Source organism: Scleropages formosus, chromosome 13 (genome assembly GCF_900964775.1).
Source record: "Scleropages formosus chromosome 13, fSclFor1.1, whole genome shotgun sequence".
NCBI classification, from domain to species: domain Eukaryota; kingdom Metazoa; phylum Chordata; class Actinopteri; order Osteoglossiformes; family Osteoglossidae; genus Scleropages; species Scleropages formosus.
In genome coordinates, this window is record NC_041818.1 from 27,791,979 (window position 1) to 28,080,336 (window position 288,358).

General features: G+C 49.2%; 7 protein-coding genes across 11 annotated transcripts; 5 read left to right on the top strand and 2 right to left on the bottom strand.

Moving 5' to 3' along the window:
• Window positions 1–7,947: 7,947 nt before the first annotated feature.
• Window positions 7,948–51,154, top strand: fat2 (FAT atypical cadherin 2). The gene is made up of 24 exons (XM_029257417.1): window positions 7,948–8,208; window positions 14,604–17,885; window positions 19,163–19,474; window positions 21,776–21,834; window positions 22,996–23,304; window positions 23,478–23,688; window positions 25,930–26,069; window positions 26,182–26,457; window positions 26,966–27,176; window positions 28,289–32,341; window positions 32,800–32,996; window positions 33,272–33,425; window positions 34,107–34,340; window positions 35,205–35,588; window positions 37,719–37,930; window positions 38,349–38,486; window positions 38,681–38,824; window positions 39,462–39,659; window positions 39,813–40,614; window positions 41,264–41,415; window positions 45,218–45,659; window positions 46,319–46,400; window positions 47,530–48,026; window positions 48,437–51,154. The coding sequence occupies exons 2-24, from the start codon at window positions 14,633–14,635 to the stop codon at window positions 48,913–48,915; spliced, it is 12,939 nt and encodes a 4,312-aa protein (XP_029113250.1). The 5' UTR covers window positions 7,948–8,208; window positions 14,604–14,632; the 3' UTR covers window positions 48,916–51,154.
• Window positions 51,155–62,938: 11,784 nt separating this feature from the next.
• On the top strand, window positions 62,939–71,865 carry mtnr1al (melatonin receptor type 1A like). The gene is made up of 2 exons (XM_018733457.2): window positions 62,939–63,125; window positions 70,583–71,865. The coding sequence occupies exons 1-2, from the start codon at window positions 62,939–62,941 to the stop codon at window positions 71,350–71,352; spliced, it is 957 nt and encodes a 318-aa protein (XP_018588973.2). The 3' UTR covers window positions 71,353–71,865.
• A 17,827-nt stretch (window positions 71,866–89,692) lies between these two features.
• On the bottom strand, window positions 89,693–118,974 carry slc36a1 (solute carrier family 36 member 1). 2 transcript variants are annotated; one of them, XM_029257624.1, is made up of 12 exons: window positions 118,911–118,974; window positions 116,472–116,581; window positions 115,994–116,117; window positions 115,132–115,222; window positions 114,804–114,892; window positions 114,631–114,720; window positions 114,139–114,223; window positions 113,173–113,391; window positions 111,698–111,796; window positions 111,326–111,492; window positions 109,907–110,076; window positions 89,693–91,702 (listed from the first exon to the last, which is right to left on the bottom strand). In XM_029257624.1, the coding sequence occupies exons 2-12, from the start codon at window positions 116,497–116,499 to the stop codon at window positions 91,437–91,439; spliced, it is 1,428 nt and encodes a 475-aa protein (XP_029113457.1). In that variant the 5' UTR covers window positions 116,500–116,581; window positions 118,911–118,974; the 3' UTR covers window positions 89,693–91,436. The 2 variants fall into 2 exon arrangements, with proteins under 2 accessions (XP_029113457.1, XP_029113456.1); XM_029257623.1 differs by lacking the exon at window positions 118,911–118,974 and adding an exon at window positions 118,352–118,792.
• A 203-nt stretch (window positions 118,975–119,177) lies between these two features.
• On the top strand, window positions 119,178–121,225 carry atox1 (antioxidant 1 copper chaperone). 2 transcript variants are annotated; one of them, XM_018733499.2, is made up of 4 exons: window positions 119,178–119,248; window positions 119,502–119,574; window positions 120,512–120,667; window positions 120,925–121,225. In XM_018733499.2, exons 1-3 carry the CDS (start codon window positions 119,243–119,245, stop codon window positions 120,634–120,636), a joined length of 204 nt encoding a protein of 67 aa, XP_018589015.1. In that variant the 5' UTR covers window positions 119,178–119,242; the 3' UTR covers window positions 120,637–120,667; window positions 120,925–121,225. The 2 variants fall into 2 exon arrangements, with proteins under 2 accessions (XP_018589015.1, XP_018589016.1); XM_018733500.2 differs by having other exon boundaries at window positions 120,512–120,663.
• Window positions 121,226–130,298: 9,073 nt separating this feature from the next.
• sparc (secreted protein, acidic, cysteine-rich (osteonectin)) lies at window positions 130,299–138,769 on the top strand. Its single transcript, XM_018733867.2, has 10 exons — window positions 130,299–130,395; window positions 134,794–134,854; window positions 135,027–135,053; window positions 135,709–135,796; window positions 136,363–136,484; window positions 136,570–136,690; window positions 137,001–137,134; window positions 137,342–137,490; window positions 137,562–137,710; window positions 138,022–138,769. Exons 2-10 carry the CDS (start codon window positions 134,798–134,800, stop codon window positions 138,048–138,050), a joined length of 876 nt encoding a protein of 291 aa, XP_018589383.2. The 5' UTR covers window positions 130,299–130,395; window positions 134,794–134,797; the 3' UTR covers window positions 138,051–138,769.
• Window positions 138,770–144,702: 5,933 nt separating this feature from the next.
• Window positions 144,703–150,600, top strand: g3bp1 (GTPase activating protein (SH3 domain) binding protein 1). The gene is made up of 12 exons (XM_029257667.1): window positions 144,703–144,932; window positions 145,947–146,063; window positions 146,363–146,444; window positions 146,559–146,732; window positions 147,277–147,367; window positions 147,468–147,561; window positions 147,733–147,949; window positions 148,604–148,705; window positions 148,788–148,908; window positions 149,370–149,495; window positions 149,583–149,692; window positions 149,814–150,600. Exons 2-12 carry the CDS (start codon window positions 145,969–145,971, stop codon window positions 150,042–150,044), a joined length of 1,443 nt encoding a protein of 480 aa, XP_029113500.1. The 5' UTR covers window positions 144,703–144,932; window positions 145,947–145,968; the 3' UTR covers window positions 150,045–150,600.
• Window positions 150,601–156,090: 5,490 nt separating this feature from the next.
• On the bottom strand, window positions 156,091–207,822 carry glra1 (glycine receptor, alpha 1). 3 transcript variants are annotated; one of them, XM_029257681.1, is made up of 10 exons: window positions 207,434–207,822; window positions 200,305–200,429; window positions 182,466–182,533; window positions 176,287–176,510; window positions 172,579–172,661; window positions 172,247–172,384; window positions 170,185–170,399; window positions 166,060–166,206; window positions 160,758–160,760; window positions 158,388–158,896 (listed from the first exon to the last, which is right to left on the bottom strand). In XM_029257681.1, exons 1-10 carry the CDS (start codon window positions 207,487–207,489, stop codon window positions 158,564–158,566), a joined length of 1,392 nt encoding a protein of 463 aa, XP_029113514.1. In that variant the 5' UTR covers window positions 207,490–207,822; the 3' UTR covers window positions 158,388–158,563. The 3 variants fall into 3 exon arrangements, with proteins under 3 accessions (XP_029113513.1, XP_029113514.1, XP_029113512.1); XM_029257679.1 differs by lacking the exon at window positions 160,758–160,760 and having other exon boundaries at window positions 158,388–158,851; XM_029257680.1 differs by lacking the exons at window positions 158,388–158,896; window positions 160,758–160,760; window positions 170,185–170,399 and adding an exon at window positions 156,091–156,727.
• Window positions 207,823–288,358: the final 80,536 nt, after the last annotated feature.

Consider the following 288,358-nt stretch of genomic DNA (forward strand, 5'->3'; position numbering starts at 1 on the left):
TCTGGCTGCCCACCTTCACCCCCCCACCTGCCGCAGACACACACACGCACGCTCACACACACACACCACCTCCGCAGCCTCGATGCTCAGCGATCCTTGCCTCGGTCCCCCTCCCGCGCTGTGCGAAATGGTCTCGAACCGCCGTCCGGAGCGCCGGCGCTCGCCTGACCCCTGCCGTCGAGGGGCCGCGCGGCGGATCCGGCACACCGCCGCCGCGCCGGAAACCGCCGTGTGCGTCTCTGCCGCTCGCGAGCAACGCAAACAAGGTCCCGGTGTGCGCCACCCCATCCGGCCGAAGAAGAAGCTCCCGGAACCCGGAGCTCGGGAGACCTCAGGGACTTAGTAGCTCACATCCCACGACAAGCACGGCACACAAGACCTTCTTTGTGCGCGACGCCGCTGTGTGTGTGACTGCGGGATGAGCGTCGGCTTAGCCGCGCCGTTTAGGAGTGTGTTTCGTAAGATGGGCGCTCAGAGCCGCTGAGTGACAGCGCCAGCGGGGATCAGATGCGGATTATGGGATCAGCAGTGAATCTGTAGAGGGATCCACAACGACCTGTGCTGGGGTTCGACACGCTCACACACTCACACACGCACACGCACACACACACACACACACACACACACACACACACTCACTCACACATGCAATTAAAGTCAATTTGGACCCTGTGAATGGAGCTCTTTGTGCTCCGCCAAGGCTCTCTACCAAACTCATTTCTGTTATTCAATCCTGGGCTTTAACACGTGAACTTCCCATGTTTACACTGGTATTTAATGACAGCACAGTTCTATTTTGACGGGATTTCGTGATTAATGGTTACGCTCAGACCCCTGTGGCGCTGCACCTGTTGCCTGAATTGAACCTCTCTTTGGAAGCGTGACAGCAGCGCCATCGACGTGCTCCCCACCGCGTTCGCCGGTCCCCGTTTGCCCTCATCTCCTGCACGTCTCGCACCCTGGACCTCTGATTCACCGTGTGTATTGTACACAGAGCTTGGTGTTTGCCCACGGGCCGTCCAACTTAACAAGCCCTGCAACAGTAACGGATCGAGGTGTCTCCTGCTGGCAGGTTCCAATCCCAGAATGCAGTGGGGAGAGCGGCACATCCTTCCGGAGGACGGCCTGCCCTGCTGTCTCCCGTGCTGCTTGTAGGAAACACCTTCTCCTTTAAGGAAGCGACGCCCTCTAACATTTTTAATAATGCTGGAAAACAGGAAAAAAATTCCTTAGACTCACTGTTGAGACCTGAAGACCCAGGAGGGGACCTGCTGCATGACCTTTGAGAAAGACAATCAATGGGGCAAAATCATAAAACATTTACATTTGCATTTACCCATTTATCACACAACTGATCGTCTCCAAAGTGACCCACAATTCAGAATAAAGAAAAGTGCATCGACAATAGAGGAAGAGCTTTGGGCACAGACACAGGACTACGGACATGCAGCTTGTGTGTTTGACACCACCATGTTCCCGGTTCCCACCCCTCCAGTAGCTCCTTTTGAAGTGATATTCAAATAGCAAATGCATAAATGATCATAGCAGATGGTGTTGATGGGAGGGATTCAGCAGTTCTGAGGGGCACAGGGAGCTCATTCAGCTCTACTCATGGAACTTAGACTTAAACAGAGACAGCTGGTAACGTACTGGTTAGAGCCGCTGACTTTGGATCCAAAGGTTTGAACTTCACCTCTGGCTGTAGTACCCTTGAGCAAGGTACTTACTCTAAACTGCTCCAGTAAAATTACCCAGCTGCATAAATGGGTAAATAACTGTAAGCTTGTAAAAACTGTAAGCTGAACATTGTAAGTGTCACGACAGGCTGAGAGAACTGGGACGGAAAGACCCAAGTGCGGACTCGTTCGTCTGGAGTCAGAGGATCAGGCAAGTTCTCGGTATCGGGGACAGGCGGAGGGTCGGTCGATCAGCGGTCAGGGTCAGAGCGGGAATCCATGGACGAGGTCAGGAGACGAAGCGAAGAGTCGGTCGAACGGCGATCGGAGTTGAAACGAAGATCTGTAGACGTGGTCGAGAAACAAAACTAGGGGTCAAAACCATAGAACGTGAGCTGAGAACTGGAGATGCGTAAGAGCGAGGAGTCACAAGGAAGGGCGGTTGTCCCTGACGAGATTCCGCAAAGGTATGGGAGCTGAGGAGGGTCTTTTAAAGGGTGAGCGGTTAATCAGGTGCTGTCGGTTGAGTTGTGGGCTTAGACATGACAGTAAGTTGCTTTGGAGAAAAGCGTCAGCTAAATGAGTAAATATACACAGATAACCATAGCTGATGGTGTTGGACTCATTTAAGGAGCTGTCAGGGGAAAATGAGAGAAGTGGCTCTCAAAGAGATGGGTTCTAGACCCTTCGATGTGGCAGGGATTCAGCACCTCCGAGTAACACAGGGAACTCATTCCACCACATAGGGGACAAAACTGATGGACTTCTGATCTCAGACCCCCTGCGAACGGGACCACCGCACTGCCAGAGGTGGCACACAGTGAGCCATCGCTAGAACTGGGCAGCTACAGGAAGAAGAGGCTTTTGCAGCGCATACCGACTATATTAATAACGCTCATAAAATGTAGTACAATACTATGCTGTGTCGAGAAACAGGAGATGAATTTCACATTGAACACATCCGACCGAACGCCTGAGGGCTCCTGACTTCAGACACACGTTAGTTATTTAAATCATTTGAAACCAATACTGCAATAACTGTCACAATTTACATTGTGAACAAGAATAAAAATGTAGTAGAGTAACCACACGATCTGATCACTGTTGCCGGGCACTGCGGTGTGGACAAGTAGAGTATCGCGGTAAATGTCGGGACGGGCACCGCACAGCTGATACTCTTTGCTGGGAACGTTCCGGAAAGTCAGAATGAAGCTGTCACGGCACATTGCAGAAACAACAACAGAAGCGGAATGGCGAGGTGTTTACACAACAATCGTACCGACGTGGGATGAAGCAATAAACTGCACAGCTGGGGGTCGAAGATGCTTTTCTGACGGCGGAAACCAGGAGGAAGGAGGACGCTTCCTGCATGAAGGCGCACGGCGCTGCGAGCCGCAAAGAGGCTGCCGGGTGACCTTCGACCGGGCTCGGCTCGGGGGCCCCCCCGCCGCCTCAACGGCTGCTCGAACCCCGGGGTGCAGCAGGCAGGAGATGCAAGCGACCTCAAGGTTGGCTCCTTCCCTGGGAAGCACGCTGAGAATTGGATTACCTGCAAAACCTGCTGCACGAGTCTGTGCTTGCGGACGCCGGCGCTCTCCGGCGCTGCAGGATCGGCTCCGGGACCACCTAGCCGACCGAGCCGACGCCAGCCGAGCGGAGCCGCGGGCCCCAGGACTCGCTCCGTCTCCGGGCCGCGGGGCCATCGCCGTTGGTGGCTGGAGGAGGAAGGGCCTTTCGGCAGCAGGAGGCCCCATCGGCCCCCGTGTTTACGGCCCTGGATTGGCGGGCGTGTCTCTCGTTCACTTTTCCTCGCCGTTGAGAGCGTGCCCATCGCCTAGAGCGCACCTAGGAATAAGGAACATAATCTGTTTTCGGTCTGTTGGGGTAATTCCCTTTAAGTACCCGGGGTCCTTCAAGTACAACAGTAGACATATTTCACTTGCATTTACATGCACTCATTTCTCGTTCACGTGCGCACGTTTCCCGCCCGTTTCTTTCGGCCTCTGACGGCATCCGCGAAGGAGCAGGGCGTCGCGCAGATCGAAGCCCCCCCGATCGAAACGGCCATGTCTGTTTTGCGCTGGGAGGCGAAGCCAGCCGTGTTTACTCGAAGGTCGCTGCCGATAGGCTCCTGCGCTCTGCCGTGCGGTGCGTCGCTCGCAACCGTCAACCGTCAATGCGTTCCTCGGGAACGTTCGATGATGGGCTCTTGGCCGCAGAGCTTCTCTCTCTGCCTCACACACACATGCACGTGCGCACGCGCACACGCCCATACTTCGTTCGCTCCGGTTATGATCTCACATGCAGGTTCAGAGCTCCGGAATTAGACCAAACGGTTTATCGGTTGGAGACCAGCAACCGGGAGCTTCTCGTTCTTCACGAAGCAAACCTGTTATTTCTTGAAGGCAACAAGTTCGGACACTAATGATGACGGTGATGAAAACGGCCCATAAAGTCGGCGGCGTTCACCCCCCCACCGCCTTCCCCACCCCCGACAACCACTTCCACCCCGACATGAGCTGTCGCTGCGTTGCGTGGCTCTGCCCGTTTCATCTGTTTTCCCAATGAAGGCCTTCCAATGAAAATAACAAATCTTTTATCGCCCTTTGTGACTGCGGCATCCGTCAGAGGACGAACCGGCAGCGTCCTCCTCGCTCACATGAACCATGTCTGCCAGTAACCACAAATTAGCCACCACAGAAGATCAGTATTGCGTTGGAAACATCTCATGGTTTCTGACATGTACAAGGTACCGAAAGTCCCCGCTGATTGGGATCTCGTTCGCTTTGATGATTTCTTCGCTGTTCACATAGCTGAGTCATTTTGCTGGAACAAAAGCTGCGATATTCTCACAATGGTCCCATGTTTTTAATCACAGCTTTGTTTAATGTTTGTTTTAATTATGCAGGAGCCATCGGATCTCTCTGTCTTTAGAAGCCAAGCCAAGCATCACCCTTTCCTGCAGCTTTACTTACTTTGAGCCATATTGCTCTGCAGGTCTAACAGTAGGGGTGCCTCAGGGTTCGGTATTGGGTCCTCTCACCTTTTCACTCTTCACATCTCCCGATTCGCTCATCTAGTCCCCTGGGTCCTCCAGTCACTGCTGTGGTGATGACACTCAACTCTACTGCTCCTTCCACCCATATCAATGTACCATAGTGTGACTTTTCGCCGTGGATCACTGAACACCAGTTGCCGGTGACACGACTGATCCCTGACCCTGTCGTTTCACCAGCGGCCTGTTCAAGACAACGCTGACATGTTCTAAACCGATTCGCAGCTCAGCTCACGTGCCTTAAACTGAGCTCATCATTCAACAAACAACTCGGTCAAGGTGAACTCATAGCGACTGTGATTTTTACGGTTGCATTAGTGCAGTGCTACAAATTAGGATTTTACTCACAACACACTACATTGACATTCGCTACTACGGTTTTTCAAAAAGCGATGTTCGAGTCAGAGCGAACAAAAGCGAATTTCACAACAGGCAAAGCGCTTCAGAGGGACACGTGGCTGCGGAGGACGGTTGGTTTGCCCAATACCGCCGATATTGCCGGTGCACATGACAGAGTAGCTGCACACAGTCAGAGTCTGAGAGGAAATACAGAAGCGCTTGTGACAGATGGAATGATGCAAGTTTCAGGAGCCGTTAGAACGTCGGTGGGTTTGAAAGAGTTGGGTGTTTAGAGTCCTGTTGAAAACCAGGAGGGATTCAGCAGTTCTGAGGGAGAAGATGACTGGAATATTTATTGCCTGTGTTGCACTCCTCTGCTCTGTGTGGTTTGCTATTAATTGGCAGGAAATAAACGAACGGGCCCTTTCTGCAGCCCAACAACCCTGTTCTCACTTATTCTTGAAAGTTTCTTGAAACGAGATGCAAATCTTCTCAAGCCAAAGCAATAATCATCTCCTTCTCCCCGATGACCAGGACGGCTGCTTTGTTCTCATTGTCACCCGTCTGATGAGTCCCAGGCGATGCTACCCGTGTGAGGCTTTACGAGTGACAATTCTGACTGTTAGTTGCCCTTGGCATCTCGATGAAGCGATAAAGAGGCTCTGGCTTCCTGCTGTGAAGCTACCAGAAAACAGTAGCGCCGTGAACTGAGCAGCGCGGGGACACGACACACCACTGACAGGCTAATTACTCAGTGTTTGGAAGCAAAGCTAAAAACACGGAAGTCCCTGCTGGCTGTAACCTCTGCGCTAGGTGGGTCTCACATTCCACCAGTCGAAATCTTGGGTGCGAGCAGGTCGGCGGTATTGATCTCATCAGCTCCAGGGGACACGCTCTTGGTTTGCTTGCTTTAGACAGCAGGAGGTGCAGTGGTTAGGGCTGTCAGCTTGCAACCTGAAGGTTCTCAGATCAGCCCAACCTCTCGCTGTAGTACCTCTGGTCAATGTACTCACCATTAGCTAATATAGTAAAAGTTACCACGCTCTATACATTACATTTCTTCATTTATCAGACACGTTTCTCCAAAACGACATCCAATGAACTTTGTGTAGTGTTATGAGCCCGCACACCTTATTCACCGCGGTGACTTACACTGCTAGAGACACTATTTAAACTGGGTCACTCATCCATACATCAGTGGAAGACACACACACACACGCACACACACTACGGGGGAACCTGAACGGCATGTCTTTGGACTGTGGGAGGAAACCAGAGCACCTGGAGGAACACTTGAAGAACATGCAATCTCCACTCAGACTGAGTGGGGATCGAACTCATGTCCTCCCGCACCACTCAGCTGCAAGAAATAGGTAAGTTATTCCAAGCAGCTTTTTTGCCCAAGAGCCACAGTGATTATAGTGAAGTGCAAAGACATGTAAAAATCACAGTAACTGATACATTGAATCTTAAATGTGTAAACTGAAAAGGAAAAATGATTGTTTATCTGCCTTTATTTCCTTGTTTTTCATTTGGGTGTGTTGAGTGTTCAAGTGTGTGTGGTCATGTCATTGCCTTCCCCTTCTGGGCATCTCAGGGAGCCCTGTCCACTGACCGCCGTCCACTCTCCGCCAAGGACTCTCTGTGTCCGTGCTCCTAGAGCTCCGCCCACTGCTCCTCATACCAGGACCACCTTCTGTCGGAGCTGCTGCCGTGGGTCCACGTGGCCGCGGGGCCCGGTGCCATCTGCGCCCCGATTCCGTCACGTCCCCTGCCCCGCGGGGGGCTGCAGCGCCTCATTTGCGTTTCCAGGACACGGTTCGCTCGAACCCACAGCCTGCTGGCCCCACCCCTTACCTGTCGCTCAACACCTGTGCTCTGCAGCGCGAGTCCCTGTTGACACAACAAGGAGACAATGGGCGCTGCAGGGCGCAGAAGGGCAAGGCGACGTGTCACAGGGCTCCGTCTAGGGCCGCCGACGCGTGACCAGAGCCACACGGGCCGCACACCCTCGCGTGTTCGTTGGGTTAAAAATAAACCCGTGATGCAAAATAGCTGAACGTGGAGAGAAAACAGGATCCTGAGAAGAAATTCTCTCCACACGTCAGAATGTGACTTTCTATTCCTTCATTGGCAAAAAAACTGCCAAGGACCCGGGTTTGAATCCCCATCCTGCTGTAGTGCCCTTGATCAAGGTAGAGTAAAAATTACCCAGAGGTTTAAATGGGTAAATCAGTGTAAGTATCTCAGTGTCCAAACCTCATACTGTCAGGCAACTTGGAGAAAGGTGTCTCAAATAATAATAATAATAATAATAATAATAATAAAAATAGCTGCTGTGATTGCTGCTGGTTTGGTGGTTTGAGCCACTGCTCTAGAGTCAAAGGTTGTAGGTTCAAATCTTACCTCCAGCTGAAGCCCCCTGGCACAAAGTACCTACCCTACAGTTACTTCATGGAAAGAGGTAAATTGCAAGTTGCTTCAGAGTACAAGTCACCCTGGGAAAAATGAACGAATCTAAACTAGAGTCGCACAGTGCGAACGTGCGCAGAATCGTCCGCTTACACAATTAAACCGAGCAGTTGCTTCCGAAAACGCTTTTGCCTTTTTGCACCAGGAAAAGTTCCACGGGTCAGCAAACAGGAGCACCGCGGCGTCCAGATGCGGCGCTTGTCGGCCCACGTGCGGCTGAGCTCCCGACGCGCCGCCAGGGGCGGAACGGGACGAACGCACCCAAGAAACGAGCGGGAACACACCCTCGCGGGGCACATCGCTGGACTCGGCCCAAACGCAAACACTGAGAGACAGAGAGAAACCAGGCGACGCTCTGCGCTGCTCCTCCTCCTCCTCGGTGGACTCGGGGGAGGGTGTGTGTCTCTGAGTGTGTGTCTCTGAGTGTGTGTGTGTGTCAGGGGGGTTGGGACAGACCTCCTGAGGGAACAAGGTGTCGACTCCACACACGCTCGGCGCTCCTCCGTCAGGCAACTTGGGCTGCGTCTCCGCTCCGTTCCTCGAGCGACGGCTGTGAGGTGCAGCATGGGATCGGCGGGAGCGCGGGGGGTCCTCGAGCGGCGAACCGCGCAGCCGACCGCGTGAGAAGGCGAACGTTGGGCCTCCGAGGTCCGCCTCTACCTGCAGGTGAGTGCTGCTCCTCGCCGCTCCTTGCTTCTCCCTCCGCTCCTGCACTCCGAGTGCAGAAGGCGCGTTCACGGCGAGACACCTGGCCCGTAGAGCAGGTAACAGGTACGACGGGGTACCGCAGGTTACGGTTTACCTTACTCTGCGCACTGCTGAATGACACAGGCTCACTTCACCGCTCTAATGGGAGTTGCTGTTGCTTCACATGATGGACGTGACGATGACCTTCCAAGAAGTTACACTTTTGAACGTGCGGAAATTATTCCGGAACCTTCCAGTCCTTGGACACGGCGCTCATGGAAGCCGATTATGGTCACCTTTAGAAATGAAATATTATTACATGTTTGAAATTAGACAGGGCAGATTTTGGAATACGCTTGTTTTTTCCGCACTTTTCATGTGTGGCATACTTTGCTTCCGTGTGGACGCTGTCCGCGATCCGATTTTTGACAATTTCCGCAAATCGTTTCCGTCGCTTCGAGTATGAATTCAGGTTTGGTCCACAAATCGCACTCGAGCACAAGATGAAACGTAGGGCGTACGAATCATGTTTTGCGAGTTTCGGGGGAGTTTCTTGCGAGATCCCTCTCGTCTGTGGATTTATCTGATTTCGTGCTGAAAGGATTGTTTTGTCCCTGGAATCCGTTATCATTCAGGATCCATATATCACATTTTATCATTTACACTGCAAAGTACCACTTTACTCCTCTGTGCACTTTGCTCCAGCTTTTCACATTTATTATCTTGATGTATTAACTTTACGCTCTTATTTTAACCTGTCTGAGATTCTACACGTTGGCATGTTTGAAAAGCGAAAATCGCACGCTGAAACTGGAGTGTTAGTGAAGGATTTTAAAACTTCACGTGGACAATGAAGCCCCTTGGGGTGAATTTAAATGTAACGATGTTGCGCTCATCTTAGACCTGCGCTGAGCCACCATGTCAGCTCTTCGAGACCTTTCATTATCCCGATCCCTCCCACAGATTTTGGAAATTGCCCTCAAGCAGGGCTGGGTGTGGAAGACATTTATTGCTGGACTTTTAATGCCGTTTATCGTTTGTTGGTTAAAGATAGCTGTACTTTAATGATGTTGAAAGCCTGTAGTCAGTCCAACCCCTAACCCTAAACCTAAAGTCTAACCCTAACCCTAACCTTAAACCTAAACCCTAAACCTAAACCCTAACTCTAAACCTAAAGTCTAACCCTAACCTAACACTAAACCTAAAACTAAATCTAAACCCTAACCTAACAGTAAACCCTAACTCTAACACTAACCCCTAACTATAAACCTAAACCCTAACCCTAACAATAACCTTATTTGTAACCCTAATCCTAACCCTAACTGTAAACCTATGCCTAACCAGGACCCTAACCCTAAATGAAAACCCTAACCCAACACTAAACCCTAACTCACACACACACATTTTCAGAACCACTTGCCCCATACGGGGTCGCGGAGCCTACCCGGTAACACAGGGCATAAAGCCGGAGAAGGAGGGGACGCACCCAGGATAGGACGCCAGTCCATCGCAAGGCACCCCAAGCGGGACTCGAACCCCAGACCCACCGGAGAGCAGGACTGTGGTTCAACCCACTGCGCCACCGCACCCCCTCCTTACCCTAACTCTCATCCCTAATCCTAACACTAAACCCTAACCCCTCCCCTAATCCTAACCCTAACCTGACTCTAACACTAAACCTAAACCGTAACCTTAACCTTCAGTACATGCGTAGTAAATAGTTACTGCTGCTATCATTTATTTGACTTTGGCTTTCCTACTGATATAAAAAGAGAGTAGGCAGTTGACAATATAGACAGTGGCACAAAACCAGCGCTGTACCGCAATCTTGGTACAGAGATAGGAGCAGATTCGGTGGTGTGGTGGCAAGGTTCTCGCTCACTCCGACTGAGCGCCTCAGCTGCCCATCCTCTCCGTCCATATGGTACCAGTGGAACCGGATGCTGGCTCCATCTCCACCTGTGCCAAGACGCACAGAGTCGGCACAGACGGCGCTGGGAGCGAGCACCGTGCACCGGGGATCTGGCTCGGAGAGCCGCCCGTGTTCTCCAGCAGCTCCGAGGCCAGCGGGATGCCATCCTTCGGGCCAAAGCAGGATGGCAGAATGGATGGCGGGGGTGGAGAGAGGGGGGTTCGCGTAGGTGTGGACTTCCAGGTGTAGGACATAGCAGACGGTGGTGTGGTTGACAAGCACAGTGTTCCCATTTACATTTAGAGTGTTACATCACATGGATACATTTATATTTCATTAATTCATTTATCTGACGTTTTTCTCCAAAGCAACTTTCAACGTCAAGTTACTTACAGTGATTTACCATTTTTGTACGGCAGGGAAAATGAAGTTGAAGTGTGACGAACATGTGTACTTTCTGCTTCAATTTAATTAGACAGGGGGGTCATTTTGAACGTTTCCCCGAAGCACCTCTAGTTATGTGCTCTCACACATGTCCATCTCTGAAGGTGGAGGGTGAAAACTGTTTAGAAAAGTCTTACGCCGCGACGGTCGGCCTTTAACGCAGTAACGGGGCGGCACGCAGGCACAGCGAGTAGCGCTGCTGTCTCACAGCACCTGGGTGGTGTGAGAGGACATGGGTTCGATCCCCGCTCAGTCGGTGTAGAGTTTGCATGTTCTCTCCGTGTCTGTGTGGGTTTCCTCTTGGTGCTCTGGTTTCCTCCCACACTCCAAAGATACCCATAGTGTGTGAGTGACAGAGAGAGAGAGTGTTCCACTGATGTATGGATGAGTGACCCAGTGTAAGTAGTGTACATAGCAGTGTAAGTCACTGTGGAGAATAAGGTGTGTGGGCTGATAACAGTACAGAGAGTTCATTGGAAGTTACTTTGGAGAAAAGTGTCTGCTAAATAAATAAATGTAATAGTGACTGGTACAGTGGAGCCAAATGGAAGGAGAGACGCACACATTTGAGGAAGAGAAGGAGCCTGTAATACCAGCAAGCTGAAACCTGGGCCTTTGACTATCAGCCCATCTCGAACCCTGAGGCTCTTCAAAGGGACACACTGTGGGCAGGTTTGCAGGAGTCATAAAAGAGCCGCTTTGGGGGGGCTTGGAGCAAAGTAGGAAGCCGGTGTGTCTGAGACAAGCGCGTGACGAAGCCGTGGGGCAGCACGGTACGAGTGCGAGCGTTTGGTGGGGGAATAGGAGGCGCGCTGTACGATCGCTCCGAAAAAAGTACAGCGCAGTTCATTCTGACGAAGCGCTCGGTCCTGCGGGGACACTCGGGTTTCTGGCAAAACGAAACACAACCGGTGCTGGACTGAGCGGCGCATGTAACCCAGATTTAGAGTAATAACTTTGTCCTGAAGGACAAGAAATAATTTTGATGCCCTTGTGCGAGACAGAGTGATGGCTGAGGTGGCGGTCCACGGTCAACAGGAACGTAAACCGGATTGACCAAAACCGTTTGGTCATCCACCCCCTTCGGGCAGCGCTCTACTCAGAAGCAATGGGAAAGGGAAGGAAAAGCGCACCTCTGCCATCGCCGAGGGTCTGTTATGTGCGCAAAGGCTGAGCAGAGAGCCGTCGGTTCCCAGAGCCTCCCGAGCTGTTTGCCAGAGGCCTTGAACGCGAGGCAACGGTGCTGTAAGGCGATCGGCGAGGCTGCAGAACCGGCCCGAGCGTGTGCCTACAGGTTGGGCTGTGGGAGTGGGGCAGGAACAGGGGGCAGGAACCGGGGGAAGGCCAACCGCTGCTGACAGGCTCCTCTGACTCACCGTCGGTGCTCACCGGCGCACGATTTCACAACTCGGTTAGAAAAAAGAGGAAGCTGATCTCCTGGAGTGCGGTGGAGCAGCGGGTAGCGCTGGTGCCTCGCAGCTTCTGGACTGTGGGTTCCGGATGTGGGGCTGAATCTGGCCCGGCCTGCGTTGAGTTTGCGCGTTGCCCTCGCGTTTGTGATTTCCTTAAGTGCTCTGCTTTCCTGTCACAATCCAAAGACAATCACCCTGTACGTGAGCGACTGTGGGCAGTTCACCATACTGTATCGACAGTCACTTTTGAGAGAAGCAGCTACTGAATGGGGCCAACAGGTGGCGCAGTGATTACAGCAGCCACTTTTGCACTGCAAGGACCCATGTCCCCAGGTTCGATCCTTACTCGAACTGATCCGGTAAAAATTACCCTGCTGCATAAATGGTTACATCAGCGCAGGTAACTTATCACTGTCGGTTGCTTTGGAGAAAAATGTCGGAGGAAAGAATAAAGAACAAGGTGTTGCCCAGCGGAGGCGCTCACGCTGCCGCAGCTCTGCTCGAACCCTATCAAGCCACCGTTAGCTGATGAGTAAACATGCTGTCTCAGTGAATGCTGTCCAGCCTCATCGCTGCTCTCGGCCTTGACGCCCAGCTGCAAACACCGAGCCCTGGTGTCGCGATCCGGTGACAAAACGAACGGCGAGAACCCGGCTGTATCGTCACTCTCGCCGTGGACTCGCTTGCGGCGAGACGTTAACGTGGACGCAGCACGTCAGCCCCGGGAGGAGCTCTCAGGGAGAGTAACGGGTTGCGAGTCGTGAGCTAACAGCCTCTGGCGAGGGCTGGCCTGCGGAAGCTGAGTTACAAGTCTATCCAAGTGAAAACCAACTTCCTTCAGACAGCTCGCCACGTGTGATCCAACACCCATGTGGTACCTGGGGTGCAAAGCAGAGAAAAATGAAACAACACAGTTTCCCTACCCACAGAGCGCCACCCCCATCCTAGCCGCTATTGGGTCCTGGGGGTATCCAGGTGTCACCGACAGTCTGCTGGTGACCTTTGCGCACCTGAGCGTTAGGGTCAGGGCTTCCACATCTGAGGTCTGGACACACGGAATTCCAGTTTCACTCCTGTACCCCAAAGTGCCCTGATATTTCCACGAGGAGGTGAAGAGCCGTCTGGTAGCCTTTAGGTGGAAAAAACAACAGGCTCAGATTCTTATTAACTTCTAAGCACACGTACACACAAAACAGTCCCCTAAAACAGGGCAGCTGGTAGCATGGAGGTTAGATCACAGGTTCCAAACCCACCTCCAGCTGTAGTACCCTTGAGCAAGGTACTTATCCAGTAGAACTAGCCAGCTGTATAAACGGGTAAATAACGGTAAGATACTTTAGAAAGTGTCAGCTAAATGAATCAATGTAATTGTGGTAACGAACCACAGTAAACACGGTTTTATTTGAACCGCTGTCCTGTCCCTTCTCTCTTGCTCCACTTAATGAGAAGCGTGAAGCACTTTCGTTTGTTAGCGCAGTAAAAAATTAACACGCTAACTCTTGTCGGGTGACGGGAGAGCAGGGGTGGTGGGACGATTACATGGATGCACGGTGAAACGGTGGAGCGCTGTGTTAATTACCGGGCTAATCCTTTTTTTATTAGCGCACCAGAGCCTGGCGCTGAAAGAATAAACAGTAACCTGCGGTTGCACATGAAAGGCGCGGAGTCATGTGAATAGGCACCACCTGTCTAAGGTGGCTTTGAGGCCACATTCACGCTCAGACAATGTATTAATTGCCTTTGTTTGGACATGTTGGAACAGGAGAGGAAAATGCCAGGGTTCGGCTGAGCGCACCGCGAAACACCCACGGGCCCTCACCCATCGTGCCGTTCCTGTGCTCGCCGCGCGCTGTGCAAACAGGGACGTTTGAAAAGGACGTCGCTCACCTCATCGCTACTCTGTTTGTTACTCTGTGCTTCCGTTTAATTTACCTTTGCATTTGTTTATTTAGCAGAGTAAAGCCACCCAGAGCAAAGGAAAGTGCATTTCGCAGGAGACGAAGAACTTTGGGTGCAGACGCGCAAGTGCGGAAGCACAGCCGGTTCGTCCAAATTCAGCGTTTCTTGCCGGAACACATTAAAGAGCAGCTGAGGGTGGAACTGATAGGAAACACAGAAGTCTTACTGACAGATTGTGTGATGCAGGTCTGTGGAGCTGCTGGAGGCCAGCAGAGGAGGGGGTCTGGAAGCCAAGTACACTGCACTTGAAACTTGAAATGTTGGGAGGGATTCAGCTGTTCCGAGGAACACAAGGAACTCATTTCACCGCATTAGAGCCAGAAGTTCCCTCCTTCAGAAAGCATTGCGATGTGCATGTAGAAGATGTGTGGATGTATGGATGAGTGACCCATTGTAAGTAGTGTATCTAACAGTGTAAGTCACCGCGGTGAATAAGGTGTGTGGGATCATAACATTACACAGAGTTCATTGGAAGTCACTTTGGAGAAAAGCGTCTGCTAAGTAAGTAAGTAAATAAAAAAAAAAATAAATGTATAAGAACTAAAATGAACTTTTGTGAACAATAAGGTTGTTTCAACGATTCCTACCAATGTGATTGTCTTGTGCATTTCAGCACATTTCTTTACTAATTCAGCTCTCTGTCGCAGGATTGAAGATCTATGAGGAGCCGCTCATCATGGGGACCACCGGAGCAGGACTCCTGCTCATTGTTACGACAATATTACTGCATGCGGGAAGGTGCCGAGGAAGCCTTGAGAAGGGGTTTTCCCCGATGCGCTTCACCCACCATCTCTACAATGTCACCATACAGGAGAACTCTGCCCCAAAGACCTACGTGAAGAGCACCATCAAAATGGGAATTGTGATCATGGACAAGCTTTGGGACATCAAATACAGACTGGTTGGTGGGGACGACGATAACATTTACGAAACAAAGTCCAGAACAGTTGGGGATTTCTGCTTCCTCAACATACGGACTCGGAGTAGCAACCCTGCCTCGCTAAACCGAGAGGTGAGGGACAGCTACACGCTCACTGTTGAGGCTACCGAGAGTGTTTATAAGCACCAGGCGCGGACCAAGGTGTCTGTCAGAGTGCTCGACGCAAATGACCTGAAGCCCCTCTTCTTTCCGGCCTCGTACTACGTCGACATCAAGGAAGACATTCCAGTGAGAGCAAGCGTGACCACAGTCAGTGCCACGGATGCTGACCTGGGGAGAAACGGCGAGTTCTACTACGTCTTCAATGAAAGGGATCACCCATTTGCAGTTGACCCCTTCACAGGGACCATCGCCCTCATCAAGAAGCTTGACTACAGCCAAGCGCAAAAGTATGACCTCGCTGTTCTAGCTGAGGACAGGACCAAGAAGATTTCCGGCATTCGCAAGTTCGGAAACACCGCCAGGGTAGTGGTAAACGTTGAGAAGACCCCGCCGAAAGCTCCTCTCATCAAGGCAGTCAGCGTGACAGAGCCTTCAAGCGTTGAAGATGGGATAGTCGTGAACGTGGCTGTGGAAGACGGAGAGAAACGGGTGGACGCTTTAAGCATTGTTGCTGGAGATTCCCAGAAAAACTTTGAAATTATTCCCTCCAGTCTGGAAGGTCATAACTTCCAGATAGTCTCCACAAAAAGAATAAACTGGTCTCAGAGCCCCTTCGGTTTCAACCTGTCCCTTCAAGCAAAGGACAGAAGCAATCCTCCCTTGCTTTCTCAGAAAAGAGATCTCCACATCCCTTCCTCTGACCCTGGCCCTCTGAGCTTTGAGAAGGAAGTGTATCATGCTACGATAAGTGAGTTTGCCCCTCCAAAAAGTCACGTGGTTAGGGTCCAGGTCATCGGTGGCCACTCAAACATCACGTATGCCATCAAAAGTAACCGAGATAGTCACAAATTTCACATTAATGCTAAGACAGGCCTGATTGAAACAACTGAGAGCTTGGACTTTGAGAGGAAGTCTCAGTATGAGTTTAATGTGGTGGCGAATCGCGGAGGAACAGAAACACGCGTCGTTATTCAAGTAATTGACGAAAACGACAACAACCCGTTGTTCACGCAGTCCTCCTACCAGGGCACTCTTCCTGAGAACGTGCCGGTAGGGACTAGTGTCTTGACTGTGACGGCGACAGACAGGGACACAAACAAAAATGGATTTGTGAGCTACGCCATTGCGAACACGGTCCCCTTACCGTTTACGGTGGATCCATTTACCGGCGTCATTTCAACATCAGAGGCGCTGGACTACGAGCTCATGCAGAGATGGTACCACCTACGAGTATGGGCCTTCGACAGCGGCCTCCCGTTCAGCCGCGTGAGCGAGTGCGCTGTGGCGCTCGTCATGAGCAACATCAACGACAATGTTCCCGTGTTCGAAAGAGTCGGGTGCAATGCCACCATTCCACGGGACCTTGTGGTCGGCAGTAAGGTCGGCGTCATGTCCGCTGTCGACCTGGACGAGCTGGAGCAGGTCAGGTACAGGATCGAAAGTGGCAACGAGCACGGCTTGTTCGAAATCAACCCCGTGTCTGGTTCCATCACGCTAGCCAAAAAAATCCACCCATCCCTGTTTGCAAGTGGGATGCCATCCTTTGTCCTCACCATAACGGCCACTGACGGGAAGCACAGGTCATCTCCCGCAACCGTGAAGATCAGCGTGGCCAACCCCGGCCAGGAGGCCAGCATGCACTGTGAGGAAACTGGCATTTTCAAAGAGCTCACAGAACGTCTGATTAAATCCATCAAGCCTGACGCTAATGTCCAAGAGGAGGACTACTTCTCTGACGTCCACATCATCAACCGACATTCGCCAAAGTTCAACACCAGCCTCCCGAGCTCCATTGATCTTAGAGAGGATTTTCCACTCAATTCCTCGATACTTCACTTTCAGGCCACCGACGACGACACTGGCTTTAACAGCAAGCTTGTGTATGCCATCTCAAGTGGCAATGAGGATGGCTGTTTCGCCATTGACATGGAATCTGGAGATCTCAAGCTTGCTTGTCCATTAGACAGAGAAGTTAAAGCCTTCTACGTTTTGAACATAACCGTCTATGATCTGGGCACTCCACAGAAGTCTGTTTGGAAGTTCTTAGCGGTGAACATTTTAGATGTCAATGACAACCCTCCCAGGTTTGATCAGTCCAGGTATGTTGTAAGCATACCTGAGAACGCAGAAATAGAAAAGAGCATCTTTCAGGCTCATGCGGTTGACGATGACTTGGATGAAAATGGTAGTGTTAAATATGCTCTACTGTCACCCACTGAAAATTTCAAAATCGACCAATTAACTGGTGAAGTTAAAGTGACTGGGCATTTGGACAGGGAAGCATGTTCAAGATATGACTTAAGGATTGAAGCAAGAGATGAGGCCAAAGTGAACCCTCAGCTGTTCTCAGTTACAGATTTGGTGGTGGTTCTACAGGACATTAATGATAATCCACCTAGATTTATGCCAAAGGTCTACAAAGTTCAAGTACCTGAAGATGTTCCCATAGGAACAGTTTTGCTGTGGACTGAAACATATGACTTTGATCTTGGGCCAGGAGGAGAAATCAGCTACAACCTTAAAAACAATGAGAAAGGAACTTTTTCCCTGGAGACGCTCACAGGTGCTCTGACACTTGAGAAAGAGCTGGACTTTGAGACGAAACAGGTCTACAACCTCACCGTTCGAGCAGTGGACCACGGGCAGCCGCGGTCCCTGTCCTCCTCTTGCTTCGTGGAAGTGGAGGTACTGGACGTCAATGAAAACCTCAACGCCCCTATGTTCTCGGACTTTGTCTTCAACGGAACAGTGATGGAGAACGCCATGGTTGGCACTTCAGTTCTGACCCTGTCGGCGACCGATCTGGACCCCGGCAGAGACGGCACGGTGCGCTTCCACATCCATGACGGGACGGGTCTAGGCATGTTCACCATTGACGAGGAGACAGGTAACCTGAACTGCGATGGAGCCGCTTCAGACTTCCCGGGGGGGGAATTACCCGCATAGGTACAGATGTGGCCCATACCCTTGGGTCATGGCCCGGGGGAATAGATTGCACAGTGAGCACAGTAATGCAAATGAATGCGATGACCTGAAGAAGGTCCTGAAGGCCCTCGAGGGGTTTGTTTGTTTGTTTGTATTCATTGCTTTTAACAATTCCTTATCACGGAATTAATAATTAATAACGGATTAGTGATTTTCGCTTTTACCACTGACACAATTAATAAAATCTTAAGAGTGCTCATTATCGCTCAGTTAATTCCAGTGGTAGCTCATGTAAATCTTGGGAATAGCAGTGATGAATAAAAAATACACACACACACACACACACACACACATTTTCAGAACCGCTTGTCCCTTACGGGGTCACGGGGAACCGGAGCCTACCCGGCAACACAGGGCGTAAGGCCAGAGGGGGAGGGGACACACCCAGGACGGGACGCCAGTCCGCCGCAAGGCACCCCAAGCGGGACTCGAACCCCAGACCCACCGGAGAGCAGGACTGTGGTCCAACCCACTGCGCCACCGCACCCCTTCCGAATAAAAAATACATTGCAAGAATTTTTATTTTCATATTATTGTTAACACTGAGAGAGGGTGCGGTGGCGCAGTGGGTTGGACCGCAGTCCTGCTCTCCGGTGGGTCTGGGGTTCAAGTCCCGCTTGGGGTGCCTTGCGGCGGACTGGCGTCCCATCCCGGGTGTGTCCCCTCCCTCTCCGGCCTTACGCCCTGTGTTACCGGGTAGGCTCCGGTTCCCCGTCACCCCCTATGGGACAAGCGGTTCTGAAAATGTGTGTGTGTGTGTGTGTGTGTGTTAACACTGAGCTACGATAAATTAAAATTTAAATTGTCCCTCTTCTCATCCCATTATTGATCACCGACACTCGGGAAAAACCAGAGATGAGCTGTAAACACTGGAAGTGAGTTGAATGAAGGCGTTCTCACAATCCTATTCTGCTTGGGTGCTTTTTACCGCCACAGGTTGCGTTCACTCAGCTAGATAGAAAAGTTAGAAAGCAAACAAATGCAGAAAGAGCAATTGAAAATGAATAAATAAACTGGAAAAAGTTTGTGTCTACGAAAAATTGTAACTCTGTTACAGCTCTTTGTAACAGGAGGAATATATATGGAGGAATTTTTCTTCTTCATACAAATGGTTCTTTTATTAGAAGGCTTCGAGTTGAATATTTTGCAGGCCTTACTGTTGAAATATGTGTTTTCCAGGAGTTATTCGGACTGCGGACACGTTGGACAGAGAAACCACTGGTCATTACTGGCTGACAGTCTCTGCCATGGACCTGGGTACTGTACCCCTGGTGTCCTGGACAGAGGTGTACTTGGAGGTTTGGGATGTCAACGACAACCCGCCCGAACTCTCGCAGCCCGTCTACTTCGGCTCAGTCCTGGAGAACTCGCCCAGGGACCAGTTTGTGCTCCAGGTGGCCGCCACGGACGCAGACAGCTCCTCCGAGGACCAGCTCAGCTTCCGGATCCTGGACACGCAGCGCACCTTCTTTGCCATCGACTCCAAGACAGGTGAACGACGTGTCCGTCTGTCCCTGCAGCCTCACACACCGAGCTCTACACCGTGCGTTCTGCTGAAGAAACACAGCTCAGGAGCTACGCCCATCTATGACATCAGTTATGCGGCCCTTTCGCTTTGCATCTGGATGAGCAGCTCCCTTTGGCTCTCAGTCACCCAGCACAGCCCGCTGGCTCTGAATGCAGTGTCTTCTGCTCGCTGGGCAGGACAATAGATGAAACGGTGCCTTCGATGGTTGCGTTTCATGTTTAACAAGGATGGAGTGTGTTTTCCATGGGTGTGCCATGGCAGGAGCAAGACGCTTTGTTGAGAGCACTAACCCTAACTCCCAGGCAGCAGGTCGGCGCTCACGTTGCACGGTGCACCGCGGTCCGAGAGCGGTCACCATGGGGATGGGGCTCAGCCGCAGCTCCGAGGTGTCGGCTAATTGGGGTATTAACCCGGCAACTAATCTCTGGACCGCTCCGGTAATCTAACCCCAGACTAAGGATTATGGAAAGGAAGCATTTTGGGAAAGGCTGAGAATTTGGGGAGTAAAAACTGAGAGCGAAATAAATAAAATACTTTATTTTACTTCATTCATTTAACTGATGTGTGTTTGCCTGCAGTGAAACGATCGACAGTCGCCGTGCAACATCCTCGTCCTGCAGCCGTGTTCGCCCTGTTCTTTTTCTCACGCCTGTAATAGGTGACACGGATGACGTCACCCATGTATAATTGACATCTTTCGCTGTGGGCTTAAGTATATTGTTTACCGGGTGCCCTTTGTGTGGAATGACAGCACTGCGGAGGTTCAACCCTGCGTTTCGGCGATGCGGAGAGCTGCCGTTTCAGATCGCAAGGCACGTGGGCTGCAGGAGGCGCAGTCCTTAGAGCTGCTGTCTCACACTCTGATTACTCGGGGTTCAAATCCTGCTCCTGTACCCTTAAGCGAGGTACCTACCCTGAATTGGTACAGTAGAAATAATCTTACTGTATAAATGGGTAAATCGTTTAATATATGCTGCTTTGGCGAAAAGTGTCTGAAATGAATAATTAACTAAATGACAAGACGTTCCTCAGGTGCTACTCATTCGCACTGAGACCACTATGGTAAAGTATAATGAGAATATTCTCACGGAACAAAATACCGAATGAGACACGCAGCACAAACAAATAGAAGTAAATTGATAAATTCACATATATTCCCAGGTGGAGCCGCGGCTCTCGGCCGTCACCGCTGGTGACAATTACATGGCACGGAGACGGTTCCTTTTACTATGGTGAAACAATGAGGCAGGTGCCTCTTGCCACACCGGACGGCTCAGCAATGAGTTAAGCAAGATCTCCTCATGCTGACAAAAACTGAGTAATTCGACTTCAAGTCTGAGCAGGAGCGGCGTGAGTCATGGGGACGGCGTTACCGGTGTGGCGGGACGAGAAAAGCTAGTGAAGGGATCGGTGAGGACGACGGGAGGGAGAAGGGAGGGCGAAGGGAGGGCGAAGGGAGCACCTCCATGCAAAGGTCACTTTAATAGGGGTCTTAAAGAGGTTCATGCAGGGGCCTCGCATGTGTCTGAGGCTGCGGCAATCTGGGGCAGCAATGAGTAAGCGATTCAGCTGGAGCCTGCGGGTGTGAACAGAAACGGCTGTCTGTGTGAAACAACAGCCTGCAGGGGCGGAGCCAGCATGGGGGGCCGGGGGGGCCGGGGGGGCTTACCTCAGGCCAGTGCCGATGATGGAGTCACCTCTCCAGCGGCAGCACAGATGCACCGTGGGATTAGTTGTAGCCCGTGGTGAAAAGTGTATCTGGCACCGAGGCCCGTCGCCTGAGCACGGCGTCCAATGATTCAGAAATGATGAAATGCCCCCCCCCCCCCAACCCCCCCAGGCACTTTGACACGGCTGTGCAGGAAAATGAGGAGGAACTATCAATAATAAACTTGGCCGGGAAACAGATGTGAGCAGCAGCGCCTGCCTTCTCATCCCGACCGTCACACCTGCATTGTGGCTGAAGTCCTCCCCCGGGGAGACAACTGTAGCACCGGAGTGTCGACCTGAACACACAGCCATGATGAGCTTTCGCTCGCTGGTTCTCATCGCCTTCCAGCTTCCACATCTCCTGGGGCTTTGTGGGGGGCAGGTGGGTGCTTCTGCGGGAACCCGGAGGTACTTGAGGGCCCCGGCGGTACTGGGCTGTATCAACACATCGAGGACAGGCCGTTCGGAGGGAGGGGGGTACGAGGGACCCGAGCCAGGGGCACCCGTCGCTCACCGCCGACCGCTCTGCCCCCTCCCTGTTTCTCTTTGTCTAGGTGCCATTCGGACCCTGGCCCCCCTGGATCGGGAACAAAAATCTGAGCACATCGTTGAGGTGAGCACAAAAGCGGCGTTCTCTTGTTTGTTCTCTCGCATTGCCTGTTTGCTGTCTGTCTTTTGGGGGTTACGCTAAAACACTGAGCCACCAGGGCCTTTCGCACCATGTTTTTGACACTTTTTTCCAAAGCGAAGCTGAAACTGGAACCCGCTGCGGCTTTTCGCAGAGCAGTGCGGCGAAGGACCGTCGTGCGTCCATGAAAAGTAGCACGCCTGCTCATGGCAACGACCCGTTCGGATCACTTTTTAGCGCTAAGAGATTCCCGAGAGACTGTCTCGCTCTCTCGCACTGTTGACCTGCAGCTCAGAGTTCAGTGTTAGCGGCACTAGCGATGCTAGCATTCGGGCTGTAAACCAAACGCTCGTCTCTTCAAGCGGGAACTTTCACACTCCAGTAAGGGCTTTCAGATTAGGTATCATTCTCCGAAGCCCACCTGCCCGTCTGCTCATTTCCATGGTATTGATTTACTTGATTCGTTTGTCTGACACTTTTCTCCAAGGAGAATTACAGTGTGAGGTTTGTACACTAAGCTACTAACACTGATTTACCCATTTATACAGCTGGGTAATCTTTACTGTATCAATTAAGGGTAAGTACCTTGCTCAAGGGTACTACGGCAGGAGGTGGGTTTCAAACCCCACACCATGGATTGCCAAGCGGCGGCTCCGCTCATTGCGGCACATTGTTTTCTAAGAACACACACTCTCCGCGTAATTGACTGCTTTTTTGTGCGACGCTAAGCGCCCGTAAGAGGCTGCAGTAATGACTTTGCGGCAAATCTGCCCCATTAGTGCAATTTGTATTTCCTGCACCCCATTAACACATCACAGTGAATCGCGTGTTTATTGGTTTCGATGAGGCTCGCAGCAGAAATGTAAACATGCAGACGAGCCTCAGACGGATCCACACAATAAAGGGCCTCTTTGGAAGGACTCTGTGTATACGGAACACTGAGCTGTAAAACTTGGATGATGAAGAATTTGCTCTGCAAGGTGTGCTATTTATATCACCAATAACCGCACTTCTGGGCTGACTGGACCACGGACCTTGAGAGCTGCAGGAAGGGAATGGCAGCTTCTTCGTGAGAGTAGGTAGTTAAAGACCTCCTTAGCATGAAGATGAATGACCGTGATGTCCACCCGGTCCTCCCCTGCCCAGGTGACCGTGTCTGACAACGGCTCGCCCCCCCTCCAGTCCACCGCCTCCGTGGTGATCCAGGTGCTGGACGTGAACGACAACAGCCCCCAGTTCGGCCACAAGCTCTTCCAGGTGAAGCTGCCGGAGCAGCGGGGCGCGGCCGAGCCGCGGGAGGTGTACCGGATGGTCGCCCGCGACGACGACGAGGGCCCCAACGCTGATGTCACCTACAGCCTGGAGAATGACGCGGAGCACTTCGTGGTCCACCCCAGCACCGGCGTGGTGTCCTGCAAGGGGGACTTTGGCCCAGGAAACTACAGCATCCTCACGGTACGACACGGGGCGGCCGTGCTAAGTCAACGCACTCACACACCTGGTCTTCTCCCCGTTGTCCCGCATTTGTCACCATGTGCTAAGGCTGGCTGTGATGAAACTAGGTCGTTTCACCAACCAAATGTGGAGACACCGAAGACCACCTGTCCCATTGCTTCATGTTAATTCAGATCAAGGCCACAGACCACGGCAGCCCGGTGAGGTCATCGACCGCACGCCTCGACATCGAATGGCTTCCACAGCCGACGCCCACTTCTGACGCGCTGCTGTTCGATGAGCCCCACTTCACCTTCGCCGTCATGGAGACAGACCCGGTCACTCACATGGTGGGGATCATCAGCACGGAAATCACCCCAAACCTGCTCTGGTTCGACATCATAGGTGAGGAGACGCCTTTCTGACTCCAGTGGAAAGGTGTGTCTGTGAACTTTGATGTTCCAGCCCTGTAACCAGTACAATTTCCTTTAACCACATCCCTAATGATGCTGAAAATTACAGACTTTCAAACTGTGTCTGTGTTGGAAGAAGGTGGATTTGCAGCGGATTCATTCTTCTGTATTCCGCTATCCGTACGTACACTTTGGTGCAACATGTTTTGTCTAGTTTGTCTTGTCAGGTAATTGAGGTGAAGCTGCGAAATTAGTGGGAAATAACCTCAGATTATTACAGTGTCAATAGTTCAGAAGGTTGCAGTGTTGTTAAGAAGTGAAGTCGACTCCCGTTGACCACATGTACAGAGCCCTTCCAGAACATGCTGCCCTGCTCTTGTGTACTCAGTGTCAAACACGATGTCCATCTGGTTGCCGCTCATTCTCATCTTCTTCTTCCTCAAACCTTTCCCGTCATCACCATCTTTTCCAGAGAATCCAACCTTCCCGTGATGTGTCCAAAGCATGAAAACTTTGGTCCCATCATTTGTGCTTGTGCTTCCAGTTTGAGTTCTGGCTTGTTGTTAATGCCCATGAAATGCTGGCCACAGATGAGGGATTTTCTCCACCCCCAAACCCAACGGCGTCGCTATCCAGGACAGGGCGTGTTGTTGGAACAGCACCCGGGGTATGACCACAGCCAGCGGGGGAGGCTTGGCCAGGGACACCACCAACGTGTGCCCTCTGATGGAGAGCCAGTACGCCGCAGGAGGAGGTCAGGGCCATAAGTGCCATCGGTCTCCTTCTTCCTCGTCGAAGGATGTGCTCGGACCTGTTTGCGCTCATAGGACCTCGCCCGCAAAGCAAACCCTCTCTGATCCCCTCCACAGCTCCTTCATTCACCATCCCGTTCGCTCCGTCAGTGACATTCTGTTTGGCACGCTGGTGCACCAAACAGCCATTGCCAAGCACTGCACCCTGATCTGACGGATCGACCTCAAGATCAGAGAAAATTGCGTTAACAAGTGTTGGGTGGAGAAAAGAGAAAAATTACATTCTGGCAAAGGATTTGTGTCCTGAATGGGTGTATAAGGGTTCACTTCCTTGCGGACTGAAAAACGTTTTCGGGTTGAGTGTAGAGCGATGGCAGGTACGAACAGGTTCCTCACAATCATTCGATAGTGTCCCTCTGAGCACAGCTGCTATCCGCTGGCAGGAAGTCCGGGGTAATGGATCCTGGTGGGTAAATATGTCCTTTGGAGGTTCTCAGGGAGCCCCGGGGGAGAATTTTTCCACACATGTTGCCTGGAGAAGGGGAATCTCGCAGAACCTTCATTGCTACATCTGTCATCTGCCTCACAGAGGCGGATGCCCAGGAGGGAGGAACAGAGCGAGATAATGGGTTCGAATTCTCGCACAAAATAAAATTAATCCAGCCCTTGGCACCTTGTCAGAAATCAAAGGGGCTATAACAAAACCATCCCGGTTAGGTTTTCGAACAGTTTTCCTGGGTTTAGATCTGTAAAGAACGGCTTCTTTCGTTACCCAGGCAATTGTGGTTCACAGCAATATAGAAAAGAGATCTTACTGCTGGTGACCCATGAAAACAGCATGAAATGCTGAAATTGCAGCGAAATACGCCAAAGTGCGTGTGACAGACAGCTGCGCGATCCGGAGAGAAATCCCTTAGCGGAACAAACTGGCACCCCGACAGTCCAGGACAAAACCCTACGTTGAGATGCCGCAATCCTGCTCCAGCTAACGCAGCTGCGGGGCCTCATCTGGACATCCCTCCGGCATTTAGCTTAGAAAAAACTCATCTCAGTTCTGTCGCAAAACACCCCTCGGCAAGCGCCACGCTGGGCTTTGGACACAGTTTGGCCGTGGATTAAAAATAAAGCAACCTTTCGGTGCAGCGGAGCACGGCCTCCGGGCGGCAGAGCGGTGAAAGTCCCAGTTTCCCGCTGTCCCGGCAGAGAGATGAAAGCAACCCAAGCGGAGCACCAGAGCCGGGCGCCATCTGGGAGCGGACGTGAGAGTCCTCCCCCGGTGACTGGATCGTCTGTTACGGGCACCGCGCTGCCAAATGTTTCCCCTTAATCCATCCTGCATCCCTGCTCCTCCCTGGGGGGCCTTTCGTCCTCATCTTGAGCCTTTCGTTATCACAGGAGGGTCCTGGGGACTGTGAGCGAGATCCCACCAGTGCCCCCAGAGAGGAGGGCATTGTTCCTAAACTGGTGCTGTCATGTTGCAGGTGGTGATGGAGCGCTGGACTTTGACATCGAGAGGAACACTGGGAGCATGGCGATTGCCCGGCCGCTGGACGCAGGGAAGATGTCCAATTACAATCTGACAGTGAGGGTGACGGACGGGATCCAGGCCATATCCACGCAGGTAGGTGCTTCTGCCTCTCTTTACCGAGCCGAGCAACAACATCTCCAGAAGATCTCAGGTGTACCGAGTAAACAAAGATCACAACCACGATATTTGTGTTTCGGCCCGTCAGGCTTACATACGCGTGCTGGACATGAACGAGCACCGTCCCGAGTTCCTGGACAGCCAGTACGAGGTGCAGGTTCCTGAGGACACCTCCCCTTGGAAAGAGATCCTCCATATCAGAGCTCACGATGAGGACAGCAACAGCAGGCTGATCTACACCATCCACAGCAGCACCCACCCAGACAGTCTCAAGCACTTCCACTTGGACCCCAAGAGCGGCATTCTGGTCATGACAGAGGAGCTGGACTTTGAAAGCCTGCCTGTGCACACCCTCATTATCATGGTAGGATATAAACCAGGGGCTCAACTACTTGTCAGATGTTCGGGGACCAAAAGAGATTGGCAGTAGTACTCAGTGGAGACCTGGGTGGGCATCTTGTCAATGGCAGCTTTTAGCTTCCTTTTGCATGACTTCCTTATGCATGAGCTGTTATACAAACTCCTGTGGACAAACATTAATCCATTTTGTGGTAAAAGAAAGTAAAACAAGGCCAGATCAACATATGGATGTCCACTTGGTAACGACAGCAGCTTTGACCACGTCAAAGTCGGGCTTGTCTGAGCCGCTCGCACCTCGGCTCCTGTGGGCACACAGTTTTACATAGAGCCGCTTTTCTAGGATTAAAGCTGACAAACAAAACAGCTTGAAATGCTCCCACTGAATCGAACCACTAGCAAAGCCTAGCAGGGATAATTACGTTGCAGCTCACATGCAATGTGTTATTAATCATTTATGAATTGCGGCCGCAGCGTAGTGTCAGTAACTCGTTTTTCCTGATTTGCGATATTAGGTTAGGGATCAAGAGATCCCAGTGAAGAGGAATTTCGTGAAGGCCATAGTGCGGGTGGAGGACTGCAACGACCATGCTCCAGTCTTCATGAGCTCCCACTACGAGGCCACAGTCCTGAGCCGGGCTGCCCCCGGGACGGAGGTGTTGAGGGTCAAGGCCCTGGATAAGGACACAGGCAGCAACGCTGAGATCATCTACGATTTCCACTCAGGTGAGCAGCAGGGTCAGAGGTCACAGGTAACTGTGTTGCTCCCATGGATTTCTGCGAAGAACTCCCTGCTCTGGCCAAACCTATATGACTGCAGAACGATTCAGATAAAGTTCTGCCTTAGGCAACAGCTGCTTAAATTAGACAGTCATAATGTATTAATGTGCATTACCCTGTGCTAATGTGTATCATTCATTCATTCATTCATTCATATTTCCTAGATCTGTGATTTTACTCCTGTATTATTTCACATGTCATTGTCATTGATAGATAGTGATACAAAACAAATCTCAGAGAAATTGAGAAACAATTGAGTTCAATTGTACTGTATTGTATCGTGCAATATGTACAGCGAAGGTGTAAAGCTTTCTGTGCTGTATGCTTTTACTGAGATTTCCAAACATATTTGTACATATTTTGTATAGAAACTAAACAAAAAAGTTAAAACAGAACACTAAAATGTTCAATTATTCATAATATCATCATATGTCCTCTACAGTGCATGATTATTAATAACTTAATATTGCCAGAGATATGACTTTTTAATGACGTTATGCCTTAAATCACACACACACACACACACACACACACACATTTTCAGAACCGCTTGTCCCATACGGGGTCACGGGGAACCGGAGCCTACCCGGCAACACAGGGCGTAAGGCCAGAGGGGGAGGGGGACACACCCAGGACGGGACGCCAGTCCACCGCAAGGCACCCCAAGCGATACACGAACCCCAGACCCACCGGAAAGCAGGACTGTGGTCCAACCCACTGCGCCACCGCACCCCCCTGCCTTAAATCATTTTCCCAAAACTTTGAGAGAGTAGACTAGGGCTTCAAATAAAAATCGCATTTCCCCAGCATGATGAGATTCTAATAAAGAGATAATCTCAACAAAAAATTTTAATCTTTATTTTGACTAATGTACAGCATGTTTCATGAGTAGTTTGTGATCTTAATTACAGGGATGGTAGTATAATTTTGGCACGAGGGCTTACTGCTGCTCTGTTTCATGCCGCAAGTTCTTCATGCTTGTTTATGAGAGCTTTGAGTAAAAGAGAGGCATCTATGTCCTCACACAGTGTGTCAATGCTGCCCTTTTCCGTTCACAGGGAACACAGATGGTGCTTTCAGGATTGATCCTCACACGGGCAGTATAACAGTGGCAGAGTCATTAGATAACCCATCCCTGGAACACTACCACCTCAACGTGAAGGCCACAGACCAAGGCTTCCCCCAGCGCAGCGATCTATGTCCTGTCAACGTCCACGTGAAGCTCTCTGAGAATACGTCGCCAAAGTTCTTCTCATCCGAGTACTTCGCAGAAGTTCGTGAATTAAGCCCATCTGGCACCCCTCTCCTCACCATCTCAGCTTCCAGCCCTTCCGCAATGCAGTACACAATCCAAGACGGGGATCCCAACGGCACCTTCCACATTAATTCCTACTCTGGAGTGCTGTCGGTAAAAGGAGCTCTCAATTTTGAAGCACACACTTCCTATAAGCTTCAGATAAGGGCCTCCACTTTGGTCGGAGCTTCCTCGGATGCTATGGTTTACATCTATGTGGTTGATGAGAATGATAACCCACCAGTCTTTCTCAAAGATGAGTTTGTGGGGCAGATCAGTGAGTCGGCTCCTGTAAACAGCATGGTAATGAGGGAGGACAACACACCCCTGGTGGTCCATGCTTCTGATGCAGACACAGGTTCCAACTCCCTGCTTGTTTACCAGATCATTGAACCCGAAATGGAAAAGGTCTTCCAGGTTGACCCGAACATGGGTACTATATCTATCATATCCCCTGTGGACTTTGAATTAACGCCAGAGCTCCATTTCCATGTGCAGGTACGGGACTCTGGTGTGCCCTCACTTTATGCTGCTAAACCAGCCAAAGTGACTGTGCATATCCTAGATTTCAACGACTGCCCCCCTAGATTCACAATGTCTGTATATGAATCCTCAATCCTTTTCCCTGCTGTCCGAGGAATGGAGGTCATCCAAGTCTCAGCCAATGATCCAGACTCAGACATATCGTACTCAATTTATGAGGGGAATACACTTAAGACTTTCACAATTGATTCCTTCACCGGGGTAATCTCCATAAACAATACCTCTAGCCTTAAACTCAGTCATCAGCTCTTGATCAAAGCCTCTGATGGACTCTACAAAGACACCACCCTGGTTAAGGTAAATGTCACAAACATTACAGAGACGAGCCTCAGGTTTGAGCAAAAGTTCTATGCAGCCACCGTAATGGAGAACACAACTGTTGTACAAATCTTACAGGTGGTGAGGGCTTCTGGGAGCTACCTCAATGAACCTTTAATTTATTCAGTTCTGAATCCGGATGGCATGTTTTCTATGGTCCAGACTTCAGGGGTTTTGGAGACAACAGGTATACCCTTTGACAGGGAGGAACAGGACGAATATGATGTGATGGTGGAAGTGCGGGACATGAGGACACCTCCCAGGGTTGCTACCACCCATGTGAAGGTCTATGTTGAAGACGCAAACGACAACGTACCAGAATTCTTGAACGCACCGTACTTTGTAACAATCTCCGATGATGCTGAACAAGGGGATGTGCTCTTTCAGGTGACAGCTGTGGACAAGGATCTTGGGGAGAATGGATCTGTGATTTACCTGCTGGAGGACGACTACAGCCTTTTTAGAATAGATCCGTACCTTGGCGATATCTCCCTTCAGCGGTCCCTCGACTTTGAATCCATGAATAAGTATGACCTCAACATATTTGCCAGAGATGAAGGGGAACCAAGTCTAATGTCAGTAGCAGAGATTCATATACAAGTGAGAAATCGATCAAATCCAATATTCCAGAGCCCACTTTATCGTTTAAAAATTCCAGAGAACATTGTGCCTTTCACCACCATTTTGCACGTGCAAGCCAGGAATCCTGAGGGGTACCGTCTGATCTACAACCTTGTTGAAGAAAATGCCTCAAAAAACTTTCACATAGACTTCAAAACAGGTGTATTGACTGTTGCTGAACTTCTGGACTACGAGATTCAGTCCAGCTACACTTTGACCGTCAGAGCTACAGATTCGGTCATGGGCAGTTTCTCTGAGGCTACTGTGGAGATAGAGGTGGAAGATATCAATGATAATGTGCCCACGTTTTCAAAGATGGCTTACCTGGCAGGTATACCCGAGGGAATGCCTGTCAGCACATCAGTCTTACAGATATCTGCTACAGATAAAGACTCTGGGAGAAACAAAGAGTTGTTTTATCAAATAATGGAGACTGGGAAAAACAAGACAGACTTCTTTGAAATCAATCCAGTGAGTGGTGTCATAATGACAACGCAAGTCCTTGATCATGAAGCTATTCCCCAGCACCATCTGAAAGTCAGAGCAACAGATAATGGTGTGCCTCCCATGAGCAGCGAAGCTTTGGTCATTGTCAATGTCACCGATGTGAACGATAACCCCCCAAGCTTCAGTGAGCCCCAGTACCAGGCCACTCTTAGCGAGATGGCCACTTGTGGTCACATCGTAATCAAGATCCAAGCTTCAGATGTGGACAGTACTGACAATAACAACCTGGAGTACAAAATCGTCTCAGGCAACGAAGACAGGCATTTCGCCATCAACAAGTCTTCAGGTTTAATTTCATTTTCCAATGTCTGCAGCAGAAGTTTAGACCCTTTTTACAACCTCACAGTGGCAGTTTCTGATGGAGTTTTCCAGAAAACAGCTCCTGTCAACATTGACATGGTGAACAGCAACAAGCATAGCCCTTACTTCAACAAAAGCATGTATGAAGCAGAGTTAGCAGAGAATGCTGAGGCTGGAACTCGTGTGATCAGACTAGCAGCTATTGATCCAGACGATGGGCCGTACGGTACCGTGGACTACACAATCATCAACAAGCTGGCAGATGAAAAATTTTCCATAGACAACAAGGGACAGATTGTTACAACTCAGCCACTGGACAGAGAAAACCAAACTCAGAGAGTGATTGCCATCAAGGTGATGGCAAAGGATGGCGGGGGGAAGGTGGCGTTTTGCACTGTCAAGATAATCCTGACAGATGTGAATGACAACCCCCCTGAGTTCCATTCAACAGAGTACCAAGTTTCCATCCAGTCCAGTGTAAACAAGGGTGCCCCCGTCATCCAGATAATGGCGTATGATGCGGACGATGGCATGAACGCAGACGTCACCTACACAGTGGATGAAGCTGAAAAAGTCACAGAGGAGGTGATTGAGATTAATCCCTTCACAGGTGTGGTCAGCGTTAAAGAGAGCCTGGTTGGTCTGGAAAACAAAATATTCAACTTCAAGGTCAAAGCACGTGATGGGGGTCTTCCTTTCTATAACACCACAGTGCCTGTGCAAGTCCAAGTTGTCCCACCTGAGGTTCCTCTGCCGAGATTCACAGAGCCTTTATATACCTTCTCTGCATCCGAGGACCTCCCTTTGGGCTCGGAGGTGGGGACAGTCAAGGCCGATGCCGACATGCCCATCATATACAGCTTAGTGGACGGCAACACGATTGAGAGCAACAAGGAGAAGGTGTTCACGGTTGACAAAGACAGTGGAACGCTGCTCATCCAGAAGAAGATTGACCACGAGAAGACCAAATGGTACCAGATCGACGTCATGGCCCAGTGCAATCACAATGGTACCGATGTGGCCTCGCTGGTATCTGTCAGCATCCAAGTCCAGGATGTAAATGACAACCAGCCAGTTTTTGAAGCCAACCCTTATAAGGCCTTCCTGCCAGAGAACATGCCTCCTGGGACCACCGTGATCCAGGTGACGGCCAACGACCCAGACACAGACAACAATGGAGAGGTGACCTACAGGTTAGAGCCAGAGCCAGACGACATCAGCGAGTTGTTCACTATTGACAGTGACAGTGGCTGGATCACAACTTTGAAGGAGATGGACTGCGAGGCTGTGAGCCTCTACCGCTTTCACGTGGTGGCCACCGACCAAGGTGGGACCAAAAAGCTTTCCTCTTCCACCCTGGTTGAGATCAGGGTGACGGATGAGAACGACAATCCGCCCCACTTCACCGAGGATGTGTACCAGGGCTTTGTTCTAGAGAACAGCAGAGCCGGAGAGGTCATCGTCACAGTCAGCACCACCGACGCCGACCTTTCCTGGGAGAACAGACAGGTCACATGCTACATAACAGGTGAGCATCATCAGCCTGAGGAGTGCTACACTACGCCAACTCATGGAAAATTATTTAAAATTGGTCTTTGTTCCCAAACTCCTACATATGCTAGAGCTCTATAGTCATAAGGCTACCAGCGACATCATTGACACTCAATTACTAATCAGCAATTAGGAAAGTTTGTTCTGAGTGCTCTTGTTTGTCGTTGGAAAGAAAAGCGATTTTTCTGTTTGTTTCAAAGTTTCCCAAGAGGAACAGCTGGTGCTTTGAATGATCCTCATCCTCAGAGCTCGCTGTTGTCTGACCCGTTTCTCATACAAAATACCTTCTTTGTTCTTTGGTTGATCTCAGTCAACGATGCTCAGGCACACTGGGATTTGAGCCTTAAGCTCTTTGAAAGAATAGCAACAGCTGAGGGTAAAAGGCATCATGATGCGGCCGCATGACATTCTACATTTCCTTTGGCACCCGTGCAGATGGAGACCCTCAGGGCCTCTTTGCCATGGAGAAGGTGGGAGACGAGTGGCAGGTTCTTACGAATGGCGCCCTCGACAGAGAAGCAAAAGACAAGCATAGCCTTAAAATAACGGCCACGGACGGGAGGTTCCAGGCGTCCGCCGCAGTCGACGTGCACGTCCTCGACGTCAACGACAACAACCCGTCGTGTGAACAGGTGAGGCGGGGCTGATGGGGGTGGCTTCCTGTGCCGAGTGACACGGTCGGTCCTCCACGCGACCGAAGGACGCTGCAAATCACGCAGAAATGCTCAGCAAACCAGCAAATTGAAGTCGAACAGATCGAACAGAAATTGTTGACTTTTCCACTTGATCCCAGATGGTGAACTAAAAATGTAGTGAAAAATGGGAAAGAGCTGTATGGAGCGTGTGGCACCTGTAATACACCTGCAACACACCTGTGACGCACCTGGCGTGTTCCTACCCTCCGCAGCTGCTCTACACGGAGGTCGTCATGGAGAACTCTCCGTCAGGCTTGTTCATCCTCAAGGTGTCAGCAACAGACCCCGACGTGGGCACCAATGGGCAGGTTACATTTACCCTCCATGGTCCCAACGCAGACAAGTTCCACCTGGACCCTCACACCGGTAACGCTCGTCTTTAGCTTGGAGAGGCGGTTCACACGGGCAGCGGTGCAGGAAGGCCCCGCACTGTTAGGTAGAGCAGATGATACCATCTGACTTTGTGCATTGAAAAGCGCTCAGAGGAACAGTGGCCTCTGTGTGTTTCCACTTTTCAGAGACATTGTGGAGTCGTCGGTCATGCTTTACTCTTTTCTGTCTCATCAGGTAAACAATCTCATGGGTGTAGGAGATAGCTATTTCAGTCCTGGAATGTGCTGGATATTATTTATATAGGGGCACCTTGATGATGCAAGCAAAGTTTCATATTAGCACCACGACCAAGCGCTCTTAGGCACATGCGCTGTATTTTGTGTAACTACATAGTACTGTACCTTTCAGTGTTGCGCAATCAATGTTAGTCAGCCTCAGCTCATAATTTCAGTCTCCGTTTGTGGGTTCCTTGCCTTGAATCCTCTTCTGTACATCCTTCAACCACAGATACCGAAACACATTGTTAACACAAACAGTAAGCTTTGGTAATTGTTTGCGCTGCTTGTTTGGACTCGTAACTGGCAGGAGTACAGCCGACTGTATGAAGAATCTGCTCTTTATCCGTTCCACATAACTGGAGAAAAAGCTTTCTTCAAAAGGAGCCAAAAGTGTTGTTATCCATGACACTTGTCCATCCCTCCGTGTGTGTGACAGGGGAGCTCTTCACCTTGGCCATGTTGGACCGGGAGCGGGACGTCGAGTTTGACCTGGTTGCCAAGGCCACTGACGGTGGGGGTCGGTCCTGCCAGGCTGACATCCTGCTGATGGTGCAGGACATGAACGACAATGCGCCACGCTTCTCCAGCAGCCACTACGCCGTGACCGTTTTCGACAACACCACCGTGAGGACCCCCATTGCGGTCATCTATGCCAAGGATCCGGATGCTGGTGAGAACTTGGGTTTGGAGTTTGGGGTTGGGGTTTCTGTTTCAATTTCTGCTGGAGATTGCAGGGTTGCTGTGTCACGACACCATCCCTACTGTTGCAAAGTGCATCTCGGATCTCGTTTGGGAAACACAGACCTCTCTGCAAACGTTTTATCGCCGGTCGAGGCGACATCATCAGTGCACAATGTGTGTAATGCGGGTTTCAATGTCAGTCTTTAGCAGAAGCAGAAATGCATTATGATTAAGGATATGAACATATGAAGAGAGGGAAGCCAAGGCTACAACCGGCACTTTCACTTGTGAACCAAGGAGCCACATAGTACAGAGGTTAAAATTTACCTTCTCTCCGTAAAACTGCAGCGATGCTTACAGTGCAGAGTTTGAAGGCTGATGTTTGTACAGCTTCCTTCCTCTTAACCCCTCAGAAACATGTTGGGGACAGCTGCTAGTGTAGTGTAATGCAGTGATTAGAGCTGCTGCCTTCCGACCCACAGGTTTGAATCCCACCTCCAGGTGTAGCACCCTTGAGCAAGGTACTTACCCTAAATTGCTCCAGTAAAATTACCCAGCTGTATAAACAGGTAGATAATAGTAGTGAGATTAACACTGTAAGTCACTTTGGAGAAAAGTCTCAGATAAATGAATAAATGTAATCTGACAGCTTGTAGCTTCTCAACTCGATGTCTCAGCTTCAGACTGGTCTGTGTTGCATAAGGAAACTCACTCATTAAATTACTAAAATGTCCAAGTTGTTACTAAGCAGCACAAGTCATGTTTAAGTTTGTCACTTTCTGAGCCAGTTTTGGCTATTTTGTTCCGGACATTTTTACTGAACACATTTTACTCCTCTTCTTTACTCCATCAGGCATAAATGGAGAGGTGGTCTACTCCCTCCTGGGATCTGACAGCAGTTACTTCTCCCTGGATGAGTACTCTGGTATCCTGCGGCTCGAGAAGTCACTGGCTGACGAACCCCAGACCACCTTCGAGCTGAAGGTTCAGGCCACGGATCGGGGCCTTCCCAGGCGCATGCACTCGGTCGCCACGGTCGCCGTGACCGTGGTGGATCTCAGCGACTACCAGCCGGTCTTTCTCAGCAGCGAGTACTCCGCCCAGATCCCAGAATCCACTGCTATAGGCACTGAGGTGCTGAGCGTGTCGGCATTCTCCAAGGACAACAACATGCCCATCCTGTACGACGTCATCGCGGGCAACGAACATGGAATGTTCCAGATCGACCCAGAAACAGGTGAGCATCCAAGCTGTGAAATTTCCACACTTGCCGAAAATACCGGCTCCTCCTGTTACAAACCATATAGTCACAAATTTTTGAAGATGCAAACTTTTTCCAGTTTCTTTTTTTTTAATTGCATTTTCTCACGTGCTTCATAAAATTTCTGGCTATAGCAGAGCAAGAAAGAGCCGTGTTTGTCCTCTGAGCCGATAGATGGCAGTAAAGAGCACCCAAACGGAATGGGAGTGTGGGACCGCTTCAGTTGAGCTCACTTCCGCAGTGTTTGCAGCTCGTGTCTCGTGTTCCTTAGTGTCAGTGATCAGCGATAAGACGAGGAACGTTGCACAGGTTTATGAGATGAGGCCGAAGTTAACGGGGATATTAAAAAGCATGACTACAGTATTTTTTGTTATATCTCTGTCCGAGATTTTCAAAGCTCCTAAATATAAAAAAGTTGACGGCTTCCTGCACTGTGAACTGATTGATCGTGACCACTGAGGTCAAGGACCACTGTGGAGTTACCAACGACACAGGTTGCAAACAGACCTCCCAGTGTTGGTCCCAGCTGTGCGGGTAAGTTGAGGAGCTCGTGTACCTGTTCTGACAGGGTGAAGAAAAATGAGGAAGCAGTGCTTTGGTATCAGGAAAGTGTATTTGGTGTCAGGAAAACACTGTCCTAATAAGCTGGGCGAGTTCTCTCTCAAAAGGAGCCTTGACTTATGTTCATGCCAACACTTCAAATATTGGGCAGGTACGAATTTTCCCTGGAAAAGGGGGTGTTTTCTTTGAGTGCTTGTAGGGACATGCTTGAAAATGACTCACTCTGCTGTAAAGAATCTTTCCCATGGCTTCCAGAAAGTTCTCGATGGCCTCGCTTTCATCTGGCCCCGGTTTCACTGAGCGCCACTTCCTCAGCTGACAATGGCAGCGTGCGGTCAGCGCTCACGGTGCCCTCGTGTGGTCAGCCTCCGGACCTCTGGGCGGTGCGGTGCTGCGCTCGTGTGAGCGCTCTCCACAAGCCCCCCACACACTTAGTTTCCCGCCACCGTGCCAAAAACGAGCAGCTTGTATTGAAATTCCATAGTTTATTTTGGCGCGCGGCATTCGTTCTCAGATTTGTTTAAATCCTCCCCATACATATTGAACAATGTACGAGAAAGCGGAATGGAAAGTGAATGGACACATAGTTTACTCGTACATCCGAGGATTAATGGACGCTTTGGCTCCGATTCACTCCTGAGGTGTACAGTTGGCTTGTGCTGCAGACGCTTTGGCTCGTTCCTCATGGCCTCTTTTTAGGAGATGAAAGAGGGAGATGAAATTAATTGGCTTCATTGATAAACACGTCAGAGCCAGAGGACGTCACCGGCTGGGGGACCACCATCCGTGTACTTCCTGCTGTCTCCAACAGGGGGCCTTTCGAAAGGTCTCGCCTCCCTGACTCTTACTTTTACATTTGTTTCTTCAGCGGATGCCATATAGGGTACAACTCGGAGCGAACAGATGAAGATTTTTAGATGCATACGTGTGATTTTTGACGCTCAGTATTTTAACATAATTCACACACTGGGTTTTTCTCTTATTGTCAGTATCAGCTGAAAGTGCGCGCACTTGTTAGCCCGATCGGTCGGACACGTATGTCCATCTATTGGTGGCACTGGAGGACAGCAGGGTGCAGCCAAGTGTGTTCTATGCACAGCCCACACCTCCTGGGTGACCCTGACCGTGAAAATCAGTTTATACTTAGTGGCTGCGTTAGTGTCCCATGCTGCCATACGGAGAGGGTTCCATGTCTGGGTGACCAGGCGGTCTGCTTTGCTCCCACCGTTTTCATACTTAGAGAGCTCACATGGAGCCATATTTCATAGCATGAGATACTTTTAGCTGATAGAAAGACATTATAAAACCAAAATAACAGATGTACCCAGAGTTGGACAGCATACCAAAGTTGGGACAGGGGCTGTGGTTGGGCATCTCTTGCTCTGGTTTTGGTCCCGTTTTGTTAAACCCCTGCTGGATGTGAGGTCAAGGCTGTCCTCATGGGGGCTTCTGTGTGTTCAGCAAGCGATGGCTCTCCTCACAACGGTTCTCGAGCGCATTTGTCCTTCTCGGTGCCCTGATGCTCCGTTTAACTATGTGACACAGGTGTCCTGACGGTCAACGGCTCCCTCGACTTCGAGCAGTGTCGCGAGTACTACCTGTCGGTGGAAGGCACGAGGAGCCGGTCGTCCCTCAGCGACGTCGCCATGGTGATCATCAACATCACGGATGTGAACGATAACTCGCCCACCTTTGGCCGGGGCGACTATAGCGCAGAAGTGTCTGAGGACGTCTCCCTCGGGAACCTGGTAATACAGGTGTGTCCACTGAGAGCACAGGACTCTCCGGTCACATGACTGCTCTGGGACCAGACGGATGGTGTGCAGAACACATCCCTCCTGCAGAGGTGGCATCGCACCAATGTACAAATATGCTTCCCGTGAGATGGATGCATCACGAAAAATGTGCTGCACACTGAGCGTGTGCTGCTTCCACTGCTTAGTTTGGTTATTTATTCATTTTTCCACCGATAAAAGGAATAGATTACAGTATTAATGAATATGTAAATTAGACTGAAAAAATGCTTTGTTTCATGATTAAATGAATTTCCTTATCATGGCTGTTTGTTCAAGAAGATAAAAAACTAAAATAGGACGGGAATAAACGGCTGCGTATTCGAGGTGGAAAGATATGTCTCGGCAAGACGTCTGTGACATATTTCTCATTGGTGACCAGGTCACGGCTGTCGACAGCGATGGACCATTAAATAACCTCGTCCACTACACCATTGTGAGCGGAGACCCCAGGCGCCAGTTCAACATCGATGCCCACAGCGGAGAGATCCGAACGAGTAGCAGGCTGGACCGAGAGGAGGTGAGGCCTTCAGTTCCAGAAGCGTAGACACTCTATGGGGTATGACGGTCACGGCATGAGGACTTGGATCCAAGATGGAAGGCAGAGGGTCTTTATCGGTGGTCTTTTGCATGGGGGAGCCAACTTTGCATAGCATTTACTGTCTCTGACCCCAAGAAAGCTGCCTGAAAAGTTGGCTCCTTGCCTCCCAACAGGTAACCCACTACTCCTTAACCATCCAAGCTGCAGACCGAGGAGACCCCCCGCTGTCCACCGCTGTGCAGGTGACCATAACCGTGCTGGACGTCAACGACAATGCACCTACCTTCTCCCAGACCAGCCACAGTCTTGTCCTGCAGGTACGACCCAGGGCCCCGCCGATGGCCCCAACCCCTCCCTGCTCCCAAACACTATGCCCCTCAGCAGCAAAAATAAGCATGAGAGGTTTCTCCTTCAGTGGCCCCCTGCCTCTGTATCCAGCTCCGTATCTGAGCAGCCGTTTCTCCCACGGGAGGGTGCCGGATTTATCTCCTAATTAGGTCTGACGCCTTGGAGAGGTGTTTCACAGCCCATTTGCTTCGACCCGAGGTGCGCTGTCGGTGCACAGGGTTCCGGTCAGAGACAATCAGGCTTCGCTGTACCAATTATATGTCCTAGAGGTGTCAGCTCAACTAGAGCAGCTTGGGGCAAGTTGTGCCCTCGGTATGAGACATTACACATACGCCTGATGGCTCCATCAGAAATGCAGAGAAAATGCCTCGATCCCTGCAAGATCAGGACAGAATGACCAGAGCTAACATGACATAGTGACAACTGTGATCAAAATTATAATGTTTTCTAGAAGCTAAATGGAGTCCATTAATGTTTTACTTTGCTTTCAGGTACTTAATTCAGGGTTTTCTCATGTGTCTAGTGATCTTTAGGTGGTTGATTAAGCGCCACATTAGAACTTTTGGCTCAGCCAGGTACCTGATGCCAGCCTTTGTTGATTGGCAGGAGGGAGAGCCAATCGGCAGCGGAGTTCTGCAGCTGAGCGTGATGGACCGCGACACACCCGCTAACGGGCCGCCCTTCTCCTACCACATCGTATCTGGGAACGAGGACCGGCGCTTCCACATTGACCAGGGTGGCCTGTTGTCCACAGCGGGCCAGCTGAGGAAGAGGAGCAAAGCGCAGTACCTGCTGAAGATACAGGTGGGACCACGGTCTGCTGTGGGAGTGATTACAACATCTACGAAGTGAATCGTCTTCTTCTTACTCCAAGGAGCAAAAAGGAAACAGCTATTTCACAAGCAGCTGAGTAAAGGGATGTTACAGTGCAAGTTTTTCACTGTTCTCTCCCCCCAGGTGACCGACGACGGCCACCCGCCTCTGTCCTCCATCTGCGTGGTCAAGATCAATATCACTGAGCAGAGTAGATTCCCCCCCTCCGCTGTGCCACTGGAGGTCTTCATTACCGTGGCTGGGAGGCCCTTCTCTCGCAGGGTGATCGGCAGGCTCCACGCCTCCGACCAGGACCTCCACGACGTGCTGTCCTATGAGCTGGTGTCCGAGGCTCCGGCCAGCGGCCGCTTCTCCGTGGACGGCGGCGATGGAAAGGTGGTGGCTGAAGGTCCTCTGGAGCCGGGTCTGTACATCTTGAATGTGAGCGTCTCGGACGGACGGCTCAGCACCTGGGCAGCGGTACGAGTCCACGTGTGGGGGGCTTCGCAACGGGCGCTGGACCAGGGTGTGACCCTGCATCTGACAGAGGTCTCACCCGAGGAGTTTGTGGCCGACCACTGGCGAGCCCTACAACGGGGCTTGAGCGCCAGCCTCGGGGTTCCCCGGCAGGAGCTGCACGTAGCCAGTCTGCAGCCCTCGGCTGGCTCCCGGGGCCTGGAAGTGCTGCTGGTGCGGAGCCAGCAAGACGACAACCTCGAGCCCCAGCCTGCAGCACTGCTGGACAGAGTCGCCTACGATGTGGGTGATGCCATGGGCCTCACTGTGGCGGAGGTGAGACGTGGGGCTTGCGTGACGTCGGACTGCCGCCAGGCGAGCTGCCGAAACACGGTGCGTCTGGTGGGCGAGACGGAGAGCCAGTATGCCACGGCACGGACTAGCTTCATCACGCCACAGCACAGCTGGGAGAGCGTCTGCTCTTGCAACGGTGGGCATCCCGTCTGGCCCTGCTCTCCTCCTCCTCCGCTCTCTTCTCTCTGCGCATCCTTTGTGGGATTACCGGACCCACCAGTCAGAGCCGGCTGCTTATCTCCTTCCTCCTTGCAAACCTTCTGCTCTCAGAAGTGTAATTACTCAAACTGCCCACCCAGATTGTTATCAGAGGTTATCAGGTCCGTATTTTGACTAAATGGCTAAATCCCATCTGCGGAAAGCTGAACTACGGGCTGAGGGACAAAGTGAGGATTTGGTCAAATCTCCAGGAACCCAAAGAGGCCAGAAGCTCTTACATGTCTGGGTTCCACAGAACACGGCTATTTCCTTGTCTGGGAAACATGCCAGAACATGTCATCATTACCATTGTTTTCTGTTTTTTTCACCTTTGGTTCAGTTGTTGGCGGTGAATATGTGCTCTTTTTTTGGTTACTAATAGCCATGGCTTGATAGGACATCTTTAAAGTACTGTGTTAAACAGTTAGTTTCATTGGTGGAATTAAGAGAAACACTAATGTGCAATGATAAGTAGAAGCAACTGTGGGACCCAACAGGAGAGTATTACCCATAATCCTGTGGAAGGTCCGGTGTTCGGAACAGCCCAAATAACCTCACGGTACTGATGGGATTTTGTTGTGTTTTAGATTCAGCCATGCGGTTTGAAGGGAGAGGATACCTAAAGTATCTGTACCAAGAGCGGGAGAACCGTGACTTTCGACTGGCTTTGCGCATGAAGACGTCGCAGACAAATGGAGTGGTCGTCTCGGCTGACTCCACCGATTGGGCGACGCTTGAGGTACTGTGCTCACACACACCTCTCCTGCTACAGTCAGAACCTCCGCCATCCCTGTATCTTCATCTTCCTGTGCGTTCGCTGGGGCAAGTACATTTACGTTTAGAATGAATCATTTAGCTGACACTTTTCTTCAAAGTGACATACATCTCAGAGAAAAATACAACGAGTGCATTACATTACTATGAACATGCCGGGTATTATTCAGTTACTTGGAAAGTGTGCTAACTTCAATCTGAGACACCAGAACCATGTAATTCCTTCAGAAGGCCACCAGGTCATGGGCCGTAGTTAGGAATTACTCATGACTGACCGCTGCTGTCTTTAAATCCCACTTCTGCCACCATCTACCACTCACAACAACTCTTGCTGTACGTCAGATCACGTTGAAGCAGCCAAAAGCAAAACCTGGCAAGAGCAGGACAAAAATGGAGAACCAGAAACTCAGAACGAGTGAGTCCTGTTAATCCTGTGAAGAGCATTCCAAAAAGGATCAGATCACCAGTGATGCCTCTGTTATCATGTCTTTTCACCTTCTGGAGTGTCAGGTGGTCAAAACCAACAGCTCAAACAGGAATGTTATGACGAACCAAGTCACTCTGGAGCTCAGTTGTGCCTTTGTGTTTCCAAATTTCATCCCGACACATTTTAAATCGTGCCACCATCAGTTTTGGAGCTTAGGCGACATCGCGAATGCTGCCGTGTGCCAAGGTCTCCCACATGAAAGCGCTCGTATTTAAAAAGAACCTAATAAACTCTGATATAAACTCCGAGATAGAACATCGTTCCGCACTTCAAACACACGCACACTTTTCCCAGAAGGCTTCTCGTCTTGTGCCTGGGTTACGAAAAAACATCAGTTCAATAACATACTCCACTTAAAAGGTCTCCAGACTTCACACTTTCTCAAAGCACTAGCTCTGCGTTTAGTGTCTCGGCACGTGAGCCTGTTTCATTGTCAGAAATGTCTTCAAAAGGAATGCCTGAACAGATGAACGTCCTGGAATTCCCAGGATTACTGGCCCTCTTTTCCTTTGCGAGCGAGCTGACACTGCACACAACCTAATTCACGCATCTCTCCGGAGAGCCACACTCCGGCACCTTTTTTTTTCTTTTTTTAAACTTACAACTGTAATTAATGCCGTGAGTTGAAGATGAACCCAAACCCCTTATACGCGTTTTAATTCGCGGGGCCACTCACTCGTTTTAGCCCCATTTCACCTTTCACGAGACGCTGCCCTCCCTTCCATGTGGAAATCGTGTCCATTGGGATGGACAAGTGGCCGGACTGAGCGATGACAAAGAAGACTTGGCGGTTATGAGACCTTTATGGCCCTCGCATGTTCTGACAGCCAAAATCTAATATTGTTAAGGACAACAAGACCTCAGACACCCAGGAAAGCGGAGAAAGGACTGTTTAGGGGCGGCGGCCGACATGCCGATGAGCGATAATTAGCTGAGCAATTACTAGCTGAGCACTAATTTACTTGAGGTCCGCTCCGTTAGCCGATAACGCACTTTTCTTCCTGCTCTCCGCGATTCCCAGCACATTATTCTTATCAGCTTGTCACATTTGTTGCTCATTTGCTTAAGAGATGCTCTTACAGCACCAGATCCTTCTGCTTAATCCATTTAGAACAGCTGCAACCCAAAGAAGCAATTAGTCTTTGTTTCCCACCTAAGGGTGGAGGGAGGGGGGGCTGGACCACTGTTATTATTTTCATATGAGGCACATGGTTAGCCTAAAGTGTTTTACAGTGCTAGCCGTTCCTAAAGCGCGTTTTTTTTTTTCCCTGAGCAATTCACAGCAAGTGCAGTAAGTTACCGTGGTATTACCAAAGGTCCTGCGGTTTCAAAGCAGCATCCTTCAGCATTATTGGCCAAAATTCATCCTCACAGCACAACCTCCTACCCAGTAACTGCAGCCACAGCTTTTCTCTCATGCAGCTTCTGCAACTTATTTGACTCTATTTTCTCATTAGTAATCATTACTTAAATTATTTATTATATTTAAATGAAGAAATGTAATGCGAAATTACCCAGCTGCATAGCGTTAATCATGTGAGCTTTGTGCAATAATCTCCTTACAATCTTTTATACAGCAAGGTCGTTTTTACTGCATCACCTCAGGATGAGTGCCTTGATCAAGGGTACTGACACAATAGTGGGATGCGAACCCAGGTCCTTTGAGGTGCAAGCTGACAGCGCTAAGAGCTACGCCTCTCTTTGCCGGAGTCTTTGTCTTGCCTGTGAGCCAAACAGAGGTCAAACCCATCAGCGGCCTTGTTCTTTCGAAATAAAGCTGAATTTCACAACGGAAGATGTTTCAGAAGTGGCCTTGCAGCCCCACATTCAAATGGTCTCACTATTGTTGGGCCTGGAACTCAAACCAACACGCGTGTCCCTGGAGCGGCCGGAGGACTATTCATCTCCGTGACATTAACATGCGTGTGGCGTTTCAACACACGTTCCTCTTTCCGCCTTTCAGCCTTTTCATCTGAACCCGTCTGGTTGTTTCATGTCTGCGTTTGTGGAACAAACTCCTCTCTGCCAAGGAGCGAAATCTCTCTCCGCTTGGCACCTGTGCAAATGGAACGGAACGTGACGGAAGCCCTTGTCTTCACCGCTTTTGAGAGGATCGGAACCGTGGACACACCGCTCACTGTGCATTCCAACTGACAAATGTGTTTTAGTTATACATTACCTCCTGGATGCAGCGCTTCCGTAAGCCCCCCCGCTCGCTGGCCCAACGCTGATGGATCGCGAAGGGGAATCGGGCGCCGGTCCTCATTTCTCGAACCCTCGGAAGGGTCCGTGTGTGCAATTAAAGGCTCGGCATCATACGGATGCATGTTAATAATGCATGTGTTTCCACGTCTGCGCGTCGCTCCCACGTTCGCGATACACACGCGCGCCATGCATTTTTAATGACTTTGAGGGTGAAACTGATGAACACACAGAGGCGCAAGTGTATCAAAGGCGCAGGCCTGCAGTATTTATATTAGTTACAAACGAAGTGCGGAGCCGAGGCCTGGTGGCCGGAGAAAGGCCCGGCTCAGCCGCTTTTGGCTCTCGAACCTGTTCCTGATCTACGCTGCTCCCTGAAGGCCACAGGAGACCAGTGCCAAGGCAGGCTGAGCAAACTCAGCTTTGCTCCCAGATGAGCGGAAAAGCAGCGCTGTAGCGCCCCCTTTGCACACGTTGGGCTCCGCAGGACACACCGCACGAGAAACTGAACACGCCATTAAAATTACGGGCAGAGCAGCAGATAGCGCTGAGCTCTCAAGTGTCTGGACACGGGTTTGGTCCTCGCTCGGTCTGTGTCGAGTTTGCATGTTCCAGCTGTGTTTGCGTTGATTTTGTCCAGGTGCTCTGGTTTCCTCCCACTTTGCCAAATCATGTGTGTTTTGCGTAAACTGGTGACTCCAAATTGGCCTTTCCCTGTATGTGTGAGGGAGAGCGAACGGGTGTGATTACCCTGTGATGGTGTACCCTGCTTCACATTGCTTCTGTGATACTCTGGATCATGGCGACTCCGTAATGTACAAGGGGCTATTGATGGTTCACATTATAATTATATAATATATATATAGAGAAGCGTGGTGGCGGGTCTGGGGTTCGAGCCCTGCTTGGGATGCCTTGCAACGGAGTAAGGCTCCGGCTTGCCGCGACCCCACTCGGGACAAGCGGTTGCTGTTGTCATTGCATATTATGTATATGCATATGTATATGCAATGATGTAAAATCATGCCCAGAGTCACACTTAAGTGATCGTGCAATAAATATGTCTTGTCCTGTCGTGCAGCTGGTCAACGGAGGCCTGCGGTTCCGCTACACCTGTGGGAAGGGAGCGCCGCAGATCCTGCGAGCCCCAGGAGACCCCGTGTCAGACGGGCGCTGGCACCACGTCCTCCTGGAGGTGAACAGCACCGGACCGAGGCTCACGCTGGACCACGTGCACACGGCCTCGGCCACCAGCGCGGAGCCGTGCCTCCTGGGAGAGCGTCGTGACCAGCGAGGGTCCCTGCTCTTTGCCGCCCCGCGGGAGGCCCAGGCGCAGGGCTTTCTGGGATGTCTCGACGAACTGGAGTTCAACAAGGAAGCGCTACGGGGCTCTGCGGCACCGGAGGTCTCCTCGTTTGGGGAGAGGAGGGTGTTTGGGAGGTACCAGTGCTGCCCGCGGACCGAGGGCTGCGCTAGCGGACCCTGTCTGAATGGAGGCTCCTGCCAGGAGAACCCAGTCGGAGGTGAGTTCTGGTGCCTCCACAAAGCCTGGAAGGGGTACAACGCAGGAAATGATGGTGCTTAGAAAGCATCTTATCCCTTCACACGGCTGGGTGTTACACTGACGTTTCAGCAGAGCTCAAGTGCAGAAGTGTTACAGAAAGGGGCGTCGGGGGCGTAGTGGTTAGGGCTGCTGTCTTCCACACCGAGGAGCTGGGGTCAAACCCCACCTCCTGCTGCAGCACCCCGATCTAGAACCTCACTGTGAATTGGTGGAGTAAAAATGATCCTGCTGCGTAAATCGGCAAATCATGAGGCGCTCTGGAAAAGCACGTCAGACGAACGAATAGATGTTCGCCGGCCGGCCGACCAAACGCCAGACTCAAGAAAATGACATTTCTGGAATTGTCCAGGAACTCGATATCTGTATGGAACGTCGTCGACAGCCCCCCGAACAAGAACATAATGGCAAACAGCCTTTAAGACGTGTTTACTGTAATCGCTGCCAATTCACCGCGGTGCACGGCACACGCGGCGCCACGAATTCCGGCACAGGAAGCCGCCGGAAGCTCCGTGAGCCATTTCTGCCGTGGTCCCTCCGCTGCTTCGTGCTCTTAGTCCGTCGGTTTGTTTTCTGATGATTAGCAGTCTGGAAAGCCTGAGCCCTGTGCGTGTATTGCAGAAGTGCAGTGCGTGTGTCCGTCGGAGTTCTCTGGACCGCGCTGCGAGGTGAGCGACTGCTCCCAACAGGACGACGCGAGCAGGTGGGTCTCACGTTTCCCAGTGTGCATCGCTCCCGCTGGTTCGCTACCTGCCCTCGCGTGGCGAATGAGGGCCGCCTGCATTTCGCCGCATTTAGCAATTACATTTATTCATTTAGCAGATGCTTTTCTCCAAAGTGACATACATCTCCATTCGTAAAAAAATATATATGTATATTGTATATTATTAAAAATAAGATCAATACACACATGAAATAATGCTTGCTTTTTTATTTGTCTACTTTTCTGTTTCATCACTGTATGTTTGTGTGTATCTGTGTAGTATATTGTATGTACTGCTGGAAATTCCCTCTGAGATTAACGATATTACATCCGTTCGTTCAAAATCCATCCTTTTCCATATCGTATCGAGCTGCTTGAAAGTATGTGAACCCTTACGTCCCTCAGATTTACCACGAAATGGATATTTACTGAGAATCGGTGTTTCTCCTGTGACACAATATGTGTGTGATGATCAATTCCATGTGTTGTTTAGAGGAAATCGTGTGTGTAATGGAAACACACAACTAATGTAAAGTTGTAAAAATAAGTGAAGCCCAAGTTTATTGGATAAACCAAGTAGGTAAGTAGAATCAGGGGTGTAAATCATAGTCACATTAATTTTACATGTTTATTTTAATATTTTATATGAGAATAATGGTCATCCCTATACGGTTCACATACTTCCAAGCATCACTGTACTTTCCTCATTATTTTGGATGTTTCTGACATCAGGGGAGGAGTACGCTATCCCGGCCACGGGATCTAACGGCTTCGAGCTTTGGAAAGTGAACTTAACGTTTGGGATCTGGGTCTGATGTCCGAATTCTAAAGGATATGAGTTCCTTTCCATTTTGGGCTTTTTCGTCCTCACGACATACAGAAATGATGAGCGTCCAGCCTGTCGAGTCCAAAGCCAGCAGCGACCTCAGCAGGCAGGCAGGCGCCGAGGGGAGAAGTCGAGCTGTCAATGAGCTTCCTCCTCACTTTGCTCTTCCACCGAGACTTTCCCGCTCACCGTACTGTCGCTCGTCTTTTTCCCAGTAGCGCCGTCACGTGCGGTTTGCATCCCGACTCGTGCAAAACCAGTCGAGACCACGCGAGTGACCTTGTTTCCTTCTGGTGACCGCAGGTGCCTCGACGATCCGGACGAGTGCTCCACGGGCCACGTGCAGTGCAAGGGGGTGCATGTTACGCGCACCGCTCTCGGCATAGTGGAGATCGCGGGGATCTGCGGCGGCCTGCTCTGCCTGCTCATGCTGGTGGGGGGGTTTGTGTGGGCGCGCAAGAGCTACGTCCAGCACAGGAAGGACAAGGCGGCGGCGACGGCGGTGGCGGCGCGAGACTCCGGGGGATTCCTACGGGCTGCCGTGGGCAAAGGCGATGGGGCCGAGTGCCAGCCCCTCGAGATGAGGGAGGTGGGCGGCTCCGGGAACGACCTGGACCACGACCTCTTCAGGACCCTCAAGTCCCAGAACACGCCGGAGCTGGGCTCCCTGGGCGCGGCCCGCGGCCAGAGGCCGAGCGGCCCCGTGGTGTGCAGCGTAGCCCCCAACCTGCCCCCACCGCCCCCCTCCAGCTCCGACAACGAGTCCATCGTCAAGAACAACTGGGAGCTGGACTATGACGGTGAGCCCGTGAACCTTTCGTTACATTTACCGTTGTTTTACTCACAGTCAGTGTCATGGAAAGTAGAAGTCAGATACAGCGCCATGAAGGATGGGTGTTCGGCCCCCCCACAACTCATTGTATGAATATGAACATGAATATTCACATTGTCCGGAAACAACCTGTTTACCACAAATCGTATTAGTTAGAAAAGATTCGGTGGGGGTGGTGGTTCTGTTTCCCAGGCAATGAGCTGCACCTCATCAGCAGGGATTCCAGAATTGTGGCTTTACCGCATTTTGTCTTACGTTATGCTATGAGGCCCCTTTGTTCTGTGCGGCTCCTCCTCCGAAGGAAACCCAGGAACAGGTGGGGTCTGCGAAGGTCTTTCCCGCGATGTACTAACTCTTCCCTCGTACCCCTGCCTGCAGTATACCCGGCGGACCCTGACTACTTCGGCCGGCCCACTGTCCAGGAGTTCCCCCAGTTCGACATCGTCGAGGACACGTTCCCGGCGGTGACGGCTGCCGACTCGCGTAGGAACTCCCGCTTCGGCGGCTTCCCCTTCCCCCTGGAGCGCTGCGATCGCCGGGCCCCGCTGCCGCCCTGCTACAGCAACCAGAACCTGGACGACTTCCTGGGGCCGGACGGACGGCCCCTGCCGGCCCCCCAGTGCCCCAACGAGTACACGGCCATCAGCTACTACCCGACGCAGCACGCGCGCAGCCTGGACAACGTGTCGGGCGGATACCGGCGCCTGAGCGTGCGCCTGAGCGTAGCGCAACCTTCCTACGCCGAGTGCAGCACCCCCCCGCTGCCGCCGGCCCCGCCCAGCCACGCCCCCCGCGGCCGCACCGGGTCCGACATGGTGGAGAGCGACTACGGCAGCTGCGAAGAGGTCATGTTCTAGGCCTTGCGCGTTTGGCGGCCGAAGGTGCTTTCCCACAATGCACTGCGCTAAGTCGTCTCTCAAATCGATAGGCTCCACTGGGGGCCAGAGCACAGTGGATTTTCTGCGAACGCGGAAGAGTATGAGAGCAGAGCCGTCCACCGGGGGCGGGACTAAACTCATCGCTACTCCTTTCACGGTCTGCCGACTCACCACGTTACCCGGACAGTAGGAACCGATCCGTCACGATGGGCAGACGGCGGACAGACGGACAGACAGACGACCCGTCCGCACGACCTCAGCCTGACATTCGGGTCCTTGTAGCCGGTCCGATTTAGGTCTCTGTCCGCACGGCTGCGTCAGTATTCGTTCGGGCTCAATGGCAGCGAACAAAGTCCATGCCGCACATTTCCAGACTTTATATACTGTATGTCCATGTAATTATTGTTAAAAAGACATCGTCCACCCCAGCGGTAACGCAACGTCTGGTAAACACGGTCAGCTTCGTACGATCCCTTCGTTCCCGGCACCTGCCTGTACCCATAACCCCCATCGGTAGGTTTCAAGTGGTTTTAGCGTTTGTCCCGTGGGGGGTCTGAGCCCACGAGCACACGAATGAGCGGTGCTCTTCAGAAGAATCTTTCTCCCAAATGGAAACCGTTTGGCTGCAGTTCCACCTCTGACTCTTTTATCAAGAGACCGACGAAAAAATGCCCGTTTACTTCTGCTGTTCCACAACACACTGCTTTCTTGTGTCTTTTTGCTTTTTAAGGAAATATATGAAATGTAAATATAGAATCTGTGAATTCATTTCTGAGTTTAGATAGATATGATTATTTTTTATAATAAACGTCTACACAAATATATATGTACACGTATGTATATACAGTACAGTATGCTATACATAGAGTACATGTGCTGGTTTGGAGCAGAGGGCTGGCACCTCACAGTCACCAGAAGAGGAGAAAAGACGTCACATCGTGTGTGTTTGTGTTCCAGGCCTTTCTCCCTGTGCGTTAAACACGTATGTACAAGCAGAGCGACATAATGTGAAAATGAAAGTATTCCATTGTATGTCTATATTACATCTATATCTCAGAGATGGAGGACAAAGAGTTGCTCAGCAAGGGGAACCGTTCTCTTTTGTGTCCAGCGAATATGAATATAACCATGAGATGTTTGTCACTTTGGAGAAAAGTGTCTGCTAAATGAACAGATGTACATGTAAAATGGTGCGAACAGTTTGCCCAGCGGTCAGGGTTTCCGTGGGGTCCGGCGTGGAACTGGAGCTGGTGCTGATGCTGGACTGGCGCCACCGTGGTGCTGGAGCTGATCCCGGACTTGACCTAACTGTGGACTGGCGCTAACCATACAGCCACGAGCTCTCGGGGTCCATTGTGACAACACACACGTAAAGGGACAATCATTTGGCGCCGCGTTCGCTTCCTGCCATAAACGACACTTTCCGAGAACTTTTTGAGAGCAACGGTCCAAGAAACGGCCGGCGGAATACCCTCCTTTGTTGTTTACGCCCAGAGCAGCAAGCGATTTACAGCCCCAGCACCGATCGTCCCGTTCCCTGCCCAGGGAATTACCGTAGTAAATGGTTTGCGATGACGACGTGTTTGTACGGTACGACTATGTGCTTCTGCTTGTTGGAACGACCAGCGAGATGAGACCGAGCGCACGGCCCACTGGCGAAGACCGCTGACTGACCTTCGTGTGTCTCAGTCTCAATGTGGGCTCCTCCCACGTTTCAAGGAGCTGTTTCTCCATGAGAGAATTATGTGCTTGTCCTGATGTTCTTCTATTGATATGCATTATTGTCAAAATATAAAACAAAATTAAAAAAAATATTGTTTTATATTATGTCAACAAATTAGATGCTCGGATTGTGTCTTACAGGTGTTTTTTTCAGCACTCTTAAACGCTCCGGTAAACTTCATATGGAAATTTGGAAACTTGGGCACAAACCAGAGCCCCTGGAGGAAACGCACATAAATTCGGGGAGAACGTCAAAACTCCACAAAGAATGAGGTGGATTCCAACCCTCGTCTGAACCCACAGCCGTGGAGCAACCCGCTGTGCCACTGTGCCTTTTTTTGAGCACACTGTCGTAACAAGACGGGACTATTATAGCAGCACAGTGATAATCTGAGCTGTATGCATGCAGTGCAATAAGAAACAACCTTCGTAGTGTTTCCTGAAAAGAAAAAAACTATTATTAATTGCCATTAGGTACAGTCCACAATAAAAGTCTCGCCAGTACCTTTGTTTGCTGATTAATAACTGAAGATTTAGATCTTGTGATTCCTCTGGGTATCAGAGAGGGAGCCGAGCACTGCATTGTGGGAAATCTGGACAGCTGGATGGCACGGCAGGGATATGCCCTCCAGCCCTCTGCATCTGACCTCCGCTTGACCGCTTGCGCAAGCACGCCGCTTCACACTGGCAAAACACAACAGCCTGTGTTCAGTTATAAGGTTAAAGGTGAACGTGATAGTTCAGCGATTGCTGACCACTTCTCAAAGGGTCGCACGTGCTAAGTGTTCAGGAAATAGGTAGCGGCACCGTAGGGCACCATTGTTCCCCATGATGGATGGATTACTTGAGAGATTGATTGATCCTTCCATCCATCCATCCATCCATCCATCCATCCATCCATCCATAGATCCGTCGACCTCTCGATCCATCTATAGAGTCATTGACTCATCAATCCATCCATCGATGAATTATTGGCTCTATGGATGGATCGAGAGATTGATGGATCGATCTTTCAGCTGCACCAAGTCAAACGCTGCATGCAACGCTTTGCCGAGCTGGTTCACTCATTGGACGGGAGAGTAAAGGTTGGGTGGAGCGATTGACACAAACACCAAGGCAGAAAATGTGAGGTCAAACCACCTGAGATCCTCATCTCCTGAGTGCTGACAGCTTTCCTGCACACCTGGCCACTATCTTAATGTAATACCTGTCATCACCATCACGAATCGACGCCTTCAGAATAGAAGCCAGCAGATGCAGCCCTTTGCCGAGCTCATCGTTCGCTCCTGAGAACAACTCCTCTTGAGGTTCTCGTACAGTTTCCATGGAGCCCCAACCTCATCTTCACACTCGTTGTCCTGCGCCTGCCTGAAGAGCCACATGACAGCAAAAACTGTGTTTCAGTCACTGTAAATCACAGTACCGTGTTTCTCACTGCAAAGGCCAATGAACGTGATGTTTCTGGCCTCAAATGGCACCAGTGAGCAGAGCAGGCAGCCGGTCGAGATCCAACAAACTGTTTGTGGGGCACCGACATCCAGGGCTCCCGTGGCATTTGCATCACAAAGCGGCGTTTATTTGCTTCGCGCCTCTCTCCTCGAACCCTGTCGGCAGAACCGATGATTTTCACCCATTTATAGAGCGGGACGCTGACTGCAGCAGTCGGAGCTGCGAACTTCACCTAAGGGTACTAAAGCAATTCATCTCCTGGGATTGGAACCAATCTGCTATCTGCTGCTCACACATTCTGCCACAAGCAGAGGCAAACAAACAATTTTCAAAATGAGGATTAGATCTTGCGATGCCTCGGTCGCAGTTCCAGGGTAGCTGCCGTATTTTCAACTCTCCACGAGTGAGACGGAGGCGTGCGGCCGGGGGCGTCTTCGCTCTGTGGCTGTTTAATCCGCAATTGTGGGATTTGACCCCGGCGTCTCAGCGGGGACTGTGTTTTGCAAAGTATTCAGGAAATACCGTGTTTCGGTGATGCATTTCGGGTAATGTGATGAAAAGCAGTACTCGCGCACACAAGCGCACACGCACGGACCATCTGAGGATGACGCTCAACACACGCGCCTTTTTCACCTGCTGTACCCGTGTGTGTTCTTCTACATGGGGGGTTTGAAGGCCATGGTGTCAAACACACCTTCATTTGCAGCAGCAAACTCAGTGCCCCCGCATGCTGGTCAGTTTGCAGGGGTGTCGAACCCGTAGACGTCCCTCAGAGCCCCCATGATTACACTGTTTGTCTGTCTTCAACACGTCTCTCGCCAGAAAATGTGTCGCCTGGATCATTTACCCTTCGCCTCCCAGGACTGCTTTGCACAGACCTTCCACTTACTATACTTGCCAAAAATTTATAAGACAAAGGGCTGGACTGTGGCGGGGGGCAGTTACCACACACTTACCACCGCACCGCACCCCACCCAACCCCCGTAACGCAGCTGCCGGCTCTCGCTGCCTTTAATCGCTCGTCTCCTTCTGACAGACACACACACGCTCACACAAACACACACACAGCTGCTGGCAGACAGGAACGACGGCGGAGATCAATACACCTGCCATTCACTACGTTCCGCGCTCGCACCCTGGGGTGTGATCTGTCTCTTTTTCTGCTGAAATTAATAAGACTGGAGCCCGGTGGAGGCGGAAGGCAGCAAAGCACCTGTGACGCTGCTGTCTGGGGAGACATTTCTGCAGAAGCTCGATGCAGGTGTGCTTCCAAGTGGGGTGTGTGGGTGTGTGTGTGTGTGTGTGTGGGGGGGGTCAACACCCACCTGGATCACTGCTGTTTACCCCTGAGCAATGCGCTCGACTGAAAACAGCTTCAGCAGGCCATTGATAAAAGCAAAAAGTCTTGATTTAAAAGCGGCAGAGTCAGTAACATTTTTTTTGTCACTGGAAAAAAGGAGCTGCTGAACAAATACGTAAAATAAGAGGTCAGAGGACATACATGGTCTTAGTGACACAGACCTCCTGTGTTCAAGGCTGCTGCTAAATTGCAGCAAACACGGCGCCGAGCCCGTTGGACAAAGAACGAGGTAAGGATAGGGTGAAGATGTGAGCGAACATGTTTTCTCCAAAAACATGTAGAGCAAATTGCCGAGCAGTAGAGAGCAAGAGGATGGAGTCCAGGGAGAGAAGACATTAATGTTTCTTTTTTGAGGATTTTCATTTCTTTTTGTTCTGTTTCAATGTTTCATTTTATATTCCATGTATTTAAGCAAAATTGTGTGTTCAGCAACCTGGTGCTGCATCATCCTCTTATTGGATTACATGAAGTCTGCTCAGCTGGCAGCCTCTGCTCTCATAGTCACCTGGAGTGTCCTAGAGTAAGGGCAGCGGGCGGAGCAGTACCTGGCGCCACTGCCTTACGCTGAAAGCACCCAGGTTCGAATCACACCTCCTGCCCGCAGTACTTACCCCGAAGTGACACGGTAAAAATCACCCCGTTGTAAAAATGGATAAATCAGTGTAAGTAGCTCAGTGTACAAACCTCACATCGTAAGTCTCCTTGGAGAAACATGCCGAATATATAAAAATGAAAGCAGTCAGTGTGGAAGATGCCCACACAGTGAGACATGAGTTGGACAAAGGTTGGATGAGCATCTCCCACCTCTCTGCAGGCTGATTATTCATTTTTATATTGTAGAACCATCTTCATTAATGTAAATCATGTCTCTCCTGGCTGGTTGCTTTGTCTTTTCAGCATTAAAACCTTCATCTTAATAAATGTCAGTTAAGGGCTAAGGACCACCAGGATAGGTGGCGTGTCGAGTAGATCCCTTTAACGGGACGGTAAAACCGCAGAATGTGTCGGTTGTCAGCAGAAATGAGCTCTGACACCCGTCAAACGTCGGCGCAGCGCCGAGGCGCCAGGGAGTAATTCCAGCGAGATAAAGCACACGAATGAAATAACATCTCCTGTTACCAGATGTTTTATTCAAAGCTCTTTACGTTGCTTTAATTTTACGCACTTCCACCACGTATATCGCTGATGCAGCCTGGGTTTGTAACTTTGGTGTTAAAATTTAGTAGTCATAGAAATAGTTAAGCATGGTAACTGGTAATAGTTTTGTACTGGGTTTAAGGCTGTGCTTTGTGCTGTGGAATGTAAGACCATTGCGGGAGAGGCAGGCTGTACCAGGCACCAGGTCAGAGGCTGTCTGGTAAAGGCAGGCTGTGGACACCAAGAGCATGTCATAAAAAGCTGATGGTCCTGCCTTGCCTGGAGCGAGGTCGGTTTGAGGTAAGCTGGATGACGGGGGTTGGATGGTTTGGCTTTAGGGTGAGGGCTTTGAGAACAAAACAAGTGTAAATTTACTAGGCAAAAAGGCGGGAAAATGCTGAACACATCTGTTGTAACACACACACACACACACACATTTTCAGAACCGCTTGTCCCATACGGGGTCACGGGGAACCAGAGCCTACCCGGTAACACAGGGCGTAAGGCCGGAGAGGGAGGGGACACACCCAGGACGGGACGCCAGTCCGTCGCAAGGCACCCCAAGCGGGACTCGAACCGCAGACCCACTGAAGAGCAGGACCCGGCCCAACCCACTGCGCCACCGCGCCCCCCTCCTGTTGTAACACCCTGTAATGAATTATGTATGAGCTCGGCAAATAAATCAGGCGATAAAGACTGATCTGGGAGACACCCATCTGGGGCTCTCCCATCGGCCGATGTTGTTGTGAAAGTCTTTGTTTGTCCGAGTGGGTTTCTTTCAGTGTCTCCTATGGCTGAAACGGGAAAGGGAAAGAACTCTCACATAACTTTGCTCACGGGTACAGCAGCAGAACCCCACTCGTACGAACGGTCACGGGACCCGCATCGAGATGTGAACGTCTGGGACGGAAACGCAGCTCCGTAAACGGTGCACAAGCATAAAAGCTGCATTACGGCCTGATGACCAGGTCCTCTCAGTCCTGCAGGGTTAAAACCAGGATTGGAGACCCAGCTGTACCTCATTAATTCTCATTTTAAATTGGCCTGGAAGTCGGTTGCTGAAGCTACGTTTTCCATCCTGAATTATCTACCTCCTGCATTCTCATTCCAAAAATAACCTGATACTGGAAAATGTCTTTAAAACAGGCAATAGAGCCGTGCCCATCTAAAACCGGCTGAGATCAAAGATGAAGGTCACTGTGCAATTTAGGAGCAGATGTTTGCGGTCTCCTTCTGACATCAATACACCCGGTGTGTGCGGACACGTGGCTGGGTCCAGTCTGCCTGCTGCAGAGCCGCTGGGTCCCCGACACACGTGACCTGGGCCGTCCCTGTGTCTGTCTGAGCTACCACGGTAAAAGCACTGCTCGGTCAGCAGCCACAGAGGCTATTTTTACACGGCCCAGAATTTACTTGTGTTTTAATCTATTCTGCAGATGGTCTTTGCCCAGTGGGAGCATCCCGCTCCCTTTCATTATCCCGCTCCCTCCCAGGTGATGAGCAGGTGCCCCAGTCAGAATGGGAGAGATCGAGGATGAGGACTCCATTTAGGAAGGAGCAAGGGGACACCAGAGTGCTCGTCAACTTTAGGACCAGACATGCTTTGTTTGTGTGTGTTTGGTTACCTTTAACTCATAAATTTAACCTTTTCTGCTTTGAGTAGTACTGAAGGCAAGAATACAGGCACACTGACACACGCAGGTATCCAAAGGTATGCAGAGAGATAGAGGAGATGTAGAAGCAGAGAGAGCAGAAGCATGTTGCTTTTAATACTCGTGGTAAAGAGCACATGCATACACAGATAGAAATGCTCAGATTCATATGCGCGCGCACGGATGCTTTCAAAACCACACGCATGCACGAACATGAAACTATTCACGCAGCCGCATGATAAATGTGAATTTCTGTATGATGAGACGTTTGCTGCCACATATAGCACAGAATAGTCTTGCACATCTCCAAATGTCACAAGCAAACACATTAAAATGGGAAAATAATACATCAGGTGCCCTTGGTTTCCAACAATAGACTGGATGAGTCAAGTGTGTGAGGGAAAGCTCGTTTCCTAGCACGTGGATGGTGTCAGCTGGGTCCAGTGAGGAGGATGCTTCATCGTGCATAAGCCTGTCCGTAGCGGATCCGTGATAAGGACATCTCCGTCACGCTCTCTCCATTCCCTGACCTTCCCCCAAACACACCCATGAAAGTCCTATGCAGGAACGCAAGGGCAGTTTGACACACATCTAAAGACTCACAGTTAGATGCACGGTACAGTCCAAATGGCACTCTGTGAAACTCGTACTCACCGCGACTGTCATGCATCTTTCCACACCATTCATCCTTTCCATTCCGTTCAGCGACTTTGTGACCTCAGTCATTTACGCTGAAACAAATGTTCAGATAAACAAGACTGCAAACATTTTCTGTAGATTAGTGCAGATCTGTAGTGCGTGAAAACTGTCCTTATTCAGCTCTTTGTAAGAAATGGGGTTTGGTTCATGTACAACACGGAGTTTGTACAGTGCACACATTTTAGGAGTGGTAAAGGGTACGTAAGAGATGCTGTATGCTTGTGAACAGAGCAGAGGAAGTAGAACAGGAGGACAGCGGTTTGATGCTGCAGAGACCTGACGCCATAGCGAGGAAGCCCCTTAACTATTATTATTGCTGTCAGTGGGGCTGGTTGGCCTGCGGGGTTGAAGCCCAGGTGACGTACTCACTGCAGAGAGATGTTGGCAATCGGTGACAGTAGAGTTGTCACTCAGAAACATCAGCTGCTGTAATGGAGGACGCCAGGGAGCTGCAACTCAGAAAGAAAGATCCCACATGTAATCAAAACGAGAGAAAGGCAGAGAATCGCAGTCTGTTCTACATCTCAAAAACAACAAGAAGGAAAAAAAACATGAGCGCGGAGGAGAGAAGCCCTAGTTTAGGTGCCTGGGGGAGTTCACGCAGAAGGTGTCCAACAGCATCATTTACATAGCAGGGACCCGGGTTCGAGCTGAGCACAGAGCACAACGAGAGAGCGGAAGGTAAACGAGGTGCAGGAGCGAGGGAGGGAGGAGAGAGAAGTCCCACAGCGAGGGGGGATGCTCCGTTTGATGTTCTAATGAATGACTTGGCGCTCTGGATGAAACGCTCCAGCGGGGAGCGTGCGCTCGCGCGTGAGCGTTGGTGGGGTGGCGGTGGAGTGGGGGGGGACGCTCTGTCCTCCGTGATCACAAATTCTGTTTACGAGTCACGCCCTGGCTACATCGCACTGAATTAGATGGTTTTTTTCCTCCCTTTTCCATGTGAACGGCTTCCACTCACACACAGCACACGCAGCGTTTCCAGCAGGAATAACTGGAGTTCAGAATAAACAACAAAACAGAAGGCAAAGTTACAGGGACAATGGCTGTTTCTGTAAGAAAGCAGCTGCTGGTTTTGCAAAAAGTTAAAATAACAGGCACATCTTTACATTTACATTCATTAATCTAGCAAATGCTTTTTTCCAAGGCAAAGCAAAGTGATTATTGTGCAGCATTATGGCAGCAAGGAGGTGCAGTGGTGCAGTGGGTTGGTCCTGGTCCTGCTCTTCAGTGGGTTTGGGGTTCGAGCCCTGCTTGGGGTGCCTTGTGATGGACTGGCGTCCCGTCCTGGGTGTGTCCCCTCCCCCTCCGGCCTTACGCTCTGTGTGCCAGGTTAGGCTCCAGTTCCCCGTGCCCCGTATGGGGCGAGTGGTGTGGACGGATTACGCCAGCAGGTGGCACAGTGGTTAGTAGTACTGCCTTTAGACTGTGAGGGTTCAGGTTTGAATCCCAGCTCCTCCTGTACCCTTCAGCAAAGTACTTATGCTAAATTGCTTCATGTAAAAATTACCCAGCTATATAAACTGGTATATAATTGTAAGTAGCTTAACGCAAACTGGTTGAGAAAAGTGTCCCATAAACATATGTTATGGTATTTAACATCATACAACAATCACTTGGTATCCTCAGTCAAACCTCACACTGAATGTATGCAAAGTAAATGTTGTAAACATTACTACACTGACAGAATACAATCACAAGTTACACTAACAAAGGTGTGGGGACAATCAAGGACACGTGTCTCTGGTCTCCACTAAGCCAGGGAGGCCTTGGACCAAGAGAGATGCCAAAGCTCGCTCATGGTCCCCAGTTGGTGTGCAGAGATGTGTGGGGGGATGGGGGGGGTGAGCCTGCATCGTCGGAACGTAAATTATTGAAACGTACATATTTGCCCATCAGTGGCAGGTTAGTCAAAAGGCAGCTAAAAAAAGAGATGCCGTAGCTCGCGTGACAGTGTGAAGCACCACGGAAATACCACGAGACAAACAGCTACAATCAACACAATTTAAATCTCCTGCCCCTAATCTGGATGCCGGGAAACTTTTCATTAGGATGCGCTGTGAGATCTAAGATTCAAATCAAGCCATAGCAGCGGCAATTTACACGCGTATTACTTCAGCGAAACGAGAAAGAGTTGTCAGAATCGATCGGGCGAAACCCTGGGGTGTCGAGCGCACGCGACGGCCCGTTTTAATAAACAAGGAGTGTTTACGCCGTCAAATGAGCCCCAACCCTCACGGCGATCAAATAGAGGTGAAGAGCCGCTCCAAAGTCTCGGCACATTCGTGGCCGACGCGTAAGGAAAGGGGCCGACGGTCCGACGGCGCCGTTTCATCTCGGGCTGCGGGATCTCGACACGCCACTCAACGCTTGACAGCTAATAAGTCGTTGACACAGAACCGTGTCAGCGTTTGAGAGTCGGAGAGGGATTCGACTTCCTGCAGTCAGAAAATGTCACTGGATTTACAAAAGGTCACTCAACAAACTCCCCAAAAAAGGTGCCTGGAGCGATATTGACTGCATCCTTCAGCCCCGTCTCCCTTCGGAGAGCTCTTACGCCGAACCGATGCAGTAAAAATTACCCAGCTGTATAGACGGGTGAATACACTAGGTGGTCGTGTTATGAACTTTCGTGTTATGAATTTTCGAAGATACACACTTTTTAACGTTCGTTCATTTTTAATTCTACCTTTCACGCGTCTATCGATCCCAAAGCGGCTTTGGATTTACAAACAAATGGAGTCACAGACAGGCTTCTGGTCCCAGTTGTGTTCGTAAGCTGAAGGTCCAGAGTAACTGTAAATGGCTTAGTTCACAAACCCAATGTTGCCTTGGAGACACGTGTCAGACAAATGAATAAACGTAGATTTCATACTTTGGGGAGGAAAAAAAACTGGCGTCATCTCCTGTTTTTCCTCTGACCTGCGACAGCAGAGCCCAAAGATTTGAAAACGGGGGATGCGTTTCGGAGCTCCTGCATGAACGTCCGTCCTGGCTGAGATCTCATCATCCCTGACGTACGCTCATACCCGAACGGACACGAGAGATGAAACGCGGCCCGTCTCACCGCGCCGCCGCGGGGGCCTCTGCGTGCAAGGAACTCCCACGAACACACAACTTCCAGAAGAAAAAGGCCCTTGAAAATTCCAAATATTGCATGATCAGGGACTAAATTGCTGAAGTTGCTGCGGCAAAAACTGGTCCCACTTTGCAGAATTCTCGGCATATTAAAATGTTCTGTACTTTACATTATTTGTGTGCCTGGCGTCCTGAGTTCAGAGCGTCTCCCTTTGTCCCTCTGACCATCGCTCCACATCCGTGCTCTTGAAGCCAGCATTGCACATTTATGATCTTTGATTTTCTCTTAATTATTCATGCCGCTCTCACTGGCCTTCCGTGTTCGGCTGCCTGGTTTTCATGCTCATAATAGTCCTGCTCCAGATCCTCGAACCCGTTCACAGCCATTGTCCAATAAACTATGAGAACTTTGCAGAACTTCCTTTCGCAAAGGAGAAAAGTCCGTGTTAATAGTAACGCCTCACCATTGCTCTGGTTACATAATACACCAGTTTCTCATCTTACACTTTTCTTATGAGTTTTGTGAAAGTAGAAACATTTTTCAGGTTTTTTCTAATTGCGTTTTCTTTCCTTGTACATTTTCTGACGCTGCCTGTAACGGAACAAATGGAACCTGCGCTTACCTGCCGAGCCAATAGATGGCAGTAATGAACACCGAAATAGAACAGGAGTGCAGGACCGCCGCGATTCAACTCACACCCACAGTGTTTACCGCTCTTGTCTGCTCTTTCTGAATATGGCTGAGCAATAACAAGATGAGCAGTTAGGGTTAGGGTTAGAGCACTTGTTTATGGGATCAATTGGTCAACAATCAGAACTGAAAATGAGTTTGTGAAGAAAGCGATTTTTCAGTAATTTTAGTTTTAATTTTAGTGCAGCGTGAATTAAAAATATTACACCATGTAAGTATTTTTTATTACAAGCTATTAAATAAATCAAGGGGAGTTGCATTATTAATCGTGAAGGAGAGTGGCTACAGAGCTGAAAGCCTTTCTGAATCTTGTAGCGCTTTGGGAATAAACGGATTCAAACTGTCCTCCCAAGTTCGGGCTTGAAAGGTCGCTAACAACATTCCACAAACTTCGAGACAATTTTTGCTACATTTATTGTCACTGCACAGAGATGCACGATGACCCACCTGCTGATCCGACCTGATCAACGTCCATTAGGATCTGTAAAGTTTCTCTCAGTCCATCTACCTGTCCATACCCTGTTACTCGTACACCTGAAGGAAGCTGGACGCCAAGGGGAGGCACCTTCTATTGTATCGTGGACAGAGGTACATTAACCTAAAGTCCCATTGTGTTTTTCTGTGTGAGGTACAGCTGCTAAATGAAAAAAATATAAGTGCAAAATCTCATCTCATGTCTCCAGTGACCCTCCCCTAATGGCCACATTTCTACAGTTTACCTCTCTGATGACTCAGTTAAAGGGACCTTTTTGGTGAAGTCAACAAGGCTGAGCTCTTGTGTCAAGGTGAGTCTATAAGCTGCACTGTTCCCCTGGGCAACAAAGTTACACACAACTTTATCTCAACAAAATTAATTTACAGTAATAGAACAAGCAGTAATTCATAGCACAGTGAATAGATGCTGAATATGAAATGAGCTCTGATCAGTTCTCATGTAGGGATGATGTAAATATGATTGACAGAGAATATGTATATGAAATAATGCGTGATGAATAAAGACCACGGAATCACGCAAGTTCTCTGCTTCGGTTGTGTCATCATCGGCGACGGCATCACCACCGCCACCGCTGTCATCATCAGTATCTTCATCAGCATCACCATCACCATCACCCTGACCACAAGCATCATTACCAAAAGCACCTCCATCTTCCCCTCTTCCCCAGCAGCATCAGCATCAGCATCACGGCCAAGACCATCATTGCTGTCGTCATCGTCATCATTACTAGTTGCAGCAGCGGCAAGAGCAGCGCGGGACTCAAGCAGTTAACAGGTGACTAGCGCACGTGCTCCAGCGGCGTTCTGCCGGCGCGAGGTTCCAGATGCGCATGAGCGCGAGATCGGCTCCAGCGGTGATTTGTGGAAGAGCATCTCACCTGAAGAGGAGGAGGAGGCTGGGAGGGGGAGTGTGTGTGTGTGTGTGGGGGGGCACTTCTGGGAATAGAGATCGGGAGGGAAGCCGCACGTGACGAAATGAAAGGAGGGAAAACAGGAGGGGGGGGGTCGTTCACCATTCATTCATGTGTAACTGGGAGCGCGAGACGCGTGCGAGTGAATGAAGCAGGAGCCGATGGATGATGAATGAATGGATGGATGAATGAATGAAGGCGAGCGACTGATGAAGGAGAAGTATGAACGAAGTGGGCGCGCGGGGCCGCGAGGACGACGAGGAGCAGGATGAGGATGAGGAGGATGATGGGGAGGATGAGGAGGAAAGTTGAAGAAGGATGTGCCGCGAGACAAAAGGAAGAAAAGGAAGAAAGAGAACAAAGAGAGAGGAGAGAAAAGGGACCTTTTTGCGCCACTTTTCACTGAGTGCCGAGAAGAGAAGAGAAGAGAAGAGAAGAAGAGCTGAAGGAACGGAACACTTTTTCGGGTTTTTGCTCTTGGGGAAGAGGAGCGAACTGTGCGCTTTCCCCCACAACATCTCCACGCGTCGGCGGCAAACTTCATCTCGCAGTGTGTTCAGTACCTGCGCGCAGGTGACAGCCCCCTCCCCTTCCTCCTCCTCCTCCTCCTCCTCCCCCACCTCCTACCACCCCCCCCCCGCCCGTCCACCTCCACCCCACGCTTGGTCTCCAGCTCCTCTCCTGGACAGGTGTGCGGACGATCCCAGTAGGTGAAGCTGCCGGCCGTAGTCATGATGATGATGATAATGATGAGCTCAGAGCACATGGTGTCCCTCGCACCGCACGCGGACGCGCGCACGAACCGGGCATGACGGGGGGGAGCGGCGCTCCGCAGAGGAACGTCTCGTCCGCGGACGGGAGCGCGGAGCTGCTGCGCTTCCCCTGGGCGGTGTCCGTGCTCGCCACCGTGCTCATCACCACCATCGTGGTGGACATCCTGGGCAACCTGCTCGTCATCTTCTCCGTCTTCAGGAACAGGAAACTCAGGAAAGCAGGTAAAACGGCGTAAAGCAGCGCCCAACTTCTGCACGCCGGTCTCCACATGTCATGATGCGCGCAACAGCTGAAATCGTGAACGCGCCTCCCGAACATTTACGCACTCACTCGGCACTCTGGGATTTTACACTGATTTACCCTTTCACAGAGGGGACACTCTTACCGCACGTTTCAGGGTAAGTGCCTTGATCAAGGGTACTCCAGCAGGAGGCGGGATTCGAACCTAGATCCATCACTTCCAAAGGTGGGGGCTCTAGAAGCTACAGGACACACTGCCCCGTGCCGTGACCGCGTGTGTAACCGAGCACATTTTGGCATCTCCATGGGACCGCGCTGACCAAGCTTTCGATGTTCCGATCCCGCATGAGCAGCTCGTATGTAGCCGTATGTATGGAGACAGCAGGTGGCGTAGCAGTTAAGGCTGTTTCCTTGCACTCTTAAGCTATTTAAAGGTTGTTGGTTGGTTCACAACCCTTGATCCAGGTGCTTATCTTGAACTGACACAGTCAGAATACCCTGCAGCTTACTGGCTAAATCAGAGTAAAGTCGATTGTCTTTCAAATTTCCAATCCGCCTTGGGCAAGAATCGGATTAAATACAGGTCAATAATGTGAGGCTTTTTATTGGACCCGTGACGCTTTGATCCTGCCCTCGACTGCAATCGCAGTAAGGACACATGCGGTGTACACGGCTCGCACCACAGCATCACGCTGCTCCCGAAGGATGGGCGGAGGTGCAGGAGTAACCGTTGTGTCGGTTCCCGCCGTCGGGATTGGACCTCACGACTCTCGCTGAGTTATGGCTTCATCTGCTCAAGGAGAGAGACATTAACCCCCGGGGGGTTTGTACGCAGCCGTTGGACCGTGCCGGAATTATTTAAACTGACCCTCTGAGTGCAGCTGCTCACATATGCACAGGTAATGGAAGCCATCGGTCTGAAGGTCAAAGAGGTCATTCGTACCCGGTTCAGAGCTGTTCAGCTCCCTTTTGATTTAATGATGCCTGGGTGGCTTTTGAGTGCTGACTTTTTAATGGAGGCCACACCGGTACTTTGGGCTCTCGCTCACTCGCTCGCTCGCTCACTCACTCACGTGCTTTTCCCGCACCACAGTTTGAGAACGAACGCTCTCAGTTAATGAGACACAATTAATGCGCACAGCTGTGTTCAGAGGACCCCGGTGAAGAGTGCATCCTGCGGTCATCTTGATCGCGATCCATGCAAACAAGCCTGAGACCTGCAGCAGTTACCTGTTTGTTACTAAGCGCTGGCGGCTGTTAAGCGATTATGTGTCTCACGCGGCGACTTCAGTGTCAAACAAAGTTGCTGTTCAAAAAGTGACTCAGAGCAACAGCGAGTTGAAGTTGTTCGACAGTTGAGGCAGCAGGGGGCGTAGCGGTTAGAGCTGCTCTTCAGCACCCAAAGGAAGTGTCTCAATGCCATCTCCTGCTGCAGTATCATTGGGTCAAGATTGTTACCCTGAAACAGTACAAGGTAGTCTGCTGTATAAATGGGTAAATCAGTGTAAGTTGCTAAGTGTACAAGCTTCACGCCGCAAGCGGCTTTGGAGAAAAGTGTCCGATAAATGACTGAATAACACGTAATAAACGTGCCAGACTCTTCCAAGCGTTTCTGTCCAGCATGGACCTGCATTCTCCTTCGTCTGAGCCAAGTTTCCATCTCAGCCATTCTGAGCGACCGGATGAGGGCAAAGCTCATTGTGCCGTTTGCGCCATTCACGGTCCGCTGGGTTCCCTCCAATGAAAGGAAATGAGTGTGTGCTAATTCGGGACATTCCTCATTCATTAATGCGGAAGAGCACAGCTTTTTCCCCCAAAAAAACTTCAAAGGAGGTTTGGAGCTTCCCAGAGGAATCGTGGAATCAAAGCAGCTTAAACAGCTTACAGTGCTGCACGGACCTCATGCTTTGGGAACCTCCGTGCTCCTATTCAAGTGCTCTTCTCTTCCTGGACCTAACCAATAGATTGTCATTTTACACCTTTTCAAACAATACTCAAGGGCACAGGGTGCTTACACTTACGTTGCTTACTCTGATTTACCTATTAACACAGCTGGGTCATTTTTACTGTATCAGTTCAGGATAATTACCTTGACCAGGAGAACTACAGCAGGAGGTGGGATTTGAACGTGCTAAAGGCAGAGCCAAAGGCAGCAGTTTTAACCAGTCTGCTCCCCGCTGCTTCGCTTCCAACAGCGGCACACCTTCTCTGGGCGACGGTTCGAGTGCTTGTGCTCAGCACCTTCTCCGGGTCGCCCTTCTCCCATCGAGAACGTTGCGGTTGCACTGGAAGTCCTGTGGTGCTGCTTAAAATTAATAGAGAAAGACGAGCGCGGGCGAGGGTAGCGGCACCAATTTGAATTTCTCCCACTCGAGCGTGAGGAGCGAAACGAACGTGACGGAAAATCAGAAGGCGGGAAGGAGAAAACGTACCGTAGAACCCGGTCCGTTAAGGTGACACGAGGTTGCGGGTAACAAGAGCTTTCACCTGTAAATGTCACCACCTCCGAGCACTGGGAAGGGCTTGTGTTAAGTGGCCTGGGGGGCCACTGGAGCTCAATAAGTTTGTCACAGAGAGCGGATAAGTACCTCGTCCACAGCGAGGACACCCTCCCCACCCGCCCCGACGCACTTTTCTATCTTCCGACATAAATTAATTTTGCATCTCAAGGTGAAAGCAGGAATTCATTAAGGAGAGCCTCGCTCGCCCAAATCAATTTGCTCGGGATCAACATGATTTAGTCAGCCACCCGCAGCACTGGTAACCAGACGAGCTGCTGGGACGTCCACGTTCCGTCCCTGATGGACGATGGACACCTTCACCTGGCAGCATCCATCCTCTTTGAAAAACTTAGACTTTGCACAGTGATCCAATAATACAAACTGGCTTTTATGTTTCTGTGCCCCATGCATGGTCCACCTGCTGTCCATCCTCTGTCCGTCCACAGCCCGTCCATCTCTTTAACCAGTTTGGATTAATTACCATGTTTTAGGGTACAACTGCATTATCCACAGAGGGGTTTTAACAAGAAACCTTCGGTTCGAGCCACATTCCTTCACCACAGAGATCTTCAGTTCTAACTTTCACATGAATCGTGGTCCACCTTTCGGTACCTGAGCATCCTTTATTTGTCCTGCGAGGTCCACTTACCTGTGAGAACTGAGTACCGAACACGTGTTGAAAATGACGCCTATTTCGGAAACGTCTCCACGTTGTGCACATTGTTCTCTTTGACGGGTTTGTTGAGTCCCCAATGTCTGCTTCTTCTGATGCTGAGTTCTATTCCACTTGGGAGGAGCTACAGAACCTGCAGTATAGAGGCATGAAAATTAAACTCAGTAACTGGGACAAAGACATTTTTTGCATATTTTTGGGAATCACTGGCACCACGAAGGGGGATTTTTAGATTTGGCTGAGCTGTACAGTGTTACTGCATGCAAGATATAAGATAAGCTGGAGAAATGGGAGTGACAGACAAAGGAACTTGAGATGGTGTCCTCTCATCTCATGCTATTCATAGGCATGTCCTTTGCGGAAATAAAAAAATGTTTGTTTGCAACAGAGCCTGCATGCATTGTAACTAACAGAGAAATTGTTCGTACTATAAGAAAGGAATTGAAATTGATATCGTACCCCTGTTTTCGCTGAGAAATGGTGTATCACACGCCAATCGAGGGGGTTGGGGAAAGGTAACAGTACAAATACTGATGGTGGGCAAACTAATAATACAAAGAAACCCACAATTTTCCACCTCATTAACACAACACTCAGCAACAGTAAGAAACGTACGGAACACACGACATTCCTAAAGCAATGAGAAACAGTTGAGAAAATGCATTGCCCCAGAGGATGATGGGAAGGCTTCCCCAACACTGCCACAACGATATGATGTGCAGGGGGGCTGTGAGCATGTTTATAGAGGGTGTTTGGTCTGCAGAAAACACACAGGACACACATGTTACCTGCAGGCAAAATGGCAGCATGATGAGGTGAGTAAAAGTTAATAATAAGGAAATAATTATATAATAATAATCAAATATTAATAATAAATAAACAGCCAATTAAAATAAAGCAAAGGCCGTTTATATTCTTGGCTGTTCATTGATGGCGACTTTGGGATAAAAATGAAGATTTTATGACAATAATACAGACGTCCTTTGCTTTATTTATGGGTTATGCTTCATAAAAATTTCAGATACAGCACTAATAAAACACTCTGTAAGACTTTAAAATATTATAACACTGTCTCAACAAAATCCTGTTCAGCGCTGAATGATGACCAATCACGCCTATAAACGTGTGGCATTTCTCATCTTGCTACTGATCCCTGACACTGAGGAACAGCAGATATGAGCGGTAAACACTGTGGAAGTGAGTTGGATTAAGGTGGTCCCACACGCCCGCACTCCTCTTGTGTTTGGCTGCTCTTTACTGCCATCTATTGGCCTGACATGGAAACTCAGATTGTGTGCCCACAGTCATAAATTAGGAATAAGAAGTAGATCAGTGAGGGAAATGCTGAGTAAAGAAGAAGCAAAATAAATAGCAAAGAAAATCTTCAAAAATCCGTAACTTGATCGAAAGAGAAGGAACCAGTCTATTGAGAAGAGGCTGCAGTCTCACTCGTTCCAGTTGTCCAAACTCTCCCGTGTTGCTAATGCAAGCAATCAGTGAAGTGAACATATGATATGCAAAGAGCCACGTGACATGAAAAAGCATTGCAAGAAACATCAATGTGTAAATCGCGGGGAAATAGTCCATGGAGCGCAGCTGGTCTGTTTTTGCCATATTAGCGACTGGGTTTTTGCCGCTGGTGCACATGGAGAGCCGTTGTGTGTTTGTACACTTGTGTCGTGCTGCTTAATGACAACAATATGAGCAAGACGGTGGAAAACATGTAAGAGCAGCGAAGTGTCTCAGCTGAGAATCTTTTGTCCGCAGAGCAGCTTCACACGACCATCGTGCCGTCGTCAGTGCCTTCCTTCCTTCCTTCCTTCCTTCCGTCCGTCCGTCCGTCCGTCTGCAGCATGTTGGCTCGTTTTCCCGGCCCGTCGCTCACAATCAGCTCATTCGTACTGAAGTCCCGTCAGAGGCCATCGCGTCACACTCTTTCCGGAGAGTTCCCTTTCTTCCTTTGGCACGCAGAACCGGAGCCTACGTGGAAACCCTTGCGCCGAAACCCTCAAACTGCACCGTCGTTCATCCGTTCCATTCATTTTCGACCCCTGCGGTGCGACTGCTTATAAACGGTGGGCGAATGGCCTGCTTTCCCTGCGTCTTGTGCTTTTCAGTCGCACACTTGGTCAATACGGCACTGTGGTGTTAAATGGGCTCTAGGGCTTCTTACATTAATTCCCGTATTCTTCCTTTGTCCGACACATCGAAATCCAAATCGCAGCATTGCGTGTGTTTGCACGTGTGCGATGGTCACCGCAGCGCGAGTCGTGTTCAGTGCTGCCAATGGGAAATAAGTGGATTACGAAGCACTATTATTACACACAATTTCCCAAATAAGGGCATCTCTGGCCTGCTGCGGAGCTCAGTCCCCGTGGACCCGAGCAGTATGGCGCGTTTCCCTGAGCCCACTTCCATCTGCAAATCCTCCATCGTAGTATATTCCTACTTGGACCGATTTACTCATTTATACAGCAGGTTAAAATTTTCTCCGTCCATTCAGGGTAAGGTTTTTGGATCAGGTTACTATAATAGCAGTAGGTGCAATTCAAACCTGGGTTCTTCATTTGCAAGGTGGCAGCTCTACCTGCTGTGCCCCCTGTTGCCCTTTCTTGTATCTACAACATGAGTGGGGATTTGAACCCTGGTTTTATGATCACAAGGCACTGAAGAAAGTGGGAACAGTCTGATGCACTTCTTACTTTCTGACTGTATGTGTGATGTCGAGTGAGGGCAAGAAAGCTGTTAGTGTGTCCAGCTCGTGTGTGTGTGTGTGTGTCTTTTTCTCTCTGTCCACTGTGTCCCTTTTCACCTGAATATTAGTGTGCTGCCACCTTGTGCAGGACCCCTATGAACCGCAATGGGATTATTCCCAGTCACTCGGAGGTTAAATAAATCAGACTCCAGACTTGTGCACGATGCCTCCTTGTCTTGGGGCGCCGACTTGGAGTTGATTCTAAGACCATGATCAAAGAGCGCTGATGTCTCACTGCTTCTGGCTATGTAGACATAGGTGCCGAAATTACAGGGAAATTCTCTGCAGGACTGAACCCATCAGCCGTGGTTGGTATTCCTGCATCTTAGATTCTTGAACAGGGTTTATATCTTAATGGACAAGATGAGTAAAAACGTGTAGCACAAATGTATTACAGCATGAGAGTTATGGTTTTCGATCGTTTCGTATCTCATCCGGCAACACCGAAATGTGGGATTCTTCATGATTTGCGGCTTCCGCTGGATGGGAGGCCTTGCTCCTGTGTGCTGGGGCTATACGTTTGGGTGTGGGCTCAGCGTTTGCTTTTGACTCGCTGGCTTTTTAATTCAGCTACAAATAGCTCTCTTTGCAGCGGCACAACTAACGGAAAGTGGCAGACATCGACAAACATCTGCGCGGGTAAAGGGGAAAGTATTACGTTCCGTAACCAAGTCGATTTCGGTGGTGCCGACCGGGAGTAATTGCAAAGTGTAATCAGTCCAAGCGCGCTGGTTCCATCGCCATTCAGTCTCTGGCTTCCAGCTATTTTAATCTGTGCTTCAAGAAGTGGGCGACTCAGAAAAAAGGGAGGGTTCGTCAAGGTTCTCAGATGAAGCATGCAAGCCGTCGCCCAACATCCTATGAGGCAGCGCGCTTGGTTATGGAAAACTGGGCTTTACTGCAATTGCCAATTACGCAGTGAGAAGGAGAAGAGACTTTTAATTGAGGACACGTCTGTGATGGTATGTTAGACACCTGAAGACACTTTTATAATTGGTTTTGGCTCATGTTTGGTCTGATGAGGCACAGAACCAGTCAAAAGTTAGAGTATCCCTGCTGGAAAAATTCTCCCCCTCCATAATTGACAGTGTTTTGTGTCCAGGTCATTAGTTTGAGTTGTAAAGCACTTCCTTCTTCATCAGGTAGTTCTTGCACATTGGCTTTGTAAAAATCACCAGCTTTGAGACCAACAACATGACACCCCACAACATGATGCTGCCACCACCATACGGAACAGTGGGAATCACACAGACAAAACTCATGCACTCACTCTGTGTCTTGTAAAAATCCAAACATGTCAGATTTTAAATCTTTGAACCATAAGATCTACTTCATCTCCTCAGTAGTTCAGTTTCTATGTTTGCTGGCCGTGGCTGGTCTGGTTTCAAGCCCATGTACTCAAATTTTTGACCGCTACCGCACGTGAAAAGTTTTGTAGATTTTCTTCCAAATTTTAACATAATCATTTGTAACATGCGGTGACTTTTTTCCTCACCATCCCATCTGCAGGAAATGCCTTCGTGGTGAGTTTGGCAGTGGCAGATTTGGTGGTGGCCATCTACCCGTACCCCCTGGTGCTGACGGCCATCTTCCACGACGGCTGGATAGCGGGCTACATCCACTGCCAGATCAGCGGCTTCCTCATGGGCCTCAGCGTCATTGGCTCCATCTTCAACATCACCGGCATCGCCATCAACCGCTACTGCTATATCTGCCACAGCCTGCAGTACGACAAGCTCTTCTCCAACAAGAACACGGTGTGCTACGTGATCCTCGTGTGGGTGCTTACCACCTTGGCCATCGTGCCCAACTGGTTCGTGGAGTCGCTGCAGTATGACCCACGCGTCTACTCCTGCACGTTTGCCCAGTCTGTCAGCTCGCTCTACACCATCACCGTTGTGGTGGTCCATTTTATCCTACCTATCAGCATCGTCACCTACTGCTACCTGCGCATCTGGGTCCTTGTCATCCAGGTACGCAAGCGGGTCAAGCCGGACAACCGACTCAAGATCAAGCCGCACGACTTCCGCAACTTCCTCACAATGTTTGTGGTGTTTGTGCTCTTTGCCGTGTGCTGGGCGCCGCTGAACCTGATTGGCCTGGCAGTGGCCGTGAACCCCCGGCTGGGCTTGGCCATCCCCGAGTGGCTTTTCACCGCGAGCTACTTCATGGCCTATTTCAACAGCTGCTTGAACGCGGTCATCTACGGCGTCCTGAACAACAACTTTCGCAAGGAGTACAAGCGAATCGTGATGGCCATCTTCAAGCTCCGCTGTTGAAAGTCGTGAGGAGACGAGCCCTCGACTCCAGCGGCTGACACCGTCCGCAAAGTGCAAAGGTCTTCTGAGAGCAAACGGAAAAAAAATCTATAACGGCTGAATGTAAATAAGATATCGACACGAACACCAGATACAACTTTTCTAATGAGTTTCATCTGTCCGAACTCATGTTTCGTCTGCACATGTACACCATGTTTCGGGTGTGCTCCTCAGAAGAGTTAATTGATGTTTGAATGCTCCTTCTGCAGCTCTGGATTTCGCACACAAACACAGTTCTCCCGAGACCTGACGATTTCTATTCCAAAGAAATATCTGTAGGGTTATCAGTACAATTCCAGAGGCGCAGTTATGCCACAACAAACCAGACCAATTGTCGATGCCCGTTGCTGTTGCGGTAAACAAGGTTTTTTAAAGCTTTCAAAGTCAACTGTGGTTTAAATTATTTAACAAGTGGATTTTGCTCACTGTACTTTGTCTGAGGACAAAGAGACATTGTGGCGATGAATTTTCACTGCTAACTGGCATGAATAAAAAGTGTATTGTTGCACAATTGTTGCTTTCCTGAACAGGCTCTGCGTAAAACAAACACTGGCACTCGTTGACAGAATTGGCAACCAGCACATTCTCCTAAACATCACCACCTTTGGCTGTGTGAGCAAACCTTCCCCACATAGGGTGTCAGGTATGCAGAGGTGTGGGCGGCAGCGAAGGCCGCATGATGGCGTTTGGGAAACGAAAGCCCTTTGTTGTGGTGCGATGGCAGGAAAAACACGGGTTTCAGCCAAAGTCTGCGGGTGCATTGCGGCCGTGTGTAAGTCGGATCGAGAACCTAACCCTACATTTCATATTATTGCTGTTTTATTAACTATTATTTGTCTGGTGTCTTCCTCCAAAGCAACTGATGACGTGAGGTCTGTACAGCAATACTTACAGTGATTTACCCATTTATACAGCTGGCTCATTTTTACTATGCCACTTCAAGTGAAGTACCCTGATCGAGGGATCTTCAGCAGGAGATGGGATGTAGATTCCTTTGATTCCTTCTGTACAGCAGCACCTATAGCCACTGCGCCACCTATTGGACCCACAGCAACAAAGTAACGGCTATGAAACCAGTCAATGCATCATATAAATTGTATTGTACATCTAAATATATAATTGTACATGTAAATGTAAATTAATTAACGATAGGGACCATGATGGGGGATGGGGGTGAGCAGGGGCGGGGGGTGTACTGCCAAGCTTTCATTACCATGGAATGATTACTGCACACACACCAGTGTATCACCATGCAACGGAGTATGAATACCCAGCAGAGCCTGTGCCCCGGTTTGTACAAAAAACTGTTTCAGCAGCACTGATTATTAATACATTTTTTACTATGAAGAAAATAATTAAAAGATATGTTTTGTTCTGTAGTTTATCTGTGCGGCTGAGGGCTGTACAGGCAGGAGGGATGGTGGGGTTTGGAAGTGGAGGTGGTTTCTCTCTCATCACAAAGTTTATATTGTAGGAGGGCCCATTTTAATTATTTATGAAAATTAATGCAGATTTTTGTATTTCCTGGGGAAGAAACTGCGCGCGAGTGAAGAGTGTCATTTCCTGTCATTCGTGGGAAATGTCAAAAGGTCTCATGACCTCTGAAAAGTGCACAGAAACGTGTTGTTGCAGTAAAGAATGTTCACTGTGCCGAGGGTCCAGGTTTTACTCCGTTATTACCCCCTCTGCCTGAACGTGCTGCTTTGCCCTTCTTTGCGCCACCATCTCCAGCATCTCCGAGGAAGACTTCTTCCCTTTAGAGCACCACGGGGAACGTGGTTCGAATATCAGTTCAGAGTCCGCCGCTGAGCTCACTGACTCGTACCAGCGAGTGCAGCGCGGACTCGGGTTTCGCAGCACTGCGGTAAATTTACCATTTTTCCAGCCCCACAAGCCACACTCCTCTGTTTCAACATAATTGGAAAATGAGGTGGTTTCCTGATCGCCCAAGAACCCTGAGAGCTACTCGCTTTTCAAACCTTTATAAAAACTGGCCTTTCCCATCAAACCCTAGACTGGGTTCCATTTCATTGAACATACACCTCACTCCAGGATACAGGTAAACAGACAGTATGGTAACTCCAGTGAGCAGTACCACCTTTACTCCAGAATCATCTTAGTGTCTGTGTGTCTGAGAAAGCAGCTCATCTCCTGGTGTGTGTTTGTGTGTTTGTCTCGTCTCTGGAATACAACCTTCGCAAACCACACACATAGCAGGATGCTCTGAGCCTATCTGAGTCTAAGCGTTTCTACCAAATTATGGACCTTCGCTGCATATTGACATGCGTCCAGATGTGTAGGGAAGGAACAGTGAGTGGGGTCAGTACTTGAAACCCTCTGAAACTTCAGGTCCGAAAAACTGATCTCACTGAAAACAAATTGCTGCCTTTCCATGAATAAACCCCGCCTCTCCACAAACAGACTCCGCCTCTCCAGCAGACTCTACTTTTCCAGTTTTCGTCTTTCCAGTAACACCATCCGCACGTAGTCTCCATGTTTCCAGCCTTTCCGTGTGATCCAGTCAGAAACTGTTCCAGCTTCCTCAGCGACCGCAGATCCCATTAATCCACTGAAGTGGGAGACCAGCATCTCGAGTCGAGGAGCCGAACTGAGGTCTTTTCAGCAGCTCACTGACCTCGGCCACATGAGGACAGACACAGGGGCCTCGAAATATTTGTTTCAAGGGACGTGGGTGGTGCACTGCGCCAGTGATCACCTCTAGCAAAGTAAACATGACAGTCACATGGGCCCACAGCCACCTTCACCAGGTGGGTTTTAGGTTATGGGGGAGAGCTGAAAACTGATATCATACGGACAGAAACCCTCCTGGGTGGAGCTGGACTCTGTGAAAGATGAGCAGACACGTAGACAGACAGGAGAAAGCAGGACCACCACAGGACGGTCTGGAGGACCAGCCGCAGAAGGAGGCAGAGCGTGACCTACAGTTGATATCGACATGTTTATAGACTGGTTTATGGGTCCCTTCGTGCCTCACATCATCTTGCCATCCTGATCAAGAAGTTCAAGCCCTCTAGACACTTAAGCTCCCCTAGAAAGAGCTCTTATCGCTCTCATTGTGAAATTAGTGCAGCGTCCACAGGGAGTGTCGGACCTCCTTTCAATTAGTGCTGAAAAGTGCTTTCAAACTAATATGAAAACAGCAACATGCTTCAACTAAGTCCCAGCTTCATGTGCTGAACCCTAATTCCGACCCTAACCCATTACCCAAACACTAAGCCTGGGAAATCAGTAAACCCAAAATATGGCATCGATGGGCCTCTTCTTTCTCCTGGAAGAGAAATCTAGTGCAACAGCTCAGCCTCCAAACATCACAACTGCGCTGAACAAAACCTGTACATTTTCCAGAAGAAACTGGGTGTTTTTCACAGCCGTCTCAGAAGAACATAATACTCCGCAGAATTTACATCCAACCTTTCATAAAATCTTTCTGGTCATTTGAGTATATAATTACGGGATGGATAAAAGCTGCAGAAGGGACATTACTTTTCAGTCCAGAATCAAAGGTGTTGAGGGAATGAAACGAATCAAAGTTTTTTCGCAGTTGTGCTATTGAGAATTGTTGAAACGACTCATTAAAATGTTCATATTATTGCTAGACGCTCTTTACACCTCCTCTTTATTACTCATTTCCATAGGTCCCACTGAATCCATGCTATTATTATTATTATTATTTACTAGCAGTTAGTCATTCTCCGTTATTTAACTTTTTTTCACAAAGAACCGTTGGATAAACAGGCTCTGTGCTGCAACTGACTGGCTTAGAAGAAGACAAAACATACAATGAGCAGAAAAAGTAAAAGGGCTTTGAGACGTAATAAGACCTTAATTTTTAAAAATTGCTCTCATTACACACATGAATCACACACATTGTGTACACACAATATGCCCAGACGCAACATGTGAATGATATGTAAGGGCTGATGATGGAGCGCACTGTGTGAGGACAGACACGGGACATACGCACGCACACAAACGTCTTGTTCGTGTGCCGTCGGTCTGTTTTTTGTTCCCTGAATCTGGATCCAGAAAGGAATCGAAGCTCCTTAAGCTCCTTATGCCACTATATGATTTTTGATGTGGGCAGATGTCTGTTTGCTAAATGAAAATTAAAAACAAAAAGAAAAGATTTTGAAACGGCAAGAAATGATAAATGTCTTCATATTGCCGTGCGGACCGGAAACACCATAACGCGCGTGACATTGGAGAACAAAGCTGGGACCGGCGACTCGGCGCCGTGAACATTCAGCGATACGGGAGCGTTGTTGGGAGCAGCATCTCGGATGACAGGACACGCTCGCATCGCTACATCAGTCCTGCGAATATTAATGATTGGTGCTTACCGGTCGTGCCACCTTCGGGCCCCGGTGGGACACGGTGGGACACGGTATCCCACGCACACGCACACGGGTATTTGTTCCCGGCACCATCGGTTTGTAGGAATCGGAGCGCATTTCTGCCATATTGCAGCATATTGAGAAAACACCTGATTTCCTGTCGCACTTTCACTGAAAATATTCTTAATTAATAACTTATGAGATTAATTAGGGCAGAACAATGAGTGTGAATGAGAGCGAACGGGTGCCAGAAACAGTGACACTGACAGGAAGCACAAATAAGTCATGACACACAGATGCAGACACACACACACACACACAGACAGTCCTGTCCAGGCTGTACCCTCTGACTCCTGGGACCGGCTCAGCTCCCTCCCTTCTTTGGGCAAGTGATTATTATAAGAGAGTGAATGATATGAGTGGAACAAATGACTTCAACCAAGTGCTTTTTCAAGCTAGAACAGCCGGACTGCAATTTGTATTGATCCGGATCAACGTGCGGCTCTTAGTATCAATACACTGCAGCAGTCCGGCGACTTCATTAAGAGCTCTGACTCAACAGGCAGATGGTTGATGGTAGTGGCTGAGCAATAAGAAGGGTTAGGGTGGCGTCTCTCTCACACACACACACACACACACACACACACTCCAGCTGCGAAACAGCCTCCCTTCTTCCCACAAAACGTTTAATACCCATAACTGCAGCGTGAGAACACAAGCGACTCGTTAGAATTCCAGAGTAATCATGACAATGTGATGAAATCAGTGCGACTCCCAGCATGCACCAGCGCCTGCTGCATATTCAGCAATATTATAGCAACGTGCGCGTTCTCTCCCCTGGCGGAGCTGGTCGGACCCGTGCGCAGCATCGCATCCCGTCCCGTCCCGTCCCGTCCCTCATGGATGTGAGAGAAACACATTCATGTCCTCAGTGGCACATTAGCACTGTTTATTCTCAAATGTATCTTTTGCGCATTGAGCACAATTCCATTTGCTCAGCGGATCTTCGGGGCCGAGTGGAGGCGGCCGCGTGGCCCGCGGACGGCACCGCTGTGCCGTCGCTGCAAAAAATGGAAACGGGTCCAGCGCAGAGTCGTGTCACGTCATAATCCCTGTTTATGACTACCAGCAGATGTGTGGATAATTCCTGCGACGGCAGCCAAGAAAAAGGAAAAAAAGGAAAAACGGGAAGCGGCAGAAACACTCAACATAATTGTGTTGATGTAGCCTTTGGGGGGGGGGGGGGGGGTGTTGTGTTTGCGTCCTCAGGGGCAAAACAAACAGAAAAACAAACATGCTGAAATATTGCCGAAGAGACAAGTTATGACCATCTGTGTCACTCGGAGGACTGGCTACCTGGGAACCTTCCGGAAACCTGTACCGCTGGGCTTTTAATCCATCTAGTAGCAATTCAGGAGGTGTTTCATTAACCTTCCCCTCAATTCATAGGTACACAGGTAGACAGGTAAACAGACACACAGGTAAACGACATGACAGCTACAAAACATGCAGTCATTCCATTACCTCTCGATCATATTAATGCTGATATTCATGGCTCGGTGTTTGCTGCGGGGCTGCAGGGGGAGCTCAGGTGCGACACGCAGTCATACGATGAAGGTCTTTTTGGGCCACGGAGGCCTGCGACCTCAGGGGGGTCCAGGTGTCTCCGCCCCTCCGACACCGGAGGAGACGCCGGCTGTGAGCAGACATCACCTGTTCCTGGAACCTGGAACGTCGAGTCAGAGCAGAGCGAGCGACGGACACCGGCGTTCAGGAGCCACAAGGGGCGCCGTCCTTAGGGGGAGCATTAAGAGATCAGTAATTTACCACGGTACAAATAAAAACCACACAGGTTGTGAGTCTCAGTCCTGCACGAGGAGCATTTCAAAGTCCTCACCAACGTCAAGGCTGAATGGAGGCACCGGGTTCGATTCCTGGTCACTTCCATTCTCACACTAGGCGCGCGTGTGTGTGTGTGTGTGTGTGTGTGTGTGTGAGAGAGCGCTCCAGTGTCACACTCCATCGCTTACACCACCTTTTAAAAAATAGCTAAAAGCAAACATATGGAATAAATCAAAACCACTGTGTCTGCATGAATGTGACAAACCATCGCTGTTCATCCAGCCGCTCCATGTGCTGCTACATTTCTATCGTTATTCATATCGTGTCGTATTTATAGAAAGTAGCGCATGAACGTCACCTGTAATTTTTGTTGATGTGCGTATAGACACAAAATAACCACAATGGGGAATCAGTCACTACATTTCTTATGGGTGACTGTGCACATTTTATGGACACAGATTTAATCACTGTGTTCTGTTAAATCATACATTTCATCTCTTCCTTCTTTATGAATAGTGGTGTTATGGGGGAGGGGAGGGGGTTAATTGCTTTCTTGTAACAAAGATCACTGGAGGCAGCTAGTAGTGTAATGGTTACAGCTACTGCCTTTGTATCCAAAGGTTACACATTCGACCCCCAACTCCAGCTGTAATACCCTTGATCAAGGTACTTGCCCTAAATTACCCTAGTAAAATTACCCAGCTATATAAAAGGGCAGTTAATTGTAACTTTAACATAGTAAGTCGCTTTGGAGAAAAGCATCAGCTAAATGAACGTAAATCAGAACCACATTAGGAAAAAAGGCCCTTTGTGAAGCAAATCGACTGTTCATAAAACATGAGTATGAAAGCTTCTTCAGTAATAATAACCCACTGAGGCTGACTGCTTGCGCCCCTGAGGATAATCTGTAGTCCAGTGAGACGGAGAGGTTTACAGGGTTCGACGCTGCGCTGCGAACCAACTGGCAGCAGCGAATACCCCAGCAACAAAAGTGAGGAATCCAATAGGATGCTATTCTAACTAGCGACAGTCCCATTAGAAATGGGGGGGGGGGTGCAGTGGCGCAGCAGGTTTGGCCAGGTCCCACTCTCTGGTGGCTCTGGGGTTTGAGTCCTGCTTGGGGTGCCTTGCGATGAACTGGTGTCCTTCCCTGGGTGCACCCCCCCCCCCCAGCCTTGTGCCCTATGTTGCCGGGTTAGGCTCCGGTTTGCCGCGACCCCACTTTGGACAAGAAGTTTCAGACAGTGTGTGTGAGTTAAGAATGTTCAGAGATACACACTTTTCCCAACTGCTTTTCATTCTCCTCTATTTTCTAAAATTTGTCTGCAGTGGTGAACATGAGGGGGGCGCGGTGGCGCAGTGGGTTGGGCTGCAGTCCTGCTCTCTGGTGGGTCTGGGGTTCGTGTCCCGCTTGGGGTGCCTTGTGGCGGACTGGCGTCCCGTCCTGGGTGTGTCCCCCTCCCCTTCCGGCCTTACGCCCTGTGTTACCGGGTAGGCTCTGGTTCCCTGTGACCCCATATGGGACAAGCGGTTCTGAAAATGTGTGTGTGTGTGTGTGTGTGTGTGTGTGTGTGTGTGGTGAACATGACCTGTGTTTCCTCTTCAGGGAGATAGATGGCAGCGAAGAGCACAGAACGGGAATGTGGTGCCGCTTTCATTCAACTCACTTCCACGGTGTTTACTGCTCAAATGTGTCAGTGTTCATCTACAAAATGAGAAACTTGTTTTTTTATGGGATGAATTGCTCAACAATCAGCAGAATACAGGTTGTTATTATTTGCAGTCATATTAATTTCAATTTAGCTTGAAGTTAACAAATATTACATTTTTTACAAATATTTCAACTTTTTTTTTTTCCTTTTTAAGAGCTGCAGATAGCAGAGTGATCAGAGCCACTGCTTTATACTTAGAGGACCTGGGTTTGAATCCCACCTGCTGCTGTAGTAGCTTTGAGTCAGGTATTTACCCTGCACTGATACAGTAAACCTTACCCTGCTGTAAGAATGGGTAAATCACTGTAAGATTCTTTAAAGTTACTATTATGTCATCATAACTATATCTGAGACTTTCCATAACCTGACCAAGAAATAAACTGAAGAATGGCTATGATTAACCTTGTATTGATTATGACTTCTTACTAAAAGTGATTTTGGAGTAACAAACAAAATGAGTTATGAATGTGGTGAATCAGTGTACATCTCCCCTTGATCAATGTGTACAGCACACATTTGGACCACTTTCTATTTTTGTGCCACACTTCATATTTAGACGATGGGAATGTGTACCTGTTGCAGAAAACCACACAAACACATTCCTTACTTTGTAAATTCATTCTGACCACAGAGACATCTGAGATTAATTTTTAAATGAGTTGGAACAAATTACTTTACTCCCCCCTCCCACTCCTCCTATACACATATCTTGATTGAGACCCAGGTACTTGTGAACACAGGCTGGTCGATGTGGTTAAGGATTCCGTTCACAGCTGCTCAGAGAGAGAGAGAGAGAGAGACACCTGCCACCTGTAATCAGGGCTCCATGAAGTGTTGTGACATGAAGTGAGGGATGCAGCGACCCCTGTGATTTACTCCCCCCACACACACCCTTCTCAAAGGGGTCCACAGGTGCTGCACTTAACTCTGGAGGACATCAGTCTATGAGGTTCAACTGCCTGAGCACTGACTTTCAGCATTCACAGGCTAAGGCCTCCTACACGTGCGTGTGTGTGTGTGTGTGTGTGTGTGTGTGTGTGTGTGTGTGTGTGTGTGTGTGTGTGTGCGCGCGCGCCTGCTGCCGATCGCTCTCTAAATCATTTTACGGCTCCCTCACTTTAGTTCCACAAGCCACGCGGTCCAGTACGTTTACACTGGTCCTTTTTAAAACGACAGATATAGCCTCACCAGGTCACCTGGGGTCACCCGGGGTCACCTGAAAGTCGTGGTTACGACACACAGATTCATAGCTCTCCTGGCACGAAAGACGACGAATAAAGCAAATAATTTTTCTGAGCAGAGTCTGAGTCCATCTGCCGGTGTTTTTCATCGTTAATCTCAGCGAGGTCTCATACGACTGAAAAGGGTCTGTTTGTTCGTTCGTGTTACCACATGCTGGAATAATTGCAGGAGGAAGAAAGACCCCCCCGTCTGTCCCACGCATTTCTCCCTTCGGTAATTTTGACGTGTAACTCAGATTATCGCTGCACACCAAGCGCTAATAACCTGACAAATAACAAAGCCATAATAAGCTCAATTCCATAATGCGGAAATGATGCTCCTATTAGCGCTGCACTACAAACTCACCTGTGACACTTCTGGGTGCGACAATATTACCGTCACATGGAATACAGAAAAAAACCAGCTGAAAGAAAATAATTAAAAAGAGGAATAACATATCATCTCTATGCAGCTTTGAGTGAGTTGCAACTTCATTTCTATTGAAGCTGCCAAAGGCCATTCATGGGTTCGACTCCATCCCATTACTGTGTATAAATCTCTTTTCCTGCTCATCGCTCCGTATCATTTCAACGTCTTTCCACATGTCAAAACAGAATATTAGAAATAATCTGCAGGCCACGCAGCCCCTTTCCCAGAATGAATATGCGTTTCATATAAACAGCTTTAGCTGCCAAATTGAGGATATGACACTAACAGAGAGTGGCAGAGGAGGAAGAGGGGGAGGAGGGGGCATCACCCGACTGACTTACTGGTGCGAGATACCAGAAGGGAACAACGGGCGGATTAGGGAGGCTGTGATTTGCGAGGCGGGTCGAGAGGATCTTGGACCACAAAGAGCACAATCGTGTCAAGAAAGACATCACAGAGCTGATACAGCAGCTTGCGTTACAGTCAAACTGCCCTGGAGGTCACCAAACCTGGGCTGGAGGTCACACTGGATGTGGAGGTCCCATCAAACCCGGGCTGGAGATCACACTGGATGCGGAGGTCCCATCACACCTATGCAGGAGGTCCATTTGGACTCAAGTGTTCAGAGAAAGGCAGTTTTAAGTGAAGAGTTTGGAGCGAAGCGTCAGCCTTCTATCACGAGACTCTGTTTATTGGGCTCGAACGCCCGTCCGCACGCCCAGAGTCACACGTCGGCACTCATGAATTGCGTGCGTAAGAAAAAGGCGCCCGAGTGGTTACAGTGGCATTAAGGCATAATCGGTCGCCAAGATCGCTTTGTGCTTTTCATGCACATTTGGCCGTGAGCGGAGCTGCGAAATTGTGTTTCCATTCTGCTCCCCTTTGTCGTCGGCGCGTGCGAACACGCGTGTGCATTTCAGCACCTTTTCACTCCTCTTCTCGCTCAGCCTGGAAAGTAGAACGCTGGTCCTCAGCTGAAATCTAATCAGACGTGTGAGGTGTACATAAAAATATTTTCTGAAACATTTTCAAGCTAATTGGGCATAAATCATGACGTTACATCAACAGTTAACATCATGTCGAATCTCACAGCTGCCGTGGTACCTGCGATTGAGGCATTTACCCTGAGATGACACAGTAAAAATGACCCAGCTCTATAAATTGATAAATCACTGTAAAGTTAATTATCTCATTGCACAAGCTGCCTCGGACAAAGGAGTGAGCTAAATAAAGGATAATAATGATGGTGATGAAATAATATCCATTGGCACAGTTTTTATTATTGTGGTGACAGTGGGATTATGGGCCTTTGGGCTTTAATGGAGTCATTAGATGGTGTAATCCTGACATACACCAGTGATTCCCATTAAAACTGATTTAAATTGAGACACGGAGATACAAATCCCTTTTCAGCCAACACCAAAAGGTTCTATAAATTTCATAACTTCCACCGGAAATTACTGCTGATCGCTCCTATTAAAGTCCATTAGCGCGGAGAGCATAGCGCTGGAAAGCCAGGTACCCTGAGTCCACACAGAAACTTCGCCTTCTCCATTTTTCTACTTGCTGAATGCTGCGCTTGTCCACTTCAGCTCCTTGCTGACGTATTAAGTTTTCGCCCCTTGACACTTTCCTCCAAATGAGTTTCTTCAGACGCACAAACCCAGCAACTGGAGCTTGGACTTGGCACGGCACATCCATACCGAATCCTCCATTTTAAAAAAAACTCTTTCTGACTAGTTGTTCTGAACCAAATCAACTGGCCAAAGTTACCGGATGATGGTTGCCGCCCAAAAAAAGGTTGCGTTATCAAACTAAACTTCAAAATACCATGTAACTTACTATTAATTTATGTTAAAACATAGCGCTTGCAATAAATTTCATAACTATAAAAGTATATGTGCGACTGTAACATTACTGTAACATCGAGCTGCAATGCATGCTGGGAGAGCAGCAATTACCTCCCATACCAATATCCCAGCAGGAGCACACGCTCCACTGCAGTATTTCAACTGGGAAAGTGTGTCACATGGACAGCTGGTAATGCAGTGAGTAGAGCTACTGCCTTTGGACCCAAAGATTACAGGTTTGAGCCTCACCTCTGGCTGTAGTCTCCTTGAGCAAGGTACTTACCCTAAATTATCCACCTGTATAAATGGGTAAATAACTGTAACCTCAACACTGTAAGTTGGAAAAAAGTATCATCTAAATGAATAAATGTAACAACTGGAAAGTACATGACCCTGAGTGTAAGGTACTATAGTATCCTGCCAGGTGAATGTGATAAACAGCTAAATAATCCAGCAGGGTTCCTCGGGTGTATTCTTGTCCACCTCTAATAAATATGTTCACTTTCTGGCTGTGAAACTGGAAGGCACAACGCTGGTTCCCTTCCTCCAGCAGTGCCTCTTCATTGCTGGCCACTCTTGCCATGTTTTGCCCTCCAACTGACTCCTGCAGCAGTGTCACTCGTTCACACCGAGCCAAGTAACTCTCACTTTGAGTGCAAATAAGGAGCCTCAGTGGGGTGTGACACCAAACTGCAGTTTAACTTCCTGTCCGCTCAGCTCAGCAGATACCATTTATTCATAGATGTATCAGCAACACATAAGAAATAAGTCTCTTTTTCAAGTATTACCTGATCAGAATAGGAGGAGCAGCTGCTCCAAATTTACATTTACATTTATTTATCTATCAGACGCTTTCCTCTAAAGCGACTTCTAACAAACTATGTAGTGTTATGAGCCCACACACCTTATTCACCGCGGTGACTTACACTGGTAGATACACTACTTACACTGGGTCACTCATCCATACATCAGTGGAACACAGTCTCTCTGTCTGTCACTCACACACTATGGGTGAACCTCAACAGCATGTCGTTGGACTGTGGGAGGAAACCAGAGCACCTGGAGGAAACCCACACATGTAAAATTCCGCAATCTTGTATGAAGCATGTGCAGTACTCACGGAAGGGCCTAGAAAAGGTGGAGAACCTGGAGGTCAGAGGTAATGAGTATTTGTGCTTGGGTTGGGGTTGCATGGTGACACAGCGAGTAGCGCTGCTGTCTTACAGCACCTGGATGGTGCGAGAGAAGGTGGGTTTGATCCCCGCTCAGTCTGTGTGGGGTTTGCATGTTCTTCCTGTGTGTGCGTGGGTTTCCTCTGGGTGCTGGGATTAATTGCAACAAGCGTGGCCCTTTGTGCATTCTGCTTCGCATCGATCTTTCCAGGAAGCGGTGCTGTGCATCCAGAATGAGGTGGGGGGCCCTTGGCACAGAGCAGCAGGTTCGAAGCGACTTCCCTCTGAAACCATGACCCCCAGCCTGTCACGCGTTCAGCGCTGCTCATCCCACGTGTTTTAGTCCAGTGGCTTTTCCGCCAAGACCCATGTGTCAACGGTCTTTGTATCATTATCTCCAGATTGTACATAGTAAATTGTAACTGTTCGTTACAGAGGGTGAAACATGGTAACTGATGGAGAACATAAACAGAGCTAAAGATGGTGCGTCTTAAACTATCGAGTTATGTATACAGCACCGATTGAAAGTATGTGAACCCTATAGGGGTGCTTATTATTCTTGTGAAAAATATTAAAAAATAAACTTATAATATGTAAATGTTAAAATAGACATATGAAATGAATGAAAAACTTTGATTTACACCCCTGATTCTACTTACCTACTTGGTTTATCCAATAAACTTGGGCTTCACTTATTTTTACACCTTTACACTAGTTGTGTGTTTCCATAACACACGATTTCCTCTAAACAACACATGGAATTGATCATTACACACATATTGTGTCAGAGGAGAAACACTGATTCTCAATAAATACCCATTTCGTGGTAAAACTAAGGACACAAGGGCTTCAGGCACTTTCAAGCAGCGCTCTGTGTGTGTGTGTGTGTTTGATTTTGAAAGTGGGGAAAAGACTCGCAGTGGGGACACAGCGGCTGCAGGACAACAACCCAAACTGTACAAGAGCAACAGAACAAAGGATAAACGTGACGGGCAGAGAAATGGGTCAGTGAGACGGAAACAGAGAGTCGCTATTCAGGTTAAACCGTTTCAGCCGCCTTCTGGAAAAAAGGGAACGTTTTCGCTGGGCGAGAACAATGGCTGGCCTACAAACACACTCCCTTACCGCGGTAAATGACGCCCTGTGAATGAAAACATCTCTGCTGCTTCTCCCATCCAGTCACCAGGAGGAAACCCAACGGGTTCTTCAGCGGAAACCAGAGTGCCCCATAGACAAATTTGGAAATGTTGGACAGTGTTGGAGAGCTTTGTCCCTTGTCTCACTTCACAGAAGTTTCATAGAAAATGTTCCGTTCAAAGCAACAAGTCAAAGTGCAGAACGGTGGAGTGCTTTACCATGTTTACGTTATATATGAGATCTTTAGTTTTATTATAAAACTTTATTGGTAAAGATGATTTTTTTTAATGAAATTACTGTTTATTTTGTATTTTACAAGCAGAATTTGGGACTCCTGCATCTCTGCTCTTCTCTCCACAGAAGAAGACCAGGCACTGGGTCTTTCCCCTTTCTCCTCCTGGGGCGAGGCGGGTGTTACAAGGGAAGGTACATTTGGAAAGGCTGGGAACATCTGTTCTACATCGACCCAAGAGGTCACTTCTGAGCCGGGACCCCAGCAGGGCTCTGAAGGGCCACACCACAAACAGGAATCGCAGCTCCCACACAAGAGCCGCACCGTGTGTTTCCTCCCCCCCCCATGGAAAATGACCAGGGGGTATTCCTACAACATGCCAGAACCACCTTGACTGGCTCTTCTCGACCCAGCGGAGCAGAGGCTTTGTTGGGAGACTCTCTTGGATCTCCAAACTCCACGCTGTCCCAGAGAGAGACCAGCAGTCTGGTGGCAAAACCTCATTTTGGACACTTGTGTCCACAATCTTGATGCCTATAGATCATGACCATAGGTAGGGATGGGGACGCCAACGCTTTTCTGCACGAGTGTTAAAGTGTGGGCCGACTGTCTTCTCAGAGCACCTGTGGGGATAGGCGGTCCATTCTTCTGCTCTTCTGATCCCATGATTCCTTGCGTTCCCATCTATGCCAAGATGTTCGGAGGACTTCAGGTGACATTCTGAGCAGGAGAGCGAAGGCTGCTCCCTGACTCCGTGGAACAGGAAGCTACTGTGCAAAAGAGCTGGTCGCTCGGCTTCTACATGTGGTTGAGGGCAATCAAGTGAGGGGCACGTGTTGATTTAAAGAGACAGGACGTTAAAAACAGCACCCATTTTGCGCAGCCTAAGGGTGGCTCGATAAGTCCGCAGCTGCATGGTGCTGCCTCCAAATATCCCTGAACCTTATGACCTCCAAGTGGTGGAGTGGAGAGGAGTGGTATCCCAGAGACAAACAATTGGCCCCCCACACTCGAACTCCAGAACCTGACGCCTCTGATGTTCTCAACTCTACAGTCTGCTGTTGTCCATCCGTTATTAACAGCTGCCGGTTCAACGTTTGCCCCGGTCGGTGAGGACGGCCGTGTTCTCTACGTGCTTCTCCTTGCCTGAAATCGCCCGAGACACAGCGATTGTGTGGAAAAGCGAGACATGGGCCACAGCCGCGCTTCTGTGGAATTAGGTGGCTCAGTCTTATTGACGACTAGCGGATGAGCCGTGTGCCGGAGCGACGCTGACGGGCAGAAACAAGCAAAGATACAGCATCGTCATTGAGCGCCTCATTAATTTCAGCCTGTTTTCGTGTGTTAATTGTCATTCATTGTGTCATTTTAATATTATATGTTGATTATTGTTAGACAAATTTACATACAATGGAAAGTCATGACGTTTAATCTCAAATGGGAACCTGTCGCTTTGGACGCACATACCGTACATACTGTAGTTATTTCCATGAGCAGGATGCTGTTATGTTTGTCCACCCCGCTCATATCTAGAGGCCAATAAAATAAAGTATTCCAAATAGGAATTAACAGTATAGATGATTTCATAAGAGCTAAAACCTATAGATTCAATTGTGAGAAAGCAGTAGAGCTACAGATGAGGATCTCAGACCACTTCAGAGTAACTGAAAATAATTTATACAAGCTTAGTTTTAATGTGCAAAGTACAAATCAGAAAAGAGTGATAGCTGCCAACCAGTTTGGATGTTATCCTGTACCAACAAAATATGTATATTTTAGCTAAGCTGTCTTTTTCAGAGACAGTTCAACTGGGCTTCAGTGAGATTGAGACCTTTTTAATGGAGACGCTGCGCAGTGATTGTTTCACTGTGTCGTCCTCGAAAACTGTTGTACTCAAGTCCTCCCTCTGCTCTCCCGAGGAGGCACTTTTAATCAGCAGGATGAAGATGTTTCCACATTGTTGATAAATACATTATGCATGTTTGTTTTTAACATAACACACCTTCTCCCGTTCCACCAGCAAATAGGTCTGTAGCCAAGAGATCCAAAGGTACAACAGAAGCACTGGGTTTCACACTCTTTATGTTTCCCCGTTGTTCTAGGGAAGCCGTCAGCTGTCGAAATGAGCTGTTTACGTCCACTTTTAAATGGTGCGTCGCTGGAAATAGCACCCAAGATCACTGTGGTATTAATGCGGTGAGCTGGCAATTCGTAGCCGTGCTGACATGTAATTTTCCTGATATCAAAAAAGATGAAACGTCCAATTTGACCTTCCCTTTATTCTCAGCAAACATGTTTGGTAATGATGAAAAACACATCAATATCTAAACAAAACCAAACCAATGATTTTAAAAAACACAACGACAACAACAACAGTAAAACGATTCTTTGCCCGTATTCCTCTAGTAAGTAAATCCAGAGACATGCCATTAAAATCAACTTTGGAATCTATTACAGAATTTATTTTGCAGACAGAATTTACATCCACTCACTCCTCAAGTGCATGTGATGCCTGCATGAAACGTGAAGCACGAACTGTGATTCTCTACCCTTTATCAACCTTTCGCTTTATGTGCTAAGGCTGGAGACTGAGAAGGGAACGCGAGGACATGTGGACATGTAGACGTTCCCCATCACGTCTGTTTTACCGCAGCGTCAAACTCGGCGACGCTGCTCTAAACACTTAGATTCCCTGATGTTACATTTTGGTTTTCAGCTCATCTCCAGTGGTCAGTGAGGATAGAGAGCAACAGAAAGACAGGCACTTCTGGGTCCCAGTTGCATGTGGGCGGAGTAACAGCTCTGCTGGGGGTTGACATGTGGCCACCAATCGGACATCAGCTAAGCTGAGGGGCACCAATCAGGGATCACGTATCTTGGAGAGCCATACAAGAGCCACCAATCAGAAACATGTGAAGTATCATTGGAAGGAAGGAAAAAAAAGATTATCTGGCAGCTACAAGTCAGAGGAAAGCTTGTTTAAGGACCAACAATCATGGATCAAGGATCTTGGGGAGCCATTTGAGGGGCACCAATCAGAAACAGGCCAATATGTGAAGTATCATTCAAAGAACACATTATCTAACAACTACGAATCAGGAAACGGCTTAAGTTTCAGGACCACCAATCAGGGGCCGGCCATTGCACGGGCCACCAATCAGGGAGCAGAACAGAGAGCTGCGCTGGAAAATGGAGCTTCCGCCATGTTTGCTGCCTGAATTCCTGAGTTATCCCCAAAGGTTTCGTGTAAATAAAATATAAAAGTAGTGAAAACTATTCAAAAAACATGTTTCCATCGTTGATTGGAAAGTAACGCCAAACTGATCACTTCCCTATAGAAATAAATAGAAGAAAAGCAAAAAGCTGCAACAGCCACATTGCACCGACCAAACAGACAAAGGCGTGAATAAATCCAGCGCAAAATGTACGTTACCATTTGGCATCTCGTTCGGCGACCGCTCCCTTCTCGGCCTTTTCAACGCGATACGCAAAACGAAGAACTTTGGCCGGGACGCCTCATGTATATTTCGACGCACCGGGCCAGTTTCATCGGAGAAGATTTCACTTTTCCACCACGTCAAGGAAGCCCGAATGAGCAGAAATCAATTATGTGGAGATAGACGCGAGCGAGTGGCCCGATCACCGTTCCAGAGAAACGATACACTGTTCGCGTTTCAGCGGTCAAACAGACGTTCCGATTAATAACGAAAGTGCAACGAGGGAATCAAACGGCCATCAGCCGGTGCGGTGCCTCCAGCCGAGTTCACTCGTGAATTGTCAGATATGTGAACCGAGAGCCAATACGACCAGCCCCGCCCGGCCCGGCCCGGCCCTGGTCTTTGACTGGAACATACTGGGAAATGCAGACAGCATTTTCAATATGTGCAGAATGCAAACAGTGGACTCACGGTAAAGATATACACTGCTATACTGTATACAGACAGTATGCAAATTGAGGTATGAAAGAGAGACTCGGTGACACCGCTGGCTTGGGGACTGTTTGGACACCCGGCAAACTGAACCACAGAAAGCAAAAACTAAAAACCATGAGGTCCTACAGCACGAGCTTACATTGCTAACCGACTATTCTTCTAAAATGCACCAAAGCGTCGCTACTACGCCCTTTACTACCACCGGCGATATTCCGTGATATAATTCATCCATAATTCTGGATGACACTTTTACCCAAAGAAAATGACAAATGCCAGTTTGAATCAGCCATTTGTACAGCTAGATATATTTGTGAAGATACCAGGGTTTAGTATTGTGATTCACTGCAAGGTTCAACAGCAGAGACCCTCAAGGATTTGACTCGCCACTAATTGTGGACCGTTTGTGATTTAACTCGTTCAGCAGCAGCGGGTGGTCAAAGTCTGGCCCGAGCACAGAAGAGCTGGCGCTACTGACCCCGGCACAGCACAGGACTTCCTCCCAAACACGAGCAACGAAAGTAAAAGAAACAGGGACCTGGTGGTGAAAATGGTAAAACAAAAATGAACAGTTTTAATGATAAACAAAAAAAGTGAAATATGTGCAGTTTTCTAAAAGCAAAACAGGAGTCGCCTGGTGGTGAGAGAGAGGAAATTAAACATCATACCATTCTGCCCCAGCAGCCCTGACCGCAGGAGTGGGAGTTCCTTAACCGCCTCCATTACCCTCTGGAACACGACTGCCACTGGTGTCCCGGGTTCCAACAAACTGCCCGGTGGCAGGCTGTGGTTTTGTGCGTGTGTTTGGGAACGCTCCTGTGTTGCTGTGTCAGGCCACCTTGTTATCAGAATGTTTAGTCCATGGTCTGATTTTTATATTATGTATAACCATATTTCCACTTATAATGGCCATTTTCTACATGATTAATTACTACTTTTAAATATAAAAATATGTATTTGGCACAAATTAATACACAATTGCCAAAAGGACTGAATCAGAGTACTAAAGTTACTGGTGCTACAGAGAAGTGGGAGCGTGCTGACGGCAGGTGCACTTCAAGGACTAGCGTTTACAGACACATAACGATATTTCATAAATCTCCCATAAATACGTGCACCGGCATCCATTCCACATAGCAGGTGGAGGCATCAGTGTGTCTTTCTGTGCGAGGCGTCCTTGGCGGAACCGCTCGACCTCACTGGGAACACTGCTGGGGTTAGCGCTTCCGCCTGGCCGTCCTTGCTGGCCCTGAGCACCATTAGCACATCCTTAACTAATTCCCAGAAGGCACCTTGTTCAATGGTAATATGGCCCCTGGCATGTCCATTGCCTTGAAAAACTAATACTCGGCTCACTCAACTTGCCCCCTCCAGCTACAGAACCCGGGCTCTGCGGCATCTACTTGGCTGCTGGGGCCACAGTGTGGATTCATTAAGTCGCCATGGTAACTAAGTCCAGTTAAGGAATTGTGCATCCCTGCAAACAAAAATACTCAAACACTTCTGAGTGTCTAACTGTGTATATGACGCCCCTGCTCTTGTATTCCTGAAGCTATAGATATTTAATAATTTATGCGAAGCTGTATGAGCTCCCCTCTCAGTGGACAAAGCAGCACTCAGGAAGCTGAGGCCCTGAGGGTGACCGTTTCAGTCACATGGGCGCTCGCACTCGGACTGAACGTTGCTTCCCAGACCGCTGAGCTGAGCGAGACGCACGCTGGTCTTCCACACTCAGCTTTCTGTGCAGGACTTCCGCATGAAGTGGAAAAAAAGAGAAACTGAATGGAATAAGGGCTAGAGCTGAAGCCCTGGCACAGAAATGGTGGGACTGCACATCAAGGGGTTAAAAACAAAAAAAGGCAAAAAATGTACATTATATCCTTCCAGGGAAGCTGTATCCTAGATAATAGCAGCTGACTTGATTACTCGCCTCCCGTCAACCAATTTTTGACATTTCAGGTGAAATAAGGTATTTGACAGCAATGACGGTTTTCATGTGGATTAAAGCAAAAAGAAGGGAAACACTTGAGATCATTTCCCAGCTGCCATTAATGGAAGTGTGTGTGCACCACAACAAAGGGTGTGCGAGTACCATGGAAACAGGATGACAAAGTGCAACGGTGATATGTGCGGTAACCCTGCTCCAACACTTAGCCCCACCCCCTCTCAAAGACCAAACAGGGCCGTGCTGTTGCGCTTGCTGTTGCGTTCGATGATCTCCTCGACGGAGGTGTAGGTCCCGGCCACGAAGCCCACCAGGCCGATGACGGCGATGATGCCGTTCTTGAACATCAGCCAGGGAGAGAGGCCCTCGCTGTAGAAGGTGAGCAGCTCCAGCACGGGGGGAAAGATGAGCGCCAGGAAGCTGCTGCTCACGGCACCCACCAGGGAGATGACCAGGTCCAGCTCTGGGATCAGGATGGCCAGGGCACCTAGGGAGACAGCGAAGAGCGGAGGTCAGGGCAATGGCGGGTCATTGTCAGGGTAACGCGCATTGAACAGCACAGCAGCTCCATGGAAACATGACAGCCACCTGCGTCAGCAAGACTGGGGGGGGGGGGGGGGGAATAAATAAATAAATAAATAAAAATATGTAAGGATTAGGGGATATCCTAAAGACACTCCCTCCAGCACGCAATAGCTGCAACTAACAACCTACAAATTATACATATTACTCTGAAGACTTGTCAAACTTTAATTTCTGTAAAATTCTCTAACTTTAATCATTAAACTGTGTGTTTAGAGACAAACAAGGCGGTAAAACAGATGCGTGAAGTGAGCAAATCGGACGGAAAGCCGTAAAAGCGCCGCGCCGGCAACAGCAGCATCTGCTCACTAAAGGGATTTAAAGGGAACGTAAGAACGTTTGTCCACGGAGAATCGAGGGGAAGGCAAACTGGGGAATTCAGTGTGACAAAGAGCGTGACGATAAGGAGGAGTGCGCTTCACGAGGAGGAAGATCAGCAAGAAGTTTGCATGAAAAGAACCACGGAAGAGCTTGGTGAGCCCCGTCCTGTCATGGGGACGCCTCAAGGAGGACGTCGCCTCCAAGTGCGGTAGGGGCTGGGGCCGCACTTGGGAGGAGACATCGGGGGTAGGTTCAGCATGGTCTGACCATTCTTTTCTTCCAGTGGAGAAAGTCCAGAGCTCCATGTGGTTTTGTGTCCAGAAGCTCCTTCACCAAGGAGGAGTTCAATGTGCAGAGTAGTTCCCAGGTTCTCCAACGAGGTCTCTAAGGGTCAGGTCAAAGCTGAGTTGAGTGCAGTCGGTCTCACCAGCATCACCACTGGCATGCGAGTTGTGGTAATAAAGCAACAATCTCAAAGACTTCAATAGCCCTGAGGACAACCTCTGGGTGGAGAGCAGGAGAAGGACCCAACACTTATGTGGGAAAGTCACGGTGTCACAGTTCTGTTATCTGGTTCCCATGCTTCTTGTCTTTAGCACCATCCAGCCACACAGAGATTTTCAGAGACCCTTGATGGGCTTCCAGAGTCCTTCCCACATGCTGTGCTGCCTCTGACCTCAACTTCCTGTCTTGCGCTATTAAAGGCCACCTGTCTGTGGCTCAATTTCTCTATGACTGGCAGCGTCGGGCTCCTTCAAGGGTTAGCTGGAACACCGTGAAAGCCAGTTCAGACCGCGGGTTCGCAGTCTGGTGGCCTGGTGCAGTTCGATGCTCAGCGACTGACCCACTGTCCTGGGGACGAATAAGTCCAATGAAAAAAGCAGGAGAAGGGCTCCTCCTCGGCCTTTACCCTGAGACAGACAACCTCGTCAGACCTTCTTGTGACTCGTCCACGTTACCATGGCAACATGGCACCAGTAAACAATGGGACGAGTACAAGTGTGACCCACCTCTCACCATGTATTAAGCTGATGAGGAGGAAAAGGAGAGAAAAGGATAATATTTACAGTTGTTGTCCCATTACTAAGTCCACCAGGCAGAAGTCCTTCTGAGCTCTTTCGTATTGCATTGTGGGTAATTGGGATGTAGCTGATGCATCAGAAACACGGGGGGGGGGGGGGGCAACAGGAAAACAAAGCAAATGACAATTTAAAAACGGTAGCATTTGTTATAATATATATATATATATATATATATATCTCTTTGTTTTACTAGTGATGTGAGGCCTTGTCCGTCTCCAAGAGCCACCTGTCTGTGGTGGTGGATTCAGTAATTTGTGCTGCTCAGTAGAACTACTGCCCTTCTGCTGCTGTCCCCCTCCAGGTTAACGGAGTCCACGGATCCCGTGCGAATACTGATGACACGCGTGGAGCCGGTAATCTCGCAGCCAGAGGACGGGGGGGGGGGGGGTCCGGCTGGTACCGTTTTACATTTACATTGAATCATTTTGGAGACGTACCGTGTTTATTAACCAGCACTCGGCTGATGCCTTTACCCACTGCACTGGAGCCCCAAGAGTCACTCGCCCGTGTACAGAGCAGAGCGAGCGAGCGCGCACACCCACACCCACCCACACGGCAACATGTTTTTACAGTTACTGGTTGATCGGTAGCTCCGGCCCCCAGGATGACCCTGCAAAGCGACACGTGGCCCGCACTCCTTCGAACACGTCTAACTTTAGCATGGCGATCGATAAGGAAGCGTGACTTGCTTTTTTAGCGGGGAAACGGGAAGCTGAGGGACGACAGTGACGGCAGCAGGGCCCCGCGTGCTGTTAACAGCTAACGGCCAACAGCGAACGGCTAATCGCTAACAAGCGGAGCCACGCGCAGCGAGCGGCGTCCGCCGCCTGCCGAGCTGTGTCACAATAGCACGCTTTATCGAGCGTTACGAACGGATTCCTGCTCCCGGCAGCCACCCGAGGAGCCGCTCTATTCTCAAAGTCAGCGCGGAACCGACTTCAAGCACTTTGTAAGCGATTTAGCTGGATGTTTACGCGACGAACAGCCCCTCATTCCCACCGGAGCAGTTCGGGGCGGCGCAGGGTACGTCACAGAGCATAAAACAACGCCAGCGGACGTCGCGTCCGGCACCCGTCTCTTAAAAGGCATCAGGAAGAAACGACAAAAATGAGCGAAAAGCCTTCAGCCGAGGCAACGGCACCCGTTCGGCGTCACTCTTCTACGGACGAGCGGGGAACCTTAACAAAGTGACACGATTGTTCAGGACAGATAACCTTTCCAGACTGACAACCCATTTCCACGCGCATGTCGAGAGAGACATTATTTATCTGGCATTTGGAATCTATTCACACGTTAAACGGCAGCATTCGGGAGGATTTGGGTGCAATTATAAGAATCGCCGTAAACAGCAGGTCACGTGACAAATCTTCGGGCACCGACGCTCGCACCTGCCCAGCGACGGTGAGGAAGCTGTACCCCGTGTCAGTTCGCCAGCTTGAAATGGCAAACCCGGAAGCCGAGGTAAACTGAATCATCAGCGCTGTTGCGTAGGCCCCGAACGTAATTCAGCGTCCGTTTACGGCTTCCCGGTAGAAGATATGGACGGCGTCCCTCAATGGTCATTTCATCGACGTGCACTTCGTGTCCGAAACCCAACCCACCAATTCTAACAGGAAAAAAAAATGGGATGGAAGCACCTTCCACCTCCACGGTATGTTGCTTCACCACGATATACCTCAGCTTGAACCATGCAGAAACATAGATAAGAAGATACCACAGTAATAATCGTAGCTGGCCGGATAAAATTTAAGGCCCTGGTTATGGCCTACAAATACATCAGTAGAACTGCTCCCAGCTATTTACAAGACCTGATCATCCACTACACCCCACTCGGACTGCTACGCTCCTCCTCCATGTCTGCCTGCTTGGTGGTCCCGCGCACAAAAGGTAAAGCGCGGGGGTTCTCGGTTCTGTCTCCGTTGTGGTGGAACGACCTCCCCCTCTCACTCAGAACTGCCGAATCCCCGTCCACATTTAAATAAGGTCTTAAACCTCACCTCTTCCAGAATCACTTCTCCCATTATCTCTTATGTTCATGTGAGGTGTAAATGTTAATCCACTATAACTTTGAGATCATGCCGGATAAACCTTTACACAGCTACTCCTGTAATGTAACGTAAATGTTTGCATCTCAAAAAAATTACTAGGAAGGTGATCTGGAATCATGGATATTTTGATAAAGTTTTATACAGCTACTCGTGATGAACATTGGTTCATATGGTGGAAAGGAACAAAGTAACTTTAGAATCACACGTCTGCATCTAAGTGTCTCTTTCTGCTAATATAATGAACACATTTTCTCTGAGATGTACGTCGCTTTGGAGAAAAGATTCTGCTAAATGAATAAATGCCATACCAGACAAGCAGTGTTTGTTTATTAATTTTGGGAAAATTCTGCAGAGCCCCCAGCCCTGCTCTTCACCACTACATTATAATTAAAAAGCCTCCCGGGTAGAACAACTACAAATAAGCTATTTAAAAAATACAGTGAGAGAAGGTGTGTATCGAAGAGCGGGTGCTCCAAATGCGCTGTACGCGGCACTCATTCCTGACGCCGGGAACGTGCTGGAGGTGCAGGAGTTCAGCGCTGCCGCAACTCGTCTGCAAGGGGGTGTATATTTAAAACGTCCCGTGCCGAACGCTAAATCTCGGCTCAGCCTGGGGTTGATCTCGTAAGGCTTCCTAGCAACATCAATGACGAGACTGAACCCCGCAGCAACGTCCACGACTTCAATCAAGACGGAAAACAATCCATCTAATTCTGCAGAAAGACTGCATTTGTCCGCCCGCTGCACATCGACCGGTTATGGAGCGACGGCGCACGAGGCAGCAGCTCATTCCAAGCTGATCGAAAAGGAGCCCACCTGCTTTGATCCTGGGGTCACAGATCAGCCCTTAAGGGTTTACATTCCTACTGGTGATTCTCATTAGCAGAGAATAACTACGCAGCGAAGGGCAGATAGCGTAATAGTTAGAGCTGCTACCTTGGAACCCAAAGGTCGCAGGTTCGAATCTCAGCGGTAGAACCCATGAGCAAGGCACGAACCCCAAAGTCAACCAACTAACCCATGTCTACAACCGCTTGCCTTGTAGAGGGTCGCGGTGAGCCGGAGCCTAACCTGGCAACATGGGGCACAAGGCTGGAGGGGGAGGGGACGTATCCAGGACTGGACGCCAGTCACTTTAGAGAAGAGCGCCAGATAAAAGTAATTATAACAGTTGACTCATTGCCCAGATTACCCAGTTACACAAACAGGTAAATCAGTGTAAGCAATTCAACAAGTAAGTCTTAGGAAAGAAGCATCAGATAAATAAATATATGTACATTTAAAAGTGAGAAAAGCAAAAGGTGCACCAATGTGCTTCCGTATACAAATATTCCTTTACGCTGTTTAGAAGCAAACTTTCTTTCCAAATTCCAACAAAGGGAAACGGCTGCGATTCAGAGGTGTGTTTTAGGAGCTCTGCATCCTGGGCCGGGAACTGGCGAGAAGGGAATCGAGCCACGCGCTCCTGCTGAGAGCGGCGCCTGCGAACAACTGAGGCCAACGGAGACGCGCTGCGCCGCGCCACCAACACGTCGAGCCCCACGCCGTCCGACTGCGTGAGCGCCGCTCGCTTCGCATGCCGATTGGCTTTCCCGTTTCCACCGATTGGAGCCCATCGGGACAGAAAAAAACGATCGTGGCTGATCGGTCGACCCGGGGCGGAACGCACTTCGCACGGCCCATCAATGGTTCTATCGAAGTGACGGTGCTGCCAGTTGGCTTCTCGGTACCACGTAATAAGGGCAGGGCAGGGAAAGGTACATTATTCATCGCTTACCACATTTCCTGCTCTTTAATATCCATTTTAAGCGCGAGAAACTGAGTCCTTGACCTCTCCTGACCCCTCGGATGCAGCATCGAGGGCGAGACGGTCCATTCCCCACTCATCACCGAGTCAGAGTCGCATCACCGTTCCGACTGCTGTACGAGCGAGAGGCGGAGGTGCCCGGAGCGCCCCCTACCTGTCCCTACGCGTTTCCCTTCCAAAGTCCCATTCAGTGCCAATGATCTCCAGGCAAGTAGCTCCTCCCGCGTTTCAGAGCGCGTCGCCTGCAAACCCGCAACACAAACATGGTAACATTAAGAGTCATGAATGAAGCACAAAGGTCCACTCCCACCTCGCATTCTGCTGAACCCTCTCATTTGTATAAGAATCAGCCTGCCTTGTAGGACCTCCTGGGGAGACCCCCCGTGGCTCGCTGTTTTCACCTCATGTTCCGGACCCTCAATATATGTGTCCTTAGAAGCAGCCGAGTCCGCTTGCGCACTTAAAATGTGTGTCAAGTGGTGCTTTCCGGATGCGTGTCCCACACAGTTCTGTAGGAGGCTCTGTGCGAGCTCTGGGTTCCAGGGCACCACTACATGCCCTATGGTGTTTTTCACGAGTGGGGGAACGGTGGGAGTATGCGAGCGGACCCTGTGCGGACAACGCTTTTCATTTACCGTTCAACCTACGGCTGCGAGCTTTGGGACGACAGCTGGTAACACGATGCTTGCAGGGCCAGAGTGCAGTATGGGAACACCTTGCAGGACAGCCATCGCTCCTCCAGATCGAGAGGAGCCAGTTAAAATGGCTCTAGAGCACCTCCTGCAGGGGGTCTGCCAGGTGTGGGATGAGAACCCGTTTCCTCGGAGAACAAGGCAGAGGCTCAGACTGCTGCGCCACCTGGTGGTCCTAAAGATGGTAAAGGTCTCTCCTCAAAGCAGTGAAAGAGCTGTCTAAGGACACCGGGCTGCAAGGGGGTTCCTGAAGGAGCGTCGGCATTCTGCGCCAAGCCCACTGGCGCCTCCAGCTGACAGCATCTCAGAACCTCTCAGGTGTCCTCAACCGCAGCGTCATTTCGCGTCGGCACAACGGGAAGGAACGCACAGCGCTGCCTGGAACCGCAGGCGGGTAAATGCGTTCGGTGGGTCACATCCCGGAGTCTGTTTTAGAGCGAGCAGTACGTCTGCTCTCGTGGCTCCCGCACGCATGCACACACACACACACACCAGGTGGTCCATCTGCTAGAAGAAACAGAGAGGCCCGGGGGATGGACCAGTGCGAAGCCAAAGGCTCCCCTGTGTTCGCTGCATGCGGCCGCAGAGCAGCTGGAGTATTAATGTGTCAACATCGGGGGATTTACTGAAATCTCCGCCAAACGCAAACACTGAGAAACAAACACTTGTTACTGGGAGTTTTCCCACAAAGCACAGTCAGACACAGCCACTGTGGCCTTGTGACAATCTAATGAACAGCGGTGGGGTGGCAGAATGGGAAAAGGGAGGAGCACAGAGACAGGGGCAGGAAGAGGAGGAGCATCCAGGGAAGGGGGGAGGAGCATAAAGGAGAAAAAGGCAGATGCACAGCCTTTTGGACCTGCGGTAAAGGTGCTATGTAATCTGCGTACAACTGCTCATAGACAAAATCAATACACGCATTCTACCTCACTGCGCAGTGCGTGGGTGACCGCCGCCGTGCCGCACCTCACGCTGCTTGCCTGCCGATAACCTTTCCGCAGCATCGTCCGCCTACGTCTCGAACCTACACCCTTCCCGGTTCAGGTTCTTCATGGAAAGTGTACCTACCACACAATTCAGGGGCAGCAGCCAATGAAGAGCCCAGTCTGGGGAAAAAGCCACGTGTAGTGGCCAGGAGTCGGGCTGGACGCCCCGTTGGACTGCTGCGTCCCCTCACCGTGCACCTTAATCATCTCTAAAAGACCCTCTGCAGACCTCATCGGGAGCGGCTGCTCAGTCCTCCTGGTGAACTGCAGTGATCTCGGTACAAAAGGGGTCCACGTTGCCATCTCTTCCTCTCACAGGCTGCTAACAAGTCAAGCGGTGTTGGGTTCAAAAAACAGTGGCTCTATGTGAGGCCACACCCACCCTACACCTTTCACTGCTGGAGCCTCACCTGCAGAGCCTCCACCAGTCAGAATATGCAAAACAGCAGGACCTGGACTCCATGTATGAGTACCGAACCAAACTGCTTTTTGAGGGGGGCGTGCGTGTCAGTAGAATTTGTGGTTAGGGAGCGGTTTGGGAGAGTTCTGGGTAGAGCTTGTTAGGCCATTTAGAGAAGGCTTGTGGGTGAAAGGTGGAGCCACACTGCAGCAGTACACTTAAATTACCCTGGTAAATACGGTTACTTTCATTATAAATGATGAACGAGTGATTGAGACAAGGGGAAGCAGAAGCACACGGGTCTCCTCCAAGCATTCCGGCCACAGCTACCCGGGGCCTAGGAGACGTACGCAAGCGGTGTGACGTTTGCCATCGGCAGTCATACCGCGGTACCGGCCGTGCCTGCGGTCGCGGTCGCGCGCGCCGGACTGCCCGGCGAGAGGGAAAACGGGGGACGGCCTGCAGGCTGAGTGTTCGCATCGCTGCGCAGCTCAGCCCGTCCCCGCGCAGTAATGGATAAAGAAAGACAAACGCGCTGCGCCACCGCGGGGCAAAACGAGGAAGAGACGCACCACTGCGGCTGTGATGTGGCGGATTCTGGGTTCGAGAGGGACGTCGGGCTGGGAGCAGGAAGCCGACGCCCGCAGTTCAAACGGCACGTCGGCGTCACTTGGCCTACGGTACCGCGCTGGAGCGGAGCAGGTGGCCGCAGACAGAACTGGGTGGAGCTCCGCCTTCTTGTGTCATCACGGCCACGTGTGCCGGTGTCTGAGCAGAGATGCTCACATCAGCAATAAAACTTAATTTGTCCTCACGGGATTTGGGCTCGCGAGACAACCGAGGGGAAGCCGCAGGCCGCAGAAGTACTGAGACAGCAGGGGAACCTTCTCGGTGCCAGCAGGCAGCCGGACGGCCGAGCACGGCGCCGGCGCGGGGGTTCGAGGAGCCAGTGCAGGAAAAGCAGAGGCGGGGTTTTGCCTCTCGGCTTCAGCCCATCACACGGCCCCAGATTAAACACCCGTTCCACCGATAGACGTGTGCTTCTCCCCCCCCAAAATTCCCCTTCTGCTGTCCAACCAGATAGAGAACTTGCTAGAAAACAAACAAGCCCTCTCCTTGCATCTGTGAGCCGGCCGAGCGGCGACCGCAGGGGTAGCTCGGCTACGGCTCTCGCGGTCCGAGTGCTTGCGGGTCACGGAACCATTTCTCCTGTATCGACTGGATGTGCTGGAACAGGCGCTGCTGGGGTCCACATGTAAACACACCGCCATCAGAAGGCCCCACAATACAGAATCTCCGTGTCTAAAACCTGCAGCACCGACACGTCCATCCGACTGCTCTACGGCTCAGAGGACCGAGCGTGAGCGCGTGCGACCTCGGTTCTGCGCATCGCAGCCCGTCCCCCCCCAACGCTGCTCTGTGCGGAGCCCGTTTCCCCGGCTCCAGGTGTTACCACGGTGACACGGGCGTGACATTCCACCCTGGGAAACATCCCGTTGGTGCACAGGTGGACAAGAGCAGCCTGCGGAGTGCAGCGCTCCTTCACCCACGGCCAAGTAATTACATCATCGCTCCTCCAATAATTACTGTGTAAATAGGCAAGTATTTCACAACGGAAGGAACACAGGCGTGGGATCAGGGAAAAGTGGAAAGAGTGGAAGAGCGAGACCAATGGCAGCGCCCTGGTCAGGTGTCCACACATTGGACTCGTGGAGGAAACACCCAGCTGGACAGATGAGTCACATTATCAACTGTTAGACCAAAAAAAAAAAAAAAAAAAAATCTTGAGACTTTGCTGACTGACAGGATCGCATGGGAAACGGACTCAAAGGTCTAGAAGGTCCATCACGACAGCGGCTGTCAGATGTTGCCCACAGAAGAGGGATGTGGTGGAGGGAGAACAGCAGAGTGCCCTTCGTGTTCCCTTCTCAGCTGTGCAGCGTAAGCAGGACCCAGCTCTGACTGATGCCCCTGGGTCACATCATCACTGATCTTATCTGGAAGACTTGGGGGGGGGGGGGGGGGGGGTCATATAGTCAGTAACATCACACCATGCTCTGTTGGACAGGTGTGAGGGGGGTTCAAAGAGGAACATCTGGAGCATTGAGTACCACAGTAGTGAGGTTCACTGCCTTGAGATACAAAGGTCCTGGGTTCAGGTTCAGGTTCGGATCCCCCTCCTGCTGCAGAGCGCTAGATCCTGGGACCTACCCCGAATCGGTACAGTACGGATATTCAGCCATTAATGAGAAAAATCACCGCAAAGTTCACCACTTAGCGCTGAAAGTTATTTGATGGGTTTCTCCAAAGCAACTTATGATGTTAATCTACTTACCCTGATTTACACACATCACTGTTTATACACATCACTTGAGAGAAAGTACCTTGAGCAAGTGTACTACAGCAGGAGGTGGGATTGGAACTCAGATCCTTTGAGTGCAAAACAGCAGCTGTAACCGCTATGCCACCTAGTGCCAAATACCTTTATCTCATTAATAACAAAAGAGGAAAAACTGCAATCAGATCCAGTGCGTTTGATGTCGATCAGCGGTTTCCTCACTGCTCTTTACCTTGTCTTTTACACCACACCTGCAAAAGCTATCCATAGCTCCTTCTGCATCATCTCTGCGATTTATGGAGACTCTGCTTCTCGTCTCCACTTCGGATGAGCGAGGACTCCTCAGTTGGGCTGTGTGCCGGTTATGTAAGTGTTACACACAGCATGGAAAGAAAGCGCTTATGTAAAGGTACCGCGGTATACTCAAGCTGTAACAGCAAGGTAAGCTGCAAACATCTTCGCTCCTCTGATGAACAAACTCATTATTGGAAGAGGAGGTCTTGTTAAGTTACGTAAAACAGGCGAGAGAGCGAGACGACGACGACGGCACCGCATTCCATAGCAACGTCTCGGTCCCTGCTGGTTCTGATCCAAGAAGGGAAGTAGAGTCCCCCTGCAAAGCCCTTTTAGCTGTGCTCCGCATCTCCAGAAGACCCGTCAGCAATGAGGCCTTAGGGTAGGGGGTCTGGGACGGGGTCTTTGCTTCTCGAAGCGTTTGACCCTGTTTGACTATGAAAGGAACTTTTATGGTCCCTCTGAACAGCTGTATCTCAGAAAGAACCAGGAAGCTGCACATGATAAAGAGCAGCTGGGCAGCAGAAGAGATGGAAATGGAGGACAGACAGGGATGGAGAGAAAGGAAAAACACAAACTCTGATGTCCCCGCAGCGAAGAAGCTACCTTGAAGTTCTCGGAGGAGCAGCAAAAACATACACACGCAAGGTCATGAGAGGTCACGTGAGGCCTTGTGCGGCTGAGATTTCATCTGTGATAGGCCTCGATTTCAGAACTTCTTCACCGAACAGTTTCAACAACTGCAATGTGAATACTTGAGGTAGAAAAATGAACATTTTGCAGAGAAGGATCTGGAACATGGCCTCAAATGCACTGATGGATTCATGAGAACAAAGACTAGAAAAGTTCCCCCAGTGTGGTTTCCGAAGACTGCGAATGTGAAAGGTGGACATTGAAGAAGCAGGACAGGAGAAACACGAACTCCTTCGGACTGGTGATGGAGACTTCTGAAGACACCACGGACAGGAGGGCAAGAAAACAGAACAAGGTTGGATCAACTCCCAACAGAACAGTCATCATTGGAAGCTCAAATGGTGCGAGTGAGGTTCTCAAACTTCGGACACATCCTGAGAAGATCAGAAGGTGCTGATGGTGGGAAAGGTCGGAGGGAACAGCAGAAGAGGAGAAACAGCAATCGGATGGAAGGACTTGGCCACAGTGACGGCGAACACAGCCTCTTAACGCTAAGGACATGAACGGAACACAGAACTTTCCGGAAGGATCCGTCTATATGGTCAACAAGAGTCAACGTCAGCTCACCTACGTAACAGCGGTGAGGCAAACAGTTATTAAAATGCTAAATTTCGGTATAAATATCATAATGTTGCGATTAGTTAAGGCTCCAGCAGAAACAATGGAGACAATGAATGTTAAAACGGAGTAAAAACTGCACTGTGAGATAAACAGCTCTTGTGCTTTTGAGTTATTAAAAATGTGCGGCAGCATCCTTATTATAAGGCACGTTAAGCCACTAAAGCTCATCCGGGGGCAACGGCTCCTTGTAATACTAAAGGATTAAGATCCCAATCCCTCCCGGCGTCTTGGCGAGTTACGTGAAGGTGGACCGGCTCTTAAAAGTACATTCAGAACATGGTTCATAATCTCTTCTCATCTGTATCTGTCCATTAACTTAAGACGCATTAATCGTGTATTAATAGCGTGTGAAATTCTGAGGGAGAGCAGCGCGCCGGTATGAGACCCCCGGGGTGCCGGTGGGCTTGTTAACGTGGAGAGCAGGCGGTACGCGTCCACATCACCACCAGGTTTTAACACTTACCACACCGTGGTTAAAAACAGCTACATTACTACCATTTATTCATATATCTGACACTTTTCTCCAAAGTGACTTGCAGTGTGAGGTTTGTACATTGTGCTGCTTACACTGATTTACGGTACTGTAGCAAGAGTAGGGATTTGAACTTGGGTCCTTCGAGTGTAAAGTGGCAGCTTTAACCAGTGTGCCACCTGCTGCCTCTTTGTAAACTCAGACTGTCTCACTCACACACACACACACACACACACACACACACCAGTGCGCAGCAGCAGTAAAATCAACACTAATTGTTAACATAAACAGGAAAATAAAATGCGCAGCATGAAGAGCAGAGGCTTCTCCCAGGAGCTGCAGGGGTTCGACGATTCTCATTTTCCGTTCTTCCCTTTAAATGATTAGTGTTTATGCAGCACTTGGGACCGACGCACACGCGCACAAAGTTTGAACACTAGCGGAGCAGCTTTTTCATGCAAATACTGAGATGGTAACGGGCAGGAGGAGAGGAAAAAACTATTCGCGTGTGACTACAGTTATGTATATTATCACTATCAATTGAAAATTTTATACCAGATTATCTGTTGGAGTAAAGATTAATATTTCCATGGTGCTGCAACTTTGTTATTTACAAGGTTTTATATGTTGATGTTCACTATCAATAGAGACTTAATTGACTTATGGTGGCATAATGGTTAGGGTTGGTCCCTAGCAATCTGAAGTTTGTGGGTTCGATTCCTCTTCCTGCTGTAGTACCTTTGATCGAGGCACTTGCCCTGAATTGATACGATAATTACAACTGTATAAATGGGTAAAATATATATATATTTAAAAAAATAATGGACAGGTCTGGAGCACCGGAGTGCAGCGGCAAGATGCTGAACACACAAAACTAAAGAGAGAAACTCAAAGGGAGGGAAAAGCTCTATGAGATGTGAAACACTGGATACTAAAGACCTGGGAGTGAGGATTTAGCGTTGAATGAAAAAAACTAATTTAAAATCAAACATCGAAACAATATTTTTCCTTTAATTTATGCATAATCTGCAGGAGCTTTCGAAAGTTAATTAGCAAAGTTCTGAACAATAATTTCCAGTTAATGCGTTTGCTCCACAAAGGATGTCATACTGAAATCTCAGCAGTCAGCAGGGATTTCGACATGACAAATTATTCCATAATTACCTCAAAAATATAAAAGCCAAAATCTGAACACGTTTTCTTAGCCTTTTTTTAAGCAATAAAGCCGATTTCCTTCACAAACCAGTAAACACTGGACTACACATGTGCTAATTTGTCATTTCTTCTTCTGCTGACTCGCAGAAAAAGTCTTTCACAAACACGCAAACCACAGAGAAAAGCATAAAAAAGGGGAACAGAGTTCCTTCTTCCCCTCTTGTTTTCATCTGGGAAACAAAAATGTGATGAGATGGACGTTGTCGTTCAATAACAGATTTCCATTTTGCGCATTAGAAAATATCCAACAACAATACGAGGCAAACCAAACGTTCAAACTAAGCCTTCTGACACCTGGATCACCTCTGAAATTAATATTACATAGAATAATAAATTCAACAAAAAGGGTTTAAGCTACTGTTAAATATATTAACACCTCTGCGACCTTGAGCTCGCTTTGCAGACTTTCGCAGTAAAAGCCCTTCGGTCTCTATCCCGACATGATTGATCAACAAACTTCAACTCTGCTCTGCCAACAGACAAGGCCAACTAAGACAGAAAATGCTGATCATATTCAGACGAGCGCGCGTAGGAACCTGCAGCAGCGCTCAGCCCATGGGGGCTCATTAACCACCATCATCATCAATAATATTAACAACAACAACCTTTAGCTGATACAGTTGCCCAACTTAGAGTGTAGGTGACAGCTACATAATGTAAGAAAAAGTGACTTACAGTGATTTATCCATTTATACCAGCAGGCTAATTGTTACTGTATCAATTCAGGGTAAGTACAGCAGAACATCCCATTCAAACCTGTGATATGGATTGTAAGGTGACGGCTCTAAGCACTATGCCATCTGCTGGCCATTTCGTATAGCGGCGGCATAGTGGTGAAAGGTTTGGACTAGTAAGTCCAGAACTGTGGGCCTGAACCACTAACTGCCCAATAAAGTACCAATCAACTTATTCACAGATGGTCATATATTTGTACACTGAAATGTACCAATTCATCTAGCTAATGCTTTTGTTCAAAGTGGCCACAGCACTATCTGCTCAGACACTACATTTATTATTATATTAAACATCAGCGCCCTACACGACCCAGTCTTATTCAGAAGACTTGAAACCCCAGTCAGTTGACACCAGCCGCGGAAGCCTATGTGTTTTGATGTGTCACCTCTAGGGAGAGGAAATCTTCAAGTTGACGAGGAGATTCAGGACTTTACGGCACAAGATGATGCACCGCATCGCTAGTCTGGCGTTTCTCAAACGCTGCTGCAATCACGACACCACACCAGTCTGTTGCAAACTACGTCACCACAACCGGTCAACACATGCCAAAAAGATTCTTCGTGAAGCCAGCACCAGACTACTATGGAACGAAATTTGAGATCACCGGTGTCTCCTAGACCAACTGACTCGAAAGACCTACACTCTACAGCTTCAACTCACACCTTATCTCCAGATAATTGGGAGAAAGCAGACAGAGCATCAACAAAAGAAGCGACCTACATTTGGCAGATCACCACAAACAACCACACGCAGAAATCTGAACGGCTACATAACAGCAAGCCCCAGGACACTCTGGACTTGGATAAGATGATCCTCAAGCTGACACAGAAGACACTGAACAAACGAACAAAGGAGGCACTAAAGAAGGGCTTCAACTTTGCAGTTGCCCCAAGGAAGATCCCCATAGAGAAGATCATTTGTGGAATAGAATCAGCTATCACTGGTCTCCCGCCTGAGATTACAGAAGAAGTCAGACAGGACATCTCGGTCTTGGTACGAGAAGCAAAACCACCTGCCAGCAACATCAGCAAAGCGGAGTTAAAAGCACCGAATTATGAGAAGACCCAGACAACATCATTCTCCCTGACCCCGCCCATAAATACACCCACCCTCGGCAAACACTCCAGTTCACATCCAGCCTTCGCAAGATGTGGAAGCTCCCTGAAGATGCTTCCAACAGGGGAAGCAAAACGTCAGAACCAGCGTCCTACACGACGCGGTCTCATCCAGAAGACTTAAAACCCCAGTCAGTTGACACCAGCTGCGGAAACCTACGTATTTTAATATTCTTATTAGTTATAAAATTGTATACAATTACAAATACTTTATTATAGATATTCTCAAGCAGATTTAACCCTTTCGGTAGATATCTAGGGACACTAACAAGTAGCTAAACTACAGCAGCTGTTGGCTAGTAGCTTGTGACTGACATTTAACAATATTAATATTACTTCATGCTATGACACGGTTGTCGTCATTTGGATTTGCATGCTGTTGGACCCAGAACGTGTACGCAAAATGGAAGCTTTGCGCGAAGAAGCCAAGAAGCAGCGGGAGGTAAACACGTGCGGACTCGCGTCACCCGAGATACGTGCTGAAAGCAGAAAATACGCGACTTCCTCATGGGCTGAATCCCCGTTAAAATAATCACAGATAAGCACAAATTAGAGCTTCTGGAACATTCATCCAAAGAAAACAAGAAAGAAAAATTGTTATGCCAGCCATTTGTATTGAGCTCATGCCTGAAGTTTTTGAGATTTGAAATGGGTCTGGAACACACTTGCGGTTGCACATATTGCAAATGATTTTTTAAGTCACTGAATTCCAAACACAGTCCCCCACAACTTACACTGGCACCCTAGAATTCCAAACCTTCTGGATTCCAAGGAATCGGTGCTATTTGATCGCGTCTTTCTGCTGCGTTTCGGCCCTCAATGCGATTAGCTATTATGCTAATGAGCGCTGCCGCTAAATGAGTCACTCCTACAGTTTCACTCAGACAAAGAAAAACATAAAGGGAAAGAAAGTGGAACACGTCACGTCATAACCACCCTTAACAAAAGTGCTGATGGGGCTAAACAGACAGAAATAACACAGATTAAAATTTGGTTTTTAACCGCGGCCCAGGACACTGGAGGGGAGCGGCGCTCCGATCACACCGGGCCGCACGACGAAGCATGCGCAACGCAAGCCGCGGCCCCCGGCTAATCGCCATCCTGACTCGCTGAGGTCGCGACCACGTGCGACAAACGGGAACGCGGCCCCCCCGACCCGAAGCCCGCACAATGCACACATGCTAATTAGCGCCACAAAAGTCGACATGGCGGCTGCAGCGGCATTAAGCTACCGTCTCAGCAGGCAAAGGCCAGGATGCAGAAGAGCATTCGGTCGCTTCATTTCCTGTCTGACATTCGCAGGTAGAAATTCAACAACACGGACGAAATCCATCCAAGAGCTTCAGCGTGCATCGAGGAGACGTTCGCTGCTCGCCGCCGCAGCGGCGTCTGCCATGCTAATTAGCTAGCCCAGTGAGCCCCGAGGCGTTTGTCAACGGTGGAAAATGATGATGCCGAGAACTCATGTAGAGAGAGACCAAAGGAGCGGTCAAGCGAAGACTGAGTTCCCCTCCAAAGAGCCCTGCGCGCAGCTGAGCTGGATGTCAGGCGTGACCTTTGACCTCTGAGCTTTGACAGCAGCTGCCCATGACAATTTTGCAGCCTTGAACGTTCCAGAAGCTTTGATCCAGACACTTTGTGAGGACTGCTGTAAGGAGACGGCCCACATGAGATGCCGCACTTCCAGAATGGACACGCGGAGGATTAGCAGCAGCGGTACGGTAGACGCGTTGCTCGCGGCGCTCTCCGAGTTGCCGTGTCCACGGACATGCTCCCAGCCCTCGGCAAGAACGAGTCCACGGGGGGCACCTACAGCACCCCTTCATCGGAGGAGCATCGACAGCTTCCCGCTGCCGCGCCGACGGCTCTCCGACACGTTCAGAAGAGATGATCTCGGTCACACGCGGCTTCCAAGACATCACCACAAAGCACACATTCCCGAAGATACATTTCTGAACTCTACAGAGATGTTGATGAGGTTTTATACATGGATGTTATATGGCAACAGAAACTGCAGGTGCTGCTGAGGTTAGGGCTGTGGCATCAGAATCAGAAGGACATGGGTTCAAAGCCCCTTCCTGCTGCAGTTCCTGTGATCCAAGTACTTTCCTCTTAACTGACAAGCAATTGCCCGGCTGCATAAACGGGTGAATCTGTGCAAGTAGCACAACATTTTAAGTCACTTTGGTGACAAGTGTGATGGACGGATGGGTGGATGGGAGAATGATCAAAATATTCTGATGCCTGGGGTGCCTCTACCCTCATTTGCTCAACACAATCCCCTTATTAATCATAACAACTTAAACAGCAAGTGACCTCGAACAAACCACGTGGCTGATGAAGTAAATCTACGTTAAAAAAAAGTGTTTACATGGTCAGCAACATCTGTCGTGCACATACAAGTGCTCATTAGTACCATTAGGAACCTACATCCAGCAGCTCATTTGCAAGCTGAACTTGTCTCCTACAGTGATACATCATCTTTATTAAACAGAGCTGCTTCCAAATATTAATTAGATAAAACATCTTTGTAAAGCTCTGCTTTTAAGAGCCGTACGAACATTAATAATGAAACAAATCAAAAGGCACAGAGCAGAAGCTTATCGTTCAACGGACACCCCGGGGCAGACCGAATCTAGCGCGTGTGCGTCAGGTCAGATCCCGTGTCCACACGTACGCAGACGGTCGATTCCAAGCAGGCACGGGTTCCGCCTCAGTCCTTCGCCTGCTTGGGCAGCTGTTCTGTTCCTGCCTTTTGTTTCAAGGACTGATAGATTTTGAAACCAAAAGGAATAGCCATTTACTGGCTGAGCAGCAGCAGCAAACATTTTCATTTTTCACTTAACAGAGGCTTTTCTCCAAAGCAACGTACAACTCCGACCATAAACAAATTTTTTTTTTTTTTTTTTAAAAAAAGAAAGAAAAAAAAGCATTTCATCAGCAGATGAAGAGCTTTAGACAAAGATGCAGGATTAGAAAGTACAGCCAAAAATCACCGTTTCTCCCTCATTACACCAGTAGCAGACACTAAACACACAGTGTTCGTGTGTAGGACCACACCCCACAGCATCGTGAGAAATGCGACGCGCCTTTTTTTCGGTCGAACCGGCACAGGTTCAAATGGGAATTTTCTCTACCGTTGTGCACTGCAAACCTACCTCTGGCCGTACCACAGTGTCACGTATCCCGGAGTTCCCGCACCACCGTTCGGGTGGGCTCCGAGCCACCGTAACGCCGGCAGCCGGTCGGTAACCCCGAGAACGTTTGCCGTTCCCCCAGCAGGTACTCACAGGTGAAGATGACCAAGACGGTGCGGATGACGAGGTCCAAGGGGAGCCCACACCAGCTCGGCGCACGGGACATAACCCAGGGGACGATGATCTCAGCAGCAACGTAGAACTGCAAGGCGTAGCTGATGAAGATGCCGAAGCTGTAGAGCAGCTTCACGATCTGATACCACCTGCAGGGCAGCAGAAATCCCACATCACGACCCGTTACAGTGAACTACGGCTACGGTACGTAACTGACCACCACGGATCTGGTCCCTGGTAGCGCAGTTCTCAGAATCACTGCATTGCACTCGAAGGACTTGAGTTCAGATCCCACCTCCTGCTCGAGTAGCTTTGATCAAGGTACTTACCCCGTAAAAATTACTACGCTATTGGAAGTTGATTTGCGAAAGTGTCATAATAAATATTTAATCATTTAACTAATAATCTGCAGTTCCTTTAGTGGCTGAACTCCAGAGCACCAATATGGCATCGTCCCAAATGTGATCCATGGATAAAATACCTCATCATCATCATCGTCGTCTTTCTGTAACGCAACAGCGCACTTTGCCATTACTCCGGTCCATGGGTAAAAACAGAGTGTAAAGAACAGGAAAAGCAGAAGCCAGACTGCAGCGCATTCATTTCACCGTTTTATTTCTGAACTTGAGTACAGAAAAGATGCGGCGCAGCTCTGCGGTAAATGTTCCGGGATTAAATTTTTATTCAGTGTTAGAATATTTAATTCCTAACAAAGCTGGACAATTTGTTGTTACAACAAACAAAGCCAGACGCAAACTCCGAGACCACAAAGGAAAACATTGTCATTATAACCCTATTAGTTGAGTGCAACTTCAGCCTTGTGTCAAACTGCAGTCTGATTTTTATTACTTTGATCCTGCCCACTTTTCATCGTTCCTAATTGAGTCATTTTGTATTCCCCATTCTGTGCTTTTTACATTTTTCCCTGATTTATTAGCCCTTTTGGCAGTAAAGCAGCCGACATGCCACCGTCCCGCCTCTGCTGCTGCAGGAAGAACGCAGTAACAGGTGTGTCCTGAAGGCGATGCCATGGAACCGCTTTGACCCACCCCACCCTTCGGCAGATCTGAGTCCGACCCCACCCCCCCATATGGAAAGTGCAGCACGGCAACTGTCGCGGAAGAACACGGAGCGACTGCGCCACACAACTTCCAGCTGCGGTGCTTCCGCTTCCCCTTCAAAGTGAACAAGAGCTGCTTGTGATCATCTCTGCTCCGGTTCTCCCATGTCAGAGGTCAGCAAAAGGAGGAGGACTGCTCTGTGATTGGTCAAGAGCTCGATTGGTCAAACGCTCTGTGGGGTTGCTGCCTGATGGGCCGAACATATATTTGCTCAGAGATCAGCTCTGCGATTGGCCACAATGCTCAACAGGGACTGCTGCTAGTGCATGCAACTCACCAGCAGCTGGGAAGATTGAGGGTGATGCTGCCGGCGATGGCATCCCCGAAGCACAGGTAGCCGATGGTGCCCAGACTGATGTAGAGGGTGGTCACGATGCCCATGCCGATGTAGATGACCACGCCGAACCGCTCAGGCCTCTCCATCTTGTTTTCCAGCGGCAGTATCTGGAGGAAGCAAAGAACGCCCACGTTTCCATGACGACAGCAAACCTTAATGCAAAGCCAGTGTTAGCCCTCAGAGCAGAGCGACAGTGTCAGTGCGGTGCCTTGCTCTGATCTGGCACCAACACCGCGAATCTACACCTTTCAAAAGGTAAATGAAGTCTCCAGCACAGATGTAAAACCAGCGGTGTTTCGTAGCCGGACTTACCACTCCAATGCCCTCAAAGGCAAATATTGCCGTCCCAAAGAAGAGGGAATAGTCCTTGGCCGTTCCGATGTAGGGCAGCGAAATGGGGCTCCTGATGTTCTGCACATGGAGAGAAGTTAATTTAAATGCAACGCTGCAACTGACCGATTGTGCATTTACACCTCCAGGCCTGCAGGGGCAGAATTCTCAACATCGTCTCCAAAACGACAAGGAATGCAACAGCATCTGAGACGTGGGAATGAGATACATTTCTTTCAACCGCACTTTTTTTTTTTTTTTTTATTAAAACAGACACGTGGGACAAAGTATGTTGGTTGTCTGGACAATACAGGTTATTATAATTAACAATTCTAAAAATATATTCTTAAGAGCAGGAAAGAAGGATAGAGGGGTGGGGACAGGGTGAAGGCCACCCCCAGCAAAGATGGTCAGAAGCGGGACACGACTGGACAGTCCGCTGCATCAACATATCATTTTTGTCATTTTTTCCAGAATTTAAAAAAAAGCCAAAAATAATATAAACAACCTGTGTTCAGGTTATTTATATAAAACTGATTACTTAGTATAACTACTTAATAAATACTCAAACCACATATGCAGACTTGCTGCAACAATATCATAATAGCTGCAGCATTTTCAACACGGCATCTTGATTATCGTATCGTTACATATTACACCGATAAAACAGATTTTCAAACACACACACACACACACACACACTTTCAGAACCGCTTGTCCCATACGGGGTCACGGGGAACCGGAGCCTACCCGGTAACACAGGGCGTAAGGCCGGAGGGGGAGGGGACATACAAACATTTTGAGATTATTATTTTTCCCCCCAAAGTTCGCAAAAGTGACCTGTATTTACCCTCCAGGCCAGGAGATGGCAGCAAAGAGCACTCAAAAGGAAAGGCGTGTGGGAACGCCGTCATCCACTTCACTCCCACAGCGTTTACAGCTCACGTCTAGTGTTCCTGAGTGTCGTGATCAATAACGAGATGAGAAACGCTGCACAAGTTTGTTGGATAAATCATTTTCAGAAAGTCTAGTCATTTATGACATTTTTTAATATTAAATTAAAAATGCTTTATGAAAAATTAGAAATGTTTGAAGAGAACCATAGGACAGCTGGTAACATAGCGATTAGAGCTGCTGCCGCCTTTGGACCAAATCCCACCTCCAGCTGTAGTACCCTTGAACAAGTTACTTGCCCTAACTTATTCCAGTAAATTACCAAACTCAATAAATGGACAAATCGTTATAAATACCTGAACAGTATAAGTCGCTTTGGAGAAAGCTAAATGAATAAATGCAAACAAGTGATGTCTCCGTTATTAATCTCTCGTGGACAGAGGGAAAAAGTACTTCAAGTTACAAACAAAGTGAATTATGAACAGACTCCAGATCCCGGTTGTTTTCAGAGGTGGTGGTGGCGGCGGCCAGGTGTCAGACAGAGGCGGGACAGGAGGACGCACCGCTAAAGAGTACCAGTAGATGACGACCAGGCTGATGCACATGACCAGGTTGGCCAAGAAAGAGAAGGGCACCAGGTAACGCAGGTTGCGCGTGAACACCAGCAGGACGACGAAGGGCAGGAAGCACAGCATGTAGAGGCGCGAGTCCAAGCTCGGCACGATCAACGCCGTCTGGTTGTTGTGGCAGTTCCACGTGGTGCCATTGGCAGCCTCCACAACCTGCGGACACAGGAGGACGTTTGTTCGGAGCCCAACGCCGAGAGGCCGTGGGTTTGATCCTCTTAAGTGGCGCTCAGGGCAGAGATCATGAAGCGAATAGCTGAATCTTTTGCACATTAAACAAGTACTTATGCATGAACTCAAGGTATTCAAAGGTACGGTTTAATAACAGACACTGCGGGGGGGGGGGCATTAAAGGCGGCAACTTATTAAAAACCGACCGCTCGGACCCCACTCAAACCCGGTTACGGCCATCAAAGCGGATTTATTGTGCTCTGATCTAATCCACAGAGCGGCTCAACAAATACTGCCAAGTCCAGTAACAGCTACAGGACAGTGTTCATTTCTGCAAATAAATTAAGTGAAAATAAAGAATTAAGTAGATAAATGGTACAGAAAAGAACAGCGCAGCACTTTTACACGTGTGGAAACACTGACCTCTTGTGGCCACTTCTTGCAACATGTGAAAATGTGACCAAACAAGTCAGAGTGCATTTTTTTTTATTATTTAAAAAATTCCCTTTTTTTTAATCATAAACTGGCACAATATATTTCAGAGAAAGTAGATAAAAATGAGCCCAGAAACAACAAAACACAGCTGTAGGCTCCACTGAAGGACATGACTGATGGTTTACATTCAACACCTCCCTGTCCAGGCGATTGTCTAGATGTCCCTCATGGGATTCAACCCAACAGAGCCTGAGGTGAGGACCCCCCACTGCAGCCCCCACCGGCACCGAGCATCACCTGCTTCACGTTGTCGCTGACGAACACAAAGTAAACGCAGCAGAAGCCGAGCTGAGTGATGATCAGGAACAGGTTGACCAGGCGTCTGCAAACAGAGAGGGACCGAGAGGCTGAAGAGGACACAGTTTTGCAAACATTTTTCTGTAAATGTGCACAGTCCTGTCTTATTCCTGATGACCGAAAACCTCAACTTAGCAACACGACTGAGGCCTAAAGTCTGTTTGGAGCTTGACTGGTTCATAACTCTAAAGTCTTGGTCAATAAAGGGTTAATAATAGAGCTGTCAGAAATACCACATGGCGCTTTAATGAATTTAAAATATTTAAATGACACTTTACTGCCACCTATTGGCAGGACTTGAACACAGGTTCTGTTTGCTCTGCTACAGACAGATGTTTTAATTTAGAAATAATAAAGCGTGAAGAAAATACATGTAAGAATAAATTGCAGCTTAAGCGCCTGCAGTGCGAGGAGCCGCCGTTTTCGGCACACCTTCCCCACGTGGCGTGTCTCCTCAGCCAGGGCACGCCGTCCATGCTGGATTCAAAGGTCTCGCCGTAATCAAGAAAGGGCTTCCTCAGCCTGCGGGGCGGAGACAAATAACCAGAGTACCACAGTAACACCTGGACCCTCTCCCTCTCACACACGATGTTGCTGGCTCCCACCTGGTGCAGAGGTGATGGGAGCACTGGACCAGGATTTGCATGCAGTGGACGGCAACGACACCCATCACTAGGAGGCTCAGTGGGCCGAGCTGGGGGGGGGGGGGCACAAGGTTTCTTTTAATGGGGGCAGTAGGTGGTCTGAGCAAAGCCCAGCTATTTACATAGTATCAATAACACATTTTTGGCTGAACTCCAGACACACACACACACACACACACACACACACACACACACACACACCAGTGACCATATTTCATGACCAGTCATCTGTATATCTACAATACGGCTGTGTGCGCGCGCACGCATATGCCAAGGAACTGGTTCCCACCACGAGGCCCGCGTTCCTCACGGCCAGCGGCAGCCCCAGCAGACCTGTGCCAATGTTGCCCTTCAGCAGGTGGATCAGCGTCTGGAAGAAACTGGAGAGAGAGAGAGAGACACACACACACACACACACACACACACACCATTATCACTGTTGTGTAAAACGGTACATCACATTGCACCAGAGTAACATCTCTCACTCACACACACACACACACACCAGTAGAGGAAGTGAAAAGCACCAGCTGCTCAACTGACACACAGAGCTGGGTTCACAAGTCTGTTCATAACTCATTTTGTTCATAACTCTGAAGTCACTTTTCCTACTGTATGACAATGAGGAAGGGAGAGAGGAGAGAAAAAAAAAAAAAAACACAAAACTTTGGAATGCAGGCATCCCTCCATTCCAGAAGTCCCACATACAGCTCTTATATAGGGGGGGGGGGGAAAAACACTTTGGAAGACTTAATTTTCATCAACTTTGAACAGCAATAAAATTAAAGATAACTTAAGATGACTATTAAAAAAACCCTCCTATTCAGTGCCAGTTGGTGACTTTTTCATCTCACAGACTTCTGCAACAACACTGATGACTGACACTGGGGAACAGCAGACAGGAGCTGTAAACACCGTGGAAGTGAGGTGAATAAAATTGGCCCACAGTCCTCGTTTTGGTGCTCTTTACTGCCACCTATTGGCCTGGAGGGTAAACACAGGTCCCATTTGCTGCACCACACACACACTAAAAAGAAAGAGACTAACAATAAAGTTGGGAAACATTTGTATCTGACTATTTTTTAATTCCTGACACCCCCTCCCTGTCCAGACAGGGCGGCGGCAGCCAAATGACACGTGGACGTCCTTACGAGGAGCCCTGCCTGCCTCCGATCTGCTGGTACGAGTCCTGCGGTTTGGAGGGGCCGGGCGCGTGGGTGGGAGAGAGAGCCGTCTCCTCGTTGGGGGTCCATGCTGTGCTGGACGGCGTAGAGCCTGCGGGGTGACGGGGGACACAGGAAAGGGGGGTGTTCGATGCTGTATTGACATTCACACACACACACACACACACACACACCAAGCGCTCGATCCCCACAGGGATCCTGCTCACACAGTCACACACCATGACCATGTGGTGCGTGGTACCGCATGGCGTGTGTGCGTGCGTGTAAAACATTCGTTCAAAGCCCAGTTACGTGGCGGATCTGAAGAGCATCCAGCCATAAGCTCCTACATGCGTCTAACACGCGACTGCTGAAGGAGGCGGAGCCACAGCAGCTATTTAAATAGAGTTTGAGGAGCATCACTCTGTCCTTCACAAACAGCACAGGCAATCGGTGTGCGTGTTACCGTCAGGGGAGTTCTGCTCTGCAGCCATGGGTCCTCTCCTAGTGACCCCCCAGGGCTTGCCGCTCCAGGTGCGAAGGCTGCGCTCTGCTTGGTACCCTATTCAGCCGGCACTGTGGAGACACACAGAGGGGGTGGGTGTGGGATGGATGGATGGATGGATCCTGCTCTGCTGGGGGGGGGGGGGAGGGCACAGACATCACTGGTCTCGCAACACCAGAAACACAGTTATGGGCATTTCGAACCCCAGTTTCACCATACTTTCACCGTTATTAATAACTCGGTTTTACCATCACTGCTGACCACAATTTCATCACCAGTTTTACGAAACTTGTTTCACTTCCAACGGCTTCAGCACCTATGGAACGAGGGGAGACCGTTCCTCTAGGTGGGGACTGACGGACAGGGCTCATTTGCATAATTTCATACGCCTAATACTTCAGGGTAGCAAGTCTCCACGCTTGTTACCTGTGTACCACACAGATACCATAGTAACGCTGTCATTCTCGTCACAAGAAGCAGCTACTTAAGTGCAGGAGCTACAGCGGACCAACTGAATGCATCGTTCTTCCAAATTCATCAATAATAATTATTATTGATGTTATACATGACGGAGAATGAAGCCCAGAACCTCCTTGTGAAGACCAAACGTGCCCCCCCCCCGGCTCCTTAACGATGATCGCTGGAGTGGGAGGGGCTACGAGCCCCAGCGCTCCGCTGGCTCTGGGTTCAGATCGCACACCTCACGTGTCGTCCGACTTTGAGGAGGAACAGAGTTGCCCCTAAAGAGGATGTGCTTCTGTACGTGTAACGCTGAGCTCGGGGTCGGAGGACCATCACATGACCGCCACGAGCAGCGCGAGTGCACTTGGTCGCAGGAGCGAGGTAAAAGAAGGACAGTAAGGACTTGTACAGGTCAGCAGGAAGCACAGTGGGTGGAGACACTGGCTTGTTGGTTCAAGTCCCAGAAGGCACTTTGAAAGGCCCTGAAAGGGTTCACTTAAGTGGAATGAAGTTCAAGATGATAGATCAGCGTCTGCTTCTCGAAAGAGAAACCGTGCTCAGCTTGAGAAAAATGCTTGCAGTCTGCAGAGAGCAAGGAATATAGCGGACACACACACACACACACACACACACACACACACACACCCCCGCCGCAGTGCTGAGCCATGTGCAGGCTGCTTGGCCACAAGCGCTGCAGAAGAAAACCAGAGTAGGTCTCACAGCTCATGAGCATGAAGAGGACAAACCCTCGTGACCCAGGTGGATGTGGGTTTCAGATCATCAGCAGAGTGCGGTCATCATCTTCTTCATCAGCATCAGTCACATACGGTCAGTAAACATGATGTCCGCTCTCCATAACGAGAGTTATCTTTATTACTGTAAAACCAAACTATTACTACATTTTTAGGGCACTTTTCCCTTTTGCTGCCAAACTATAGGCCTCTCAGCTCATGGTTGTTGGTTTAAGTCACTAAGGTCCGTACAATGAATGAATTACTATAGTAAAACAGTGGGCAGTGAGTGCGAATGAGCCTCATCATGCTGCCAAAGGAACGGGTTGAAAGTCATAATCTGAGTATGAATCAATACGAGCTTTAAATACATGAAATGGGCGGAATCGGTTTGCGCGACAGAGACAGGGCGATGACTGTTGCAACACTGTAGCCGAACACCGCCGCCGGCAGCACAGTCAGCGTGTACCACAGTGTACCCTGCTATTCTCCGTCCAAACACAGTAAAGCGAGGTACAAACAAAATGACCCAGTGTGACCGCAGTCGGACCCCGTACCGTCCCGATCAGCAGCAGCAGCAGCAGCAGCAGCAGCAGCAGCAGCAGCAGCAGCAGCAGCAGCAGCAGCAGCAGCAGAGCTCAGTCTTACCTGACCAGGCTGCTCCACGGTACCGCACACCTCCACCGACTCTCACTCTGTCACTGTCCGCGATCGGTACCGGCCCGCGCGCGTGCACGCGCCCTCCGCTCCCCCGCACGCGCTCTCCTCCGAACCGGGCCCGAACCTCCCGGAGCCGTGAGCTGAATACCGCGACAGCGTCCCGCGTCTCGAACCCGCACCCTTCTCTGTCTCTCTGTCCCTCCCCTGCCGGCTCGCTTTCGTTTCGACGGGTCACATGGTCTCAATCAGGTCCGTCAGCTGACCTGGACAACCTTCATTGGATTACGTTTTCGGTGCGCGTGCAGTTCTGTGATTACATAACAACAACAATAATAAGAATTTTTATTATTATAATGAAAATGACGCCATGTGATCATATTAACTGTTGCATGAATGAACGCGTCACGTGTTTATCGCCGGGTCCTGAACAATTACACACACACACACACAATATGTAGACTGATTACAGCAACAAGGAGTTTTGCTCTTTGCTCTCTGTCTTTCTTACATGTAACATTACATTTATTTTAATAAGAGAATATCCTACCGAAGCTTGTTGTTTATCCGGAATATGAGGAAAGGGCGAAGCGGCTGAGCTCCGCTAAGGGGCGGTGGGAAAAGAGTGATCCTGACGCTAAACGAAAATCTCCTTCAAACAGTCCCTGCTGCTTGTTCGTGTTATAGACCGAAAATAATGTATAAGAACAGCACTTCATGTTCTCATCTTCGCTGTAGCGCAGGGCAAGATGCGTGTTTCTGTGTGTAAATGTGAGAGGGTTTCGCTACTTGTGCAGCATGCATTTGGAGACGCTGCCTAAAGGGGGGGACCACGTGACTGCGCGAGCTGCGAGGCCGGTTCGGTTGAGTCGGAGCAGCATCATGACGGTGAGGAAGCGGACGATTCATAAAACCTTACAAAATCATTTCGGCTTATGCTGAAATCCTACCGATATTCATATTGACACCGTGCGGTATAACCAGCGCGTGCCCGCGGGATGTGTGTAGGAGCCCCGCTGGGGGTCCGGAGGCCCACGATCGGCCCCGGGGCGGAGGGGGTCCGCTGTGTTTTATTTATAATATATATATAATATGTATGAAAACTGTAACAATGGGTTACAATCAAGTTTTCGTTCCACAGAAGCACGAGTTTTACGTGGATATGACGTGCGAGGGCTGCTCGGGAGCCGTGACACGAGTCCTCAACAAACTCGGTGAGTGAGTGAAGTACTGTGGTCACGGGCAAGTTAGTCGGTAGTTAGTCGGTAGTTAGTCGTGAGAGCAGTGCGATGATGTGCCCAGATCCGCTGCTGTCGTTTGGCACGTGTCTCCAGTGGATTTGTGCTCATTTCACCGCGGCTGGACAGAACTTAATGTGTGTTATGGTAAATAACTGGTAAACCTTCATCATGATGAGCAGCGAGAGTCTGGAAGCCGCAATCGTCGGACTCTTTGATCCTGTGATCCACCGATACACTGTATCACTTTCTACAGATCAAAGCAGAGATGAAACAGCCCGGGGCCTCTTAACCTGCGCTCGCTCTCAGTCAGTGCGGCCCTTTCCTCCAAATGTATTAAACTTATTAAAGTTATTATGCTTCATTTGGGCAGAATCCTTGGTTGCTGAGCTCAGTAAGACGGTAAACATGTAAAACAATACCGTACATGATGATGTTTCCGAAGACAGGGAGGGATCAGTGTGTTTGTGTGGCACTTTTTTCACCAGCGCGCGCGTTGCGCTAAATGTGCTGTAACGTACAGAGAGCGTTTGTGGAGAATAAGTAACGGCGGCTGGACACGTACTTGGTAGGGGGTGGGTCCGTGTGCCAGGTGAGTCACGTGACAGCCATGTGCGCGGCGGCCTCCTGTGCGCCTTTACCCTGGTGAAATGAGGTCGGACCCGAGCGACTCTCTTTTCTCTCCTCTCCTGATTCATTCTGCCCACTGGATACAAATCAGTCCTCGCTGTTTGACCTTTGAGGTTTGTGAGATAAATGCGGACTTTGTGCCAGCAGTTCTGCACCAGACTCACTCCTGACCCACTCATTTGCTCCTCATCCATTCAGTCCTCGCTCGCTCACTCCACTCCACTCCACTCACTCACTCGCTACTCACTGCTCCTCGCTCGCTCATCCTCGTCTCTCTGAACAGACGTGAAATTCGACATCGACCTTCCCAACAAGAAGGTCTTCATTGAGTCCGACAAGGATGCCGACGAACTCCTGGAGACGCTCAAGAAAACCGGGAAGACGGTCAATTACATCGGTCCCAAGTAAAGCGCCTCCTTTCCTCCGCCGGACGAGGCAGGTAATGTTTCCATGGCGACAGGAGCGATTCTCCAGAGAGGACATGTAGGTCAGCGGCCAGCAGGTGGCGCAGCGGTTAGGGCTTCCTGAAGGTGCTGCGCTTGAACCCTGCTGTGGTACCCTTGACTGAGGTCTTTACCCTGAACGGAGAGAGTAAAAATAACTGTAGTCAACGCTGAGGCCCTTTTTCTCACGTTATGTTTATATTTGTCATTGTTGGTCATGTTTTCTGTCGTTCACGTGTGACCCGTGTGACAGGTGACAGCCGCTCCAGCTGTGATGGGGAAGGACTGTCCTACGCTGCAGGCTCCTCAGCGACGCACTGTGCTCCAGGGACCACTAGGTGGCGCTCTTTACAGCCACAACACTCTCCCCTCTCAGTAAAACAGATGTTGCACATTTAACTGGTTATTAACAACAACTGTACAGCAGTTATGATTGTTTCCCTGTTTTTTTTTTTCCCCACACATTTCTTCTGACTTCTATTTCATTTGAGGCTTCAGAGCATTTTTTTTCTGCCTTTTCCATTATGTTGGAATTAAAGTAGACTGTACCTGTGTTTGTGTGTCTTCTTTTTGATTTGTTGTGGGATGTTGATGTAATGAGGGAGGAATGCACTCACCTGTTTCATTTCCTCAGGGATGGCTATGAATGAAGAGCTCTGTACTGGGGTACTCTGTTTACTGCTGTAATATTACCACATTAGCGCTCCCACTCAGTCTGTGGCACAGAGGCTCCAGGAGGTGGTGTTCCTCTCCAGTTATTATTTCCCTCCTGCTGCCTTGTTGTGACTCATACTCTGTTCCATCGCTGCCTCGCAGAGGCCACTTGGACCATTTCCGGGTTATGCGGGAATCGAGGGGAGGGACAGCGGACGGCTGGACGTGGCACCGTGCGAGCCGAGAGATTCGCAGAATTTATTACATCTCAGAGGATGGGTGCTAAATAAGATCTGGGAATGTTTGTGATTTATGATATGAGGGAAATGCAGTAGGAGCAGACAGAACAGTAAACCCCGAATAAGTGATTTGATGTTTTCCTAATGTGCGAATCAGTTGTTTAACTTGGCCATTAAAAAGTGTAGAAATAGTTCCAGGGAGCAGCGTGACCTTGGTGCCGTTTTTGGAAAAAGCAGTGAAGAAGCCCTCGGAGACGGATGTTTAAACACGCGGTGCTTTATTCTGCTGTTTTCTTCGATGTTAAACAGCTGGAAAGGTGCCCGGTTCCCATAATCACTTTGCTCAAACTAGTTTATTCCCTCTTTCCTTTCATGGTCAGTCGGAGTGAACTGGGAATGAATTTCCCGTGTTGAACGGATCACGCGTGTCATCCATTTGGCTGCGCTGCGGCTGGACGGAGAAGGTCTCTATGTCGTTGTGGGTTATGACCCTCAAGGCTGTCGGGTCGAAGCTGTGTCCCACGGTGTCCGCAGGGTCCACGCGGGCGGAGCCCTTCACCAGGCCCAGCGCCAGCGACACGAGCGCCGCGTAGAACAGGGTGGCGCAGCAGATGTAGAAGGACCAGCCCAGGTAGGGTAGGACCGGAGGAGCCTCACGTTTGGTGGTCACCAGGAAGGAGATGAGGGCGCAGACGCAGGACAGCACTGCGGAGACAGCCGGACATGGGTTACCTCTTACACACACACACACACACACGCAGCTTGATCGGATCTGCTATTGCGATTCCTTTAACCCCTTAGACCAGAAGTGTGTTTGTATCTCGTTTTGTTCGTAACTCCAAAATAACAAAGGTGATGTTCATAATAAGAGACTTACCTCAATTTATTTTTTGCGTTTTAAAAATCTCAGTAATATGGTTGAAGATCAAAAGGCACTTTAAAGACTTTAATATCTCGTTTCTGTGGGGTAAATTAAGATTAAAACTAGTTTCTCTTTGCCACCACCATTGGCCTGGAATGTAAACACAGGTGCTTTTGAGCTGCCGCAGGACATCGGTGAGCGAATAGAATTCAACAGAAAAAGCAAATAAACAAGAACACGTTTGTATCTTGGAAAAAGTGTAAGTCAAGCGTTTGTAACGTGAGGAACCAGGGCGTTCGCCTCAATCGGTGTAAAAGGAAGCGGACAGCATGGTAAACAGGGACGGCCCACCGACAACAGAAAGGCAAATGTGGATCTGCGGTCTTTCGTTAGGGGGCCTCATCACCGCAGTCCCTTACGTCTGCGTTGGAAACCCTACTCGGTGCCCCGTAATCCTCCCGACGGGGGTCGGGCAGCGCGTCGGTTCACCTGAGATCCCGTTCAGCAGCAGCGCCACGAGGGCCCGGCTGCCCCGCAGGATGGCGGGCCGGATGGCGAAGAGCGTGAGGAAGGCGAGCGCGCAGGAACCGGCCAGGAACATCCAGGTCAAGCTCACGGCTCCTGCGGGAACACGGACGGAGCGCGCTCAGTGAGTGACGGCTGTGCGCGGGGCCTGCGGGGACCACGGCGGGGTTCCTCACCGATCCAGGCTGGCAAAGTGGTGCAGCTGGAGAAGCCCTGGTAAGTTTTGCAGGTGGCGAAGAGCCCCTCGCTCTCCCCCTCGGGCCGGACGAGCCACTGCGGGGCGCACAGACACATGGTGTAGAGCACAAACTCCACCGACACCATGGCCGTCATCACCGTCACAGGGTTCTTCATGTCCAGGGTTCAAACTGCTGCTGCGGGTGCTCTCCTCACGTGACACGACGCCCGGTGCTGGGCGATGGCGTCCTGCGAAGTCTTCCTCAAGTGCCGCCTGCTCACCTCCTCCTCATCGAGAGCTTATAGGTGGACATGTGGTTGTTGGATCTCAGCCCCGGGGCTTCGAGAAATCGGCCGAACTCCAGGTTTCGGAGATTTACCAATCGGTCGGGAGAAGAAGTGGTTCCCTCCTTTCCTGCCAGTTTCCGCATGCAGAATGAGCTCTGACAATGGGGATGGGAGTGGGGGTGGGGGGGTACCGGCCCCCTATCTGTGCTGATAACACCTGTTTACCTGGTTTCTGCACATCGCACACCATCCTCACGGATTGGGCCGCAGGACAAACACACACACGCTGAACACACACCTTCACGACTTCATCTTTGCTCGGGACAAAGGACAAAAGGACACTGTTTGTCCACTCCTTATCTCGGGGGGGTGTTTAGCACCGCACCGCTCCGGGTTCCAGGCCCCATTCACTGACATAATGGGGCGCGGTCATGGAAACGGTTGTATCGCGGCTCGTGGAGGTGGGGACACGACCCAGGCCTGAGAACGGAGCATCGACGCAAATCGGGTCCAAGCGCGCACACGCACACGCACACGTAGTGGCGTCAACGGAAAACCGTCCCTCTCCCCGGGTCCCCGCCATCGACTCAGCAGCGGTGTGAGGTTGAAAACGGTTTTTATTTACAAATTCTTTTATTCACATTTACTCATTTTACTGATGTTTTTTACCATTTCTGAGGCAAAGCACGGTAAACAAGGGTATTACAGCAGGAGGCGGGATCTGAACCTGCAACCTCTGAATCCAGAACCACCTGCTGCTGCATTTATTGCCTTATTTTCCATCCAGACTGAGCTGTCATATGATGCGGGGGGGTGGGGGTGGGTTTACTGGCACAGCGACAGTGATTTACTGTGCTCACGGGTACAACGGCAGGGCTCCAATGAGCCCAAGTGTCTTTGTATTGTTTCAGATGATTCTGGATCAGTGAACTGTACAGCACCCCCGCCCCCCCCAGGTCCCCACCCCCGACGTCCTCAGTCGCCCGGACAGCCGTGTTCTCCCCAGAATGCCGAGCAGCGCCGCCGTTTCTCCACCTGCCAAGAGAAACAGGAAGGGCTGCAGCTTATTCCTCACGCTGAGGGCATTTATTGAGTCCGCGTAGGTACACACACACACACACACACACACACACACACTCAGTGCGTTTCCTCCTGGCCCCTTCTGACTTCATTTCACAGTGCTTCAGAGGAAAAGAAAGGTAAACAAACACATCAATCACGGTAGGCGGGGTGTAAATTGAGCGGAAGGATCGGAAGAGTGGAGCTGCTGTCGTTCCTCTGACACAAGTGGATAGAACACACACCGGCATTCAGCGTGTCGAAGCAGCAAAACACACATTCCTGTACCAACTTCAAATGATTCAGGTGAAGCACTGAGAACAGGGAGAAACTTCTGGAAGCCAAACTTGACTAGTTTCCCGTCTTCGCGACTCCCTGGTGTTCTCTGCACTGGGCAGCAGGGGGCGCAGTGGTTACAGCTGTCACCTTGCTCTCGAAGGACCCGGGTTTGAATCCCACCTCCTGCTGTAGTGCCCTTGACCTAGGTCCTTACCCTGAACTGATACAGTAAAAATCACCTTGCTGTATAAAAGGGTAAATCAGTGTAAGTCGCTTTGGAGAAAAGGTATCGGATAAACTAATAAATAAACCTAAAATCAGGAGTAAATCGTTTATGAGTCTTAACGAAGAGGGGTTAACAGGGGTCAGCAAGGTCACTATCCACTCTCTCCCAGATTATTTTCTTACATTTATCACAGTTACCACATTATGCAGCTATTGTTCGACCGGTTTCCACACACAGTGACCGTGCCGACCCGCACCGGCACACACTCCCCCCGCAGTTCAAACCCTCGGCTGACGAGAACCAGCACAATCGAGCCCTCGAAGGCCGGCGTGTCGCTAACAGTGATGCCGCTGTCGTTTCCATGGCGACCGTCAGCCATCGGTGGCCCGAAAATGCCACCGGGCCTCAGGGTCGGGAGCGCTCGCTCTTTTCAGCCGGGCGCCTCTTCTTTCGCTGCGGGTGTTTTGAAAGTAAATAACGGCGAGAAAGACGGCGACGCGCTCAACTGCGGGGGGGGTGAGACGAGGAGGTAGCCATGGCAACGGCCACCGCTTCTCCACCTTTTCAAACCTCGTTTTGTGCTCTTTTCGTTCTGTCTCTCCTCTCTGTTAGTGAGGAGAGCCACACGCACACACACAGAGAAAGGGCAGGCAATGTTGATGTGTACACGGCCACAGGCTGCCGATCTGTTGATGTGTACACGTTATCGCTGCCAGACGGGCCCCCCCCAGCGCACGCGCTCACAACAGGTCCACCGTAGCGGTAGATAAAGAGGACAAGCTGGAGCTCGTTGCTCCCCGGAAACGAGCGAGAAGAGCAGCAGGTGAAGGAGGCACCGGAGGAGCCCAACGGACCCGCCGGACATCAGGGCCGCGCCGTCACCCAGGACCACTCCGGGCTGCACCGTACCGTGGTACATGAGTCATGACCTCCTACTGGGAGGCGCCGACATGTCGACGTCCATGTAGCAAGAATGTGTGACTGAGCTCCCAAACATCGCAGGCGTCCGTGTGCTGGAGGGCATCCGGCGCCGCTTCCTCCCGGGGTTCACGCCAAACACCTAGCGGACGGTCCTCGTCTCACATTCACTTCTACAGCTCACGCTGTGCTTCACGGCGACTTACTCCGATTTACCCATGTATGCAGCTGGTTCGTTTTTACTGGATTCTGACCCAGGTCTTCGATCCACGGCACCACCTGTTGCCCGTTTGGGCGCGTCGGCGAGACCCAGCAGGAACGCCACTGAATGGTCACTGCTGTTTGCCGCTCCATGTTTACCTGTCCTGCCCCAATGGACGAACAGTTTTTTCCGCTCTGCCGGCCGAGGGAGCGACTCTTACATAACGCTTGTTTACACGCTGTCTGCACACTCGAACCCGTGGCTGCTAAACGCCACCGAACGCCGGCCCCCACAGGCTATTCGCGGCACCGCGGCCTCTTGCTGGTGTCTGCAAGTGAGATTTATTTTCACAGGATTCCCTGAGCAAACAGCGAGAAGGATGTTTGCGGCTCGGCCCACCTAGCGAGGGGCTCAGGGACCCGCCCGGCTGTCAGAGATCAGGGGGACACCTGTCGGGCCGCGTCCCGTCCAACACACATGCACACACACGCACACACACACACAGAAAGCTGTATCGGCGTCTGTCCTCTGGGCTCTCAGCAAATCCAGCTCACAACATCCAAACGCAACTGGGACTGGAAGTGTGTTTGTATCTCGTTTTGTTCATAACTCCAAAGTCGCTTTTGGCACCGAGTGAGGATAAAGAAAAAGTTAAGAGAGATGTCCCAGATGCTGGGTTCTGACTAAGCACAAGATACATCAATAATAAATAAAAAACACTTTTTCGTTAACTTTGAGCTATGTTAAAATTAAAATTAATTTAAAATAAGTTTTCTCCAAAAAGTGCTCTCCAACGCTCCAGTGTTAATAACGCACTCGTCCCATAACGTGTGCAGCGTCACTCAATGCCTTTCCCTCTGGGTGCTCTTTACTGCCACCTATGAGCTCGGAGGGTAAACGCAGGTAAACGCTGCTCCTCTCCATCACACGCAAGCTGTAACGACCAAAAGCACACTTCAGGGAAGAAAAAAGAATAAAAAATAAACCCTTTATTAAATAAAATGTTTCTGTGTTCATTAGTTTGAAATTCATTGCTACTGTTTGCAACAGGAGGACCCCACATGGTTACATTACACCTTATGATGTCACACTTTTGCAACCAATCACGTGTCACAAAGCGCAGCCAATCAGAGGCCTCCGCTGAACACCAAAAATGTGTCTCCAGAAGTTTGCTCTCTGTTGTGCGCGTGGTGTCTGCGCTCCTAACCCAGCAGCAAGGATGAACTGAAGGTAATTCCGTGGTAAATCTGGCCCGGTTTACTGCATTGTACTCTGTTTACAGAGGAGCGTGGAGGAGAACGCTCTTGGGCAGAGTCTGATTTCCCAGATTGTGTCTCTGTAGGAATGTCCTGGGACAAAGGGGGTGGGGATGGGGGGTCTCGCTCCATCAGCTGTTTGTGTGGCGGCATCTGAGGCTGAAGACGGGCGACGGGTTCGAATTCCTTCACGAGAATCGACCCTCTGAAATCAGTCATTGTTTCTACTGCTATTGTCATAACGGTAAATGTGTGGTTTAAATGGCTTTTCTGGGTAAAACAACTTAAAGTATATTACTCATTTATACACCTGGGTGTTTCAACTGGAGTAATTCATGGTAAATACCTTGATCCAGGGTGCTATAGCCGAAGAAGTGCAGAATGGGACTTGAACAAGCAACCCTCAGGCTGCAGGTCCTTAACCGCTCGCTACCTGCTGGCCCTGTGCAGGCGGAGAGGCCCGTCCCGTTGTTTGGGATGTGACGCAGTCGGGGGCCAAACCCAACACCTTTCCCCGTCGCAGGGAAAATTACGGCCTGAAGGGTGTCATTTACTGCCGTCCCGGCGGGTGACGTAACGCGCCCCTTTCATACCGGTGAAAAGGCTCTTTCTGCCCGGCGCCACCGCGGGACGTGAGCCATCTCTGTCAGGGTGGGGTGGGGCGGGGGGCCCAAAGCACCTCGCCCCTCTCAAGCACCTGGGAGGGATCAGCTGGACTGGAACGCGCTGCAGCGTGAAGGGCGCTGACACATGGCGGCCACCTGAGGGTCGAGATCCCACAGACACCCGGTTGTGTACTCTCCCATGGTGATGTGTGGAGTTAAACGGACTGAAAGGTCACCTTCGGCCAAAGAGAAGCTGCTTTCGAAAGTCTCGCCGCGCTGGACGAAGGGAGGGTCCTGCCGGGAGAACTTCCAGGGGACGGAGCCGAACTCGTACCGTTTCTAAAAGTGCCCAGACAGCGCCACGTCCGCAGTGCTGCGCCTCTCTAATTATGTGTCCTGCCTTCGGTGTCTGGGAAGTCAGGATGGAAAGCAGCAGCGCTGCCACGTCAAACAGCAGCTGGGTTTTTTTTTAAACCCCACCCCCCCACACACACCCCACCCCCTCACCCCAGCCCGCTTGTCTCATCCAGATGTTTTCCTCCTTACTCGTCTGCACACCACAGACAGGCATGAGCAATCCATCGCTGATAAAGCTCCCCGAGTCAGAGCACAGGCCAAGCTGCAGTCTAGGGTCCATGTGGTCTGGCGCTCCGAGGAAGGGGTTGGGGTCCATTCCTGGGATCCTGACCCGACGTCAGGATGAAGGTATCCGGAGCCCTCAAGTTCTTGGAGTCACAACTGCACTGTGGGAGATCGAGCTCTGTGATTTCGACCGCATTTTTAAGAGCTGTCGTTGTCGGGCAGCAGAGAGCTCTGTAGTTAAGGATACGATCTCGAACCTCAAGGCGGTTGGGACAAGTCCCAGGCGAGGATCTGACGCCATAATCTGAGACAAACTGGTCCAGAACAACAACCGAAAAACATGCAAAAAGTTTCCTAATAAATGTGTCCTTTATTAAAACATGGAAGGTATTGAATCTGAACGGTAGGTGACGCTGAGCTACCTTTGACCCCCAACATTCAATGAGGGAATCGAACCAGCGGCCTGAGAGTTTCCTTCAGGTCCACCTGGGATGGGGTTGCCATGGAGACAGTGAGAGCTCCTGAAAATAAACCATACATTTGTGTGAAAATGTTGGGTCCCGCCCCACTGTGCCATGTGACGGAGACCCCCCCCCCCAGCCCACGGTGAGGAAGCTGACAGAAAGCAACACGTAGGCGCTGTGGTCGAAGCCCCTTGTTGGAAAACCCGACAAAGAGCCAGCGAGGAGCAGGAGACCGTGCCTGACTTCTGCTTCCTTCCTTACACACATGTCCTAAATCATAATTCATATTGCATCCACACACGTTCGCACCCTCTGATATCATCATCAGGAACGTTCTGGAATTCCACAGAAACTCGCATTGAAAACAGCAGAATTCATAGAGCTGTCAGCAGAAATGAGCAAAACTAAAAGGGACCACAGAAGTGACGTTTTGATGTTACAGTATATAGCATAATAGAGTGAAATATGAATATGGACTGTATCAGCGGCACGGTGGCACGGCAAGTAGCACTGCTGTCTCACAGGGTCCTGGTGATGCGAGAGGACATGGGTTCCATCCCCGCTCAGTCTGTGTGGAGTTTGCATGTTCTCTACGTGGGTTTCTTCCAGGTGCTCTGGTTTCCTCCCATGCTCCAAAGACATGCTGTTCAGGTTCACCCATAGCGTGTGAGTGCCAGAGAGAGAGAGCGTGTGTTCCACTGATGTATGGATGAGTGACAGTGTAAGTAGTGTATCTAGCAGTATAAGTTATTTCAAGAGTTTATTGTCATGTGTCCAGTAAACAGCTGGTTACACCAGACAATGAAATTCTTACTCTGTAAATCCTCTCAGCAGCCTACGACATAAATTTTAAGGACAGAAGGAAAGAAAGAACACAGATGACAAATTTACAAAAATTACTATTAGTGCAAAAAGTTACCGTGGTGAATAAGGTGTGTGGGCTGATAACACTACATAGAGTTCGTTGGAAGTCGCTTTGGAGAAACGTGCCTGATAGATAAATAAAATAAACACACAGAGGGGCCTGTGAAGGATCTTGGAGTCTTTGTTATAACTGCTCATTTCTACATATCCATGTAGCTATAACTGCATCCTGTGTGTCACGTTGCGCTGCTGTGTGTGAATTAATAACGTATCATCCTGCAGTGCCCTATCCTGTGAAACACACACGCACACACAGGGGAAGCTCCAGCCCTTGTGGATGTGGGCTTGGAGAGAGTTAACTCTAGGACCCACCCCTGCGTCGGCCCCTCGGCGCCGGTGGGCCGTCCCCCCCGATAATGCCTTGTGCAGGATCCTGCGGCGGCGGCGCTACATTCTCCTGGGCCACAGACAGCAGAGGAGAAGCAGCACAGGGACCGTCGCCTGCAGCGCTCAACATACCTGAGGTAAGGGGACCCGAGCCGACCCGAGCCGAGCCGAGCCGACCCGCCCGCCCGCGTGGGATCGGATCCGAGGGCAGAGCGGGGGGCCTCGCACTTCTCCCAAAACTCCGCAAAAAGCATCCGCTGCTCACCGGTGGAAATGGCATTTCAAATGCATGAAACTCCAGCGCGCTGTGAAATGATGGCGTTTTCGGGTTTACGCCTCTTTCAGGACCGAACTTCATCGGTAGTTATGGAGAAACACTCGTGTAACGTTCCACTGAGGACATGAGGACTGCGCCTCTTCGTCTTCGTGAAGTCACATTCATTCCCTACTGTCAAGCGCTTCGAGCTGCTGCCTTTGCACCCAAAGGTCGCAGGTTCGAATCCCACTTGCAGGTGTAGTACCCTTGAGCAAGGTACTTACCCTAAATCGCTCCAGTAAAATTACCCAGCTGTAGGAGTGGGTAAATAGTTGTAAGTAGCTGAACAGTCTAAGTTTCCCTGGAGAAAAGTGGCAGATGACTGAATAAAGGAAAATATAGGCATCGTATAATATATATAATTTGTATCGCTCTGTGTCCATGTAGTGGGCAGCAGTGATGTGGTGCTGTTGTCGAAATGCTCGAGAGGAAAGTGCTCAGCAGTGCTGGACTCAATCTTTTCTTTCCACTGACCTCATGTATTTTGATTTTAAGTTGTTGTAAAAAGAGAAGAGTGTAGAAATGTGGCTGGGGTTGTGGGGTCGGTGGGGGGGGGGCTGTCTGGGGCTCCGTCCACAGCATCTGGAGACAACAGTGCGGAAAGACAACGCTGGGGTTCGAGTGCCACATAGGCAGCGGGGGAGGGGCTGGGAAGGGATGGCCTGGGGGGGGGGGGCAGAAAGAAAGCCGTCCCATTCGAACAGACCCCTCCCAGTCGCATGCACCCGAGGAATGTGTGTCGCCATGGCAACGGGGGGGGGGGGGGCGATGTCTACAGATGTCGTCCCCCAAAAGAGCAGCAGACCTCCAAACGGGGACGGTGTGTGACGTCTCAGCTCGTTATTTTCCTCCGTCTACATTTTCATGAGCCGTCACTGTACTGCTTGTTTTCACATCCACTGCCTGTTTTCCTCCTGCACTGGCTTTACCATGTTTTACCATTTCACGGAAAGGACATTCTGGCTCGTTTAAAGCTGAAGGCCTCCATCAAAAACTTTGAAACCGATGTAGAATCCCCGACCCGCTTCTCTCTGAGCGTCTCTGTAGCTCTCCTTGGGCCAGGGTCCAGGGTTCGAACAGGCGAAGGCTTGAGCAGCTCGCCTCAAAGGGGTTTTGTGCACCGCGGAGCCTCAGCGGAGCCTTGGAAAAGGGGTTTTAATCCCATTCTGTATGAGTGAGAGAGCCTCTGTGGCGACACCACTGCTGTGGGGCCCCGGGGCCAGCCAGCGGACCTAAAAAGGGACCATGGAAGGGTCCGGAATGCCAGGCAACCCGAAACAAAAAGTCATCTGGGGCAGGAAGGAGCCCTCGGCCAAGACGCCCCCAGATGGCCGAAGGAAGGAAGAAGCTCTGAAAACGAAAAGAACGACTCGACTGCGCAGGCAGAGATTAGATGAATCATCTGAAGGGGGAAGGGTGGAGGAAGGAGGGGGGCAGCAGGGGGCGCACTGCATTGAGAACTGCCGTCCTGTTCTCAAAAGTTCCAGGTTCGAATCCCACTGCCTGCTGCAGAACCCTTGATCGAGGTACTGACCCTGAACTGTCAGTAAAAGTTACCGTGCTGCATAAATGGGGTGAATCAGTAAAAATCTCTGTCCCAAGTGTGTCCCCGTCACTCAAAAGCCCTGAAAAAGAGGCTGCGGGAAGGTGGGGGAGGGACTTTCAAAGGTCAAGCGACTCCGGGCTCGTCTTACACAGACCGCCCCACGCATTCAGTGCCCTCTGGCTCTTTCCGGGGGTCTGACTGACAGCCCTTCTCTCCCTGCGCGGGGGATCATGTTCCCTTTGTCTGTGTGCCCTCCGCACCCCCCAGCCCCCTCCTGCCCCACATCGAACCTTGGACTCCTTTGCCCTTTACTCCTTTATTGCCTGCTGCCCCCCCCCCACACACACACGCACACGCCCCCCAAGTCAGAAAATGCCGTTGTCCCTCGGAGGACCCGCACGCACCTTCATGGGCTCCACCATCCATGAAGTCCTGCGTGAATTTGAGGGGGCAGCTCGGGGGGGGTTGCCGTTTCCATTCGACATCATCCATTCATGGGAGAATACACATAGTTTTCCCACCGAAACACATCTCACACACTCGGCATCGCATCCCGTCGACCTTCCTTCCTTCTGCGATTTAAAGCGGTTAAAGCATCCGGGGACCAGCAAAGGCCCAGTGTGCCTGTACAGCAGAGCGCCACCATATGGATGGGCAGGAACAGTGTCTCGTCGTGTGCTACTGGGTGTTACACTGCATTACAGTGTAACATGGTGAATCGGTGTATCAGGATGAATTACACTGAGTTACACTGCGATCAAGTGTATCATGGTATATTACAGTGTAAAGTGGTGAATTACACTGTGTCCAAGTGCATTACCTCATGCCACGTTTACAGCCTGACCGTACTCTACTGCAGAAGAAGCTCCCAGTGGAAATTTTCTGAAACGAAGCCCAGAGCAGGGGATAGCAGGGGACGGTGAAGGGGAAACACGGTACACTGTAAACTTTTACACAACTTTGTGTGAAAATTTCACTTCTTTTTACTACACCCTGGTGCAGCTGGTTACTGCAAAATTCAAACATCAGCAATAGGCACATATGTGCATATATCCAAAATCACGGAACAGCAACAACAACAACAATAATAATAATAATAATCGTCGTCGTCATCGTCGTCCCAAGAATGTAGTTTGCTCATCTGCGACTCTCCAGGTGATCTCATCTCTCCAGGTTCCCAGCATAATGGAACGGAATTTAGTCCCGACACCTGAGTAAAAGGTCAGGAGGTCAGAGGTCAATCGTAGGAGTCCAGAGGTCAGATGTGTTCAGGGCTGCAGGGCATCTAAGGAACACGATGCTCTCGTCTCTGATGGACCTTCAGAGGATCAAAACCCGGCATCCCGAGGAGCCACTGGGCCACCAATGTACGTTTCACAAAATCTCACAGATGTGAGGTTGGCGATTGGCGGAGAGCCGATTCATTCGATATTCGCGATTCGTCATCATTGGAACACGGCTGCACATCCCAACAGCTCCGTGCAGCTGCATGGAAATAGCTCGTCGTCAAATAACCGCTGTCACGCCGCACAGCTCCGGGCGTCCCGCTCCTTTGACGCCACCGCCGCTCGGTGTTTTCCGGAACTTTCTTCACGGTGAAAAGATCCATTCACTGCGCTGAAGCGGCCCGGAGTACGAGAGCGTCCCGCCCGGCGCCGCCGGACTGGAAACCTTGGTGTGACAAAGCGATTTTGACTTGCGCAGCGCAGACTGCGGGGCCCAGATGGTTTCTCACCTGCAGGGGGCGCCGTCTCCACCATCCTCCCGCCTCCCATCCTCTGTCGTTTAGATATTTGGCTCGACAAAAACGTCTCTACCCGCCTGGAGGAGAATAACAGCCCTCGTGGTCCGAAGGAGGAGGAGGAGCAGGTAGAGCGCCGCCCGTTGGAGGAACCCCTCATCACAGAAAGAAGGCGGAACTGGGAACAGCCTGGATTCCTGTCCGACGCACACCTTGTTCTCGATCTGTTGGGCGTGCCCCTCGAACCTGTTCCTCCAAGCCTGGACGTGCCCCACAGTTCAGACTCTGTCCAGAAGAAGAACGGAATTGAAGCCGAGGTTGAAGCCCCTGCATGTGGATTTGAACCCACAGGGTCCCGGTTGGTCACGACCTGCTCTTTCCCGCCCGGGGTATTTCTACCGCGGTGCTCAGCCAAGCCCTCAGCCCATCGAAGGCACCCCTCGGGCCTTGGGCTTCAGCAGGCCTGTGAAAACATCTGAGAGACGTGAGGGAAAGTTCAGCGTCCGGGTTCCACGCGGTCAGACTGGAGCGGGACCGGACGTGCAGGCAGCGAGGCGGCGAGCGGCCGGAACCCGGAGCGCAGGACCTGTACACACATACACACACGTTCCACTCTAACTGGACACAATTACACAGACGCAGCCCGTGTGTTTTCCCACTGCACGGTATAAAAATACATCATTGAATTTGTTTAAAGGAGATACAATATTTTGGGTTTCGCCGCACAGTTTGCGCCACGTGTTCGGAAGTCACCGGAACACGGGCCGCGACGTGTCGGAACCGACACGAAGGCGGCGGATCCCGAGAAGCTTCCGCCTCGAGATCCGACGCCTCTCTGTGCTGCGGAGTGGAGCCGCTGCCGTGTGTGTTGCGTGTGTTCTGTGTGCTGGTGTGTGTGCGCCGCGTGACGACCGTGTCTCGTCTCTCATCAGGACCATGAGGGTGTGGATCGTCTTCCTGCTGTGCCTGGCTGGCAAAGCCCTGACCGCACCGGTGAGTGGAAGGATCCACTGACCCACAGTGGGGGCTGGCGGTCGGGGCGGGGGGTTACAATCCTCGTTACTTCATGCGTAATTCTTTAATAAATCATTTCGATGCTCTGAGAGCCGACGGCGGTGAACACGGACACGGCTGCTAACATGTCTTCTCATCTTTTCAATTTCAGGCTGAAGAGGAGCCAGTTGTGGAGGAGGCAAGTAGGAGTGTGTGTGTGTGTGTGTGTGTGTGTGTGTGTGTGTGTGTGTGTGTGTGTGTGTGTGTGTGCGCGTGCGTGAGTGGGCTTTCGGCTTCCTGGCTGCACATGATTGGCTGTCAATGTGTAAATATGAATAGTATGATAATTAAGGATAAGCTGCAGCAGATCTGGCATGTCCACACACACACACACACACACACACACACACACACACACACACACACACACAGAGGTTCGTGGGAAATGCCACAAGGCAAGTGCCAGGACACTCCAAGTGCTCCCTTTTCCGAGTCCGTTCCCAGGCCCCCACCAGCTCCAGCCCCAGCGCGAGTTCCCCCCTCATGCGAACGCTCCTGTTTCCTGCTCTGGAAAATTCCAGGCATGTGCTGGACGCCTCGTGCAGCCAAAAGAGCAGCCGCTGTGTTTTCATTAGTGGACGGGCAGTCGGTCCTCGCGCTCGAGCAGATCTGTGACCCAGACAAAGGTCTGTCAGGCGTGGTCCAAGGCCATGGGCTGAACGCGGAGCCTCCGAACGGCATGCCCACACGCACACGCACACACACGCACACACACACACTCCGCCCCCACCTCCCATCTATGTGACACCTGACCAAACAGGGTCTGATGGTATTTGTGTACTTGTCTTCTCCAGGATCTGGAGGTGGGCACCAACCCAGTGCAGGTGGAGACCGGCGAGTTCGACGAGGCCATCGAAGTCGTGGAGGATGTAGTTGCCGAGAGTGAGTCCCTGTGCCGCGCCGGGGCCTTGTGTTCCCTCAGGGATGTCAGCGCCGCTGTCTTCCTGGGATATCGGTTCATGTTCCCTGGGGATATCAGCACTTCAACAGCAGCAGGAGCTTCCCCCTGTGCATTAATAATAATAATAATAATAATAATAATAATAATAATAATAATAATAATAATACACGAAAAGGCATCAGGCTCCAGTTAGAAACTGTTGAAGGAGCTGTTTTCCAGAGATCTTGGTAGGAGTGACATAAACCCCAGTAAAACTGCAGTAATGAAAGACTGCGCCGAGTTAAAAAAGGACAGTAATAATTATGTTCTTTAGTGGGCCGTGCGGTTCCGGGACAGCGGTCCTGCACGGTCGCTGCTTTAATCACAGCCTCTCACTGGGCAGCAGCTGGTGAGATGTTTGTATTCCACACATGCACACACAGTCACACACACACACACAGAGGCTGTCTCTGTCCCAGAGGTTTCCGGTTGCACACAGAACCGTGCGATCATCCCCGGAGCGGGCGGAACGCGACCCGCCTTTCACTGTACTCTGCTCCACACACAGATCCCTGCCTGAACCACCACTGTAAGAAGGGAAAGGTGTGTGAGGTCGACGACAGCAACACGCCCATGTGCGTCTGCCAGGACCCCTCCACCTGCCCCACCTCCGCCGGGGAGTTCGAGCACGTGGGTACCGTCACAGCGTGGCACGCGGGTTCCGTACCGTGATTTTTTAGACTCAAATTGACACCTTGCACGGTCCTGCCCTCAGGTGTGTGGCACTGACAACAAGACCTACGACTCCTCCTGCCACTTCTTCGCCTCCAAGTGCGCCCTGGAGGGCACCAAGAAGGGCCACAAGCTGCACCTGGACTACATTGGGCCCTGCAAATGTGAGTGGGGTCTGTCCGCCGGGGGAGGTGGGGTTGGGGGGGTCCGACTAGGGAAAGGTGGCTGAGCGTCTCTCTCCCGCTCCTGGGTGAGGTCCAGCCCGCGGACGCTCTGAACACGTGACCGGAATGGGCCACAGAGTGTGAGGAAAGCATGAGACAGCACTTTAGGGTCCAGCGAGCCACGAGCCATATGTGGGGGGATGTCTTAATGGGAAGGGTGAAGGATAGGTTGGCGGGAGCGGTCGCGGCAACCCGACCGTCCTCAGTCCTGGGTGCCTACGGTCCGCTCCAATGTGCGCTCTTGTTGCAGACATCGCTCCCTGCCTGGACAACGAGCTCAGCGAGTTCCCGCTGCGCATGAGGGACTGGCTCAAGAATGTGCTGGTGACCCTGTACGAGCGCGACGAGGACCACAACCTGCTGACCGAGAAGCAGAAGCTCAAGGTGAGTGGGTCGGGCCGCGTGCTCCTCACCCTTCGGGCTCCTGCGGGTGCACCCTGAACTCGTCCCGCAGTGCGCTCGAGACCGCGCTCCTTCGAGACACGCTCCGCAGAGCTGCGGGCCCCGCCGATGTTGCACGGCTACCGTGTCTCGGTGCTCCCTGACCGCACGTCAAGGTCCACCCCGACGTCTCGCTGCTCTCGCTCGCAGGTCAAGAAGATCTATGAGAACGAGAAGAGGCTGCAGGCCGGAGAGCACTCCCTGGACCTGCTGGCCCACGACTTTGAGAAGAACTACAACATGTACATCTTCCCCGTGCACTGGCAGTTCGGCCAGCTGGACCAGCACCCCGTCGACGGGTACGTCCCTCCCGCCAAACCTTCGCTCCGTCACCCATAATGCACTTGGGCTGACATCTGCTCCGATGCAGGTACCTGTCCCACACCGAGCTGGCTCCCCTGCGCGCTCCTCTCATCCCCATGGAGCATTGCACCACCCGCTTCTTCGAGCAGTGCGACGCCGACGCCGACAAGTACATCGCCCTCGAGGAGTGGGCCACCTGCTTCGGCATCAAAGAGCGTGAGTCGCTGCACCGCCACCGCCGTCCTCGCGGTTCTGCCGTACCGCGATTCCTCTTTGGCACCCACTGGGTCACAAGTGACTCGTAACGCATTGAACAGAGACAGCAGGTGGTGCAGTTATCAGAACTAGCGCTGCATTCCACCGCCGCATCTTAACATGAGGCCAATGAAGACGTCCCGCCAAACACACCTCCCCATTTTTTCAATATGGTGAAAATTATCCAGGTGTGGGTAATAATGATTAGATTGCTGTGCAAAGGGACTGCTGGTGAGAAACATTGCTCAGTGCGTCACTCTCTTGTTTTGCAGAGGACATCGACAAGGACCTCATCTTCTAAACGTCGCTCACGGGAGACTCCTCCTCTGTCCAGATGAGGCGCTAACCCTAAATTAAAGTGGCAATAACGGTGCTAATCCTTTTCTTTAACAGCCTACCTATACCACTAAAAATGTAAAACAGCAAAAAAAAAAAAATTGTGCACACTTCCAAACTAACTTTCACGATGAGACGAGCTTTCAACGCTTTCTTACTTGCTTGTGCCAGTTGAGGGAGGACGCGAGGGGCGTGGCCACTGCGGATGGGGCGTGGTCACTACAGAACTGGGCGGGACTGGGCGGGGCAGGGTGGGGCAGGGCGGGGCTTGGTGGCTCAGCTCTGCTGCAGGAACGCGTTTGTTCTCGAGCAGCGATGTACTTAGTGACGAGGCTTCTTCAAAAACCTGAAAATCTGGAACGGAATCAGGGCTTGATATAAATTCCTATTTGGCATCAATGAGTCAAAAATGTACAATTAAAAGAAAGTTTCTTAATAAATGTTCCTTTTTCTTGCTTTTATAACCTTTAAGTGTTTTTTTTTTGTCTTTTGGTGGTGGGTTAACGTTTGCCGTTTTCTGTTTTATTGGACTCAAGTGTAGGCCTGCGTGTCCGGAGGGCTGTTGGTGTGTCTTTCTGTTTTTTTGGCTCCATGTTGCGCAGACGGGCGAAATGTTTGCTGTTCTGGAAAATGAATGAATGGATGAATAAAAGGAGACGGTGTTGGAACCACAAGAGAAGCGAATCTCGCCGGCTGAGACTTTTCTCTCGCTCCTCATGTTCACTCGCCGTTCGTGCCCTGAACACCTGCCTTTAATAAAATCTCTTTTTGGACAAATAACTTGGCATGAATCATACATCTGCACATGCTGAACAGATTGTTCAAAATTTATGGCCTCATGCCATGGCGACAGCACTCTGCACATCCTGAATGCGATTACTAAATTCACATTAACTAAACATACAAAAGTCATATGAAACAAATTATGGAAATATGCGACATAATAGCTTGTATTTAAGAGGAAGGACACCTTCGCAAATATTCCCGTTTATCATGATAGAAATATGTGCATCATGTTAACGTTACTAAAATGGAATTTATCAGACGATGCCATGGCCCATGGGTTGCTCGTTTCATGGCATCGATCCTTTACAGTTCAAAATGTTTTTCTCTTTATAATAAAATCTGGAGATACTTTGAACAGAAAGGTTATTTTTAATTTTAGTGCTAAGGATTCTGCGAGATTTATCAAAACTGACACCATGTCATTTTAACCCATAAACAGGAGCAGATGTTACTTACTGTTTTGGAAGTGACTGTATTTAATTAAAAAGATATGTATATTTCAGCTTCACGCTTACTAAGAATATTCATATCCTCCCGTTTTTAGCCAGGAAGCAGTACTTCCTTGTATTTCTTTAAGCTTACTGTAATTTCTCAACTGGTCCAATGAGTTTTCATATTTGTACTTATACCCACAACATTTTCCAAAAACACTGACTAAAACATTTTATTAAAAAAAAGAAAGCCTTTCTTTTCTTTAACAAAGTCAAAAGGAGCAGCGATTTTCAGTTATTATTCTGACTGCCGTCACCTGACGGACTGAAAGGCAAGTGGGCAAAACATGGTATATACCTATCAAAAAGGCAAAAACACTACCTTCAGTAAAATAAATGGATGGATATCCTTCACAGTATGTGCTAAATTACTATAACAATTATTAATAAAGTAGTAGTAGTAGTAATAATAATAGTAATAATAATAATAATAATAATTCCGAAAAAGGATAATTATTATTAATGATAGGTGCTAAAGCTTGTCTTCTGCTGCTGGTACAACGATCTGTCAGCAAATGTGACAGTCGGCAGCATTTAAGTTTCGATGTAATTTCTAACAAACATTAATCAAAAATGTATAATAGGGATTAAATGTCATGTATGAATGTGATCAAAATGTGAAGCCCGTCAATGTAAAATGTGAGGAGAGCGAAAAGCACAGCAAAGCTCTCCACACGACTTATGGAAAGTGGCTCAGAGGCACAGATATTACAGTTATAATGAGCGCAATGGCACCAACACGTTATTGCGCTTATTGTAATAGCGCACGAGACCGAAAAGAGCGCACCGGTGACATAAAGAGATCGTCGTAACTCCGTGGGGGGCCGGGAGGCGGGGGGGGGGGTGTTTGCGTGGGCACGGAGATTCTCGGTTCTGGGTCCGTTGTGGTGGAACGACCTCCCCCCGTCACTCAAAACTGCTGAATCCCTGTCAACATTTAAAAAAGGGTCTTAAAACTCATCTATTCCGGACTCACTTCGCCCATCAACTCTTAAGTTCATGTGAGGTATAAATGTTCATACTCGGATCAGTCTTTTACAGAGACACTCCTGCAATGTAACGTAAATGTTTATACACATGGCAAAAAAAAAAAAAATACTTAGGAAGGTGATTAGGAATCGGCGATATTCTGGTAAAGTTTTATGCAGCTACTTGTGTGATGAACGTTGGTGTCTATGCCTATGGTGAAGGAAACAAACTAACCGTAAGAGTCACACATGAACGATCTTCACTGTCTCTCTTTCTCCTAATGTAATGAATACATTGTTGTATTTTCTATGAGATGTACGTCGCTTTGGAGAAAACTGTGACCTAAATGAATAAAGTGAATGTAAATGTAACTGTTTCGGGCCCTGTCTGCAGCCGGGAGCCTCCTAACCCTCTTACCCTGCTGTTACCCTGTTACCAGCTGCACCTTCACAGCCCAACAGCGTATCCAGCCGCACAGTGAGAGCGGCAGTGAGAAGTAAAGGCCCCGCCCACACACTCTCCACACCACGCCTACGCCTCTTTGTGGCCCCGCCCACACCCGTGTGCAGCCCCGCCCCCTGACCCGCCCCCAGCGCTGTTACTGTATCAAAGGGAGATAGCAGAGAGAGAAATATGTGCGCCAGCTGCCTCTGCTGTATGTGCGCGTGCATACACACACACACACACACACACACACACACACACACACCCGACAGGCAACCGGGCTCTTCAGCTGGTCTTTCCACAGCGTTTGAAGCTCCTTGGTGACTTCTGAGCACCATGTTGCCTCTCTCCGTGTTCACACACAGCCTTCACACACAGCGTGCACATGTTCACACAAACACCAGCGTGTTCACAGTCTAGTGTGTGTCTACTGGCCTCCACAATAAATGGCCTCCGTGACAATGAAAGGTGTGTGATGGAGTGGCGCTCCCTCCGGGGCGGACCCTGCCTGACACACCCTAGGCTTCAAGGACGAGTTCTGAGCCACGGCGACCCAGCACTAGACAAACGGTTACTGATGATGGGTGGATGGACAGGTGATCAATGAAAAATGAAAACAAATACAGTGATGGGTAATAGATCAATCTGCTGAGTTTGTTCAGTTCAAACACAGTAAACTGACCGCTGCGCTGAGGAGCAACTGACTCCATCCACTGAACGGTTAAAGAAGAACTGAAAGTGAGCAGGTTGCACAAACTTTATCGTGATTTCACTGCTGATAACACACAACTTTACCATGTTTTCCCTGTTAATGACACACACCTGGCCAAACCTCAGGCCTCCTCTCCATTTTCCCTTCCACTGTATATCATATATCTGCAGCTTACTGAAGAACATCTTTCTGTAGCAGCAGTGGAAACGGAAAGAGCCCGAGGTACGGAGATGAGCCCCGGCAAGTGGACGTGAATCAATGACCCATCACTTCACAGAAAACAATCACATCAGGAAAATATATGAACTGAAAATAGGTTCAGCACATTTACTGAAAAACAGATCAGACAATGCTATTAAGAGACAGGTAGTTTGTGATTTACCGAAATTTATTAGACACTTTTATCAAAAGCAACTTCTAACCAGCTCTATGTAGTGTTACCAGTCCACACACCTCATTCATCATGGTGACTTACACTGCTAGATACACTACTTACACTGGGTCACTCATCCATACATCACTGGAACACACTCTCTCTCTCTGTCACTCGCACACTATGGGGGAACATGAACAGTATGTCTTCAGGGTGTGGGAGGAAACCAGAGCAAACCCACAGAGACACAAGGGGAACTTGCAAACTCCACACAGACTGAGCAGGGATCAAACCCACATCCTCTTGCACCACATAGGTTCTCTAAGACAGCAGCATTACTTGCTGTGCCACCATGCCGCTGATACAGCTTAACTGTAGCCAGAAGGCCAAGAAGAGTCCCGCTGATTTCAGACGACAGGCTGCAGCGTCCTCTGGTGGCAGAGCCGCCGCACTACGGGACCAAGCCTCCCCACATCCGCTGGGCCCGAGACCCAGACTGACGAGCTGAGCGAACCTCCTCCTCTCCTCGGGGCTGCGCTCAACTCGTTGTGAAGGGTGCGAGACACAGCAGCAGAATTTCAACAAACAAGGGCCCTGGCTGTTTTAAAAGGAATTGTAAAAAATTTGTTTTTTCCGTGAGCTGACAGCACAGCAGCAAGAAAACATAGGCTGTCAGTCCACAGCAAAGGCTCCGCTTGGGAACTGAGGATCCACAATGTGTCCAGCTTACACTCTGAGCCTCCTCGGCAGAAGACGATGCCGTGCACCGTGAGGCTTATACACACCACAGTGAAGTCCCTCCCGGAAAGATATTTTATTGCAGTGACTCTCAGCGAAAAAAATGAAGTGAGATGTTTGTTGGAGAAAACAGATAGTCTGCAAATGGTAATGTCAACAAAACAGAGAGATTTCATAGCATCACTGGTCCTTAGAGCCTGTCCTGGGTGTATCCCCTCCCCTCTGGCCCTGCGTCCTGCGTTGCCAGGTTAGGCTCCGGTTTGCCGCGACCCAGCTCAGGATTAGCGGTTTCTACCTCTGTGTGTGTGTGTGTGTGGTCCTTAGTGCCAAGGGTCCCATGTCCAAATCTGTCTCTCCGAATATGTTGTTAAACTGTAGAAGAGAGTGTAGTGGAATGGTGGTACAGGAAGCAGCGCTGTTGTCTCACAGCGCCTCGGCGGTACAAGAGCCTGTGGGTTCAGTCCTCAGTCTGCGTGGAGTTTGCATGTTCTCCCTATGTATGCATGGGTTTCCTCCCACACTTCAAAGACATGCTGTTCAGGTTCCCCCATAGTGTGTGAGTGACAGAGAGAGAGAGTGTGTTCCACTGATTTATGGATGAGTGACCCAGTGTAAATGGTGTACCTAGCAGTATAAGTCACCATGGTGAATAAGGTGAGTGGGCTGATAACACTACATAGAGTTCGTTGGAAGTTGTTTTGGAGAAAAGTGTCTGCTAAGTGAATAAATGTAATGTGTTTCAAACCTTTACAACCACTGAAGATTGTTTTTTTTCATTTTTTATCACACTGATATGCTAATGGTACAAAGTGAATAGATACTCATGAGGCTCAGAGTCCCTCATTTTATTATCCCTTCATCTTGATCCTGTTCAGTTTTGTTCTGCATGTTTTAAAGGGCAACGGATTGTCCTGGACAGCCATCGTGTTCCTGGGGGACACATTCTTCATCATCCCACTGGTTTTACTGGACATGGACAGAGGACCTAACCTCCCCACAGTTATTCCACTGTCTGGAACATTAGCGTCCAGCATTTACAGAGAGATTAACATATTGACGGAGTCAGAGTGGGGCGCGACTGATGACGTTGCTTGGAAATCAAAGCAAAAGATAGACATTTTGACAAGAAAGCTCTTAGTGAGCTGATTTATTTCAGCACAATGCCAGCATGGAGCAGTCGAAATTGGCGGTAAATTCACTAAGCAGCTGCTTTCAAATATTTTTAAAAAACAGATACTCAGATATTTTGTCTTTCAATAGTTTAGCCACAAAAAACAATAACGATACCGAGCGGGACCTTCGATATGGTTCGGCCTTCTCGCATTTCCACCGGGCCTAACAGTTTTACTCCTCAAAGTCTCTGCTAGCTGTGAGAGGAAGGGCCTCATTTGAGCCCGAGTGCAAAGAAAGGCACTTTAATTGCATTTTCGGAGACAGTTTTGGACACGGGACCCTCGTCCAGCAGCGCCGTGCCTGCTCCCTGGGGGGAACCAGACCCTCGGCCACACCGTCGTTCGCACGGACTCTGCGCTGAGAGCCAGCGATGCTACTAAAGCTCCGTGATTTGTTACAGTTGCCATTTGCAGACTGTCCTCTCCAACAGACACCCTTTCCTGTCAGTGATCTCATTTTATTATTTTTTTGTGTTGGTAGTGACCTTAGGCGCTGGGAATCACCAGCTCTTTGCATCTACTTTCTTTTGCATTATTGCGCATGCGCGGTACAGGGCGCCACGCCTGTCTTCCGCGAGCGTCGAGTGCGTCGGAATGGTTTAAAGTGTTTTTGAATAGATACAGAACGGAAACTTTATATCGAAGTAATGTTCGCTAGCCCCGGTGTGGCTGTTGGGGTTAGATGGTGCAAACAAGCCCAGTGGGAGACGATAAACATACAAAACATTAAACGCTCATCTCACACTCCTGTGAGTAAGAAGAGTAACTAGTGCGGAAGGGCAGATTTCGGATATCAACGTGCTTTCGTCACTCCGATACGTAAATCCTTCCGACGTCTTCACCGTGCGCTGTCGTTGGTTGAAGCTTCTCTCGGGACCACAGCCTGCTTCGTTCCCACCAATACGACTTTACATTTTTATGACGCATACAGTAACTACTGGCTTGATATTCCACTTGGCTTCGAGCTCCGTGTCTGATTGGTGGAGAAGACTTTTTCGCGTGTTCGGATTGGTTTGAAGAAAGCATTGATAACAGATCTGTTAGGTTGCGCCTCCTGTATAACTGAAGCCGGTTGAGCACGCTGTGAGGCCCCGGAATACAGTAATCTTACCGACTGGAGGTCGCGGCTGAATTGTAACCCATATCGAATTTTCCCACCCAGGTAAGGTATTTATTAGTACATTTGATTAGGAGTTATTGATTAGATTAGTAATCATACTAGATTACTGTATTTTATTCATCATACACGGTGACAAAAAGTTGAGCTGTGCCCAGCCCGTTTACGCAACTCTGACGAAGATTGCTCGTTAATTACTTGACGTAGGCACTTTATTAAACAATTTATTAATAGAAAATTATTCAATTGTATAATTGTGAGGTAAAATTGACGCGGCTTGGGCGCCTCGTCGTGCTCTTGAGTCTTGTTCGCCCCGCGTTCGAGTCCATGTTTTCGGACTTCTTGGGCGAATTACCGTCGAAATTCCTCCTTTTCAGGACTGCATAATTCGCTTTTATTAGTTGATTTCGTTAACAGTTTTTTATTTAAACTGAAACTCGGTTCGGTGGTTCTATTTTTAGCGTCGCGAGCAGCCGGCACGTGCTTTCTTTTTCCCCCTCTCTTCCGGCGCGCCGACATTTTGGACCCGCGCGCCGCGGCATTGCACGCTCCCGCGGCCCAGTTGTGCTTCTTCGCTCGCCTTTTCTCGGACCCCCGACTTCCACTTGGCTCTTTTGCTATCGACTCGTCGTGTGTGGGGTGTGGAGACGGCACGTTTCCCCACCGTTCCCCCACTCGGGGCCTCTAGACGCCGCCCGCGCGCGCACCCCCGGCGTCTCCCCACGTGCGGAGCGCTTTCCGCACGACGAGCTCCGCCGCGCGCTTTCTGTCGAGTCCTTCCTGTTGGTTCCACCTGATCCGCTTTTTAGAGATTCCCGCCCCGCCCCGCAATCAACAGAAATGTCTTTGTGGCCCTTGCAGTCCCCACGAGGGGCAGTGATCACACGCTGAGGGCTGTGGGAGTTGAAGGGTACAGCAGGCCGGGTGCGCGCTCCTACAGGACAGATGGCGCAGGTGGAACTCCCCGCCCCACCCGTCTGCCAGCCAGGATAATCCACGCTTGTGAGCGTCGTCCCAATATGGCGTGACTCCTCTCCTCTCCTCTCCTGTGACTTGCAGCTCGAACCCGTTGACCAAAGAAATGGTGATGGAGAAGCCCAGTGCCCAGCTCGTGGGGCGGGAGTTTGTGCGACAGTACTACACCCTGCTGAACCAGGCGCCCGACTACCTGCACAGGTGAGCACGCACACCCATCCGCTCCTGTCTCTTAGCGACTCCACCAAGCGCTTGTCATTTTTACTGAAATTAATTGCGGTGAATTCTAACTGTCTCGCGTTGGTCGAGGTTGGATTCGAACCTGTGGTGGTTCTAACTGCTGCGCCACCGACTGTACGTTTCTGTGCATTTCTTCAAGTCCAATTATGCTAATTCAGTGTATTTCCGCTTCCTGTGCGGGAAAGCATCAGCTACGTGAATACATGTAAATAAATGTTTGCTTTCACTCCTGCTAGAAGGCCCTTTGTTTATGTGTGCAGATTCTACGGTAAGAACTCGTCTTATGTGCACGGAGGGCTGGACAGCAACGGGAAGCCCGCGGAGGCCGTCTACGGCCAGGCTGTAAGCACCCACACCTTCGGTCTCATTTGCCTTAATCTCTGCTGTCTTTTGTGTCTGCCCCATGTTGAGCTTTATAACACCCATCCTCCTCCCTCTGAATCGTCCCCTTTGCAGGAGATCCACAAGAAAGTGATGGCGCTGGGTTTTCGGGATTGCCACACCAAGATCCGGCACGTGGACGCCCATGCCACGCTGAGCGAGGGGGTTGTGGTGCAGGTGCTGGGCGAGCTGTCCAACAACATGCAGCCCATGAGGAAGTTCCAGCAGACCTTTGTTCTTGCTCCTGAGGTATGTCTGGATGGTGGGGGTGAGGGTGTCCATCTTACGTTGCGGACTTTTTGCACAATTGAGGGTTAATATTTACTTGTTCAGCTGACTTGTTCCTTTAAAGCAACTTGCAGTGTTAAACTACTTACACTAATTTACCCATTTATACAGCGGGGTAATTTTACTGGAGAAATTTAGGCTAAGTACCTTGCTCAAGGGTATCCTGCAACCTTTGAATCCAACCACAGTGCTGCCAACTGTACCACAAAAAGGCACCTTAACTTCGCAGCCTTTGCTTTTGTTTTCTGTTAACTTCTCAAAACCTTCAGGTGATCTGGATGCTGACGGATCCTTATTTCCCCTCAGTTGTTTTTTCCCGCATCCATTTTGGTGTAAAACTGCTTTACGTGGTTCTTCCAGAGCCTGCGGGTGGTGTGGCATTGAGCAGGAGTGCTGCTCGCCGTGGGCAGGAAGTGTCTGGTGTGTCACCCGCAGCGTGTGAGGTGAGGTGCGGGCAGTCCCTCAGCGGCCCCTCTGATCCATCGCTCTGTGAACTCTCTTCCAGGGAACCGTAGCGAACAAATTCTACGTCCACAATGACATCTTTCGCTACCAGGATGAGGTTTTCGGAGACTCTGACTCCGAACCTCCCGAAGGTGAGAAGACGTGGCGCTCCCTGGGCAGAACTGCTTTGCCTCGCGGTCGCTGTGCCCCCTAGAGGTTGATGTCGAGTCCCTGTGTGTTTGTGTCTCGCAGAGTCTGACGAGGACGTGGAGGAACTGGAGGAGCGGGTCAACTCGCCTGAGGCTGCTCAGGAGGAATCTGCAGAGTTCTACCAGCAGACGCCATGGTAACGGGTCCGCTTGTGTACCCAGGAGGGGGCGGGATCTGAACCCAAATGACAGCTGTGACCTCTGCTGCGAGGGGCTCCGCTTGCGTTTAAAGCGTGACCCAAGCAGTGGGAGAACCACGTCAGTGTGCGGAGGCACAACTCGGGCTAAAGCTCGCTGCACTGTTACAGCACGGAGCCGGAGGAGGTGGTCGTGACCCCCGAGCCTGAGGCAGAACCGGAACCGCAGCAAGAGGCAGAACCGCAGGCGGAGGCTGAACCGGTTGTGGTGGAGGCGAAACAGGAGCCGGAGGCGGTGCCAGAAACGCATGCTGAGGAGCAGGGGGAGAAGCGCCCTCCCTCGCCTGCTCCTGCAGATCCCTCGCCCGTGGTGCCAGAGGAGACCCGGGTAAGGCCCCCCCCCCCCCCCCCCCCACCCGTACGGCAAATGGCCCTTCTAAAATAGACCTCAATTCACCGGGTCTATTTTTAACCTCTGCATGCAGCTGAAATGAAAGTGTGACGTTCCCCTGCGCCAGTGGTGTCCTTTTCCGCAGGACTTGTCTAAATCAGTTTCGCATTTGTGTTTGAACTTTACACTTTGATCCTTGTTGAAACCACCTTAAGACAGAAATGGGCCATTTCAGATGCCCAAACGCAATGGGGAGGAATTGTTGTCCGGGGGCTGTGTTTGGAGTGCCGTCGAACGGTCTGCGGGGCGCCTCCCTGCACTCCACATTCATGCGGCGCTTCGGAAGGGAAACTTGCACACGTTAATGTGTGTGTGATATGAACACCATGTTCTAGCGTGGAGATCCGTCTTGTGACGGCATTACGAGGCTGACCTGACAGTGCTTTCCGGCTCTCGGATGCTCGAGGCCCCTAATTGCGTTAAGGACGCTTTAAAGCTCTTTAACAGCTCGGCCATTGCATGCGAGGCAACCCGCGCGCACCGGATTAGTGCTGCCGCCGCCAAATTTCTCCACTTTGCCCAAAGGTGAAAGTATGGCTTTCGTTTTTGTTCCGGTGCCTCACGTGTTCAACTTTCCTTTCCGGCCTCCAGCCTTTCTCCTGGGCCTCCGTCACCAGTAAGAACCTTCCTCCGGGTGGAGTGGTCCCGGCGTCCGGCGTGCCACCGCATGTGGTTAAAGCCCAGACCTCGCAGGTATGTTCATGTGATCTGGGATGCGTTACCTGTCTGCTAAGCTGCGACCTGCTGTTGCTTCACCGTGTTTGTTGTGCCGCAGCCGCGCATCGAAGTGAAGACAGAAACGCAGAGCGCGGCACAGAGGCCCCAGAGAGAACAGCGACAGCGGGAGCAGCCGAGGCCGGGACCCCCAGTGGCCCACAGGGGCCCTCGCTCTGGAGGTAGCGGCTCCCACTTGCGTTGCTCGCTCTATTCACTGCCAACTGGACATCGTTAGGATTTCCGGAGTAACCTTCACTGCAAAGTGTCTGTGGACGTAAAGCTGTTGCTTGAAATTTACCATGGTTTTCCTCTAGGTGTGCAGTAAGTGCTCTGTCTACAAATATACTGTACATGGGCACTTGTTGGGTTCTCTGCATGAAGCTCACCCTAGTGGCCACCAAGTGTGTAATGTTTGTGCCTGGACAGTGTCTGTGTACCACTTAGTGTGGAAATACCGGTTAGGGTGGTGGTGGTGGGTGGTGGGGGGGCATGGTTCATGGGAAACACTGACACTGTGTTTTATGAAGCTGCTCAGATGCACCTTTTGGTGGCAGCAGTGGGTAGATGGTGCAGTGTGACTTGTAGGGGAGGGTGTGTTCCCCACTGACGCTCTGCTGCTCGTGTCCTGACATCCTGACAGCGCGGGAAGGCGAGCAGGGCGATTCGGAGGGGCGCCGCACCGTCCGCTACCCCGACAGCCAGCAGCTCTTTGTCGGCAACGTGCCCCATGACGTGGACAGGGCCGAACTCAAGGAGTTCTTCGAACGTGAGTTGCGCTGGTTGCACCGGTGGTGTTTTGGTGTCATCTGGTGGCTCGAGTCTCATGTGTGATCTTTGCTCCCCCTCCCTCCAGAGTATGGCACCGTGCTAGAGCTGCGCATTAACAGCGGGGGCAAGCTGCCCAACTTCGGTTTCGTCGTGTTTGACGATTCGGAGCCCGTGCAGAAGATCCTCAGCAACAGGGTGCGGCTGCACTGCTTTTCTTTTAAGGCGACGAGGCGGAACCTGGGGTGTCTTCGCTGCGTGTGAGACATGACCCCAGAAAGCCCTGGTGCTCACATCCTGCTCTCTGCTTCCTTTCCAGCCCATTAAGTTCCGTGGCGACGTGCGCCTCAACGTGGAGGAGAAGAAAACCAGATCGGCCCGAGAGGGGGACAGACGAGATGCTCGTTCTCGGGGCCCCGGTGGTCCACGCGACAGACTCGGAGGTGTTAGGGGCCCACCTTCCCGCGGGGCCATGACCCAGAAGCCCAGTTTCGGTGCTGGGAAGGGTTCCGGTTCTGGAGATGCCCGTTTCACCGGACAGCGCCAGTAACTATCTGGTGCTCGCTACTACTGAAGCCCACGAATCTGAGCGTCGCAGTGGTCCCTCGGCGTGGGGCCCCACCCACCCCCTTGGGGCTCTGTACATACTCTCTCCTTTCAATCTGGACTCCTCCTCTTCCTCTTCCACTCTTTTTTTTTTTTTTTTTTTTAAGTTCTGAATTTATTTGTGGTGGTAATAATGGGGACAAAAGCTACTTGAAAGAAACTCGGACTGATTTGAGCGCCGCTTCCCGTTTCTCGGAGCAACGTGTTCCACTCCTTGGGCAACTGTTTCGCTGTCGAGCGCCGCCCCTCACGAGTCATATGGGCGCCGTTTCGCTTGCAGTCACTGCTCTGCTAAACCGTGGTAAACCGTCTGACAAGCAGTATTGTGGGAGCTGAGCGACGACAGAACCAAATAGAACTTTGTTTTTGTAAACCCACGGCGTTGGATTCTCAGTTAGGTCTCCTGCAGAAGTTGTTGGTTTTTGTAAAAACTAATTGTTGTGCCTTCTATTTATCCCATTCCAGTCATGTACAAATAAAGTGTAGATTTGCTTTGACAATCGTTTTTGTTTCTTTCTTGTCGCTCTGAAGCCGGTGTTCTTGGGGCCGCTCTTAACCAGCACGCTGGCTCTGTGCATTGGGATCTCAGCTTTTGACGATATGTTCTCCAGGTTCTTTTTCCCTCCAGTTACTCGTGTCCTAGAATTTATTTTATATAACCAAACTGACCTGTGTCTACTTGCCTACATTGTAGTGAAGGGAACGCAAAGATTGTTGCTGCTTTAACGCAACATGTGTTTAGTGCCAGCTGGAAGCATGTGGGGTAACTGCCTACTTTCAGCTCACTTCCAATGTTCTGCTCTAGTCTGCTGTTGCCGAGTGTCACTGCCCTGTGAGTAGGGGTTTACAGAGAGGCCAGTGTTGATTGAAGCTAATGGAAAATATGAAGTGTGTGTGTGTGTGTGTGTGTGTGTGTGTGTGTAAAAGTCTTGAATACAGCTACATATACGCTGCTCAAAAAAATTAAAGGAACACTTTTTAATCAGAGTATAGCATCAAGTCAATTCAACTCCTGGGATATTGATCTGGTCAGTTAAGTAGCAGAGGGGGTTGTTAATCAGTTTCAGCTGCTTTGGTGTTAATGAAATTAACAACAGGTGCACTAGAGGGGCAACAATGAGACGACCCCCAAAACAGAAATGGTTTTACAGGTGGAGGCCACTGACATTTTTCCCCCTCATCTTTTCTGACTGTTTTTCACTAGTTTTGCATTTGGCTAGGGTCAGTGTCACTACCAGTAGCATGAGGCGATACCTGGACCCTACAGAGGTTGCACAGGCAGTCCAACTCCTCTAGCATGGCACCTTAATACGTGCCATTGCCAGAAGGTTTGCTGTGTCTCCCAGCACAGTCTCAAGAGTATGGAGGAGATTCCAGGAGACAGGCGGTTACTCTAGGAGAGCCGGAGAGGGCCGTAGAAGGTCCTTAACCCATCAGCAGGACCGTTATCTGCTCCTTTGTGCAAGGAGGAACAGGATGAGCGCTGCTAGAGCCCTACAGAATGACCTCCAGCAGGCCACTGGTGTGAATGTCTCTGACCAAACAATCAGAAACAGACTTCATGAGGGTGGCCTGAGGGCCCGACGTCCTCTAGTGGGCCCTGTGCTCACGGCACGGCACCGTGGAGCTCGATCGGCATTTGCCATAGAACACCAGAATTGGCAGGTCCGCCACTGGCGCCCTGTGCTTTTCACAGGTGAGAGCAGGTTCACCCTGAGCACATGTGACAGATGTGAAAGGGTCCGGAGAAGCCGTGGAGAACGTTATGCTGCCTGTAACATCGTTCAGCATGACCGGTTTGGTGGTGGGTCAGTGATGGTCTGGGGAGGCATATCCATGGAGGGACACACAGACCTTTACAGGCTAGACAATGGCACCCTGACTGCCATTAGGTATCGGGATGAAATCCTTGGACCCCTTGTCAGACCCTACGCTGGTGCAGTGGGTCCTGGGTTCCTCCTGGTGCACGACAATGCCTGGCCTCATGTGGCGAGAGTATGCAGGCAGTTCCTGGAGGATGAAGGAATTGATACCATTGAATGGCCTGCACTGTCGCCTGACCTAAATCCAATAGAACACCTCTGGGACATTATGTTTCGGTCCATCCGACGCGGCCAGGTTGCACCTCAGACTGTCCAGGAGCTCAGTGATGCAGTGGTCCAGATGTGGGAGGGAATACCCCAGGACACCATCGGTCGTTTCATTAGGCGCACGCCCCGACGTTGTCAGGCATGCATACAAGCACGTGGGGGCCATACAAACTACTGAGTACCATTTTGAGTTGCTGCAATGAAATTTCAGCAAAATGGACTAGCCTACCGCATCATTTTTTCACTTTGATTTCCGGGGTGTCCTTGAATTCAGCCCTCTGTAGGTTGATCATTTTCATTTCCATCAAACGATGTGGCATCCTTTCGTTCCTAACACATTACCCAGTCCATATTAGCATAGATATCCAGCATGATTTTTTTTCCCCCATTGAGATTTGATGTGTTTTCAAAGTGTTCCTTTAATTTTTTTGAGCAGTGTATATCTCTTCAACTGTGCCTCTATTTTTTCATTATTATGCGAGGAATCAATTCCTGTTGGAGTCTTAGCAGTCCTGAAGAAAGGGATGACTTCCTGGCATAAAGCAGGAAAATATGAATTTTTGACACTTTTTTTTTTTTTCCACCCCCCCCAAAAAAGGCAAACATTTTCTTAAGCGCTAAAGCGGCTCTTTGGTTTTGTGTCGCCAGCCTGTAATGGTGTGATTTCGGAAGGGAAGCCGAAAACAGTCACGCGTAATGATCCACGACGCTTCATGGGTTGCTGTCATTTCTGTGTTTATCTGGCATTTTCCTCCAAACCTTCTGCAGCACAAAGCTACCTGGCCTGATTGACCCGTTTGTACCGCAGTGTAAGGGCCTTAAGAGCACTAGAGCACTATAGCAGGGGGAGGATGTGAATCTTGACCTTCCAGTCCAAATGCTCATGAGTTACATAATCTATTTTATGCAGGATATTTACAAGTGAAGTTTGAAGGAACATCAGGTCTACAGCTGTCAGGACAACGGTGCCGCCTTTGACGCTGATGCTTTCGTCCAAGTCGAGGTTTGCTCGGAAGCTGTCTTTCCTGACCTTTGACCTCTTCCGTCTCCCGGTTCCCCTTCCGGCTGAGATGTTAATTAGGCTTAATATGGCTCTGCTGGCATTCAGTCGTTTGTTAATCTGTTCTTCCCTCTTAATTCAAGTCTCATACAGAGTAGCCTCTTGCCTTCACAGGGAGTTCTTGACCGGTACAGATTCATGTCGGCGTGACTGAAAAACGTCCTCAGTTAACGCATTTGCGTTTCCAGGCTTTTCATTTTGTTGTATTTTGATTTGTTCATGGTTTTTAAAAAATTTTGCTGTACTTTGCCTTAAATGGAAATGACCGGTAATCTCTGCCAAGGAGGGATGAAGCCCCCAGTCAAATTGGTTACGGCGTGCGGCAGCTTCCGGAAGGAAATGGACCGAAAGCGGGTCATTTAACGAGGCGTCCCACATCTGGTGAACACCGTCCGCAGGAGTCGCAGCCGCTGGACCGCAGCCTCGCCTCGCCTCGCCTCGCCTCCCTTTGCTTATTTTCACGGTTTGGTCCCAAGGGGGCGCTTTACCGGGCCACGGGTCCCGCCGCCTCGCTCGTATCGGCGGTCCGCGCTGCAGTCGGAGATGCGCCGCGAGGGAAAACGCACGCTGCTCTCCGCTGGCGACAGGCGTTGGCGTACAGCGTGCGTACAGCGTGCGTTTGCGTGCGAACCGGCTCCTCGCTGAGCCAGGAAGTCTGTTCGTAACTTGATTTGTTCATAACTCCAAAGTTACTTTTACTGCTACGTGACCATGATTACAAGGTGCAGACATTCGTTAAATGATGGACGGGTTTGGTTCTGTAAAGATCTCAGACGTAGCTATAATAAATAAAATGAATATTAAAAAACTTTTTAATTAACTTTGCGCCGCTGTGCCAGATTGACATCCCACCCAGGACGTACCGTAGTGCTGCGCCCCGTGTTTCTGGATAGGCTCCAGACCACCGCGACCCAAACTTGGATAACAGTTATCAACTTGCGGGGGTGATTTATATTTGTCTATTCGTATTTCTCAGTAATTTGAAATTAGTTAAAAATTTAAGATCAAACTTAGATAAATAAAGGAAAATGTCCTGTAAGAGTTTTTATTTATTGTCTCTCTATCCGAAACATGCAGATGCTCATCCCTGAATGAACCGTGTGACGTATTTTTATTGTCGCTTAGGGATAAAAATGACTTTGGAGATAAAAACAAAATGAGTTTGGGCCGAATATAAATTGCCCGTAATTAAAATACCAGGAATTTACCGCTGAGAAGTCAGTGGGCACGTTGTTTCCCTTCCCCATAAAACAAATGTTATGTTTGTTATTCTTTACGTACAACCATGCAGCTCGGATGCGTTCGCTTCCTTATCGACTCTCGTTTGGATTTATTTATTTGTTTGTTTATTTGAATGAATACAGTCTAGGGCGATGATTTATTCTCAGTGTTTTTAATCTATTAAGATTACACAGGTCTCGTTGAACTGAGCAACAGAAAACAAAGGTCCAACTGCAGTCACCTGCACAGTTCTCAGAAACAGCTAAGGGATTATTTTTTTCAGAAAACCTTTAATTATAATTCGAATAGGCATTATGACATATTTCAATAAATATTCAGTTATATACAGAGAGAGCAGAAATTTTACATTCCTTTTTTTTTTCTGCAAATTGCTCACATTTTTTCTTTTTTTTTTTTTGTACAAGCCAAAAATATCTGCCAGGTTTTAAATATTCTATCCATGCAAAATATTAAGTGTTTCCCAGATTTATAAAGACAAACGAAGAATAAAAAGGAAGTCTCCTTTATTACGGCAATTTGCGAATGAACATCATCATGTGCACCGTGTGCCGACACACAACGTGAGCGAACAGAAGGACAAAATTAAGGCCGTAACCTGCTTGTGCAAAACAAAACCTTTTTTTTTTTTTTTTTTTTTTTTTCCTTTTTCTTTTCTGCCCAGCGGAGGAACGATTGAACAATAAATAATTCCAGGCCCATCTTTTCCGGAGCTTCGGCTCGGACTCGTCCTTCGCCGGAGTCGCAAAGAGGACGGGTGCCTCGGTGCTTCCGGGTGAAACGAAGCGTTTGCGCTCCGTCGCGTCGACGTCGGGGTGGAGGAGAAGGGGGGGGGGGTGCGTAGTGCTGCTCACGTGCACCTCCTGCACGTTTCGAGCTCTGCACTTGCTCTCCGTACGACGATGTTCGTTCCGATATTCACCACCCCGCACCCTTTCCAACACTTTTAACCTCTGCTTTGACCGATCATGCCTCCTTTGAGGCTGCGACCTTCTCCGAAATCTCTCGCATCGCGCACACGCACACGCACACGCTGGGCTTAGAGCCCCGGGCTTTTGCCGAGGGTTCGACTCCCAGAAGTTACTGTAATGTCCTTCAGGGTAAGAGAAGGAATCCCCCCCAGTTCCCTTATCCGCCCTCAACCAGAGCTCCTGCTACGTAGTTATATGGTAAAAACGTGTGTGTGTGTGTGTGTGTGTGTTTGCGTTTCCCCACTCGTCGGGCCTGCAGAAACATTAGCCGCACACGCACACACACACACACACTTGCACGTAAACACAGCTACCAGTACGGTAAGTAACGTTTTCCTTTCAGGAGCGCCCTCAACACGCAGCCCTCTTAGACACACGCTGTCGTGCGCGTGTTTTTGCGTGTTTGCGTGCGTTTCAGTTCGGGAAACGGAAAATGTTCCGCTTTTCAGTCAAAACGAACGAACAAACGCGGGAGCTGCTCTGTAGCAAAGTGACAAAGCCAGCAAGGTCAAGTTAATAATAATAATAATAAGAAGAATAATAATAATAAGCCGCATAATTCTGCATCGAAGCTCAGGTTCAGTGCTGAAGGCAGCCCTACTCTCGCACCCTGTTGCTCACACACACACACACACACACACACACACACTGGGAGCTCTACCCTCTGCGCTTCTTTTCGCATCGCTCCCCGTCACAAACAGACATACATCAGCTTTCGCCTTTCAGTATTTCGACCGCTTACTTTTCAACGAAATAACGTTCGTAACGCTCGCATCCAAGAGGTTCTAGCAGAAGGCGTGCGTTGGCCTTCCGCGTGATCCGTCGTCTCCGCGACGACCGAGGACAAAGAGGATGTCTCTGAAAATATCGTCGGCGATACGGCTACTATTTGTACAGCGAGTCTGGGAAAAGAGGAGTCGGTTCACAAAGTGACAAAGTGTACAAATGTGTGTAAAAACCAGTGAAAATGGTTTCAAAGCAAGTATATTAATCTTTTTAATGTGGAGCATCTTCTTCTATTAATGCATTTCCACAGCAAGGAAGACAGTGACGACAGCATAGCAAAGTAACTCTTTGGTAGTGAAAAGAAAGCGGGTGAGAAGCGGCCGCTCGCGCAGCAAGGTTTGGCGGCTGGACGCGGGTTCGAGCCGCGAGATCGGCGATGAGCTGGAGCGGCCGCTAGGAAACGGCTCGGACGCTCCGCGAGGCGCCCTTCGTGTCGGGAAGGAGGCCGCCGTCGGCCTCGGCAAAGTGCAAAGGTGACGAACTGAAGGGGAAAACGATGTTGCATAAGTTCAATGCATGCATAGTTAAAACACAAGCGTGGCTCTGTGTGTGTGTGTGTGTGTGTGTATGTCGGGGGGGGGGACATCATGGACCCTAGGACTCCCAGGCTTCTTCCTCGAATAAAAAACAGCACCAAGGACCCTGGTGACAAGCGTGGGAGAAAGTGCTAAACGATAACGATCAAAATTTTAACACAGGGCGTTTAAATTGTTACTTTTTTGTTGTTTTTTTAAACATCGTGTGTGCGTGCGTTTGTTAATTGCATAGAAATTCCTTTCGGCACGATTGCACATTCCAATCTTTTTAGATGCAACTTTTTGTTTAGAGATATATTGAAAAATATATCTTGGTCGTAAAAAAGAAAAACACGTGGGCGCAGGTCGCGATTCCGCTGCGATCGCGAGGCGTCCTGCTCCCGTCAGCTCGCGTTTAGATGCCGTGAAATTGCACGTTTTGCATTTTAATGAGGGATCAGATTCATTTCTAGCTACTTGCCGGCAGTAAGTGCAGAAATGACACTAGGACTCCAGCACCGGGAACTGCCGTTGTACCCTCGAGAGTTATACGGGCTACTTGCGCGGCCACGAAAACTGCGCCGTTTGGTCGGGTCGAGTCGATAAAACGAGGGGATCCGAACGGCCCAGGAAAGGGCCTCCGACTTGCGGCTCTCGGTAGCGAATCCGAAGGCCCGTGTGAAGCGGCGATGCGGTCTTTCGGCGAAACGGGAAGCACCGACGGAACCGTCGTTGGACCGCCGCGGCGGAGAGATTGGCGCGGACGGCACGGAAAGAGCACGAGCGCATGTGGAAACGCTGCATACGTGAGCGGGGCGGCGGCGGACGATCGGGCTCTCGATTCCCGGCGCTTCGAAACGCGACGTATACTCTTCCCGAAGTTCTATACTGTACGGGGACGAAAACGCGTCGCGGCAACGTGATGTGGACGTGGCACAGCGCTACAAATCATAGCGAATCAACAAGCAAACAGAAGAGTGGAAACAGACAGAAACAGAGAGAGACAACAGCTTCGATAAACGGTGCGTCGTTCCGCATTCGTCAGGCCCTCCGTCTCGAACCCGAGCTCAGCGTTCCACCCGGCGAAGTCTCGGCCTTCTCGGTCTTCGGCCAAGGACCGGGGGGGAGCATCGATAGGGGCCCAAAGCACACGTGTTAAAGCAGGGTTTGCGCGTATAGGACGCTTTCGCTCGGTGTCTTCTGCGTTGCGTTTTTGTTGGAAGCACCGTTGAGCCTCGACGCCTCGCAGAGTCGCTTCCCAACTGCGTAGCGTCGCAGAAACATCAGCTCGTATGTTTCGGCAAATATATATATATATATATGTATACTGTATACACCATGTATATATTACAGTGCTGCGGTGCTGCACGTCTCACCTTTTCCATTCTCACGTCTTGCAGCCGCACGAAAGAAAGGTCTCGGAAGAGCGTCTCCTTCACGTCGGGTTCGTTTAATCCCGTCGCCGGTGAAGTTCTCACACGTTTTCGGATGTGTCCGTAGAGGTCTAACGTTTGCCTTTTGCCATTTTCGTGTTGTTTTGTAAATATATTGCCACATTCATATTTCATGCATTTTACTGCATTGCTATTGCACAAGTCCGGATTGCTGGGGGGAGGGGGAGGGGGAGGGGGAGGGGGTGGGTCAAGGCGGGGCAAGAAAAAGATGAATATGGATGAACGCCTGTGCCAAGGAGTCCCCGCCAGGAGCAGGTGAGCGTGGAGGAGGGGCTTGGGGTGGGGCATGGGGCATGGGGGATGGGGGATGGGGGGACCCAAGAGGGCTTGGCCTTCTTCGCCGCGCACTCACTGGTTGTGCACATCCTCGCTGCGGATGATCTTGTAGATGATCCAGTAGAAAATGTTAAAAATGAGGAAGACGAGGGGGAAGGCGACGCGCGACACGGTGTCGATCCGCTTGGCGCGGCCGATGAACAGCTTGCGCATCTCCTCCACTGACTTCTCGGGCGGGTTGGCCGAGGACGGCGCATTGTTATTGTTGCCTTTGATGGCCATGCCGTCCTTGGCCTGCAGGCAGGTGGGGCCCATGCCGTAGGCGGCGAAGCTGAAGCGGCCCTCGCCCGTCTCGTCCTCCTGCAACACAGCCCGACACGTTGTTGTCCCAGGTGGTGTCCCCTCCTCCACGCTCTTCCCAGAGTCACGTTTACACTGACATGTGTAACGCGCAACTCAAAACGAAAACAAAAGTACATCGGCGACAGACAAAGAGCTTTAGACACAGACACAGGATTCTGAGTGCGTGACACCACCGTGTTGCTGGTTCGCGTCCCTCTGGCAGCTCCTGTAGAAGTAACAGTCAAATACCAAATACATAGATAATCATAGCGGATGGTGTTGGACTCATTTACAGAGCCGTAGGAGGTCAGGAAAGATGTGGTTCTCGAAGATGGTTCGAGACCCTCCTTCAATGCGGGAGGGATTCAGCAGTTCTGAGGGACACAGAGAGCTCCTTGCACCACATCAGAGCCAAACCCAAAAATCTGATGGCTCTTAGTTTTGGACCCCTTGAGGGTGGAACTGCCAAGAGGCCTGAGGTGAAGGAGTTTCAAATTAAAAAATGGACTAAAGTCCAAACAATAATTTTTTAATTTATTCTTTTTCAGATCGAGTTCTCAAAATCGAAATGAATGCGCCAAGACTGTCTTGTCAACTGCTGCAATGCTTTTGTTCATTTGAAATAAATATCTTTAATGTGACTAAAACCCGAAGGGGAAACACAGTGAGAGAGGGCGGTTCGGACTATCGATCGAGGTGGGATCAGCGGAGCGACATGCGGTCTCGTTCACTCCGAGAACCGCAGCGCAATCGGAAGTGCGTCGCGCCGAACGACTTTCCACATCCAAACGCCAGCGACCGAGGGAAAAAAGCTTAATTACATCCGAGCTTTGAACAAGATTCCCGCTGAACCATAAAGGTATTTCATGTGATCCACAATCTCTGGCCTGCCAGAAACAAAGAAGGTGAACCTTTATGTTTTGATTTCAGCTCAAATCGCGTTTCCGGAAAGCGCCACGAGGAAAGGGAAGAGAGAGGACGCGAGTGCTTTTACTAAATTAAGAGTCACCTCCTTTTACAGCACGGAGCCATTTTTAGCCCCCTTGTCCTCTTTCTGTCCTTGTATTTATGACTCCACATTTATAAGGCAACGCGCCGGAACGAAACCGACAAAAATGGAGGGAAATTCGCCCGAGTCCACGGGCGCATCCGCTGGCGGCGATTTCGACCTCCCGGCGTCCTTCGCCAGCTCCCGCTCGCCATTTGCAAGGATCTCAGATGCTCTCCTTCATTTCTCCGGCGGTATGATTTATGAGGCGGCCTGGCGACGTGATGCGGTGCTTTAAATGCGAACCATCACCTCCCTCGCTCTCCTCGCGAGTCACCGCCGCCACTGCAGCCGCCGGTGCCGCCACTGCCGGCCCTGATTCATTGCCCGCCGTCCTAATCAGAAATGCGCCATTAAAGCAGAGCCTCGGCCAGGGCGCCCATTTTTATTTCGGCTCGGAAAAGGAGGGAAAAATCCTTTGCCTGGAACCCAGGCGTGTGCCCTTCAAGGGGCGGCAGAAAGCGATTTATAGGCGTGCGCCGGGAAGCGGCCGGCGCTCCGATTTGCAAGTCACGGAGGAGGGGCGTCTCGGTGACATTGAAGGCCCCGCGCGCCTCCTTCATCCATCACGCGCTCCGCTCCTGACTGATGGCGCTGTGTCCGCGGCGCTGCCGGCGTGATTAATGGCAGAGATTAGAAGGCACCATAATGAGGACGAGTATCTTCCAAAAGCCTCCACCCCGGTCCCCCGGAGCGGCAGACGGGGACCGAGAGGAGCCCCGCGGTCGCCTCACGGAGCGCGAGTGGGACGCAACCCTTTTCCTTCCCCGAACTCACTGCTTTTCTCAGCGGCTCGTTCCCGAACCACACCGAATATCAAATTCAGTTTCCCGATCAAGACGCCTCTTCGCCGAAGGTTAAAGAACACGGTGACACCGGCTGCGCTTCCGGCATTTTCCACAGCCCTTCTCTCACACTGCTGCTCATTCCAGACATTTCGCCGGGCCTTGAGCACCGACAGCAGCGAGTGTGGAGTCTCCCGTTCCGGCCTTGCGGGGGACTGAAAAGCATTAGCCAAATGAAAGCAGCGCAATGCAGAGGCAATAAACTACAACTAGCGATCCATCCGTGTTCGCGGACAGGCGAAGAGCGCCCTCCTCCACGCGAGCTGCAGAAGATCGAAACACTGCGGGGGGGATTGGGGGGGTGGCTGTGGGTCTCGCTCTTCGAGCAGGACACATCGGAGAGACATAACCGGCCGTGACCAAACCGGGAGGAAAGCATTTAAAATGTACACTCAGATAAATAAAGATAAATAAATGCATTGAAATACATAAATAAGGATGAATAAATAAATGCTCGTGAAGATAGCATAAAATTGCCAGTGTGAAATTCCACGCTGTTTCTTATGGGCAATTCCATTATGTGAGAACGTGAAATATCTATTAGTGGTGTAAATGAGCTCTGTAGCGATGCAGCTGGTGGCTCCGTAGCAAATGAATTTAGCTGCGGTACAGATACAAATCTTATTATGACTTTTAAAGCTCATTCTTGGCGAGGAGAACAAGGAGCTGCACGGAAAAGTGTACGCCGAGCGCCTGCACTGGACTTTTGTTCAGGTCAGCAGACGACGCAGCTGCAGAATGAGCTCCGTCACTGCAAAATAAATGTGTTTCCTGGGGAGGAAGGAGAGGAGTCAGAACTCGGAACAAGCGACACCGCGGTGGATTCTCAGTCTTCGGACACAGTCGCATCTTACGACGGGCGTGAAGGCCGATCCCGCACCGCGGTAACGTCTGGCGGGCGAACAACGGCGGCCACTCGGACGATCCCATTTTTGCCTGCGATCGGCAGGCCGCTGAGGAGGACATTATTACTATATACACACACACACATTTTCAGAACCGCTTGTCCCATACAGGGTCGCGGGGAACCGGAGCTTAACCCGGTAACACAGGGCACAGGGCTGGAGGGGGAGGGGACACACCCAGGACGGGACGCCAGTCCGTCGCGAGGCACCCCAAGCGGGACTCGAACCCCAGGCCCACCGGAGAACAGGACCGTGGCCCAACCCACTGCGCCACCGCACCCCCCTTATTACTATATAATGGTCTGTAATAACTGCAATAAGTGGACATCGCACCCCCTTTCAGAGAAGGACTGAATTCTGGACAGACGGTCATCGGATGTCCATTGATAGCTCTTTTCTTTCATACCTATGACCTATGACCTCTCCATTACCCAAATTCATCAGTCGTGTTAGTGAACCGGCCGTCAATTTCTGCCTTTGCTTTCCCACAATACGCATGTATGTATTTGTGTGTACGTGTGTTTTGTAACTGAGGGGACGCTCCCCGAGCGGAATGTGGTCTCCGCACGGTGGCGGCGGCGGCAGAAGCAATTCCATACGCTCCCTAATGTGATCTTCCCAGCCTTCTTCCCATTCCGGAACGCTCTCTAACAGGGCAGCAAATGGATTTGTGCTCGCACATGTTTACACACATTTTTGCACCAAATGATTCGGGAACCCAGCGGTAACAGCTGCCCCAGCGCAGCGCTTCCAGAAGCGCGTCCATTTGCGAGGCACTGTTGTTCGCCCAAGATGAGACACGAGGATAAAGAGATATTTTTTAAATATTAGGGAGCTGCAGAAGATGTTAACTTATAAAGGTCCGTCCATCCATCCACTGTCAAGAACCTCTTGTCCCGGAACCTGACCCGGCAACACAGGGCGCAGGGCCAAAGGGGGAAGGGACACACCCAGGACGGGACGTCAGTCTGTCGCAAGGCACCCCAAGCAGGACTCGAACCTCATACCTGCCACACAAGGTGAATTTTTTTAATACTTTGTAGTTAGGCCTTATGGATATGATGTCGGGGGAGGGAGTTTTCTTAGCTTTAGTTCAAACTGTATGGGGCAGAACAGAGCCACCACGTCACGACTCCGTCACCTGCGCTAACGAGGGACACTGGCGTCTCTCTCTCTCTCTCACTCCTCCTGTGTGTGCAGCGCCCACGTCCCGTGGCCAGACAGCCGCGATCGGGATTTTGCGATGCGAGGGAGGAAAAAAAAACAGCCCCAGTGAGAGTCCCTGAAGGGCAGCTTATCCTTAACGAGCTGATTATCCCAGATCAATCAAGGGCTTTTCCGCTAATGAGCCCCTTTCACTGCCGCCCGGCGGGACGAACACGCAATTCCTCGGTCCCACTTCCTCGAGGCTTGCCTGTGTACAGGTGGGAGGAGGAGCCCTCGACGCTCGGCCCCGCCCTTTTCCAGGAAGTAGCCAATCATGGCCCAGCCGGACTCTGACATCACGGCAAGCCGCCCAATGAGCACCAGAATCCCGTTTTCCGCACCAGAGCCGTAATTGGACGTCACACTGTTGCGGAATCCTTTTTATCTCACGACGTCGACTGAGCGGCGCGGGAAAAGTGCCGAAGGATAAAAGTGCGGCGCCCGGATTAACGCGCGCGCTCGTTTCTCATATTTGTTTGTGAGCCACTTCACTCGTTCGGCTGCTGTTTATTCACCCATTTGCGCACGCGGCCAGAGACTCCCTGAACGGATTTCTCACAATCCACTCGTTCGCTGCTGCTTAATTCACGCGATTACTGAAGTGTAACTTTTTTATTTTGCGCTCCATTTTATTACCGCTTCCTCTGCAGAGCGATTAAAAGCTTTTATGCGAGCAGTATAAACTAGCAATATAAATGTTAATTTCCAGAATATTAAATTAATGTGCAGGCCGGGCTTGTTTGTCTCCCGCAGCTGCGCTGTTCCCGCTCGCCGCCAGCAGGGGGCGTCACTCGTCCTGGAAGGGCTCCGATCGCGGCCGCCCGCATCAGCAGCAGCGCGTTTATGCTGAAGAGCGCGGGGTGTCAGTGGCTTCTGAGCGCTTCTAAGCGATGGCTTCTAAGAACGTTAATGGAGGATTTCTGTCCAAGTGCCCCCCAACCCCCTCCACGCGACAGCGGCCAAGCAGGTTAATGTGAAAAGAAGCTCTATGGCGGAGACCGTTTCTCCCCGCAGGGCTGCGACTGCGGCGGCGGCGCGGATCGAATGTAAAACCTCTTTTCCGAAGCGCAACTTCTCGTCTTCGCGGGGTTTTCCTCTCCTTTGGGCTCAGCTCGCGCAGTGCGCCGACACGTGCTGTGGCTCCGCCCCCCTGTCGCCTTAAGGTTAGGGTTAGGGTTAGGGTTACTCTATCGGTTACTCTGCTCTGCCGATTTGGGTGCCCAGTGAGTCCCGGAGCGTGGCAGTGTCCTTACCGTGGTATGTTCGGGCGCACTGCCTCCCTTGTACACATGGGCACGTGTGGTTTGGTAAAGTTCTCATATCCATGATTTCGCTGGGTCCCTCCGTTCAATTGCGGTCAGCGCTTTGCCCTGAGCAGGGTCCTGGTGAAGGGGAACCTATCCCGGAAGCACTGGGCTAGGGGGAGGGGGTAACACCCTGGACGGGATGCCAGGCCTTCACCAGGCGGTTGAACAGAACCCAATGATCTCCTCGCAAATAACATGATCGTCACACAAATAGCAATATATGATGTATGTGATGTTTAAGAGAGGAGTTTCACAGTTGATACAAAGTAAGAACTCAACCACATGATATAGTGGTGCTTGGGAAATCAATAATTATTAAGAGAATGATCATTACAGAGGGGGATGCGGTGGCACAGCGGGTTGGGGTGGCTCCTGCTCTCCGGTGGGTCTGGGGTTCGAGTCCCGCTTGGGGTGCCTTGTGAAGGACTGGCGTCTCGTCCTGGGTGTGTCCCCTCCCCCTCCAGCCCCGCACTCTGTTGCTGTTTGCCACGACCCCACTCAGGACAAGCGATTGTAGACATTGTGTGTGTGTGTGAGTGATCATTACAGAGTGTTTCTGGTCCAGGATTAAAGGGTTGGATTGTGGATCTTAGAAGCTGCAGCACGAAGGTTTTTCTTTAGGGGATTCAAGCTCCGCTCTGGATACGTCTGTCATACAGCAGGGATACCGCAGTTAAGGCCTCCAACTGTAACCTGACGCCCAGTACCCTGGAGCAAGGTACTTACTGTGAACAGCCGCGGTAAAAGCGGTAAAAGGCCACGCTGGTAAATGGCTCGAACGCTGCATGTCACTTTGGATGAAAGTGTCAGTTAAGCATAAAACTACATAAATGAATAAAGGTGTGTTTGCTGTCATATCGCCAGAGAAGCAGCTCCTCTCATGTGACACTCTTACATTTACTCTTATTTATTAAGCTCATTCTTTTCTTTTCTAACATTGTTACGGTTCCTCGGTTCTTTGCGTAAACAGGGTTAATTCGCCCCCGTTTGGCAAACTCCTGTTCTGAGGAGGTCGAAATGCCGAAAGGCTCCAGGAAAAAAGTGCCGCATAAATTAAAATACAAAATTAAAGTTATTTTTCGGATTGAAAATGACACATTTTACTTTTTGCATATTATTATAACAAAAATTATTTCCAACTTGATTTTTTTAAATGTTATATTTTCATTCCTTCACTGTTATTCGTCCAGTGTCTGGATTTTATGACATGCTGAAATACCTTTTTATCTTGTTTTCAGCTCTGTGTTTGAAACGGAGCCTCTCTTTCGGAAAAAGTGCTTCACCGCTGAGTGCTGCTTTTCTCTGTGGGAATTGGGACTCGTTGCTAATAAGAAGCTCATGTTGTGCAGCAGGTGTGGAGCTCAGTGTGTTTTCCGTGCCCTTTAAACGCTCCTTTCCACTCTTTCTAAGCAGAGATTTTGAGGGCTGTTACAGCACTTGTGTTTCGGTGAGTGTGAGATGTGTGAACTGAAAAGCGCTGCAAACACACTGGCGAGGAAGCACACACACACACACACACACTGCAAGAAAGTCTCTTACCTGCTTCTAAAGATCATGCTTTTAATGGTTTAACTTTGTTTTTGTTAAGCTTGTTCATTTTAAAAAGCTGCCCTGGCTCAAATAACACAGAGAAGAGGAGACTGGAGTTCTTACGTCAGCTCTTTTTTCACGTTGTGGAAGTAAAACAAGCCCTTAAATACGAGCAACTTCCATTTTTACCGTGTTCTGAATCATAAGGCTGTTGTGGTATGATCATGGTAAAGAGCTCATGCTTTTATGTTACTCCGTACAGTAACAGGAGATGGGTACCCTGAACCTATAATTGTACCCTGGTGTCTCCAGCAGTGTACCGGGAGAAGGAAGGAAAGAAGGGATGTGGGTGCGGGGGGTCGGGGGTCGGGGGGCGGGTGCTCACCTTGAGGTGCCGCCTCCTCCTGCGGAACCGCAGCAGCTCCTTGTGTTGCCGGGCGATGAAGTTGACGGCCGCATACTCCAGCAGGGCGGAGAACACGAAGAGCAGACACACGGCCATCCAGATGTCGATGGCCTTCACGTAGGAGACCTGTGGGAGGACAGAGGCTCGCTGGGCTCAGTGTGTAACGGGGGGTAACGCAAAACAGTGAAGAAAAGCCAGAACAAACACCAGCTGCCCCCCGGCTCATAGACACAAACGGCATTAGAGGTCTTTTCCGAAGTCGCTGCAATCGGTGAAAAAATAACGCACATGTCCTTCGATTTATTTATCTGTTACGATCTGTGAAATGCAGTATAATAAATAAAGAAAACATTTTGCTATATAACTATACACACACATAATTACTTAACATTTATTCATTAAGCTGATGCTTTTCTCCGAAGCAACTTATAGTTATTTACCCATTTCTACAGCTGGGTCATTTTACTGGAGCAATTTAGGTAAATACCTTGCTCTAGGGTACCACAGCTGGTGATCGAATCATTGACATTTAGATCCAAAGACAGCAGCTCTAACCACTGTGTTACCAGTTGTCTCTTTTTATATACGAAATGCCGCATAAATGTATTTTGTAAGAATCTGAAAATTAATTTTATCTATGCATTTCTTAAGTTAACAAAGTTGGATTAAAAATAAAACTCTTTTAAAAAGACAAAAACAATACATAACAAGCTGTGAACATGATGGGAAGGCAATTGGAGAGAGGGGGTCTCGCTCTTTACTGCCACCTACGGGCGCGGCAGGGAAAAACTCGTTGCTCTTGTTCTGCCGGCAATGGAAATTTTAGAAAAAAAAGAAAAATGAAGAAAATGCAATTTTGCACAAATAAATAAAGATATTTGCGCTTCTGAAACTCGTAACAACCATTTGTACCATGAGGACTCAGTGTAGCGTCCAGAATGTGCAGCTCCAAAAGTATCACTGAATTTTACTATTGAAGTCCCACAGTATTTACACTAGAAAACTGCTGTGAAGCTACAAGGGGAAGAAGCCCAAGTGACACAGAACGACATTTTCCTGCAGCACCACTTGCAAATCCAATAACTAATTTACAAAACTTATTGCATGTCACCACACTCCAGTTTTGCATGAATTAAAGAAAAGTAAAAAGGCCTTAAATTACAGTATAAATGGGGTTTTTTCCTCCCCTGCACGTCGACGACCTTGGCATCAAGAGACGCGGTCTGCCAGGCTGCCGCTGCCGCTCGGCGAGGGAGAGTGACCGCGTTGTCCGTTTGGCCGAGGCTCACTCTACGTGACACTCGAATGCCGACTGGGACTCGGTTTAGAGGAAACGCTCGACGCCGAGGTTTGTAACGAGGAAGGAGGCGACGCTTTCGGCCTCCCGTTGAGCCCCCGGGGAATGGGATGCGGCAGCTCCGCAGTTCAGTGATACGAAGACCCGACCGCTGGAAGACCGGCCCACACCGATCTCTGTGCGCAGACCCCACCAGCGGGGTTCACAGTGAGATGTATACCGCGGTAAATGTATCAGCAGAGTCCACTGTTCACTGGGGGAGTGGGAGGTGACATGCAGGTACAAGACTGAGCGTGGGAGTTGATGATGGATTGCTTTGTGAGGGTGTGTGTGTGTGTGTGCGTGTGCGCGGTCGCTCTTCCGCTCAGCAGCAGTGTGCGATCATTATAGTGACAGCTGAACTGAGTGGGAGTCACGGTTCACTTGCTCACTTTCCAGAACATGCCAATCAGCCGACGTCAACGAACGAAACGGACGAACACGTTCCCGGGACACAATTACGCAACGCGAGCAGCATGTGTACGAGTTTGAACCTCCCGACGCCTGCAGAGATGTCCCCGTTCACACTTTCACACCAGCTGCTGACACGTCCGCTGGAGATCTGTGTGTGTGTGTCTCCTCGCCGTTCCATTATGAACAAAAGACGCTCAGCAAACACACTAACTTAATAAGTGTTTTTAACAGCAAACTTATGAATTGTCCAAGAAACTGACTTTCCCCCAATTTATTTACTTCTCTTCAGTCACATTTCCATGTATATTTACATTTATTAATTTATCACACACTTTTCTCCAAAGGAACTTCCAATGAACTCTATGTAGTGTTATGAGCCAACACACCTTATTCACCGCGGTGACTTACACTGCTAGAGACATTACTTACACTGGGACACTCATCCATACATCAGTGGAACACACACACACACTCTCTGTCACTCACACTATGGGGGAACCTGAACAGCATGTCCTTGGAGTGTGAGAGGAAACCAGAGCACTCAGAGGAAACCCACACAGACACGGGGAGAACATCCAAACTCCACACAGACTGAGTGGGGATCGAACCCGAGTCTCACACACACACACACACACACACACACACACACACACACACACACACACACACACACACACCTTCAGAACCGCTTGTCCCATACGGGGTCACGGGGAACCGGAGCCCAACCCGGCAACACAGGGCGTAAGGGCGGAGGGGGAGGGGACACACCCAGGACGGGACGCCAGTCCGTCGCAAGGCACCCCAAGCGGGACTCGAACCCCAGACCCACCGGAGAGCAGGACCCGGTCCAACCCACTGCGCCACCGTGCCCCCCTCCGAACCCGAGTCATGTATTTAAAATTCTTTTTTCTCAGTTTTCTGCTTGCAGCAGGCAGCGTTTACCCGCCCAGCTCACAGATGGCAGTGAAGAGCAGGAAATGGAACCGAACCACGGAACCACTTTAATTCAACTCACTGGAAAGTGTTTACAGCTCAGTTCTGGTGTTCTGTGTTTACGGGACAAATCGGTCAGCAGTCGACATTCAGTGGCACTCTGTGCTCATGACGTATTTCCATTTTCATTCATTTTAAATTACTTTTCATTAGAAGGTTTTAACGACAACGTTGAAATGAAAATTCTTACAAAAAATTTTTATTGTTGTTACAATATAACTTATTAAATAACGTTTTATATAACACCCAGGTCATCGTGAAGCGTGTGTGCTGAGCAGTGAGTGCACACATCTAAAGGCTTCCTGTCGGGGGCAGGGTCCGCACCGCAGCTCTTTCCGTGGTCTGAGCTCTTCTCAAACATTTACCAGAGTACGGCCTGGGACCCGATCAGAAAGTACTGCTGCGTGTAGCGGAACCACGGACTAATATTTGACTTGAGGTCAGAAACAGCAGCCGCTGGGGTTCGGCCTTTGATCGCCACTGTCCTTCAAAGGCTCATTGAGGAGAAGGAGCGAGAATGGAGAGGAACTGCATACAGTGGGGTAAGAACTGCTGCAACGAGGGTTATGGAACGGAAACATGGTCAGAATCATGGGACCAGGTGTGTGAACCATTTATGGGGACCAAAGCTGTGGACAAAAAGATGAGGACCAAAGATGGGGATCAAATATGAGGGCTCAAGATGAAGACTAAAGATGAGGACTAAAGATAAGGATCTAAAGATGGAGATGAAAGCTGAGGTCAAAAAGATGAGGACCAAAGATGGGGACAAAAGATGAGAACCACAAAAGGGAATCTAAAAGATGGGAATCAAAGATGAGGACCAAAGATGAGGACCAAAGATGGGGATCTAAAGATGGAGATGAAAGCTGAGGACAAAAAGATGAGGACCAAAGATGGGGACAAAAGATGAGAACCACAAAAGGGAATCTAAAAGATGGGAATCAAAGATGAGGACCAAAGATGAGGACCAAAGATGGGGATCTAAAGATGGAGATGAAAGCTGAGGTCAAAATGATGAGGACCAAAGATGGTGACAAAAGATGAGAACCACAAATGGGGATCTAAAGATGGGAATCAAAGATGAGGAGCAAAGATGGAGATCAAAGCTGAGGACAAAAAGGACGAGGACCAAAGATGGGGACAAAAGGTGAGGATCTAAAGATGGAGATCAAAGCTGAGGACAAAAGATGAGGATCAAACATGAGTATCAAAGATGAGGACCAGAAGACCAAAGGACCAAAAACGGGGACGTGGATACGACCCAAAGACCAGGACCGCAGGCGGCAGAGATGGGGACTGAAGACGGGACCGGAGACGCGGGACGGGAGACGGGTCTCCGAAACGGGCGCCTCACTCACCTTGGGCAGGGAGGCTCGGGAGCCGGAGCTCTGGGTGGTCATGGTGAGCACGGTGGTGATGCCCAGGCCCACCCGCGCCGGTGCCGCGTCCATGTTGATCCAGAAGGACACCCAGGAGAGGATGACGATGAGCAGACTGGGGATGTACATCTGGATCAGGTAGTATCCCATCTGCCTCTCCAGGTGGAAACGGGCCTCGATGCAGGTGAATTTCCCTGCAGTGCGAGTCGGTTCGGAGAGGCGATCGTTTCAACGTGAGCGGCGCCGTGACGACTCTCATCTCCGCGCCGCTTTTATTCACATAGTTAGAAAGGGCGCCGGTCATCGTGCCGCTGATGGACTCGGCCGCCGTCCGCAGCTCCAGACTCGCTTTGCGTGAAAACTAATTTTCCGTCCGAGTGCCCGGAGCTCTGCCTCGTGCGGTCGAGAGGAAAACGGAGGGAAAAATCTCGTCTCGTCACGTGGGGCAAAGGATCACTGTGGTGGGCAACAGTGTGAGGCCCCTGAAGGTCTGCACTAATAATACTAATAATAATAATAATACTAATAATAATAATAATAATAATAGCAGTCTTAAGGCCACTCTTTTGTATGTAGTTTTGCTGCAACGGTGATGCTCCTCTTAGCTTTAAATGAACCAGAGGATCAGGTCTCTTCCAGTCACGATACATTATAATGACTGCTTCATTTTTATTATTATTTATGGATTTTTCATTCCTCCGTCATACTTCCCTCGTTGTTACCGGGGGTCCTTTTTTTTTTTTGAGAAAATCTCACTATAAACGGAGCCAATAAAACATCCAGTGTAATGCAAAGAGTGTGTTCAGCGAATGTCCAACGCGAAGGTGGACGATCCTTTTAAAGGGCCGTGTGTGTGTGTGTGTCCAACAGTCACCTGCAATGAGGTCACGGGGAATCGTAAAAAAAAAAACTTGTTTTGAAGGAGGTCGGCCTCTTTTATAGTTGGTGAAATGCAGCGACGATGCAGTTTAGCAGATTCGAACGTAAAAAGTGTTCCTTTTATGTTTTTTATTCGTACGATTAAAAAGACACCAGCTGCCTTTTTGTTTTTTTATCTCCCAGTCGCCCCATTGGGGACAGTAGAGTCACCCGGGATGCCAGGACATGCCACTCGTCCCCATCGTCACTTTTGGTTCGGTACGATGGATTAAACCGGAAAAGGAGTGTAAATCAGTGTGTGTGAGCGCAGTGTGACGACACAATCGACTGCTGTGTCCCGGGTCTGGGGGGAGACAGAGAGACAGTCTCCTCAAGCACAAGTGGCTACTCAGAGTTAGGGTCAGGGGTTAGAGGTCACAGTTAGGGTTAGAGTAATTCCTAAAATGTACCTCACTAAAAGCAATCGATTAAAGGTAATTAACATAATTAAAAAGCCCTTCTCTTTGTTGCTGCCACAGCTGAATAAATAAGGGCTCATTTAACACGACGTCATTGTGTCTCTTGGGGGGGGGGGGGGGGGGTCAGGGACAGGATCCAACGTCAGCATCCATACTGCGCCCTCCGCAAGGGGGGGTGGACTCCACATAGTGAACTTCCCACTCTATAGTACATGCTCCAGTACACACCATAGTAATACTATAGTACATAGTACAGTAGACGTCATATGGCGTCGGGTGCATCAGAAAGTCAGTTCATGGTTAACAACTGTTGTTTCACTACGTGTTTCTTTCAAGACAATAAAATGAGCATTAATGTCAAAATGATCTTTTGCAAACAAGAACAAATAATTAATTAATTTCTCGCACAAAAAAACAATAAAAATGTTGTTTTCTTTCGCTCTCTCTGTTCCGTATGCGTTGCCGGCCGAGAACGGCCTTCAGCCCTCGTTTCCGCTGCGCGCGGAGGGTAATGAACCCATGTGGGCCGAGGGGGGGGACAGATGGTTTTCCGTGGGGCCGAGGAGCCCGAGGGGTTTGGGGAGCGGGGGGGCAGAGCGCGGCAATGTCCCCGTTCCGTCAGCACCGCGGCTGCAAAGCACCGGCGTGGGGGCACCTTAATGTCCGCGGGAACATCTCACCTGCGTCACGGCGAAACACCTCACCTGTGTTGTAGTGCTTGGTGCAGTAGCGCAAGTCCTTCTCCTCCTTCAGGATGAACTGCGGAAGCGTGAGGCCATCGGCCACCTGCACGGCTCCCTTCTCGTCCCACTCGAAGATGAGGTCGTTCATGGTGTATCCGACTGGAGGGGACGGCCAGCGCTCGGTCAGGTGAGGGACTCTGAGCAGGTGGGACTAGAGCTGCCCTCGCGCGCCTCTGTCTGCCCGAAGGGCCCTAAGGCCTCTCAACACTCCTCTCCGCCGCACACCTGAGCTGCAGAAGGCCAACGGCACCTCCATCCCACCCCCCGTCGACGAGAGAACGAGGGCGACTTACAGCTCTCCAGCTGCATGATGCACGTCTGGACGTCCATGGGGAAGTTCTTCAGGTCCATGGGGCAGGCGAGGACCAGCGTGATCCTGTCGACAGGTCAGAGGGGCAGGTGGGGCAGGTGGGGCAGGTGGGGGGGTTCAAGTCACTAACATGTGGCATGCAATGTGAAAGGTTTTTGGAACAGTGGGGAACTTCACCTGCACCTCACCTGTTTTACATTAACACCTTTGTGTCACCTGAGAAGCACATTTAAACATGTCTGAGCTTCAGCGGTGTGTGTGTGTGTGTGTGTGTGTGTGCGCGCATGCCGTACACACTCGCAGTCAGGGCTGTAAAAATGACTCCTCCCTGAATATGGAAACGGTGACAAATAACCAGTGTTTGGTTTTTTGGACGGTTTCCCAAAACAACACAGTCGCATCTCCTTCGTACCTCATAGCACATAAATACACATTTTCTTTGCATCTTTTGTACCTTCAGTAAACAATTATTGCGGTTGGTGTTTTGTTAGGGTGATGTTTTAAGAAACGGCGAAATCTGAGAAATGTAACAAATTTAAAAATGTAAAATATGGTAAAATGGAATTCAGTTTTTTAATCATTGCATGAGTTTAACTGTAATCACAAGTCACTAGAATTGTTTTAACGATTATTAAAAGCTGTACACTTATTATAATAATAATAATAATAATACAAACCTCACATTGTTAGTCACCTTGGAGAAAAGTGTCAGATAAACGAACGAATGAGATACAGCTGAATGTATTATTTTCCGTATAAATTATGATAAACACGTACAAATCACAGACTTTGTTTTCACAGATTTTTTAAAAAAAAAAGAAAAATATGCCTATGAATATTTTTGCCCGTGTGAAAATGAAGGCCCACTGGCCCTCAGTAAGGCATTCCGGGCGAAGCTAGCGCAGGTGCGGCCGGCCGTCGCAGCGCAGTGACACCTGACTCAGCAGCTGCCGACGTGCGGCCCGGCCGCGAGGGGTCACGGCGCCGCGCGTGTTCGCGACCCCGCGGAGCTCCGGCGAGACCCGGGTGCCGATTCTGCACGCTCACCGGAACCCTGCGGCTATGTCATGAGGCCCAGGGTCCCCGGATGGAGGCTCGCCGAGGAGGGCACCAGCTAAATGGCGTGCCGTGGGCCGACCGCTGAATCGTTCAGGAGGAGCCGCGGTGGCCAGGACGCAAAATGAACCAGCCGGGATTCCTGTTTCTCGGTGTTCGGCTCCGGCAACGAGCCTAGAACACGTGCTGCACCGGAGCAGCTGGCGCGCCGCGTCCGCAACGATCCGAGCGCGACCGCGGTTCAATCCGCTGCGCAGCACAGCGTTTCTTATTCCTCCTGTTGGAGGGGGGGGGGTGAGTGCAAGAGCCATATGTCCACAGGAAAGGCATGGCACAGTGTGTGGCTGGGCTCTAAAGCCCCGGAAGACCCAGAGCGGCTCCTCAACGTACAAACGCAACTGGGTCCGAAAGTCCGTTCGCAACTCATTTTGTTCGTAACTCCGGAGTCACAAACAACGAAAGGTTAGTGACGCAGACGCCCATCAGATTATTTGCTTCATTTGGTTAGGTTTGGTTAGATTTATCCATAAATAAGCAAAAAAAATGTCTAAGATATTCTTATTTTAAAATGCATGAATGTGCGCACAGCCTGAACCTCTTGTCCCATACAGGGTTGCGGGGAGCCGGAGCCTAACCCAGCAACACAGGGCGTAAAGGGACACGCCCAGGACGGGACACCAGCCCGTCGCAAGGCACCCCAAGCGGGACTTGAACCCCAAACCCACCGAAGAGCAGGACCCAGCCACCCCGCCACCTTCTATCAGTTATTCACCTCTTACATTTTCACTGCTTTACTTTACTACCAAGTTACCTTCCTAGATTTTACCTGGCATTTACCACAGATACAGGCTTCAGGCACTTTGCCCAAATTATCACCCCCCCCCCCACTACGTCTGATGTGTCAGTTTGGTTTTTGCTGGCGGAAAGTGAGCACAACTGCACGTCAGCGTAATAAGAATTAAATTAAAAAAAGCGTGGTAAGTGTGTAACGTGTGTCACGACTAGCGACCGCGGCACCGCGCTGACCGGCGTTAATGGGCCGAGACCCCGTACGCCACCTGGGCGCGCGTCCCTGCCGTCCGTCCCGAAGGCATCGAGGTCAAGCCGACAAGGCGGCCCTCACGCACTCCGAGGCGCGTGTCGTTAGCGGCTCGGCGCGGCGGGGCGGCGGCCGACGGACACGTCCCTCTCGGCATCGCGAGGGAGGACCTCGGAGGCGCCGCGTCGATACCATCGCCCTCCCCAGGACCGACAGCGCTGTTATTTATAAGCAATTTTCTCCAAAACACCTCGGTGCATCTGGCTCCGTTTAATTGAGCACCTGTCAGCTGCGGGAGCGGGGAGGACCGATGAAGCGGCCCGTGCGGTCATCTCCGCCGGGGGAGACTGAGATATGTTCTTCGCCAGCACTTTATTGCATTATGCTTCACTCGCCAGCATCCCCCTCCGATGGTGGAGATATTGCTGAAATATCCACTTGGCCACATATTAAAGCCGCAGCAGCAGCATCAGCAGCAGCAGCAGCAGCAGCTGCCCTTCGATGGCGACTCCTTATCGCGCTACAATGCGGGAGATGTTATTGAGCAGCGCCGACGAAATGGCGCTGCAGGCCCACGCAAAGGCGACGTGTGGAGACTGCAAACGTCCCTTCCGGATTGCGCTCGTACCTCGTGCTCGTACCTCGTGCTCGTACCTCGTGCTCGTACGGTCGAGTCCCGGCTTTCCGAAGATAGACATTTCCGATTTCACCCGCTTATTTTTCAGGGCATTTTCCAAAACCTGTCCGTTGCAAAGTCCAAACGGACGGTACTTCTACTTTCTGCCCACATGAGATGGCCTACTGCCTCTGGACCGTGGTGTTGCAGCGCGGTACACGGTACCGCGCTGCAACACCACGGTCCAGAGGCAGTTTCTTACCTCAAGCCACAGAACACTGTACAGTAAATGACAGCTACGCCTCTCAGGGAGTAGCTCTATTGCGCTCTCAAAAACACTGGTGCTGTACCGCGCTTTACGCTTCACACTCACATGACATTTCATTGAGACTTATTCATGCAACGTGTCTATAAACTGCTATATGAGTGCGTTCGTCACTCGCTATATATCACGAGCAACCGTCCGGCGTTGCCTCGTCTTATTTGTGGGCTGTCTTAAGGAACACGAAATGTACACATGATGTTGAAACACATGAATATTTCAAAATGAAAGCGCAGTGATGGGACTGAGAGCATGGGTACACAGTTCCCGCAATGCAAGGCGTCTTCCAGTTTCGCTCACACAGCCAATTGGTGCCATTTTCAAATGCGGTCCCAGGTTATCAGTGTAGACCAAATGTGGCGGGTCGGGACCCGATGTCACAGACGGGATAAATGACAACGCAGACAGACTGACGCTAAGCGGTATCAACAACTGTCGACCGGATACATGTAAATGTATATATAATGTAACGACCGGCGTTACTGCGAGGTTGAGTGGGGGGAATGCGTTTATTGTGAACAGTTGCATTATGGGAAAGAAGTGAAATGTAAGTGTGCAACCACTGGGGGGACTTACAGGCAAAATAAAGGGGTCACCATGTTTAGCAGTGAGAAGAAAAAGGCTGAAAAAAAGGTCCCTGAGGGGTTGGGATACTCACCGTATGCTGTAGAGCACATTGCCGTTCTTAGAGATGCGCAGCAGTTTGTTGTCGGTGGTCACCTCGTGGAAGTTGGCCCCCTTCTCGTTGGCGAAGAACAGGTCGGGCTTCCAGATAGAGTCAAGCATAGAGGGATCCAGGTCCAGGGAGTCGTCTGGATACTCGCTGTAGGCGAGCCGCGGGTCGTTCCACTGCTGCCGCAGGAAGATGTTCACCCTGTAGTCCTGCGAGAAGAAGGTTCACATGGCAATTTTGTGGCCAGCTGTCCCCTGCCTCTATTGCCTTAATTATCGCCGTACATTTCTTCGACAAGTATGAACTACTGGAGCCAGAGATTAAATAATTTTCTCAAACAGACATCCTTTTATACCGGTACACAAATGTGATTAATGAACAAGCTAAATGAACATCGTAATGTAGAATGAATGTAATATTTATATTAATGAGTCTCATCGCCGTCTGCTTTACATCAGTACGTTTCTTTCTCATCGCCCGCCGTCCACTTAATGTGCTGCCTTTTCCCGGAGACATAACGAGTCGCTTTATTACACATCAGTACCGATTCTGCCCTGACAAACCGCAGAAGACGGTGGAAGATATTTGTCCAGTTTCCGCCAAATATCAACAGGATGTCAATCACATTAAGACTAAATGTCTCACAAGAAGTTAATAAATTAAATCAAATAAATTAATTATAAAATAACAAGTGATAAATTAATTAAAAAATGAATATTATATATTCAACAATCAAATAAATTAACAATAAATTAATGAATAAGCATAAATTACAGTTAGTTTGTTTTGCTTATTTCACGGTGATTAATAATCGCTGTTTATTGCCATTGCAGGCCTGTTACTTGTGCTCATTGTCTTTATATTTCATTTTTATATTTGTTTTCTCTCTCTGGATGTTTACATGTACTTTTTAGTTTTTTTATTGCACATTTCCAGCACTGGTGAATGAGGTTACTCCTGTTATTATTAATATTATTCTTTATATAACAAAGCATAATATTATTAGTGTTATTAATAATAACACTTCAGACTAAGTGTTCTTGGGGAAAGTGCTCCTACGCAGAATTGACGGCACAGAATAGGACCCATGACTCGAGGGTCCGACCATTAAAAAACTGTTGGTCCAAACTGGGCCTCTAACCTAGTGGTTTTATTAGAATTTATCAGGACCCGCGTTATCTTTATTTCCTTCAGCTTTAATAATTCAGTAACGATATTTTGTTGCTGTGGTCCATACCAGAAATCCCCTCTGTAAAAACAGCATAATTGATGACCCAAGGGATGAAGTTTCTTCTGCCCAAAAAAATCAGCATCCGCTCCGTATGATAATTCATAGCAATTCTGGACACCTTTCTGGACAGTGGACTTGTTGGACAATGGTACTTGATCACACTTCTGAAACACTGCATTTTTCTTATATATGTGAATGTATTTGTAACACGTCGCCGTTTCTGTTTTTGCCTTGCTGTGGCCCTGTGTCGCCACCGCTGCCAAAAAAAAAAAAAAAATTAAAAAATGACCTTTTCTTTATGCAGGTAGCTGTATGTAAAGGAAATAGACAGTTTATAAGAAATGAAGAAGTGACTGTGACAGATAATAAAATGTAAGATTACGGAGCTGTTTGGAGATCTGGAGACAAGTGGGTCCAGAGAGAAGTGGACCTGTTTTGAGACAATTCTCGACTACTTGGAGGGATTCAGCAGCTCTGAGGGATGGAGGGAGCTCATTCCACCACACTGGAGCCAAAACCAAGAATCTTTGGGCTTCTGAGTTTTGACTAAAATGTAGTAAATGTGTCGAAAATGCTGGGTTACGCTCAGACGGAGTGCTGACACTGCAGGTGCGTGTCCCTTCGTTCACCGTCCGAGTGGAGAAACGGGTTCGAGTTTTACACATTCAGCCATTTGCATCCTTTTGATGATCATATTGAAAATAAAGCAGAATCCAAATGCTGCCATTTAACTATTTGCTACATTTCTAGAACAAAAAGTGCAACAAAGTTTGTGCTAAATGTATAAATAAGAAGAACAGATAAAAAGAGCAAAATGTGTCCGTTTTGGACAGTTTCGCTGCAACTCGTATTTCCGCACATTTTTCATTTTGTATTTATCCTGCGATATTAAGCGTTGATCATCGACGACAGGAATAGCTCCTCCGCCTCGGCCGTCGCCGCTCGATGAAACAAAAGAGCTGTGGCGTGCATCACGGATACACACCCGCGCTAATTACGCGTCTGCGAATTCACCGCAGGCTGCCGGTGACGGACAGCGATGACTGATGAGAGTCACTGACAAACGCGGCTCTCGCTACACAACTGTGGTTACGCTCCCATTATGAGCACTCTTCATTAAACAACATTCCTCCTTGTTTACTATAGTAAGAGGCCCGTTTCCAAAGATACACTTCAAATGATGCTAGAATATGGAAACGTGCTCCTCGTGTTACAAATGGTCAAGCTCAAAGTTTTCGAAGGTGCAAACATTTTCCACTTTGTTTTTTTTTTAATTACCCTTTCTTCACCCACATCTACGGTGTGTTTATGGTACGGTAAGTGTGACCTGTGTTTCCTTGGCGATTGGACAGGCGGCGGTAAAGTGTGGGACCGCCTCGATCCAACTCACTTCCACAGTGTTTACAGCTCGTCTCCGTTGTTCCTGCTTGTCAGCGATCAATAACAAGGTGAGGAGCATGAGCACATGTTTATGGGATACATCAGTCAACAGTCAGCTCTGAAACGGATTTTGTCAAAACTGCGTTTTTAGTGAACTTATACTTTAATGTAGCCTGATGTTCATAAAAAAAATATTTAAAAGGTCTGGCGAAGAATTTTTCATTTTTCGGAGACACTACCGACTTTTTTTTACAGAACGTCATCGGGGAATAAATGGTGAAACACCTGGATTATTGATTTTGTAATGATTGTGACTTCGTAGTAAAAGTCGCTTTTGACTTATGAACAAAATGAGTTACAGACTTGGGGAGCCGACTGTACTCATAATTTGAGGACCTTTTGACAATGGTGACATTTAATCAACTGCTTCTTCTACAAGCAAAAGCTCCTCAAGAACAGGGCCATGAGGCTAGAAGTTTTATGAAATAATTGAACTGTCTGAATGATAATCAGAGTACTGGCTCAGCCAGGTAAAACCGTGCTCGGTGACGGTTCCTGCAACCATCAGTCACAACATGATGAAAACCTTCCCGGCAACATTACAGCAGGGGGCGCAGTGCTTAGAGCTGCAGCTTTCTGCACAAAGGATCCGGGATCAAGTTCTGACTCCTGCTGTAGTACCTCTATTGAAGGTACTTACCCGAAACGGAGTAAAAATTACACTGCGGTACAAACGGCTCAATCGGAGTAAGAAGCTTTGTGCTGTAGAAGCTTTGGAGGAAAATGTCAGATCAACACAGAAATGACAGTAAACCATGAAGTGCTGTGGATCATCATGTCCGGATAGTTTTTGGCTTCCCCTCCGAAATCGCGCCATTAGAGGCTGACGACACAAAACCAAACGGCCACTTTTAGCGTTTTTCATTAAACAAAGCGCGGCCCGATACCGAGAGTGTCAGTAAGTGTTAAAGATGGGTGTTTTCCTGCTTTATGCCAGGAAGCGATCCATCGCTACGGGAACGCCATTAAGGCTCCAGATGGGATCGCGACATGACGCGTCACGCCACGGCGGTCGTCCGCAACTGTGATGCGCGGCGGGGCGCCTCTCAGACGTTCGGCAAACGCGTCCCTCGGACCGCTCGCGTCCTCTGCCCGCGGGCTGAATAATTAATGCGCATATTCAAGAGTGTGGTATTGGGGTAAGTGCGCTCCGCGTACAAGCGCCACGCTTAGCCGGCGCTCTGAGTGCCACTCCGCCACGGCACCTCCGCCGTCCATCACGGGCCCCTCCCTGCACCCCCGAGGGCGGGAACCACGGCAACGCGAGGGGCCCCTTGAGAAACGGCCTCGGAAACGACGCGTCCGTCCGCGGGGCCCGATAACGACAAACAGCGGTACGCCGACGGAAAAGAAACGCGACGAAGAGCGGGAAAGATAAGGGGGAGGGACGCGGCAGTGCATCATTTCCCCTTCTCCGGGACGTAACCGAAGATAGTTTGGAAAACATATTTCGCAAGAACAGAAAGACATTACTAGACCCTTCCAGGCACCGGCGGAAATCGCAGCGCAGAGGATGTGACACATTCATCAGCAACCAGCAGGAAAAACATACATACGCTATATATACACACGCACGCACACAGTCATTTTTTTCCCCGCAATTTTGCTATCCGAGGAATATGATTTATAACAGCGCCTCGTAATGGGATTCGGGCCCAAGGCCGGTTCCCGCTGCCGCTGCGGGGCATTCGGGACGTTTCGGCTTCGGCCCCTGTGACAGGTGACGGCTTCTGGGATTTATGCCTCTGCTTCACTCTCTTCCCTGAGAAAACAAGGGGCTCTGAGAGCTAATTAAATAGCTGCCCTGCCCCTCCCCCCACTGTTCCACTGCATAAACAGCTGGGATGGGATGGAACGGGATGGGGAAGGTACGTGTGGGGGGGTCGCTACGGAGGACAGAGCCTTTCGCTGGGAACGCTGTTAGCCGCAGCGTGACGAAGTTGGGAGATTTATCGACGGCCCTCCCTCACGGCCCACCCCCGGCTGCCCGGGTCTATTCCGCTGCTGGGAGCGGGAAAAAGAGCGGAAAACTCGGCGTTTATTCCACACGGGCCGGTCGTGCCGCGCTGCTGCCAGGTCGGCGTGTCGAAGAGGAACCTTCTGCTTGCACAGTCTCACAGCGCCAGAAAAGTCATCTAGAGAGGCATCATTAAGGGATTGGCATTTTCCTCACGGCACCGAGCGAGGGCTCCGCCGTCTCTGGCCCCTCGGGCGCTTCGGACCCTAGTGACATTTTCCCTCCTCCGCATAACCTGGGACAGTCAAACCTCAGGCCTCAAACCTCCCACGTAATCAAAGTGCCGACCGAAAGCTGATGGAGCCCATGGGTCGAGCAAACGTGCAGCTGGGGGGGGTGGGGGTTGAGGGAGTTGAGGGGGTTGCGAGGGTGTAAATATGCAAACGAGCATTTAAAGATGCTCCACAATCATTAAGGGCTTCTTTTCTTCCAACAGCAACACATTAGTAAGCGTGTCCCACCGGACTAGAAGGGGGGGTCTGGCCCACCGGAAAGGGTTTAAAACTGGTTCCTCAGCTAGAAGAGCAGCTGGGGCCAGAAGTCTGTTTGTAACTCATTTTGTTTGTAACTTATTTCACGATCGACAAACGGTACATAATACACACCTGCCTCAGTTCATTTATGGTCCAGGGTCTGTGAAAGTCTTGGATGAAGCTATATTTAATACAGAAAGACTTTTAAAAATTTTTTATTGACTTTGAGATAATTTCAAATGACAAATCACGCCAGAAACGTGTGACATTTGTCGTCTTGTTACCGATCACCAGACACGAGCTGTAAACGCTGCGGAAGTGAGCCGAGTTGAAGTGGCCCCGCACCCCTATTCTGTTCGAACGCTCTTTATAGCCCTTGGTCGGATGGGCACGTTAACGCAGGTTGTGTTCGTTCTGATACAAGCCAAAATTTTGGAAGTGAGGTATTTCAAGAAAACATAGTAATTAAAAATAACACAAGACTGGACAAAAATGTTATACCTTTGAACGTGTATAACTGTACTGTTCACAACATGAGGAAACAGCTGGTACTGTAGTGGTTAGAGCTGCTGCCACTGGACCCAAAGGTCACGGATTCGAGCCTCACCTGTAGCTGTAGTGCCCTTGAGCAAGGTTACTTACCCTAAAATTGCTCCAGTAAAATTACCCAGCTGGGTAAATAATTGTAAGGCGATTAACACTGTAAGTCGCTTTAGAGAAAAGCATCAGCTGAATTGATAAGCGGAGCTGAGGAGTGTATCTTCGTGACCCGGAGGCTGCGGTCACTTCACTGGTAACCCCGGTACTGACTGAACGGCTTTTTTCTTTCCATTTGTGCAGCAACAAGGAGATCATAATACACAGGTGACGCAGTCCTTTAACACAGTACTGACACTACGCTGACTTGCGGGTTATGTTCCTCTAGAGGCCATAATCGCCGGACAGATTTAGAATGCAGTGTCGGGTACGTGATCCACCCGGCAAATCGAACGCTTCCACTCACCATTGTTGTCTCTGCGATGGAGCCAAAACTGTTAATGAAGATGTTGCAGGTCACGTTTACAGGAGGACCTGTGGACGTACGGGGGTGGGGGGGGGGACAAGTGAAACCAAGTTGAAAAAGGCATACAGATATTTTCATTTTCACACAGCTGCAAATAAAGGTCGTTACACAATATTCCTGATACACACAGACAGGGAAAGCACAGTTTCATTTATGTCCCGGTTATTGAAATCACGACCATGGGAATGAAAAAAAAAAAAATTGTTTACTCTGGTTCAAAGAGGAAAAACGTGCGGAAAATATTTAGGACGTATTCACCAGAGAGCGGCACATAAAGGAACAAGAGAACAGCGCGATTTTCGTAGGGTTGGGCACTTCCTGCATTGCCCCGAGGTCACAGGTGTAGTGGACAGGTGTGGTGACCGCAGAAAACAGTACTGATGGCTTCATTAGACTGAGTGCACCCGTTCCCCATGAACCGCTCCTAATTTGTTCCTGAAAGCAACCGCGTATTGAAAAAAACTGATAATTAAGTTAGTCATTCCATTATTATTATTCATTATTATTTCTATTATTATAGGGAAAAATTCCAGTTTGTTCCAAGCCCATCCCAAGCTCATGGCATGAGGAAAAAGGAGCCCTGTAAAACACATCAAAATTCTAGTTTTCCTTTTTTGCAGTTTGTTCCCGTGAAATTATTTTTCAAAATTCACTTTTTCCCACCGCTTCCGCCTCCATTGTAGCGGAAAACACGAGCCTATATGTATCTAAAGCGCATTCAGTCTTACACACACAGCTGCTTTGTGCGGGTTTCTGGAACGATAAACAATGCGCACTTTTAATAATCTCGACCCAACAAAGGGGGACGAGTCCACGCACGTTGCTTTCTCGCTCTCGATGACCACATCATGACGTCCACATCACGGGAAGCTCTGGGTTTGCGTTGACCGAGCCCTGTCACCCGTGACATAATGACATAAAACTTCTGTTTCGACTGCTGTCGCGTGATTGCGGCTCTGGGACCGACCGGTGTAACGTTGAGGCCGTTTTGATGAACAAAAGGCACTGCTTTGGGAACCGTCATCGGTAGAAATCGGCGGGGGGGGGGGGGGGGGTCTGCAGTGTCAGTTCCTGCTGATGAAAAATTACTCCATTCATTGTCATATTCCCTCAACACGCTCTGCTCTCAACCCTAAAGACACAGACATTATTTTACACATTAAACGTTATATTTAGCATACAGTGCTCAGAAGTGCTGGCGTCCACTTAAGGAGCTGGGTTCCGATCCCACCTCGTGCTGCAGTACCCTGAATCGATACAGTAAATGACACGCGTGAATGCAGCGCACGTGCGTTGTTACCTTGGTAACAAGCTGATGAAATCTCCATCGTTCACTTTATGTTTTCTAAGTCTTTCACGGCCTTTTCCTGAGAAACGACGGCGAGCGAAAGCGAGGAACGTCCCGCGGCTCGGATCCAACCTTGCGACGGTGGAACGATGGCACCGGAGGGTAATTTGTCTGCCCGGTTCCCTCGGTGTTCTGATCCTTTATTGCTTAAACTCGTAGCGGTTTATGATTCAATATCCAGCCACTCCTAGTGTTGCATCCTAATGACTCCCTGTTTTAATGTGGGCTTGAAATTGATTTATCGCGAAACAAAGGGCGCTCAATATGCCCGGAGGGAGAGGGGAGAGGAGAAAAAGCCATTCTCTGGAATAAATCACAAATTACACTATATTGAATACTTTCACAATGCTGCTGCCTTCAGCACAAGTACGATGCGGCTCTTGTGCATTTAATAGTGACGCGCCGCGCCGTGCCGTGCACCCGTACGGCCACGAGGCCAGAGTCGCGCCTCCTTTTCGTCACGCTGCACCGCAGCGAGAGTATCACGCACGCACGCACGCACGCACACGGGCCCGTGACTCTGCACTCGTTTTTCACGTCTCGAACTTCGAAAGGAAGCTATAGCGGAGAGATCCCTCCGGGGATCCTGCCGTTCGGATTAAAAGTACGGGAAAATCGTCCTCAGTTACGAGTCGCAAGATCGGCCCAGCGCCATTAAACAAAGCAAGCAAAACGGAGCGGGAAAAAGCTGCTTACGCTTAGAACGTTAAAGCTATCTATGCTAAAAATAATGAAATAAATACAAAGTATAGTACAGTACAATAAAACTAATTATGCTCAATATAATAAAGCTACTTCTGCTAAATACAGTAAAGCTAGTTATGGTACATACAACAAAGGTAGTTATGGTAAGTACAATAACACTAGTTATGATGAGTATGATAAGACTAGTTATAGGTGAAAAACAATAAGACTACAATAAGACTAGTTAGCAGGCGGTACGGTGGCGCAGTGGGTTGGCCCAGGTCCCGCTCTCCGGTGGGTCTGGGGTTCGAGTCCCGCTTGGGGTGCCTTGCGATGGACTGGCGTCCCATCCTGGGTGTGTCCCCTCCCCCTCCGGCCTTACGCCCTGTGTTGCCGGGTTAGGCTCTTGCTCCCCGCGACCCTCAATGGGACAGGCGGTTCAGAAAATGTGTGTGTGTTTAAGACTAGTTATGGTGAAAAACAAGAAGACTAGTTATGGTGAGTAGAATAAGACTAGCCAAATGACGTATGCGAGGCCGGACACACTGAGCACAACGAGGTTTTCCAAATTCGGTGAGACAACGCTAATCACGGCAGGTTTGTTGAAGCTAAGCGACCCACGGCGATATGTTACTCTATAACCTCGTTCAGACTAAATACCAAATACAGGTGGAATTGTGACTGGGGATTAAAATATTCCACACTGTTTTTTACCCGCTAGCGGCAGGACGCACGTAAACCTTTAATAACGGCAGCGGAAACTCAGCAAGTTTTGCAGAACAAAAAAGCTCGTGACAATAAATCGAAAAATGCTGAAGATGACTTTTATTAATGACACCGAAATGTTAAATCGGTGCCTGAAAAGCATATTAAAATGTGAACGGTTCTGAGCAGAAACTGAGATATTGCTGCTCATACCTTTTGCAACAGGTAGTTTCAGCTGTGGCCTTCTTATACTAAATATTTAACTCAGTCTGAAATATTATTTATACATGAAGCAAAGCGGGTCACGTACATGTACTTTTTATTTACATAATATGTCATTTCTAAAAAAAGTTCTTAGAAAATATAAAATGTTTTGTGAAATGTGATTTTATATTATCTGCGAGGAATTTACTCGCGGTCCGCACAGGTTAATATAAAATCGATCTCCAGGATTTTTCATCTTATCTTACATTCCGACTTTGCTGCATGACAGCAGTTTCTAGTTCCCAGCAACCGTAATGCAAGTTTGCAAATGACACTGTTGGTTTTTCGACTCTACCGATAAAAAGGAAGAGAAACGGCAATTACGGTCGAACCAAGGTTAAACTGATGTTTCATTAATCTTGAGCTGAATAATTTGCGAACTGCTGCCCTGTTAATTTGCGGAGCCGTGATAATTGTTCGGAAGGATGTAATGGCCCTCCATCTCTACGATAACGCTGGAGCCCCGAAGCGATCGAGCACGATTGTTGCCTGTATCTCCTCTCCTGGCCGTCGGGCTACAAAGCGAACCGCTGTTTTGTTTTGTTCTCCGCGATGAAAGGATAAAGCGGCGTTAACAAAGCGGCCGCTCTTCGCCTCTCATAGGGTCACGGCGAGAGTCAAAGAATCGCTCACGGCTCACTGGGCCTCTCTCTGTGAGCTACGTCCGCAACACACCTTTTTCTTCCTCTCGTTCCCTTTTGCCCGCTACAATGAATCCGTCATCAGAAAAAAATTAATCTTTTTTTTTTTTTTAAATTGTCACATAATAAATTTCACTTACATTACATTTACACGTATTCATTTATCAGACACTTTGCTCCAAAGCGACGAACATCTCACAGAAAATACACTTAGAAAGAGACACTTAGATGCAGACGTGTGATTCTTCAGTGCAGTTAGTTTCTTTCTTTCCACCAAATGAACCGGCGTTCATCACACGAGTAGCTGCATAAAACTTTATCCCAATATCCACTCCAGCTTTTTCGTGCAAATCTGGCCTTTCAGAGGTAAGTAGACTGATTCTGCTGCTGAATTTGACTCATTTCCTTGCTTTGACGACACCCTGTGCAACTTAGGTCACCGGCGAAGACGTTTTATCCGAAGAACCTGAAATAGGCTGCGTGGGAGTTGCCGACAAATGAAAAATTCAGAACAAAAACCATTACAGCTCCTCCCCATCTACCGGATCTTCGATAACTGGATATTGGGATTCTTAAATAGTCCAGCGCGTCAGAAAAATCTGGAAAAAATCTGTAAGGTGGAATATACATTTATTTTTAAAAAAATGCTTAATTTAAGTATTATTACCATACATCAATCAATACATGACTTAAAACACACACACACACACACTTTCAGAACCACTTGTCCCATACGGGGTCACGGGGAACCGGAGCCTACCCGACAACACAGGGCGTAAGGCCGGAGGGAGAAGGGGACACACCCAGGATGGGACGCCAGTCCGCCGCAAGGCACCCCAAGGGGGATTCGAACCCCAGACCCACTGGAGAGCAGGACTGCAGTCCAACCCACTGTGCCACCGCACCCCCTGACTTAAAACATTTCTTTGGAAATGCAGAATTAGAAAGAATCGCTGTATCCCTCGCATCAGCCCTCAGTCCCTCTCATGCAGGTCTTTGGCCCTTTTTCTCCCGAGTCGGAGGATATGAACCTTTAATTTCTATATTTTTAAGCGATTCGAAAGCCACTCTAGCCAGTGTACAGAAAGAAAAAAAATTAAATGCCGAACAGAACTGGCGAGGAACCACCGTATATGAAATTATTTTTAAAAAATCATTTAAATGATACGTGATGAACCGTTATCATTCCCCTTCTGAGCGAAGCCATCCGGTCCCAGTCGAACCGTGTACACCGGTGCATTCGTAGCATTCCACACTCACTGGTGTTAAATAAGAGCGAACGGACCGACCCCTCAGTAGTGCAGCATTTCCCGTGCGGCATCGTGTCGGCGACCAGTGCTCAGAGATGCACTTCACACGCTCCGTTTGACTAGCAGGTTATAACCACATGACCACACCTGTCGCTCAGCATCAGCAGCGCCCACCCTGGAATTACAGCGTAGCTGCTCAACAAAACGGAAACTCCTCTTTTTCCGCCCGGTGCGTCCGCGTCTGCGAGAGGACGAGTTCCTGGCGTCGTTATGGTGACGGGCCGAGCGAACGCAGCCTGACCTTGTCGTTGCCTTGTGCTGCGAGACGACAGCGTGACCGTGACACACCGCACCGGGTGCGCGCGTCCTCGCTTTGTCTCGTAGCTGCTCTGCTCGGGGTGCCGAGAGACGTGGGCGACCCCGCTGCGATTTGAAGGTCCGAACCGGTTCGCTACACTTAGCATCGTGCTGATGCACCGGGGTCACGGGACCGAGTGCGTGACCTCCAGGTGAGAACTGGTTCACAGCTGCCACCATATTCGTGGTTTCGTAAGGTCAACACAGTACATCGTGCGCTGTGCTTTCGCTCTCGTACTGGGACACTTTTCATGAGGGACATGGGTTTTCCTCTCGTAGGGCAAGAGACACTTTATCAAGCCTTCGCAGAAGGACGAAGGGGTTCGCTTCAAACATTTCGGTTTTACTGACCTCTGGAATCGAGAGCAGCTTAAATACTTGAAGCTAATGAGATAAAGCGAAGGCATGATAATTATGTTTTTTTATTCATTTAGATCAAAATATAATTACTGGTATAATAATGGCTGTATTAAAGGACGTCTGGGAAATAATAAATGGGTGTATTATAGGACGCAAGGGTGCATAATAGCAAATAAAGCGTGTGAAACCCTGAGGTAAGTAAGACGTCAGTGTGCCGGTCACAAAGCGTGCCAAAAAAACAGTTTTGAATTTATTTAACTGTAATAAAGCAACTGAAGATGAATATGCACGGGGACCCATGTGGACAGATGAATGTCCTTCATTAGAGTGCTTATCTCAAGGCAGGCAGCCTGCTTCTCCGCTCGTCCAGTGCGCTTTTCATGATGTCTAGCGATGCTCGTGGCTGGACGTGACATCTCTTTCCTTCCCCTCTGGAGACTCGTCGCTTTTTATGAAGTTGTTCTAATGCACTTGCTTGCTTCCCGTGAGAGGAGCGCATTTTCCTCCCGTGTTCCTTTCAAGGCTTTCGCAGGACCCCCCCACTTTCGTGTGTATTCAGGCTACACTGTTACGCCCATACTTATCGCTGTCCTTTATAAAATAAATACCCTTGTAATACACACACACTATATATGTATATTAGAGCAGAATTTATTGTGTAAAACATAAAAACTAAATCATATGTGCTATAATATGTAAAATATTGTGTTGGGGTTAGGGTTAGATGTAAAATACATCACTTCATCCTCACATGACTGGAGTAAAAGGGCAGGAGGGGGGTTTGGTCACGTGACCGATTGTCATTGCAAGTAAAGAACCTCAAACGGCATCACAAGTCCCTTTGACAAACGGAAAACCAGTCACACTAATCCCCCATGACCCTCCACCACCCAACCACATGTGCACAGAAACCCTCTCTCACAAGGTGAGTTCCAGCTTTTTCTTCATCGATCAAGACAAAAATGACTAAACATAGAGCAGTGCAAGAAGTTGGGGTGGTGGAATCTCAGATAGTCTAGTAATAAAAGAAATATATATATAGCAATTTGTGTGCTGCTTTCAACATTTTTTTGAAAATTCTGAAAAATAGATGACAAAAAAAATATTGCGGCGCACTAGACAGTCTGATCATTCGAATATTCGGTCGTCTGAGGTGACGGTGAACTGTAATGAGATACAGTCGGGAGTGAACGAGCAGTGATTCGCGATTAGATAGAACACGTCGAGGTGAAGAGCAGGACCGGTGCGTCGCTACACTGCGCTCACCAAGCAGGGGCCCCGTGTGACACAAGCCCTTTGTGACTTGCTTCGACCTCATGTGGCCGCCGTTCCCGGGAAAACCCCGGAATCTCCGCGGGCCTTTCCGGAAGGATCCGACACGGACAAGCAGCCGTAGCTCAGGTCCGCCGGAGACCAGGGTTGCGCTCACAGCAGATGCAAAACTCAAACGCGGTGAAGCTTAAAGCAACGCTGGGAACCACATCTATCACGCAAAAATATGTGCCGTAGCAGCTGCGCGTGACATTTAAAGGAGGCTTTTAAAGCCGCTTTTCCAATTAAGGTTCCAGAGCTGAGGACCTCTGCGGCGCTGGACCAAACTCAGGACAAACAGAGCGCCCCGCCTGCGTTTCTCCATGGCAACCAGTCAGCTTCAATGTCCAGAGCAGGACTTCGAGAGCTCGCCGCCCTCCACACGCTCCCCTTCGCTCCTTTAGCCGTTCACACTTTTCTCCAAAGTGACTTACGCTGTTAAGCTACTTAATAACATTTCTTCTCCACTCTATGCCATCTGACGGATTTATAATCGCCGGAACAGCTATGAAATATTACGGTTTCGGTTATAATAAATTGTCACATACGATGAAATAAATGAAACGTTCAAAGATCACGAACCATTCAATCATTATGTAATTAGTGAGCTTTAATTATTAATCACGTCCTCAAAGTGTTTGAACGTGTTGAGTTTCTAGAGCTCCCAGGGAGGCTTAAAAAGACGCTTCTGGCGCTTTTCAGTTCGTCGATACATAGAACATGTTCTTTAAGGACGCTTTTAGTAAACTTCACCTGAAATGAATTGTGCAAATGAGGTGTGTGCAGTTTGTCCACGGCGAACGAGATCGGAGTCTTCGGCTGATGTCGGTACGTGGAGTTCAGAGCCGAGCTTCCTCACAAACAAAAACAAGCAATAAATAAATAAATTATGACATGATGCCATCGTATCATAATGCAAAGACACCGAATTATTTCCCGCTAGCGTGGTCAGCATAATAAAAACGTTAGTCCTAATCAGGGTAGGTCCGAAATCGACAGCACGTGAATGTTGGCGCCAGTGTGATGCAGTGAGCCCCCGCTGACCCTCACACCTGCTGAATCTCGCCCACCATTCAAAAAGGGCCTCGAACCCATCCCTTTGAGAGCCAAAGATCTCCTGACAGCTCCGTGAATGATTCCGTCACCATCTGCTTCGCTTATTCATGCGCCGGATATCTGAACGCCACGTCTATGGGGTACTACAGCAGGAGAGGGGGTTCGAACCCAGGCCCTGCATAAGCGATTAGCTCTAACCATTGCGCCACTTGCTACCCCCCCAAGGCGTTGAGTAAATTCACTGGACTGAGGTTTCAGCTTCCTGCTCCGGGGGGAACACGGTGCTGGCGCCTTGCCGCCGGATGATGAGATATCACTGTTGCTCCACGGTGCGAGAGCAGAGCGGTCACATGACCCTGCCACACATCTCTAATTAACGTCAGGTCTTCTTCGCCGCCCCCCCCGACAAGGGCGACACGACAGCCGGGGGGAGGGGGCCCTCTGCGAGGGGCAGAAATCGATACCGTGCTGTGGAGCGGAGTGGACGCGCTGAGATGGATGGGGCTGGAACTCCATTACGGCGGGAACCTGACGCAGCGTCGGCGAATCATTACAGAGCGTTAGGCGTGCGGTAGCGGGGGGGCCCCCAAAGGGGTCGAGAAGGCTGCCCCCTCCTGATCGACAGCTCTCGGCTGAGGGATCAGATCGCCGACTTTCCCCAGGCGGGGTCACGGCGTCTGCCCGCTAGGGGCACCACCCGGCGGCGGAGGACGAGGGAACCTGTTTGGAAATGTTACTTGACTGCTCATTTTAATTTGACTTCAGTGTGATTTTAATAACCGAAGAAATTTTATTTTAAAAAAATAATACTTTGTTGCCTCTTTCAGTTATGTATTTATCCTGGGTTTGAATGTCACCTTGATGTTTTGCGGTTGAGGAATGATAGCGGTGACGAGTGTCACCAGGAGGAAATACGAAGTCCTTTGGCGTTTGGTGGATTTTAAGCCTCCGGCCCGTTTCGGTGATGCTTTTAACACATGCAAACTGGACTCATTACACAGCAAGTTCTTGTTTTGAGGGTTCAAACGTCCTCTGGGTTCATTTTCTGCCAGACAAGAGCGATCACGGTTTTTACATTCTGAATAACGTTTTACGCAAAGTGGTTTTTACGAGTGTCCTTTTTGAGAGCATTTGACTAGTGTGTGTCATGTTTTGATGTATGAGGATTTAATTTGACGTTTTTGGGGCTTTGTTTACGTTCCCTGTGGTTTCTTGTCTTTTGTTAATTTCTGAATGATGCTGCTTTTAGTACTGATAGAATAAACAAATGCAATACAACAAGCTCGTCGGGCCCCATCGATGAGCGGAGCGCTGAGAAACGAAGACTCGGCAAACGAGACGTCCTGCGTCTTTGGGGGTCAATTAATTTTGATCGGAAACATAATCATCTTAAGCGAACATGAGTCACGGCCGTTAGTTTACAGTAAAAGTGACTCGTTCAGCCGGGGATTCGGTCATTCTGTCACTCGAGACACGCCGGTCCTCCTGCTCCCGTCTAACTTCACTACTTATTTGTCCGATTAAACGAGGATGAATAGGACCAACAGCCTTTATGAAAGGAAAGAGATCTGAGCTCTGGCTGAACACTGTTATTCGCAGAGAAACTCTAAAAGGCCAAACCTCAGATGGACCATCAGAGTCACAACCTTACATTTGTGTGTTGGGCTGATGTTTCTCACCAAAATTACTCACAGCACTGAGCTACTTCCACTAATTTACCCATTTGTGCAGCCTAGTATTTTTTACAGTATTATTGCAGGGCAGGTATCTTGCTACTGGGCACTATGGCAAGAAAGTGGGATTGAAACCCAGGCCCTTTGGGTAGTGGGTGGTTGTTGTACACACACATACACACACACACACACACACACACACACACACACACTGGTATATTCCTTCTATCGTGGTTTCTTATGGCAGCCTTTAAAAATATGATATTTGATTATCAGAGGCAGTTGGGAGCCGCTGCAACCCAAAATCAGGACGTCTGAATTTAATGTCACCGAAAAGGACGCTGCCGTCCTGCCATCCTGCCATCCGACGGGAGCGCTGACCACCGGTACGTGACGGCATCTCCCAAAGGTCTCGTTCTCCTAAAGGCTCGTCTGCTTCACTCCGCTGCATCGGATCTCCGGAACCTCTGAGCGTTTTCTTCAAACGCACCGCTGCTCCAAGCGTCAATATGGCTGGGCGGGAGCCGGGAGCTCTGTGACAGCGGTCACTATAATGGTACCGTTGAGCGGAACTTGATCGATTGACGGATTGACGAGTAACACTGCGATCGCAGCCACGCGCTCACCGACTCGTCCTCCGCGCCTGGCGGTGCCGCACAGCTCAGGAGCAGCTCGCATTGCCTCTGTCTCCACGAACACCCGGAGGTCCGCACACACCTTGGCCCGACAGCGAGCGTTACGCTTAAACTGCTCTGACGTCACTGTTACCGCCGATACTTTGTGAGACGTTGATATTTTTATTAACTTTTAGCTACAACGTAAGTGAAAAAAAGATTCACCAAGGCCTAGGGAAACATGTCCGTAATTTTTCCAGTAAAGGCTGGAATAAAAATTGCAGGCTCAATTTGGCAAAAAGGTGAAAAACCAAGCAAAGAATTTAGTGTGTTTCACAGGCACAGACCGTTGACGTGTCGCACTGCTCCCGGTCCTTATCGACAGCAATCGGGTGTAGGACACGAGCGCACGGGGCACACGGCCAGGCACACATCGGTCATACCTGCGGGCATTTCATTAACAGCCACTGCAACGTGTGTGTGTGTGTGTGTGTGTGTCCTTCCTGAGGCTCGATGCTCTTGACATTCAAAAAGGTGGCAGTAAAGTCTCCACTTCCATTAATAACTTATCATTTTGAACGCGATTCATTTTACAGATGATTCTGGAAGCCACCGGGTCTCTGCTGCAGAACAAACACCTTTCTGTTGATCTGCTTCCTTAGGGTCCCTTCAGTCCATTTCTTTCGTAATGTCATCTCCGAACAAGTGAAACACAGCGACGTTCCTCTTCCTTTCTAATTGTACAAGTTTAAATGAAGGACAATAATAAATAAACTAACCCCAGTATAATGTGTTTTTTCTACCAGACTGGCGAGCAAAGACACACTTTTTTCAGCTGGGGACAGGAGCCACATCACAAACAGCATCTTTAAACCAGTACCTTTTCCTCATAGAAACAGTCTAATGTGTTTTTACGAGTCACATTTACTGACGTACATGTCATTTCCCAGTTATGAACGAGCAGATCTTATTGGGCAGTAAACCACAGCGAGTCACTTTGTATGAATAGAATGTAATTTTTGAGCACTTTAGCTCTTCTGTATTTTTAAAGGACATAAAACAGTCTCAGATAAGATTGTTATAGAAAGTGATGTTACAAATGACAAAAAAGTAACTTCCTTCTTATTTGGAGCCCCGGGGGTTCCAGGATTAACCTCCTGGTAGCAGTACGCAGGTGAGAAGCGGTGGGAAGGGTGGGCTCCACATGCCAACATCTGGACGCGTGTGAGTGGGGAGTCGGGCCGGGAGGAGCGCAATGTATGTATGTAATGTATGTAAATGAGGTGGGGTGAAGAGGAGAAGCAGCGCAATGGTTCTGAGGGAGGAGAACAGAGGGCAGCTGAACACACATGGAGAGGGTGCAAGGCAAAGAATACGTTTCAAGTGAAAATTGCCTGTTTTTGTCGGGGGCGGGGCAAGGGGTGGGGTCAGGCAGTGACACGCCCACCTCATTCCCTTTTTCCGATGACTTTGGAGTATTTTCACACTCTGTAGTTTGGCAGCAGAGATAAGCAGCTCTTTCTGTCAGCGTGCACTGAGGGATGGACGCCGCCTCCCAGAACCACCTAGCATGAAGCTACATAATTGGAGAGATAAAACATGTTGCCGGGGCAACGGCTTGGGGGGTGGGGGTGGGGGAGGGCGGTGATTCATTGAGTTAATGTCACCTGCGCTTCTAATGGCCTGGATAAACTTAGCACTTGAACTTCTCCAATTAATCAAACAGTCCAGAGGACATATGTGCTGAAGTGACCCCGTGAGCAAATCACAGGAGGTGTGTTTACCTCTGTTTCCGCCTCGCTTTGCTTCATTTGTCCCAAAGGTAGAACCGTGCCGAAATGCTAAGGTTTGACCGCAGACATTCTACCGCCGTCGGGGGTCACCGAAATAGTTGGCAGCGCAGAGCTGGAGAAGCGGTTCTTCTGAATCGTTTGCATGGACACACAGCTGGGAGGAGCATCGCAGAGCTCGGGTTCGAGGGGGGCGTTCTGGGAGTTCACTTCAGAGGATCTGTGGGGTGTCACAGGCTGACAGCACAGCATGTGTCTCTATCCCCCTTATTTTAAAAAGTCAGGAAGCTTGAAAAATCACTCAGCAAATGGCCATTAGTGCCACAGTTGCAGACGGTAGCAAACGTCCCCTTAAGCAGCAGCAACAGCAGCAGCAGCACCATGAGATGATCTCACCTGGTCTTCAGAGAAGGTCTACAGCCTCCTGCCATTCTTTTGGTATTTTGTAATTCATTGTAAAAAAGAGCAGATGAAATGATGGTTCGAAGGAACAGCAGGTCACTGAGAGGAGGGACCGCAAAACCGTGGCCTGTCCAACTGTCCCACATGGACACTGAGCTACGGAACACGAAGAACCGCGGACTGCATCGTTGGGAAGCTCCTTTGGCAATGAACTGTGGCTCCACCACAAGACTTTGGAAGAGCTCCGGCCCACCCAGAGTCACCAGCAGCCCAACCGGTGTACGGGGAGGACGACTGGCTCGACCGGAAGTTCCCAGGGATCCGGGTATCTCCCGTCCATAATGTCACGTATCGAAAAGCGCTCTCGTATTCCTCTGTGTCCTTGAACGAACCCTCGAACCCCAGACAGGCTAAGAGCGAGTGTCAAGCCAAAGGCACGAGGAAGAGTTTTGCTCTGTTTGCTCCCATCCTTCGGCAGGACTCCAGTACCTCTGAGTCACTGCTCTGATTTATCTCTTTCAAAGACCTTTCTGGAGGCAGCTGATTAAACTCATTCGACAAAATCAATGCGCCGCTCGTCTCGGGAAGGTAAACCGACGGCTTTTAAGAGTTCCTCCTTGGCTTCCGAACAGCGGGGCGATATTCCCAGTGCGGTCAGCGCTGTTGGCACCTTTTCAATTCGGAGAGGGATAACGCTGAGGTGAGAGGAAAAGCGAAACACGGCTCCATGGTTTGATCCTTGGAGGACGGTACAAGTGAAGGGATCGGAAAATCAAAGTGTGGACTCTTGGTTCGTTTGGCGGTAGCAGGAAGTCTCTGCTTCACCCATCTTACTCAGTGCCAATCCCATAGTGCCTCGTGCCCCATAGCTCATCTTCCTGCGCTTGTCATGCAGATGCAACACCCCATATAGGACCTTCAATCAAGATGGGAAAAGAGACTCCGAGGTGCGAGACAGGAAGCGAGCCTTCCTCTCTTCTGAAACCGCCTGAAAGCGGTAAGCGACGCGGGCGACGCAGCGAGTCCTCACGGGGGGTCCGGCAGACTGCTGATAAGCTCTGGTTTGTTCTCCCGCTATCTCCCATGACATAGCGACTGTCTCAAAAAAATCTGTGAAAATCGAGAAAACCTGCACATATCTATGCGGCACATGCCTCGATCCAAAGACATTTACACAGCTCACAGCTTCGCCCCAAAGGACCTTTTTACTGAGGTCTTGCGGCGTGAGGGTGCAATTTCAGCTCTTACAGAGTGCTGTGGCACGAGTTCCCTCCCCTCCTCATTGGTCCTGATCGCTCACCACATGCCAGCAAGAGCGCTGTGAAATCAAAAGTTTGTTGGTTCTTAGTTTTGTTGTGGAATGAGGTCCTTCTGACTCCCAGAGCTGCTGAATCCCTACCACCATTCGAGAAGGGTCTCGAACCCATCTCTTTAAGAGCCACTTCTCTCCTGATGTCCTGACAGCTTCATAAATGAGTCCAACACCACCTGCTATGATTATCTATGTATTTGCTGTTTGAATATCACTTCTATAGGAGCTGCTGGAGGGATGTGAACCAGCAAGATGGTCGGTGTACAAGCCGTGCTTCTTTCTGTGTCTAAAGCTCTTTATCTGCTGTTTTGGAGAAAAGCAGCTGCAAAATGCATAACTGCAAATGTGAAAAGAGTGCAACTCTCCTCCTTCAGTCCCTTGACCACGATGCTGTCTACTTCTTCCATCATAGTAAAGCTGACATTGTGTCCTGTCTTTGTCCCTGGGCTCCGGCGAGATCCATGTTCATCCACATGACTGCTGTGGATGGGATTACATCCCAGGACTAGTGGGTAAATGTGACGTTTACACACCCTGGACTTGGCAGGATTTGGATGGGGTTCAGGTCAGGAGGCTTGGGAGGCGGAGCCTTTGTAGACAGATATTTTCAGTATTGAATTCCAAACCCCCTTGAGCTACAATCACACAACCCAGTGGTTAGAGCTCTGCTGTCTGAGATCAGCGGTCATGCGTCACAGGTCATTTTTCTTTGTAGACTGGGACAGGAAATGGATATTTTATCTGGAAAACACCGGACTTAGAGCAACAGCACGTTTGATAATAAAGAGCCCGTGGGACGTGTATCTTCCTTAGATTAGAGAAGCACCCAGGAACCATCTCCAGAAGATAATGTTTTTCACCGGACGTTAATAGTGGGCAGCAGAAAAGGGCTGGAGAGGGAAAAGGAGCTGTTACAAAAGCAACTCCATAAACACGCAGCGAGTGTGTTAACGCCCGTTATTAATGTGTTTATTTACTCTTGGCAGCGCGGTTAAGTTCGGAGTTAAATATTGATGCAGCTGCGCCTCTGACTTCAGCTCTCTTTTCACCGATGGGCTGAGATTGTTTTTCTTCAGAAGGGCTCTCCGTGGCCTGGCAGGCGCCTCGCGTACTCCAATGCCTCAGTCGAGAGGCAATGAGTCACGAGCGCCGAGTTCTGTTTTGGTAGATGTTGCCGAACAAATGGGATCACTTTTTGTATTGATCCTCACTAACGCGTCGAGGGTGGCGTCTCGCCAATGGCGTCAGGCCCCCGTCGCGCCACGCTCGAGTGAAGAAGCACAGGTCAGCGATGCGGGTCAACGCGAGGGTTGGGTAGGGAAGCGCAGGTGGAAACGGGCAAACGGTGACGCCGAGAAGAAGTCGCGCGAAGGTATCGCAGCAAGCACACGCTGCATCGACGCACGAGGGCTCTTCTCGGATTTGGAGGCAAGAGCGACGGCCGCGGCTCTCCGAAGCGCCGCACTCGTCATCAGAGTAATGCGTCGTGGCGGCTTTCAAAGGGGATCTCCAAGGAGAGCGTCGAGGCACCGGCCTACGGTGCGGGACTTCTGGAGGAATGGAGACGACCCCGTAGCTGTCGGGTGTGGGTTTCCGCAGAGTGCCCAACGTGGAGCGACAAGGTTAAAGAGGAGCCCGGGCTCACAGATCCAATCCACCACACTTACGGTGTGCCCCTACGGAACACGAAGAAGGCGTGGGGGGCGCACGCAAAGCTGAGCATCATTCGCTTGTGGCGACGCCTCGTCTAGAGTCCTGCCTGTAGCGCGGCGCTCATGGACAGGTGGGGAGGACTCTCCGCACGGCGTATTCGTCCCCATGCTGGCACAGTCATAGTTTCCGGAACCTCTTGGATCCCGTCCCCCTTCAGCCCCCCACCGCCCCCCACAGCGGCTGCATGACTAAACTAGCGGGATGGGCGCTAATTCGAGGAAGTGTAGCCCTTCGCTCTGGGAGACTCCCCGGCCCCCCATATGGTCCCGGCCGGAAACGGTGCGACCCTTTGCGCCCCCCTCTTTAAAAGTGTCGCAAAGGGGAGTGCTGTGTCAGTTTCTCCACAAGTGGGCGACTTGATCAGAATTTGATCAGAATTTGATCAGAACTTGATCAGAACTTGATCAAACGAACCCGTCGCCCTGATCGGCACGTGGTCACCGGCACCTACAAGCCCGGCCTCAAAAAAGCCAATATGCAGTTTTTGAATACTAAAAGCCCTCGATAAGAATATTTCCTAACTGAAGCTCATTTTCCATTTTGGGTGAGAGTCGCCAACTTTGCCTGGAGTGTTAACTCTACTGGTACCATGGTGAATTACACTTTTTCCCATCATGTAGACAGCATATATCATCACTGTGTCAAAGCACATTTGTTAAACTAGTTGAGCTGATTTTTTCAATCTCAGTTTCTGCACTTTGTTCTGTTTTTTAAATGCTGTATTTGTGTCCCCTGCAATAATTTTACTTCAATGTACATGTTGTGTTTTGCATCTATTTTTCTGTTAATACGAGTACTACTATTAGTAATTAGAGCAGTGAATAAAGACGATCCTGTCCACTGCAGTGTGAAACGCCATAATTACTTTCTACATTTTATTATTTACTTTTATACTTTCTATGTATTTTAGTCTACCTACTTGAACGATGAACCTCAGTGCAGCAAGTGGTAGGTAACAAACTAGGTTTACCTGAGAGTCACATGTCTGCAGCTATGTCTCTTTCTCTCAATGTAATGCATAAATTGTACTTTTGCTGAGATGTACGTCGCTTCGGACAAAAGCATCTGCTAAGTGAATAAATGTAAATGTAAATGTCCACATCTGCTCTTGTCAACTTAATGACAAATGACATTTTGACAGATGAAGTTCCTTTTTGACTTCCATATCTGAGGTTTAACTTAAAAAGATGCTTGTTGAGAAAATGCATTTCTGAAAATAGAACTGTAACCAAAATGTCACTATTATGATATTATTATATTCCGGCTAAAGTGCTGTTCTGGGGTCATGACACAGTCACATGAAAAAACCATGGAAAAAATAATTCAACAAACTTCCTGCTTTTACATTTTAATGAATAAATGTAAATGTAAATGTTTTGTCTGACAGGAAACCAACGATTGCGTTGTACTGACAGAAGCACAAGCCAAAGAGCAGAACAATCCAGCCAAAAGCATTAATATTTCCTGAAATTACAGTAATTTAGGGTACAGCATTAAGTCAGGACATCTGAGTAGACTGAGAAGTTTATTAAAGAGCGGTGGGCTCTCTGTGACCTTTGGATCAACTTTTTGAAGCATCAAAATATTAATTTTAAAGTATAATTTTAATCTGATTTTAACTGTATAATTAAGGCACATTTGAAACATTCCGCAAATGTGCTTTTAAATCGATTCCGGATGTGTTTTCCGTGGACACCTGGGAACTGAAATGTTAAGCGATTCTCTTCGGTTTTATTGCTGCTCTCGGACCTCGTTTCGTATCCTCTGATGTGTGTCCTCCATACGGTCCCTGTGCAAGAAAACAGCCGGCTGCTGCTCTGTTCTCCCCCACGGACCACAGAGCACCATGTCAGTACAAATGACCTTTCCATCAACACACGCACACACACACACACACACACACACTCAGGAGACTGAGACGCCACCCGAGATCGTATACAGCAATGCGGGCAGCCGAGGCCAGAAATTTACATCACAGGCTTCTTTGGACCAAATTGTTCCCACATTTAGTCCCGATGGAGATGAAACTGAATGTTACTTAAAGTTTTTATATGGTCAAAAATTAAAATCTTCAGTTGTACTAACACAGTCGTGGTGGCAGCGCTAGTATTCCACATAGACTTCTAAACCAAACCGAGAGCTGATAACACAGCAATTGAAATGTATTCGGTTTCTAACCACATTGCACCTGTAACAAATAAAATATGGTGTTGAGAAAGAACCCAAAGGTTCTGCTGAGGAAGGTAAATGGACACGTTACTGCTCTCTTGTCTGATGGCCTCTCGGTGCTGCTTCTTACCTTTAAAGTTTGGCCGGATTCTGGCATCGTATCCGGAAACTTTGCCCATCAGCTTGTCCAGGAACTCTGAGGGGGGCATGGGACTCACCGCCTTCCGTGCCGCCGCTTCTTTCGATGCCGCCAAGCTGGAGAAGGAGCCGGGTGGGGGTTGAGGAGGGAAAGAAAGCGTAGGTGAGTGGAAATCAGTATTTGAGGGGGCAGGACCGGTCAAGGCGAGAGGTCGGTCGGTGACCCTTCCCGTGTTACACATCACTGGTTGAGGCTCCTGCTGGTACATTTACACTCTGTGGTGAAACACCAGAAGGTCATGCTGAACATAACCAATACAAATCATTGCTTTTCCATAGCCAGCTTCAGGGAGTCAAACACATCCCCTTAAAGAGTCTTCTCCGTGATCTAGGTCCACGAGAGCATTTGTATAAACAGAGACCTGGATCCCAGCTCAAGAGCAAAGCCGAACGTACGCGCTCGGTGTTTGGCTGCCACATAAATGAAAAATCGTGAGCGAATTCTGGGAGGAACAGCCCCGGGGGGTATAAGTGACAGCAACCTGAGTGCTGATGGATAAAACCTAGAACCCGTCAGAGGTAACCATTAGCTTTGGGCTCAAATACACTACAGAAGTTACCTTCAGTGGTAAGTGGTTGCGGTTATGACAGCGCCACCTCTGGCCAATCAACTCAAAATGCTAAGAAGACCTGGGATCAAGTGCATTCCGTCTTGTGACCGCATGCCTCTTACCCAGCATTCCTCGGTGCCTCCTGACCGTCCATGCGCTCGGTCGCGAACCCCCGGAGACTGCAGGCCTCACACGGTCCTTCTTTAAATAGCTCTGCTGTGGAGGACCAGGGCATTCTGGGAATTCAGGTGACACGCTACAGCGAGGACATGAGATCAGGTGGCTCCGAGGCAGCCGTATCCCTGCGTCCTCATGCATGACGAGCCTCAGACCCTCAGGACGGCTCACACGCTCCAAAAATACAGGAATGAAGCATCACCTCTGTCTCGGTGAAATGGGGTTCATTCGCCGCTTCTATTTTCGGTTTTATCAGTCATCCGTTTCTAGGATAAATTTCGGGATTTGCACAACACTTAAATTGTACCATGTGAAAAATATCTGCATGCATGTCAACATCTGCAGAGCAGCAGACGGTTAACAGACTCGTTAAGACTTTGCAGCAGCAACATAGTGCATATCACAAAGTAATACACTGTATATATTGCATTTTTAATTTTTTCGATCATATGCATCTATGTAAATAATCACACTTCTTGTATAATTATCGTGTTTCCTTCAATGTGATGATGTCCAGTTGATGCAATTCCGTTATGCCGAAAGTCAGATTCCTTTATGTGCAAACACTCGGCTAGCAAAGTCTCATTTTATCGTATGAAATCTGCCAGTTATGTCACATATCACTTTTCATGCATTTCCTTCATAATCCAGCTCTGATTTGCAGGTGGATATTACAGTTTTCGTTGTTTTACATTTCGAAATATCTTTCCCTCAATCAAACCACACCGTCAGAATAGCTCTATGGCAGGTAATGGAGACAACGCCACCGAGACAATATGACATTTATGACTGTGTATCCGATCTGATACGACTGCAAAACTGATCTGATATGACTGTGTAACTGATCTGATCCGAGTTCCCCAAATCAGCCACGGCGTTATCAGGATCTGAAGTTAACGGATTTTTGAGCGAACTATGATCTTTGCTGCAGACAGATCAGTAATAGTGGGACACAACATGAGCTGAAAGATGACATTGATGCCACGGTGCGTACAGGCAGTTCCCGGATTACAAACGAGCTCTGTTCCTAAGTTTCTCTTTAAGTTGAATTTGTATGTAAGTCAGATAATTGTCGATTTCACCAGGACAGAGTCTTTCACAAGCTTCATTATTTTCGCTTTGTCCTTTAAAATTGTCCCGATCTTTGACCGACTGTAGCCGAACGCTTTTCCAATGTTCGTTGGCGTTTCACTTTTTTCCGATTGCTTCATTATTTCCACTTCAGTTTCAGTTGTGATCGTTTTCCTTTTCTTTGATGCATCACCATCACTTGCATCACGTTTATACTTTGGTGCCATGGTTAGGAGTGTAAAAACAAAAAAATGAAATCCAAATACAGTAACATACAAGAGACACTGTTAACAGCAACGTGGTCTGACTGAAAAAAGAAAGTCTGTCCTACCTCGGGCCACAAACCGACAAACCGCTGTAGATGCACAATGTCTCAAGGAGCGTTGCAAAGTAGCGCCCTTTGTTATTACGATTCATTGCATGTAACTCAAATGTTTAATATAATAGGGTTAACGGGATGTGTTTCGGGGGCGGGGGGCGCAGGGTGGTGCAGTGGGGCAGTGGGTTTGACCGGGTCCTGCTCTCCGGTGGGTCTGCGGTTCGAGTCCTGCTTGGGGTGCCTTGTGATGGACTGGCGTCCCTTCCAGGGTGTGTCCCCTCCCCCTGAGCCTTACGCCCTGTGTTGCCGGGTTAGGCTCCAACTCGTCGCAACCCCGCGTGGGACAAGCGGTTTCAGATGATGTGTGTGTGGGTGTGGTTCGTAACTACGGGTTGTGTGTAAGTGGGAGGTTCATAACCCGGGGACTGCCTGTATATGGCTTTATTAAAGGTGTTCATCCTGCAGCAGACTGTAAAAAGCGCTGTGTGTGTTATTGACAGAGAAAGTCACTGAAGGGAGAAGAGGGACCGCCCGTCTGCACCATTTTTCCACACCCTTCAAACTGTGCTCATAACCAGAGCAGGCAGAGTAATGCTTACAGTGTGTGCCCCGCTATCGACTAGCCTGGGTTCAAGTCCCACCTCCTGCTGTAGCGCCCTTGACCGAGGTACTTATCCTGAACTGGTACAGTAAACATTACCCTGCTGTGTAAATCAGAGGAAATCAGTGTATCTCAGTGCACAAACCTCACACTACAGTTAAAGTGGCCTTCCGGAAAAGGCTTGGATAAATGAGAGAAGTTATTAAAACAGGAAGGGTACGTTATGTATGTTTTGACGGATGAGTTTGAATGCGAAGATGCATTTCCCCCGACTTCTGCACACGTCAGAAACATGACTTCTCATTTCACTGTGTCTAAAATACAGTATTTTGGAAAGAAATTCGCAGAAGGGCCCAATAAATTGGTCGCAAGACTGCAATTTGTCACCTGAGCTCCCAGACGAGCGACTCGGCCCCCCGAGCAGCGCCGGGGCGACTCCCTCAGGTCATCGAGACAGACACCTACGCACTGGACCCACGGCTGCAACATGTGTGAAGAAACTCGCCTTCAGTGAATACGTTTGATGTCCAAGGAGTCACACACAGCGCTGAGAAAGGCCAGTCGGTGGAGAGAAGCGCTTCCCATCACAAGAAATGCATATGAAGAGAAGAGCAGAGATTTCATCATCATCAGTGTTTTCCGGAACATTCCCAATCGAATGAACACGGGGCGTTCGCCGGCACCCTCTGCAGCCACGTGACACGAATAACAAATAGTGCATTAAATACAATGCAAAGTGTTTAAGGAACCCATGACGGCGGGATCTAACTGAGTGTGTGCGTGTGTGTGTGTGTGTGTGTGTGTGTGTGTGTGAGATGCGTGTATGCTGCAATGTCAGCTCATCTGTCAGAGGTGAGGGCGCTGGGATGGGACGGTGGCATCGAAAACAGTTCTCAGAGCTTTGGTGACATCATGACACTGACCGTCATGCGTGAGGGGTGGGGGGGTGCTGGGTGGGGGTTGTGCTGCAGTTTGTCCCTCATGGGTGGAGAACCTGTAGAAATCATACTGCCTTTAAAGGGGACTGGGGGGGTCCAACCGTGGTCACGTGTGGTCACACGGTCTGGTCAAAAGGTGTTCAGTTTGGAACATCCCCCCCCCCCCCCCAAGTCCTACCCTTCCAACTGTGAACATGTTTGGGAGGGTAACTGACCTCAAACTCACCATCAAAGGGGTCTCTTCAAAATGTTTACTTCTTAAATACTTGTCACAGACATGGACAGCATTTCAAAACAAATGACTTCAAACTTCATCAAACCACTAAAAAACAAACAAACGAATAAATAAAGAAGCTCAGTGGAAGCTGCTTAAGTGCTGTTGTGCCCCTAGAGTTATATACTCTACACATAGTTTATATACAGCATTATATACGAGTCCTACCTGCTTTATATATTATTGCGAAGCAGCAGGAGGGGTCGTGATTACAGCCTTCGCTTTGCCGTCAAAGGACCTGGGTTCGAATCCCTGCTTTCCGTGTCCTGCCCACGAGGAAGGGATATACTCCGAATGGTGCCCGTTATATTGTTCAGCTGTATAGCCGGGTAAATCAGTGTAAAACGCTTACTGTACATAAGAGCATAAATATACATGTAGATTTTTGAAGGCAGTGGTAAGTTTTATTGTAATATATATTTAAAAAACGAGCAGAGCATACAAATGTACCTCAAGGTCATTTGGGCAGTTTTACATTCATGTATTTACAAGACACTTTTCTCTGACATGACTTACACTGATTTACCCATTTGTACAGCAGGGAAATTTTTACTCTATTATTTCAGGGTAAGTACCTTGACAAAGGGTACTACTGCAGGAGGGTATCAAGCTTGTGACATTTGTGTCCAGAGGCAGCAGCTCTAATACTATGGTACAGGCTGCACCTCAACATCATACCACGGTAAAGGCAGGGTTCTAAATGAGATACTATGATAAGGATGGTGTAAGAAATGAGGACAGCTGGTAGCATAGTGCTTAGAGCTGCTGCCTTTGGAGCCAAAAGGTTATAGGCTTGAATCCAGCCTTCAGCTGTAGTACCCTTAAACAAGGTACTTACCCTAAATTGCCCCAGTAAAATTACCCAGCTGTATAAATGGGTAAATCAGTGTAAATTCCTTAATGTGGTAGAACAACTCTGGAGAAAAGTGTGAGATAAACAGTCTGCTAGTTGAAGTGAAAAGCACAGCAAAGCGTGTTTTTGTGCTGCCATTTACTGCAGAATGAAGTGCGGAAGGTGTCCGGGGGAAAGAGGTCAAGAACCCACACCCTGCTGGTGTCAGAATCCCAAGGCCTGAAATATATCCATTGTAAGCGTTCCTGACGCTGCCCACAGTCTGTTGAGCACATTGCGCTTGACTCGCGTTAAAGTCTTACTTTATTATCCAACCTAAAATTCTCACAGGGACCGACTTGGGATCTGACCCACAACTGGACCCGGCCGAGAGTCTCGGGAGCCCATGTGTTCATCGTTACTGAGCCACGGTGCAATCACGATGCTTTGCGATGAGAACAACGGCGATCGAACCGTGGTTCGTGTTCATTGTTTCACCATCACTGGGGGAGGGGTGGCAGTGCTGAGGGGGGTCCTGCCCTCCTCTGTGTCCCGACCCCCCCCGGTTACGAAGCCCCCAGAAATAACAGATGGGTGTGCCAGCCGGCACCGCGGTATTACCGATTTTGCCGATGCTGCTGGGAAGCTTTATGGGCCGAATGGCGTCACAGTGAAGCGTGACGATGTCATTTAGCAAATAAACGTTCAATAACAATAATTACTGCCGCCACGAAAGGTAAAATGAACCCTGGTCACACATTCATATTTCATAATCATAATCATACAAATTCCAACGAGCATATTCTTGTGCTCTTTAACAATCACGGTCAATCGTCTGACATCCTAACAGGAGCTTTTGCAATTATTTTTCAACAGTATCCCTAAAATTGATCTTTCAGTCTTGTAATTCCTCTTCATGAATCATAAATCCTTTCTTGGCTGAAAACCTATGAAATATCGCATATATTTTGCAGATAATTAAAAATAGTCCCATTGTCACAACCTCCCCCATGCAGTGAGCCCCAGACATTGTGGGTGAATGCCCCCCCTCCCCAGACACGGGTCACCTTACCCCTCCTGCCCCCCCCGCCACCCCCCGAAAGCGATGACCATGAAACCACAGAGCCGTTGAGAAACGAGATCAGGACGGGACGGAACGCGTGTCCGTCACCCGTAGCGCCGCTGACGGGCCGCTCGATACGCCGTTATAAATCTGCATTTGGAAGGAGGCCCGGGGGTGGGGGGGCAGGTTGACACCACAGACCAGATATCAATTAAGGCGATTTGCAGCGTTCAGCAGCGGCGAGCGGAGACTCGGCAATATCCTGACGGAGCGTCATTAACGTGTGCGTGGAATGCACAATAATGAGGGGCACGTCGGCTCCCTGGGCTCCGCTGCCCTTCGCCTCATTGCCCTCGTTCCGCTTCGTTCAGCACGGGAGGGGGGACACAGGGCGCATGACCGCGGTACTTTACCAGTCTTATGCCGGGAGGCCGCTGAAGGACCTCTGACTTTGCTACGGAGCGCAAATCATATCTGGAGGTAAGTATGCAGAAGGCCCCAAAACCTCGCACCGCCCTCCATTCCAACCCAAAGGAGGGAACACAGTGGCGTCGGATCAACAGTTCACAGCAGCGACTCGCTTCGACTCGTCCGTCCTGCTCCGGACGTGACACCCGCTTCACGCGCGCTCAAAGGGCCAACGGCCATTTACATTTGACTCGCACGCTAATGACCCCACGTGCGGTGCGAACAAGCCCTGCGCTGTCGCTCGCCGCAAGGAGCGCCCCCCTCCGGAAGCCTGCCACGCTCCTGAGAGGAGCTGTTCACTTGGCCGCGACAGCCGGGGTGATGCGGCGTCAGTGCGTGCGAAAGCGGACGGAGGGGTGTGAAAAGGTGGCGGAGGGACGTCCCGCTGACACTGTTACTAGCAGCAATAATAATAAAATGTCCTCATGTCCTCTGCGGTGTCACGTGAGCCTCGTGGTAACGGATGAGACGCCACACACACGTCTCGCCGCAGCCTGTTGATATGGGGCGAGCGAGCGATGCAGGCGGCGGCCGCTAGTGGTCGCTGTTTCCGCGTCCGCCGCGTCCGCCGCGTCCGCCGATGCAGCGCCTCAAACGCTCCTGATTCCGCGTCCGCAGCCGTTAATGAGGGGCAAGAGGAGGCGGACGCGCGGGGTCCCCACGTGCGCGGCTCCTGAGCCCGCGGAAAGTGCGCAGCGGCGCCGCGAGCTCAGGCACGAGCCTCCACGGGGACGCGCGGCACCGCGCCGACGAGCGCGCCGACTCACCTGAAAAAGACGATCGTCTCCCACAGATAGATCCCGAGCGCGTTCAGGCCGTACATGGTGGCTGCCGGTTGGAGGGGTGGGGGTGGGGTGAGGTGGGGCGCTGGGGGGGCGGCGGCGGCGGCGGCTGCCGCGGTCTTGGGCAGTTCTCGGCGCGCGGTCCCCCGCTCTGGGGTAAAATCCCCCGTTTTCAGCCGCTTGGCTCCGCTCCCTCGGCCGCGCTTCCGCCGCGCTTCTTTCAAACTGCCCCTCGCGCTCTGATCAATGAAGGCAGTGAGGCGGTCAGGAGGCGCGTGCAAATCCGTGGCGCGGGACTGCGGGCATGGCAGTGCGAGGCGCTCGGCTCGCGCGCTCCCTGGCTTCAGCACCGCGGACAGCGCACGGCGCGCGCACCGCGCCGGCCGGCTCCCCGCAGTTTCAGCAGTTCACGCACGGAGTCTCCCGGGTCCGGTGCGCGGGTCCGGTGCGCGGGTCCGACGCGCGGGTCCGGTCACAGAGCGGCGTCTCGCGGTGCACAGCGCGGGCTCACCTGGACTTTGCGCGCACAGGTGCGGCGCGGATTCTGCGCGGGTCGCGTGCGCACCGCGCCGCAGAGTCGACGTGCGTGAACGGTGATACCCCCCCCCTGCGGTGAGACCCCCAGCATGAAGTGCTGCGCGCGTTCCGGAGCGTCTCCTCGTCGGACCCTTCACTGAGCTCCCCGCCGAAGCTGAGGCGCGCTCCCGTCCCGCATGGCCCAGGATGCCCGGCGGCTGCTCACTGACGCTCTCCTGCGGGCGCTCCTGCTCTCTGCGCCGTGCTCGTTTGCCCACACTGCACGCGTGCACAGGCGCGGCGCGCGGACTTCCATCCTCCGGGTGGGGGGGTCCTCATGCCCTCGGACCCCGCATGGCGAAGGAGAGGCTGCGCAGCGCTCCGTCCCGCCGTCCGCGGTCCGCGTCCACTCGGTGCTGCCGCGCGCGCTGCCGCGTCTCTCGCCGCAGTCATTTACCAAACTCCGAGATACGGGCGCCCGCCTTCCCAGTGGCGCGCCCACGTGCTCTCCGCGCGCGCGCCGCTGGAGCGCGCTCCCGTCGGATGGGAGGGTGTGGGCTGCCGCTCTCACCTGTCCACGGCTCTCCGCCGAGACGTTCGGCACGCAGGACTCGTTTTTTTTTTCTGATTTATTTATTTTTTTAACATATATATTTACGTGTGGGGCACGCGCCCGGAGACTCGTTAGCGCCGCAATTCGCTTATTGTGGGCAAGAGTCACGTGCGTAACGGCGGTGTAACGGAGGTGACGGTGACGCGCTTCTTTCTTCGGGGAAGGAAAAAAGGGACTTTTTTACTTTTTATTTGCCAAAAAGGAGCCATTGAGTTCCGAACGCGGACTGACAGACAGCAGCAGCAGCAACAACAACAACAACAACAACCGCAATAATAATAACACTAGTACTATTGACAGTAATAATAATAAACTGTGGGTTATGGAGGGTTGTGGACCAAACAATATTTGTAGCATCTGTAGTACTCTGGAGTTACACCGAAATATGGGGGCATATTAATAACTTGAACAATTAGCAATAATTATTTCTCCTTCATCCTGCCCACTAGTTTTTCACCTGAATGTTGTGGGTTACAAGATGTAACTAAAGGTGAAAGAAGGTCTGACATCATTTGTGTCGATTTCACTCTTTACAGCAACGAAAGCGGAGGTTTTGGGAAATGTGACGTTTAGTGGAAAACATGTTCTGTCAGGGACAGTAAACTGATTCTGGGCCTGTGACCAGAGAGGTAAAAAACGTGGTGAGGACGGCGGGAGCACCTGAGCACAAGATTGTCTTTATTAAGAACAACCTCAGTAGCAGCAGGCAGAGTCCGGACATGACAGTTGCGTTGTGTGTGTGTGTGTCTTCATCTCCAGCCCCCTCAGAGCTGACACTCTTCCTCCTGAAGGCTGCAGCTGCACTTCTTTCTCCAACAATGATTCTGCTTCTCACACCTCCACACACACTTCCCTCAGCACACACACCTGTATAATGTGTGCACTACAGCACAAGTGTGTTCTTTCACTGTTGCCCTCACACAGTGGTTATTATGGTCACGTGTTTTGTAAAGGTGGTGCAGTAATATGAAAAATATGTGTATTTACCTCCAGCGTGAAACATATGAATCGCGTCAGCGGGCCGTCACGCTGCTCGCCGAATGTGGACGCTTGACCTGAAATAAATCCCGCTGATTTCTGATCGAGTGCCATGAATTAACGATGGGAGACCGAACCGGATTTGTCTCATGCAGGACTTCGCAACGTCACACATATGTTTTTACAACAGTTTCGAGAACGGTAGAGCAGTCGCGAATAGTGGAGTCACGTTTTGATCACAAATGAGACGTTTCACTGGTCACTGAGCACAAAGCAGGAATGATCAAAAGTCCCTGGAAAGTGTCCTGAGTGGCATTCTGGGAAACGCCACTGCTGTTTGACAGTAACGATATTCTCCCATTCCGAACAAATAATAACTCCCAGGTATCCCAGCTTGTCTTACTGCCGAGGGACCTGTCGCACACACTTGACTTTCGTCTCCTGACTGACTGGAGCGCATCTCTTATAATTACTTGTCAAGCAGAGTCTCAGGTGGGCGGAGCTTCAACAAAAACCTCAGCAGCCAGGTCTGTGAAATTACTATGATTTTCCAATGTCAAATCAGACATCTTGAAGTGATAGCAGCTTGTTTCTCGTTTCACACGAGAGCAGCGTCGGTTTTTTTGGGAAAAGTCTAATCGCCCCGGTTACCCAGACGGAGACGGCGGCGAGCGCCATTTTTCCATGACTCACAGATCCTTCCAGAACTTCAGATGAAAAAGGGACACATTCTTTGTTCTTGCAGCAAGAGGAATAATAAACCTCCCACATGTCATAAAGGGAGGAATTGCAGCCCCTGTGACGCACGGGTTCACATTGCTACCGATACTGGTGCCATTATGTGTTCTGAATATCGACTTATTAATGGGAATGACAGCGAGACGCTTTAGGGGCATGGGCTCCTTCTTCATAACTTCCCTCACGCGTTCCTATAAATCTCTCCGCAGCTTAATGAACCTCGTTTGTTTCGCTAAGCAACACCGGTGGACAGGAGCACCCCCCCATGACCCCCACCCACATCATCCTACACGAAATGAAGTAACAGCAGAAGAGCAGGACAAGGGAACGCGGAGTCGTTAACGAAATAGATGTTGCTCTAGTTTTCGTATAATATCTGCGGCCCTCCCCCTGGCCACCATCCAGCCGGACGTCGCCGTTGAAAAGGCCAATGAATCGAGCTGAAGGTTAGGGAGGGAAAAGCGAATTAAAGTGCAGTTCATGTCGCCGAGGCAACGCTGCGGGGGTGGGGGGGGGCAAACAACATGAATCCGTTTCAATAACGGGCTGATTCTGGCTTTGCAGAGGAAACTCATCACTGGGATTTAGCTCACCCTTCTATCGAACCCCCAGGGCAAGAACACTGCCTCCTGCCCCACCTCCCCACAAAGATCGATCTATCTATCTATCTATCGATGGGAGTGATATGTTATGGGTTATTGTCTTATAAATAACCCAGGGCATGAGCCACTGTTGGCCAGTGTGTGTCCACCACCCTCTTAGAGTAACCCTGCACCTGAAGTTTGTCAGTTTGAGTCCCCTGAAGAGCACTGCTGTTGTACACCCAAGAAAGTTTCTTAATATGTTGAAAATGGGAAGAAAATTTGCCTCCTGTGTCATTTGCTTTAGCTGAAAAGGGGCTTAATGGTTAAAACTGTCGCTTTGCAGTTGAAGAACCCGGGTTCAAGTACCACCTCTTGCTCTTGTTCCCCGATGAAGGTATTTGCCTCGAAACGACACAGCAAAAATTATCCAGCTGTAAAATGATTATACACAGCATTACACTAAGTCACCTCAGAAAAAAGAATCAGCTTAATGAATTAATAATAAGAGTAACAATAATAATAATAATAATATTAATAGGCATGTGGTTCACAGGTGTGAGACTACAGCCTCTCTCTGACAGCCACATAAATCATGCATTATGTGAAATATGAAACAAGAGATTGCTTATTTCGACATGCTGTGCTCCCGCCACATGGGGTTTTACACTCGCTTCTGCTTCTTCCCCTCCCTTCCCAGAGAGCAGCGAACAAACATCCCGCTGTGGACGGCCCTGTGAGCCGGGCGCCTCCACCTGTTCCGCTCGGTGCGTCTCGGTCCCCGAGGGGCCCTCTCTGCGTCCTTCTCCTGATTCCAGCATCTGCCGCCATCCTTCGGCCGTTCCCGCCGGCACCTCCTCGCCGGATACGGGTACGGGCCGGGTCAATAACAATTAAGCGTACGACTCAAAGTGCGGTGCTCAGGGGTTTCGTTCCCAAAGCCAAACTGTGACCCCGCGGAGGATCGGGGCGCCGCTCATTGAAATGAAGGACACACTCCGGCGCAGCTCTTTAAGTCCTCACTGGACATGTCAAGAGGAATCTTTATTAGGAAACATTGAAATAATCTCATTGTCAGTCACAGCACCACTTTACCATGGTACCGTTTCCAGTAGCTGAGGAGAATGAAGCAGTGCTGCAACCTCAGCCCCCCGAACAGTGTTTACACACCGCGGTCCACATAAAGAACGCAGAGGTGCACGGTGTCACACACCGAGGTCATTTCCACCGCGGGTCGGTCCCGACGCTTCGCGCCCCGGGCTCTTCTGCTCTCGAACCCTCGAACGCGAATCGCACCCGTTTTATTTGCAGTCCTATAAATGGTTATGTAAATGTCTCCAGTGAAACATGTTGAACTTGTCAGCACCTCCACGTTTCGCAGCCTCGCATGCAGCCGTCGCCCCGAGCGGCCGGGTTGCCCTGCGACTGTGCGTCATCTTCCCCTTTGCTGGTGTCTCATCTCTCCATTTCGCTGCTGTTTGACGAACAAGGTTATGAAATGTTATCTACGCAAGAAGGCCGAAATGAATGCGTGAAGGCAGCATCTCGGTGGCAAGTTGCAGGACCGATTTCCAGCCGTGACTCCACTTCCCTGCTTTATATTCATGACGGTATTTTACTGCCACCCATCTATGTCCAGAACGTATCGTGTAGTAGACAGTAATTTATCGGTTGCTGTGTGTGTGTGTGAAAAGCATGGTTGCTCGGCTTTCTGTGTTCACATGTTGTGGCCGGCTGTAGGATGTAAAAAAAGACCTTTATTTGCAAACACAGCAAATAAAACTGGGGCAAGAGTCATTAAGGTAAAAATTGAGCGAAAACAAACGGGACACAAACTCAAAAGCACAAAATACATATGTATGTCCGTCCATCCATCCATCCATCCATCCATCCATCCATCCATCCATCCATCCATCTCTCCCTGTTTACTCCTCCCCAAAGTCTCTCGTTCAGCAGACCAGCTGCCTTTAATGTCCATCTTGTTTATCCTTTAACACTGAGCAGCTGGTCCTCTTTAAATTGAACTGGAAGGGGGCAGGAAGTGACGAGCTGTCCATCGAAGTGTGTCCCGCCCCTTGCCACCACCTCTCAGCAGCTCGCAGTGTGTTGAGTCCGACGGCTCATTTTTTCCCCCTTAACTGATGTATTTCAATAGTTTAAAGAATTTTTGTGTGGTACAGGATCGGGTGGGAATGTAAACCTTCGCTACATTTGTCACTGAGAGCTTCTAAAGAGAGATGGTAGGAAAACTGAGCTCCACGAACCGGTCCAGATATTAGCAGTAGCACATTGCTTCATAGAAAGGTATGAAAGTTTTCAAGGAGAAGTATGAACCTCACTTGGCCAAGTCTTTGTCCACATTTATGTACATCTCCTAAATCAGCTGCAGAAATTTCCGGATAAATCGACCTGATGGGCAGCCCAAGCACCGTCAATTGTCACCAAGCCTGTAGCCTGCAGCCCCGGTCCTAAGATGCTATTTTCACGTGCCGTCGAGAGCTCGGCCCGCGGCGGGAGGGAACGTTAAGCAGCAGGCCCTTACTGGCGAGCCGCTATGAAACTTTCATTCTTCTCCCTTGGCTCCCGGGAGGCCGCGAGCGCAGCACCGTCAGTCAGACGACGACCTCTAATTTGAACCGCGCCGTGGATGCGGCCCATGAATAATGCATGCGGGGAGTCCGCTTGTATTATTGGTTTCAGAAAGGCGCAATTACAGCTCCCCGAGGTTGCGGGCGCGAGCGTCGGATCCGCGCTCGTGGGTCGGGAAAACCGAGCCGGGCGGCGTAAGGTGAGCACGTCTCGCCGTTTTCGCACGGGAGCCTCGGCAAGCTGCGTTCGTCGCCCCGCCTCCGTCGGTCGCGCCCTTGCTTCTTCGCTACCATCCAAGCAAAAGCTCTCATTTCAAGGATGTCTAATTCAAAAATAAATCTCACGGTGCCGATCATTGCGAAATGTGACAGCGATACGCTCGCATCACACAGCGACCGTTCTGACCACCTTGGTAATCTACACACAGATGTGAAATATAAATTTTCCATTCTTCAACGAATGAAGCTATGAACTTAGTACAGTTACAGACTTTACTTGCCAAAGTTTTAATAGCCTCTGTCTCATTACTGTTCTTTTTTGTAAAAGAAGTGTTGTTAGGAGGGACCTTCTCGTGTCCGGTGTAACTCGGGTGCCCTTGTCTCTCATACCAAGGTGCTTTTCGCTGATGGATGTTCACACGCAATGTTGGGCATTTTTAATGAATAATATATTTGTGAATTACCATTATTGATTGGTACGTACACAGGTGCTGATCAGACAGTTACTCGAAAACCCGGAGAAGGAGAAAATAATTAGCGATAAACACAGGATGCCGAAAAAACATCAGTTTATCATCCTCTGAGGTCAAAGTACAAATAATAAGTATATGACGTAATTAAATACCAATATATATTAATTATAGGGGGGGGTGCGGTGGCGCAGTGGGTTGGACCGCAGTCCTGCTCTCCGGTGGGTCTGGGGTTCGAGTCCCGCTTGGGGTGCCTTGCGACGGACTGGCGTCCCGTCCTGGGTGTGTCCCCTCCCCCTCCGACCTTACGCCCTGTGTTGCCGGGTAGGCTCCGGTTCCCCGTGACCCCGTATGGGACAAGCGGTTCTGAAAATGTGTGTGTGTGTGTGTGTATATATTAATTATAAATAATATATATGGTATGTAACTATACTGTACATTGTGCCACTTGCAAGTAGGTGTAAAAAGAAGTGAAGCCCAAGTGGTAGCAGTAAAAACCAAGTAGATAAGTAGCATCAGGGGTGTAAATCATGATCAGTCATTCGTTTTAATAATTCATTCAAGTTTATTTTAAGATTTAAGGTTTAGATTTTACAAGCTTATTTTATTTTATACAAGAATAACCATCCTTACAGGGTTCACATACTTTCAAGCAGCGCTGCACGCTGTGCTGGAGGGTGGTACTTTACTTTATTACGAGACTCAGTCATTTCCCTGCAATGAATTCTGCCCTTAATTCCATTAAAATGACGAGCCAGTAAAATTAGTCTCTTTACCACAATGTGCGGAATGCTTGTGCGGTTTGCCTTTTTCACCTGGTTATTGGAGGTCTTCCAGAAGCATTCAAGGTTCAGCATTGAGAAAGAATGAAGCAATTTCAGATCCGAGGTGCACAACTGTGTAAAAAGACAAGGGGAAGCCGACACTCGCCGCACTCCATGGACACACCAGTGTAATTTACTGGAAGATCTGCTTTTGGAAGAGATGTTTTTCAGACCCCATCAGACTCCTGAACTGTTTGAAGAGATTATTTCAGGTGAAAAGAGCTCTGCTGTCAGTCGCTGTGTTGCGGTTATGGAATCGGTGTGAATATATAAAGGCTCTTTATATTTGGGCATCACGAGAAATCAGGACTGCAGGAAATAATTAACGTAAAACATAAAAACGCTGCGTTCTTGCACCGAAGCAATATTTCACTAAGTCGGATTGCTCAGGTAACATCTGCAAACATCTTGGCAGTGCGTGAGATTTTAAATGAGAAATATATATATATATATTTTTAATTGGACAACCCTGAGTCGCTTAGCTTTTAGGTAATGCAGACAGCAATAACCTGACTTATGAAATACCCTGGAGATACTCATTTCAATGAGTACAGGGAAACAGAGAGGAATACACACACACACACACACACACACACACACACACACTGTCTTGCCGGGTTACGGTGAACCAGAGTCTAACCCGGCAACACAGGGCACAAGGCCAAGGCAGGAGGGGACACACCCAGGACGGGAGACCAGTCTGCCGCAAGGCACCCCAAGCAGGACTCGAACCCCAGACCCACCACAGAGCAGGGCCCGGCCAAAACCTGCTCTGCCACCCCACCTCCCGAGAGAGAAATATAGGGGGCAAAACTAAGGCATAGAAAAGCAACGAGAACAGAAGGGAAACACACCTCTGTGTCTGAGAATGTGCTTGAAATGAATGGGAAACTATTTCTGGGATCTTCAGTTATTTGTGTTGTTACTTTTCTATCATTTTGTTCCAGAGGGTTCGCTAACAGCTTCTGTCAAGGCCGTCTTATACTTTAGCTTGTTCCTGTCCGGAGCAATTCCACACTGCGGCATAGCGGGCGGTGATGCGACAGGACGTGGTTTCGATCCCCACTCGGTCTGTGTGGAGTTTGCATGTTCTCCATGTGTCTGTGTGGGTTTCCGCTTGGTGCTCTGGTTTCCTCCCACACTCCAAAGACCCCCATAGTGTGAGAGTGTGTTCCACCGATGTATGGATGAGTGACCCAGTGTAAGTCACTGCAGTGAACAAGGTGTGTGGGCTGATAACACTACACAGAATCCATATTAAGTCGCTTTGGAGAAAAGCGTCTGATAAATAAATAAATGCACATGTACTGCGGCTCTGTGGTGCCGCGCTGTTGCGTAGAGGAAAGAAGCGCGGCCGGAGGGGGATCCGATGCTCTCTGTGCACACGTGTGCTCTGGTTACCTGAGCTTGGGCCAAATCAGGAGAGCCGGATGCGCCGGAATATTTATTTCCCACCGATGCTTTTGCACTATAAGTCACCCTCGACGGGTTGTGATGACGGCGGCGACAGCGAGAGGATGGAATACATTGCAGCGAACGCTCGCGACGGAGGCGCCACATTGCAGGGAGGGCCTGAACACGGCGCTCGTGTCGCGCGCTAACATGATTAATCAGCTATTTGGTGTAAATGCCAGCTTAATGTCCGTGGTTGGGGATCTCGGATACCGGCCGACACCCCCTCCCACATCCCCGCCGCTCATCCGGATTAAGGATGAGGTTGTGCTGTCGGGCCGCGACGCTCCGGATCCGCAGACAGGGCTGTTGGGACCCTTAACCGCCTGCGATTAATCTGTTCCGCTCGTGAAGCTGCAGACGCCCTCTTAAAATGAGCTGTAACCCCTCGGTACCGAGGCCCACCGGGCCGCCGGCTGGGAAGTGTCACCTTACATGACCTCCATTGCTTGTTCTCAAATACATTTGTGGGAAATTATACTCTTCTGAGAAACGTTTGGCCTTTACACTCTCTACTTTTACTAAAGTACATTTTTGAAGAATACCATATGCTCTTCTTTGTTATGTTTCTGTCCCCCTCCTGAATTTTTCGCATGTGATGTTTCAACTTCCTCCTGTCTGAAAGGTGAGTGTGACGTCTTGTCTTGAGATTTCATTGGCTGTGGTCAGCTGTCAGTCACAGTCACATTTAGAGTGAACCAATGGCAATGACTCTTCACTGTCAGCTGACTTCTTCTGCTGATTTCATTGGCCATATGCAAGAAGTGAGACCAATCAGAGTTTGGTATTGGCTAATTAGTTGAGTGCTGACCAGCTTTTCAAGTCGCGTTTTGTCCTGCGGTGACTGACAGCCTAGTTCACTGAGAAGCTGAGCAACAAGTATTAAAACATTTAAATATGACATGAGAAGATGGTGTCAAAAGGTGAAGTATGACAGGCATAATTGGTGATTCGTGACCCAACCTCCCTCCCCCCCAGGCTGCTCAGCTCCCCTCTGGACCTCAATGTCCAGAACACGGTTTCTCTGGAAATGTTTTTCTGGTCAATGGCAACATTTGCGTTTGATTTTGATGATTATGAAGCATCTGGCCAATCAGATCATAGAATTTGTCATAATTGACGCAGGAAAAGACCCCGAGAAGAAGCAACGAGGAGAAATAATGGCTGTCAATTGAACGTTCAGTCCGAATGCACATCTTTTATTCCCCCAATCACGTCCCGCAGATGACACAAGAGAGTCCAAGGCAAGGCAGGCGGGGGAGTGTGGTGGGTGGCGGGCGGCCGGTGCTATCAGCTCTGTCCATCCTCAGTGAGCCGAACCCTGTCATTAGCGGCCTGTCGGGGCCATAATTTCCAAGGTCGCTCCGAGCGGACGAGCACTTGTCCTTCTCGAGGCGATCAGATGGGTCTGAAGGAGCACAGGGAGAGAGAGGAGAGCTCACGATGACTTGGGGGTGGGGGAGTGAGTCACTCCTGATCTGCGTCCGCCCACCACACCGATGTGCCAAGGTGCCCCTTGGCTGTGGAGCGGCACACTGGGAGAGGCGTCCCCCCCCTCCCATATTAATCTGATTAATGTACACACAAGTGCTCGGCTGTGCTATAAGCGGGACGAGCGGAGCGAGTCCAACGAAGACGGAGCAGCACTTTCCCAGTGGGCGGAGGGGGGGGCGTGGAGGGGCGGGACGGACAGCGTCTGTATCGTTGACGTGAGTCGAAGCCCGGCTGTGGTCCCGGAGGCCACGGCGAGCAGGTGCCAGAGATGAACAGCACCTGCGATCTGTGCCGTGCGCTCCTCATCTTGTGCGATGCTCGGTGGGTGGTCGGCACGAGCAGACATGGAACGTGGAACTGTTGGCGAAATCGACGTCAACCTGCCGGAAAAATCTGCTCGACGACGTGAAGCCGGGAGCCCGAATACATTAGTTACACCAGATGATTGTCACTTAGGGGCCCATTAGTGATTCCTAATCCATTCCACACCTGTTTACACTGAGGGAGCAAAGTGTGTGGTGAAGCGTGGCAGCAGTGGTGTGAGTAAAAGCTTGTCCTGCAAAACAAAAAGTCAGAAGTTCCTCACTTTTGGTGTGGTGTAATGAATTCCCTGTGTTCCTCAGAGCTGCTGAAGCCCTCCCACATTCAAGGAGGGTCTCAAACCCATCTCTTTGAGAGTCACTTCTCTCCTGATCTCCTTACAGCTTTATAAATGAATCCAACACCATCTCCTATGATCATTTATGTATTTGCTATTTCAGTGTCACTTGTGTAGGAGCTACTGGATGGATCTGAACAGGCAACATAGTGGTGTCACACACACAAGCATAATCCTTTGTCTGTGTCTAGAGCTCTTCACCGGATTTTAATGCGCCATCCTTGGAATTCTTGCTGAAATGTGTTAAATTAATAAATGCAGATGTAAAAAAGAGCAAAGTGATTCGATCTCGCACACAACCGGCTTAAAGAGCGGCACAATTCGAAGGGTGTGCAAAGGATGACGGGTTATTGATGTTTGAGGGTCATCGATCTGGCTGCTTCACCGGAACGCCGAAACGCATTCTGAACGTCGATAGGTGGATGTTTACTGTGCTGACCGAACGTGAACGTGACCAGAAGCCACACGGAGTCGAACGCTTTCTCAGCTCCCATAAATCCCACGTCTTTAGGTGTTAATCTCTCCTGGGGGACAACTTATGTGGATTTCCACTAAAACGGTTAGTGCACGGCCTTAATGACCCCACCAGGGACTCCTGGGGCTGCTCGTTTGTTCAAGCAGCATCATCTTTAGCCAACGAAGAGCTTCTATCTATCTATCTATCTATCTGTTTGTCTTTGTGGGATTTCCAATGATGATTTGAACGAGATACCAGGTTTTTACATGAGAAGCAGTTTCCGCTGGTTTCCTGCCGCACTTGACCCCTGCGCCGCCGAGAAGCGCGCACTGACTAATAAGAAAGCCGAACCTCTGCTCTCTCCTACTAATAACACATTTTCTTCTCAGCTGGAAAATTATTCCATCATTCCTGTTGGCTGCGCTCGTAGCTTCGGGGAATTCCAAAAAGCCGCAGTCGAAAACGCCGTTAATGAGATCGTCTGCAGAGCGGCGCCTGCGTCGGCGGGGTTTCCCTTAACGCGCCGCCGTGGGCGGGACAGGTGAGCCCTCGGCCCAAATCGCAGGGCGCGCCGGCTGGAGATGGGTTCACGGAGCCTGGATGCTGAGCAGAGACCCCCCCCCCCCCCCCCCCCCCGGGCTGTGGGGCCTGAAACCCATAGAACAGCGAGTACCCCCCACCCCCACCCCCACCCCCACCCAGGGTGCTGAAAAATAGAACAAAATAAAACGCAGGCTGCACTGCTGGGCTATAGCTGCCCCCCCATCCACCACAACCTGCACCATGATACATGGTGATTTACTGCACCTCACCTTAATGCAGTTTTCTGAACAGCTCTGCTGGTGACCTTCTTACTAACGTCAAGGGCTTCTCCCTGAATTCTTCCTCTTAAACCATGTGGAGCCCCCGCCATTCTGCCCCCCCGCCATTCTACACCCCTGCCAGCACTGAACAAGTTCGCTTTACACAGTGGAAAACTGGACCGGTGACTATCTACACGAAGGACCGCGAACAGTCGATGGTCAGCAGCTCCGTGGAGTCTCGTGAATGAGGTTTGGAGCTACAGGGTCGCAGGGCGGCACGGCACGTCGCATCGGTGTCGTGTCAATAGGTCGCTGCAGGACACATCACATCCAGATAAATCCAGCAGTGTCGTTTATCACAAAATCACCACCGATATGAATTTATCGCATCGAATGCGCAAGTTTTAACTGCTCTGGACCAGCAGGTGGCGCAGTAGTTAGAGCCCCCATCTTGGGTTTGAACTCCTCCTCCTGCTGCGCTGCCCTTGACCAAGGTACTTACCCCGAAGTTACCCTGCTGTGTAAAGAGGTAAATCAGTGTAAGTTGTAAGTGTTAATCACGCTGTTAATGTCAGATAATACATGTAAACGCTGCTTTTATGTCGACTTCTTGCCTTTAGCAGAGGGCAGATTGCAGAGGCGGAGAAGGACGGGATCCTCCCGGGGGGCAACGGAGCTGGGGGCCTTCCTAAGCCCCCCAGTAAAAGTACCGCGAAAGAACGTTCCGGAGAAACCTCCGATGACACACACACGTTATTTGCGTTTGACCTTGGATGCATGTTGCTTTATTCCCTTTTCGAAGCAGAACAAACAAAAGAAACACACACAATATGTTTGTTATTTTTCTGTGAGGTTACAGAAGCTCCTGGAGCTTCTGACGGCTCACGGTAAATCCGCGTTCCTCGCCACGCAGCCCGAACCCTGGTGTTCGCCTTCCTGATAAAGGAGCAAGGCATTGTGGGTACTGCCCATCCCAACGGTCTGGAGGGCAGGCAGCACAATGACTCTGGGCTCGCATGTGCAACGTGAAGGATGCTGGTTCGAGACCCAGGAACGTGCTGCAGTGGCCTTGAATGAGGCACTTAAAGCGATTCGGTCCAGAGGAAACGTCCAGCTGTAAGCCGGTGGATCTGCATTTGAAAAGAACACAAAACGGGGCTGCGTGGGAGAGTGTCCTGAAAACGCGCCGCCGAGCGCTGTCTCAGCACAACCGGACCCCCGCAGGAGCACACCTGGTCGTCCCGCTGCTCCGTCCTTCCCCTCGCTCCACTTTAGCGCCGCTTCATCCGGCTCCGGTGTCCCATTGCAGCGTTCGTTCGAGGGCACCGCACCGCACCGCAGCCTGGCCATCCGGCACGTCCGGGGACACGTGGTGTCCTTGCTTTCATGTGCAGCCAGGAAACAGAAAGGCTGCATTCAGCGGCGACATGCGCGTCTTCGCACCTGGGCGCAGGGCCTTATTTACATGTAACCCCCCTCCCCCCGAACGGTGATGGTCGGCCTGAAAGAGAGGGTCACGTCCTCACACCACGGTGTCCACGTAGTGGGACGACTAATCCGAACCCGGTGTGTTCCAGGTCACGGCCCGCCGCTCTGCGCACTGCTCCATCGACATCATATGCACTGCTGAGTCGGGACCCCCCCCTTGTCGCTAACAAGAAGACCAGCTGAGCCTCGGGTCCCGTGGACAGAAGCGCCGAGCCGACAGAGACGCCCCGAAGTGAAAGGAGACGTCCAGGACACACAATGCGCCCCCCTGCTGGGGGCCGTTACGTAAGGACGTGTGTCTGAGCGCGGGCCGCGACACGCTTCAGCACCCCTTACGCAATGGGCTGAAGGGATGGGATCACCGGAGAGCCAACACACTCCGCAGAAGGGTCTCTCTTCGAAGGGTTGGGTCTCTCTGATCGGCTCTTCAGAAGACAAGGGTCTCTTTGATTGGCTCTTCCACTTTCATCCCAAAGAAAGGCTCTCTCTGGAGAGTTGGATGTAGCAAACACCTCCAGCTCAAAGTCGCACTCCGATTGGCTGCTGTCCCCTCCAACCTCTGATTGGTTGTTCGCGTCACATTCGGCAGAAACTCATTCTCTGATTGGCTGTCTGCATTGCCTCCAAAAGAAAATCTCTCTCTGATCGGCTGTGATTATTGTTGACGCTTTGAATGTCTTACAATTTAGTGTCGACATTTGTTAACGGAGTCCAGTTAGCATCACTGCAGTCCTCGTTCATTCATTCATTCATTCATTCATTCATTCATTCATTCATTCATTCAATCACTTCGGCTCAGGTTGCCCCTCCATTGTGCTTCCCGGCCAACAGCTTTCTAAAGGTTCGCTTCACTTCCTTCTCGCAGCCCTTTTCTGCACTTGACCGTTATTACCCTGCTCCTTGTCTCCGAGTGTCGGGGGAATCGGTGCCTCCAATTCATTGTTCATTTGCTCTAATGATCATTCTGGTCGTTCCGGCACTTTCCGACACGGCGCCGCATCTGAGGAGACGCTCCGGAGATCAGGAAGTGTCCGCATGACGGTGCGGAGCTCCACGCGTCATTATTCTCCGGAAGGCCGTGACAGTCGAGAGGCGCTTCCGGTGAACTGAGCTCATGGTGCAGCTCCAGGAAGCAGGAGATGAAGAGGGGCGCGTAAAAACGTTCGGCTCCCGGGGTCGCTGCCCTCGTCCGCGCTCCTCCTGCAGGACCCGATGGACTGTGCGCCGTCGACGTGTTCGCGGGATTAGCAGAACCGAGGAAAGCGGCCGAAGGAGCCGGCGTACTTTTCCATCTTGCTCTGCTTGTTTGTTTATGCAGATGAAGGATTTTTCCGTTCAGCTTCTTTTATACTGTCAAGTTCAGTGAAGGGCAACAAATTAATATGAAAACATAGGCACAGATGTTCTTGTGACACACTTGCAGTACAGCACTCTAATAGCAGCATGTCTACATTTATTCATCTACATGGTAATAATAATAATAATAATAATAATACATTATATAAAGCATAGGGGGTGCGGTGGCGCAGTGGGTTGGACCACAGTCCTGCTCTCCGGTGGGTCTGGGGTTCGAGTCCCGCTTGGGGTGCCTTGCGACGGACTGGCGTCCCGTCCTGGGTGTGTCCCGTCCTGGGTGTGTCCCCTCCCCCTCCAGCCTTACGCCCTGAGTTGCCGGGTTAGGCTCCGGTTCCCCGTGACCCCGTATGGGACAAGCGGTTCTGAAAATGTGTGTGTATACAAAGCATAACACTAAGTAACCTCAAAAAAATCCACTAAATGAATTATTATTAATATTATTGTTATTAGTGGGGTGGAGTGGGGGGGGGGCACACACCTGTCACAGGTGTGCCACACATGGGGCAAAATGACACAGCCAACTAAACAAAGAACAGAGCTCTTACATCATGATCCCCGGGGGGGCCTGACTCCCAGAGTGCACCGGGGCCCTGTATTAGGCCGCACTGCCTTTAGTTTTGGGTTAGGGCTCGATGGGGGGGGTGGGGGGGTGGGAGGTGTATCTTTCAGCAAAGACAACATGTGACGAAAAAGCAGCAAAATTTTCCTAAAACTGTAGGTGAGCAATCAATCAACGCCACTTCGTCTCATCCGAGAGCAGCAAACGAGGAGGTTCCGGTGCAGCGGAGGTGTGTGTGCGTGTGTGTGTGCGTGTGTGTGTGCGTGGCTGTGTGTGTGTCCACGGAGCGCAGCAGCACGCCTCCCGCTGGATTAAGATCCATTAGCATCCAGCACAGCGCACTCGTATGGATTTGCCTATAATTGGTTTTCGAGATGAAAGAATGATTTACAAAGACAAATGATTTTTAAGATGTTCTCATGTAACGCGTGGAGGAGAAGAAAAGAAAACAAGCATCTGCTCTATTCCGACATGTCAGGCAAGGCCGGCAATGCAGATCTTCAGCAAGGCTCTTTAATCCGGTGCCCGCATTGCGGTTCATGTCTGCGCTTCACGTTCTCACTCATTCCAAAAGTACTTCCAGTGCAGGTTGATGAATTCATCTCCTTTATGCTCTCGATTGCACAGATCCCTCCATTTACGAACACGGGACGTCTGTAACTCAGTCTGTTCATAACTCCAAAGGGACGCGTTCCGCTAAGTCCGCTAACCGGTGAAGGTCAACGGTACACATTTCCGCCACTTTGTTGCTGGGAAGGTTCTCTAAAAATCTTCGATGTAGCATGTGGAGATAGAGCGAATGAGAAATAACTGGTAGGACTTTGTTTTTGTTCAGCGACGAAAATGAATATAAATTCATCCCAGAAACGTTCCTCACCAGGTCAATGACCACTGATGCTCAGGAGCACCAGGCATGAGCTGTAAACACTGTGGAGATGAGTTGAATTGAGGAGGTTTCATGCTTCTATCTGGCTGCTCTCTACTGCCACCTAAGTGCTCACACCGCCTGATGTTTGAGGACTTACATGAGATGATGACCGAAAGGTGATCGGCATGTAGATGAGGTCACTGTGAGGGGCGCCGAAGTGATGGTCAGCATTGATATTCAATATGGGGCAAAATAAAAAGTAGATGGAACGGTTATACAATGGGGCGGCAGGTGGTGCGGTGGTTGAGGGCGAGGAGGACGACAGTAGGAGGTGGGATTCAAACCCACATGCAGCACCCAACTGGAACCACTTTTTTGTCTAGAAATTTTTAGTGTTGAAAGGAATTACCTGCAGGAAGTCGCTGCAGGATTCTAGGAAGAGCACACGGTTGGGGTGGGGGGCTCATCCACAGTTGCCGTGCACCCACCCCCCCCCCACCCGGGGGAGTAACGGAGTCTGACAGAATCGTGACGACGCCTCGGCTGCACACAGCATGCAGCGCAGCGCAGCTACGAAACACAGCAGCACATCTAGCAGCACCATTTACACTCATTGCTTCGTTTCCACATCACATGTTCTTCGTACACTGATTTACCGCCTTGTACTGGAGGCGTCTCATCTGTACCACAGCAGTTAGAGTACATACCTTGACTGGGGGCTCTACAGCAGCAGGTGCCGATCAAACCCGACGGCTGAAAGCGGCTCTAACCGCTGCGCCCCCTGCAGTTATTACTTCATTTCGCCCGTATTTCCCTGCAAGTATTGCAGCACCAAGTTTGTACACTGGTCTACTTTCAGCAGGGTAATATTTACTGTATCGATCATGGTAAGTACCTTGTTCAAGGGTACTGCAGTGGGGAAGGGGGACCCTCTGAAGGAGCTCAGCACTGCACCGCGGTACCGTGATTAATTATTTCCCAATAGCGGGAATGCTATAAATACCCCCGTCAACAGAAATACGTGTGCGGGGACCGTTGCGCTGCCACGTGGCGCTGTTCCTCCGAGTCGCTGTTTAACAAAGAGAGAGCGGGAACTGAACCCGCGACGTAGCGGCGCTGCACAGGAACGAGGCCCTTGGCCAACGAGGGCGCTCATTAGCATGCGGAGCGGCGCCAAGTGTCACCTGTCATAAGCGCGGCCTGAGATGCGTGACGCACGACAGCAGACTCTCGCGGGACACGTTTGCGACTCAGAGGCTCAAGCTGTGTGACCCCCCCACCACCGGCCCACAATACCCTGCGGTGCCCAGATCTGTCCCATGGAAGCGAGACCAAGCGCTCCCTCATCTCTCCCCAGGGACAATTAGAGGGGAAGCGGCTGGGTACGTGTAGGCGGAGCCCCCCCAGACCCCCGCTGCCCTCCTGCATCACAGCCCCCCCGGGCCTGCTGCCCTCCGCCGCCAATTAGGTGGCACAACACATGATTCAGCTGTTTGCGTAACGGTCGCCGTCCCTCAGGCGCTCGGGAATCCAACAAAAACCGAGAAAGCAAAATATAATGGTAAAATAAGGTCGTACGTGTGAGCTGAGTACTGCGCGGGGGTGGGGGGTGGTCTTCACACGGCACGGAACGTGGTAAAATCATGTACACACTGACGTTAATAAGGCTTCGCAGATAGAAGGCCTGCAGTGGCACAACTCTTTGAGGGGCCACTTTACTCTTGAAGGATGTGGGATCAAATCCCCCTCCTGCTATAGTGCACTTGTTTCAGGTACCATCTTACCGTGAAGGGGTGCAGTTAAAAACTACACTGCTGCATGAAGGAGTAAATCAGTGTAAGCAGCTCAGTGCACGAAGCTCGCAGTGTAAGTCCCCTTGGGGAAAAAATAATAATCAACGTATTAATTATAATAAATTATAATTAATGTTGATTCTTGGGCTGATGGCGCAGATTTCAGATCTAAAGTGTCTCTCATTTTTTTACCTCATCGGCAGATAAAGCCTTAAAAAAACTCCTCCTCCCCACCCCGGTATTTAGTGGACTTGTACTCACTGAAAAGGCTGTAAAATATTATGGTTACTGTACAATATATGGTTACATTAAAGTGTCACACGCAGTGGAACAGACATTTAATGGTCATTGTTTACTCTCAAAATTAAAACTGAATTTGCCTCATTAGCCTCTTCCCATTATTAATAATGCCATCGTCTCAGGAAGGTTTGTATAAATACTTGATCGATACATTTTAAGAACTCAAGAGTCTTTAAGAATTAATTTACTAAATTTTATTTGAAATGATCTTTCCGGGTTTTGTACAAATGAGGGGTGGAAGGTGGAATGTGTGCAGCTTGTCCACAGCAAACCTGGGAAACAAGATCAGTATCTATAACTAATGTCAATACTTGGAGTTAAGAGCAATAACATTTTCTCTATAATTATGATGTTATATCATGTATTATAAAGTAAGGGCACTGGATTATTGTATTACTAGTCATAATGTCTGTCCCACTCACAGTGGGTCTGAAATCAAAAGCCTACCAGTCGTCAGTTCTGGCCCCACTGTGGTGGAATGAGCTCCCTGTGTCCCTCGGAGCTGCTGAATCCCTCCCACACTGAAGAAGGGTCTCAAACCACCTTTGGGAGCCGCTTCTCTCCGGATCTCCGGACAGCTCCGTCATCGAGTCCAACCCAGTCTGCTGTGATTATCTACGTATTTGCTATTTGAATGTCATTCCTATAGGAGCTACCGGAGGGATGTGAACCAGCAACATGGTGGTGTGAGATGCACAAGCCGAGTCTATAGTCCTGTGTCTGTGTCTAAAGCTCTTCCTCTGTTGTCAACGCATGTTGTTTACTCTCGGTTGTATGGCACTTTGGACAACAGCATTTAATAAATTAATACATTTAAATATTAGAAAAATAACTATAGTAACGATAATACTGTAATAATAATGATGATGATGACATGTATCTAGCGACATGTACCACTCAGGACTCTTGCCATGTTTTGTCACGCTGCTCTTTTCGGAGCCTCGGCCGCCCACCTTCGTCAGCGTGTTCGCTGCGCTGTCGCACACGCGTGAGTCTGTCCTGCTGTCCGTCTGCGGCTTCTGCGGAACCAAGTGCGAGTGAACGGCACGGAGCAGCTTATCAAAGACCGGCTTTACCAAACGGGCCGTCTTGTACCGCGGTCGGCAAGATCAAAGGGACGCTTTCCAGCGCGGCGCCTGCCTGATGCCTGAGCGCAGCTGGACGTGCGAATCGGAGAGCGGACAAACAGGTCTCGGGGGGTGGGAGCGCCTGACAGTAGCAAGGACTGGGGGTTTGCGGTCGACGCGACCGCAAACACAGAACCGGACAGTTCAAAATGGACGTGTGTTGAAGGGGCTTGGGTTTGAATATGGATATGAACACAGCGTGGGGGGTGTGTCACGTGCATCAGGGCCTGTAAGCGAGCATGGCGTGGCGTCCGTCCCGGCCATGACCTGTGTACAGGTGTGTGTGTGTGTGTGTGTGTGTGCGCACGTGTGCGTGCGTGCAGCCGGCACGTTGGAAGACCACGTGCATTCCACTCTAACCAGCGCGCGTCTGGGATCCTGAACGAACGCGATAATTTCCGACAGCAAGCAAATGTTTCGGCAACCCTGCGAGCCCCGCCCTTCCGCTCGGGCACGAATAGCACAGACTGCACCTATTAATTATGCATGGTGCCGAGGTGCTATTGGCCGCTCGTTCACGCCTTGTGTGTCGGACTGCGTGAGCTTCATATGTCCCAGCCCCATAGCCCACGGCAGCGTGAGGTCTTCGCCGCAACCCTGAAGCACCAGGCAGACAGCAGTGTCGTAACATCTGCTTTTCAGCGTCTAAATAATACATCTCCACATTACATAATTATGACGGGATATTTGTGGTTCGTGCGGCAGGTTTGGCCCGTGCCCGCTGTGTGGCAGGTTTGGGGTTCGAGCCCTGCTTGGGGTGCCTTGTGATGGACTGGCGTCCCGTCCGGGGTGTGCCCCATGTTGCTGGGTTAGGCTCCTGCTCACTGCGACCCCCCTGCGGGGCAAGTTGTTGTTGTCAATGGATGGATAGATGGTCTTCATTCATTATTGAAATATTTCACAAGTATCAAATTGTTCGCATAACAAATGAAAGTGTGATGAGGAGGAGCCCTTCGAAGGTGACGTCGCGCACAGGGAGGCCGCGTGTGTTGCGTCGCGTCTGCGTGGGGCGGTGAACGCGCCGTCACGGTTCAGCGTGAAGCCCAGATCGGCCCTTTCTCCAGAACGTGCTTCCAGAATGTTCTTCATCATCGCGCACCTGCTTCGGCTTTTTCATCCCGTTGCATCATGGTGCAGTGATGTGACATCGCTCCATTGTTACTTAAAGAAATCAAATAAAGAAAAAAAATTCAATTAAGAAAGGAAGTCCCCTGAGAGCAACCCCCGGGCACTGCCGTGCACTCATGAAATAAAAGTGTAAATGGACCCAAATGAAGCAATACAAAAACTGTATTGAATTTGCATAAAATATAATAAAGGCGATTGGCTTTGTAAGAGCTTTTGAATAAAATGTTACATTTTAAGCAGTTTCGTCACTAGAGGCACAGGGCTGAGATCAATAACTGATTTACCTTATTTACATACAGTAACAGGTCCTATGTGCAGGACATGATAAAGCACATCTTTGCTCAAGCCTCATATACAGCACCATCTTCCAGTTAATAATTTAATAATTAATAAGTCTGGTCATCAATGTGCCCTAAAGGTAACCTAAAAGTGCCCTAAAGGTAACCTAAAGGGGCGCACCCTTAGAGATAGGGTGAGGAGCTCAGTCACCCGGGAGGAGCTCGGAGTAGAGCCGCCGCTCCTCCCCATCGAGAGGGGCCAGTTGAGGTGGCTCGGGCATCTGTTCCGGATGCCTCCTGGACGCCTCCCTGGGGAGGTGTTCCGGGCTTGTCCCACTGAGAGGAGGCCTCGGGGTAGACCCAGGAGACGTTGGAGAGACTACGTCTCCCGGCTGACCTGGGAACTCCTTGGGGTTCCCCCAGAGGAGCTGGAGGAGGTTTGTGAGGAGAGGGAAGTCTGGGGGGCTCTGCTTAGACTATTGCCCCCGCGACCCGGTCCCGGATAAGCGGAGGAAGATGGATGGATGGATGGATGGATGGATGGATGGATGGATGGATGGATGGATGGATGGATGGAGGTAACCTTTTCCCTTGTGTATGACACACTGCCTTCCCCCAGAGGGTCCACCCAGAACCAGCCTGGCTGGGGGAAATACAGCCTCTTGTAGCGCGGTAAGCCTGCCGGAGCACTCTGAGGCTCAGAAAAGAGAGCATGGGTATGCAGTAAGTGCTGACCTGGTACGATCAGTCGGCGCGCTCTAACGCTCAATGAATCATTAGCGGAAGGAGGGGGCAGCACATTCGCGCCATTTAGCATAATTGAAAAACTGAAATATTTATTACTGGCAGGGCCTCTCTTCCCTCTACTGAGGGTTTAGTTCATTATGCAGCACACAAAGGCCCCGGAAACACTTCTCACTGCTATGACGGTCCCAGAAGCCTTAGCTCTCCTGACCCTTGCCCTAACCCTGTCTGACCTCACACGAACCCTGATTGGCGGCTGTAGTGCCATCAAGAACGGCCAAGAGAACCCAAGTTCTCCCAGAGAAACCTTGACTTTGATCTTCAATGATTGCTCCCCGGATTCCTTACTGTCCAAGAACTTTGAATCTTAATCCCACTGAACCCTGGACAGAAATGTTAATGAACTCTGTTGAGGGATATCAAACTCCAGAGGAACCCTGACCCAGGAAACTTTTTCCCTAATGAACCCTGCTGACCCAAGCACAATCTTGACCATGGAACCCTACATTCAATGAACCTTGACCGATGAAGCCCCGATCCCAATGAACCCTGGTTCTAGCTACTCTAGTCCCAAGGAACTTTGACTTGGGAAGCCCTGCTCTTAATAATGCCTCACCCAATATACTATTCCCAGTGAACCCCGACCCAAAAATCTTCACCTTGGAAAACTACATTCAATGAACCTTGATTGATGAAGGCCTGATCCCAATGAACTCTGGCCAAGGATCTCTTACTGCCCATGAACCCCAGCCCAAGTAAAATCTTGATCTTGGAACCCTACGTTCAATGAACCTCGACCGATGAAGCCCCGATCCCAATGAACTCTGGTTCCAAGACAACTCTGCTTCCAAGCAGAACCTTGATTTGGGAAGCCCTGCTCTTAATGAGGCCTCACCCAGAACACTACAGTATATTCCCAAAGAACCGCGACCCAGGAAGCCCTACACCCTTTTGGAAAACACAGGGAAAAATCATTTTTATGGTAAAGAAAATTCTCACATGTCACCTTGTGACAGCTTGAATAAAATGTCGACTGCGGACCGACTCCATTTCCCACGGACTGTGATTTATTTCTTCCTTTGACCAAAGACAAACGGTTTCCCACTTGAAGCTGCTTGTATTCATGGCAAAGAGGGAAGCGACTCTTGTTTATCAAGCCCGCGATTAAATAAATTGCTTCAAATTCATCCAACCACCCCCAGCTTGTGGCCGCAGATCCACAGCTCATTGTGTATGAGCGTTGAGCGCTGGGGATATGAACATCATGTCATGCATTTAAATAAGCTTGTTACAGCAAGTGTGTGAAACGGAAAATGGAAATTATGAACATAGTGGGAAGGGGAACTGGAAAGGGATGCGATGGGAACTGAGAGATACTTTTGAGAGAGAAGCTCCACCCTCATAGCAGAAGTGGTTTAGCAAAGGAGTCTGAGCCGTAACAAAGATTTAAGCACAAGGCAAGTCATTGTCTCCACCGATTGCGTGGTAATTTACCAACCATGGCATCAATTTCCCCGAAACATTTCTGGGGTGCCATGAATAGTAGTTCTCTAAAGAAAAGAGCGTAGAATTTTTAATGTGAATGGTGCAGTTTCTCCATAGTGCAGCATTTATAGCCGCTCTTTAAAAGCCCCCCGAAATCTGTACCCATAACATGTTACACATCCGGAAGGTTCCTGAGCTTCTCCGTTTAACTTCTTTTGTGTTTTGTTTGGTTTGAAACGGTAAAGCTCAGATTCATTTCCATTTTGGACTGGGACTTGTATACATATTGATGATTTATGAAGAAATATGCAATTACGTCAATGTGAGGCCGAATAATAAATCATGTGAAAACAGCCCCGGAGAGGAATTTGCATAATGTATTCCACAACCTGAATACGGTATCAGACTTTTTCACCGGCTCTGTCTGCAGGACCATTGATTTGATTTTGCCCTCCGGAAAGTGCTGAGCAATGCAAGTTCCTGCGGAGTGCGGTGGCATTTGGGCTCCGAGCTCCAAACTCGCACTTCTGTCCACTTTTGCCACATTATTGCCTTTTGGTGACCTGTTATTATTATTCTCATGCTTAATTTTCTTTTCTTCTTATTTTTTATTTATTTTTTTCCCCAGGGGTTAAAACGCATTAAAGGGGCTGCAAAATGATCCCATCCCCCAGACGAGGATGGAGCTCATTTGGAAAATGGGTCCAACTCCGAGTGCCAAGATGAGTAAAAGTGCATTTTACTTTTATTCATTCATCTGACACTTTTCTCCAAAGCGACATACACTGTTAACCTACCAACAGTTATTTACCCAGGGGGTCGTGGTGGCACGGGGGGTTGGATCGGGTCCTGCTCTCCAGTGGGTCTGGGGTTCGCGTCCCACTTGGGGTGCCTTGCGACGGACTGGCGTCCCGTCCTGGGTGCGTCCCCTCCCCCTCCAGCCTTGCGCCCTGAGTTGCCGGGTTAGGCTCCGGTTCCCCGCGACCCCCTATGGGACAAGCGGTTCAGAAAGTGTGTGTGAGTGTGAGTTATTTACCCATTTACACAGCTGGGCAATTTCACAGGAGTAATTCAGGGTAAGTACCTTACTCAAGGGTACTACAGCAGCGGGTGAGATTCGAACCTGCAGCCTTTCGGGTCTGAGAAAAGTGTCTTCAATACCAACATGGAAGCTCAGAGTTCTCACACCGCAGGGGTCACACACTGTTCTTCACCTTCACACATCTTTATTTCTACGTGACACGCAGGTCTCATTTCTAGAACTTTGTAACTTCATCTCCTTTAGTCGTGCAGCACCTAGAAATTAAATATATTTTTATAAGGACAGATAACTGTGAAATGTGACGAAAAAAACTCCAGTAAAGTTTGATCTCTGTATTTTTAAGCAAAAAAAGTTGTAACACAAGTAAAGCAAATACATATAAATAATATTGAGATGACATGACTTATTTAACTTACACACTTTTTCCCTCCATTTCACTGTTAGCTCTTCTGGTCGCTGTAGCGAGTTTAAAACAAGCTCAGTTTCACACGAATACATTTAATAAAGTGCAGGCTTTAGGTTTGCCTTTGCATAGGTACGATGCACGATGAGTGGATTTGCCTTCCCCCGGCGAACCGTCACCGTCAGCGTAGGCGCCGTCCCACCGTCACCTCCTCCTTCCGCCCTCTCACCTTCTCCCTCCAACTTTCGGCTCTTTCTTCCAGCACTTCCTGCTGCGCAAAGGGGCAAACGCACTGAGCGGAAAACAAGCTCATGAACAATAACGGCGGAAGCGCTGCCTGCACCTGAGCATCAGCACACGCCTTCGTTTCGTAATAAGCGGGCGGCCTGGGATGCCGATCCTGAGCGCGCCGAGCGTGTGATCCAAAGCGAAGAGAGACTTCAAAGTGGCAGCGGCGCCCTGCCGAGCTCCGGCAAACACACATCACAGCGAGGATTTAGTCGTGTACGACTCCTCCGAATCCTAAGGAAACACTCCATCAATTATTCACGCGGCCTCTTCTCCGGTCCGCCTCCATTATTCGTCCAACGCTTATTGGGCAGCACAGCGAGTAGCGCTGCTGTCTCACAGCGCCTGGGTGGTGCGAGAGAATGTGGGTTCGATCCACGCTCAGCCTGTGTGGAGTTTGCATGTTCTCCCTGTGTCTGTGTGGATTAACTCTGGGTGCTCTGGTTTCCTCCCACAGTCCAAAAACATGCTGTTCAGGTTCCCCCATAGTGTGTGAGTGACACAGAGAGTGTGTTTCACCGATGTATGGATGAGTGACCCAGTGTCAGTAGTGTACCTAGCAGTATAAGTCACCATGGTGAATAAGGTGTGTGGGCTGATAACACTACGTAGAGTTCATTGGAAGTAATTTTGGAGAAAAGCGTCTGCTAAATAAATAAATGTAGATGTATTATTCTCATCACACTTGGGGAACACATGACTGCACCTTCTGCCGCCGACTGCGTGCAATGAGTTGCAAACACTGTGTTTGCAGTTGGGAGTAACATAACGGACCTTAATGTCGGTGCAACTTCATTAGTTGGGGAGCCATTTATTTCACTGATTACTAGTATTTTCACTGCGCTACACGGGTTGGGTGCTGATGCAGCGGAAGATGTCCGAGTTCCTGTGACCTTTGGAGGAATGAGAGTTTGGTGCAATGATGATGCTGCAGGACCGACTTGGGGGGGGCGGGGGGATGGGGATCCGTAGCAAGTCGCTAACCTGTGAGGGTCCATCAATGACAAGTGACGTGCGAAAAAGGTCCTCCGCAGATTTCAGCTTGAGGTTCGGCTCACGATCGACTCACCTGGGGGTCAAACTGCATCCGTTTACATTCGCATTCACTTATTTATCAGACACTTTTCTCCAAAGTGACAAACATCTCTGAGAAAAACACAGTGAGTTCATTACATCAACTGAAAGACAGTTTTGGATACAAACACGTGATTCTAGAGCACAGTCCATTCGTCTCATACCGCGGTATAAACCAGCGTCCGTCACACGAGTAGCTGCATACAGGTTTATCCACTATTCAATCATCTCTTTTCCGAAAATTATTGAACATAAAAACTGACACGTTAGTCATGCACTTCGGAGATCGGGGGAGAAGTGAGACCGAAAGAGGGGAGTTTTGAGACCCTTCGTAAATGCTGAGAGGGATTCAGCAGTTCTGAGGGAGAGGGGGAGTCGCCCAGAGCAAGCGGCCTGCAAACGTATGGATCGGTGGACAAGGAGAGCTTTGTGAAGAAGTGATGAAGGCTGGTGATGCAGGGACAACCGCCGCAATGCCCTGCAATGAACCTTGGATCGAGGGCCAGATGTGGGGAGACTGTGGAACAACTGGGTCCTCTTAATGTGTAACCGTCAACCAGCAAGGCTCCGAATCCAATCAAGGGCGCATTTTATTATTTCAGGGTCAAAGTACTTCAACACAGCTGGGTGCAATAAGAAACACATAAATAAGAAGGAGCCTAATTAAATAAATAAGAATATATACACACACACACACACACACACACAAACACAGAGTTTACCCTTGAACAACGCAGGACCAGGGGCGTCGACCCCCCGCGCAGTCAAAAATACATGTATAACTTCAGACTCTCCAAAAACTTAAGTGCTAATAGCCTACTGTTGACCAGAAGCCTTACTGATAACATAAACAGTCCATTAACACATATTTTGTATGTATTATATACTGTATTCTTATAATAAAGTAAGTTGTGAAGAAAATCGATGCACTGTATTTATCGATACCGTAAGTTTATGTTTTCTGTTTACAAGATGAATCGTCAGTCTATCTGTCCATCAGTACCTACATCAATATTTTCTTATATGATAGAAAACACTCTACGTGTTATACATATTACATGTATATTTTATGGTAGAAAATGATAAAATAGACTAGTATCTACATATATTTTATGCATTCATGACATACCTAACTTTTTCTTAATTTTTTTAGTATTTCCAAGCTAGGCGGCTCATCCGCAAGTTTTTGAAAATTTTTGCAAATCTCCAAAAAATTTTCCCAATATATCTATTGAAAAAAATCCACATATAAGTAGACCCAAGCAGTTGAAACCTGTGTTGTTCAAGGGTCAACTGTATAGACGTACACTCACCGGCCACTTTATTAGGTACACCTTGCTTGTACCGGTTTGTCGGCTGCACATCCATGATGCGAATCTCCTGCTCCACCACATCCCAAAGGTGCTCTAATGGATTGAGATCTGGTGACTGTGGAGGCCATTTGAGTATACTGAACTCATTGTCATGTTCAAGAAAGCAGTTTGAGATGATTTGAGCATTGTGACGTGGCACGTTATCCTGCAGGAAGTAGCCATCAGAAGATGGGTACACTGTGGCCATAAAGGGATGGACATGGTCAGCAACAATACTCAGGTAGGCTGTGGCGTTTAAACGATGCTCAGTTGGTACTAGGAGACCCAAAGTGTGCCAAGAAAATATCCCCCACACCATTGCACCACCACCACCAGCCAGAACCATTGATACAAGGTAGGATGGATCCATGCTTTCATGTTGTTTATGTCAAATTCTGACCCTACCATCTGAATGTCGTAGCAGAAATCGAGATTCATCAGACCAGACAATGTTTTTCCAATCTTCTGTTGTCCAGTTTTGGTGAGCCCGTGCGAACTGTAGCCTCAGTTTCCTGTTCTTAGCTGAGAGGAGTGGCACCTGGTGTGGTCTTATGTTGCTGTAGCCCATTTGCTTCAAGGTTCGACGTGTTGTGCGTTCGGAGATGCTCCTCTGCATACCTGACCTCTGGCATCAACAAGGCATTTTTTGCCCACAGAACTGCTGCTCACTGGATATTTTCTCGTTTTCTGACCATTCTTTGTAAACCCTAGAGATGGTTCTGTGTGAAAATCCCAGCAGATCAGCAGTTTCTGAAATACTCAGACCAGCTCATCTGGCATCAACAACCATACCACATTCACAGTCACTTAAATCACCTTTTTTCCACATTCTGATGGTCAGTTTGAAGTTCAGCAGATCGTCTTCACCATATCTACGTGACTAAATCCATTGAGATGCTGCCATGTGATTGACTGATTAGATATTTGCATTAACGAGCAGTTGAACAGGTGTACCTAATAAAGTGGCTGGTACATGTATATATGTTCAATGCTGCCTGAAAATATGCACCCCCATAGGGACGGTCATTACTCTTCGATGAACAATTACAATAAACATATTTACATGTTTTAGGATTTACCATAGTTTGACAGGCTGAGTTACTAATTTTAGTAGATTTTTACTGGTGTAAGAGTATGGTGTATGACAAGAAAGTAAGGGAAATAATTTGTTGAGTGTGAAGAGAACAGGGGACCCAGTTCCTGCCCATACAGCTGAATACTTTAACATTATCAGTACCTTCATCAAGGGCACTGTGGCAGAAGGTGGGATTCGAACCTAGATCCTTCAAGAGCAACTCCAAGCACACCAGCAGCACCTGTGAACTGACAGTCAGAACAAAATTTCAGACTTGAGTAAATTCCAGGTAGGACGGCGGGACTAATGTTTGCGCCCAATGATTACGGTAAAAGCAATTATACACCAAAGTGAACCAATATGGTTCATGGGGCACATTTTGAAAGCTGTGACTTTCAGCCTTTTGCTGAGTGTTGCGCTCAGTGTTGAACTGCAGCCTGCAGTTCTCCGTGACCTTCTGCTGGACCCAGAACCGTGCAGAGCGTCGCTCGATGGAGACGGTCCAGTGCGGTGCCAGAACACCCTTACTGCGAAGCTCCAGCTCACAAAGTCTCAACACAAGGAGGTGGAAAACAAAACAGGAAATTAGTAAAGGTGTCGGGACGCTGCGCCGAGTGATGGAAGAGCCCTGAATTGGCATTAGCGGGTTAATAAAGCAGGAATAAATTGGGGCCGCGTTAGTGGTGCTAATGATGTCCGATAAAATCCCGCGACTAAAGACCCCATTTAGCGGAAGAAAAGATGTCAGTGGACTGCGGTTCATGCTCCCGGGTGGCAAATGTCGACTCGTCGGTTGGGATTCGCGCCATTAGCGCCTCCCTTAGTAACTGTCGCAACTCCTCGTGTAGGGTCACTGAGCCGCTCGTGCCAAAAGCAGCGAACCTTTGTGTTTAAAGTAACACACCTCTGTAGGGCGTTCACCAGAGTAAACAAATGCTACCTTCATTCTCTCCACCGCTCCCTTTCAGTCAGGGGTTGCGGTGGTCTGGAGCCTATCCTGGAGGCAGGGGATGTCAGGTTAGTCCTGGAGCAGCCTGGTTGGGACCCCAGTCCGTCACAGCAATCTTCTTTCTGGAATGGGAAGGTTCCGGAATGAGGGCAGCACAGGTAGTCCATTGTTGGCTAACCAATCATTATGAGCGACATGTTGAGAGAACAGGGAGAATTCTGGGAACAAAGTGCATCCCTTCATGAACTACTGATATGAGGCTTATTTTAGTAAATCTACATTTTTGTGTGTGGCATCGATTACGAACAAAAGAGGAGCTCTCTCATGCTGAATACCATAAAGACACAGGACCCGCCCTTGTGTCGCTCGGCCCGGTCTTTTCACCCATCCCACCTGCCCAACCGTCAGCCCGAGCCCTCACTGGAGATAAACCGGCGGGCGAAACATGCTGACAGGGATCTGCAGAAGTTTGGGTTGTGAAGATTATGGCTTTTCGTGGGCTTTAAGAGCTTTTGTGCTCGCTCTCCCTTCCAGGCCGGATTTAACCAGGAGCTCCGCAGGACTCGGGAGCGCCGTGACCTTTTGCCGTGGCCCCCAAGCCGCAGCCCGCAACTGCCGGACTTCCTGTGAGTCATCTGTCCCAGCTCTGATGAGTGCTCCATTAAAGACGGCCACTCCGGGCGGATCGTGTACCTTGAGCACACCGACCGCTTCAGGAAACATGGGTCTCAGCACACGGCACAGGATTAAGGAGAACACCTCATACATGTAAAGTGGTAGTGGTTGGGTGTTGGAACGGTCCCAAGTTCATGTGTAAGAAGTAGATTCTATTCTTTTTCGTATATCATCTTTGCTCATTCATTTTCCTGACTCTTTTCTCCAAAGTGAGTTTCATGTCTTCACGAATTCCTCATGGTCACAGCAACGTGGAGAAACAAAACAGTCCACCGAGAAATCGCTATTTTTACTGATGCACAAAATGGCACAAGAGCAGAAGGTCAGCATGTAGCACGAGTGGTCATGTAGAAAGTTCCAAGAATGTGGAAAAAAATATTTCAAAATTCCTCCGATGCAGGTCAGACGCAAACTTTTGCGGGTGAACAATGTTGGACACTTGAGTCAACGTCATGTTTATGATGGAAGTGTGAACCTCGTGCAATTTGTAAGACTCAACCTACGTTCAATGACCATCAAAACCAGAAGTAAGGAGCTGGTTTACCGACTACTCTGAATGAGATTGTGGCAAGATGCCACCAGTGGCCGGATGTTGGAAACACAAATGAGATGTTACCAGAAACATCCTACACAGGCGTACTGCAGTAAAGCAAGTTCTTTGCTCAACCATGTTGCCTCACTGTGTACCTGGTGCTGGAATCTGGGGGATTTATGTCCAGGGCGTTGCGATTTCTGGGACACCGGAGCGGTCGGAGACTGCAGTCTCCACTCAGTGTGAAAACCAAACTGTTGGGGACAAGCATCAAATCCGCTCAAAGCAAGCAATGGCGTCGGTCATCTGCTGAAGGCCACCTCCTTCATGTGGACCAGTGTAAGCGGCTGTAGACGACGGCAGAGAACACGCGGGACGCACAGAGGTCTCCCTCAGTGCACATCACCACATTGCGTTCACCCATTCGGCTCTAACTGGATTACAGTCGACTGTGTCCGATCCCCTATTGAAGCCCAACTGTAGAGTAATCAGCCTTTGTTCACCTACTTCAGGCTCACAGTTTCAATGAGGCGTTTGGGTTCCACCCCCTGGAAGCAACAGCACTGTCTTCTTTCCCTGCCATGTCCCACTGATCTGGCACCCGTTGCAGACTAATTCTGGCTGATCTTTGCTCACACTTGTCCCAGGAAGCAAGGGGCAGTTAAGGGAGGATGCTGCCTTTATTGTTTGTCACCATGGGTTCCAAGCCCTCTACCAGGAGCTTCCTGATTTCGGCCTACAGGTTCTGGAGGCCTTAGCCTGGAGGTTCATGTAGTCTCAACATGTAGGTTCCAGCTCCCTCAACCTGGAGTTTTTAATTTTTTTCCTGACGGTTCCGGGTCCCTCAAACTCTGGGTTCTAATTCCTTCAACTTAGTTGGTAACGTGGTATCGGCATGGAGGTTCCAGCTCTTTCAACCTGAAGGCTTCTAGCTACTTCCACCTGAGGCTTTCAGCTTCTACAGCCTGGAGGTTTTAGGTCAAACAATCCAGAGGTTCCAAATCCTTCAGCCTGGAGACTAATGTTTTCTCAGCCTGGTGGTTCCAGCTTCCTCAACCCATAAGACTCACCAGCTTCTTTCTGAAGGTTTGGCTGTAATTCAACACATCACTTGCAGGAGATACCTTGTTCACTCATAGCGAAACTCATGAAGGACTGCAGTTCAGAGATTGGCAGTCAATGGTCCCCCAGCAGTAGACCTTGTTTTACAGCCACGGGGACAAGCAGGATGGGAATTTGGGAATTACGAGCCTCATTAAAATGGGAGCAACAAATTATTTGAATTTGCATCACAAATGAAAGTCCAGCAAGGGCTGAATAATAAGCACAGATTATGGAATTTTACATAGAGAAAAGAAACGGACGCAAGTTTTAGGCCTTCTGGTCAGAAAGCACGTTTTTACCATTTTAATCACGCATTGCATAACAATTAACCGAATTTGCATAGAGTCAGAAAGAGGCTCCTCAGGTCCCAGATGGGGCAAAGCGGTTATCTGCTTTAGTGAGGTACTTACCATGGTACTTACCGTGAACTTCTTCAGCCGGTATCCAGCAAAGTAAGATGAAAAACTCTGGGGTGAAAGACATCTGTCTGACAAATACATAAATAATTTCCCAGCTACAATGAAGGACAGACGGCAGGGACCTCTGGTCATCTCAGCTGTGGATTTTTCCGGAACAAGAATTCTTTAAATTGTGCATCTTATCTTGAGTCACTTCCAGGCCTACATGTTTTACTTTCATATTTTTGCATTACAAAAATATGCAGTGACAGGGAAGGCCAGACATATTTTTTCCCAAAGGCATTTTGTGCGGTTTATTTAAAAATATGTTTTATTTGGGTCATTCATTTTCATGCAGTTACTTCCTCATATTTTGTGAGGAATATCTGTAGTTGTTCCTACAAATGAGACAGAATGCAGAGCGTGGGGGAATTTATAATAGCATACATACAATATTTATGAGGTGTAATATGTACTTCTAAGAATATATTCAAAAAATAAACACCTCTATTCCATATATATATGTATGTATGTGGGAAAATCGAAGTCATTACATTAAATTTACATTTATGAATTTGGCAGATTCAACAGCAAATGAAGAGCTTTAGGTGCAGGACTCTAGACACACAGCTTGTATGTTTCACCCCACCATGTCACAGGTTCACATCACTTCACCAGCTCCTATAGAAGGGACTTTCAAATAGCAAATGAGATCTTAGCAGATGGTGTTGGACTCATTGGAGAAGTGGCATCGGGGAGCCTTCTTCAGTGTGGGAGGGAGGGATTCAGCACCTCTGAGGGACACAAGGAGACCGTGCGGATCTGGTTCACATCACGGTCAAAGATGAGAACCAGGAAGCTTTGGAGCCTTCAGGAGTGGAACCACCAAGCGACAGGTGGTGAAGCAGCACATTGGGCCAGTATTAGCTTTCAGTTTAATGAATGTTAAGCCAGTTCACAGCATCAAACAGCGGGGCCTCATCAGCGGGAGTCACCGGTTCTTTTCCAACACTCTCCAAGGGCTTTACGGGTCTCTGCCTAAAGGACGGTACTCACCCTTCACTGGTTTTCACCCACCTGTAGAAAAGGACTTTTCGCTTCCTTCCCAGAATGCCAAGAGTCCTTTATGAGGTGCGAACACCGAGGGCTTTAGAAAGGTTAACGTCCCTGGAACACGGACAGCCTCGCCACTGACCTTTAACTAAAGCTATTTTGATGACTGATGCTGCTGACCAAGCTGCACGGTTCTCTCACTCACGGTCTTCTCCCGGGGCGAACGCTGAGATGTTTAATTGTCTCCAAAGTCCAGCTAGAGGTGCTTTTCCAGACCCACGTGGTGAAAGCAGCCTTGAGGTTTCCTCAGACCTTTCCGTGAATCCCATGTGTGCTGAAAAAAGCCAAATGGCCAACTTCTCATTTTGTCAAACGGACGAATTAGCTTGAGTCAAAGACGAGTTTGACCCGCAGGATCTTCTGCTGAGCCGAGCCTTGTGTTCTACGCACTGAGACAAATACGATGTCGCTCGTTGTGTCTTTGATTTGGTTCAAAGTCTTGCAACTTGTCCTTACCGGAGTATTTTTCAACAGCTCCTAGAGGTTTAATTAACACATTTCCTACTAGTCTACAGTCTCCATTTCACTTATTTGGGATGGGGCCACGTGCAAAATTAGACATATGAGCAGCAGTTACAAAAGTTCAATGACTGAACACACGAAAAAACGAGCTGGAAATCAAGGAAGCGAAAGAGGGACGACTTTACACTAATGAGTGTAACAGCAGATACAGACTGATGGCACCGCTGCAGATTTTAAGAAGAATATAAGATATGAACTGAATTTCATAAAATTTTTACCACACTTCAATAAAACCTTAGAAGAAAACTTCCAAAAATCCACCAACATGCAAAATACCAGCTGAAAACAACCTCAAAATCTTTCAAAATGAGAACAAATTCCAAACCCCAAACCCCAATTCTATCAAACCGCTCCCCCATCACTCTTCTCAAGTTTCAAAGTTCAGTCTCTTTATTTAATTGGACTTTGTTGGCTGCACCTGGTGCTCATTTCATCCTACGGAGCCTCTCTCCAGGTGTGGCTCTCAGTGTGGCAGGTGGGGCCGCAACCAGGGCTCCTGTCCCACACACAGCTGACACACAGGGCTGGACCCCATTTCTGGAAGGATCCAAGTACAAGGAGGGGACAACCTGGACTCAACGCCAGCTCATCGTACGGCGCTCTTTCACACTCATATTCACAAATACGTCCTATGGGTCATTAAAAGCCACCGGTTCGTTTGAGCACTGGAGGGGTCATCATGAACTTCGAACCCTGGTTCTGTGGTCACACCACCATACCGCTCACTTGCTCCCAAAACCCACAGTTTTAAAACAGGGACAACCATCAGAAACCTTCGAGATGATTTCTGGACAGTGGCAGGAATGCCGCCCTCCACCCAGACACATAGCGGCCCAAAGGCTACGAAATCACTTTTGACGGAAACCTTCGGTTGGATGTTTGGCGTCCATGAAACGCTCCACGAGTCTCCGCTTTGAGTGTCGTTTACTGAAAAGATGGTCCGGCAGGTAAAAAAAAAGTAGCCGTCACTCGGCAGCTCCGGCAATTCGCCGAAACCCTTATCTTCAGCGGCAGGTTTGGAAGTAAGCTTTCTAACATTTAAAAGGTGTTGCGAGGGCGATCGCCATGGCGACGGGCGACGAGGACACAGAGCCCACCCTGGCAAAGGGAACAGCTGCGCCGTAATGGGGCGGGGCGGCGCACATGTGCATCAATTAAAGCGCTAACGAGAGGCCAGAGGAGGTCGCCGCGGAAGCTGTGAGCAAGCTGGCAGCGGCCTGGAACGCCGTCCCCGACTCGCGGGCCCCAGACGGCCGAGGGCCCGGCAGGCCGACCGACCGCTCTTACAGCGACAGCGGCGATCGGACGCGGCTTCCGTTTCCAGAGCCGTTATTAGTGTCAAAGATTGAGTCGGGGAGAAAAAACCGCTCGTGGAAACATCTGAGAGGAGAGGCTCGCAGCCAACGATGTAATTAAGCCGACCATTTAGCCCGTAATGAAATGAATAAAATATTGAATAAGAACTATAAGGCCGCTTTCGTTTTTTTGCACCCAGCTGTGCAACATTGGCGCCGTACCAGGAAAAAGGGAGCGAGACGATGATGCCGCCCCTCCTTTTCGGCCACTCTGGCTGTGATTGAATAGGGGGCATTAGAATGATTAAAAAGAGCGGCGGTGCCTCGAACCTTCACACCGTCCTTGTAATCGATTACCGGAAGAGGCTCAGCCGCTGTTTTTAAGGCGCGTCGCGCTCCTCGAAGGGATTCCCGCTCCTCATCGCGCAATGGGAGCATGCGCAAACACTGCTGGCGGCCCCGACGATTTCCGCAGCCCTCGGTGAAGCGATCATGCAAACGAGCTCCCGGGAGACACGGCCGGGCCTTCTCTCGAATCGCTCTCTTTTCTCCGCACGGACCGGAAGAAACTGGCATCGTGGCAAATTACTTGTGCGCGTGGAAGAAAGAATCCTATAACGACGTTCAAAATTAAATGTGGAAATGTTATACTTCATTATATGTGCTTCATATTTGCGCAAAAGGTTGAAAAAAAATTGTTATTCAAAGCACAAGCACAGTATACCCGGATTAATGTCGAGGGGACGCGAACACAGTCCAGACGGCGGCACGGCGGGTAGCACCGGCGCCTCTCCGGTGCTGCGTTCACGTGCGGGAATGAATCCAGCTCGTTGCGTGTGTGCGCTTTGCGTGCTGGGTTCTGTCTCGCAGTCCAAGCACGTGTGTTTCCTGAGAACCGGTGACCCTGCACCGGACAAGCGGCCGCTGATCATGGATGGGGCTGCAGCTCCGCCGTGACGTCACAGCACGCAGTGTGTAAAACACACGCACGCACAGTGTGTCGTTGTGCTACACAGAGATGCTGGAGACAGGCTGCTCTGCTCTGCTCTGTTCTGCTCTGCTCTGCACGAAGTCACGCACACGGTGTCTCCTGGGTTTCTGTCCGGGACGCTGGGTAGACCCCCTGCCGATACCTTCTCCGTGCCGCGCGGCAGCGGCGTCGCTTGGCCGAATGACCGTCTTTCACGTTCATCTTCTCAGATTCTTCATCTCATCAGTTTCATATTAATTAACTTAACGAAACAGCATCATTAGTATTCTCGTTTCATTAATTTCCATCAAGAAATTCATAATTTCTTCATAACATGTCCATGCCGCTAATAGTATATATAATGTAATTAATTATATTTATATATATTAAAACACAATTATATCAATAATTGTATACATTCATCATAATTTAGAAAATGTTATATTCAGCTGTATCACCGAGACAGGATCGCTATTGCTCAATGAATATAAATAAGCAGAAATTGCAGCCTTGTAGCCCCCAAAAATATATCATCAGTCTCAGTTCATCAAGTTGCTTTGTAAGCGTTTTATTCCAAAGAAGGGAGTGAAAAAGTTTTCTCCAAAACACTTTGGTTCATGCGCGATGCGCCGCATCCGGCACATTAACGAGCGTGAAATGAACGGAGACAATGAGTGTTCACGACCGCCACATAGTCTCGTGTTCAGTGGGGGTGCAGATGGGTTCGGGTCGCGAACCCAACACCTAATGTCCCAGCTACAGGGCCTCTTTCCCAGAAAGGGCAAGTCTCACCTGCAGGGGGTCCTTTGCTGGAGAAATGACTTGGCGGTTCGAGGCTGATTGTCCCCGATACAGCAGTCGTTGTGCAGCCAGAGTACCGCGGTTACCGTGCATGAGCACCATGTTTTTTTACTTTACTTAATGAGCATCTGAGTCAGAATAAAAAGACCCAGGGCATCAGAAGAAAGAGCACGTCCTGGGTGCAAGAGTCGGGGGGCTGTACAGGATGAGGCCGGTCGTGTGGTCAGTCTGTGAAGCGGCTGGCAGCGGAGTCGGACCCCCCCCCGATGAGGGGGCGGGGCCTGGCAGGGCTTGGGGGGTCAACAGGAGGGATTAAAACAACACTTTGAGTCTCCGAGTCGTTGAACACACTGATCCGCTCCAGAGGTTAAACCCCAGGGATTAAAGCCCAAATACACTGAATGTACACTGTCTGTGGGCAGCACAGAGCACAGCGCTGGTGCCTCACAGAGCTCCGGGTTCCTGCAGGTGCTCTGGTTTCCTCCCACACTCAAAGACATGTGTTTCAGGAGAACTAGAGACACTAAATGTGCTGGAAACAATAATGTGCAAAATGAGCTTCAATAATGTGCAGTTTTACCCAGGTGGGAACAAGGGTTGAGGTCAGAGGTCAGCTGCCTAACTCCAACCCCCCCCACAAACCCTACATATTAAAAGAAATGATATTTTATGCTTCTGTATCACACAGCCTCGTTCTTGCAAACTGAGGCTGTTTTAGCACTTTTATCAGCCCCTCATATTTCCTCTTTGTTTCATCTGTAAAAAGAAACGAGTTGGTAAAAGTTCCTTAAAATGCGGTGCATTTTCCGAGGTCCCAAACAAAGTCGAAATCCATTTAAAAACCTATTAAATTATTGGTGCTTTTCCCCGAAGGGAACGTTTTTGATTTTTGTTTTCTTCCAGCTGAGCGCTTCTTCTGGCTCGGGTCCAAACCTGCAGTAGCACACGGGCATTGAGGCTCCCGGGGTCCGGTTGGGCTCCTCTGGGCGTCCACATGCAGCCATGTCTATAAAATGTATAGAGCAACGCAAATGCAGAGCTGCTTTCAACGGCTTCGCTTTGACGGCAACCGAAGAGGAGCGATATTGACGTCCATCCCCTGGTCTTCCGGAATCGTCTCATCTGCGAGTGACCTTTGTACACGAAGGAGGCTGGGTAAGGACGCCGAACAACGTGACGGAGAAATCCAGAAAATCAGCTGCCGAAGCCCATTTCTCTCAGCCAGGAGGGTTGGTTGCACCTGGTACTCGTTTCTCCCTCTTCAGTTCCCACCCAGGTGGGTCCCTCAGCTCTCGGGGGTGTCCCTACGGGGCCGTGCTCCGGACAACTTCCCTTCGCTGCTCTCCGTCTCAAAGTGGCTCAACCGGTCACGAACGTCAGTCGAATTAGTTTGGCGGTCTGAGAATCGGGCTCCTGCATGAACGTTACTAAACCGCACGGTTAAAGTGCAGTACGACCGCAACCTCGTTACGCTCCATCATTTTTTATTTCGTTTTATTAACGTGCTCGTGCTGAGCTCCTCTGATCGAATCGCTTAGCGCTCTGCTGGGCGCGTGACGCCGGACGTCTCCGGTGCCGTCGTCCGTCATTGAGGTACGCGTAGAAGCGACGGTCCTCTGATGCGGGGACAGTCCACACGAGTCCATCGCTCTTGTCCTAAATGTGGGGCTCCGTTCTTGGTGGGGAGCGCGCAGGGGGCACCGAATGACACGCAATTACTCCCGTTGCCGCAGGATCGATAGGCCCGCGTTCCTGCGCCAGTTAGAATGTGAGCTGTTGAATTAAAGGGCACGGAGGAGGACGATCCTCAGGAGTGAGACGTGTTCGCGGGTCAGAAACCCCGTGGTGTGCTACCCGTTCGGGGCGGTGACTCCTCCGCCGTACCACAGGTTGTCCTGCTCAGCGTCAAAGAAACAGGGATACGCCTCTCACATGCGAACGTGTGCACACAGACAGAAGGCAGAAATAGTGGTAAATATTTCAGTAAAATCAGTGTTTTTCACCATCTTTCACTCCAGATGCTTTATAATCGATGTAAAAGCCTAGAAGGTGTTGTACTCTTAGAGCTCGAGATGGAAAATTCCATTTTTAATCCAAAGCGGAAGATCGGTGCTCGGGGGCAGCAGGTGGCATAGTGGTTAAAGCTCTAACATTGCATTGTAAAGGTCGTGGGTTCGAATCCCCCCTGCTGCCATAGTACCCTTGATGAAAGCACTTACCTTGAACTGACCCAGCTGTATGAACAGGTAGAACAGCATACAAACATAGCGCTGAATGCAGAACCTCTATATAAGTTGTATAACTCGGTTGCTATGGATACGCTGTGTATATAATGTTGCTGTCAGTGTTCCAAACTGATTCACACAGTGATAGTTGTCATATTAATATTTCAGGGCGCGGGGGGATTAGAGGGCACCCATGTGGGGTGTGACGCTGAAGCGCTGGGTTCAAGTGCAGTATTTTAATGACTGCGAAATGCAAAGAGGCTCCTGTGTCCATGAGGGAAACAGTGTGAGGAACGGGAGACAGATACTGTGGTATTTTAGGGTCGGCGCTGCCTCACCACGTGTCCATGGCAACCGTGTTTTCCAGCTTTCCAGCTGGGAAAATTCCTCAAGTCAGCATCTGGCAAGCACCTCGGCCGCCGGTCCAACTTAACAAGCCAGGCCCTCGGCAGAACCCTGCTTTTACCACCAAAACGCAGTAAAGGTCGCTTCATAATTGGAGCTTAACTCGAGAAATGGCGCAGAGTGAAAAGAGCCGGACACGTAATAAATCATTTTAAGGGGTAAAAATAAAAGTGTCTTTCTTTTAAAGACCACTGTAGAGTGAGACACTGCCTGCTTTTAATAAACCACAAATCATAATTAATATGCAGGCGTTTTCTCAGGCGTGTGCAGCGGTCGCTCAGAGACCGCGGTAAATGCTTTTGTGTAAAGTAAATCTGCACATCTGCATGCTGTGAATTATTTAAGTTTGCGGCAGCAGTTAATCCAACAAGGGAAGAGATATTGAGTGTGCTTGTTCTTTAATAATGAAAGTATTAATAATGCAATAGAGGAATTACGTAACATGTTTATTACATTAGATACTGTACATTTTGATCGCCCTCGTTCCCGTTCCCTGTCGGGAGGTTTTGCACTTTCGGTTATGTCCACATCAAGCTGTTTTCTCCACAAAAAACCATACAGAGCACTTTACGGTGGACATATCCGGGATTTTTAGGACCCAATTAATGGACCGGCGTCTGTATTATTAAGCTTTCGTTCACCGTCACTGAGGGCTAATGCTGACTTTGGAGTTACGAACAAACCGAGTTACAAACGGACTCTCTCTCACAAATATGTTGATAAGCTGAGGAGCCAGTGGATTTAGATTATTGATCGTTCATGTTATGTTGCTCGTAATTGTCTTAGTTGTAGCTTAAGACATGAGCACGTGAACCTGAAGGTTGTGGGTTCAAGCCCCACCTCCTTGCTGCAGCAATAGTACCTTGATCTGGGTAATCGCCTTGAATCACACTGGTAAATCATTTATTTGTGCAAATGGGTCAGTTGCTCCAGAGAAAAGTGTCAAATAAGAATCAAAATAATAAGTAACATCATAAATATGGAAAGAGCCCTAAGTTCTATCTGTCGCACATAATTGTTGCAAACATAAAAAATTCAAGTAACACATCATTTAATAGTAATGTGGCTGCTGATCTGTTACAAAGGAACGCTCCCAGTATCCAGCAATAGGACAGCACTCTAATTAAAATAATTATTAAAGGGTTACTATGGTAATACTGAAAACAGTAATGTATTATTTTTAATTTCATACTAAGTGAACTGTTGCAAAATAAATGTTGTTATAATGAAAACACCGAAAGGGCGACATTTCATTAAGTAACGTCCGGCGCTGATGAGAGGAGCTGAAATTAAAAGTAGACAACTAAACAATAACATTGGTGTGTCGTTCTCAGTTATATTAATTCATTTCCTCCGCAGCTGTTTCCTTTATTTACTGCCATACGTATCATTTCACATTTCATATTTCATGCCAACATTAACAATAGGGTGGTCCACTCTATCACCTGTACACATTCAACACATTTTTATTCTCTTTATTTCACTGGCTTTAAACTAAACAAATACACAGTGTAATACTAATGATAACAGTAGCAATAAGATGACAGATCAATACTTATTTATAATTCATGTGCAAAACAAGCGTATATTAAATTACTCTTAGTAACTCAGCAGTAGCAGTAATGGCAATAATAGTAGTAGAAGTAGCAGTGAAAAACACTGTACAGCCTAAACATCAGTGAAATTATATCAGTTAATAATTATTTATTATGCATGCTTGTTTTTGAAATGGATTGATAACCTGAATGTTGTCGGTTCAAATCCCACTCCCACCACTGCTGTGCTCTTGAGCAGTGCATTTACTCTGAATTGCACCAGTAAAATACTCTACTTAAGAAATGAATTATAATGATTGGTTGTGCTGTATAAAAGCAATAATAATAATAATAATAATAATAATAATAATGAAGGGCTCATGGTTTCCTGTGTCCCAGTCAGCCTTGCAGCTCTCAGGCACCAGTGGTAATTACTAGAAAATGAGAATTTCTTGCAGTAAGTATAACTATGCCCGCCCCACACACACACACACACACACACACACACACAGAGGCTGTCCAATAAACACGCTAATTAATGATCGCTGCCTGCTTGCCTCACAGAATTCTTTAAGATTTTGCTCAGGACGTCTACGCCATCCATCTGAAGCTCCTAATAAATAAATAAATATTTGCGCACAATTAATCTGTTTACACAATCTGATCATTTTTCAGATATGGACTCGGGGGACACTCTCCTATGACGAATGGACTCTTTTCCTTTCCACTCCTTGTTTTCAAACCATTGATTTTGCCAGAACAAAAAAGAAAAACATTGAGAGCTTGTGAGCAAAGCATGTTGTTGCATTACCGCATTTACCGCGTTACCGCGTTACTGCATCTGCCTCCTTAGGCCCCTTCCTGGAGACACCAGGAGCCTTCGAGAAAGCAGGTATTATGTCCTTTATTGGAAGTGTGAATTAGCACAATCCCATTCCCACTATCACAGAAGGCAAAGCAGCAATTACTGTATCTCCGAGTGAAAGGCTGTGATTCAGTGTGAAAAAAATTCCGGCTACAAAACTGAATGTGCAACAACTGGACTCGACTTGACTCTGAATTTTGTGAAATAACTGGGGAAGCGAAACATACTCCGCAGCACCAAGTGACTGTTCACAAACGGGCAACGGCAGTTGGTCTTACATTACATTTACATTTATTTATTTATTTATTTATTTATCAGACGCTTTTCTCCAAAGCGACTTCCAATGAACTCTATGCAGTGTTATCAGCCCACACACCTTATTCACCGCGGTGACTTACACCGCTAGATATACTACTTACAATGGGTCACTCACCCATACATCAGTGGAACACACACACCCTCTCTGTCACTCACACACTATGTGGAACCAGAACAGCATGTCTTTGGAGTGTGGGAGGAAACCAGAGCACCCGGGGGAAACCCACACAGACACTGGGAGAACGTGCTATCTGCACACATACTGAGTGGGAATCGAACCCAGACAGCAGCGCTACTCGCTGTGCCACCGTGCCGCCCAATAACAGTTTTACATCTGGACTCACAGTGTCCACCCAAAGAAAAGACCCTCCTGGTACAAACTGTCAAATATTAAAACACACACACACACACACACACACACACACACACATTTTTAGAACCGCTCGTCCCATACAGGGTCGCGGGGAACCGGAGCCTACCCGGCAACACACGGCGTAAGGCCGGAGGGGGAGGGGACACACCCAGGATGGGACGCCAGTCCATCGCAAGGCACCCCAAGTGGGACTCGAACCCCAGACCCACTGGAGAGCAGGACCAGGTCCAACCCACTGCACCACCGCACCCCCTCAAATATTAAAACATTTCCAGTTTATTCATTTATTTCAATTGCTTTTCTTCACTTTTCCATTTTCTGAATTTTGTCCCTAATGGCGCGAACATGACGTGTTTCCCTGCCGATCCGGTAGGGGGCAGTAAAGAGCACTGACACAGAACAGGTGTGTGGGGCCGCCTTCGTTCAACTCACTTCCGCAGTGTCTACAGCTCAAGTGCGCTGTTGAACCCGGCCGTGCCGATTAATAACGAGTCGAGGAACATTGAACACGTTTATGAGACGAATCGTCAGCCGTCGGAACCGAAAAGATGTTTGCAGCGACGACAAATGATGATTTTGACTCATTTTAAACTCATTTCAATTTTAATGTAGCACAAAGTTAATAAATGCAGTAAGATAAACAGTCTCAGAGCCTATTCCTTAATCAGTATAACCGTACATGTGAGATTTTTACTGAACTTAGCGAACATGTCAAGGGAGGCCTGTATTATTAACCCTTTATTTATTGTGACTTCGTGGGCAAACGTTCAGAGTTACAAACAAAATGACACACAAACACACACACACTCTGCACTTCATTCCTCTCCACTCCTGTAACAGGCATTATAAGACATTATTATTTATTATGACTCTTCACGTTCATGCGGTGCAGACCCCCCCGACCCCCCGTGGAGCTGGTTGAATATCGCCCGTTTTCTGCCGTGTTACTGATCTTATTGGAAATGGGCTCTGAGCGACCGTTGACCACATCGACCGCACTGATCCCTCGAACCTTTTCCCCTTTTACCGCCACCTACATTTCCTCCCAGTCTCTCGTTAATGTTTTATTCCCTCCTTCCTCTCCTTCCACCCAGGGCTTTCGCTTCGGTCGGGACAGAAGGTCAAGTGGGCGGCTTTGGGGCGAAGGCCAAACGAGTGTTCGAGGTGGGGGGTGAACAGAGACACTGAGGAGGGGAGGGTGAATGAAGCGGTTTCATGCGAGCTGAACCGGCCTGAGAGCACGTTAACACGGTAAACTCCCTCATTAGCATTTTGTAATGGAAGCACAGAGTGTAAACAGCACTGGGTAAATTTACTCTGCACTTTGCATCCCCCCATTTGTTTGACAAAAGAAACTACTTGGGTGTGTGTCAGTGACGCTCGTGGCGATGCTTTATTTATTTATTTATTTATTTATTTATTTTCTTATTTCCACTGCCTGACATGGCATAATTAGGTTATGTAATATTATAAAAATAATAAAAATCATGTGGCTCTGAGTTAAGTATGTGGTTGTTTTTATGAGCCGCGGGTCAAAGTTCTGAGCATGGTAATTAGACATGACAGCAAGAAAACCTCACATGCATCTACTGTCACACTGTACATTTTACTGCTGGATTCATTATTCGCTGTAAAATACTGAAACACCTTAAAATTTGGGGCGAATCCAAAACATGACATTATCATCAATAATCTTCAGCAGTAATCATAATAAGTCATGTAGAAGACCGCTTCCTTCAAGGTGACTTACAATTTTAATTAACTTACACTGATTTACCCTTTTATACTGGTGAGTAATTTCTACAGTATTAATTCAGAGTCAGTATAGGTAATGAATGTGACAGTCGGGGGGGGTACAAACCTGTCACTGATGCTTATTCATAAAAAAGAAAATCCGTATATATGCTGCCTTTTCCTTGGAAATTGCACTGACAGCCGACATCTTCCGATACCCAGCTTTATGTACCACGGTAAAGGTAACGGAACGTGCACTCAATTCGCACTTTGAAAGTGCCGTTCGTTACAGCGAGCGGGAGGGGACGCTTTGCAGTCGGCTCACGTGACACCAGTCGGTCTCCGGGTCCTTGTGACTCATGGGCCTGAGACAGAGAGCGCAGAAATACATCGGTGAACAGAATACTGTACCTACCGTCACACACCGCATCGCCACGCTTCACGCCTCTCAGAGCAAAAGTTACACATTCATATTCTGCACTAAGGACGTTACTGGCCTGGAAATATCTCCTCTGCTCTAATAGCCCTGATCAAGGTACTTACGCTGAACTCATACGGTAAAAATTACCCTGCTGTATAAATAGCTTTGAGTACAAAGGTAAGGCTCTAAATGACCTTGGAGAAAGGTGTCATGAATCACAGTAAACATATTGAGTGTGTGTGTGTGTGTGTGTGTGTGTGTGTGTGTGTGTGTGTGTGTGGTCTCCTGGACACACAAATACCCACAAAAAACAAGTGAACAGAGACCCCCCCCCCAGTCTATAGACTGCATACTCTACTCTATATACTATCCCTATATACTCCGTATACTGTACTCTATATTTAGTCTATACGCTGTGCTCTACATATTGTCTCTATATACTTTGTATACTGTCTGTATACTATACTCTTTATACCCTCTATATACCATCTATATACTGTATGTGTGTGTCAGAGACCAACCAGCTCAGCTTCTCAACTCCAGGTCATTTACGTTTATTTATTCATTCATCTGCAAAGGGACTTACTGTGTTAAGCTATTTACAGTGATTTACTCATTTATACAGCAAGGTAATTTTTACTGTACTAATACAGAGCAAGTACCTTGATGAAGGAGGTTACAGCAGGAGGTAGGATTCAAACCCATGTCCTTCTGACTGCAAAGTGATGCCTCTAAGCACAGCGCCACCTGCTGTCCCGCAGGTCCCGCCTGTGGTTGAGCAGTCAGAGCTGCGATGGGACGTTCAGTATTCGACACCACGCTGCCACCACCGCTGCTCCTCCTCACCTCTCGGCCCCTCCTCCCCCGTCCTCCCCCCCCCGACCCCATACCCACGTCCCCCCGGATCATTATCCGCTCCCGTGTCACACGTCCCGCCATGTCAATCCAATCCATCCACACACAAGGGAAGGCGCAGGCGACACGGGGCCCGGTGATCCAGCCAGGCACAGTCGCCTGCCAAATGCACTCACCCCCACACCACAGCCCCCGCACAGGAACATTCCGGTGCTTTCGCCCCCGCGTCCTCCCCGCTTTGGCACCGTGAGCCATCAGCTCGGTGTGGAAAGCCGGCCTCGGCGCCGCTCAGTCGTGGGGCGACGTGGGGACACGCGGCCGAGCCTCATCCCTCGGCCGCCCCTTCACTCAAAGAGAATTGAGCCGCCACGAGGGGATGGGCCTACAGGGGGCGCCGTGAACGACGCCAGACGGGACAAAGTGACGCTCCTCACTTCCGCACCCCGCTGACGGGTGTCTCGCGTCGTCAGTTGACCGTTACTCATCAGATCCAGCGCGGCACTAAAGGGCTTTTCAATGTCACCACGCATCTTTGCGGTGCCTTCCCAGGAGTAGCGCTCGAACCGCCGGCCTTTCGCTCCCTTTTCCTCATCGTTCTGCAAACAAGCAAACAAACAAACAAACAGACCCGTCGGGGCTACGGCTCTGACCACAGACACTATGAAGTCCAGAATGTTCCAGAGAAACCGGGCGTGAAGGCTGTTCATCTGCCATTGTACTTGTGCTCTTGAGGGTGACACTTTGATAAACACACAAAGACAAAAATATTTCTTTGTGTATTCATTTCTAGTCACATTCGCTTTGCTTATTTTCCACAAAATTTTTACTAAATGCAACATTTACGCAGTCCTACTCTCCGGTGGGTCTGGGGTTCAAGTCCCGCTTGGGGTGCCTTGTGACGGACTGGCGTCCCGTCCTGGGTGTGTCCCCTTCCCTCTCCGGCCTTACGCCCTGTGTTGCCGGGTAGGCTCCGGTTCCCCGTGACCCCGTAAGGGACAAGCGGTTCTGAAAATGTGTGTGTGTGTGTGCAACATTTACTAGGGGGCGCAGTGGGTTGGACCACAGTCCTGCTCCCCGGTGGGTCTGGGGTTCGAGTCCCGCTTGGGGTGCCTTGCGACGGACCGGCGTCCCGTCCCGGGTGCGTCCCCTCCCCCTCCGGCCTTACGCCCTGTGTTGCCGGGTTAGGCTCCGGTTCCTCGTGACCCCAAATGGGACAAGCGGTTCTGAAAGTGTGCACGTGCAACATTTACTACAATTTTTTCAGTGACTGCATCCTGTTTATCCTCCAAGCCAATAGGTGGCAGTAAAGAGCCCCAAACAGAGTAGGGATGTGGGACCGCCTCGATTCAGCTCGCTTCCACGATGTTTACAGCTGCTGTCCGCTGTTCCTGAGGGTCAGCGGTCAGCGACAGAACGCCGCACAACTCATCGAGGTCAATCGGTCAACAACCAGCAGACGCTACAACAGACTTTTTTCACTCAATTCATTTTAATTTTACCGTGGCTTGAATTTACCTGAAATAATACAATAAGAATTCTAACAAAATGTTTTCCATTTCTTATAGCTGTATCTGAGACTTTCGCAGAACTTGCCCGGTTAATCAACTGGCGGCCGTTTCTATCATTAACTCCTTACTGTTTGGGGTAGAAGTGACAAACAGACTTCTGGTTCTGCTTGTGTCTGTAAGCTGAGGAGGGTCACGTGAGGTACTTTCGATTATTTACCCATTTCTGCAGCGCAGTAATTTTAACACTGCAGGTTAGGATCAGCACGCTGTCCCAGAGCAGTATGGCTGGGATTCAAACCTGTGACCTTTGTGTCCGGCGACAGCAACGCTCACCCCCGCACGACTCGCCGCTGCCGAAACGCAGCTCTTATGTAAAGTCGCTTTGGACAAAGACATCTGAGAAGCCCCTGAATGACACCGTTTGCAGTAAGCTAGGGGTAACTGTACGTTGTACCACGGTAAGTACTTGAAAGATACTCTCCCTTGGAGATGACGCCTCTTGCACCTCTTTCCAGTTAAGAGCACACAGAGGAGCACTTGTGCCCCGCAGTTGTGGCTGCCAGGCTGATGCCCTGGTGCTCGTCCCCGGGGCCGAACGGGAGATGTTATCAGGATGAGCCCCCTGGGGGGTCACCGGTGACGAACGGCCTCCCTCGATGGGGATCCTGCCGACAGGGGCACGGCAAGGGCCGCAGCGCAGCGCAAACACCCATTGGGTGCCTCGACTGGGGTCGGATCCCAACGGGAAACTCAAGAAGACCTGCGTCGGGACTGAATGCGCTGCCCTTGCGGTGGTTTTGAGCGCCGTGTGACTGCGTTAACTCCAAAGCATTTCATGGTAATAAATGCCCTTCCTTCACGGACTAGTAAACCGAAGCGTGGGAACATAATTGTTTTTCTGCGGACAAACAAAAATATTGCGGGGCACCGTGTTTATTCTAAGGGTTATTAATTATTAATCAGTCTGCGCTCTGGAATTCTGTTTTATTTTCTTTTATTGTCTTTTACTGGATCAGGCCTCTTCTGCTGGTTTACCCTGATTTTCCCATGTTCCCTCTACCCTTTACATCTGCATATTTTTTGAATGCAGCATGTCCCTGGAAACACACACATGCTGTCTGAACCGCTTGTCCCATGCGGGGTCGCGGGGAACCGGAGCCTACCCGGCAACACAGGGCGTAAGGCCGGAGGGGGAAGGGGAGACACCCAGGACGGGACGCCGGTCCGTCGCAAGGCACCCCAAGCGGGACTCGAACCCCAGACCCACCGGAGAGCAGGACCTGGTCTAACCCACTGTGCAGGGCGCACCATCAAGGGTTAATAAAATATTAAAAGTATTGATTAGAAAAATGTCGTCTCCACAAACTCCTTCTGGGGGCCAGTTGTTTATCGCTTCATCCCATCAACATGTGCAGCGTTCCTCATCTTGTTACTCCCTTACTACCGCAGCAGCGCTGTAAACACCGTGGAAGCGAGTTGAATTCATATGAGGGGGACGGAGGCGGCGTGCGGAGCGTCCCGTTTGTGTCCCTGCTTGGGTCCTCGTTTGTGTCCCTCGCCACGAGTCTCCCTGCGTGTCTGTCACGCTAAAGCTTCTCTTTTCCTAATTTCATTTCAATTTCTCATCTCCGGTGCGCGGCGCGGGATTGAAGCGAAAGGCGTCGGCCCGGAGAGCGTGATGAATTCCGAGATGCCGGATGCAGTAATGGAACGACGCGCCTCTCATCCTCGGAGACGCCGACGCCCCTCGGCCGTCTCCCCCTCGCCATTCTGACAGCGGAAATCGATTACGGGCGTCTGTACTGCGCCAGGAGACGGAACGACAGGGAGCAGAGAGTGACCTGCTGGTCCTCCATAGTTCACAGCAGCGTTTCAGTGTCGGCCAGCAGGGGGCGCCGTGGTTAGAGCAGCCACCTTCCACTCAAAGGACCAGGGTTCAAATCCCACCTCCTGCTCTAGTGCCCTTGATCATGGTACTCAGCCTCAACTGATACAGTGAAAGTGACTGTGCTGTATAGAAGGGTAAATCAGTGTAAGTTGCGTTCGAAGAAAAACATGCGATGAATGAAATATAATTTAAGCTGGACTGCGACCTGTGGACAGGAGCCCACTGAGATTGGTGATTATTTCCATAGAGTACACCACGGAGGCGGGGCTCCCACGCCCTGGAGGGGGCAATGACCTCACCCCCCATCGCATTACGCACACGCAACCCCCCACACCCCCTCCTCCCGCCAGATAAACGACTCAAATGAGCGATTTATAAACTCGCTCCGTTCGGATGCAGGGAGCACATAATAAGAAGCTGTCACAAGTGATTTATAAGGCAGTGGGCTGTGCTGTGATTCACTCAACCTGGCCCAGCTGTCAGGAGGTGCGGATTATTTATATTTATTTTTTTATTTTCATCCACCCCCCCACCCCCACATCCGCCCCAACCCCCACTCCCAGTGACAAATGACTGTAGGGTTACAGGGAAGGGTTCAGCGGAGAGGAGGAGGAGGAGGAGGAGGAGGAGGTGAGCTGGCAGCACGCGGTACAGGGTTGGCAGATCAGAGCAGAGAAATCCCCCCCCCACCTGCCGGCCCCCCCAGATTGGGTTGTTTTTACTTCCCCCCACGGTGGTCTGCGGACGGCTGCAGATGGTAAATTGCATCTCCATCCAGCACAGCTCCATCACCCCCCCCCCAGGAGCAGAGGTCTCTTCCTCTCGCCCAAACAGCAACATGGAGGAGTCGGCGGAATCCAATAGAGCTGCTGTCTTACCTGCGCGGCGGCGCCACCCGACACACCGGCGCCGAATGGCTTTTATTTATCTGATGGCAGCGACGGCACAACAGCTGTCACACTTTGCTCTGACAGCAAATGCAAACCTTTATATCCGTGACTTCTGACTTTGCAAGGCAATTTTACAGATAAATAAAACACTGGCCTGCAGAAAAATGCATCTGTGTGTGTGTGTGTGTGTGTGTGTGTGTGTGTGTGTGTGTGTGTGTGTGTGTGTGTCATTGAAAGAGAGGTAGCAGCAAAATCTCTACCAGGACCAGCAGTCTTGCAAATAATGGTCACAAGAGGAAAATAAAAGCTACTTGGGCTCCTCATGTTACAAATGGTCGAGTTACAATTTCTTAAATATAGAAATATTTCCTGTTTATTTTCCTATTAATTTTCTCTACTTATTCAGAACATTTGCATTTGATGCACAGCAAATTAAACCTCAATTTACCTCCCAAGTTGATAGACAGCAGTAACAACAGGTGTGGGGGTCCACTTCCATTCAACTCATTTCCACAGTATTTACAGCTCATTTTTCCTGTTCCTCAGTGTGAGTGAAGATGAGGAAGATCACACATGTTTATGGGATCAATCGGTGAACAATGAGCTCTCAATGTCAGTAGTTTACACACACACACACACACTTGTCCCATACAGGGTCGCGGGGAACCGGAGCCTAACCCAGTAACACAGGGCATAAGGTCGGAGGGGGAGGGGACACACCCAGGACGGGACGCCAGTCCGCCGCAAGGCACCCCCAGCAGGACTCGAACCCCAGACCCACCGGAAAGCAGGACCATGGTCCAACCCACTGCACCACTGCACCACCACAACCCCTGTTTGCACAGATAATGTGGTCTTAAATAATTTAGAAATCATTTCAAACTCTGTTTAGTAGCAATGTAGCTTAAAAGTATTAAAAATATTTTAAAATTCTTACAGCTGTGTCCGAAATTCATGTAGACTCCAACCAGTGAATTAATCCAGCAACATCTGTATTATTAACCTTTTAATGGCTTTTTGACTTTGGAGTTACAAACAAAACAAGTTATGAACAGACTTTCAGTCCCAACTGTGTTCGTAAGCTGAGCAACCAGTGTAATAAACCTTATAAAGCAATTTTGGAACAACGCCCTTTTTATTGTGCACATCCTTCCTCTTTTCTTTAGAGATTTTTTATTTTTTCCCAGGTTATAATACGCACGAATACTCGTGGACATGCAAAATGGCTTAAATATGATGACACCAGTTAGAAAAGGAAGCATTATTAAAATGTCTGTTTTCCACTCTTTAGACCACGGACAGTTCTTGTTGAGGACACTTTATTTATCCTCGTTGCCACGGAAACTTGTGTTCCCCAAAGCCGCTGACACACGAGGCGGTCGGGGTCATTGACGGGCTGATAAAATCCATACATGCAGAGGCGTGCGGCACATTGTCACCACTCATACATATTTAATGTAATGTTTAGGCAACCGGAGAGTGCTAACAGTGCTGTATAATAAAGTGTTGCCAAAGTGTCGCTGTTCCTTCCCTGAAAATTAATTAAGTGGGACAAGAGCTGATTTGTTGGACAAATGAGGAGGAACAAAAGTTGGAAGTGCCGGTTGCTGAGGTCCGAATCTGGATATTGTTTCCTAATGGGGCCTGAACATGTTTTCAATTGAAAAGAGCGTCGTTTGCGGGGGGCCGACAAAGTGCGGGGTCGTGCCGTGGGGCGGGGGGGCAGCACTCTCTGAGTTATGTCCGCTATTAAAGGAGGCGACTCGCTGCATCATCGTGTCCGCTGCTCAGGGATGGATCCGCACCCGTTCCGCTCTCGTTCCACAGAATCACCGCGTCGGGCCGGTTCCTGCCGTGCCGAGTTCCGACCGCCGTTTCTCGTGTGGAAAAAAATCATTGGTCCACAAGTCAAAAATATATCTACTAAAATTAATTAAAACACCAGAGTAAATGGTATTTTCATGCATGACAATGATAAAAACAGCCTGTTTCACTGTATTTGGAGCAGGAGCTGATTCCGTATGAGGATCAGCAGGGTCACGGTGGTCCATAGTAAGCGGGTTCACTGTGATCATTATAATGTAAAGAAAGAAAGATTACAGCATCACTGCTTCCGTCTTTCGCTCTGAAAACCGTGCTGACTGGACCTGTCAGAGGGGCTTTAGCTCCAGCAGGTGGCGCAGTAGTTACAGATGTTGCCTTGCCCTCTGAAGGACACAGGCTCAAATCCCACCTCCTACTGTAGCACCCTTGGGTGAGACTGAAAAGTACCCGCTTGTACAAAGGGGTAAATCAGTGTAAAGCGCTCCAGAGAAACATAGGAATAATAATAGCTCTGAATTTTCTCTTTTTTTGTTTGGTATGAGAGATGTTTTACATTAATTGATGATTGTGACTGGTTGATGCTCTTCTCCCATGTTTCCTTGCACGAAGTGCAATCTTCTATACAGAGTTAAATTAATTGATTGTGTTCTCTAATATCCTCAAATGGTACCTTGAGTGTTTGTTCCAGGTTTACCATGTTAATACTGTGTCTAGAGTCTCTTCTGAACTGATAATGTGGGATGAGGTTGTTCTGTCAGGAATCACAAGTGGTGTTAATTGCACTTCTGTGCTGCATGTCTGATGTGATATGGGAATGACCTCATACCATGGTACTAATTAATTACTAATACGGTTGTATGAAAAATGGTATTGTGTATGTATATCGATATTATGTACATATAATACACACACACACACACATTTTCAGAGCCGCTTGTCCCATACGGGGTCGCGGGGAACCGGAGCCTACCCGGCAACACAGGGCGTAAGGCCGGAGGGGGAAGGGGACACACCCAGGACGGGACGCCAGTCCGCCGCAAGGCACCCCAAGCGGGATTCGAACCCCAGACCCACTGGAGAGCAGGACTGTGGTCCAACCCACTGCGCCACCGCACCCCCTAGTACATATAATACTATTGTGAAAATGTAAAATTTCATAAGCTGCTGTAGCTGGTTTTCACCACTTGGGACCTCTGATATGAGGGCAGTAAGTGAACATCACTGTCCCTTCGAGTGACACTACAGCACAACCACATGGACGTACTGAAAGGTGACCAGCGGTCCAACTGGCCTCAGCTGCGCGGTCCTCGGTGATGAGGAACTCAGGCGTCGGGCCCTGTTCCTGGTCATCGTGTAGTGCTCAACGTCCAGACATCTGCTCACCTGGCATTGCTCTGCGTGTCTGCTGGGCTCCGCTCACAGCTGCTAAAACCCGAGCCAAATGAATCGCTTTGGGTGAAGGTGCAGCTCAAAGCTACTGAGCATCGAAACGGCCGAGTCTGGGAAGAGTGCTGACTGGCATCGTGGGACAGGTGCGGGACAGACGTGGGGGCGATGGATGTGCAGTGGATCAAGGACGGACCAGTGAGCTCTTCCATGAGCAGTTCATCCCCAACATTCCCAGTTACAGTAGAGGCAAAGTGTGCAGAAGACTAAACCTGCGACCTTCACCTCGAGCGCAGTGCCGCGGTCTGTGTATGATTACAAATACAGGGGTCTTGGACTTATGTTTGGGTTCCGTTCCGATGACCTCTTGATAAATCACAAACCGCCCTGCACCACGTCATATAAACTATAAGGATATATAACTGGCAAAGCTGTGTCCAACGCCAGGTGCCCAGGTGGTTTGGCTGAGTCCGTCAGAGGAAGGTCACGGCCAGCAGCGGCGTGAAGGATGGCTTCCCGGACGCCCGCACATCACACACGCATAAAGAGTAACACTGCTCCTCCTTACATGTGACACGGTCTTCACCATGACAGAGTGTACCCGCTATTTCAATTTTTATATTATAAATATTCAGCATTAATCATCAATATTCACTATTATTTACCCATTGTATTATTTATGATGCTTTTCATCACTCTCTTCTTTTATACTACTTTTATTTTGCCTGTTGTTTATTTCACTGTGAACTACATCCTGTAGAAAGTTCTAGAATGCAAAGCGCTTCCTTCACCTGTAATTCTCCACACGAGCAGTAACGGGATGCCGAAAGACCTTATTCAGTCGCAGCAATCATCTCTGTAACTCATTTGTCGAATCTGCGTGTAAAATTTGGTGTGAATTTGACTTACGCTGGAGGACATTTGGAAATGGACTCTGAGAAGGGCTCATAGGAGTTCTGGCTGGACGTCCTCAAAATGCACAGCAACAATGTTGCATTCACTGTGACCATTTATGCTCAGTGTAGTTTATTTGTTTTTTACACTGAGCCACTTACAGTGATTTACCCATCTACAGAGCAGGGTAATTTGTGCTGTATTAATTCAGGGTAGGTACCTTGCTCAAGGGTACTGCAACAGCAGTGAGGATGTGAACGGAGCTTCTTCGATTGCGAGGTGGCACCTCTGAACGCTATGCCACCTACTGACTTTGCATGATGTCATGGGTTCATACCCAGTGCTCCGCTTCACCAAAGGACCATAACTAACAATGAGATGCAGGAGCGATTTGAGCCGCAGCTGCGAGGCCTTTTGTAAAAGTAGCACAAAATGGTAAAAAAACACAGCAGGATAATGAGATGAAGTCAAACAAGCTGGGCGGAAGCGAAGCACCATGCGCTTGCTCACATTTTCACCCGGCTTTTTTAGTGTCTACCCACTGATGCGGTCAGAGTTGCGTTGATTGGAAGGCTGTTTTAGGAAGCGTACGACATAAGGAAGAGTGTTATTCTCCATCAACACATGTCCCAAGTATTTGCTTCTCTGTCACACACTGAGGATCATTTAGAAGTCGAAACAACTCAGCTGCCATTAAAGGCCTGTTTTTGCATTGTGGGAGTAAAATGCCATTAGCAGTAATGACACTGAGTAAATTACTACATATTAGGATTTTGGGGAGTGCGGTGGCACAGCAGGTAGCGCTGGTGCCTCCAAGATACTGGGCTTAAACTGGATTCAGTCTGTGCGAACACTACATGGTCTCCTTTTCTGGGTTTCCTCTGCCTACTTTGGTTTCTTCTCGCAGTCCAAAGATGTGTTTTGGACGCGTGAGTGCATGCGAGCTCCATCTGACAGCACGAGTCTGTATTCATTTCGGAAATATTTGAGGTCATGTGTCATATGCCATATTTTGGCTCAAGCTTTTTAAGTAAGAGTATGTTATTTTTACAGTTTTGACTGAGCGATACAGTTTTTGCAAGATCTCTCTTCTTATTCAACACACATAAAACTAAGTTGCCCTGGATGGATATTAAATTTCCAAGGATGACGAGGTTTGGCAACAGGGGTAATCAGACTCTTCTGCATGCCAAATATCTGCTTTCTTTCATTCTGCCTGAGAGCTACGAGGAAAGTTCAATACGAGGCACATACAGGTAGTTAAAACAATCCCCTCCTTGCACTTTCCTGCCCCGGAATGATGAACATCGAAGCGCGACGTCGATCTCGCTCGCTGTACCCAACCGGAGCCAATAACCTTCATCTGCAGCTGAACCTTTCCACAGCCAAGCTGCTCCTTGTCAGTCACGCACTTCTCCAATTGAATTATTGAGAGGACACCACCCTTCTATTGTCTATTATTCATGCCTCGCTGGATCAGCCTCTTACATCAGGACCTGTGTGCTTTTTCACTGCTATGGAGGAATTTCACAGCTGCTGGATGTGCTGCACTGTTGATGTATCGGGAAGCTACTTCACATGGGCGAAAAGTACTGCTGTTTGCCACCCGGGTCGAACCCGGAGGCTTTTCGTTCCAGGAAGCGAAAGGTGCGCTTGCGGAGCCGTGGGGCACGCTGACAAACTTGAATGTGCCGAAGGCGAGTCGGTGCTGCGGAACCTTCTCCATTCACATTTGGAGCGCTGATGTGGCATGCCATGTTACTGCAAGAGAGAGAAATAAGCTCAGCTGAGAGGTTGCATGGGTTATTGTACGACGCAATCTTCTTTCTTCTGAAAAACCGTGCATTTCTTCAGTAGCGCAGCTGCAAAACATGATGCGGACGTTCCAAAGGAGCTTCTTTCCAGTAAAGTGGCCAAAATCCGTCAGCCAGACAACGTAAATGGCGTTCGCTGTTTTCCCACAATTCCCACAACCGGTGCTGCCGGCAGGATCGATGAGCCTCGCTCACCGAGTCTACTTCACCTGTGAAATCGGATGTGTCTGGATCATCCGCCTTGGGTAGCGGATGCTTTGTCGGCCCTGCTTGCTCAACACAAACACGAGCGATAAGTCAAGGGTGAGGATGTGGGGAAGGCGGAGGGGAGCGAAGGGCAGAACATTCTGGAATGAGAGCAAGGCAGCTACACCTCATTGAACCTAACGAGTGTTTACATCTCTTAATGGGGCCGAGCGCATGCGAGGAATACTGAGCTCCATCTCGCTCGAGAGTCCCAATGTGGGCAGCTGTGTCTGCAGCCAGGGGTCTTGAACTTATCTGTAGTCTGGGACTCTCCGCACTGCGCCACAGGCAGGACACGGCGAGGACAATTTCCCCATTGTCCTCAGCTCCAAGCTGTCATCGGGAACTGAAACATAATCATTCATCTGTTTCTGGAGCTGACGAGCACACAGTCTTATCCTGCCTTCTGAGATGGATGCTGTCGTTCTAATCACAAGCAAGCCCTGCAGCGCTCTGCCGGGGAGTGGCGGGGGGCGGAGGGGGGGTTCCGGAAAAAAGAAACTTTAACCACCTTTGGCTGGAGTTTATCGGTCTCAGATGCCAATTTCCTGTACAAATAAGGAAGATTGCACCTGCCAACGTGTCTCATTTCACACGCTGCTTCCGATCACGGAGACGTGAACCGAGGAGTTTAACGCATTTAAAATGCATCTGCAAGAGTGCAAGGTGATCCAGAGGAATGCTGATAAAACACATGAGGTAGGTGCTCGCAGCAATGCATCATGGGAAAGCGGCAGTAGATCACGCAGGTAGGGTTCTGTTGAAATACACAGGTTGGACATGAATGAAAGCATACTGTGTCTGAATGCTCGGTCCCAGAAAAAATTAACCTGGGAATTCTGCAGAACGTCCTGTGTGTGTGTGTGTGTGTGTGTGTGTGTGTGTGTGTATTAAACCTCATGCACAGAACCACCACATACGGGTCACGATTCCGGACAACTCCACCTGAAAAGGAAATCAACCCTTGTTTTGTCAGATTGTCCATTAGTGTCCACTTATTGTGAGATGCGGGTTTTGAAGATGCTGTAGATATGGCTTTTATTTTCTCATGGAGCAGCGTGTGTGTGTGTGTGTGTGTGTGTGTGTGTGTGTGTGTGTGTCCATACACTCGTGATGCAGAGATTTGACACAGAGGGCGCCAGTCACTGCGAGTAGGGAACATTCAGGAACATTCTGTAACCACGGCCTGATTCTCTTCCTCAATCTGTGTGTGAGCCGCACACAGAAAGCCTCACGTTAAGCTCCACGTGCCTTGTGTGTAAACAGTTTGTCAGCTTCTCAATTTCCGGGCGCTTCGAAAAGGCTGTTTCATCTCTCTGGTGCTCGCTTCACTTGCCTGCTCTACACTTTTCATTAACATTTATATTTATATATTTGGCAGATGCTTTTCTGCAAAGCAACAAGTCAGTACAAAAAAGGTCAAACAACAGACACGGGACTATGGACACGTGACTCGTTTGTCTGACACCAACATGTTGCTGGTTCACATCCCTCCAGTAGCAACTATAGAAGTGACATTCAAAAAACAAATGCATAGATAATAATAGCAGATGGTGTTGGACTCATTTGTGGAGCTCTCAGGAGACCAGGAGAGAAGTGGCTCTTGAAGAGATGTGTTCGAGACCATTTTTCAGCGTGAGAGGGATTCAGCAGCTCTGAGTGACATAAAAAGCTCATTCCTCCCCAATAGGGAAGAAACTGAAAATCACTGAGCTTTTCATTTTGGACCCTTGTGAGTGGGACCACCAGGTGGCCAGAGGTGTAGGAACACAGCAGTCTTACTCGGCTGGAGGAGCAGATCCGTTGATGGTTTTTTAGGCCAAAACTAGAGTGTTGAACTTTATACAAAGAGATGTAGGAAGCCAGTGGAGACAAGGTAGGGAGACAAATTAGTTGGGGAAGAATTTGGCAGGAAAAAACAAATCATACGGTAGTATTCTGAATCAGATTTAGGGGCCTGATGGTGGAGAGCAGAAGTCCAGTCAGGAGGAAGCTGCAGTAGATTAGGTGGGATGTCACCATGACCTGGACCAGGAGTTTCAGTCGGTGTGGTGTGAGGTTTCAGGTGGCTTCTACAAGTGTTCAAGAGAAGATGATTCAAGTAACTCGGAGCCAGCGGTCCGGTTGCAGTCGGTCTGAAATGACTGTGATCCTGGTTCCGTTCTTGGAGAGTCAGGTCACTGCGAGAGCTTTGCAACATTTCTCAACATGTTGTCAATCACAAGCCATTCCTACCACAAAAGTACTGTGTGAAACACTAGTCTCCTTTCCTTCTCCATCATTATTCTTAGAACACAGCTATCGTTTTCGTGACATTTGCCTCCACCTTTCCCAAATTCTCCTCTCCCTCAAGCATGTTTGATGTTTCGTGTTGTTTTCTTAGTCTGCGCTGAGTCAGAACAGCCCCAGAGAGTCACTTCCCCATTACTTCCCCATTTCTGCTCAAACCCCATGCTGATTTCCATCTAAATAAACAATGGTGATGTTATCTGACTCAGAGCTGTGATTTCTTCTCCTCTCCTCCCCAGATATCTGCTCACACAAATTGGGTTGAAGTTGTAGAATCTCTTGAGGAGACACTCTTAAAAACTCTCTTGCAGCTCCGTGGAATGTTCTTAGATGGCTCCATCATGGTGTTATGGGACCTCTCGGTGTCAGGGCTATGTTCGCGGAGATGGTGGAGGCCATTATGCCAGTCTAGTGATGTACCTACAAGATGGATGGATGGATGGATGGACGGATGGATGGATGGATGGACGGATGGATGGATGGATGGATGGACGGACCTGACTGTTGGCAACCTGCGATACATCTGACCTCCCACCACAAACCGTGAAGGAGAAGATGAGACAAATTGCAAGAGCATCGTGTTGGTGCACAAGGGACCCCTGGCCAGAATCCCACATCACAAAGCAGCGTTCGGGACCATTGTGTTGGCGGTTTCCCGACCCACTTCTTTTCTGCCTCTTTCAATCAAGCACTTCCTGCATTTACAGAACTATTCACTTCTCTTCCCCAAGATATCTGCCGAAAAAGACGCAGAGAGTGTTTTGCATCTCTCCAGGTCGCCGTAAAGTTACAGGCAGCTTTTCCACGGAGCAGAACCTCTTTTCGCAGTCATCGTTCCAGCTCAGCTGCACCGCAAAGGTGGAATGCTGCTTGACCTTGTCTAAGTTAAGACTAACAAGGATGAATGTGTGTGTTCCACAGTTGTTAAGGAATCGTTGCGCTTTACCAAAGACACAATTAAAAGTATAAATAAATATCACTCTTCTTGTACTGTATGTCTGTTATTGGCACTAACTACTGTTTTTTTATGATATGCAAATAATTATTTACTAATACTGTATGTGCTGTACTCATTCCATGCCAGGGTCTTGCTGTTCAGTGAGGGTATACGTACACTGGCTGTTTGTGCTACAGTATAGCTGCACATTTCCAAAATACAAACATTTCCTGATTTATTTTCATTGCATTTCCTTGACTCATTTCTCCATGATTTGTTCTGAAAGGTTTTTTCTTTGCTGTATGTTTCTTAAAATTTCTGCCTGCAGCCAAGCAAACACAACCTGTGTTTACCCTCCAAGCTGATAGATGGAAATAAAGAGCATCCAACTCACTTCCACAGTGTTTACTGCTCGTGTTCCTGACGATTAGGCACGTTGCACAGGTTTATGGGATGACCCAGTCATCAATCTGCACTGAAAAGGACTTAGTGAGAGTGATACATTTTTATACTCACTAATCTTAATTTTTTTAAAAAAATTTTAATGTAGTGAAAAGTTATTAATTTTTTCTTCATTTATTATAGCCATTTATGGGATTTTTACTTAACATACCTTACACAAATGGAGACATAAAACAAGAGAATAAATCTTGGTTATTAATCTTTTATTGATTGTCACTCAGTTTTAAAAGTGAGTCAGTCAGTCTTGTGCTCCCAGTTGTGCTGAGAACATGAGGACCAGCAGATGGCTGGTGTGTCTTCACACTACGTGTCCTCTGTGTGTGCCCAGTTGACACTCAAGGCGTCCCGCCTGTGCTTCCGTGCGGTGATACTTAACATTCGTCTGTTCTGTTGAAAACGGAAGCGATAAGTATTTTTTTTTCATGAAATAACAATTTATCTGAAAACGCTGCTTCGGCAGCTTGGCTGTCACATGGAGCACTGAGCCCTGCGTAAGCAAACTGGGAAAACAATGACTGCGCATCTCCCTGGCGACGAGGCCCCTGTCATTGGCTGCGATGCCTGCTGAGCGAGGGACACCGAGGGACATTGTCTCCGTGCACATGGACACGTCCACTCGGTTTCGCTTTCCGAAACAGGTACTCGGATAGTCATTTACATCAGCTAGTGCTTCGTATGCAAATCAGGTTCTAATTAATATGTATTCTGAAAGGTACAGCTGGTGTCCCGGGGATTTGGACACCTTTTGTCCAGCCTTCTAGTTGGCAATTTTTAAAATGAGGCGCCTCAAAGCCACGGATACAAAAATTACATTTCAGTTCGTCATGCGGAAACAACGGTGTCACACAAAGAGGGGACGGCAATTTAAACAGGAATAGGAGCTCCGACCACATTCACTCCCATCCTCCCGAAAGCTCGGGACCACGTGGCTGAGAAACGTGGCGTGCGGGAGCTCGAGGAAGGCAGAACGTCGGTCGAAAAAACCCTCATCTCTGTGATTTCAACATTGTGCTCTATTGTACGAGGTTCCTACAGGAATACAACGGGAATGTATTGTCCTTGCCCGACATGCGAAAATGCACAGCGAGCTCGGGTCCTGACCCTCGCGTGGAGCCTGTGGGCTGCCGTTTACCAAAAGGCGACCTTCCTCAGGCGGGTACGATGCAGAAATCGCACCCTGGGGCCGAACGCAGCCCCGAATGGTCGGAAGCGAATGAGATATTTTGCACGAAGGCCATCGAAACGTGAGCCCGTCCCAGTATGCATTTCCACCCCTTCCTCTGCGTACCTTCTTCTCATACGCTTTCAGTTTTATGTGTGGCCTATGATTTGGCCGAGGCCCGTTCTCCCACCTCAACGGAAATGCGTTTCGATTTGCCTTCGCAGCTAACGGCTCGTTTTTCGAGCCACTGCGGCAGCCACATTACACGGAATCATTTCTGCATCCGGCACCGTGCTGTAATAGGGAACATTAAGCTACGCCACGCTCGCGTAAATGTGCCGTTTCCCAACGCGCCGGGTGGCGCGACAAGGACTGCGTAACCGTCTCCCTCCAAATCACGACCTCGCTCAATGAGTTTGGCGCTGCGGGACACGCGCCACGTCTCCTGCCATGCCCCTCGGGCTGCGGTGCGACGCTCGTTCTCCGTAACCCCGAGAGTTCCGGATCATTCCCCCAGCTCCGCAATGAGGAGTGACACTTGCCAGTGTTCATAAGAGAGCAGCGCGGAAGGACGCCTTTTCCATCCAGTCGTGGGGAACGCAGAAACTGGCTTGGCTTTCAGTGTGTCACAGTATCTGGGGCTCATACTGTAAATATGCCATGAAGGCAGAAGCGGCAGACGCGGGTTCTGCTGATGGTTTCAGAGCTGTAACGGACAGGCTTGCTGTACAGTCCCTGAGCAAAGGATGAATTATTATAATAAGTTCAAATAACTTTTCATCATGAGCTGTGTAAACTGTGGATGTGTGTGGTTTTCCACTGACAAACACGAATTTATTGGCAAATGGTGATAATTCCAAAATCAGCATCCAAAGACACAAGAAGCTGACACTGTGGTAAATACCAAGGAGGTAACTATTAGACCGCAGTTATTTACAGTATTCTCCAAAGCAATGTGAAATGTTAAGCTACTTACAATTATTCACCCGTTTTACACATTTGGGTAATTTTTACTGGAACAATTCAGGGTAAGTACCTTGTGCAAGGGTGCTGGGGCAGGAGAAAGGATTCCTGCTTTGGTCCTTCAAGTCCAAAGACAACAAATATAGTCAGTACTCTGAGTGCTGCCCCTTTCAACAGCTTTTTGTAACTTACATCGCTTTTTGCTGGAACAGGAAGGAAACAAAATGGGAACAAAATTAAACATATTGGCCTACTTCACATTAGCCAATGATGTATTAGTGGAAAATAAAAAATGGCATCAGGCATATGCCAAAGGCATAATGAAAAAATGTAACTTTAGACCAGTATGAATAATAAAATAATTGAAATCAGGGATACATATAAAGAAATAGCCGGTTTCATAACCAATGTATCCAGCTGCTGTAATACACCGTATGGCACCTCACAGAGATGGGAGTTTCGCAGTCCTACAGGATGTATTTCCTCTTAGTTTCTTTTTATTTTAAGTGATTATTTTTTGTGGGAAAAGAACAGAAAATCAATCAGTTTTTTAGCAAAAATACAAAACCATCTAAGTTATTTCCCAAAAGAGAGGTGTTATGAGTTGGGGTCTTTCAGCGATATTAACAATGGCATACTGATAGCATCCGCAGCCCTGCAACGCCGAGGGGGAATGTCTTTGCGTTTGGAGGAATGAGATCAGACAAGAAGATTGCAGTCCAGTAATGCGGTGGCAGTAAGAGAAGTTCCACAAAAAATGTGAGCTGCACATGATGAAAAATGGTGACCTTCAAAGCTACATGTTCCTAGCCTCTAAGAGCATGCTGTCTTGATACGACTATTGGAAAAGGCCAAAATGGGCATTTATAAGAGGTACACAGCGGAGTTTGCGAGCAAAACAGTTAAAAGATTATGCAAACACTGAGTATTTGTGTGGTGGGTCAGTAAATAAGGCAGTTATTCTTTTTTCAAATTTTTTTTCTTTTCTCTTCAAACAGTTAGGTTGGATCTGGTGAGCTTAACGTAATTCATCTTATTTTCCTCAATTGTGTTCCCCAGCTTTCTTTCTTAGTAAGATTTACGAGTTCAAAAGTCTGACATTTGCCAGAGAGCCAAAAACCCATTTCACGCCATCCTGCTAAATATTAATATGAATGGACATGGGTATCTAAGCAAAATCTTAAACACCAATTGATTTCCTGTGACACGGACATCAGTCAAAGAGCACAGCGGGAACCTGGGAGACAGAAGCAGCCTGACTGACTCACTCACCCATGGATGGAAGAAGGGCTCCCATACTTCCCCAGTTTGGGATTTCAAGTCGCACTGTATTCCCTTTGGCCTACATGGTGCTCCGTTCCACTCCGTGTCTTTTCATTGTGCACTGAAGGTACAACTCTCTCATCATCATCATAAGTGTGCGTGAAATATTGCTGTTATCCTCTTGTTTCTCATGTTTTTGGGGTGGGGCTAGTTATTATTTTTATCAATTTCACCGGTACAGTAACACGTAAAGATTGTTATGTTAAATCACAAGTACCTATGAGTTCTGGACTGAAGCTTCGGGGCTTCCTGTTGATGCAACATGGACAACATGCCTGTGTTTGTTTCCGCAGAACTCGCAGCCTGCTGCGAACCCCTGCCGACTGCATGGAGGCTTGAGGATTAATTAAGGACGACTCTGTTGGGTTTCATTTCGGGTGTTTAAGTCTAAAGTGCTCCTTCATCAGTGCTCTTCTTGCAGTAATTAAACATTACAAATTGCATTTCTATGCCTATGATAATTAACCTCAAAAATGGACGATTCCCTGAAGAGGAGGAGCTAGTGGAGGGGGAGGTGTGTGTCTCCCAGGTCTCAGTGTAATTAGATTGACTGTAGGAGCATCTTGTTTGTTGCCCAATAAGGCAGTTCTTGTTGAGGATTCCCATCAGTCCCATGGTAATTGAATTAATGATCAAATTAATGTGACAAAAAAGCGACAGGGACTGATGTGAGGGTCAAAGGTGTTGTGTAAACTTCCCTTCTGGTTGAAGTCAGGTGGTGTTTTCGTGTGTTGCTCTGACAACCGTTTAGCATGAATGGAGATGAGAGATGAAAGGCGTCATCATGCATTCCTGCATCACGAAGAGGCTGAGAACGAGTCGAAGGTGAGGAACCGGGTGGGGATCATCCCACCAGAGTGGTACATGTGTGTCCCTCACTGCATCTTGTGACCAGACACAAACCTGTCATATTCCTTTTTCCTTAGAGTCTCACGCACGTACATTCTCTGAACCGCTTGTCCCATTTGGGGTCGCGGGGAGCCGGAGCCTAACCCGGCAACACAGGGCATAAGGCTGGAGGGGGAGAGGACACACCCAGAACGGGACGCCAGTCCGTCATAAGGCACCCCAACTGGGACTCGAACCCCAGACCCCCCGGAGAGCAGGCCCCAGTCCAACCCACTGCGCCACTACGCCCCCCAGGTTCACACATCCATTAGGAGACTTTAATCAGCAAATGTACACATTTCTAATACGGCAACGGACTCCTCATCGCTCGGCCTTTCATATTACTTAGGGTTGTCATTATTGCCGTTCTATTACTCATAATAAATTTACCTTTAACGTGGCTCTGTAATATAACTTCTATGTAATTTCAGATGATGCCGGACTGTTTGCTCACACTTTCAAATTGCTAATTGTCTGTTAAACACTCCTCAATGTCACATGATTCCATCACCACAACACTAAAGGTTATATGGAGGGCATTTTCACTCTAAAGCTAAAAAATATCAACCCTCACCATGAAAGGAAAAACACCACCTACACATCCACCCTAACACTGAAAGGTAAAATAGATATAGTTGACCTACACAATACCGACTCTTTGTGATATTTGTCCACTAACAGAGGCGCAAACCTCAATGTAAATTACTTATTAGTGTTACTAAAAGGAATAGGACTACTTTTTTAAGGGTAACAGTGATTTTCCTTGAACGTTGTTTTCGCTTACTGTGCCAACGTGTGCCTTACCACATATTTACCGCGCTAAGTTTTTGTATGCACTTGAGGTTGCAGTGTGTGTGACAGGCGCTTTACAAGTAAAGATTCGCTCCATTGTGGACAATCTCTCGAACAATTAATAATTCAGTCACACCCGGTGCCTGAAGCTCGGATACGCCGTCTGCACAATGATACTCATTAAGCGAGTTTTATTTTTGTTTTTCTTTTTTTTCCAGTTGTCTGGCAGATGCTTTTATTGAAAACAATAGCAGTTAAGAAATGCCATCAAGCCAAGCTGAGAATCGTTCCGCTGAGTCGTTGTTAAATTATCTTCAGACCAGCTGCACCGTAATGTGTGGTCACAAAACAGAGTTGCATTTTCATCTGAGTGAAGAGCTTACCAACCAAGCTGTTTCAGATTTAATGTGAAATATAATAATTATTGTATTAAATATATACTTACTATAATAAGTGGGATTAACATCAACACTGCGCTACATGTTTGTACTCTTTAAAGCCTCTTAAGGATAATTTTGAATTTTTTTTCCTTTGGATGTGTAACTGCAACCACCTGGGTGTATTTTCCTGTGCATCTATGTGTACATAGGTTTGCCCATAGTCTTTTGTGTGAATTGCTGTGAGTGCAGCCCATGCAATTTAGATTCATGGAGAGCATTAAGGTTTGTCTGAGCATCTGCAACTGATGTGAACTTCAGCTAAATTCAGCTATGCGTATGTACACCTTCCTGAACTGGCTGTGTAAATACCAAAATGAACAGAAGAAGCTGAGACACGAGTTACAAATTGCATGAGTAGCAGCAATGACAGTCATTTAGAAGCAAGTGTGGGGGAAAAGCCTGTAGGTCGCAGACGAAAGGCAACCAAACTCCTAAAGGCAGTGAAGGAAACAATGCCCTGGGCTCTGAAGCCAACTAGCTGGTCGTGTTACCACGGTACACTGTCAAATACCAAATGTGAGCACTTTCTCAATGATCCTGGAGCTTAATTCAATGAGGTAAATGTGCATGTGGTCCAGCCCTCACCTCCCTACGGGAGCAGAACATCTGCGGAGGTTCTAATACCACAGCTCTCTGTTCCACGGAGCAAACGGGATTATGAATCCTGTCATTTAGTGTTCCTTTGGATCCCCCTAATCCTATTAATGTCACTCTTTGTACATGTAAAGGAAACCAACTCACACCGCTCAAGAGACCCGCTTTATGACCAGGACTCCCAAGGAGTGTGAGACTCTGACCTCTGACTTCTTCTTCATGCACGAATACACATTTCCACAGACAAATTCCATCTCGTAGTTCTGGAATTGACAGAAAGACTGGGAGTTCTTCTGTGTGTGACGCTTTGCGCTATTCATATCACTACCGAGTGTGTTTCCATTAAGATTTGCAACAGGGTATCTCTGCTTGCACAAGTATGCCAAGGAATTTCAAGACATTAACGATTAATATATATATATACACACACACACACACACACACACACACACACACACACACACACACACACACACACACACACACACACACACACACACACACACACACACACACACACACACACACACACATTTTCAGAACCGCTTGTCCCATACGGGGTCACAGGGAACCGGAGCCTACCCGGCAACACAGGGCGTAAGGCTGGAGGGGGAGGGGACACACCCAGCACGGGACGCCAGTCCGCCGCAAGGCACCCCAAGCAGGACTCGAACCCCAGATGCACCGGAGAGCAGGACTGTGGTCTAACCCACTGCGCCACCGCATCCCCACGATTAATATAGAAAGCATGAAATACATAGATAAGCAGAAACTCCAAAACGATCCTGTCATTCCTTGATTCACAGGATGCACAAGTCATGGGCATTTAAGTGCAGTTAAAGGTGGAGCGTGGCCCAGAACGCATAGAGTTCATTCCATGCCTTATTTATTTTTTATTTGTTTATTTATCTGATGGCTTGTCAGTTTGCTAAATTTCTAAGAAGGTATTTTTGTCTGCACTCAGCACAGAGTCTGACATGAGATCTAGAAGCTCAGCCTGTGATCAACCTTATATTATTTCTCCCAGGAGGTTTTATACTTTTCATTGGGTGGGTTTCCTTGGTAATCTTATTTAAATTTTACTTTAGTATGTATGGCGACTCCCAGCTAGTGTATTTCACACAGCCCAGAGTGAGTTCTTCATGTTCGTCAAATACACACTCATGGCAGCACGCAGTCCGAAGCTTTGCATGTCCTCGACGTCTCCCATCCCATTGCTATGCCCTGGAAACCTGATAGAGTTAAAACGAATGTCAAGTCCTCCAGCAAATTGTTCAAGTGCACCCGCTGGCTAGGAGCCAATGCTTTGGAGGCCCATTGGCCTAATGAGTTCCCCATTGATCGGTACCAAATTGAAAGTCAATGATAACATATTTGACGTCTTTGGGGCAAGTCAGTGGGGGAGGACGGTCCGCAGCCTTCCTTCCTTTGCCGGAAGCCGTCTGAACAAAACACCGGCCGCAGTGCTGCGGGATCCGGAATTTGCCTCTCACGATGACAGACGGATCACTTGCCTGCAAGCTTTAGCGTGTAAGTGTATAAATTACAGGAAAGCTTATGGCGCGACAGAACAGCATATTTCCTCAAAGGATGAGAACTGAAGGGGCAGGTGCTGGGGGAACGTACACCTCTTTATTAGAACAAACTGAGACAGAACATGTTAATTAATTCATGCCATTTACAATGCATGCTGATTTATGTATAGGAATGGTTTATTTATGAGCTATTACACCGTGACCCAGTGGGATGCCGACTTTGTGGTCGATCCTGTCCAGATGCTCACGTCTATGAGTCGTCAGGGAATCGGCCGTACGAGGGATTGCGTGTAGCTGGAGGAAAAACCACAGCCGATACCTTTGTAAGCTCAGCTGTTCAGTCGCCTATGCACTCCCTCAGCCGCTCGCAGCGTCCCACACAGTCTATATGGCTTCAAGGATATCGCTGAGACAGGAGGGGAAGCTCTCTATAGACAATGGTTTGCAATTCCACCTAATGAAACAAGACAGGATCATGCTTTTCATATTTAGCAACTGCCTGCCCACTTTTCCTCTCTGCCAGCAGCTGAACAGACAATGTACAAATAATTGGTGGCATTAAAGAATATCAGATCTTACGAGCTCCATTGTTGTATCGGAGGAGACAGCACAAAGACCCTGGAAATATTTTGACCGCTCTCCTTGTAGAAGTTCTCTGAAGTCATTCTTTCTCCGAGGTGAGGGGGGGTGCGTGCATTCTTCTATCAGAGAGCTTCAGCGGCTTAGAAAGAACAACTTGAGTGTTTTTCAAAGACTGACTAGCGTGCAGATCAACATTATCCAGGTGAACGAGAACCGGGCTCATCATCTGGTCGGGTCTGCTGGTGTCCATTTTCTCGACTTTTACAAATAAAAGCTGTTTGCCATTGTGAAACGGCCAAAGCGGACTGAAAACACTGACGTACCTTGCAGTTCTTGTTTGCTCGAGCTCTGGTGGACTGCACCTAGTCTGGGACTAAGACCCATCGAATTAGTGTGGTGTTTGTTCCATGCTCTGAAAGAAAGAGAGAACATGTTGACTGGGTCACGACTTTCCTCACAACCCCAGAGATTTAGTGTGTGTTTGCTAAAGTAAAGCATTGACCTCTGCAACTGAGATCTGAACTTTTGTATAAACATGGCAAAACAGTCTAAACTTTTGCCTCCTCAAAAGAAGGGTAAGTGCCCTTCGGTGTAAAGGTGTGTCGTAGGGTGCGATTGCTCCATTGCAGTCAAGAGAACTCAAGATGCTGTCATGTCACATCTTAACAGTGTGATACAAGCACATGAGATGAGCACACAAGTAAATATGGTGTGCCTCAGTAAAATGACACATGTATATTCCCTTTCTACTTGGTTTAACAGCAGACTCATCACTCCAAAAGCAACTTAATTCCTTCAGAGGATCCTCTAATACTGCATTACTGAGAAATGCAGTTAAACTGCAGTAATAACTTTGTAAATCGTTCTGGTACACGAACTGTAACATGACTTTCACATGAGCTGTTCTCGGTTTCATTAAAACCCAAAGAACTGTCATTCATGTGGGCCATACTTCTGGGTGCAGAGGAAGGCATACCAGGGCGAGAAGCTCTTAGAAGTCTGCAAGGGTTTGCGCTACAGGGACGAGTTTCTTCACAATTTAAAAGAGGTCCCTCCACATACTCCTCAGTGACAGCCATAATGATCAAATAAAGTTTTGTTAACTGTAGAAAATGACCCACCTGCAGAATTTTGATCATTCTGAAAGCATGAATTGTTTGAGGAAGATGGTAACTCTTCCAAGTCTTCCCACCTGAAATCTGCAGGGGAAGCACAATTGTTCAAAAGTGCAGTAATACACAAAATCAAGTGTCCTCAAAGGGTCGATGTAGTTGTAGAAGGGAGCGAATTCCAGGAACAGTCATTTACATTTTTTCATTTATCTGACACCTTCGTCCGAGGAGTAAAAGCAATCAGCAGTCCGGGATGTGAATGTTCTGGACAACATGGTCACAGAAGTAACGTGTCGCTACAGAGTTTCAGAGGTTTCTGTGACGATGCTCGAAGTCGCGTACGGCGCTGTGCTCGGTGCGGCCATGAGACGAGCGTGACGAGAGTCAGGATCGACCCGCGAGCTCCCATGGAGTCTGCACGCTCATCACGCACCAGTAGACAGCCCATGATTTCCCACCGGCCTGAGAAGGAGCCGCAGCTAAATTAAAGAAAAGGACACAAACCCAGGACAAATGGGCCTATTATACAGCAACACTGTTTATATATACATTTATATTCAGCCCCAGTAGGCGATTAATATCTTAATTAAGTCCATTACTCATTTTAATAACGACATGTTGTTGCCTCTTTATTGTTTCTCAGCAGGACCTGCCTTGTCCTTCTTGACCTTTTGCCTTCCTGTCAGCTGGAGGAAGTGTTAGCACAAGCGGGTGCTGTCTGTTGCACGGCGCCTCATTCCCACCATGGGCAAAAAAAGGAGCGGGAGAATCAAAATGAAAAACGCAGCGCATAAATCTACACCAACTATCTCACCTCGTCTGTGCTTAATTACTCCTGACTGTTCAGTGCAAAGTAATTAACGGTCTCCTGTTTCAGAAACAGCCACGGAATCCTAATGGGGGAAAGGTACTGTGCGGTGGCTTTGACTTTCAGAGATAGGGCAGGCCGGGCCGCACCACACCACCCGATAATGAGGCCATTTAATCTTGTTCATGTGAAACCATCCAGTGGGCAGTGGGGACCTTGGCGGACTGGGAGCCGCTGTGGGTTTCATCAACCGCATTGTACGCTTCCGAGGTCACCGTCAACACTTGGGTTTATTTGCTGGAAAGACAGGAAGACCCTGTTTTATTGGCCAATAAAAAAACACATGAAATAGCTTGTGCTTTTCAACACCTGGCCACCCTTTGTTCTGTTGCAAATTGCCATCCCCATGGTGGCGTAAATTTCAGCTTGCTGAAAACATCTTGCATGGTCAAAGGGAAAGCAATGCAGGGTCCTCTAATTGGGAAAGATCTCCAGCTTCTGTTGTTGGGGACGCAAAGTGTACTTGCAAAGCAAAAGTCAGTTTTCCTTTGTATCTCCATTCCTCTTGATATGTTAGCACACCTCTTGGTGCATCATCACTCCTCTCACTATGTTAGGGCCCCTCTCTGCATATTAGCATTCTTCTTGCTGTTTTAACGCTCTCTCGGTGTGTCAGCTCTCCATTGCGTATATTGGGGATCTTCTCAGTATATTGTCATTCCTTTTGGCATGTTGGTGCTCCTCTCGGTGGGTTATCACTCCTCTCAGCATGTTGGCACTGCTCTCAGTGTTTTAACACTCCTCTCAGTGTTTCAGTTCTTCATTGGCTGCATTAGGGCTCCTCTCAGTATATTGTCATTCCTCTCGGCATGTTGGCGCTCCTCTCAGTGCGTTATCACTCCTCTCAGCATATGATTCAGTGCTCTTCTCAGCTTGTTAGCAGTACCCTCAGCATGTTAGTGCTCATTTTGGTATGTTATCAGTATGACTGTTGGGTCGGCACTCCTCTTGGTAAGCTACTGCTCTTCTAAGTTCATCAGCGCTCCTTTCGGTACAGCGTCACCCACTCTGCAACTGTACCACCATCGGCTTTCACTGGGTCGGTGTCGGCTTTGCTCTGTAAGAGTGTCTCGTATGATGCGGTGACAGAACAATCGGCTGGAAGGGCTCACTGGCAGATGCCTGCTGGACTCCTGGGCAGCTCGGAAACGCTGAGGAGGCACTCTGAATGCCGAGGTGAGGCCACCATATGGGCAGAGCTCCTGTCGCGAGCACGCAGATCCATCATTTCAACAACTACATGCACGGTGAGGACTGCAAATGAGCACAGAGATGATAAGGTCCCCATCACGCTAACTGGATCCACACACAGCTGGATCTGTCATTGAATGTCGAAGCAGTGGCACCCAACCTTTTAAATCCCTTCAAAAGGCTTCCATGGCGCTTCCAAACCTTGTTTACAGAACAACAACTCGGGCAGCTGTTGGTGTGTCAGTGTAAGCTGTCAGAGCCCGGCATCGAACAAAAGGTTTCTCTGACAGTGTGCCTTTTGCTGCAAAGATTACAACAAAGCCAATCCGCCCGCTTCGTTCTTCAGAAACAGCAGGGGTTCAGTGGACCTGCAACCACAAGAGACCTGGAGAAGGATTCCGACAAAAAAAAGGCAGCTGAGGAGCTGAGAATGGTCTTTTCCACAATACACACATCAGCAGATCACAGGTGACTGTAGAATATCTATTAAAAAACAATTCCTTCTGTTTTACACCAGTCGGTGTAGTCCTTAGGGCTTTTGCCTTGCAAGCTGAAGGTCTCAGGTTCCAATCTTGTGTTGCAGAAAGCCAATAAAGGCATTTATGCTGATTGATACAGCAAGAATACCCTGCTGTATGAATGGGCAAGTCCTCGTAAGCTGCCTTGGACAAAGCAGTGCTCAGAATAAATCTCAGTATATTCATGTTTGGCACCTTTACGACTGTAACAGCATATCAAGGTAATTGATTATTGAAACTGTAGTTCAGTAGCTGGTGGTAAAGAAACCCACATCTCCTTTTGTAACCCCTGGAAATGTCTGTCTTTAAATATTTATTTATTTATGTACAATAAAAACACTGCATATTGTTATGAAAACAGTTTATATGTAATTTATGTAAGTATATGTAATCTTATGTAAATATGTATTATTATTACTGCACCTTGTTATTGCAACTGTGAATTCATTTTATTTTAATATTTTGTGAAATACTCAATGGACAAATAATTACACGAAATATGAAAATAAATTTTACTAGGCAAAGCTTTATCATTCATGATACACACTTATCATGCACTTTTTGACCATGAAAATTCCATACAGCCAATAAAAAACACACACACACATTTTCAGAACCGCTTGTCCCATACAGGGTTGCGGGGAACCGGAGCCTACCCGGTAACACAGGGCATAAGGCCAGAGGGAGAGGGGACGCACCCAGGACGGGACGCCAGTCCGTCGCAAGGCACCCCAAGTGGGACTCGAACCCCAGACCCACCGGAGAGCAGGACTGTGGTCCAACCCACTGCGCCACCGCGCCCCCCCCCAATAAAAAACATTTAATTAAAATTTCCCATTTTGATAATTATGCTCAAAAGAGCTTTTTCTTCAAAATAAATGCCTCGAAGACACAGAGTCTGCTCGGCAACTTATTGCCTTGGGTGCGAAGCTCCCTCCCTCCCACCTGGCTGACAGCCACTGGATGTTCTCGACCGAGACGCAGTGTACCTTCAAGCAGGCTGGAAGGGAGGGATTTTTCTCCAGTTTCCTGAGCAGCACAATGCAGTTTTGCAGGCTGTGCCTTCGCAGAACTGCTGATCTCATGAACAAAGATTGGGGCCTCTGCTGTTGTACCTTTGATAAGAGCTGCTCTAGTAAAACATACAGCCGCGTTGGTGAGTAAGGCGCACGGTAATAAGCCACACCGATGGGTTTGAATTACGAGCGGCGAAGACACGGCATGGTAAACGTGGTAAAGATGACGCACGGCTGTCGGCCAGTAGAACGAGAGCTGTGAGCCTCTTCCCGGCCTAGGATACGTCACAGGCTGCGGTGACTTTTTGGCTCAACGTTCTCCATCGGAGGTACCAGAGCAGAAGGTCAAGAACCAGAAGAACCTAGAAAGTCACTCAGAGAAACCCATCTCAGCATTCAGCAAGGGTCTCAAAACTCATCTCTTTCAGACTCACTTCTCCCTTGATCTCACAAGTGCTCAATAAACACGTCTCGTATTTATGTTTAATAATTTGTTTTTAACTGAAATTTGTTTAATAATGGAAAAAGCGTGTATGCAGCTACTGAGCTGAACTTTGTGGATGATACTATGTGATCATACCTGTAACCTTTGGCCTTCCGCCCTTCTTTTAAGTCTGCGGACATATTTGTACCTTTTCAGTGTATCGCTTGGGTCTTCGCGTTGCTGTGACCCAGAGCGATCATAAAATGAATTAAAAAATGAACAAGCAAGTTTAACTGTCTCATTTTTAAATATATATAGTGTGTTCTAGAAAGTTGGCATCATTTCTACACGCATCGATTACTGGGCATAAACGGAGAACCTTGAGATCAGCCAGCAGGACCTGAAGGAGACCCTGATCATCTGTTCTGTTGTAACGAAAGGTTGTTTACTGACCCGCTGCTTCTCCCGGCCTGAGCGTGTCTCCCTGCAGAACGTCGCTCCAGCTCGGCTGCCGCTATTTTCCAGCATTTTCCATGTCCTTGCTCTTTGCTCTGGACCACAGGCCTCTTGTGCCTCAAGAACACATCTGGGGGAGGAGTTTCGGCGTGGAGTCGTTCCCTCTCGCTGCCTCCTCCTGCATGCGCTTCAGGTTGTGTGTTCCGTTTTTTAAAAGCTACGTCATTCTCCAAATTAATCAGCAGGGTGCAGCTTTTTGGCCAAAACAATACTGTCCTCTTTATAGTATTTCAGTAAATTCACACACACATTGTCTGAACCGCTTGTCCCATACGGTGTTGCGGGGAGCCACAGCCTAGCCTAGCAACACAGGGCGTAGGGCCGGAGGGGGAGGGGACACACTCAGGACGGGATGCCAGTCCACCGCAAGGCACCCCAAGCCAGGCTCAAAGCCCAGACCCACTGGAGAGCAGGACCCGGTCCAACCCACTGCGCCACCGCACCCCCCTGCTCACTGAATTCATTGAATTCATTTACATACCGATCCCTTGTTTTGCAAACAGCAGATCTGTACTTTTTAATTGCACATTTTTCAAAATTTTCTGCTTGTTGCAGAGTAAAGACAACTTGTGTTGATCCACCGAGTCAATAAGTCGCAGCAAAGAGCACGCAAACAGGAGCGCAGGACCACCTTCGTTCAATTCACCACCACAGTGTTTACAGCTCATGTCTCGTGTTCCTCGAGTGCCAGCGGTCGGTAACAAGATGAGGAACGTTGTGCAGGTTTACAGGATGCACAACTGGCACCCAATCAGAGCGTGTGGAGACAATTTTTTTTCAGTCATTTTAGTTACATTTAGCTACATATTGCAATATAGCTCAATAAATTAATAACAGTTAATTAATAAACAATATAAAAAGTATCTGTGAGATACAAGTAAGTATATCTGAGTTTTTTTTTTTTTAACTAATAAGCTGAGATTTTTACCGAACCTAACCAGATAAAGGATGTCTGCATTACTAGCTATTGGTGCCTCATTTGTGAACAACTTGCAAGTTATGAGCAAAACAAGTTACAAACAGACTTCCGCTCCCAGTTGTGATTGTAAGTTGAGGACCCGGTGTGCGGGAACAAGAGTCGTACATCATTATCACGCATATGCTGGAGATCCATGGATTGTGAATAAGGCCTTTACGGTAATCTAATAGCTGGGTAAAGCTGCGCCCATCGCTCTGATCCGCTAATGCCCCCCTTCCCGAGACTCGATACAAACATGTGCCGTGTCAACATACGGCGAGAGTAATGAACACGGACGCTGATCTTCACCTGACAGCTGCCAACACTTCCTGCAACACAATTTTCTTAATAGCACAAGTTTATTTTGCCCGCGGAGACGCCGTTCGCTTTGACACTCCAGCTTGGCAGATGCCCAGTCACTGCGGTCAAGAGAAACACGTTCACAGCTTCGCCTTCACTCTGCTGCCCCGACACCTTGAGCTCATTTCATTTCACACTGCATATTAATACATTTCACTTAAAGTTCCTTTTAAAATGACTTTTACTCCCGGTTTTATTCATTTAATGCACATTTGAGTCGTAAAGTGCAAATTGAGGACCAGAGGAGCAGAACCTGTTTGATCCCTCTTTAATAAAGCTCATCGGCTGGATGATGTTTGAAGTTTATAACTATTCCTTCCCGAAGTAGGACAGTTCTGAGCTGAGCATCTACAAAAGTTTGAAAGCCACAAAGAAGTCAGAACTCTACAGTAAAACCTGAATATCTTACAGGGTCTGAACAACAACAACAACAATAATAATAATAATAATAATAATAATAATAATAATAATAATAATAATAATAGTAGTGAATATTACAATGTGTTCAGCAGTCACTGAAACATAATGATAATTTTGAGTTTTCAGTTATGAATATCTCACATGTTGATTATAATGACTTTCCAACTGTATGACCTTTTAAGGTTTACAAGATGATACTTCCCCTTCCCACATGCACAATTATGCAGGTGAGGGCGACTCCAAGTTCTTTAAGAAACACAAGATGTATTTATTGTGTAGCGCTTCTTCCAGATGTTACCCTTGTACTCTGAATCCACAAGTCCCAAAAGGATGTTAGTCACACCAGCCTTTCACAGCCTGCTGTTGCTGGAGCGCTTGTCTAACTTCAACACACGTTACACCCCCCTTTCAAACCCCGGCAGTCTTCGTTCGGGAATTTGCCCCTCGTGACCCTCAGCTTTGGGAACATCATGCGGAAACACAACCAAAAGCAGAACAATAGCATAACAGAATACACACTGAGAACTTATGTCACGACAACACAAAATAATGGTCATGACCACGGTTTGAGAAGTAACTAATGAAATTATTTTTTCCACACTTTGTAAAGGTGATTGAGTGCATACGTTGGCTTGGGCACCCTTTAATGGATGGAGGCCAGTCTGGTGGAAAGGGTGGAGATCAGTCCATTGCGGAGGCAGAGTCTGTTAGAGAGGACGGAGTTTGTCAGGAACAGCACAGACCAGTCCATTTGGGAGGGAAGACGTTTGTCCGCTGGGAGTTGAATCTCCTGCTGAGACCTGTGATACAACCCATGGGCCATTGTTGCTGCCCCAGTGTTCACACGAGACTCTTGAGCAAAGCAGTAGGGGACCTTGGCAGGACATTAAAAAACCCCCCGCATCCTCTTTTTTAATCTTCAAGGGCCCAACGGGGAATAAGCTCCTTAAGATGCAAACGGCGCTCCTTCGCACTCAACGTCTCCCCTTGTGACCGCAGTGCCGTCATGCCGCCATTCACCTGGCTTCACATTTTCAGCACATTGTCTCCTGGACGTCAGTTCTACCACAAACTCTTCTCTGCCATTAAGGCTTCTGCTTCCTTTAGAAATGCTTCAGTATCTGTGACGCTCTTCAAATGTTCACAACATTTTATAACTTGTTCCACATTATGTTTTGTTTTTTGGGCCCAGGGTTTTTAAAAGGAAATCCAGTGTTATTATTTATTATTTATCTCTTTGACACCTTACAATGTTTGACTTGTACGTTAAGCTGTTTTCAGTGATTTACCCATTCATACAGCAGGGTAATTTTTACTGCATAAGTAAAGTGGTAAGTACCTTGCCTGAGGTTCCAACAACGTGAGCGGGGATTCAAATCCAAGTCCTTTGAGCATGATTTCTCTACCCACTATGTCACCTGCTGCTCACCATGATAATTGTTTTGCTGATGCTTTCATCCAAAGCAATTTATTTTAACCCTTCAAAGAGTCGACAGTTGTTATGGGAGAAAATCTCTTGTTTCGGTGCCATTAGATCCAAGGTAACAACCCCAACCCCAGCCACAGCACCAGACTTCTCAAAACAATATTTGTGGAAAAACGGAAAGTCAGCAGTAAAGGTTGTAATGACAAACAAGTTTCATACCTCCTGATTTATTGAACACGCGAAGACCTCGGCTGACAGGGCAGACAGATGGGGAAAGACACAAAAACAGACCAGAAAATATCCTAGAACAACCTTTTTTGTTTTTGTTTTTTTGCTTTATGTATGACTCTTCCGGGTTGTGTTTGCTATTCAGGATGGATACTACCTTCACTTGCTCAATTGAGCATAAAGAAGGAAAAACTAATTTGGTTAATATATGATGCAGCCATCTTCATTTATTTTGCATATATGTCAGGCAGTGCCATTTGCAGAAGAAGACGGCCTCATTTTCCCATTATGGACAGCTTAAATAGATCAGCTTCTGCCTCGTGGGATCATATCAACTGAGTTTTCACATTCAGTCTGTCGTCTTGTATTGATATGTGGAAATGTGCTCTTGTAACTCCAAGGTGGGGTGAGTGGCTCAATTTTTTAGAGAAAGTCGGCAGGAGAGCAGTGAGTTCTGAGCCAACGGGGTTAGCTGGGGAGCAGTGAGCCGTGACCATGAAGGGCTGGATGAAGAGCGGTGTGTTGGGGTGTTGGAATGTCGGTTGGAGAGGAGTGGATTGTGATGGTAGAATGTTGGTTGAACAGCAGTAGGTTCTTATGGTAGAGCAATGGGCTAAGGTTGTTGGAAGGAAGTGGGTTGTGATGGAAGGTTGGTTGAAGAATAGTGGATTGTTATGGTAGAAGGTTAGTTGGTGAGCAGTGTGTTGTGATGGTAGAAGTAGAAGGTTGGATGCAGAGGAATGGATTGTGATGTTGGAAGGGTGGTTGGAGAGCAGTGAGTTGTGATGGAAGGTTGGTTAAAGAATGGTGGGTTGTTGTACTAGATGGTTGATTGGTGAACAGTAGGTTGGAATGGTAGAAGGCTGGATGGGGAGCAATGGGTTGTGATGCCTGTTTGGAGAGTGGGGAGGTTTTATGATGTCTGCTTGGATGGAGAGCACTAGGATGTAAAAGTACAAGGCTGGTAGTTGATTAGGGGATTTTCATGGTACATCGTTGATGGAGAGTACTGGGTTGTGCTGGTTGACGGCAGGTTAGGCAGAAGGACATGTTGCAGGTCACTTTTCAATAGCAACGCTGAGACCTTCCTCTTCCCTCTGTCTCATACCCTTGCTCTCCAGCCATTGTTCTGTTTGCTAACGAACCGTGAAGATGGAGACAAAGGAGAATCACTTCTCTCTAGAAGTGCAAGCAGTCGAGTCCTCTTACACCCCTCCTCCACTGCTCTTCCAATTCCACTTTTATTGATCAAATTAAGGTGAAATGCTTTTCTTAAAGGTGCAATGGCAGAGCCTCTGCAGAGATTTATTGTCCAGTTGCACTCGGGTCTTGACTCGATGCACTTTGTTGCTCAGTAACTGGCTACGACCAATGCTCCGCTCTGGGTAACCTCTGAGTCTTGTCGTTTCCAGGGTAAAACAGAAGGGATGGGCGCCATCCATGGCTGTCACCTCCTACATGTCCGATGTTTGTGCCCTCAGGGCGTATCGGAGGTGTGGGAAGTGCGGCGGTTTGTGCTGAAGCTCCGCCCACTCCATGAGCCTGGCGCCCGGCTGCAGTGGAACCGCAATACCGCATTCCTAATGAAAGCTGCAGCGCCGAGAGCGGCTGCAAAGGGTAATCAATCACTTCACCGAACGGCTTGCATAACAAGAGGGGTAATAAAGCAGAAACGCCCCCACGTGCAGGATGACCGTTCTACGAGCAGCGGGAAACAACAGCGCAGACCAATTAATATTCCAAGCGGCATTCCTCTTCTCTTTCCTTTTTTCAGCTGCCTCCTTTTTGTGGACAAAGTGCCTGAAAGGACGACCAGAGATGGTGCAGCACTAAGATGAGCCCTAGAAACGGGGAGAATGGAGGTGATAAAGCGAAAAAAGTGAAGCGATCGCGAATTCTTGTCATTTCGAATTCATTCCCTTTGGTACGCACATGCGCCCCGTAAATGGCAAAATGTGGCGGCGGACAACGATCTGCGTCGCAGAAACACATCGCCTCGCTCTCAGTAGCTACCAATCAAGTAGCCCTCTGACAGCCTCTGCAATGCAGCGCACGGCAGCTCCCGCACTCTGCATGCACCGCACACGGCAGCAGCCCGCGAGGACGGGAAGTCGACGGGGAAAAACAAAACAATCGTGTCAAAGTCGTCGGGACGCCTTGCCGGGGGGACGGTCAGTCTCCGCCCTTGCAAGAGGACCCGTCTCACACACAGCTGGCCCCGCGGCCCTCAGCCACCTCCACTCCACATTCAGAGATGAGCGTGGCTATGGCGATACCGCAGGGCTGGTTCGGCATCACCTCTTGTGACGGATCTTTTTGTGCCCAACCCCCAAAGTAGCCTCAGACCCACGCCTCAGAGAAGTCTCAGCCACCATTAATATTCCACTGTTGGCGATTCTTCCAAGGGGATGTCACCATGATGGCTCCTGTCAATTAAGTCACCCACACAATAGCATAACTGTAGCAATAACATGGCAGCTCACCAAAAATATGATTATCCTCTCAACATTAAATGTCCAAACTAATAAAGTGCTCACTGAGTAGTTATAGTATCATTGCTAATTTTTGTCATGTTTTTCTCTAAATTCAGTTTCCAGTCATACGGTATCAGCCGATTATAACTGTACTGCCCACATTTTACCCTGTGGTGTCTCAGATATGATCTCTCTCTCTCTCTCTACATATATAATATATATAATATGTGTATATATATAAAACCTTTCTCTTGGTTCACACACATCATTGTAAATGTTTTTTCCCCCATGGGATGTATAACATGTGTTTACCTCTTTGGATATGTGTGTGTTTGTTTACATTCATAAAATATCAGTAAAACCTTATCGAGCTTCACTGTTCAGCTACTGCTACTGGTTACTTTGTCATGCTGGTTAGATCAGGTATTGATCAGTTCTTAGAGGTTTTCTCTGTGCTAAACTGGCACCATGGAATCAATTGCCACTGAGCTGAGCTATATTAATTTTAATAAAGGACTCATAACATTTCTAACTGTGTCTCCTGTGTATGTGTGTGTATTTGTGTCAGAAGGTCTCCTGTGCTGCACCCAGCACACCACCGCAGTCCTTCTGCCCTGGGGTCTCTCTCCCTGTTCCAGAATCCCCCAGCGAAGCGTCTGTAGCGCGGTTAATAAGCGGCCCTGCAGTCCGGCCCCGGTGCCACCAATCGATACCACTCCTCTCCAGCCCACAGCCTCGTAATTTATAGCCAGGGCTGAAGCTGCCTCCTGATTGGCTGCACCAAGCACTGCCTCCAAAAAGGGCTTAGTACAGCATTTCAGCCTCCAGGGCCGTAAAACATCCCGCTCTCATTTAATATTCTGCATCGGACCAAAGTTATGAAGCCATTGATTTCGGTGGGCATTTACAATGTTCAATTTGTCAGCTGGATGGTATCATTCTTCCTTGGGCTGAACAGAGTGAAAAACACACGCAAAATAACATAAATCAGTGCGACTCATTTTCTTTTGCTTTATGTTCAATTATAGTGTAGCTAGATTGTGGCCAGCGGTGTAGATTGGCATCTATCTATCTATCGTTGATCTTTTCTAACACACACATACATGAAGAGATTTTCCCTCCTCTGTCAGGATCACACACA

Bases quoted from the DNA above. Each gene is read 5' to 3' on its own strand.
- atox1 (XM_018733499.2), top strand. The intron at 119,575-120,511 runs GTGAGTGAGTGA...CTCTCTGAACAG, and splicing joins ACGAGTCCTCAACAAACTCG to ACGTGAAATTCGACATCGAC.
- sparc (XM_018733867.2), top strand. From the start codon at position 134,798: ATGAGGGTGTGGATCGTCTTCCTGCTGTGCCTGGCTGGCAAAGCCCTG. The intron at 134,855-135,026 runs GTGAGTGGAAGG...TTTCAATTTCAG, and splicing joins GCAAAGCCCTGACCGCACCG to GCTGAAGAGGAGCCAGTTGT. The intron at 136,485-136,569 runs GTGGGTACCGTC...TCCTGCCCTCAG, and splicing joins CCGCCGGGGAGTTCGAGCAC to GTGTGTGGCACTGACAACAA.
- glra1 (XM_029257681.1), bottom strand. From the start codon at position 207,489: ATGTACGGCCTGAACGCGCTCGGGATCTATCTGTGGGAGACGATCGTC. The intron at 172,385-172,578 runs GTAAGTCGCCCT...CGTCCCCTCCAG, and splicing joins CATCATGCAGCTGGAGAGCT to TCGGATACACCATGAACGAC. The intron at 166,207-170,184 runs GTGAGTGAGGCG...GTCCTCCCACAG, and splicing joins CCCGAGCCTCCCTGCCCAAG to GTCTCCTACGTGAAGGCCAT.
- fat2 (XM_029257417.1), top strand. From the start codon at position 14,633: ATGGGGACCACCGGAGCAGGACTCCTGCTCATTGTTACGACAATATTA. The intron at 37,931-38,348 runs GTGTGTCCACTG...ATTGGTGACCAG, and splicing joins TCGGGAACCTGGTAATACAG to GTCACGGCTGTCGACAGCGA. The intron at 41,416-45,217 runs GTACTGTGCTCA...CCTGTCGTGCAG, and splicing joins CCGATTGGGCGACGCTTGAG to CTGGTCAACGGAGGCCTGCG.
- mtnr1al (XM_018733457.2), top strand. From the start codon at position 62,939: ATGACGGGGGGGAGCGGCGCTCCGCAGAGGAACGTCTCGTCCGCGGAC. The intron at 63,126-70,582 runs GTAAAACGGCGT...TCCCATCTGCAG, and splicing joins CAGGAAACTCAGGAAAGCAG to GAAATGCCTTCGTGGTGAGT.
- g3bp1 (XM_029257667.1), top strand. From the start codon at position 145,969: ATGGTGATGGAGAAGCCCAGTGCCCAGCTCGTGGGGCGGGAGTTTGTG. The intron at 146,733-147,276 runs GTATGTCTGGAT...ACTCTCTTCCAG, and splicing joins CCTTTGTTCTTGCTCCTGAG to GGAACCGTAGCGAACAAATT. The intron at 147,950-148,603 runs GTAAGGCCCCCC...TCCGGCCTCCAG, and splicing joins TGGTGCCAGAGGAGACCCGG to CCTTTCTCCTGGGCCTCCGT.
- slc36a1 (XM_029257624.1), bottom strand. From the start codon at position 116,499: ATGGCTGCAGAGCAGAACTCCCCTGACG. The intron at 115,223-115,993 runs GTAAGGACGTCC...CTCTCTCTCCAG, and splicing joins GGAGGCAGGCAGGGCTCCTC to TTTCTTCCAGACGCTGATCC. The intron at 114,721-114,803 runs GTGGGAGCCAGC...TCCGCCCCGCAG, and splicing joins TCCCATCACCTCTGCACCAG to GCTGAGGAAGCCCTTTCTTG.